The sequence below is a fragment of the Falco punctatus genome (genome assembly GCF_963210335.1).
Source record: "Falco punctatus genome assembly, chromosome: 3".
Taxonomy (NCBI): domain Eukaryota; kingdom Metazoa; phylum Chordata; class Aves; order Falconiformes; family Falconidae; genus Falco; species Falco punctatus.
In genome coordinates, this window is record NC_137582.1 from 52,013,791 (window position 1) to 52,255,719 (window position 241,929).

The window sequence follows — 241,929 nt, forward strand, 5'->3', positions numbered from 1 at the left end:
CCAGGCACTGAAGTGAGACTGACAGGCCTGTAATTACCAGGGTATTCCTTCTTACCCTTCTTGAAGACTGAGACAACATTTACCAGCTTCCAGTCAACTGGGACCTTTCCAGATTCCCAAGGCCACTGAAAAATAATGGAGAGAGATCCTGCAATGACATCAACTAGCTCTTTCAGCATCCTGGGATGAATCCCATCAGACTCCATAAATTTATGTGCATCCAACTGGAGCAGCAAGTTTCAAATCATAGATTTGTTCACCTTCCTGTTAGATTTGTCTCCCCATGCTGCACATGCTGGGTTTTGTACGCGTTATCCACAGGAGTGCTTCTCAGTTTGGGCAAGTACCAGGTTCCAGTTCAAACAAGTGAGCTCTGAGGACCCAGGAAGACCCCACTTACCCTCACACTGAGGACCACTTGTACCACCCTTGCTCTTTTCTCCCTGGATGCCTGCCCCTTTTGTCCTTTGGCCACCCCAAGGACAGAAAGAGGGAGGTATGTGATCCCTTCTTTACTGGTCAGCTGAGGCATAGCAATTTCCCTAACATGCAGCAGGACAATGCGGCTGAGTAGTGCAGTCCTGGGTTAACTAGTAGGTCCCAATGCTCCTTAAACATACCCATGCACTTCTGAACATCCACAGCACTTCTTTCAGTGCCTGTGCTATTCAGCGATTCGTGGTTCACCCTTTGCAAGGCTTTGACATTCTTGTCTCAGTAATCACAGCTGAAGAAAACACCCAAAAGATGTTTTCCCACTAGCTTCTGCCCTTGCCTGTTACACTGGCAGCCTAGAGCTGGCTGTCCTGGCCCTCACATCACTTCATCCTTTCTCTGCTGCCTTGGCAGTGAGCTCACCAGCCTCTGCATTCACATCCAAGGAAGGATGTAGCAGAACAAACAGCCAATGTTTAGTTGTATGTTGAGGTAAAAAGATCCAACATAATTATCCTTTAACTAAGCTATTATCAATTACTGAGGGGGGGCACACAGGACGGGACAGGACAGGATGACACATGACACAGATGAGGACACAGGCAAAAATCTAAATCTCCAGCTGTAGAGATAATAAAATAGATCAATTCCTTTCTATAGGGGGTCACCAAAACCTGTTTGGTACTGAAACACATTCTGAATCACAGCACAGTCACCAAGAGCTGTAGGAAGAATAGGTTTTTTACTAGTTCTGGGGAACAATAACAACAACAAAATTTTGACAATCAGGATAGTACCCACAAGCTCGTCTAGCTTTCTGCCTCTCTTTCAGTATCGCCACAAAACCTCTGGCAAGATTTTCCAGCTGGTTTCTCACCTGGGTTTGCTTGCTTTTTAATGAAGAAAAACCCATTAAAAAAAAACCAACAAAAAATCCACCAAAACCAAACTGCTCAGCATAAACATTACCACTATAATGGCAGCCTGAATGAAAACAATTAAAAAAATCAAAGAACTGACTAGCTTGTTTAAAAATACCATAAATTAAAAAAATAAAAAAGAAAGAAAAGAAAAAAGAGTTCCTTCAGCAGAAGAGAAAAAGGCACTTCAGCTCTTTTCTTGTCAAGTCAGGACTAGTCCCTGGTCCTGCACCTCTCCAGTTCCACAAACAAGTTTCACTGACACTCTCTGCTGGTGATGAGGACCATATTTTATCCACCACCACCCTGATGCTGTAAGATCTCTGTGCCCTACATTTTTACTTATTGAGGGCTTATAATCTAGTGTTTTCAAGAAAAAAAAAGAAGCTCAATGATGAGAAAAAAAAAGACACCATAGAGCAGCTGCAGCTGTAATTGGCTGAAGGGCTAACAAATGACCTAATATTCTTCTAGCTAGGATTTATCCAGCTGTGCACTGTTCTGATTAAATAAGACTAATCCATCAGATGAAAATTGCTTTGCTGGTACAAGAAATAAACTTACCTGTTTCTTAATTTTTCTTTAATTTTATTATTAGAAGATAAAGATCCACTTCTCTAAATCTAATGTTTGTTCTAAATTATTCATGGCTAATTTCATAAATTAACACATAAACCTACTCCCATAGAGCTCTCTCACGAAGCTGCTGTTTCTGATCTTTATTTAAAGCTGCGAATTAAAACAAACTACAAGATAAACCACTAAAACCCCTGGACTTCTCTATCAGTGAATGTATTTCATACAAGGTACAGAGTTTTTTCTAGTATTTGACCTCTGAAATAGGAAGTTACCACAGTTATAATTAGCATTTGATTGATCACAATATATACATATCACTGTTCCACTTGCGATAAATGCTTTGCATTCCAAGATAAATATGCCCAATTAAATTGTAATCAGTATGATTTTTTAAGTCATTTGGTCCTCAATATCAGAAATAATATAAAAGGAATGTTAAAAAGGATTGAACCTTTGACAGTCCTCACCTTATTTCATTTATCTCTCCTGATTCCACTTCCTGGCATCTTCCTCTTAAATCGTGGCTGGCAGACACGCTCCTTTTCCCCCTGAACACCTCAGTGTGAATGCTCCAACCATGGACCACCATCTTTTGTATTTTGCTACCACAGTAATGGAGCGTTTGCCATCTCATCACCATCTTTGTCTTAGCCGTCCTCGTACTGAGAAGAATAATGATTTAAAGCCCTGAGTGTGCTACTATCAAAAGAACTAAAGCTTTTAGTATCAGATAGTGTACCACAGTATATTATACACCTCTGGCTAATGTCACTGTGCTTCAGCAAACGTTATGGCTCTAGTGCTGGTAAACACCACCTCATCTGCTACTAAGTCCTGCCAGTAGAATACATATTAAAAAAATAATAATTAAAAAAAAAAAGGAAAGCAAGAAGGGGAGAAAGCAGGGAAACAGAAAGTGCAGGAGATTCCACTTAGAGGAGAAACTTGTTATGAATACACTTAAATGAGCAGAATGTTCCCTTTCCAGTTACATTTGTAATAGTCAATTTCCAACACTGTGTGTCTTTTTGCACTGAAATCCATGACAAATCTTCCCTATAAAGTCATTAAAGAGCTTAGCATGCATACAAAGAAACAAAAAATATTCACTGTGACAGCATTTTCTTCCCTCCATTGTCCAAGTGACATCCATCAATATCAATATCGTGTTTCACTTCTGTTCCATATGGGTGAGATAGTATTTCAGGATCTTGTTCTCGATGGGTGCGGAGACAGCTATGGCTTCAGTTCTGGGACAGGTTCACTATTGAAACCAGGGAAAAAAATGGAAATGCTGGAAGGTCCTTCAGATGGGACTGCTGTAATGGACCTTTAAAAGAAGTAAGACCAAAGACCGAAGAGTTTATGAATGTAAGATCCAACATCCAAGTCTCTCTTAATCTACAACATGCGATGTGGTTTAGCTATCAGAAAAATGGAACAGGTATCAAAGTTGTAACGTGACTTGTGTTTCACCAGATGGCAATATCAGAAACAGCTTTCACAAGATCTAACTGGCCAGATAAAAGATCAGTTTTTTTTAGAGTGCTGTTTACTGGATCTGATAGAGTACCTTTTACAAGGTGCATGTCTCAGTATTAGAAAAGTTCACCCTTTTATTCCGTTCAAATCAATAATTGTAAGCTTACTACAAACTGTTTGTACGTATACAAATAATTAAAAGAATCAAAGAAAAGAGTATCAAAATGTTTATTCTTAAATTTAACTTACATTCTTGTTAATGAATCAAGAGAGTGCATTCTGGAAAAAAACCCAACCTGCAACCTTGCTTTGTCTGTTTTACCATCTGCTCAAAGCAACGGCAAAAAATGCAAGATAACATTAACCAAAGGTGCTATGTACGTTAAGTGCATTGGTACTGAAAGACCTCTGTATGGATACAGTCCCTCAGCAAGAAACTCAGACTTAAGCAACCTACCGTCTTGCCTGAGGGACCCAATCACCAGCCACGGGTTCATTTCAACATTTCTGACATTTGGTCCTTAACCCTTGACGACATCTGGGAGCCCCTTGGGACACAGCCCTCCAAGCAGAACAGGAGAGATGGCAGCAGTTCCAGAGAATGGGTTTCTCATGGGTAGAGGGAGAATTTTCTAGGGCTAAAATTGGTGGTAGTCAGCTCCCTGCTAAGATCACTCCCCACTTCTCGTTTCCTCTTGAAGCTTACATGAAACCTGTGCTCCGTATGAGGCTCTGAAACCTGATCTAAAAAGAAATGTCAAGGCTTTACTGATATAAGGAATGGAGGCTCATAAAATCGTGATCGTTAAGCCTCCTCAGTCAAGTCAAGCAGGAAAAAAAAAATAATTCTAAAGGTTTTAGTAAACACATCTGAATTTGCCATCTTGGATAATGAGTACAGCAATAAAGTGCCAAGCAGAGACTAACACATACTTATATGCTACTAATTTCCTGGTTTCATTAAATCCAATATAATAAAATTGACAGATGCTGTTTTACCTACTCAAGTGATTCATGAAGGGCCTGAAACTGTAATGCTGCAGCTAGATATGCCATCTGTGCTGGGGTTTGGGTATTTTTAAATAGAAGGAACTGACTGGCTGAAGAGTGGAGACAGCACACGGTTTGCATAGCATGAAATGAGAAGCTTGCCACCTTTACCTATAGAGGGAAGAGAATTACTGGGCTTGGCTACTATTTTCCTATCCATTGTCTGCCAGGCTGTTATTTTGCAAATGCTGACAAGAAAGAAATATAAATCAAAGAAATAATTGAAACTTAAAGAAAAATCAGATATTTTTTCATGTCTCTTTAAAATTACGATAATTGGCATGCATTTTTAATGACAATATTAGCAGCGAGTAATAAAAAGTCAGCAGGATCTACACATGGATAAATAACAACACACTAACAGTAATTACATAAACTTTCTGTGTAGTGACATGTGGGTCAGGAATTGAATTTGCACTCTCAAATTAAATCATCTATCAGATCCCCACATCATCAGTAACAAACGTCACTGGTAGGTTTCATTCCTTCATACTCAGAGTGCTCTCATTGTTCTGTTTGTTAACATTCAATAAATGAAGTTTCAAGGCCAAATCTTGACAACTAATGGTACTCAATGGGAGTGCTGATTGCCAAAGGGTAGCAACATTTTGAGTTTCAAAAAAGAGCTTATTTCAGAAACGTAGAGAATATAATCTCTACATAGGCATTTAGGAGGACCTTTCTTATAAAAAAGGTTTGACATGTATTTATAGTTACACACTGGCATAACTGCCTTGTGAAATGGGACCTTTTTTTAAGCGGGTGACTTTAACAGTGAAGATACAAAGACTGAGCAAAGAGTTTCTGAATTACTGAAATTAAGCCAAATAGGGAATGACTGCAGTAAAAGGGAAAGGTTGTCTTCAGTTTCAGAGAAAATACACATTTTTAAATCCTTTATTTTTTGACATAATGGGATATGCCTTCTTGCCATTGTAGAACAAGCTGACAAAGTAGCTGAAAATAATTCTTTTAAGATCAGAAGAACACGGTGCTTCCAAACAGAACTTTATTCTGTGTTACCAGGAAGCATTTGTCAGGGTAAGTCACATAACACAGGCCATTTGGGAATCCTGAAAATGGATCTGCTCTGGCTCACTTTCGGCACAGGTAGGACAACAGTGGTCCTGAGCTACACTACATATGAAAAATAAAAGCTAATCTAATACCTGCTGTATTGAGCATAACTGGCAGCATTTGGATAGCTGGGTGCTGCATGGCAGAAGGTCATGAGTTGCCCCAAGCAGGTAGCAGCTACACCCAGACAGCTCTGAAACTGGTGTGAGTAACCCATTGCCTGCAAAAACTTCCATGTCAAAGGAGCATGTGGTGCCTTTGCTCAAATGCATTTCAGAAAAAGCAGCAGCCACAAAGGGCAGGGGACACACGGGGAGATGCTCTTTGGCAGGTGCATGGAGGAGCCAGAGGGAAGGAGACATTTCAGGGCACAGAGGTGACTGCAGCCCGGGGTGAGACATGCCAGGGCAGGGACACCCCTGAGGGACTGTGGTCATGGGTGGCTCTCACTGGAGCAGGGGGAAAAACGAGCAAGGAGTAGCAAAAAAACACAGGACATGCCTGTGGGCTCACAAAATGGCTAAGGAGGGACTGAGTGCAACAAACAACAAAAACAAAGCAAGATGACAGCAATAAGTGACCAGAGATGTCTGCTTTAAGATAAGTTTAAGATAAGCCTGGGAAAGAGGAAGGAAAGTGGGTTGCTTAAGTGTTTGTTTTCACATTTATGATCCCCCCTCCCAATACCCAAATCAGAAGATGGTGCTAATTGGCAGTAAATCAAATTAAGTACAAATCCCCCCAGCTGAGACTGCTTTGCCCTTTACACCTGTGTCTTTTCAGTTGTTAAAATAGAAAAGATCTAGTGAAATGTCCTGTCAAGCTTGACTTACAAATTTACTATGGATGATGGACAATCTGCCACAACTCTTGATGCTTCAGGACCTCTTCACCGTTCATCAGTTTCCTGTTATTGTTAAAAATGTATATTTAAAATTGCTCAGTTTAACTTCCAGCCAATAGATTTTTACACTTTCAACAGTGAGCTATTAATAATCCATGTTCAAGTCAGTTTTACAACTACCTACAGTATTTAAATACTATGAACCTTCAGTCTTTTATCTTCAGCTTTTCTAGTTTTTAAATCATTCTACAGTTATTTGGCAATTTCTTACCAAGTTTTCAATGTTATTATTAGTTAGACACCTGAATTGGTGGGTTTTAGTAGCAGATGCACAAAAGCCAAAGAAAGGGATAATACGATTTGTACATTCCAATTTAAATCTAAACAGGATTGTCTATTGCTATCAAAAGATATACTAATTTGTTAAACTCAGTCTATTAAATTTGATGATTAAACATGGAAGGGTAATACATGTTTAACTCAACCTTCGTGTTTGCAGACTTTACTTTAGATCAATATTTGCTGTGTTAATTGGATATGCTGTTACTCAGTTTTCATGGAGAAAATAACAATTTCCTTTCACAGATAGTGTAGGTACACAAACAGTGGAGGAACCATAGCTTCCTGAAAGTCAAGTTATATTTTTGAAAGTTCAGTATCATTCTCAGAAACAAAAAATTAAAAATAGAGTTAATTATGTATCAAAGTGTAATATCCATTTAAAGTTAAATAAATAAAGTTAAATAATGGGGGAAATGTAGCCAGGCAAATATTTCAAACAAAATGTAAAGAAATATCATTTTCCTCCCAGAATGAACTGTCCACTTTTTTGTATTAAACTAGTTATATTATGTATGTATAGGTCATTAATATAATGAAAAAGAATGCTTAAAGTCTAATAGTCTAATAGAACATCTCTCAATTTTTGGATATTTCTTGACAAGGTCAGAACTCCATCAGGATAACGTTTGATGTCAAGAAGTTATTTTTATCCTAAAATCCTAATTCCAAATGTCTTAATAGACTTGAGAAGCCAAAGTTAGACTCCTTAGTGTGGACTAGAGCAAAACAGGTGTTTAGCCAAACAAAAGGTTGCTTTATGTATCTGCACCTTCGCTTAAATAACTTCTATGAGTCCAGTCACCGCTCCAAAGCAGTGATGAGGCATCAAAGAGGAGGAAGCGATTAAGGACACTCGCTTCATTCAGCAGTGTGTTTCAGGAGAGGCGGATTTAGATTTATTAGCAGTTACAGCTACATGGCTAAAGGAATTTCAAGTTTAATTAACTCAGTCTTAAAGGTCTGTGCCTTTTTGTTACTTTAAAGAAAGTTTTATTGGAACTTAGAGATCTCTGAACTTGATTTTCGCTTTTACCAATGAAATCATATGCAAATTTTTTTTACAAGCATTATTCAGGCTTACTTCTCTTGGATATATGTATACTGTGTTCAAACTGATGTTTTTTACCAGAAATGTCAACTGGGCTCTACCAATGTTACCTCTTAAGCATACCAAGCACACCTTGGAATCCTTGTTCATCAAATGTCCTCATCAGGTGTTTTCAGAGGCCAAAGTGGTGGGTTTGACTCTTTTGCAAGGCAAGATTTCCTTTCCATAAAACAATCACAGGTGAGGCTGTTGCATGACTCTAGAATGGAATTGGGATGTGCACAGGGTATGTGTTGGGCAGCTCTGGAACCCATAATTCTGATTGATAGATCAGTTAATACCCACGACAGCAATTCCATTGCGTATACAACTTGACTGACAGAGTCCTGAGGAAAGCCAGAGACACTATGAGCAGGTTGTTCATCAATGGAAGCTTCCTTTTTTGACCCTTACTGAATGTTCATTCAGCAGAAAGTGGTGGGACCATGCTTTCACAAAGCACACCAAGAATAAGGGGTAATATGTTGGGACTTGTGAGACTGCATACACAGTTTTGGGTTTTTTAACAGTTTGTAATTAAGAAGCAATCAGAAGAAGGATATTCAAGAGCTACATAGGGAAAAACAGAAGGAAAAGATGACAATAATTAACTAGTACTATTACAACTTATAAATAATAATAATATAGCAAATAATGACAAGAATAATACTGTGGGGTTTTATTGTAATAAAGTTTTAGTTTAGTTTATTGTTAGAAGGAAATCTTTCTCCACGATTTTTTCTGTGTTTTGCCATCTGATGGCTCTGAGGACACAAAACTGCAGAAACAAATCAAACAAAGCTGGTATGTGTTTTTTATGTACTGTCATATACTGAGGAGTCCTACTCAGAGACCAGAATACAGTGAAAAGTCCAAAATAAATGTAAAAGAAAAGGGCAGTCCTTATGTTAGAAAGATGAAATTAGGAAAAAAAAAAGGATAAAAACCTGTTGCTATTCACAAATGGAGGAGCTAGTTGTTCATCCATGCAGACCTCCTGCTGGTTTTGCTTGATTTCCTATTAGTAGGGATGGACCACTCTTGAGCTCAGAGTTGGTCATCCTTGAAAATCAGCCAGCTCTCCTGGACCCTTCTTTTCCCTAAGGCTGTATCCCATGGGATTCTTCCAAGCAGATCCTGGGATCTGTGGATGTATAAAAGAATCACCCTTCATCTTCAACACATCCAACTGGGTCTCCATTATCCTTTGGAGATGAACATCATTAGGAAATGAGGACTTGTCTCAAAGACCAAACACACCCTGGTTTCCTCAAAACGTCAGCAGCCAACAAGTGTTGAGCAATTAACTCCAAGGAACCAAAAGAATCATAACAAAGGCAGCAGATGCAGGAAACACAGCATCACTGGTCAAGTCCGTCAGAGCAGTAAAATGAGAAGGAAGGTAGATACGGAGGAGATAACGTTCAGAGGGTTAGAAGAGGAACTGGAGAAAGGTTACATTTGTGAGGCAGAGGAAAGACAATGAAAAAGTGAGAGTGCTTATAGTATGGATGGTCTTACCTGGGGAAAAATCCATTATTGAGATTTTGCAGGAGACAAAGAAAATTTCAAAATGTTTCATAAACACTGGAGAAAGGAATTGTTTTCTCTATTACAGCTCTCTATTTTCTTTCTACCTTCTGTGAAGTAAATTCCGGTTTTCTGAATTACAGTTGACTAAGATGGCATGTTTAGAGAGAAGAAAAGAACCAAATTATACTGGAATTAAGTTGAAGTGATAGCTGTGTAATGCCGAGGCCAACAGTTTCAGCAAGTCACATCTGTATATCCCTCTTGAGAACACAAGCATGCTAAGCTGCTGAATGTGGAGAACTACTGGGAAACATAACAATGAGGAGATCATCAATAAAGCAACTATGTTGATCTTACGCTTACAGCTTTTCAGCAAAGTACGGTAGCAAATGATAGAAGTGTACATCCTTAAGATCAAAAGTCTAAAGAAAATCTTTGCACGGGCTCAGCCCCACTCTGAGGGTTACCTTATTACTGCTTGAGATTCTCAGGCTAAAAGCGTGTCAGTAGTGCACATGCAGGGAGTCCCATAGGCCCAGGATCCATCAAATTTACTGATGACCGAGGTGTGCCAGTAAAGTGATCCGTCTCAAACTCCCTGTATGCTCATGCCTTCACACATCACCTATATAATTCATATACAGGAAATAAATCCTATACAACCTTGATAGACACCTCTGCTGCATCTATGATTGTAAATTAAGAAGTGTCCAGGACCTTTGCCAGCATTTAAACGTGAATATGCCTACTAATACACTGTACGAATATCCTCTGCTGAGGTTCTGGCTTTTGCCCAGAAGCACCATTCCAGGAAAGTCCTGAGGCTGGCTCTGCCAGTTGCCCTTGGAGCCCAGGACAGGTAACTAAGTAGCTTACAGCTAGTATGGCCTGCTACACTGCAAGAAATTTTGGGCAAGGTCTTCCTATCTACTAGGGCAATACTTTTCAGCAGAAAAAGACTTTGGCAGAAATGCTCTGTAACTGGGATGTAACTTACATGCATAACTTCATACCCAAATGCATATGTCCTTGAGAAGTAACGGTAATTAACAGTACCCACGTACTTTGGGACAGTTTATGCACTTGTGCTGTATCAAGCAGCCGCATTCCCATTTACTTTAGCGTAAATACTGTGAATACATGCACCTTTTAGTGGGAGGATGAGTATAAAGTTTGTTAATAACATTAACAGTGTAAGCAGGCAGACAATTAAATAGTAATAATTTATAAATATAAGAAACGGTTGTTGTGTAAAAACCAAATACTTTATTGATAAAACCTATCATGTAGGCAACAATAATTCTCTGTGCCACTGATCTTCAGTATAACCCCATACTCTTTAATAACATTTTGTATCAAGCAGCAGAATTATTTTTGAGGCAAAAGTAAGGAATGTTTACTTTTCTAAATGTCTGATTAACTTTTATTTCTTTTACACTCCTGCATCTGCCAAAGCTGAGACCTGTCCTGCTTGGTAGAATGATAGAGAATTCATTTATTTTCCACGACAGCTGCTCCTTGGTGAAGTGACAGGGGGCATTACTGCACCGGGCTGATAGCAGCAGCTGCAGTGTGGGTTTTGCTGCACTTTGGGTGGATGTTCAGATCTGGGGCCTTTCTGCATATGCGTGTGAGTTCCAAAGAAATCTCAATCTATTCCAAGCAAAAAAAAATCAAACCATAAATAATGCCAGTGATTTTATTTCTTTTCTGTGTATATCCTTTGAATATGTCTGCCCCCCAAACAAGAATTTTTATTTCATGCACTTGTAATGCTTCTGCGCGAGGTGGCCCAAAACCATATATTAATGTTAGAGGAAACAGCTTCTTGCCTCTTGACAAGTGACAGAGATTTTTACATGGGTAAAACAAACATTAAATTGATCTAAAATCCCATAATTGTCAACTGGTACCCACTTACACTTTCTAACATTGGAGCAAATAACTACAAGCTGTATATCTGTAGAAGAATGAAGCTGGGTTAATTATCATTGATAATATACAGCTGTGGGCTGGCTTCAGGGGCGGTGGGTTGGACAATATAGATAAGGTGCAGCTGTGGCTGGTTCTGTTAAGTGGTTGAGAGCCAATGAAGAGCGAGCAGCTGAGGAAGAAGTGGACAGAGGAAGAAGAGAGAGAACATATGCCCTGGATGAGGTGAGGCAAGGAGGAGGCAGCAGAGGGACTGTATGAAGAGCATGCTGGTATGAGGTGGTAAAAGACCTTGTTGCAGCATGATAATTTGGAGAGTGCTACTACATATAGCCACAGAAAACCAGTCAAAAATACTAATTTCTGTGAAACGTGTAGTGAAGTAAGAAAATGCAGCTAATTTTAATTCACTGTTTATGTCAGGTGAATGAGTCCTTTGAAGTTATTTTTGTACTGTGTCTAAAAGGGATTTAATCTACTAGGTTCTCAATTTTCTGAACTGTACAGATGTTATGCCTATTATAACTTTACTGTTTTATTATAGTTAAACAATACATAAAAATAGTTAAGTTAGTATTTCAGTGCTTTTTCTGATATTCAGTACAGACTCCTCTTTTTGTTTCAGGACTAGCTTTAGCTTGAAAAAAAAAATACGCTGTGTCAAAGTACTGTTTTCTTCATAATCATAGAAGATTGTATATTATTGATCTTGAAAACAATTTGATCTTTTAATTTTTAGGTAGGTATTTTAATGTTCAGTTAAAAATTACTTTATGGGCTTGGATTGTCGAGTGAGTTTTCTTGTTTCTTTTTCAGTTCAACCAAAGTTCTGAAGAAGCAAGTCAATTGTAACTGTAACTGCAGAGAAGTGGTAAGTATAGCCAGAGGACAATTTTTAATAATGCTGCCCTCTCGTAAGTACTCCTGTTCTTCTGAATTTGCAGATGATACCTACCTGGGAAATACTGTTAGCTTCTTGATAGATAAAATGGGAATTTAAGACAAAATGGACAAGTTCAAGTTATGGTTTAAAAGCTTAGGATAGCTCTAAGTGCTGATAAATAGAATATTCTACATTTAGAAATAATTACTCAAATACAGGATGGGAAGAAGCAGCTAGGAGCAGTTTTACTGGGGAGGTTGCAGGGGTAACTGGGACCAACCTGAACCTGAGTCAAACAGGCTATTGACAAACCAAACACTGTTCTGGGATATAGAAGCACAATTTTAGCCTCTAAGGCATGCAAACCAGTCCTACCTCTCTGCTTGGCCTCAACTGAGATAACGTATTCACTTGGGAGCTGAAGAGCAAAAAGGATTTGAACTGGAGAGAGTCCATGGAAGATCAATGAAAATGATAAAAGGTTGGAAAACATGACCTATAAAGAAAGGCTGAATATTAGAATTGTTTGGCTTAAACAATGGAAAACCAAGAGAGACAAATTAACAGCCTAGCTGTCTAATAACCACTGACAGAGGAAAGGGAAAAGTTATTTTCAGTGTCTGTGAAGTGTAGATAAGGCTGAATGGGCTTAAACAGCAGCAAGGAAGATTTGGGTTAAACATTAGGATAAGCTCCCTAATTGTATGAACAATGAAGCGGTGAAAAAGACTGCCTTCCGGGGGTGGGGGGCTGCAGGGTGAGGGTGGGCGAGGCACACCACCACCACAACCAGAAGTCAGAGCCTGCTGGGTGCAGCAGGGACAAACTGGTCTTTTGTTTTCTGATTCTACAGTATATGAAAAAAATCAGCCTTCTTTTTGCAGCAGCAAAAATACCTTAATATTTAATCTTGACCTAAGTGCACTTCATAGCCACTTTCCTAATACCTTACTCTCCTTTGTATTCAAATAGAATATTTTTTTTTTTTAACCACATCACAATCATTAGATGCCAAAGAGAAGAACTCCTTGTGACTGACACCTCACATGCATTTCTTTCTATTCCTCCCAAGTGTAACTTCATTTTCTGCTGAAGTCTCTATAAATCCCTTTTTATTAAATATTCAAGTATCATTTGTATTGGTGCTCATATCATTCCTCTTTACTGTCACCTACACACTTCATCAATACCTTGATATTATTTCTCTGAAAATTTAGAAGATGCAGAATGGAGATGGTCTGTTCCTCAAGTCCAGTAATGCTCTACAAAGTCCCTTGAGTCATATGGCTGTTTTCACTGCCCTTTAATTTGGTTTTAAAGGAACCAAAAGGAAAAATGCAGATTTCCCCCCTCCATATTAATTTGTTCCAGGTAGCATGACATACTTAACTGAAACAGGTGACACTGAATGTATTTCTAGATTAATTTTTGAACTGTCCTACACAGAGAAGAACACAAATCAAACCTGCCTGGCATTGCAAGCAAGGACTTTTAGAATCAGTAAACTAAACTAAGGCTCTGAAATTCCTGTTCTAGGAAACTAAAAAAAAAGACCCTTATAATCTGAAAAAAGCTGAGCATACGGTAACTTTTTTTATAATCAGAAAGATTGTAAAATACCTTCACACAGACATCTTAAAGAAATGAGCCATCAAGTTTTGTAATTTTATACTATCATCTAGCTGTGGATCTGTCTTTCCTAAAATATTTAAATTTCTCTTCCAATTTAGAGCTTCAAAATATCTTCTTCATATTTGCAATTCTATACAGATACTGAAATTTTAAAACAACTGTCAGAATCACTTGTTCCAGAAGCATAACTAAACTTCTTTTTCACGAGTCTTATGCTGACTGTCTAGTTATTCATGCTTCTTTTCAGCAACAGACGATCTGTGTTGGCTGTGTTTTCCTAATACTCTGAGGACATTTCTTTGGACCTGTTGAACTGTAAATGCTCACTTCTGGATGGAGCCCAGGACTATAGTATATTCTGACTTCTATGGGTCAGCTCCTGCTCATACTCATCAGAAAATCTGAGGCTTGGACTTTCCCACTCAATAACCTAAAGGAAGTCAAGGAACGCATGTTACCATTATTGCATTTTCACAGCTAATTTTATTCTTTTCCCCAAAGACTTCATATCATTCTGCACAATGCATAAGCAAATGAGTGAAGGATGAGACACCATGTACAAATCTCCATACCTTCATCCAGATTTGTTCCTTTAAAAGCCAGAAATGCACACAGCAGTAGCAAAGATTCTGCATGATGGATGTTGTGCTGAGACTAAAAGTGATTTGCAGGATGGATCAGAGCAGTTGGGAAAGAATCAGAAGCAAAAAGGATTCTTTACAGCAAGGCCCTTTTTTTTTTAAGGTATCATTTATATTAACATCAAGTAACCTATCAACTCAACATAGTATGATTTCTTATTAATAGAAGCCAATTATCCAATATATTCAGCTTATTTTCAGATGTGTTTTTTCTATGTGGGAATCTTAAACTGTTCTCCGCCCTGGTGATACGTGCATGAGGATGCTTAGATATACTGGAAGAAAGCTATCAGCTTTTTGTTGGAAAGACACAGAGATAAGAGTCTGAAGGCTGAAATAAGCCCTGTGAGACCAGGAAAAAGGACACAGAACAGAAGGGCTTTGGAAAGGTGACCTGTATACAGAAATTCGTATTTATCCAGGGTGTCAATCAGCTTCCAAAAAGTACAATCCAGGTATTTTCCCCACCACAAATGTGTGAAACCACTGTTGTTTTCATCGCTGCTGGTGAGTCAACAGGCACCTTCCAGGCTGGGAACATGAAGGTTCAGTACTTAAATGGCTGTCATTTAAATGAGATACAACAAACTCCTCTTATCAGTGTCCATGTATTTCTAGAGTACTGGTGTCCAGGCATCTGAATTATCTCCATGAGTATTGCTTTATTTCTATATCTAGCTCAGTTTCCATAAAACCCAGCTGTACTAATAATGCACTCTGTCTCCACAAGCAGGTACCAGTGCCAGTGGCCATCTACCTTCCTTATCATAGAAAGCTGTGCCCAAGGTGGCGGGGCTCAAAGGTACTGCTGTTTGGTGGTCCTTCAACCATAAGCCATGTCATACAGCAAAGGCCAGGCCTGATAACACCACACTTTGCACACGAAGCAGTGACAATACCTTCCTAGTTATTTGTGAAGCACCTCAATATGAAGAGCAGTGTTGCTGTCTCTCTTCATCCGCGAATGTGTAAAGGAAACGGCAGGAAAAAAAACCCACCAAAAAGCCCTGGTTCTGGTCTGGGGAATAATTTTTTCCAGTGTATCAGTACTTCAATTCCATAGACTGCACAACTCAGTGCCAAGTGCAGGAAAGGATGGTGTGAGCTTCAGGGCATCATTTCCATTGAAAGCCAAGTTCCAGGACTGGGGGAGAAGGAGGGCTTGTTTTCACTACAGCCAAGGAAACCCTGTGTATCTGTGATGCGTGCCTTGGCTGAGGGACAGGAGAACTAAGAAGACCACAGCAGTGTGTTTTCTACAGATGTCATCGGTTGGCCCAACCAACACGCTCCATCTGGGCTGACCTAAGGGCAAAGCACAGACTTAACAGCAATCACAAGTCTTAATTTACTCGTACTTATAAGGGCCATGGCAAACAACACAATAAAGCTAAATACTTATTTTTAAGATGGAATAAAAATTGTAAGAATTTTACAGGTTTTAAAAAGAAGGAAAAGGTCAAAAGCAAGTATTTAGCTAGTACATATTTAACAAACTGATTCGCATTACATTGTTTAGATGAAAAAATATATATGAAAAAAAGCTGTTACTGTCAGAAGCAGAGCTGATCTCTGGTCTGTCACAGCGCTACGCAATAACAAGTACCTAAGCAGAACAAAATAAATAATCCGCATGACAGTACTAGCTGGGGGAATTTGCCAGGTGGGTATTGGATACAAAAGAAAGGTCACTGGATTACAAATGATGTAGGTTGGTACTGCGTTCTTTCTGGATTTGGACAAATTTTGGCCAAAGGGGCTGCCATTCGCTGCTAACAAGACCCTCAGATGGTGCCACATCTGAAAAAATAATGACAGGAGGCTGGACAAATGGTGGTGTTTAGGATGTGCCATCCTGGTATTTCTGAGCAGGCCTATGAAAAAGCTGTTTGCTGCCCACCCTCTAACACTTGCACCCTAATCACCAGAACTTAAAAGTTCTTTTTGCAGGGTAATGTGATGAATTTTTTTATTTATTTATTATTCACATAATGGCTACTGAATTTCCATTTCAGGAAGGCTTTCCAGACTTCAAAAGATAACTGGTTTGAGGAATATAACTTGGACTGGTTGCCTTGCATGTACCATGGGCCTTTAATTTCTTCTGCTGTGGGGATGAGAAATGGAGGTGTATGCCTGGATTGTTGTTGTTAAGCATGTTCTGCACGGGTTTGCAGACCAAGGCAAAGTACTAAAATACACCCGGCATTAACTACGCAAAGCAATATAATCACTTTCATCCACAAACTGCTCTACTTACAACAACTTAATATACAACACCTAGTTTTATTTTACTAGTATAAGATTATTAATACTTGAGTTACATCAGAAGTCACTATGTCTTACACCATTGTAACTGAAAAATCCTTTACAAAGGACTCATTTTTCTCTCACATTTCTATTTCATCAACCTGTACATACAATGGATGTGCACAAGCAGGATCGCCTGCCTAAGGCACTGAACATAAAATAAATAAACAAATGACAAATATTATTTTATCTCTTTATTTTTTTCCCCAGAATATTTTAATATTGAAGCCCAAGTTGTTATTTTCAAGGGACAGGGAAAGGGAAAAGGAAAGGGAGAAGAGAGAAGTTACGAAGACAAATTATTTTATTTAATTTATGGTTTTGTGAATGGCCATTTCTGTAGGCAACAAAAGGTTGTTTTCTTAAAAAAAAATAATAAAACAAACAGCACCATTAAAGAAAGCATGATCCCTGAATTCTAAACAAAACACTGTCTCAAAACAAAAAAATTGCTAAAATGCTTGTTTCACCCAGTCACGTCTGGTGGGGTAACAAAGCAAAGTGTAACAGCATTGAACTGTAGCAATCCTGCTGAAACCAACTACACCCCCTTCTGAAGATTCAGAGAACCACTTTCTGAGCTTGTCCTGTGGGAATAATATTTTCTTTGGTAGAGGACTGAAGGAGGGTATTTACTTCACTGAATGCAGATAGAAAAAATATCTATGCACGTTAGGGATCTCCCCAATAAATCTGTATTTCCCATGCATGTTAGGTATGAGTGGATTTCACATTGCTGTTATACTGCAGGAGTAATACTGCCCTATAAAGGCATAGAATGGCTAATGTCAAACAGATGTAAACATTCAGAATACTGACAAAAATAATACATACACACAAAAAACCCTGTACTGAAAATGTGAATCGAGTTAAGTTTCCGTAAAGCAGAAAAAATATTTTACAGCAGTACAAGAGAATTATGGCAACAAAGTAAAGCACTTTTCTTGTAACATTCATGAACAGTACAAATACAACAAAGTTATTCTACGGACTAAATTATTCTTTAACTATCAAATATAGTACAAAGCGAAATATTATGTGCTATAAAAGAAGCAGCTCCTTAAATTAGACTAAAAAAATGCTTTTTTTTTCTTTTCGTTGGTTTTACAGTGACAAAGCATGATGACAGAAGACAACAGGATTTCATAGATTCAGAAACATTCAGCTACACAGGTCCATGATAAATCCACTGAATATTTTGTTGCTTTCCCCCCCAGTGTTCTGCAGAGCCACGGAAGACGAACCGCTGTGCTGCTGCCAGGGGACTGCAGAAGTCATTCAGTGTTCAGAGCAGGGCCGTTCACGTGTGTCAGCTAAAATGATCCCTTTCGGTGACATTTCTCAGCTCATCTTGAGTGTTTATCCTGGTACTTCACCACACTTGGAGAAACTGCTAAACCAGAGGCTACAATAACGACTCTGAAATTGTGCGTGTGTTTACAAGGGGAAGGGGTGCAGCATAAGGTAATTTTACTTCAGAAATTGCATTATAAAGCACCATATGCACCAGCTTAAAAACTGTGCAAGGAATTGCAGGGCCCTGAAAAACCATCTGCACGTTCTGTAGCTTACCCTGACAACATGCACCACCCTCAAGAAGAAAGTCTATAGTACAGAGAATATACCTTTTGCTTTATGGCTCAACCTTTATTTTTGTCTTTTAAATGCTATTTCATGTACTAGACCTCAGCAGATAAAATGGTAATAGGGAGCATCCAATTCACCATTTCTTAATTATTTTTTTAAAACATTTTTTCAAGGGGAGTTTCTGCTTGGAAATTAGTTCAGAACAGAAACACACAAACACACACACTGCAAATGCCCTAACATAATCTGCATATCTCACAGGTATGCAATTAAAACAATAAAGAGGGAGGAAAGAAAAAAAAGAGTGTTTCTCCCTCTCACCCAAAAGTGCTGCTCCAGGGGTAGGAGTCGGGGAACAATTTTGGAGATTATAAAAAAAAAAAAAAAAAAAAAAGGTAAATTATAATTATATATGCTGGACATTGGGACACATACGTACGTACACGCAAACACAGAGCAGTGTGTTCTTAATTAATTCTTTCACCACTTTTCAGTGCATAAACTATTAACACCCCATGGTGCAAACTGCACGGTCATTAGAAAACACAATGACATTGGGCCTGAAACCTGAATAATTAAACAACAGAAAAAGTAATTCAAAATTAACCTCTAAAAGTGATTGTGTTCTTATTGAAGACCAAGGATCATTCTCCCCCAAGCATTTGTGTGATACCAGAATCCAAGTAAGGTTTTCAGTCATACTAGGATTCAGTCAGGCTCCTGTATCACCGCAGTTGCTTTTGAGTATTTTAATACCCTGAAACTATAACCTGTAACAACATTTCATGACTGTTGCTAACTAATTAGTCAAATTTATTCCTGGTGCAACTCCAATGACTCAAGCATGAAAGGAGTGGAAATGTACTATGGAAGAGTTTGGTCAGTTGTGTAATATAACATAGCACCATCCAGTCTAACACCATTTAAAATAGCATTTTATCATGGCCTCACGCATGCAAGTTGCAATCCTGACACAAAAATGACAGTATGACATGAATGAGTTACCTACCACATTAGTCATGCTCTTATCCTTCGAACAAAGTAAAACTATTTTGTGGCCGGAATTTATTTCTGTATTATGTCAGTCAATACAAGTAGTATTTCAAGATGCAAGTACAAACAAATATTGGCTTATGTGCTGTGGACAGGAAAACCTGAGCTAGAAATACGGATTCCCAGCAGGCTTATATAAACATAGGTTATTAGAAGTCTAAGACTGGTCGCTCTCTTTATTTTAAATAGAAGCATACTACCTCTACCAAGTATAAATACGATGCAATACAATTCTGATACAAAGGCTCCTCAAATATGAATTTGATATGCAGTAATCGACTGCACTCATGCTTACTCACGAGCATTTTCCAGTCACTGTTTTGCCAGCAGCTGGCATAGCACTAGATGCTAATTTTACGTTGTTACCTCAGGTTTTTGCTCGGAGGGTTTATTTTCCTACCAGAAGTCCTGAAAGTGCTGAGAAGCCATTTCTTAACTCACATGTGATATTAAGGAGCACTTTTGTATAGAAAAAATATATTATTGTATCAGCAACAAATTTGTTAGTGTAATTATAAATGGCCTTTGTACCACACAGTGTCAAAAATAATATCGATATGTTGCTAATTACAATAAAAGAGAACATCAAGGTGCACCATAGAGCTTCCTGTGACAGGAATGTGTTGTAGATATTCCAGCTTACTTTTAAGACAATAAATGGCATTTATCATGTTTGTGAAAATGGTCCCACAAAAAAATAAATGTGGTTCCTCCATTCAGTAGAACCTCACTAATATTTACCCATGTCAGGGAGACTGGTTACAATTTATGAATAAGTATGCAAACAAAGATCATATAAAAAAAGTATAGTGTAAAATGTAGCATACTTTTTATTTCCTAAATGTAGCTCCATCATTCACATTAATATTTCAGAATGCAACAATAAATGCATCACAAAATTCAAGCAGTATTACATCTCACAACATTCTTACTACATTGCTCTCTGAAAATCGTGGAAGGAAAATCAGTTTTCTTGAGCAGACCGTAAGGTCTTTGGATTAGTGAGGTTCTACTGTAATGGTAAAAATAACATTTCTCTCTCATGCTGACATTTGGACAGACCTAACCACATACTGGCAGATGGATGACTTGCACTCCACATTTTGTGTTCTTGAAGTGGGAGTAAAAAAACCCAAGGTATTTTCATCTCCCCAGCAACTGCATGTGCTTTATCCCTTTATAATATTTTCCTTTTAGGTGAATAGGGTCCCAAAACTATCTTTTTTCTTCTCTGCTGTTATGGTGGCTAACGCATCTGGAATGCAGCTATAGTCCTGAATGTAAATACAGTACTGGATAAATACTGAAGGTTACTTTAAAGATGCAGTATCCCTTTTAAAACTGAATTTTTGCTTCCAGATTTCTGAAAGGTAGAGTAAGGGGTCTGAATTCCTTTGAGATTAAAAAGTCAGTGTTGTAAGTAATTCTAAGAGTTACTTTAAATGGCAAAACTCTGAGATGTTGTTTAAATACAGTAACTTACATGACAGGAAAAACAACTGATAATCTAATATTCAAGCAATAAGCAATTAGAATCTTTTCTTCTTCATTTGTCATAAGAACACATCATTTTTAGGCCACAGAAAGGCTAAAACATTCAGAACCTATTACGTAAGTCTGACCCTGCAGATATATATATACATAGATATATATATTTGGGACTGACAATCTAGTGGGCAGATTACAGAGACAAATACAAATAAAGAAAATTTGAGTGGGAAACAGGAAGAGAGAACAGGTTTCTAATCCCCAGTAGAGAAGTTACTTTCTCCAGACTCTACTGAACCCAATGTGATTCCAGTGTTGGTCCCACAACCTATCACATATACAGATCTTTCTCAGGGAATCAACTAGAAGAGCTGAGTAAAATTTGAGTTCCATAGTCCCTGGCAGGCATGTAAGGAAACTCCTCTAATAAACTAAATACCTCTTTTTTTTTTTTTTTCTTTCTTTTTTTTTTTTTTCCTAGGTGAAGTGACAATATTTCAGCCCTAGATAATGAAAGTCAATCGAAGAAAACAATCCTATCAGTAGAAAAACTGCAAACTGATTTAGAAGCTACAATGGCCGATATCCCACACCTCAACACTACCCCACTCAAAACAGTCACTATTCAGTGTGTTACTCATTCTGCATAGTTACTCCACTTTTTGCAGAGTTATTTATCTACCGATCTTTAACCTGCAGTTTGTTTCAACTATCAAAAAGTGGAGAAAAAATGTGCTGCACTTTGTGCAAATAAATAGAAGCTACGAATGACATGCATTAATGCCTTTTTTTTTAGCACTGCAAGAGAGCTCATAGGAGCTTCAGTAACAAGGTTATCTTTTGAAACTACTTCTACAGATTTCCTCTTCTTCCCAGAAAATGGCACTCAGGCAGGAATAACTAAAGCATGTGGAAGAAAAAAACCCCAACAATTAAAAAAAAATAATCAATCAACTAATTGCAAACCATTAGTGGCCTACACTGTTCCAATTTCTCCGTTCTTTTGTCCTGAGCTCCCATGCTGATAAGGGATACTGCATCTTTGATTCAGTTCCTACCGTACAACCAGACAAGCTACACACAGTTTGGAAGGCCCTATGCAGTCATCATGACAGAAGGCTCCGCAGCCTTTGCACACGATCATGGCTTTCAGCCTGCAAGAGCATTTCAGTTCCAGTTCATCGGCATTGCTACTGTCAGCAAATTTCTGAACCGGGATCTGCACGTTCTGGTTAGACAGGCCTGTGGCAGCATTTGAGCCACTTCCTAGAATCCCAATCGATTTCTCAATTGCAGATGCCGCCCTTTTGAAACTTGTGCTACCAAAGTGTATTGTTGGATAATTTCCACAGAGCTGCTGCTGTTGCTGCTGCTGCTGCTGCTGCTGCTGCTGCTGCGGGTGCTGCACCTGTACTTTCTGAGCAGCGAGCTGGGTAAAAGGCTTCTGTGGCTCAGGGAGTAAATAGGAAGAGAAATCTGCATTTTTTAATGCAAATGCTTTTAACTGTTCTTTCACGTCATTCTGATCATAGGAAGCTTGTTTCATGCCCAGTTCGCAGCTGCTGCTTAAACCTTCCTCAAAAGAAATAGGTTCCGATTTTATATTGCTACAGATGCTTGCTGGCTGAGGCCAACTAAGTCTTTTAGTGGTTTCCATAGTAACTGTAGGTTGTTTTTGATCAGAGGGGACTTCTGCATTTGGGTGAGGCGGGGGAGGGGGCGGCAGGGGCAGAGGAGGAGGGGGGGGATGCACTAACGTTTTAGTCTGCAGAGTCTGAGAGGCACTGGCAATGTCATCACCTTCCTTAATTTGAATATTAGGGGAAAACACACTTCCTAGCCTCAGCTGGTGAGCTGCTGTAGAAGAAATATTCACGTCTCCCAAGCCCTTCTGTTCCAGGTGTCTGCTAAAAGCAAATGCGCTGCAGCCAGGTGGGCCTTTTGAAGTAGTTTGCAACAAAGCTGCTGTAGGAATGGGGCCTCTTGCAGCCATGGACATTTGGTAAAAATGCTGTCTATGTGAGGTACTAGCTTCTGCATGAAAGCTGCCATTTTTATCAACATGAAATAAGCTCTGCTGGAAACTGCATGAAGGCAACGGCCTCTTCTGCTGCTTGATCTCTGGGCTGTGAGCGATCCGGCTCTGAATGGCATGTTTGTTCAGCCACTCCTGCTTAAATAGCTGGCCATGCCCTAGCTGATTCATGCTGGAACTAATTACACAAGGAGCCACTTTAACATCTGTGTCCATTGACACCTTCCCAGGTTCACATTTAATTTGAGCATGTTCCCCTACAGTCCTGGCCATCCTCTTTTTCGGATGGTTTTCACGCCTTCGGATTTGTAGCGGGGCTATGCTGCCTGCTGTAAATCCTTTACCATCTGGATTAGGAGAGCTGGAAGGACGTTCAACAATATTTCTCTCGGACACTGCTGTTTTACATACTGAGGTAGTTTGCAAAGGCAAGGGAAGCCTGTTAATTTCTAGTTTGGCTCCTGATCTGGGCTGCGGCAGCACTTTCTCTAAAGGCAGATTGCCTTGCAGTAACTGTGTCACCAAAGGATTGTTGGCCTCCACTGACGACAAGCGACAGCCAGGGCCTCCGGCACTGGTGACTCTCTTTAGGGTTTCTGTTGTCAGGGACAGGGAGTCTTCCATGGAGTCCGCGATGGATGTCTTGGAGGTCTGTGGTGGCTGTGCACTCGTGGCTATTTCTGCAGTCTGGGCAGGCATTTCAGGTCCTGTAAAATCCTCGGTGTCCATCCTGAAGCACTTGTCAGACTCATTAGCTTCCGATTTAAGAGGAACAGCAATGCTCGTCAGAAGACTCCTGGATTGCAGCTCTGACATTTGTGTGTAACTGGAAGGTTCGGTTTTGACATTTTTTAAGCAGTTTTGCTCTGCATATTCCTTATGCTTACCGGCGTTAAGATGGCTGACCACTGGCTGGTCTGTACTCATTGCCTCTTCATCATGCCAACAGATTCTATTGTTAGCGCTATACTGACTGGCACAGGCAGCATCTGCCTCATTTTTCAGTGCTGAAGGACCTCTTAATTGCTCAGTAAAACCTTGGCTGGGAGTAACCACCTCAATTAATTTGTCTTGAGGAGCAAGAGGCACTTCTCGAAGACTTGAACAACCTGCCTGCAAGTTCTTGCTGTCTTGCTTTGCTGTAATGGTGATAAAGCTGGAACTGTGCTCAAGGCTTTCATTGGAGACCACTTCAGGCCTGCTTATGACAGACACCTGAGGACAGGCTATACTTTGTAAGGCAGCTTCTGTCCTTACAGGTCTGCTCTGCAGGTCAATGCTGTTCTCTGCATTTTCAATAGAAGAAGAAAGTGACAGACTGGAATTCAGATTTGTAGTGTGGTCAACAATGACTTTGCAAGGAATAGACCTATTCATGGCAGTTTGTGTAAAGCTCACTGGCTGAGATTTACCAGAGAGATCCAGTCGGTTTCGTGCTCCAGAGCTTTTTTCTAAGAGATCGGCATTTAATTTAGTAGTATTATCATAAGAGCTTATTGTCACCATGTTACCAGTAAACATTGAAATGGGTGGCCTTGCAACAGCATCTGCTACTGCAAGGGCCTCACTGCAACTTAAAGCTGACCTAACAGTAGTGTGAATGGAGACAGTGCTTTGTTCGTTACACCCAGTTATGGCTATCTTATCAGAAGAAAATCTGTTGGTAGTCCCCACCGGGGGAATCAGTACAGAACTACCAGAGAGATGATTTGGCAAGTTATTTGCAATAGATGAAGCTGGCACAGTGGCATAATGACTGGAGACTGTGTTATTCGCATTGTTACTTGGTATCGGCAACCTTTTGTCATCGATGGCATTTGGTAAGACTGTACTGTCTATGGAGACTGGTACATTACTGTTATCAATACATTTTGGTCCAATGGTTATGCATGGAGTATCAGCCCCTTGGATGGTTTTCAGCATATTTATATTACAAGCTGAAACTGCTGTGTTTGCACTGTCAACAGACATTAAAACAGAGGATTTATCAACAGAACTTGCAAAAGAAAGTTCTTTAATTGCTCCAGACATAGCAGTGCTGCAAACAGACACAGAGACTGAACTTTTATTATAAAGCACTGGCACACCGTTACTTTCAGTAGAGGTAGATGAAATAATTTTCTCACACAATTGTGGCATAGGTATACTTTCATCAGAACTGTGCACAGATATCTCAGTAGCAGTTTCTGGTAATGTAGCTGTGTTAAGTGACTGCTGCAATAAAGTCGTAGTCTCACGGTGATGAGCAGACTTGTTGCTAGGGGACCTGCAGTTAGGATTAACTATAATGACACCAGTAGAACCTTCAATCTTTGTGTCAGCAGAAGTTGGTATCTCCAGCGATGAGGTACTTTCCTTTGAGCTGAACTGCGACTTTGGTTCTTTATTAGTCTGCAGTAAATGAGCTCTGGCTTGATGCTTTGCAAAGAGCTTGGCTTTTGTTTGCTCCTTGATGTGTGCCAGTGTTCTTGTCTTCCCACCTTCGCATGGGGTCCCCATTGCTCCAGAGACAATGCTCGCAGCTGCTGCCACGGCTGCTGCAGCTGCAGCTTCTCTTTGGGCTCTTGCTTGCTGAGCTCTTGCTTTGATATCTGCAAGAGTTCTAGCCCCAGTGTTTCTCCCACTGCTGACCGATGTACTTGGGGAAACTCGAGGTTCTGGTTTAGAAACAGGCTGGCTCTTGATGATAAAAGGTGGTCCAATTTTTGAAAGCTGAATCTGAAGGAAAAAATAAACACCAGTAATTTTAATGAGATCATCAACTTGCTAAAATCACCAGCTATCTCTTAAAGGGTCAGAAAAATGAAATGAAGTGAATTACTGCTCAGTGCAGCTGGACAGAAAAATGCTAATAATTAATGATATTTACACTTCGGTATTTTATCATCCTCCAGCATGAATAACTGACACCTGTACTAGCCTACTCACGCTGATCCTTCTGACAGGAAGAAAGATCGAACTGGATGACAACATGATGCTTATCTGATATAATTTGTCAGACCTGTTTTACATGCAGTGTATCTAACCAAGAAGAACAACAAGCCTAGTGCAGTGACACCGGAAAAGAGCCTACAACTAAAGAGAAATGCTACAAATGTGTGAAAAGATAACAACGATCATGTAGTCTCTGGTCTCCAATGACTAAGCCATAGGAACAGCCTGTCTTTCGCTTATATACCATATAACAACCTTGCCTTTAGATAGGACATAGCAGTGTCTCCAGTGAGCCTGTTTTTCATGTTACACCACAAAGCACTTTAGAGTAATGGTATAAAAGAAGTGAACCACCAAACAATATGCCTTTCCCTTCCTCACTTACAATTCCAAGAGACTCACTTTAGTACATCACTGGGATACCTTCTGTACTACTGCATTTCAAAAATGAAATCCTCAAACCTATAAATATTAAAAATGCAAATTTTAAAGGTTTAAATACCTAAAAATTTCAGCAAAATAGTAACTTCTAAAATTGCTGGGATTACTATTATGTTTCCAATTAGGCATATCTGTTTTCAGGATTAGAGATTAAGAGTCCTGGGACCACTTTATAACTCATACAGTCTCTCAGAATACCCAGAGGTTGGCAAAAAACATTCGAGTTTCTAATGGGCCTATGTTTACTGGCTGTTCACACTAACAGGACTTGGTGATTAATGCTGCAACTTCTCTTCTGAAAGGACCTGAGAAGAAAATCAGGTAGTATTTGTAGAAAAAGTTGTCATAAGGTATGATGGGAACGACAGGAGAACTGGGATTCTTTTTCCTATTTTAATTACAAAGGATAGGGATTTGTTGGTGAGATGACCCAAGAGCCAAATATTTGCTACACAAAAACCATACTAGAATTGATTGCCCAAAATTAAATGCTTGCCATTTTTTCAGTATTCTCATTCACTGGCTGGAGGTTTCAGGAAGACTCAATTCTTAAGACTAGGCAAGACTGACAGAATCTGATTTTCCGTAAGAGATCAGTGGAAATCAGTATTAAGATGGTACTGTGAGATATAACCATTTATATAACCATACACCTTTATGCTGGTCTGAAGGGCTGGAATACTTCACTTTTCCTAGCAGTTAAATTTTTGGCTTATAAATAAACACTAAATAAACACTTTTGCCTAATATTATTAGGCTTTAACATTTATGTGAACATATTTTAAAGAATATCACAAACTCACAATTACTTCAAAACATTTTGCTTTGTGTTTCTGTAGCAGCTTTTTTCAGTTTCCCCTTTGCATCACCAGAACTGCTAAAGCTCTAAGTGCTTGATTATTTTTATTATTATAGTCATGACCTTTTTTTATTCCCTAGTGATCTATTTTCCTTTGTGCTTACAGAGTGACTGGAATTTATTAGGCTAGACAGAGACTTTCCAAATATCAAAGAATATCACTACAGTCAGAATGGGCTAACTTCCAATTGCATCACTGCTCATAAAAATAAATTAAGTTGAAATATGCTGCCGCACTAGTGATTAAAACAGTTAGCCTATTTGCCCTCCTGGCCATATTAACAATGTTCAGTGACTGCAGCAGTTAAAAATAAATGCACAAAAGGGCATTCCTGAATAATCAGGAGCTAATATTGCAAAGTCAATGGCTTCAGCAAAATGGATCTAAAACTTGGCTAGTGTCATCATGTACAAAAACGGTCAAAATGCTGAGCCTATATATAACTAAATCTATAGATGCAGGTGTTAGAAAAAACAAAGCTTTCAACTGAAATTTGCTTCCTTACATAGCAGAATGATAGAAATAAAAGTGTTTGCCTAGTTGGTGTTCTTTTTTTACTTTTTGCTTTGCCATTAACAGAGACATAACAATTAGACACTTCCCCCTGACAGCCAGGTCCCTGTTTCCAGTTAATTCTACAAGGAAATCTTATACTTCAGGCTACCCCAAGCCTGAGTGCAATGGCTTGCAATGGCATCTTCAACTGTTCTGATTCTAGGTTCTCTTGCTGGATTAAGGCACTGGTTGTTTTTCCTAGTATTGGTTATGGTAATATGTATTATTCATGCTTGATGGAGAAGTCATCTGCAGGAGAACAAGCAGATAATACAGTTGTGCAATTAGAAAAACAAGTCGCACTGCGTAAATGATGGGGAAGCTCTTGAATTAGATTAAGCTATACATCCTGGAAAACTTTCCCTCACACAAAAGCAATTTCGTAGCAAAGACTCTGATTGAACGACTATAGGTATATCTATAGCAAAAGTAATTTTGCATGGTAGGAATGTAATAGTAAAGTGAAACCATCAGTACTAACACCCCTCACACCTTCACAAAAAATACACCTATGCGCTGTGTCTGTATGTCGTCAGTAGGAGAGAGATAATAAACGTTTAGTTTCCAAGTCAGCCTATTTATCCATTACTTTACCTTAAGGGGTGGAACTCGGGGTTCTTCTCTGGGTGGCTGATCTTTATCAGGTGGACTTGTTGATGAAGCAGTACGGTTAGGCTGATCATCATCTATTCTAGCTCTCTTCTCTTTACAGATTCCAAAACTGTGCTGTTCTGCGGTCTTCCTCTTTGGGATCTCTGGGTCTCTATCATTCCTCACTTCGGGTGATTTTGTGGGTTCTAATGACTTGGAAGAGTGTGAACTCTCTAGACGGCTTTGGGTGCTGCCTGTTAGCTTGTGAGATTTACTTCTGCACACTTCAGAGAATGTAGCTTTCTCTAGAGATGAGGTATATAGTTTATCATGCGGCTTTGATGGAAGCAATTCAGTATTTTTGCCAACTGATCCTTCTGATAAGACAGCTACCTCTGATGGCAAGAGTGTACCTTTCTTGTCACCTCTCTGCTGAACACTGTGATTTTTAATTTTGATCACCTCTGGAGGAGAGTGTTCTGGGATGGATGCAATGTAGGATTTCTCAATTTCAGAATGTGACTTACATGGCTGATGACTGAGGTTTTTGCTTTGGGGCTCTTCCAATACTGAAGTATCAGGTATAATTGTTAGTGGACAAACTTTTATATTTTCAGGGACACTCTGAAGCTGCTTTGGTTGAACAAGACTCTCTTCTTGAACCACCTTAGGAATGGCAGAGCTTTCTTCTTTCAAAGTGGGAAGGGAGTCTTCCAACAAACACGGTGATTTCCTTTGTTGCAGAATAAGTCTTTCATTGCTTGGGGAATTAGAAACAGGAGATGTCTCTGATGGAAGAGGCAAACTATTTGCCATGGAAGTTTCAGAAGTTAGAAGAACAGAAGATACTGAAGATGTTTCTGATGTTAAAGGCAAATCAGACATCGGAGATGTTTCTGATGTTAAAGGTAAATTAGAAGCTGGTGATGCCTCTGATGTTAAAGGTAAATTTGACATCAGAGATGCTTCTGAGGTTACAGGTGAGGTGGACATTGGAGAGATTTCTGACATTAAAGGCGTGTGCAAGTTTTCATCACTGGCCTTTTGCTGAATATCACCTTCAATGTTTTCAGTACTGGACACTTCAGATGAGCAAGCTGTTTCAAGAGATGCTGGAGTACAGGGTTCCTCTGAAGTCGACTGAGTGTCTCCTCCAGGAGAGGCAATACAAACACATGGTCCTTCTGGACTTCCAGAGGAAAAGGAAGTTTCAGAAATACAAGCATTCTCAGACAACTGTTCCTCAGGGTCACTTTGAAGCTCCATATCCACCGCAATGCCTCCACCAGTGAATAAGGAGCCTTCCAAAGCAGCACTTTGCATTTCTGGTGCAATTAGCTCTTTTGCAGACTCAGAATCCTTCTCTGCTGTATCACTGACAGAGTTTGTGGATGAAGCTGATTGTGCCGGTGATACGCAATCCTCCAGCTGATCTATCACAACTGACATCTCCTCCTGAGGGCATTCTGACTTCAACTCCACTTTAATTTCAATGTGAGATACAGTATCAGTTACATCATTCATCATGACACAGGACTCAGTGCTGTCTGCGAGCTGTACTGCCGCTGTTTCTTCGTTTGTGCCAGCTGGACTTACTGACTCCTCAGAAAACTCAACATGTTCTGTTTTATGGTTCTCCTCCTGGCATTCACAAATACTTGTCTCAACCTCTTCAGCAATCTCCTCCTGAATGAGTGATTCTTCAGGTATCAGGATATCCTCTGAGTCTGCCGTTAGATCCTTGACAGGAACCTGTTCCATACTACAAAGAGGCGGACAATAATCTCTCTCTGGTAAAGGTGCAATTTTAGCACCTTTCTCTTCTTGGTCCTGAAAGGTTGCCTGCTTAGAAGGACCAGGTGTGCCAGAAGATCCACACAAAGAATTGCTCTCATCTTCATTGTTCTGCACTGCAGTGAGTTTCATTGATTCCCCTCTTGACATTCCCAGTCTAAATAAAAACATACAACATTAAAGAGGTCTTTTCATCACAGACATGGTAAAGGATTAAGTTCATCTTTCTCACCCATATCTTTTATTAACAAAAAGGACATATTTTCCAGTTTAAAATAGTGGTTTGGTTAAGTGGTGGTTGACTAATTTATATATGGTTTTATATATTTTGGAAACCTAACTACCCAGATTTTCTCACCAGTGTTAAAAGATGAGAGTATGTTTAAAATAAGTAATCTATTACTCATTATTTAACTATTTGGTACTTAATGAAAAAAGCAAGCTACACAGGTTCACCACGACTCATATTTTGTTTAAATCTGTTTGTTTTTATTTTTTCTTTAAGTACCAGCACCACAATGCAATACTAACATAGCATGCATTGCAGAAGAAAGGAACAACTATATCTTCTTCTATCAGTAACAGTTCTAAAGGAAATACCTTTTTTTCTCCTACACCTGCATTTAGGGTCCACACAGCTAGCCATATGGCTTAATTGCTGCACTTTAAAGAAAAAGCTGCACCTAAAACTAGTAAGGCAAATCATAAATCATGCATTTCAGTTTTGTAATTTGACAGTTATTTCAAATTTATTATGAAAATCAAAGTAACTCCATTTTGGCCTTAGTTTACAACTCAAGAGTCAATTATAAAGATCTCAGTTGACAGCTTGTATGTTTTTGCTCCATTCTTTCAGCAAACTAAATAATTCATTTAATATAAAACACATTCCTGAATAAACTGATTTATGTATATGCTATTCACTCAATTTCACTATAATTAAAGAGAAGTTTAACATTCTTTAGGAGCTAAAGAGACACATATTTATAATCTATGCATTTATTCTCAGGGATGAAGTGCAAAGGAACCATTCCTACATATACTTCTCAACATTTTCTTACCTTTGGCTCTGAAAATATTAGTGTAAAAGAAGTTTTATTACTTCAACAGAATTAAAAGAACCCACAACAAAACAAAAAAAAAAGCCAAGGGCTGAAAAAAATGGTTATTTCAAAAAGTGTCTGTGCTCTGACATCATCATTTCCTTCTAAGTACAGTGGAAGTACAGGTGTTCAGCATCTTTAGTAAGATTTTCCAAGCAGACTTTGTGCCTCAACAATTCCGTAATAGTAGAAAACACACAAGAGCTTAGTTGGAGGCCTTGAAAGGAATTTCACGTTCTTAAGTATCTTCTAATCTAATTAACAGAAGTTTGATTTCTGTTCTCATTTTAATCAGGAAACAAAGAATTGTATGAAAGTAAGCGAGCATAAAAGATACTCAGAAACAATGGAAGCAAGATAACTTGTTAGTGTGCAGCCAGAGGATATAAAGATCACAAAGGCTCATGTATATAGAAGTACAGAATAAACATGTAAAAACCCACAATCTGTGGTTGCATATTTTAAAAATACTGAACAGATGCATTACAGTGATAGCTGTAAATGCACGAGGGTAAAAAAGAAAAAAAAAAAAAAAAAGAAAAGAAAAAAGAAAACCAAAGCAGCCTGGAATTGGTACGTCAAAAAGCACTCTCACAGTAATTATTAATATTGCTTACTACTAGTCGCTTAATATGCACAATGTCTCCCCATTCCATCAAAAGGCTGAGGAAGGATCCTCTAGAGAGCAATTCAGAACAGCCAATTTTCATCTTCCATACTGAATGCATTTCAGAAAATGTGTTTTTCTTCTATATAGACTATAGGTTCCCTGTATAGTCAAAGTTAAGTGAGTGAAGTTTAGTTATGCAGGTTTAGGTGAATAACTTCCTTCCTCTAAAATTCCTCGTGTAAATGAGCAAAAGTTGTCTCAGGAAAATGAGGAGAGGAAAGAAACCCACTACATTACTAAAAACTGAATCACTGGTCTATTTTCCTTAGCTAGCTTACATCACAAAAAGATATTGCCTGATGGTTATCTTTATGGAATGAAAATCGGCAAAGGAATGAAGGACAGGATAAAGGTAAATGCAACTGTCACATGGGCAATACACAAATACAAACATTCTAGTAACATACTGAAGAAGAAGAAGTGTAAGAAAAAAAGGATAATCAGCAATAAAATTTAGAGGAGGTCTACCCAAAATTAAGCCTTTGATTTAGTGAGCTGGCAGTACTACTCTGACAGGTAACTCTCAGTGGAAAAAGAAATGACAATATCGACATAATAGAGTATAACCCTTGCAATCCTGGGTCAACAAGCCAGAAGAATGTGGATTTCTGGCAAAACAAATCAGTTGATCTTAAGAAAAATGATTGCAGAATGAAGTTTTTGTTTTTTAAAGTAAGTCAGAAAGAGGAAAAATGAACAACCATGAGGAAGTGGAAAGAAAACATAAATGGATGGATGTAAACTACAACGGACAGTCCCATGATAAACAGCCTGGGTGCAGATAAGAGCAAATGTAAGAAACACAATGTGTAGAGCCAACATGGAAGAAGCACTCTTAAGGACTCTGAATGCCATGAACTGGGGAGTGTGTAAAGATGTTTACAAAGATTCTGCATCTATTAATGGTCCTTCTTTAAGTATAAGGTGAAACCTGAATTTATTTATGGAATATCAAAAGATCAAAGTAACTGAACTCAGAGTAAAAATACCACATTTACAGTAAAGTGAGCAAGTCAGACTGCAAGAGAGATTCATTTTACAGACAGTAAATGTGAGAAATAGCTCAGGAAGCCTTCAAAATCTACTCCTTCAGTTGAACCAACATAGCTGAAAAGAGACAAAGCCCAATCATAATCAAAAGAAGTTTAAAAACCAAAGTGAAAAAAGGTGAGAACTTACACTGGGTAGAAACTATAGCAAAAGCTACCATCCAGTCAGTAAATAATGAGAAAAAGTACTTAGATCTGGCCAAGCAGCAAAGAAGCAGAATCTGCCTACACAAGAAGAATGCAAGTGAAACAATGCAAGAGCTGGGGAAAGGGCAGGGGGGGCAGATTCAATACCGTAGTCAAAATGGAAAGTATGTGCAATATGACATTTGGCATAACAATGTTGATGTCAGGAACCTATCAACCCAAATGACACGTATCACTGCAGACTGAGTAATTATCTGCCAACTATTATAGTGTCCAGCATTCACCTAGCACGGCAGGACTGCTGGCTCTGTAAAACTATGAGTATCACTCTCGGTGCATGTGACAGTCATTTGTGACTGAAGAACAGACTTCAGCTAGAGTGAGGTGCTCATGTTTTGCTGGTACTAAACTACTTCTTGTGGAAAGCCCTATGCCAATATCTTACATAGCCCTTCATGTTGGTAACCAACTCATCTCTTGACATGCATAATGAAAATCCATTATGTTCCTAATTTTAAAACCTAATTAATATTTTTTGATACTAAAGGGATCAATACCTGGACTACACTGAGGTCTCAAAGCTGCTAAGTAAGAAATTAAGCACTTGACAATAAGAAAGTCTGACATATTAAGAACCTAGAATTTCCCTTATATGTAAGGATAAAGTGGTGTAGAAATAGCATTCACACTGGGAGAAAGCACTTAGCAAGAATGTGTAAAACATATTAAAATGTATCTGTCCATTTGCCATTTGCTGCCTTGTTTTCACTACATTTCCCAGTGGTCCAAGGCAGTGGATTGTGAGAAGCGGCACTGTTACTGCAGAAACAACTCAGTTAATGCCTTAATCTTTAATCACTTAGATGAAGGGTTCCCTGTGCCCTGGATTTCCTAAGTAAAAAACATCTAAAACCAAAACTAAGACATCTCATGTGATGATGATTCCCATGGCACATTTTTTTCTGCCGAATATTATGTGTAAATTCCATTAAAACATACCTGGAAATAAAAAAAATGGATCAGAAACTTTTAAAAAATAAATGTATAATAATTAACACTTTTAATACTTATTAGTTTTAAAAACAGAGATGTAATTCTAACTATTGATGTTTAATGGCTGTTTAAAGCCATTTTTAAAAGGAAGACTCTTGGATGTTAAAGAGATGTGAATCTCCTTAAATTTTGATTTAAAAAAACCCTGAATATAAGAACTGAACCTTCAGCTGCTGCAGAATACCAGTTCTGTACCATCATCAATGAAATTGTGCTGACTCACCCCAGTTGTGCACCTGGAGTGTGTACCTGGAGTGAATTAATTTTAGTCGGTTAAGGGTACTTATTTATTCTTTGCAGCTCACTTCTAAAATTAGACTAGTCATTGTCACATTCATTTGTCTCTAGCCAATACTTGTTCTATGTCCTATATTCTGCTCCAACAAATGGCCATCTCAGTCAAACAATAAAAAATGCCATTTGATTTTAGAAACTTTCTAACTAGCTTAGAAAAAATAAAATAAAAACATACTACAAAAATATCTTTACAGGTCTTCTAGTCTGTAGAAGCTGTATTTATATTTTGCAGGAGGGAGGAATTGCCCTAATGCCATCTTTTAAAAGCTAATTAGAAAATACTCGCATGCTTAGGCCTTGTGTCTTAAGCTCTCCTTTGAATGAATTTTTATGGATGAGTTATGAACCTTTAAAAATGTAATTGTAATGCAAGTGCAGACACACCACTATAATTCAACCCACAACTTAAACTGGGGAATGACTGCCTTTGATAACTCCTTTATTAAGTTTTACAGCATATGATCGTGCTATGTGAAGCAGAGAATTATATTTTTATTTCCTCCTAAAAGAAAATAAAAAACCACTTTTATTTGCTTCAATACTTACTTTTCACCGTAAAACCTTTCAAAGAATTTTTCTTTCCAAGGTTCTGTTTTCTTTTCCTTTTCAATCTCTTGTCTGATGCGCAACTGCATTTCTGGTGTAAATTCTCCTAAAAAACAAATACTAATATATTGAATAAAAGTTGTCAAGGATTAGCTTAATATGGGTAATTATAAATCACAGATAAAAAGATGACATGCGGTGATTTCTGTGACGGTCATCCAACATTTCCAAAAGAAAATAATGAAAAGCAAAAGTGAATGTGACAGAAAGATTTAATTTACCATGTAACATAAGTATTTTAAAAGTACATTAGTGGGATTTAGTTGTGTGCATCTAGGTTTCCAAGGCTGGCAGTGATGAAAATGCTTGGATTCTTTTTTTTTAAACTGTTCAAATAAGGTGCCACAAGCAAGCTGTAAAAATGTACACTAAATTCAAAATGGAATCACCAATTTTTCTTTTGCTGAATTACTGGTCTAATACCACTTTCTATTCTTTCTATAAGTATTTCTCAAATGTAGAAAAAGAGACATTCTTCATAAAAACAATTAACCTTTGGTAAATCTGAGAACAAGTAGAGAGTTACCTTCTGCCAATCGCTGTTTCCACCCTTGTGCTGCGTATGCAAAGAATTCATTATTTAGAGCAGAACTACTGAGGCGCAAAACTCCATCACTTCCCATCTAGAAAATAAGCCGATGGTAGCAGAAGATAGTGTCAGAAATTACATAAAGCCAGAGTTCCAATTAAGGGAAATGGGGAGGGATAGGGAGTGGGAGTAAGAAAATGACCTACTACTACTAAAACAGTATTTTCATTATAGTCATTACTGCAAATGCAAGTGGGCATCAGCATGCTCTCTTCAGTTATCAGTATTACTGATGATAACTCAGTTTACAACTGATTGATGTGTTTTAATCACAGCCCTCTATCTCGAGCGTATGTCTAGAGCTATTGTACACAATCAAAAATCAGGATCATCATTATACTTGTGCATCTGCCTGAAATACAGTACAAAACAAATTAATTAAATGTAATGAAGACAGTAACTTTGCTGTTTCTAAATAAACCTAACACTCATGTTAGCTAATAGGCTGTACTGGCAGAAGAGTGGATGACAAGTAACCTTAACAAAATAACTGGTGTAAATTCAGCACTAAAACTAAGAACAGCTATACACATAATTTTACAGGCACCAACAGTGAAAACTGCGGAAGAACATAATTTTTTTTTTTCTTTCAACATTTGTCAAACATTCAATAATAAAACACCATTAAAAGTCTTAACAACAGTATTATCTACAATAACTTTTAAAAGTAATCCAACTATTGAGCTTTCTTTTACCATAAAGCTTAACACTTATTTCCAGGTTGTGAAGCTATGTCTGACTACTGAAGGAATTCTAATAACTGAAAAAAGTAATTCTATAAACCAAATTAGCAGTGGGTATCACTCTAGCATAATTAATAAACAGACAATAAAAACAAACTAGCAAACAGAGAAAGATGGGAAACAGCAGAACAGCTAATGTTGCTAGAACACTCTCACTACTTAACATCCTTTAAGGTAACTAAGAGATAAATGTTCAATAACACCATTTGTGATCTACCAGTAAAACCCAGCACATTTTCTAGCATGTTATACACACATTTTAGTGACATAACACCCCTTAATTCTCGGTGCTTGTTTCAAACTGGAGCCAGAAAGGAGACATGTCAGAAACTTTAAATGATATTCAGTTGTATGTCCCTCGCTAAGCTCTGTATTTCACTGATAATAGTGGCCCTACTTTTCAGAACAGTCTTTGCTAATTTACTCATTGCCTAGCTGGCATCCTGTCCCACAATAATTTCATAGGATTACACCAGAAAGATGTGAAGTAGTAAAAAGAGAATAGAGTGATAAGCATGGACTCTGAAAAACAGGCAATGCTACAGGCACTTGATTACAGCAAGAAAGTAGTATGTGTATGGTACCAGGGTGCCTCAGCAGGATGCGAGCCTACGGTACTGCTTCCTGCTATATGGCATTGCTTTGCCAACAAGTCATAGGAGTTGCGTTTAAGTAGGGTGTATATATAATGCTTCCATGCTTCTCATGATGTGCGTTGTGGAACACACGCACGTTAATTACAATTAGGCTATGACTAATGCTGAAACTGGAGAAAAACTAGAAAGAAACAGTGAAACATGCAGCAGAAGCAGCAAGAAAATAAAACCGGTGAGACAACACAAAGGCCATAAAGAACATGTACTTATTGTATAAAACAAACTGGTGTGACACATGATCTTCCTTCTGCACAAATGAACTTTTCCAGAAACAATAAAATTCCAGAATTAAAGTGAAATTTTTAGATACCAGCGCTTCTTGCACCTGAACAAAGAAACCAGTGCATGGTCGAAAACAACATTTACACAATTTCCTAAAAAGGTAAGATGAGAAGTTACAAAGAAAAGAATCACAAGTTGCTAAATAAACAAGTCTTTGTTCCTCAAAGAAAGGTGCTGAAGCTGCTTTCAGTTTCAACATAAAAGGAGATGAAGTAGTAACAGCCACTCATGTCAACATAGGTTTTACTCCAAACATTAGTATATTCAGGATTTGATCCCTAAGCCCCACACAGTGCTTTGCAGGAAAGAGTAATACAGACATGAAATTGTTATTTTCGTATTTAACCTCACTTAACTGTAAGCTGTCTCTGAAAGGCATGGTCCTCCTGAAACTCCATTGCTCAGCTGATGGAAAACAGTCTAGCTGTATCACTAGGCAGATCAACAAATCTCATAGGAAAGTAATAATTTGTGGACAAGAATTTTCTGTCACATCAGCAAGATGATCCAACTTATCCCAAGGTAATACGACCATCGGATCTCATGCAAAGTTGGAATACATCACAAGAGGCAGAAAGAGAATGCCACATTTCAGCAGCAATCCACTTTGATTGCACTAAACATAATACGAAACTGTAGCCAAGTATGATTGAGCTATTTCACTAGGCTGCATAAATCAAGAGCATCATGAAGATCGCCAGTTTACATTACCATGCAAATACAAGGAGAACCGTATTAGCTTCATTGTAACCCTGTTGTTCTAAGGACACGAGAAAAGCAAGCTTTGTAGGAAGAGTTACTGCATCTTTTATTTTATTGACTAAAGTACTGGGGGAAAAAAGTGCCAAGTTTTTGGGTGCATAATTTCTTATAAGGTGTCAAAAAGAAACTGCAACCCCCAAGCTAAATACTAGAAAGAGGTTCAACTAAATTCAGATGTTAATTAGTCCACCTGAGAGCAAACACATAGGCTGGAACTTCAGAAGAGAAAGCAAATGTTAGCAAGGTCATGGGTAAAGTTCATTAGTTCTTGTGGACCAGAAAAAATGCCAAGTAGTAAGTACCTGTGGAAGAAAAAGGAGGGGAAAAAGACCCCAGGAACAGCAGAAAGGGAGAATGAGAAAATTACAGCGGGTTACCTAAGAAGAAAATTTACTATAGGTAAACTAGCAATGGAACAATGCATCATTTGTGGACTGCATCAGGAAACAGATGTATGCTGTACTGACCACTTTAGATATTAACTGTAACAGCTTACAAGTATTAGGGAACCACGTACACAAGATCGAAAGTATGATGTTGAAGATGCTTAGGTTAAGAAAACTAAGAAGAACAAACTCAAGAAGTCACTGCTGACTTCATGATAGTCATTGCCTTTGATGAACTGGCAGAGGAGGACCTTCCCTGTGACCTGTGTTCATGGGACCACACAACTCATGGAAGATTTAAGTAGCTGGAACAGCCGACATCTAGACAGAAGAGTATACAATGTTACAGAAGGTGGGAACACCCTAATTAATTAGAGGAGACGCTTACAGTGATCTATTTTAACATGATATGAACAATTTCAGGCTAAAACACTACAGAGGCATGGATGAAAAAAGTCATCATCATCTAGACTTGATACACATAATTTAGGGTAAGAGATACCAATGGAAAAAAATGCAGGAAATAAAGTGTTGGTCAGCCACAGTGACTTCACCAAACTTGCTCAAAGATTTGAGATCAAAGAAAACCTGTGCTGGAAATGGAACAGGAAGAATTTATTCAGTCAGTTAGAGCTCAAAGAGAAAAGGATGAGGGAAAAAAGCCAAAGAAACTCATAATGGCCAAAGAGCTAAAGTGAATGAGATGGAAGTTTCCAAGATGTTACAAGAAGAAAAATGTACTAAGCAGAAGAAACCAGATCCAATACCAAATGAGGAAAGCAACCCAAACAGTTGGACTTGACGATCTCAAAGGTCTTTTCCAACCTAAATGATTCTATGACTCTATGAAATCAAATTAACAAGTTCAATCATTCAGCTATTTTTGATTAATTTAAAGATTTTATACAGGGAACAAAGTTTGAACAAGGTAGAACAGACAAAAAATGCACAATTTTACATCTAGTTGTTTTGAAAGAGTCTATCAGAAACAACAACACTACCAAAGATGTTATAATCCTTTTCTCAATAACCTAGACATGCGAAATCAGACTGACATTTTTTTTTCTCTTCTGTTAAACTTGGAAGGACTAAGAGGTCTTCATATTCACAATATTAGCTAACAATCTCTACTGAAATCTTTTTTATCTCACCCAGAGAACACATTTTCACCTAAGTCAAAAAGTTGAAGTGGAAATTGAAAATTCTGAAGCCAAAGGGCGTATTTACTTCTTTATGCTCTGATGATAGAGACAGCACAATTAACCACTAGGTCTGAATTAGAATTTGAAGAAACATGCCAATAATGCAGTTCCTAAATACACTGTTAATTTTTATGGTATTTAAAAAATGCTGTCCAACAGACACAGTGTGTTAATGAGCTGGAACAACAAATATTTCTTGGAAGGTTTATGTTTTATTCTGTTGAGCTTTAAATTTCTGTTTTTATGATTAAGCACAATGGCAGAATTGTGTTTTCTAATTAATGCTTCTGTGCAGAATTCACAATGGCTTTTAAAAGTTCCTTTTTTTATTGAAAGTAAGCCCAACCCCAGAACATATCTACTAAACCCCAACATCTGTTTGCATTTCAAAGCAAATGTCAAACACTTATCAAAAGGAACCGAGTAATCTTTCAATGAACTACTTCGATTATTTTCCTCCAAGTTCCACTGAAAATTCTCTTTTGACAATAAGGCAGGGATTATTTTTGTAGCTTAACCTGAAGATTCACACTGGTGGTTTAGTAGGGATACAGCAAGTACTGCATAGGTGTTACTGGTAGGTTACCTGACCTTTGCTAGAATGTTCAAAGACAAGCAATTAGCAAATCTGTTTCTCTCTCTCAAATTATTCAGAATTCTCCTATGCTATATAGAGTTCCTGTGTAGTATAACATATTTCTTATATGAAAGCTTATGTGTGAACATCATGCCATTTGACCATAATACAAAACTAAACAAAAAGTGAGAGAATTGAAGATTCATTCAAATTAAGTGTTCAGTACCACTCAAGAAATTACATCCTTTCTACAAACTGCTGCTAACCCTTTTCTGTGCTTTTATATTTTATCTTGGGGGAAGAACAGTCCTGTAATTCACACTTTCCCAAAGGTATGTAAAAGGAATTAAGTGCAAAGGATGGAAAGTATGAGAAAATACATTTTGATACTTTTGCATTAAAGCCTCCAAAATATGAAAAATTAAAAATTTAGGTGCATTTATACCATTATATATCACAGGAAAAAATACTTTCTATTTATGTATGTGGAGAGACACCACTGCCATTTTGTAACATGGAACAAATATGATTCTCCAGTACTGGGCACCAGCATCAAACTGACCTGTGATGAATGTCCAGTACAAGTCTAAATCACACATCTAAAGATGCAGTGACCGACTTTCTGAAGGCAAACACTTTGGAGAGCTGGCTAGACAACCTGGGCTAGGCTCATTTTACTCTTGACAATCACTGAGCAAAATTTCACAGGAGACACGGAAGACCACTATCTGTATTTTCCTCCCAGAATCTCTGCTACTAAGGGAAACTTTCTCCAAGAAACAGAACTGTTTGATGCCATGTACACAGAAATAAACACTTAATTTAGGTACTCTGCATCATCATTCTGGAAGACATATTCTGCTTCCATGAACAGTGAAGGAAGCGCAAAGATCAGATTCCTAATTAGGGCCTCTACATTTGCTTCCTAAGCTAGTCAGCATGAAACACCCCCTTGCAACCCAAATCCAAAAAGAACATCAATGGATATGATTGTAGCATACCAGATGCTCTCTTGCTCCACAAAATGCCCAAAGGATTAAAAATTGCTGTCAAATCTAGTAAGAAGTAATAGTAAACTTCAGAAGAGATTGCAACAACCTGATGCGTGTCTCAACATGCAGGAGCTTCTACCAATTGCTTTGCTCTGAATGCAGACTACTGTAAACTGGGTACTGTGGAACACACACTTCGGGGACTAATTTTTGTGGGTTTCTTACACATCTGTTATATTGGGTAGGCCAACTGTGTCCAAAGTCAAGTGTGCTGATCTTCTAAATTTCCACCACTTCCTACTGGTGATGATGCCGTCTGATGCACTAACTACTCCTTCATGCCACAGCATCTTTGTCAGCAAAAAACAGATTTCACGGTGCTTAACACCAAGCTTGATGGTTCATGTTGTAACAGCAGTGAATTGCCTTCTCTTTTAAAGGCCTTACTTTCCAAAATAGGCTACCTACTCAGATGACTTTAGCCACCCGAATACAGATGTAAGCAATAACTATAGCTATCAACTAGCTTAATAGAAAACATTGACATTAGGCCTGAGACTTTTTCAAGGCTTGTGAAGCAGTATGTGGAATGCAAGACAGAAAGCGCAAAAGTTTGGCCCATTTGTGCTGGTTTTGGCTGGGATACAGTTAATTTTCTTCATAGTAGCTAGTAGAGAGCTTATTTTGGATTTGTGCTGAAAACTGTGTTGATAATACAGGGATGTCTTCATCGCTGCTGAGCAGTGCTTTCACAGAATCAATGCCTTTTCCCATTCTTTCACTGCCACACCAGCCAGCAGGCTGGGGGTGCACAAGAAGCTGGGAAGGGACACAGCTGTTCTAGCTGTATTCCAACCAACCAAAAAGATATTCCAGACCATATGACGCCATGCTCAGCAATAAAAAGCTGGGGGAAGAAGGAGGGATGTTCAGAGTGATGGCGTTTGTCTTCCCATATACCATTACATGTGACAGAGCCCTGCTTTCCCGGGGACAGCTGAACACCTGTCTGCTGACTGGAAGTAGCAAATGAGTTCCTTGTTTTACTTTGCTTGTGTGCACAGCTTTTGCTTTATCTGTTAAACTGTTATCTCACAATATTTTGTCATGACGTTTTCTCACTTCTACTCTTCTGGTTTCTCCCCTGTCCCACTGGGAACGAGTGAGCGAGCAGCTATGTGGGGCTTAGTTGCCACCAGGGTTAAATCACTACACCAGTTCACAGTAAGTCCCCAAGTGATACTACCAAGTATCTGTGTACACCACCAAAACTAGATGCTTGCCACCTGTGATCAGTGGTTTCAGGCCACTACTTAAAGTGCTTTTGGGATTCTTTGAGAAGGTGAATATAAGGGGTGACTGCTTGCAATCATATTAAAAACAGTATCTAAACTCATACTTTACAAACTATCATTTGATTACAAAGATTAATATTTGCTATTGATGATTTCTATAGTGTTAGTGCCAAAGGCATACAAGTTTAGACCCTACAGCTCTATCTACACAAATGTAACTTAAAAAGTAATGAAGGGTGGTGGCATTCCTGGAATGCTGGGTAAATGTCTGGATGTGGCCCAGATTTCCAATCTCCAGTTACAGTCAATGCAGGTGTAGCTGATGCACTCAGTGGAGCCTAGAGGGCTATTCAGCTGACCGACAAGTCAGCATCTACTTCCCAGTGAGACAAATAGCTCTTCAGGCTCTTTGTTCATGCACTGACTCAATGTGTGTTGTTCGTAATGGAGTGTAGACACTTGGCACACTTGCAGACATACACATTTAGATGTCTTCATTTGGAGGGGAATCATCCTTCTCCGAGTCAAACAGCTCAGAAACTGAATACGGAAAGGCTACAAAGAGGTAGCAACGTTGCAACAATAGGAAAGCACAGTAACAAAAGCACTGACCAAATTAATTCCTGTTAATGCTTGTAAAACACAACATAAGGAGGCAATACATTCCCGAAGGCCACCTACCTTGTCATTAACTACTGGAAACTTAAAAAAGACATCCTTTATCACACAGATCAGAACTAAATATAAGCTCTGTGGATACATTTGTACAAAATCTTCCAGGTATAAGCAGTCACAAACATGCTCCTGAGCACTGACACAACAAACTATAAACCCACATCTGCTGGCAATGGACATCAATACATTCCTATTCCTCTTGAAACAGCATGTTTAGAAGAGGCACAGGTAAATTTTAAATAAGCAGTCTCAGGCACCAGTAACTAGTTTACATGTGCGACTGTTTGGCAAGATTGAAATTCATATATAGCAGTACAATGCACCCAAACACACCATCAGAGAATAAAAAGGTCTCTGCATGCTAAACCCTCCAAAACTTCATATGATCCTTATATACAGAGAAACGTAATCCCCAAATTAGAACCTGTTCTGAAAAAAGGGATGGAACCAAACCCAAGATTAGACTAAGAAAAGCCAGTGCTCCCAGTGTCCAAGAAATTTACCGCCTCCAAAGAGGATTGCAAGGAGGGAATGAAAGGGAATGAGGACAACAGAGACTATCCGATGAACCTCATGAAGGTCTTGGCAGGTATGATGCCTACAAAATCTACCAATTTCACCAGTTATTAAACTTTGGTGCCCATCTACCTTCACTGTAAGAACACAGCCAAAATGAGATTAAGTGGATCAGAAGTTATCAGTAGTAACAGACATATATTGGTAATGAAGTCATGGTTTAATAGGTGCTATCAGCAGAACAGCTTTGGCATCTTTACTTACAGGGTGATGCCCCAAGAAGGTTTTGAGATATGGCAATAGGTAAGCAAAGATGAAAAAGAGCCCTCACAGAGGAAAGGAACGTTCTGTAAAGACAGACTTGTTATTTTCTCCAAAATTTGGAAGCTGTATTTATATAGATGGCCCAATAGTATGGACAAATCAAATCAAATACTGTTCTGTGGACCACTGCCAAAACAAGTTTATTTATAAAAGGAGGGGTTAAAGAAGGGGCCAACGTGATGACAGTGGTACATTTATCTCAGTCTTTGATGGCTGAACACTAACGTGAGAAATACAAATGGTATGTAGGAGGACTTTGAAGATTTAGTTGGCAATCAACATTTTGACTTAATTGGCAAAATGGAGATCTGATAATTCATATAGCTGATAGTAATGTAAAAGACTAAAGCTTGTTTGGGAAAAGGAAGAAATGGCAACAGAATTTAAAAAAAATGTGTTTCAAGTAGGCATACTTCCATAAATGCAGAATTAGTTGGGAGAATCCCCAGGAACGTTGTGCTAGTGAAAAAGTAGTTAAAGAAACCTCACAGTTCTTTAAATAAACAATACTTACCACATGTAGTGCAAAGCCTCCTGCAAAGGAATAACGGGAATTGTACAGTGAAACCATATTGTCCTAGTTAGGACCTCACTGTTGATCTCGCATCATGCAGGGAATGGAAATGAGGTCAACTTACTAAGCAGGAATACTACAGCAGAACATGGTATAATGGACCAAATTTAAGACACTGTTGGCAAGGAACACATCAAACTTCAGAAGAAATAATTATGGAAGTACGTTAGGAGCAAGATGATGGTGAAAGTTAGCCCATTGTGCAACAGGGGAAAAATTAGAGGGATACAGACACAGAGCCAATGTTCATACTGCCTTTTTTGCATCCATCTTCACCACAAATCTGCTGCATTGAGGTGCTTAATACAATTAATTCCAGCCACAAAAGGCAAAAGGGTACGATCTCATGCTTGAACAAGCAAGGAGCTGAATAAATATTACTTAAATGCACTCAAATCATCTGGGCTTGATAGACTATCTTGTTAAATGTCCAGTTATGAATCTGTCTCAGAACTTTTAAAAGATGCATTTCAGAACAGTGAAGAGGGAAGAGGATAATTGCAAAATTATATGTGCTGGCTATATGTATACAGCACATATGCATCACCTGTGCATAAAGAAGGGGATAAGCACAGCTAAGGACTTTCAGACTAAGCCAGCTTCAGAAGAACTCCTATGGCCTACTCAAAGACTGCCAATTCTTTTTTGAGATGCCCTAGTGTGTCCTAAGATAGTCATATGGACACACTGTGGGCAGATAGAACCCAGAACCTACAGAGCACCTATAACCTTTTGAAGAAGTTGGGTACTAGACAACATAGCTCAGTGCATCTCAATTGATACAAGAAGCCCATGTTTTAGTATCTTGCTTGTTCTCCCTGTCTTCAAGATTTGGAGAATATGTGTAATGATTAAAGCACAAGACATCACACTACACACAACTGCCTGGAAGCTAACAAGGAGCTGAACAACAGCCAACACAGATTTGTCAAGAATAGGTCACGTCAAGTCAGTCAATTTTCCTTCTGACAGCGTAAAAGGCCTTGTGATAGAAGAGAAACAGCACAAGTTTTAGAACTTGATTTTAGCAATGCTGTGTCACATTTTCTTAAGCAAATCCAGGATATATAAATTGTAATTAGGTGGCTACAGAACTACTCAGAACTCTACTTAGGGAACTATTGTTTATTACCAACTGGGAGGCTGTATTTCAGGGGCATGATAAAAAATCGGAAGGGATTTTCAAATACCATTAGTCAGAGAGGGTCTGAGTACACTGAAATCTACAACTGAAATTCAGAATTCTTTTGATGCATTTGAGAATTACTTTGGAAACAACAGGGATAATTAGGGCACTACAATGGGAGCAAATGCAAAGTTTCAGACTCTTGTAATAAAACATAACTAGAGAAATACAAAATGAAGAAATTAAGCGGCTATGCAATGCTTCTGTAGAAAAGTATTTATGGCTCACGACCACATAGGCTGATCACAATCTGAATATAAGTTAACCTTGATATAAAATTGCAAAGAAGGTGAGCACAACACTGGAAGTTATAAATGAGAGTACTGTGTGAAACCACAGAAATCAGTTCTTGTCTCCTTGGTGTTACCACTTGAGCTGGAGTAGTATGTTCAGTTTTGATTGTTGCAACTCAGAACTGGTACAAAGACCAAAGGAGAGAAGTGAGGCTGAGCACAGATTTAAAGTCCTAGATCTACAAAGACTGCATTAATAAGGGCTGCTTCTCAACAAAAAGAAACAGGGAGGTGGGGAATGGGTTACCGCCTTCATATTTGAAGGCTGTTGCAAAATGAACACAGCAATCTCCAGGCTCTCCACACCGATACCAAAGTGAACAAAGAATAGCAGTCAAAATTGCAGTGACAGAAATTTGGATTAATCACTGAGGAGAAAACTTTTAAACAGTGAAAACAGTAAGGCACTAGACTTATTTGGAGAGGCTGTGAATTCACCATCCCTGAACAGCCAAAAAACCTTTTACACAGTATCTGTCAAGAAAACCAGACACTGTTGATTTTGTCTTAGTGTAGAGAAGACTAGATAAATTGTCCTTTCTCTCCATATTTCCTATGTCAAGACATAAAAGCTGCTAAAGTAGTTTAAAAATAAATTTATGTTTCGCAGTTTACAAAGCTAAAGGACAGTATATCAAATTGCCACCTATTACATCATCATTAAAAAACCCCGTAAATGTGCTCTTGCGTGAGTTTCTTTTCCAATCAATTGTCAACCTCTGTTTTTTTAAAGAAAGATGCTTAAGTCAGTCCTTGCATTCTGTCTTCAAGGCCTCTAGCCTCTTAATGCCCTTCCAACAGAGTCACTCTATGCGATCTAGTGTAACTGACCACAGCTCATGATTCATATCTGAAACAACCCCTCATTTGGACAGAATGACCTTCGGAAACACTGCAATTTCTTAACATAACGGCTTAGCTTTGTCTGCATGCAATTTAAACCTTAGATTGCAATTAGTTCCAAAATATCTAAAATGGATGTCATAGCACAGAGCATGGCACTGTCTTCTGGCTCTGCTTGTACTGCAGACACACTCTGTTAAGTTTCTGGAACCTTTCTTCTCAAACACAAACGCATTGAATAAGCCACCACAATTATACTTCATGATGGCTGGAAGGAGCCTTACTCACTCATCAACATCTCCTTTGCTAGCAGTTGATAGCTTGAGTCATATTAAAGCCAAGTTAGACACTTTCTGTTCTTGAGGCCGAGTGTGGCATCCCTGTAGAACAGACTTCTCATTAAGCCCAAGAGCCAGAAATTCTCATTGGGAAATACAGAACAGCTGCAGAGAGTAGTATTAAGGCCATATGTTTTGTTCATACCAATGTTTTCTGAAAAAAAAATAATGTTACCATCACAAAATGAACAAGGCACTAAAAAGTGGAACAGAACTTACTACTCTATGTGCTCTTGCGAGTCTCTGGACTGTTTAATTTCTGACTGACACATTCTTCAGAAACTCTAACAAGATCTGCTTGCACTTTACATAAGCCTAAATTCTATGTAATAATGCAAAACAATGATTCTCCTGTTCATTACTTTGGCTAATGATCTGGGAACCAATTACGTCAAGGAGTTCTCCACAGCTAGAGCTCTCCCTGTCAAGTAATAGTTGGCAATTATAAAACTTAACTTCTATCCATCTGAAAAAATACTTTTAAGTGAACTTGCATGTATTTCTAGTATGAAAATCACCGAGGAAGTTTCTCCATTTCCTACAGAATACAGCTGACTGTTCAAGTATGCCATTACCTATCTAAAAGTCATTTCTCCACTTACACAATGACCATTCAAAGAGATTGTGATAAATGGGACCAAACCGTAAGGATGCTCTAACAGTTGGCAAGTCTATAATAGAGAATGAGTATGGATGTGCTTGGGTAAGAAAAGAAAAAGCAGCTGTAGTTGTCACAAAAAATCTGTAAGTTCTGTTAAACAATGGCTGCATTTCTGATGATAGTGTTTCTGCTTAACTCAATGTTAAGCAAAGATACTGTATTTTTCAGCAGTCAGTAATATGGGAGTGGTACCGTATGGTAACAATAGCAGACAAAATCAGAGGCTGAACTAACCCTTGATAACTGCAAGGAACAGATCATGTAGATAAAACCTGTGAGTGAACACATAATTGACAATTAATAGGAAAGCTGTCAAATAAAAGATTTCTATTTAGCTTAGCTTGTCCTAAGAATGAAAAAAGGGATTCTTATTTTCAATAAATATTTCAGTCCATTTGATATAGCTGTGGCTACTACCATATATATGCATCCACCATCTTCTATTTATATCAGTTAAATTCTGCCAGCAATCAATGCTAACTTTTAGTATGCAAAAGACTTCCATGGGTTAGTAGCCTATTGTATGAAATACAGCACTTGATTGTTATTAAATCTGCTGTTCTTCACATTTAATCTGGTTCTGGTAGATTAAAAAGCACAAATACAGTAGTTTTTTCTTCAGATTGTTTTTTATAGCTCATGTAAATTTTGGAGCCCTTTTCTGGATTCTTTCCATAGCTTCTGAAGTGAACTGGCCATGTTTAATTTTCAAGATGATGACTTGATAATATTTATTTAATGAAAGGGTATTTTCTTTAGTGCGGCCTCCCTGTTGCTGCTTAGACATTGACGGAACAGATGTTTCTGCTGAGCTGTCCATAATCATGACTGTATCTTCTTTTCAAATCTGATTTATAAACTAGAAATGCAATAACCCACATCATTATTTCCAGTGCAAAACGGTGTATGCTTTCCTACACTAAATCTCAGAATCATAGAATGGTTTGGTTGAAAAGAGCCTTAAAGGTCATCTAGGTCCACCCCCCCTGTCATAAGCAGGGACACCTTCCACCAGACCAGGTTGCTCAAAGCCCCATCCAGCCTGGCCCTGAACACTCCCAGGGATGGGGCATCCACAGCTTCTCTGGGCAGCCTGTTCCAGTGCCTCACTGCCTTTACAGTGAAGAATTTCTTCCTTGTATCTAATCTAAATCCACCCTCTTCCAGTTTAAAGCCATTACCCATATCCTATCACTACAGGCCTTTGTAAAAGTCCCTCTCCAACTTCCTTGCAGGCCCCTTTAAGCACTGGCACCTTTAAGGTGTCCCCAGAGCCTTCTCTTCTCCAGGCTGAACAACCCCAACTCCCTCAGCCTGTCTTCATAGGACAGGTGCTCTAGCCCCCTGACCATCTTCATGGCCCTCCCCTGGACTTGCTTCAGCAGGTCTGGAAGCACCAGAGGTAAACACAGGGCTGCCTTAGTATAGAACTCCCCCGTACTGGATTGTCTGAACTTCTCGGTAAACCTCATATGGCAAGGCAAACGGCCACAAAAAGACAGAGCTCAAGAAAGGTCCACAGGAAGTACCTGTAGATGTGACAGATAATTTGTGTTTCTCTCAGAAATTTGGAGATCCAGAAAAAGGAACTATATGGGGATAAGTCAGTGGCACTACCAGGCTCTGAAAAAAGCCTGTGTGAGGGGTCCCAGCAGGAAAGTTGAGAACAGCAAAACAAAAACATTTTGAATACAAGCTGCCACAGATTGAACAGCAAAATAAAACACTGGACTTCAATAAATTATTAGATTAGTAACTGCACAAGCTTGACTCAAGAAATAAAGAACTCTGTAAATTCTTTACAGAAATGATGCTAGGACAAAGTACACCCTTGCAAATTATGTCAGTGTAGGGAAAAAAAAAAAAAAAGAAGACAGGAAACTATGAACTTAAAGCACAAGCTTTTCATTTAATGTCTAGGACCAGAAAGAACCACATTGAAAGTACTAACCTGGCTGTGTCATTAAACTATAAGAATACACTTCAGATGGGGATAAAAGTCAGGGGCCAGGCAAAAAATCAGATATAGTAACAAAGGAAAACAAGAACGTTAAGAAATCATCTTAAATCACATTAAAGAGTTAGCCCATTACTGAACAGCTAACATGCTGTGTTGGTAGTTCTCCAGGTTTTCATACATACAGAACATAGATTTCAAATCCTGAAGAAAATAAAGAAATAATACAAGAAAGAACCCAGAAGATCAGAAAGAAATGAGCAACAACCAGGATGGAGCTCTCAAGAAGAAATCACTGCGGCAATCTAAATGGTTTGTCTGGTAGGTCTGAGGAAAAAGCAGTAGATATCGCCTACAGAATCATACACAGAATCACGTGCATTTGGTATAACCTTCAGAAGTCATGAAGTTTTCAAAGCCATTCCACTTAGAGTACCTTGTTTAGGGCGTTGCCCACTTGAGTTCAGAGTATCTCCAAAAAGAGAGCTTCCACAGCCTCTCTGGACAACCTCTTCCAATGCTTAATCACTCTTGCTGTGAAAATATTTTTCCGGATAATCAAATCAGAATTTCCCATGTTTCAGCTTGTCTCCATTGCCTCTAATGCCATTACTGTGTGCCCCCAGGAAGAGCTGTCTTCTCCACAACCTCCCATTAGCTAGGTGGGAACTGCCATGGGATCCCCTAGCAGTCTTCTCTGTGAACAAATCCAGCTCTCCTGTGCTACAGCCCCTTACGATCTTGGTAGCCCTCCACTGGACTTGCTCCAATATGTCAATATCTTTCTTGAAAGAAAGGGTATCAATGATCACTTCTCTTGACCGGCTGGCTGTGGTCCTGCTTATTCAGCCCAGGACACTGCCAGCCTTCTTTAATGTCAGGGTGTAATGCTGGCTCTTATTTAACTTGCTGCCTACCAAGACCCCAGGGTTCTTTTGGCCTTTTTTGAAGATGTGTGCAACTTTTCCTTTCTCCCGTCACTGGGGACATTTCCTGATCTCCAGCACCTTTCAAAAGAGAATGATCTTGCAACGGCCCTCTCAGCACCCTTGGATTCAGTCTGGTGTATCCCATGGATTTCTATGGGTCACGTTCTCGCAAGTAATCTTGACTTGGTCCTTATCTACTGCTGGCGGTTCTCCTCTTTGAATGCTTTTACAAAAATCAGAGGCCTGGGAGATCTTGTTGGTGAAAATGGAGGCAAAGGCGGCATTGTGTCAGCTGTATATGTGTTCACAGTTATTAAACCACACCCCTCACTCAGCAACAGTCCCAAACTTTCTTCTGTCTACTACTCCTGTTCTTTGCTTCCTCAGGATCTTGAGCTCTACTACACAGTCACTATAGGTACAGCTAGCACAGTCATTTATATACCTCTATAATATAACCAGCTATTCTATGTATTCAGTAGCAGATCCACCTGTGCATCACCCCTAGCTGCCTACTCCATTACCAGAAGTCAAGAAGCACTCTGACACTCTCCAGAAATCTCCCTATTTGCATTCCATTCTGCTGCCCTGCCAGCAGTAACAGGGAGGTTAGAGTCCCCATAAGAATCTGGTCTGTGACACAGACTTGCCTCAAGTTCTTTAAAGAAGAGCTTATCCACTTCCTCACCCTATGAAAGAATAGTTGAGTTTAGAAGGGACCCCTGGAGGTGGTCACCTTGCTCAAGCAGGGCCACCTAGAGCTACTTGCCCAAGACCATGTCCGGAAGGCTACTGAATATCTCCAAGGATGGAGAATCTACAACCTCCCTAAGCAACATGTGCCTTTAACACATTAAAACATTAAAAAAAGTTTTACCTTATGTTCATATGGAACCTCCTGTCTTTTGGGTTGTGCCCACTGCCTCTGGTCCTGTCACACCCTTTCTTCAGGTATTTATACGCATTTGTAAGATTCCCCCTGATCCTTCTCTTCACTAGGCTAAATGCCAGCTCTCAAAGGCCCTTCCTCATATGACAGGTGCTCTAGTCCCTTAATGCTCTCAGTAGCCCTTCACTGTAGTCTCCAGTAGCTCTCTCGCTCTCTCTACAAGGTATTCCAGGTGGCCTTACCGATGCCAAGTTGGATCTGATGGTCTAGCAAACTCCCATCACAATGACTGACATCCATGCCACTCAACTCTCCACTGACCTTGACCCCTAAGATCTGAACCAGACTATATCCTACCCTATAGAAGAGCTCCTTATACACATGGTCTTCAGGAAAACCACTCTCCTTGTCTTCTCTGACTGTCTTTTCTCAAGAGAAGCAAATTTTCATCAGTGGTTTTGATATACATAAAAAAAGGGAAAGAGAAATGTGCAGAGAAAGGCAGAGTATAACACTAGAAAGGAGCAAGAAAGAGAGGGGAATGAATAGTAAAGGAGTTGATAAATACCAAGTTTAATACAAAATGTCGATGATTTCAGGTCCTGAGGACACAGATGGTAGGAATGTGGAAGTAGTAATGCAGCTGGAAGCTACAGAACATTCAAAAAAAAATAACACACAAAAAAAATAACACACAAGACTTGCAAAAAACAGAGAAAAAAGGATAGCAACTGTTTCTTTGCCTGCAGATAAGGCACATTTAGAGGCTCATCTCAAACACGAAAATACATGCATACATTTACACACAGTTCTATGACTTTGAAGAAAAATCTATCCTTTTTTAAAAGTTTCCATGTATTTAAAGCCAACAATGGAAAAGGTTCTGAATTTAAAGTAAGTAAACAGGAGTGTAAGAAAATTGCTTCTGACAAGATGCAGCCATCAGGAGCATTGCAGTGTTGGGACCACAAAACAGGTATACTAAAGCTAAAAAGTACATGGATGATAAGACAGATACACCCAACACAAAGGAATACAGTAGACAGCGATACATGGGTCGGACTTAAAAGCTGCTCCCAGAAAACAAACTCAGCCACTGCAACTTCATGAGTTAGGTAGATGACATGGAAAGATAACCAGGTTACACTATGTCTCTCTCAGCAATTCTGATGTAATACCACTTGAGTGCTAATGTTCATTCTGCATAATCTATTCCATTAGTCTTACCTTTTCACAGTAACTGGACCTAGAATACAGCTAAATTTTATTTAGTCCTGATTATGAAGTTATCAAGCCTTGTAAGAAAAACTTACCGTTATTTGCAACTGATCATCAATGAGTTTGTCTTCAAATACAAAAGATGGATTCTGAAGACAGATGATGAAAGTAATTCTGAATATTAGTCCTTTTAAAAATAACCAGACTAAACTTAGAAGTAAAATGTCAAAGGATGAAAAAGAAAATATCTACTACTATAGGAATAATTGCTTCAGACAAGAGAAGAAAAAAGAGTCTTTTAAAGAAAGAAACAGAAGACCTTTTCTGTCTTCACTAAAGTGGGAAATATTCTGAGTACCACTGAAGAATTGCAAACATGTTTTCAAAATGAAATGTGACTTGTTAATGTAGACCTTATCTAAATCAGGAAGACAAGTGGGATAGCTATATTCATTCCAATACACTGTAGTGTCAAAAAAGACAATAGAATCCAATCTGGTTGAGCTCAGATGCAAGAAATTAAATGAAGAATTTAAGGAGAATAATACATTTGGCAAAATTTAAAATAAATCATTTTAAAATGAAGCAAAACCCAAGTAAAATACAGGGAAAACCAGAATATGCAGCAAACTGTACCTTCTAACTTCATTCAAATTATAGAAATTACAATTCAAATTTATTTTCCTACTATATCCATCATACAAGTACCAATCCCAAGCATGTCAGAACACACAACAAACAGCAAGTATTTATAGATACTAAAAGAGGCCCGCAAGCCAGGGGAAAAAGAAAAGGTAAAATAGAAAAACATACATAGGTCATAATCAAGGGAAGCATGTACATGTATATGTATAAAGAAAGATGCTTGGAGACTTTGAGAAAGTAAAACATTATTAAATTATCCAACAATACACAAGTGCTGGGGAAGGTGCAGAAAAAGGGATGTAAACAGCCAGGGTCTATTCATGTAGCTCTTGTAAAAATAAAAGACATATGCCTTTGAATGTGAGAAGCAGAAGGTCAGGGGATGTTACATGTAAACATCTTAAATTAGTCAGCCATTTTTGATGAGTGTCATCAGTTAAAACCCTGCATCCAATCCCTTTTCTCTAGGCATTAGAAAACATCCTCTTTTTTTTTTTTTCCCCTCCTGTGCAAAAAAATGGCCATATGTCCTTAACACATGAGAAAACAAACTAGAGGAAATTCGAGTTTAAATAATGCGAAGACAAAGAATAGCCATGTTCTGAAATAATTAGGAAGCCCCCTCCCCCTCAAAATCTTTTTCCCTTTTTTATTTCAGCGAAACAAATACACCGAAAGGAGGAGGAGGGGGGAGGAGAGGGACTGAGGAGAAGCATGGATGGATCACTTCTGTTTGCTCTTCTTTTCACTGTCTTCAGATTCAGAACTGTAAGGAATGTTCTGTTCTCCAATTACAGTGCAGCCCTACAGTGGCAACACTGGAGGCACTGCAGACCAACTCATATCACTTAATTATTAGCACTTTGCAAGGAAGGAACGGTTGAAATACTACAGTCCAGCAGTGCAATGCATCCTTAATAGCCACATAATCTGAAGCATGCTAGTCCCTTGTGTCCATATACGTTACCATTTATATCCACATATTAGTTATACTCTCACAGCACAGCTCTTGGCACAAAGTCTTAAAAAGGCACTTGTGCAAGTACTTTCCTACTGGAAAGGAGGTGTTTTATCAATTCTTTTCTCTTTTTAAAGTACTAATAATTCTGTCAAATGTAAATGTAACTGGTATTACATACAAACTCCTCTTTACTTAAGCACTAACAGCTGTGCACTGTACTTTATAAAATGAGTTTGGAGGGATGGAGAGGGGAACAAAAGCTTCACTAGTTCACATCAGAACAACCTTGAGTGAAGAGCCCCTCACACACCAGAACAACTTATGAATAAGGATGCTGCAGAGACAGATGTGGCTCTTGTATTTTCAGCTTTCAGCAAGCACAGTGCACTTGCTGTGTCCTACTAGATGCCCCGAGTTGAGCCTAGCTCAGACAAAAGCAATAGTTCCGCTAACACCTCTGCCAAACTTGTTCGTAAAGGCGAGACACGCTTTAAGCGTGACGAGCTTGTAGCTAGGGCTTTGGAAGTGAAACAAGAACTTCCACAACATGGATGTGGCATGGTGGAAAACACTGATTCACATTTCTGAAATACAATGACCATGTCTGCAGAAATACAAAAACATGACACAAAAATGTAAAGCTTCCTATTCATACATGTAGAAGTACTGATATTGGGGAAGACGTCTAAGGATTATTGCAAACAAGCAGCCAAGAATTCCATTACATTAATCAGAGCAGCCAGATTGCAATGCAGTTGCAGTAAGCCTTAGTGGACTGCACTAGGGAAGCTGAAAGAGTATTCCTGTAGCTAAAGCCAACAGGGATTTTTAAGTGAAATCCTTCAGCCTTCAACTCCTGTAAAGTGAAACTGGTGGTTTTTGTTAATACATGACTGTGAAATGTAAATATACACCATCCATACAGCTGCATTTGGTAAAAAAGGTATTAATTTGCAGCACAAGGACAGAGGGGCCAGCCATGAGTAGTAACCTCTCTGAACAGCCCTGGCTAGATGAGCTCAGGAATCAGAGCCCCAGACTTTTACTGAAAAGGCAGCTTAAATACTTTGGAATGCCTTCAGCCATCTAGTCTCTAAGATACCTATATTAAAACTACCCTAATAAAGCTGTATAAATAAAGCACATTACAATGCCATGCTATCCACATTAACTGATAAATGCCAGTTAAAGGGAGAAATGTGACATAAAATGAGCTTCGATCACTACACACACAGGGTTGCCAATTTGGCTTTTTTAATATGCTTAGGTGCAGAAGACATACATAACATTTAACCTTCTATTCCAAATGTTCTCCTCTGAACTAAGTGCTTTTCTCATAATCCTAAAACTATTTCAGTGTAAAACTAAAAAATTTACAGGAACATAATAATAAATATTTGAAAGCTACCGATGACAAAATTAAAAAGGACAGCTAAAAGGTTGCAGTATTAGCAAAAAAGGCAGCTAAGAAAGATAAGGTAACCATTTATCTACTATTACACAATAATTCCATGGAGAGAAACATAAAATAAAACTGGAAGCAAATAATACACACAGGACTAATTTCTGCAGTTTGATGTCTCATAAAAAAAATGCTGGAAAAGTCCAATGGCAAATATAATCCTCAAGTACTGATGAAGTTAAGAAAGCAAACAGGAAGATTGCTACAACGCTACAAGGAAGAGACTGTGGAAAATAAAGTTTTGCTTACTTTTTTATAGAAAACATACAGTAAAATATATACTAAGTAGTATTTATTTTATTCATTGTAATCAAAAGAATAAAATAAATACTGTGTCAGAATGACAGATAGCAGATCTCTCTCCTTGTCTTTTACAAGCATAATGAATGATACACAAAATTCTTATCTGCTCTCCACTGCAGAATTCAAACTGATGTGCTTGGGAGTAGGAGTGATTTGTGCACATCAAAAAAAATGGTTACCTTTCCTTATCATTGTTCAGACAGTAGAAACAGAGATGAAGCTATTTATTGTGCCTTTTTTTCAACGCAATGTGAGAGGGAATCTTCGCAAGGTGATACAATCAACCTGGAAGTGTCAGCTCAACCTAAATTGAGTAGGCCAAGACAGACAGAGATCCTCTGCTTGACCTTAAAATGACAGGATGCTGTAATGTTATTACACAACAATACTGGCATTGACCCAAGAGACAGTTATTATATTGGGATTCACTGATTTAGAAATTGAAAGAAGAGATTAAGATGGGGTTTGACTTTTTAGGTTTTATTTTAGATTCATAAAAAAACATTTTAGATTTATAAAAAATATTTTAGAATATTTTGATTTGTACATCATGTTTTTCTTTTCAGTAGATTGGCTTACTATAAAACTGAAACATTCACAGGCACTTCAGCAATACTACGTGGCTTAAGTATTTCCTTAAGAATATTTAAGTGTAGAATTCTGAATTTAAGTAACTACTAAGTACTATAAATTATAGATTGATTCAGAAAAGAAAATGAAAGATTGCTACATTTCCTTCATAAACCAAATAAAGCTAAGACAAAATAAAACTTTTTACTAGGATATCCTCTACTGTTGTAAATGCTCTGCATGAGTAAGTTTGGTCAGATAAAAAGGCACTGCAACCTAACACACAGGTCTGAGGAGGCTCTGAGATCCTTTGTGGGTGTTTTTGCAGAACGGAATGCCCATCCTACGTGAAAGGGTGGGGCAAGTGCAAACCACAAGAGACTCAAAAGAACCCAATACTACACGAAGAGAAATTACAGGGTAGGGAGTTAAATTCTCAAAGATCAGGGAATTGTTAAGCGTTTGTAGAGTATGGAAAGACACATTTTTTCAGAGCTTTCAGGAAAGATTATTTTGTTTAGCGCTCCAAGGATGAGTAAAATCACTTAAGCTTTCTGCTACTATTCAGATGAGGCAGCATTCCTCATAATCTTACTACATGGGTAAGCAGTAGGGTTTTTTTTGCTTTTGCCCATACCCCAGTGTAAATAAACAGCAGGAATTTGACTCCCCAGTAGCAGCAACAAGGAAAGCTGGTGTAGACAAGATATTGCCAGCTGCCATTCCTTTTCAGCAACCTGTCATACAGACCTGTTACTATCCTTGCACAACATACACTGTCTAATTAATATTTAAAGAGGCATTGATGCAGTATAGCAATCTAGATACAGAGAGAAAACTCCTGCTTTGAAGATGAGTATTTGCTGAGAGGTGGTCAGGAAGGCTTCTGTTACATGTAATTACCAGCTTGATGTATTAATATTAGAAGCAGGTATTCTTTGATGAGAATTCCATTGTTCTTCAGCTGTAGAATGTTCTAATTAGAATCGAAAAGAAAAATACTTGGCTGGAATTTGTGACAACTGAAATCTTTTGTGCAGAGACTTTGCTTTCCATATAGTTTTTATACCTACATGTTTTCTTTATTGCCAGCACAGTCATCTGAGTCTCCTGGGGGATCACCCAACAGGCTTCTGTATCAGCTGAGCTTTAAAATTTTAGAGCCTTTGAACACATGTAGATTAACAAAGAGCTGAAAACCTGGATGTTCATATTTCAGACATGAGGTCCCCAGTAACCACTGATGCAACATTTTGGAGCAGTCTGCTAAATAGGCAAGTCTGAGACATGGCTGCTTCTTTGAACAATGTCCACATACTATTTCACTCTAAGCCCAAATGGAAGCAAATAAAATCCTTGATAAAACATATCTACCATAACTGCCAACTCACTCCAATTTCCTTTATAGGCATTTTGAATACAGAAAATTACACACAGGCCTCATTGCTACTGAAATAAAATTTAAAGTAATATACAAGCTGAAATAATTTTCAAGTGCGAATAACTGATGATACAATTTATCTTTTCCTAAGGGGAAAAAAAAAAAAAAAAAGGCAGTGATCGTACACTTCCACTTTGTCAAAAATCTAGCTGGAGTGGGAAAAATGACAGCACCAACATCAGCACAGCTGTTCTCAACTTCTTCCATTCTGGGATATCTTTCCTAAGGCTCTTTGTTCCATGGGCTCCCATGGCTCTTGTTCCATAAGGGGCTCCCATGGCTCCCTGATAGCAACGACAAGACTTGAAACCAGAAGAAAAAAACACAGCCCATGAAGCTCCTGACTTGGCCCTGAATTTTTTCTGAACATATGAGACTAACCGGGGTTGAGAGAGAAGTAATTTATTTATTATAAACACTTGCATACACACACACAAAAAAAGAGAAAATCTCAACTCCCTTAACTAATGGTTTCTAAAAATGCTTATTCAAACTGACATATGCATGACAAGTTTCGGCTCAGTACGATTTAAGGAGGAGGAGTTCTACCGCCCAGAAAAATGGTGTTTATGACAGAAATGACAAAGAATGATTCATCATAGGGTTTTTCTATGTGGAGCAGTAATAAAGCCTAAATGAGACTGCACTTCATTAGTAATTTATTTCACAGATCACTATATATACACAAATAGCATAACTCTATTACATTTTTATAGTGCCATTTATTACAGTACTTCTCATACTATATCCACACGACAACACAGAAATGCAGCTTTCTCTGGCAAAGGCTGCAGCAGCCAACTGCAGAGCAGTGAACAGGGAGGAAACACTTCAGGGCCAGAAAAGTAGGAATTCTCGGGCAAAACAGGAAAGGACAATATAAAACAACAAAACTGAACCCTCAGAGATGGCCAGCTAACTCAAAAAATAGTTTTACACCATTTTTGCTTGCCTGATGCCCCATTTGATTTAGATATTTGAAATAAAAGAGAACGACTGAATACCCTTGCCTGGTGCAGCTGGAGTGACGAACACCAGAGACTCCCACCAGAGCTCCCTGGCTGGAATTCTCTTTCCCTCTCATTTGATCCTTGAGCATTACACTGGCATTTTTCACTTGCCACAAGAAGGAAAAGAGTATCAGTTCAACTGCTTTCATCAGTCTGTATCTGGGACGCTACTCTTCAGGCATAGAAAAGGACATGGTCTCAGACAGCAAGAAAAAGGATACAATTCTTCCTCTGCTAAGACCTCTGCGAAGTGAGGGTTCAGGGCTATTCCGCTCCTCACCAGAAAACAATCCCCAAACTATCACACTCAGAGGCCAAACATTGCCATTAAACTTCCTGAGATGAACAGGGACTCGTGCCTTCCAAACGCATGTCAAAACACGGCATGCTACACAAACCCACAGAACACTGCGAGAAGATGGCAGACAGAAAGACATCTGTAAATGTCTCATGACAACTGCTTTTTTGTGACTAGTTTGCTTGTGAAGTAACAGTGTCCAATTATGTAGTGTTGGGCCTTTGAAAGAACACCTGCAATGTATGCGTTACATGAAAGCTTTCTGAAATAAGAATAAAAAAGAAATGCACTGCTTTTAACTAGTAAGGTATGATTAAATTCAACAAATATTCTCTTGATTTTCTTGCCAAAAACTCTGCTGTAAGAACCCTGATAAGAAGCTAAACGGCTTGTCAGTTCTAGAGCCTCCATTTGCAAAAATAAATTTTAAAGAAAGAAACTTCTATAACAAGGCTGCCTTACTTGAAATGTAATTAATGAACACTGGGATCTTTGATGGTTAGAGAAAAAACATGATTTTAGCTAGCAGACTTGTTTTTTATCTCTTCTGGTAAATTAAGTAGAAAGGGGGAAAAAAACTAAAACTAACAGGAAAATATTTGCTGGGCACTAAATTAAAATCTATTATAGAGCAGGGAAAATGGTTCTTTTAAAATCTCTTAGTACTGACTTTGACTACCTTGTGGGAGCTTAAGAATAAATACATTTACATTGTTTCTCCTGAGGCTCCGGTTTTAATATTCTTTCTCAAATATTCCATTGTCAAAGTGCATAATTTTAGTCCACAACATACAGTATCTGATTTGATAAGAGACTGAGTAAATGTACATCAACACAATTTTTCTTTCTCTTTTTGTCTCATATTGCACCGCTTTCCCCTGTGTTACTGTGGTAGATGCCAACTACTAACAGTTTAAGAAATGAAACCATGGCATTTAACATACTGATTTAAGATGCAGTTTTTCATCAGTCATTTAAGGGACCTGCATTTTCTGTTATATAAAAAGAGGGATACTGACCAGCTGCAAAAATATACAACACCCTATTTGGGCAACTTAGTATGTCCTAGTTAAGTACATGAGTATTACCCATTGAAAATTACCTATTGAAATTGCTAAGACTTTAAATCAGGAAGCGAGGCAAGTGAGCAAATGAATTTGGTTTGGGCTCTCTTTGCTATTTTAGCTACTACACGTACTGGAAGGGTATTTTTTTCTTGCTCTAAAAAGTCTGCAATCTGACCAACCTGTGCAGGAAGGACCAAACATTGTAAGAAACAACATGAAATTGAACTTTTATTTCTACCCAAATCATTCTCCTCAAGAGAACTGATTAACAACCCATATGAGTCATGAGCTCTGAACAAGAACCTCCTTACAAAAGGTGTGAATGAATGGATTCAGCGCACTGGAGCTCAGCAGATGTGTACACAGGCATGCATAAAAGGTAAGGACGAGAAGAAGCTAACAGAACTAATATTGACCTGGACATTGCTGGCAAAGTGCCCAGAAAGATCACAGATGAAAAGAGACTCAATATACAAGACAAAGTCTCCAAGATGAGAAGTTGATCTTCAACACCATAGGTAGAAAAACCAATTAAGACATCTGGCAAGTTCAGAAGATCTGCTGGCTAGTTTCCATTTAGATAAAACCAGGAACTGCACAGTTTTCAGAAAGAAAGGAAGCAGGAGCTGGTTGATGCTTAGGTAAACTTTACAGTCATTCTACATCCAACAGTTTTACTTAAGAAAGTACGGAAATTTTCTTATTCTTTCCTGGAACAATTCCTAGTCAATCAAATCAGCCTATGCAAACACGCTAAAAAAGTCTCATTAAAGAAATAAATGTTGCATGATGCTACTTACCTGCCTGTCTACTTCTGGAAGCAAAAGCAGGAGGTATTGTTGAAAATGCTGAGGTAAAGAAGCAAAGGTGTGTTTATTTATTAAAGCCCTCAGGTTAGTGTTCACTAGAATAGATCCTGGTGTTTCTATGTCAATATCCTCAGCTTTGGTCCATTTCAAATGTCCTGGAGTAAATAAACAGAAATAACTTTAAACATAAATAAAGAAAGAGAGTAAGAACAATTCTTTTTAAGTTTTTAGCTTTTATTGCATAATACAGTAAGCTCCAAAGAAACACTACTCTGAGAAGGGTAACACAGCCTTTTCTAGGCGTCTTAACAGCTTATTTTATATTCTCAGTATTTGCCTCTTGAGCTCTTACAGGATCCATGTTCCAGTCAACATCACAGTTGACATATTCTTACTTCCAGCTCAAAAGACCAGCTCAACTCAGCAACAGCACAAAATTTTCCTGTCATGTCATCAACATAATTATAAGCATCTATTTCCATGCAAAAAGCTGCTCGACAAGGCTGATATGACTCAATCATCAGATAGCTTCTCTTTCACCATGCTCTGCATCTGCAGAGCATTATGGCCTATGTAACTTGCCCCATAGCACCTGGTGAAGACTACCTGTGTGAACAGGCAGTGATCACAGAGATGAGACTATTTAATGTGTTATATAGTCTCTGAAAACATGCATTTTTCAGAACTTTCATAGGAACTGTGATCTGAAATGAGCAACACACAGAAGGCAGCAGCTGCAGGAATTACCAGAGGTTTAGAAAACAGGGTCTGTGAGGAAAATACAAACCCAGGAATGAATAAGATAAAGACTCAGCAAGAGGAAGGGGGAAATACATAAATGGCTGATGCACAGGGGAAAAGAGCAGTGTCTTCTTACTGCCCACAGTGGATAGCACAGTACGAAATATTTCTGTTAAGATACTGGGAAAGGAGAGCTTTCAATGACCAATGACAAGGAGACACTGGATTAGATCTGTATAGAGGCATTACAGTTTTCAACAGTGGAAATTTTTAAGAATATGTTAGACAAATACCTGTCAAGAATGACAGGTGTCTAACTGATTTTGCCCTATGACAGGTGGACAAACTAGATGACCACTGGAGGTGCTGTCTGGTCTCGTTTTGTTATTATTTCTAGGATAATATTTGAAAGACACTTTTTAAAGCTCCTTAAAGAGCAACTACTGCTACCTGCTTCAGGCTATATACATACTACTAAAATCCTTTTTTTCTCCCAGTCTTAACATATTATGATACTCAATATGGAAATGGAATAAGTGGGGGGGGCAGGTGGCTGGAAAAACTCAAAAGCTTCCAACCCCTACCAGGAAACTCCTCCAGCGTTTGTGCCACTGCACTTCCAAATATTTCAAAGATGCTGCAAAAGGGGTCTTAACTAAATCATACACAAACACCAGCAGAATCTCCAAAAGAGCAATTGAAAATGGTATTCCAGTGCTATAAGCAATGATGGCATTTGGCATTCACATAGGACCTCTCAGCGAGGATTACAACTGACATGTTAACAAGAATAAATTTATTTTACAAATGGGGGAATTTGGGCATACTGATTATTAGGAACGTCTCAAATGCTACAAATTACTTAACAGTAATATGTATAAAAATAATGCAATTAGGCTTTAGATCTCTTGGAAAGGCCTATAGTGGTCTCACCTGAAAGGCTTATAATATCACCTACAAAATGTACAAATGAAAGAAAATGCAGATTTGTAAATTCTAAAAGCTCCCCTTCAGCCACAGCCTCCCACAAACATTCTTGCAATTTCCTTTTACTTTTCAGCAGACAATGCAACTCAATAAGACAAGGATTACTTTGCACTAAGCACAAGATAACCTTTTCCAACACATATTTCCAACATACTGTATTTCAGTACAGCAAAGACTCAATTACAAACAAATGAATGCCCTGCGAATAAAGGACAATTGTACAGAAGAAGAGATCATTTTCATGAACGCATCACAATAAACTGTCCTCACCATCTGTTCCTCCCACTAAATATAAATGCAAAAAGAACACGGTCCCCAAGCATAACACAAGTAGTATGATGTATCCAATTTTAATGCCTGTATGTATAATCTTTTCTTCAATCAATACAGAATACACATCCCCATCTTCTAAGTGGCTCCAAATTGGAGTAGCATTTTCCCTAGCTAATGCTTCATATCCTATGGAAAGACATACACAGACTGCAAAGCCCGTAACATCCTTCAGCGGCAGATATTTTAACAGTGTGGACAAGCCCAAGGCAGTATCAGAAAGTCAAACCTAATTCTGTGTGCCTAGGTCACACATTTTTTAATTGACCTGCTACCACTTACAGGTTACTATGGAGGTTTTATCAGCTTCTGGAAGAAATATGTGTACTATTCCTAGGATGACAGGCCAGTAACTCACTGTGGCTGCCCAGCATACCCATTACTTCAAAAAACAAAATATTTTCAGATGAACAACAAATTCCCTCTCCTGCACCTTTCCTATGGTTTAGGACCTTTACTACATGTCTCAAGTTTGTAATCAGATTGAGTGAAGTATTTGGGAGTAGAAGAGAAAGCAGTAATTCTGTGGAATATGACAAGAGTGCCACTGCTGCATGGGTAATCACAGCTCTGAGAGGAGTTTATGACAAAACATATGCCCATATTTTATTTTCCACATAGAAAGACATTTTGAACCCTTATATAGCTGCTACCAGAGTTTGGGAGGATCACTGCCCAGATCAGAAACAGAACCTGGAAGATGAGCGAGAAACTCAAGCTTACAGCCTTGGAAAAGAAGAGATTAGCCTCCGAGATAGAGAATTAACTATGAAAAACTGGGAGCACCATGGTTCTACATCAACATATAAAAATCATAATAATAAAAAAAAGAAATCACATAGTGAGCAGAATCAGCTAACTAAAAGGGGGAAAAGTTATCATGTTTAATAAGAACTCAGAAAGTCTACCAAATACAACATGCAGTGAATGTTGGGCAGGTCAGCAGAGTTTCAGACAATCAATGCTGGAACTGAGTCATGCACTATATAGAACACTGGACCTATTCTCAAAGACGCTCAACAACTGTTCGATTAGTATATCAAGAAATATTATGTCATAAGAGAAACATTTCAGCACATACAGGAACAGAAACTCCTAAACCTTATACAAAGTTTCATGCATTTCAAGTGTGGTGTCCCAAAAGGCTAGGTGATTTTTTCTGAAATCCACAAAAAATCTAATTAATTCACTCTACATCTGGTATCACTGGCCAACAGCTGATGAAATATCTGGGTCTGGGGAGGAACGTATACATTATATATCTCAATATTAAATGTAGAGAAAAGTTACAGGAAGTCATCTAAAATCGAACATATCTTTGCATAGCAAAACTTGTAATACTGAAAGAGTACTTTCAGTTTTGAATAATGCCATTTGATCAACACACAGAACTAGCTATCCATCTGAATCTGATCAATAATGCACAGGCAGATCCTATATGAAACCAAAGTACACTTTCATAGCAGGCTGTGATACAGTAAGGCTTGCAGGAAACAGTTCACCCAAAACTGGCAATAACATATTTAATAACCAACCTATGATATTTAGGAAATAAAGTACCTTCAAGCTATTTTAAGAATCATTATATATAAAGATAGGACTAGGATGGATAATTAATAAAGAAGTACAATCTTATCACCACAGAGACAGACAGTAAATAATTTTTAGGTTGATCTAGCCACTGCAAAAAGCTTGTTTGCTAACTTTTCCAACATGGCCACATTGCAAAATACTTCTTTAAATGATCCAGCAGGCTGCTGAATTTAAGAAGTCCTTTGTAAAGATAAAGAAACAGTTATGTAATTATTCTACTTTACTTTAGCCAATACAAGAGTGTTAGTGAACACTACATTTTCTGCTCCTTAGGGAACATTTCCAATATACTTCATGCAGAGCAGGAAAATCTGCCTATCGCATGGAGCTACCGAGAATTTACTCTTAGCATCTCTTCAGAGAAAATTCTTCATTAATTACAGAGCATCATCCACAAATCTTGCTAAAGAACACAGAAAATAAAATCAGAAACTGTATCTACCACCACAAGAGATGTAGCTTCAAAATAATTAAGAATCCAATTGAAGAAACAAATCAACCAAAGAAAGAGAATCAACCAAAAATGATATGCCAAATCTCTATATGACAATGCAAATGAAGAGGGCTAACTTCTAATAGGGCAGGTATGTAAGCAAAAACACCACTATCTTTGGGAATAAATGCATATTAGACAGTATGCAAATCTACCAGGAAGAGAGAATATTTGCTGCACCCTGCCCCCATCCCCCCAAAAAATCATAATGCAGCAATCAGAAGCTAATTGCTAAATGACCTCTCTGCCTGCAGTTGCTTCGGTCTGTCAAACTTTAAAAAGCAACTACAGAAAAGCATTCTGGGTGGGAAAAAAACTGCCCATGGATTTTTCAGGTAGCCAGAAAGAAAGATGCCTTCTTGAGAAAGGGTCAGCTGCTGAGTTTGGAAAAGGGGCAGATAAACCTGAAAAATAAAACTTTTAAAGAGAACACAAGAGTTTAGAAAAATATCAGTATTACAATAACAAGTAAGACATTTGTTTTACTTCTACTCACCTAAACCAGATTTTTTTAACCTCTTTAAGTGCTGGCTTGTTTGTTTTCCAGTTGGCGACTTTTGCCCAAGTTTCATCTCTTTATCAGAACCATCTGCTTCACCATTTTTAGATTCAGATCCTTAGGAAAAAAATAAAAGCCCCCAAACATGATACTGATGCACTTGTTCCAACAATCCCCCCAAGCACCCTTACACTGTAAAAAACCCACAGAAACAGTATTTAAAAAAACATGACATCTACTTGCTGAAAGGCAATATACCTTTCTGGTCACAATACAATTCCTCATCATCAGAGGAAATGGAAGTAAAAGCTCAGTAAATCAATTAAGTGCTGAAAACTAAAGTTTATTGAACACTGCAGTCAATAACAATGTTCACTGATCTAATATAAATAATGTTTTCCTATAATGCCCAGGAGATACCTTTAAAAATATTTTAACCTCAAGTTATGGGGCAGTAAACCAATCCAAAAGCTAATAAAAGGTTGTTTCTTTGTGAAGAAACATTTATAGAAGAGATAACCCTGGAAATACAATTGTCAGTTCGTGTTAAACATAGAAAACTCTTAAAATGAAGCAACTTAACCATCAGAACTAAAGGTCAAGGTTATGCTGCAGTGATAAGCATGGTAGCAGAAGAAGAAATGGTAACAAAAGGATCCGAGTATTGCAATGCAGAATTGAGACACAAATTCACATTCACAGAGAAACTTGCCTCTTTCCCCACCCCTCCCCTTTTTGTGGCATTGAATGCCAGCATGCAGTCCTCCATTAGAGTTCCAGAGCCAAACAAAATCTTACTTTGCATTCCTTTAAAGCAGCTGCTATCACCAATTGTCATTTTACTGTGCACTTTAATTCTTTATTAAAGAAAAATCTCCATCCCTGAGACACCACATTTGATAAGGAAATAAAGACATTAAGCAAAGCCACCAAGTGGAAATATTATTTCAGCAGTTCCAAATTCTGTATGCTACACGGCTGATTCAGAGGAAGGCTCTGTGACTAGAGCTGATCTTGCAAACAGTCCTTTAGCTATTTACCTGAAGGTGAATCCGACTGCTCATCAGACACCTTTAATGGTGTCAAAACAACACGAGGAACAGTCTTGTTTACCATCATTGAGACTCCATTTCTTCTTTTCTGCTGTTGTCTTAAAGCCTACAAAAACGATAACAAAACATAAAAATGTAACAAAAAATAATGCTTATGAGTGAATTACATGAGACATATCTCTACCATTAAACTGAATCTCTTAAAATAAGCAAAATTTACATAGCTACTTGCCAGACTTCACACTCGTCCCCTTTATGTCATTTTCTTTTAAAATACAAAACCAGGCTTTTTTTAATAGAGAAAGAAGATGCACCTTACATCATTTTCCAATACAATTTTGACAACAAAGAAGCACATAACTGTTTGCTCTACCTTAACAGCACAACATGATAACCCATGGAATGTGAAACTAAGACTTCCAAGTGAAAAAAATGTAAAATAAATGTTTCAAAACCAGAATAAAAATATATATGTCTGCACATCTCTCGCAGGTGCATCCTCTCCAGTATACTGCTCAGTCAATCAAGTTAACACAGAGTGTCATCAGTATGTACAGCATGTAAGGACTACAGTATTGATGCACTCACTCAGCCGTGAGTAGTGCTGCACAAAATCACTGAACATGGCAGGAATCATTTATTTTTGTGAAGGGAATCAGTCCTAATCTTGGAAACCTTGCAGCACTTGGCTTCTGTCTGCTTGACTTTGGGCATTAACCTTCAGAACACGAACACGATGGTGTTCTGGCAAATCTGGGGAAAAATGATACAAGAATAAATCTCTACAAATGGGAGTGCTTTGTGTTTCATAAATGGATTGAATACAGGGTTGATAATGTAATACAAAATATTTAAAGATTAGAAATAGCAAATACCTGTCAGACTGTTTTCTATGGAACATGATACCTGATTCAAAAGATCTTAAAACATACAAATATGAATACCTGCTAATTAATATATCTGCAAGCATTAAAATTCTGGAATTAATCAGAATGGGCTGGGCTTAATGCAGATCTCTCTTATCCTCCTGTCTATTTTTCACCAATCTTACTGTGCATTCTCTCTTTATAACTGTGATTTCTGTTATGATCTTGGGGGGATTTATTAAAGTAATACAACATCAACAAGGAATGTATTCGATAAGAATTACCCCTGTAGGTTTATGAGCATGGATGACTGATGCCTTATAAGGTTTAAGTCTGTAACTTCAATTAATCTGTAATATCTTTCCAAAATGTTCATATAGCTAAAAAGAAAAAAAAAAAAAAAAAAAACAGCTGGAAAAAAAATCAATATCACTCTATTCCTCTAAATAACACACTACACAACATAAAATACACCAAGCCACACAAAAGCTATTTCATAGATTAACCCCTTTTATAGTACACTTCTTAAAAGACACATAAGCACTGTGCAATAAAAAGTAAATTAGAACACTTGAAATCAAACAAAGAGAGGAAGCTTGTCAGATCTGCACTGAACCAAAGACGCAAGCAGAAAACCATGAAGAACAGCCTATACTTCACACATTTTTAAGACAGAAAATTCATACTGGTATTGAGCAAGCACAGCCAGACTCATGGATAGAAAATTCCAAAATGTTAACATTTCTCAAAAATTCCAAAGATGACCCTCAGTCCACAGTCCTACCAAGCTAAGTGTCAAAACAGGTGATCGTCATTTAATATTAATACTACTGAGACAGTAACAAACGGTCCACTAAAAATTAACTCAAAAGACAGCCAATTTCCGTGCTATCAGCATACCGATATAACCACAACGCAAACTTTGTATTGTTGTGCTCCACAGTCTGATTTGGCCAATGTAGAGCAAAGCGAAGAAATAATGATCTTCAGTGTCATCCTCCCTAGACAAATGAGTAAGAGCCCAAACAATATCCCATGTTCTCTTCCAGCCTCCTCCTGACCTTTCAAGACAACCTCCATCTCTACCAGGGACCATAGCCTTGTTGCCAGCATCCATAAGGAAATACCATTTTAATGATTTATATAGCCACGGTGACAAAGGTAGATTCTTTGTAAAGCCTGACAGTTGATTTTCAATGCTTTAGACTGAACTCCCACAAATTTGAGAAAGTAAGCAGCAGTGTATCCTCCATCAATGACAGGTAGTCAGCATTTGTACACCTTAGGTGACACCCGCCGCTGCAGCAAGGGCAGCGGTACCCTGTCTTTGTCAGGTGCACCACTTACCTTCTTTCGTGTTACAGGAAAGCCACTTGTGGACCTTAAGCACACGTTTACACAATCTGGCATTATCTGATCTAGCACTTCCAAGAAGCACAGGCCACCCCCTGCTCACAGAGCACGAATGCAAGACAGCACGGCTCATCCCAGTACTCTCCGGACACTCAGAGCCACAAGACAGGGCAACACGGCTGGCAGCAGGCAAACGTTGCTACCAGCACCATTTACTTTGGAGCCTAGCCCACTTCTGAGCTACAGGCTAAGCATCCCAACAAGTGAGGATCAAGCACAAACCTTAAATATACCATTTCCCTTTGACACACACTTGCTTTTCAGGGTGTCTTTTTCCCTAACATTCTCTCTTTCACTGCCAGTCGCTCCTCCACCTCCTTCAGTTCTACAATGCAAGGAAGGGATCGCCACACAGGGCCCATAGTTAACTTTGGAAACCAGTCTGTATAGGATGATTCAAGCTGACATTAAAGCTACACAAGTGGACACCTGAAAGACAGGTTGTAGAATGGAAGAAAAATTAAAACCATGTGGACATGAAAATGTAAGTCAAAGTTTTAATACAAAGTACCAATGAATTACACTGTGCCCAGAGAACAGACGAATAATCTTTGCTATGCCTCTAACTTTTGACTTGTCAAAGGAAAGATACGAGGCAGGGGAGGAGGGTACAAAAGTATTAAGTAAATAATCTAACATTTGATTTGCAGGGTAAAAAGATGGCTGAGATTTTGCTCAGTCATGCTGTTTAGTGGGAAATGTTATTCCCAGCTAACCACAACAATTTTGTGTTAAACTCTCCTTTAAGTTTAAAGCTGCAGGGACTGAAATTTTGGATAGACAAGTCTTTGTAAGACACCACCAGGAGCAATCCAGCAGAGGGAGAAATTGCCAACTGATGCCTAGTTACTAGTAAGGCGAAACACCAGGAGTTAAGTGTAGACCAAGGACGCTCTGTGCAGTCTCTGCTGAGGATGAATATATAACTTCCCTACACAGAGCCTGAGGGATATTAATTTTAGGATACTAGACTACTGTAGCATAAGACAAGAATCTTACATCCCAAGATTAATTCTACTTAGTAGGGAAATCAATGGGATTACTCAAAGTGAAACACACACCAAACACTTTATTATATTGAGCTTTTAGTGCACCAAGTTAATTTAGTGCGTTCCTAGTCACCATGACCAAATAAATCTCTCGTTTTGGCTTTTCTCGTGAAGGGAATAAACACAAAGTAGATGAGTCGAATTCGTAACTAACACTGAAGAAAATGAGAAATTTTATAACTTATTCCAAAGAAAAAAGGTTCCAGATCTCACTGCAGATACAGAACAGTAACACAAACTACCTTGGCATCGTTTACTGACACAGTCTTTTGCATCTCATCCATATTTAGATATATATAATCCCCTAGCTGGGTTTCCTGCAGATATGCAAGAAAGAGCCAGTTATATCTACCAAATGATAAGGTGTCATTTTTACTATGGAAAGTAAGAGAGAAACACATATAGCACATATGATAGGTTACATAAAGTATATGTTTCTTCACTGAGACTCTATCTTTACATTCCAAATGTATTCAATCATTTTGTGCTAAATGCTTGTTAAAAAAGCTGCAAGTTGTAAATTCCTAGAACTGATCACTGTTGGAAGTATTCAGTAAAACATTACTACCATCCTATCTGTACAGCACATAAATAGAAAAGGAAAGGAAGAAAATGAAAGTTCATGTGGTATACAAGTTAAACATTAAAAGCTCTCTTAAAATCACCACCAAAATATAGTACTTACATCAAGCCTTTCACAAGTAGATTTGCAAAGGACATCTGTGAATCTCTTGCACATAATGAGTATGGAGAATTCCCAATATTCCCATTCATAAAAATGAACCTGTGACCATCTGTTGAATAACACTGCCACGGTCATTAAACAGGGCTTGGCATAACTGATTTGTTTAATGAAATTATTTTTATTTCCAAAATCTTTAAGTAACCTATCAATCCATTTTCATCCAAAGAACTCAAAATAACATAAAAAGATGAATATTAAGAAAACACAAACTCTGAAGATAGATGGCAAAAGAAAAACACCATGCAATTAACAGTGATCTTCTAATTCCAAGCAGTGTTTTATAAAGAGGTGGCAAAGTGCAAGTCTCCTCTTTCTCGGGGAGTTTATGCCCCTGCTGGAGTATGGCAGTGTGTTGGAGGTTTCATGAATGCCATTATCTGTTCTTAAGGATACTTGTTTCATATTTAGATGATCTTAACACAGGAAAGACTTCTTCACCCATGTGACAAAATGGTTGACTCTCTTCATTTAAAACTAGTAAAATAATTTTTGAGGTAGGAATGAAAGGAAGCAATATAAACTAAAAGGTAACTGAAGAGAGGGGGAAAATACATCCCCAAAAGCACCAGAACCAAAATGTCAAGCTCTATGCTCTGATTTTACTGCTCTGCTCAGGATATTTTATTATTATTTTTCTTTCCTACATCTTTTCAATTCAGAATGAAAAAATGCAGCATACAGATAAACCATTAATGCAGAAAACCACTTTCATTTGAGCTTAAATGCATGACATGCTGAGAATGTTAAAAATTATTAACAACAGAGATATGTAACACTTGGTTACGTTAAGCAACATCATCCCAGATTTCTATTTATTCCGTAAATGTCAAGTCTACACTCTGAAACTCTTATCATGAAATGTAACCTTTGAAATTTCACACATTATGGATCAGAAATGTAAAGCTATAGAATTCTTCTGTTCTGCCATGTGAAAAACACTAGGATACACTGAGAAAAGTCTATTGCACAAAATAAATAACAAGTCTACATCATGGTCATGGATCTCAAATTGGCAAAGATGAAGTAGATTTATAGTTTATCACTGAATCACTTAACACCACCATAAAATTCAGTCTTTGTCCTCCTTCTCACCCTCATTTTGTTAGTAAAATTAAGACAGTCTTTAATTCCCATGTCTCTATTAAATTAAAGTATCTCAGTGGCAACCTGTTTCATGGATACATAGAGCAGTTAAAATAAAACAGCAAGCACCACAGATCATGAAGAACAAACATTATTATTTTCAGGATGCCGCTACTTATATTAAACATATACTCAGTTAAAAGTACTCAGTTATAAGCATGCCAACTTAAGATTAAAACAATAATAAAGATGTCTTATGGAAACAGCTAAAAAAATACAAAGTGCCATTTTGAAAGCATAGAGTAAATTAATTTACTTCCAACCAAACTTCTACACCAAACAAAACAGTATTGGTGCCAAGTGTACACAACCAATCATAAAGAGTAGTAGCAAAACACCAGGCTGGAAGTTTGGAGACCTTGGGTTTATTTTCAAACACTAATAACAACTTCTCAAATAACTATCTATTTCTGTCCCATGCCTCCTACCCTGTGACACTTATACCTGTATATGGAACAAAATAATTTCTTGTTGTGTATTTGTTCTTTAGGTCCCAGCAGCGGTCAGGGTCTTTCTGTACAACTACAGTATACATTAACAACTGAACATTTACCTGTATATTAACCAACATTGAACTAAAGTGTTTGGACATCTGTGGCGCAGAGACAGAGATTTATGTGCGTGTCTGTACACCTACAAGCCAGCCCTAATCTCTATAGGATACAATAATGCATTCACAGCTACAGTTGCTGCAGTCACGATAGACCGCAAACTAAACATTTTTTGTTGCTTTCCCAACAACAGAAAGAAGGACAAAACCCCATGTGATGTGTTCAGTGTCTGTTCTGCCTTGTACATGAATGGGAATGATGATGGGATATGCATTGACTTAGTGACACTTTTTTCCAAAGAGAAGAGAGTTGGTTGTTTTAAAATTGTGCAGTACTAAAGTAATAATATGTATCAGCTGAAAAGTGCTTTATGGGGAAATCTGTTTGTTGGCACAACAAAGCACAAATAGGTAAGGAAACAGTTTGTTGAAAGCAGTTTAAAAACAAACTAAAATAAAGATAGCGATGTCAATACAAAATCTTAAAACAGTAATCAACATTTTCCATTAGATCAAATTTACAAACACACTCTGCACAGGGCCCGAAACACACAGAGGGGGCTTCACGGCTAGACTACTATTCTCAAGATCAAAAATCTTGTCATATTACTTCTCAAAGAATTTACATTGCACCAATATGAGCAGTTACAGTGGAATGCCTTTCTGTCAGACATCTTATTCCAGCCTGGGTTCTGCCACATGCCCACAAGCACTGCGCACACAGCCTTTTGGGGACCTACACAACAGCTCCGGGAACAGCATTTGTAGATAACTGCTTGTCAGCATTTTGTAGGAGGCTTCCTAGAGCTCTGAAGAGTTGTGAGCTGTTCCAACTCCTGTCTTTCCCATAACAGGCCAACCATTTCTAAGATGCACTTCAAAATCAAGGCATGATTCATTTTTACCTGGGTATAATTCCATGCTATAAACTATTCAAATCAAAAGCTGTTCTTTTCATATGGCCCAGAAGAAGATATTCACTTAGACATCCACTGCCACTATATGGAGAAATCATGTAACATCACTGGAAAAGCTTGTCTGGGACTGTCATCTCCAGTGATGATATTTGTCATTAATAGAGTAGCAATGACCAATCCATCTTAAATAGCTCCCCCTGCTACTTAAAGAAAAACGTCATGAGACAAGTGCGATGCTTAGAATTAGGCCACTATCATCAGCTTGACTCTCTGAGACTTGGGACAAGCAACTGCCTCTACAGAAAAGAACAAAGTGCTTTTGACCTATATTTGGGAAGGAGATCCCACTATGTAGCAATGGTAGATTTAAATGAACATTTAACTATTCTACATTGAGGTAGAGGGACAACTACACTTCAACACAGTACTGTTCCAAAGTTGCTTTAAAATTCTTCTTAGTTATTCCTCAGAGTACAAAATTCTGGAATATACATTTATTAAATCAGAAAACATGCAGGAGTGCTGCAAAAAGCATGCTACGCAAACAACCCCAGAGGAAAAACAAACAAGCAGAATGCCCCAGCAACAGGGAGCTAGTTATTAAAAAGAGGTACAAAAAGAATACAGGGATTTTGTGGATTCCTGTCCCTTTCTTCCCATCATGGAGAAGGGCTGAGAACCTTAGGGATGACCCAGAAGAGAGTCTCATACACATTATCTTGTCTCTTACCAAAGCACTGTGTTGAGCAGCTGGCACATGCTGCCCATGCATAGGGACCTTTAGAGGGACATACCGTGCAGCCTGCCTTCGGGCAATGCATGTACTCCCTGAAGAGCTCCTGCTCTTCCAGCTTCTTTTCCCCATTATGCAGTCTCCCTGCCATAGTTTCTCTGTCCTCTTCCCTAGACTTGTCTTGGCAATCAGAAAATCAGTTTAACCATCTTCGAAATTCCATTTTCCTGAGTGCATTTTGTAAATTCCACTGTCCCTTCCCATGTCTCTCTAGAAGTCAAAAACCAACATGTTTTCCTTGTTTTCCATTTGTTGACAGGAAAATTTGTCAAGAATCATCACTTATGGGGCCAGACTTCTGATCAAATGCTTCAGCTAGGGAGCCAGAATTCTCCAACTGTGGCCTTGGTAAATTTGTAGCATCTGAAATGAAACATAGGAAAATGGTTAACAGAGACACTGAGAAACAGCAGCATACTCTCTACACCGAGGAATTCGGTATTAAAAATTACTTCTCCGTTCACAGTGGATTATCAGAGCCTTTCAGGAAGACACCCTGTGCTCAGATTCTAAGTGATAAGGACATAATCATAATGATATCCTCTGTCATCTTTGTTTCTTTGGGGGCAACGAAGGGAAAAGAGGGCAGGTAAATATATCAGGCTTACAGCAGAACACGTGAGTGAGCAGTTGCTCAAATGAGTGAAAGCATAGACACCACAGACAGACTCATACTGGATTACTTTCTACAGACAGCAAAATGCTTCAATATAACCTGCATCTGGCTGTAGTCAAGTAAAGAAGTCCTAACAGAATGAGTGTGGAAGGAGGAAGACAGGGGAGTTTGCTCTTGTTCTTCTCTCAAAGCAAGATAAGCAGTGTGCCTGAGCTGAAGACAGGAAAGCAAATCCCCGCCAGCATCAAGGGAGATCGGGATTCCATCTTCAGTGTCAACCTAGGCAAGGAAATCTTGATAAACTAGTCCTGTGAATTTGGGTAAATCAGGGCTAAATTACACTGTTCACCATTCTGGTCTGAAATTTGGTCTCTTGTTGCTTCAGGTTGTAGGTTGGTTTCTAATAATAATTACAGCTAGAAAAGTCAGCCTCAAATGTTATTTGGAGCTGTACAGGTCTAACATCCTATAATTCAGAAGCAACACAGGAGCCAAACCATAACTTCCCCACAGCTATCTTACTGCTTGGGGCCTGACAGCATCCACTGGAAAAAAAGGGGGTGTGGAGTTGCCACTTCTACTATAAGAACAGATCACATGGATGGGTGCCTTCTCCATAAAAAAACCCTGCATCTACCCACTTTATGAATAAAATAGTGGCACATATATGAACCCAGCCACCAAGCATGCAGACAAAGCCCAAAGTTAAGAAAAACAAAACAAACCACAGCAGTAACATACCTTGTGTAGATTCCCTTATTTCCTGAGCTTCTCTCCTCCCAAACCCACTTGGCTGCTGTCTCTGGAGTTTCTGTCTCTACAAAGAGATCTGGATGCCCAGCACAGTCTCAGACATGTCCTGGTCTGTATTCAGATCCTGAGTCTGAATGGAGTATCCTTCTCTTCTCCCAACAGAAAATTTATGGGTACCCTTCTTGGTGCTGATTCCAAAGTGCCAAAAGTGAGGCAGGATTTTCTTCCATGTCTGGGAGGTCTACTATCATCCCAGACATCGTTAGAGTGCATCTTCAAGTTCTTTATCCTCTCTTGGTACCGCCCCAGGAAACAACTGGTACACTGATGGACAAGGTGTTATACTTGGCTATCAGAGTCCAACAGACACTAATACCACCTCAATGTCCTGGATATTCACATATGCTCAGTGTTACCTACGTGAGGCCAGTTTGCAGGTATAACCGTTTCTTCTGAGAAATGTTCCAAGAACAGCTTGATAGATACAGACAAATCTGTACATAGCGAAGACTTCCAAAAAAAGTATCACCTCAAGTCAATGGAACAGAAACTGGACCAGAAAGGAGCATGGTAGATACTATGCCATGACTTGATGTCCGTACTTGAGTTAGCCTTGTCCAGACCAAGAATAATTCACACAGTAGTGTGACCATGTACCACTGCTAGCAGATGCAGATGTAGTTCAGTACCTTCCCAGGAAGAGGTGCTTACATGGGTCTGCATGCCAAAACTTTCGTGTGCGAAAATGAGGTAAATCAGTATGGAACTGATCAGTACTGATAGGAAATCAAGTGTGTGACAGCATGCCATAAACCTTCTTTTCAAAGGTACTAGATCAGCAACAGCTGGGCACACATACCCAAGCACTTCCAACAGCAAAAGGGAAACAGAAATCTGTAAAATCTGCCATCAGAAAGCCATGCATAAAATGCAGCTCTACACCATAGACTCTTGTCTCAACCCTTGTGAATGGGAACTAGTATTTTGGAAATTACACTCAGATACTATAAAAGAGGAAAACCTGAAACTCCCTCCAAAATTAAAAAGAAGCATGAAACACACTCACCAGTAAAACACTCAAAACCTTTCTCTCAACAAGGACACTATGGAAGGTGGTGAAGCTAGAAAGTTTCCAGACCAAAATGGCAGCCCAGCCTTTGAAAGATGGGGAGATAAGGTCTGAACTGTGACATGATCCTGTGAGAGTCCACTGCAACTACAAACCTCCTTAGCCCCTGCAAAGCACCCCAGATCCACTGCTACCTGAGAGGAATCAAGACCAAAAGCCAGGTCTCAGAAAACACCCTTACCTCCAAGCTCCTAGCATAGCTCAAGAAATGCAGTGTTGTGACTAGCTTGATCCATGAGAACATCCTAAAATGCAGGCTGTTACAAGGAAACCTGAGATTGTTCTTTGTAATCTAAACCCAGGAATATACCTCTAGAATTCATTAAAAATCAAATCATACATAAATCCAGCACATAACACTTTAATTACATATGACTAGACTGGTTAGTAAGTAGATAAACAGTGGAGAAAAATCTTCTAATTCTAGGTCAGATCTTCAAGCAGTACTGCACATTATCAACTTGCCTCTCACTTTAATTTTAATGGATTACAAAACAAATACACACAAGATCAAGTTAATGTGAAGAACCCACTGTTTGAAAGACTATCTTGTAGGTTTTCATTCTGTGACGACTGTTCAGTAATAGAAAAAATGCAGTAGCTAGGGAAGACACCATTACGACATATATATAGTATATAGATGTTTATATAGTATAAGCACCTGCTGGGAGGGTGATGATGGCTCATCTTCTGGTACTTTAGCATGGAACCAGTAAGTCAGTATCAGTTGGAGAAGCACTGCATACAACTGTCTAAAGTGTCTTGTGCATTCAAAGGTGCTACAGATTCTTTGTACAAATTATTTATTATGTATCCATAAAAGCAATGGAATGATTGGAAAGTGAAAGAATAAATTTCCAACAGCAATTTTATAAATAAAATCACTGTTAAAGTTTATTCAACTCTGCTAAAATATCAAATTAACTCAAATCTGCAGCATGTATATAGCAGTAAGCAACACCTGAAACTTTACAGAAAACAAAGAAAAAATCCTCCATTGTGCCACAATACAAATGTCCATTTGTCTAATACTGTGAATAGAGAAAATATTTTACTGATAGCTGTAATAATATTCTCATACACTGAAGTACAGGATCTAATTACCATCAAATTAATTAAAACTAATTTCTTTTTATCGATTGCTTAACTTTCTGATGTTGCTCTAACCCTACTGCCTTAGGGAATGTTTTCAAAGACTTCCATCAATGTTATGACTTTTTATATTAATTAAGCTATTCCGATTAATTTGCCCTTTTAAAAATTATTCTCCATGCTATATATCTGCTAAGTGACAAATGGTAGAACAGTTATACAAGTTCAAACATCTGCGGCTTTGCTCTTTTTCCCCTCCTTTCCCTTCGCCCGCTCCCTCTACCCCTATGAAGGTTCATGTATCGCAAAAGATCTGTTTATAAGACTTTTCAAAACCTGTCTTTTTCACAACTGGCCACACAGCTAGTGAGCTGCTTTGTGCCCACTGCTTGGTTTTCCTGATCAAACAGATGTGAGACCCAATCTAACAATCTTTTCCAGTCCTCAAAGCCTCTGAGTACAAGATAACCTTAGGTGAATCATAAAGGTCTATTAATTTTAGTGGATTTAAACTCCAACCGCATGAAAAACTAAGCACAAATACTTAAGTGTTTCGAGGAAATGTGGACAGGTTTTGCTTAACTGAAGTTTAAATCAACAACCTGGCATGAAATGCTGGACTTCCATTAACCATAACTAAGAGAAGAGTTACGAGAAAAATTAAAATAACATCATCTTGTTATGCTGACACTTCAGAAAAGTTGTATTTCATTTTTTTGTAGTCTTTACAAGACTAAAGCAATTCCTACATATTGAAAATTGAAAGGCGATAATGATTTTTTTTTGTTATAATTTTTTAATTTTTCATTTGCCCGGCTGCAAGTTGAACTAATATGGAATTGTTGGAAAATAATTTTGACATTGTTAAGCTTTTAGTTAATATCTGACTTTCAATAATCAGCCACTTTTGCCAAGCTTTACTACTTATCATGCAACCTAAATCACCCAAATCATAACTTATTCAAAATGCAAAAACTACTCCACTTTTACACACGGTAGTGTCAAACACAGTGTGAAAGAAAAACTACTTAACAGACCATAAAGAAAAAGTGAACTGCAAGTATACCCAGATTCTTACCTATCTGCAGAAATTAAATTATTTATTTATTTATTTATTTTAAGCCTCACATAGAATTTCCAGCACAAACGCTTACATAGGAAAAGTAGGGATGTGATAATATAAACAATTCTGCTTACTTGAAAAGCACTTGAAAAAACATCAAACTCACAACAAACGGCAGGACTGCACCCATCAGGAAACAAGAAAAAAACCCTAGCAATACACCACTTAAAAAAGCACTAAAAATCCAGAGAAATGCCTTGAAAATCTGCTGAGATCTTATTTGTATAAGACTGAAACACATGCTAAAGGGAAGCCAATTGATTATCAGTCAATACAAGCTTACCTGCTTAAGTGCTTTCTTTGTGTGCTGCTGGAAGGAAGATACTAGCTTGCTTTGCACCGGTGCATTAGTAAGGCTCGAATCACGACTGGATGACAGTTCTTCAGATGTCTGCTTTGGGCAAACTTTATAGAAAGAAAAATAATAATCAGAATACTGTTGGGAGGTCTACCTTCCCTATCTCTTGGAAAGTCCTGGGCGGGGCAGCTAGCAAGTGCCTGGAAAACAACAAGCTCTAAGAAATTCAGCTAGTCTAGAGGTCCAGAGGAGCTGAAAATCCAGCCATATTCTAAATAAATGCATTGATTCACAAACAGTTGTACCTCACCATACCCTTTCTATTGCAGTTCTGCAGGCCATGCATATTTTGCCTTTCAGGTCCTGAAAGGTAACTGAAATAGTTTAACTATGGTTTTCACACAGAAGCTAGACAAAAATTATCTTCCTCACCAAAACATGTTTACTGGATTTTTATGTGCCTAAACATGTATTTATACAAGAGACACTGATGACCCTGTGTTCTAGAAATATTTATAAATATGTAAATTCATGCCAGATTGTAATGGCTTCTTGGGAGCCAGACTCATCTATTTTACAAGTACTTCTTGGTAAAGCTGAGAACACACACTTTCCTGTTTAACGGGTAGACTGGAATATCCTGCAAAGAGGAATTCTGGTCTCTCAGGTAATACACACTGCTACTTCTCAGCCTTCTAAATAATACATGTTTTAATGAACAAATGCTACAGTACTTGGATTAAACAGCCTTTTGAATACATGTTGTGTGAAACACAGAAAGTCTTCTGGTTAAAAAAAAAAGGGGGGGGAGAAAAATAATTAATGGTTTTAAAAAAACACCTTTATTAAACAGATGTGAAAGCTATTAGTCTTGTTAGTCAGCAAGCTGGACTGAAAGGGCTGTAAAAACCTTTCCACTCTTACTGCCTTGCATTACTGCCACTCTCAACTGGTGTCCTAAGACTCCCCAGCTGAAACAGCGTTAATCCAGAAATTAAGCAACTTTTTTCCCCATTCTCCTCTGCCGACTCGGTTCCAGTTTGTCCTCCAGCGCTGCTCAAAGCTGGCTTACATGTTGATATACCTTCTTTATAATGATACGCCGCTGTATGTGGTTTTCCAACGTTTGCCATAGTTCGCACACAAATAGTTTGAAGCCACTCAAAGACACACAGACATGTGCCAGAAATGATCTTTGCCCAACGCTTCTGTTTGCCTATGGTTTTCTCCTCCCATCCTTCAGTGGGATGAGCAGACACCTAAGAAGCATTCTAATTCCCTCGCCAGCAATTTTGTAAAAGAAATATTGTAATGACTTTGTAAGAAAAAAAGATCGAATAGAGACAATTTAGTCATCAATAATTAATTGTTACCATGATATTAAACATTTGCTTTCACACTGAAAGAAAAAATAATTAATACTTACCTCACCAACAGAGAATACACACTGTTTTATGGCATTGGCATTATGTCAAAATAGTTTTCATATTAGAGTAAAAATTTTCATTTGCAGATAAGACAATCCTATTTTGTCATAAGATTTATAACTGATGTTTGTCACTTTCTTCCCTTATACTTGAAGCATTTGTCAAAATATATAAAGAAGCTGGAACACAAAACAGGCTCTGAGTTTACAGCATCACCTGCTTTGGATCAATCTTTTCCACATGATGAGCAAAGCTTACTATCAAAAAAGACAACTTAAAGGAGCAGCAAAGTGTCAGCAGAAAACAAAACAATAGCTGGTTTATGTAATCTAAATCACTGCAATAGCTAAGCTCCTGAGACAAAGAACACCTACACCAAAATAAAAACCTGTCATTTCAAATTACCCAGCTTTTGTCTTTTGTTTCAAAGAGATTTTTTTTTACTGTTTTCTGGCAAAGTCTGAGAGCCAAAGAACTGAAGAAAAAACCAGAAACAGTGTGAGCACACAAACCCCAGAGTTAAGGAGACAAGAACAGAACATATTTAAAAATGCCTAAAGAATGGAAAATGTTATATACTTAGCTGTCCCTCCTAAGAGAGGATACAACATGACCTGTCATGAAAAAACTATTCCTCTTCTCCAGGATGACTGCAACTCCTATTACTTTCTTGTTCAGATGGGAAAGTCTGATTTTCATTACTCTGATCTAGGACATTATCCAAGAGTCTCCCCTATTTATTTTGGTGATAAAGTTCATCCTGGAGAAGTTTGATAACACTAGCTAATGATGCCCAATACTACAACCGTTAAGGTCAAGTCATGATACAGCACATGAGTAAAAATAAACACAGCTCTATCTTAATTTTGTGCTTTCATTCATTCTTTCTTTTAACAATAAACCCTGAAATTGTGACAGGGTCCATCAGAGGCCATACTTCTTATTTCTATCATTACTTCAATTTTAAATAAAAATATTATCAGTGTATTGGTTTGTTTTGCTTTGACAACAAAGTTAAACCAAGGAACAGGGATTGTTCTATTGTGTGAAGCAACTGAAACAAACACACTAGAACAATAAAGAATTTTCCATCACTGTAATCTCTTCTGCAGGTACAGAAGGAATACCTCACTTCAGGCTGCTTTGGTTTAGTGCAACTGAAACCTAGTTCTGCTGAGTTTTGAAAAACAAACTTTTTTCTGTAGTCTATGACTAAAGAAATAGATATGTGAGGCTGAAATCTGCTGTTTAAAATTTTTTTAAAAACATGGTGATCACAGAAAGTCAACTTCATTTACTAACAACAAATGATACTTCCTTTCTAAAATATATTTTGTACATTACAAATATTTTCCTTCATATATCTAGCAGCTTAAAATAGCAAGAAGCTATTTTAAATATTGTTTTCCATGTTTTACTTAAATTTCCATTTCTGTTTAAAACCAGTTGTTACAAATCATGGCTATAAACATAAACATCTAGTAAATAAGATGTCATGACCTATCTTGCAAAAGTAGAAGATACAAATATTAAAATCTAAATAATTATGTTAACTTATATAAATGCTTAATAACATTAACTTTATTCACAAAAAAGATAGTAAAATTGATATACAGGCTTTTTTAGAGGACAACCAATAAACAATATTAATTGTTTACAAAACAATATGAATTGACTTTTCTGTAAGTACAAGTATAAGACAATGAATAAATTTGTTCTTTAAAACATGATCTGCTACTGCATGATTTATATCAATCCGTTCCAAAATCTCACTATAATACAATGTCTGTGAGCAGAGAAAATTGTATTTATTTGTTCATTTATATGGATAAAGTCCAACTGCTCTTCTCTGAATGGGGCAAAAGTAAAAAAAGGGGAAAATATGACAGAAAAATATGTAAGTGCTTGAAATTAACAGTGATGATCCTAGTTAAAAAAACAATGCCTTAAGAACAAAGCAGGCATTTCTGCTATGGAAACCAAACACAGTAAAAGAAAAACAAATGCAAGAAGAGACAGTGGTCTTTGTACATATGTTCAACTTTGGAAAGCTGCAACTGCTTTGTCCATAAACACTGGAGATGCATGAATATTATCAGATCCATGTTCGCTTCAAAAGCTTTATCAGAAAAGAATGCTAAAAATAAACTGGATGCTACAGAGGAATAAAAAGAACCCTGAAAGAATGTGACAGATGAAGGAAAAATATTTGGGTAGCAAATAAAGACGATTCACCATTATTGCTAGAGTAGAAAAGGCGAACAAGAACAGTTTTAAGCCTACAGGAGGTATTTCCGTTTAGTGGAGAATAATTAGGCTCCATTCTTTAAATCAGCTTCTTCAAGGGCCAGGACTGAGTGAAGGAATAAAGCAAAAAACAACTATTAAGCCATAAAGTGTTAGGGTATGAGCTGGAGGAGCAGCTGGGTTTCTGAAGATAAGACCTCCTTTAGTGAGTGTTCACAGAGTGTTAATGTGAATCATAGAATTAGAATTACTTAGCAAGGAGAGCACGTTAAAAATGTTTTTGACAACCTCCATTTAAAATAACTTCCTCTCTTCCATTTTTCCAAGACCAGTTTCGGCAATTATTTTGAAAGGCTATCATTTATAAAAATCAGCAATGCTATCTTTTAATTTCAAATTCTATAGGCTATCTCTGTTATTTGTTATTACCCTTTACCTTCCCTGCTCCAGAAATATTACACCTACCTAAAGCATATTAGAAGTGTTTCATCAAAGAAACGATTTTTGTAGGAATACAACTCAAAATTATTCTACCTCATTGCCAGTGAAAGTTATTAAGAATAATTATAAACAGATTTCTGTAACTAAATGGACAGAAAAATTTCTGGAGTGCTTTAAGGGGCTTATTTTGCCAAAATAAATAGCACCATTAATTCCGATTTCAGACAGACCATACTGATTTAAAATCAAACCAGTAAAAACAACAGCAGTTCACTTCCTTCTTTGCTACAGAAACCACAGCAGATGAGAAGGATTGTTTACTAATGGCCACATTACAAAACACAAATTAATATTGCTACCATACGCTAAAGACTAGAGTCTACCTCAAGCATAAAATGTATGCACACACTCTGGAGATAGGAAACTTCACAGAGAACTCCCTTAGGAAAACATACACACAAATCTCTCTCTAAAATATCCATAAAATTCAATATTTTCTTTGGGTGACATAGATCTATACTTGTATTGACATAAATGGTCATGCTTTGCCAACACAGATGTATCAAGTAATTCACCTCCATCATTCTTTGATCTCTAGAGCCCAACTCGCAAAATCTGAACAATTCAGAACTCGACTGTTGCCATCAGCTCTTGAAAATGAAAACCAGTTTGGGAGTTAGTTAATTGAACAAGTTCGCCAAAGCAAGCAAAAACAGATGAATATATCAAGGGCACTACTGTGACTATAATACTCTTTTTGAAAAGCAATACTAGCACTGTGAAATGATAAATAATATTGAATAGTATTTTTTGGAAAAAGACATCAAATACCACATCAGCTTGGTAGCTTGCACTGAATCACATTATATTCTCGGCGTGCTTTTGAGCCTAAACATTTCACAAAGCTTTGAAAACTGTGAATCTTTATTCCAAAGGAAGTCAACACTTTCCACTAAAAATATACAGCCTGTCATCACTAAGCCACCAATTTCTTAGGCCTCATTAACTCTACTGTACAGTAAAAAAAAAGCAGATGAGAAAGATCTATCCCTCAAGCTCTACAATATCTTCTCTTATTCTTATGACTCCCCTCCAGTGGGAATGAAACAAACAGAAGTTAAAATCAACCCTGGGTATAACATTTTTATTTTATAGCTGCTTGCAGGGAGATGAAAAAAAAAAAAAAACCACACCAACAAACCACCACCAAAACAAAACAAAAAAAGGGAAAAGCTGTCTCTTTCTGATGTGTCATCTAAAAGTTCGAGCTGCTATTCTGTTACTGTCCTGCTTTTAGAAGAGCCTGTCCCACATCTAGATGCTGCCATGTGCAATGGACATATTCTGCAGAATTATCTGATATTATTCCTAAGAGACAGATGCTGAGGGTAACAGGTTTCCCTGAATCGCCAGAAATTCTGTTCCTGGAAAGGAACTGAAGATCTAAATGTGGACTTCAGGTTTGAAACAATGGTGAATATTCATTCCTCACTGCAGGAGTTATCCTAGTAGCTTCCTAGTCCAAAACGCACAAGGTGTTCAAGACCACAGACAGTAGGTATGAAGACAGAATTTCAGGATTCAGCATGAATCTGATCCTCTATTGTCCATCATTTCATTTAGTATATATATGAAAACTGCCTAAGAAATTAATTCTGCTGCTTCATGTTCACAATTGAAAAACTTACAGTTTTAGGAAGTACTGAAAACCAAAGTGCCTGAAGAGGAGACGTATGTTGCTCATATTTGGGCAAACATCGAACCTATGTTTGGGTTGGGTAGGGGAAGGAAGTCACACCACCATAGGAATTGCTACCTCCTCCACAGTTACATCATTGTGCATTCCATTGGCTTGCACGAAGACAATTTTTAATCAACTGCGCTCTGTGGTTGATGGATTAGCCCTGGCTTCAGAAACCCTAGGGAGAAATGCTTTTTGAGAACAGAACATCCTATTGACAGGCAAAAGGATATTACAGTCATCATTTTCCCAGGCAACAGTAATTGAGATTTTAATTCTTTTACTGATACTGACTGCATCTTTACATGCTGCCCCTGTATTTGAGGGAAATAGAATTTATAAAAAAGATACGAGACTGCTGGAGAGCTTCTATAGAAAACCCATTCCAAACAAAACCAACTGTAGCTTACAGTTTCTTTAACATACGCCTCTGGAGAAGGTGGGGAAAAAATTGTCTCCACAGCATCTGAATAATCTAACGGTGAGACCATTCCAGTTGTGATTTTAGCAATATCGATATGGAATAACAGCTTTCACCAAGTCATGTGTTTATAACTGTGAGGAATTTTTATATTATTATGCTAATAAAATTGTTCAGTAGCCTGCATTTTATGCTAGGAAAATTGTGCCTGCTGGGGAATAATTCTTCTCTGAGTGTCATCTGGTACTTTTTAGTCCTAAAGCTGAAGACTATAATCTAAAAGCCTACAAACGGACTGAGGCTGTTGCTTAGGGTTTCATCCTCTGCTTCCAGCTAACCCTAAAGTGGCACTTCTAAAATTCCTGCTAGGCAATTTCTGATCACTCTGTCAGAACTGGGGCTTCTGCGCTCTACCACAGTGGAAACAAGAGCAAATAAAAATGCAATCAATTGGGCAATTAAGAATACAAAGTGCAAACAACACCCATCCTGGTATGTATCACATATACTAAGGCTGAAAGGAGACACACTATTTATTGACCTTTTATAAAACACAAGTCGGAGAATTTCATAAAGTGTGTTTTATACTGAATCAAATGTTATTTTTATGCCACAGAATAGTCTCCTGGAAAGAAAAATAATCCCAGCTTTAGTGTGAAAAGTTTAATTGATAGGCATCTTGTTAGATTTGGTCTGCTAAACCAAGTATTTTCTATGCAAATATTTTTTCTCAAACATTTACAAACTGATCAAGTCACCACCTCATCTTTGATAAACTAACTAGACTGCCCCCCTTAAATTTCCCAAGGCAAACGAGGTATTTATGAAATTGCAGAATGGTCAGGGTTGGAAGAGACCTCTGGAGATCACCTAGTGCAGCCCCCTGCTAAAGCAGGTTCTCCTAGAGCAGGCTGCCCAGAGCAGGTTTTGAATGTCTCCAGAGAAGGAGACTGCACAGCCTCTCTGGGCAGCCTGTGCCAGGGCTCTGTCACTCTCAAGGTAAAGAAGTTCTTCCTCATACTCAGATGGAGCTGCCTGTGCTGCAGTTCGTGCCTGTTGCCCCTTGTCCTGTCGCTGGGCACCACTGAAAAGAGCCTGGCCCCGTCCTCTTGACACTCACCCTTAAGATATTTGTAGACATTGATAAGGCCCCCTCTCAGTCTTCTCCTCTCCAGGCTGAACAGCCCCAGCTCCCTCAGCCTTTCCTCACAAGGGAGATGCTCCAGTACCCTAACCATCTTTGTATCCCTCTCTAGTTGTTCCCTGTCTCTCCTGAACTGAGGAGCCCAGAACTGGACACAGCACTCCAGATGGGGCCTCACCAGGGCAGAGCAGAGGGGGAGGACAACCTCCTTCCACCTGCTGGCCACGCTTCTCCTGATGCACCCCAGGATCCCGTTGGCCCTCTTGGCCACCAGGGCACACTGCTGGCTCATGGCCAGCTTGCTGTCCACCAGGACTCCCAGGTCCTTCTCCCAGAGCTGCCTTCCAGCAGGCCAGCCCCAGCCTGTACTGGTGCGTGGGGTTGTTCCTCCCCAGGTGCAGGACCTCACACTTGCCTTTGTTGAACTTCATGAGGTTCCTCTCCATCCCGCTTTCCATCCTGTCTAGGTCTCACTGAATGGCAACACAACACACTGATGTATCTGCCACTCCTCCCGGTTTTGTATCAGCAACCTTGCTGAGGGCACACCATGTCCCTTCATCCAGGTCACTGCTGAATAAGCTGAACAGGACTGGACCCAGCACTGACCCCTGGGGCACACCGCCAGCTACAGGCCTCCAGCTAGACTCTGCGCGGCTGATCACAGCCCTCTGAGCTCTGCCATCAGCCGGTTCTCAACCCACCTCACTGTCCACTCATCTAACCACACTGCCTGAGTTCACCTATGAGGGTGTTACAGGAGACAGTGTCAAAAGCCTTGCTGAGGTCCAGGCAGACAACACCGACTGCTGTCCCCTCATCTACCCAGCCAGCCATTCCATCACAGAAAGCTATCAGTTTGGTCAGGCATGATTTACCCTTGGCGAATCCATGTTGACTACTACTGACAACTTTCTTTTCCTCCACATGCTTAGAGATGACAGCCAGGATGAGCTGTTGTTCCATAACCTTTGCAGGGATGGCTGACTGGAACTCCTGTTCACTCAGGAGTTCTTATGTGCCTTTTCAAAATCCTTTCCTATTTTTCTTAATTCTTTCTTATAGCTGTAATGAATGCAATACATTAGTAATCATTTAACTAGGGTTACACCCAAAGGAAACACTATGCCTATATTCTTTTATCAGTACTACCAGAATTACAGTCCAAGAACTGCACTGGACTAATTAGCAAAAGCATCTAATTTATGTTCAATTCATTTTCCATTGTGATCCTTAAACACTTTTCAGATTTACTGATTTACTGAATACATGTTTCCAGCGTGCAAATGTGACCCTTTTTTCTTCCCTTTACAGCCTAAAAAAATCCATGTTATTCAACTGTAATCATTTACAAGGCAATAAAGAGGGATCTCAACATCATTATTTATTATCAATAAAATTAATCATGAAGGTTTTTATACTTTTCAAAAAGTATTGACAAAGATATTGAATGAAGAGTAGTCAAGTCACATCTTCAAGAGAACAGCAAAAATACCTACTGTGGATGGTGTTCCTACACCTTTGCAAATCTAGTAATTTGTACTTTTCAGTCCACTTAAAACTGGTTGCATTTCTCAGGTGTGGCCCTGTTTTTAAGCCAAGCATTCTATACTGTAAATGAAATCACTTACAGAGTTCTACACATACATGAATAGATATCTTTAACAACAAAACTTTGTCTCAAGAAAAGCTATGATCAAGCATGTTTTATGTTCTGTATCTGCTGACTGATACAAGATATGCTGTCTTCAGTTCCTTATAGATCACATCCAGCATTGGTCTTTCTATATGCAGTATAAACTCACTATTGCCATCCCATTTACTCCTTTTAAATATATCCAGTGCATGACATCAAAAATTTAAAATTACTTGGTTTTGAAAAGTTAAATATACCAGTTTTCCAAGATTGGTTAAAGATGAAGCATGAGGGAAAGTTCTCAGGTTTCAAAACAATCTAGGTGTGATGTACTGCTCTATCCAAAATATTTTAAAATGTTTAATTTTAGCAGCTGCTCTTTTATGTCACCACAAATGCTAGAATTATTTTTATTACTGTAAACTGTGAAAATAGTATGCAGCCTCCTCTGAGTCAAAACCCAGCAATTTTCTACTTCAGGCATCCTGGCATCCTTATTTACAACCTATCACTCGTAAATAATTTCCAAGGTTTTACCATGACTTTTATTTGTTTATAACAAGTAAAATCAACTTTTGCTTTACGTATCTGTAACTGTATTTGCACTGCTTTTCACCCCTGTATTCTTCCTGTGACTTAGGAAGGTATACAGGAACAGTTTGTCAGAATATCAGACAGGAATTGTTGAAGAACTACAAATAGGTATGTTCACTTATACATGTCATATATATTACCTAAGCATAAAACCACCGCACGTTCAGAGTCTGTTAACTTCTAGACATAATATATCAAAGAAAATGAAGACACAGAGCTATTTAATAATTCTTCACTTGTTTTTTTTTTCCCATTAAGCTTCAAAATTTCACCACTAGATCCACAACAACCTGTCTTAGGTAGTTCTGTTACTCCTGTCACTGAGCATTTTGTGATTTTTTTCAGTGCTGGTAGCAAGTAATACTGAAATAGTAGTATCAGTCCTGTACAGGTGCAGCATGGAAGCTAAGTTGCTCAAGACCAAAAAGGGAAGTCTGTAGCAGAACAACATGAGCTGAGCTTTTTCATGTCCTAGTTGTAAACAGGACACCCTCTCACCATATATGAAGTGAACCAAAGCAGTAGAATGCAGTCCAGCAGTGGGACAGGTTGTAAAGTGGCAGCAGAAGAGAAGAACTGATCAAGGAAAGATTTGTTTCAGAGGTCCTGGGAAACTTGATTTTATTATAAAGCATTCAGTTTATAAGAATTAAATGAGTGTAGTTTTAATAAGAAGAATATTCAATTTCTATTACTTGCAAGTAATTTTAGGTGACTGAAGAACTGTTTTCTTAATGAGCAATTATTACCTCTCAAAAAGAAAAAAGTATTTCTAAGGTTGTAATTTTCAAGTTCTTGCAATGTTTTAGTTTGTCATTATCTCAGAGAAAAAAATTCACAATCTCATACTTCAGCATGTCTTTACATCAACATGGCACCCAGGAGAATCTCTGCCTGAAACAAAAAAAAATACAAACCTTTGTCCTGTGCCCAGAACTCTACTGAGGGACCAACCCCACATGCCCACTCTGAAATCAGTGAGATGTCTATCTGACAGCTGCAAGTCTGATGCCCAATAAAGCAAATTACTCTTTAGCTGTGGGGCCTAGAACAAAAAAATTGTAAGCCAAAAAATTAGTTACTTAAAGCACACCCAACATCATTACTCATTGTCTTTTACAAATCTAAGTCAAATAGAGGCACTTGGTGTTAATGATTTCTTTATAAGGTCAAAAAAGAGGGAGTCGGTCAAAAATAGTTCCATTGAGTACACAACACTAATACTGTTTAGAAACCACACCATGAAAATCTTAAGTAAACAACACTGTTTCTTTTCCCACAATGTGCCCTCTAACATCAAAATTAAAATACCTACCACCATTTTCTTCTCCATTATTATTGTTTGTCTCAGCCATTTCAGTGCCATCTAACTCAGATTCACATCCTAAATCCAATGTTCCATCAGTAGGGCATGTTGATTCTTCTTTCTACCATTAAAAAAGTAAAAGAAAACTGAAATTAACAAGAAAAAAATCAATCATGATCCTGCTGCATCTGCGAAAACAGATTACTGCAGTGTACTCCTCATGCTTACATTTCAAAAACTAGAATAAAATAAAATATGCTTGGGAGCTACTTCAGAGAAAGATATAAAAACAGATTTCATGAGACAACTTGCCAAGCAAAAGCAAAAAAGCTATTTTGTAAAGTCGTAACATACTTTTTTTAAAAATGTCGACTAAAATGCAAGATCTTGCACAAACAAAACAAAACCAGACTTGTTTGGCTGTTAAAAATCCTGGTTTTCCAGCTGAGTGTCCACAACATTGCAGCAAAACACAAATCCTTTAATGTTTCTTTTCTGCCTTTCCCTGTTTTTTGAATTCAAATAGCTGAAGCAACCTGGAGCTCACAAGCATGGGAGAGATTGTGAATACCTGGATTTGTGCCAAGAATATCTCCCGATTTAAAGAAAAACAACAGCATTTGTTTTAGTAAATTAGGAAATAGAGCTTCTGAAAACTACTAATTCAAGCTCAGATACAGAATTTTTAGTTATCAGCAACAGGCAAATCTATATAGTTTTATATGTTTAAAACCCTTACATCAAATAAGTCTGTCATAAATTACAAAAGATCCTTCCCCCCAGCCCAAAATTGTAACTGACTACATTCAGACTGCCAAATATATAATGTCACTTTCTTGTTTCTCACCTCTGACTCACATTCCTCCACTCCTATTGTGAAACCCCTCTAAGTTTGACCATCTACAGCAAGAAAAAATTTCCACCCACAGAAACCATTATATACAGACCAAAAAAGAAAAATAGAGGAAAAGGAATAGAAATAGCATAAAGGCAAAATTCTATCACTATAATTATATTCCTTCTCAAAAGCAATAATGCAACCTGTAAATTAAAAGCTGCTTTATATCAGACTTACAAATAATGTCACACTATTCAAAAATAAAAGGTTAAAACAATTACTTAATGAGGAAGACAGTGATCCTCTTGAGCTTACTGCTCATAAAACAAAGGCCTTTCTGTGAGCAACTCTGAAAAAGCAGCATTTTAGCTATGCTACGTGTTTTTTATACCATATGCCAAATGTAAGAACATGTATATGCTTTCTAGGATAAAACATTTGATGTTTACTTTCATTATAAATCCTTTCAAAAGACATCTGAAAGCAGTTAGAAGGACTATCAGGTCATTTCCTCTCTAAAGAATCTAATCTGTTTACCTTTATCTCTATTGAGACATTCATAAAATGGATTAATAGTGCTATGCACTTGCCATATACAAAATTTAAACTTACTTTGAGAGCGTAGAGTCCTGACTTCCCAGGGATTTTGAAGAATGTTCCATCACCTACACGAGTGTTAGTATGAAGCATTGCATTCAGGCAAGCTAATGGAGAGGTTCCACTGCAAAATAAAATTGTGCAGTCCAGGACTGAGTGCCTCTTGTAAAACTATTCCGTCGGTCTATTTTTTCTAAAACTCATGCTTGTCCAGCTTTTTTTGCTCCCCCCCACCCTCCACCCCCCACACCCTTTTTTTTTTAAATTCTCTCAACCCTGAAAACATCTACATTACAATAACAGGCCAGTTTCAAACTTAATCATATGCATCTGTCCCCTAGGCTCGAGGCAAAAAGTCTGTGAATTAGAATTATGCTTTTCTTCATACAGCAACCAGCTCCACATTCTGGGAGAACCAAAGTCCAAATATTTATGTGAAATTACTTCGTAAATAACACCATGAAGCCTCAATTTTGAAATGTTACAGACAATGTGGCTGCTGCACATGAATGATCAAAACAGTACCAAGTTCAAGGGCAGCTGCATCCCATAGGATGAAAGGCAACAAAAGAATAATAAAGAGCCCAGGAAGAACACATTTAAAATTAAAAGTGATATATAGTTAAGCCTTCTTCTGGCTTAACACAATCAGCATGCATTGCTATAAAAAAATACAAGCATGTTTGTATCTTCTATGAAGCACTATCTTTTCTAATTAGAGTTGGTTTAAAGATTAAGAGATTGACCTACTCAAGGTAGTAATTGCAATGCCACTGTGGAATGCATGTTAAAAGGACTATTTAAAAAGAAACACAAGACGTTAAGAAAAAAAGAGTGCTTGTACAGAGATGTGTTTGTAATATATGCGTGTTTACATGAGAAAAATAAAGCAAAGTGTTTCTACCTTAGCTACACTTAACACTATTCTGAAAAGTTGATCTAAGAAATGGTGGGTAAGAAGGTAGTCATAAATTATTTTATTTCATTTCAATTTAAAGTACCAGATTTATAGATGTACTATCACGTCTTTGTCCCCATTTACAGACAAATGTACACAGTGAACTCAGGGATGGAATGTGAAACTGTGCTTCTTCCCTGGGGTCCCTAGCCTGCACGCACGCTTATCTTTAGCCACATAAATATATTCCACTTGGTTAAGTGGAACAATGCCTGTGCATTAAATTAAGTGTGTTGCTAAGTATTTCAGGATTAATTATACACTCAACTATAAACCAGGAACAGGGCTTCAAAAGTCCATCAGAAACTATTGCTCTTTATTATGCATTATTACAACACAACATCCAGTCTTAGTTGAAAATTGCATGACTGAATTTTTTAATAAATAAAACCGGACTCTAATTGTCATCTTTCATATGATGATGCTCTCTGCTGATTTCCATGTTTCTGTTAAAATAAAATTAATCCTTACTGTACATGTATTAAGTTAGTGGCACGACAGATAGTGTGGTAATTGCACTTCCAGTAAAAATTCAACTATAAAGTGTCCTCAGGACAGGAGGTCCTGTCCAATATAATTTATTCACTATTGATAACTTAAGTATCACATTACTACATCTAAAATCAAAAAGTACAGGTAAAAATGCTGCTTGTTGATAAGCTTATCAGATATTTGATATCTGAGTACTGTAATATTATAACCCTAATATAATAATAAATATAATTATTATTTAAAAATAAAATACAAAAATTCTGAAAAGTTTTTGTTTCTTTTTTGCCCTTGCAGATAAAACTAATTCCACATCTGTTTTTGAAATAATACTGTAACACAAAGAAACCTAAATATGGTAGAAATATAATGATACTGCTAGCAGTAGCACAGAAAACATTAAGAGATATTTTATTGAGTTTAATGATTACTTAAAACAATTTTGGAATAAGTAGGATACTTCTCTTTGCACCTTTTCCTTATTGTATTAATGTCTGACAAGCAAAGACACAAGATGTTTAACAGAGCAGTCCTACTTCCATAATTTTTTCCATATGTTAACATACATAACATGAAGCAATTTCGACTCTCAGAGTCTTGGATCTTTTTAGTGAAACATTATCACAGATTAAGACTTTCTCTGCGAGATAGAAAGAACTTGCTGACTCTGCAGTGGAAGACAAACTCAATATATCAAGAAACAATCTGTGTGCATGTATGCACTATTTGTATCCTCCTATTCCGATGTTGATATTCTGGACCCCACTCTTATTTTTAGATATCATTATCCAATTAAAATGATACAAGATGAATGAACCCAAAATAGAGGATTTGGCAATACCTCATGACCACTACTGTGCTCACAGCAGATATCTTAATCTTCAAAGTCTAGCCAACTGGCAAGTGGACAATAGAAACTACTCTCTGACTTACAAAGAAATCCGTGTCAGTTACCAAGCCAAGAAGTACTTTAACTACTGTTATGCTTGTTTCCTACAGATACCTGCAATTCCTAAATAACTTGGCATGTAACCAAAGGGCCATATCACCCTTCTTGAAAACTGAATTTGGGTATGTCTATAATGAGCACAAAACAAACCACACAAGTTGCAAATGAAACAATGATCTGAATACTGTGAGGCTGGATTTATTTTGAGCTAGCGGCTCAAACTGAAATTCCGCAGTGTCCTTTATCCCTGCTATTTTGACCCACGTTGGCCAATGACTTGTCTATTCTTCTGTCAGCACAGTCATTCTTAAAACACTGTATTAGGATTCCCAAACGTTACCCACAAGGGATGCTGGAGACACTTGTAATACATGCTATCACAACACATGGGACTCTGGTTAGAAAGCCCAACAATCAAAGATCCTATGACACAGACTGATACCTGAATCACAGAGCAGTTTCTGAGGGATCCATACTACTTATTGCATGCTTTCTAAATTCTCCTACAGCCTGAGGACATATTCGTTCTGCTCAGAGCTGCTGGCACATATTAATACACCGGCCAAGGACTGCCAAATATAAGGCTGAGTATCTTTGAATATCAAAACCGGCACAGTTTGACCTAAGTTCTTGAAACACTCCAAGTCAGTTCAACTTTGATTCAGTTAAATCAAATTGGATACAATAAATTCTACTTTGTAACTTGGTATCTGTGAATTTTTAGAGCCATAATGTATTTTAAACAAATGTATTGCAAATATCCCCTAGTCTACACACCAGGAATACGTTTACCATTTACAGCCTTCAGGTGCAGAAGGTTCACACTATTTATCCTCTTTTGGGTGATATTGCTGTAAGCCACTGTGGTATTCCACAAGTTATTCATACATGGGAGTCAGCCTCTGTAGCGCTATGTCTTTAAGAATGATCCTTTCCTGCTTGTATGTTTATTTTATATAAATACACATATATGCATATATACAAGCAGTATACCCACCCTGCACACTTTTAATTAGATTTTAAAAAAGAAAAATTACTTACTTTCTGCAAAGGTCATATGAAGTTACAACAACCAGCAACATAGGAAAGAGAAAAAAATTACTAATTAGCCTTCCAATATAAAAGTCGTTAATACAATTTGATTATTTAAAAGACATCAAGCATTTCAAAGTTTCATAAATACTCTTTCCAAGAGTCACTATAAGTTGGTAGTATTTGGTGCATACTGCCAAATATAATCACAAAATTCCCGTACATTATCAAAGAAAGATTCTCACCCCAGCTCCCCCATTCAAAAATATTTCCAATATTTTGTGATTCTGGGCTCCCTCTACTGGTCATGCAGCCAGTGTTACCTAAATCTAAACGCTGGACTAAGGTCTCTACACACCAAGTTCCCCAAAAACATGTTGGGAAGTAGAGATTTCAGTTACTCTCTCCCCTGCCACCCTCCTCAAAACCCTACAAAAATCTGCAAAAAACACCAGTAAAAACACTACTTATTTTTATATTATAAAATTCTCAAACACACAGTTTTACCAGAAAAAAACTGAAAACTTCTGTGGTTATACTTCTAATTCTAATGGTCTTTATACTAGACTGCTTGCCAAGAGAAAAAAATCTTGATCTTGGCAAAATAAAATATGTTTTGAATATGGAAAAATAATTTGACTAAAGCCAACCTGTCCAGACAATAGTGTGGCAGACAGTGAATGTTTCCTGACACTATGCAGACAGGGCACCTGGAATCCTGCAGCAGGCAGCATTTCAGCCACGCAGCCCTGCCCTGCACACGGTGCAGCCTCCTCCCAGAGCTTAGAAGGGTTCCCGATCTGTTCCCAAATCTAACAATGATGCTGTAAGAGAGGCACTTAGCTATCATATATGTGTTCAGTATTTATTTGTTTGAAATCATCTGCTCATTTCATACAGATCCATAAATCGTCACAAGGGAGCAACAATTTTTACTCGTGGCTGGTGTGTAAACCAAAAGGCTTCAGAACTAATTTCTAGACCTGATATGAAGTCACACAGAATAAAAAAAATGTTTATAATGCATGCAAGTTATACCAGTTTCAGAGTACACAAGAGTGACAACAGATAAAGAAAACAAAACTTATGAGGGAAGGCTGTAGAAAACACATTTGTGTGGTCTGAAAACAGAAAAGTAAAAGGTGTAATTGTAACTTCTCAGAAAAACATAAAGGGCTGTTGAAGTCAATGGAGATAAGTGCTCTTCATGGCCACTGGGGCAAGAAAAAGAAAGTTCACAGATAGTCTAAAAGTGAGTGTAGCTGTTGATCTTTTAATCAACATCCGAACAGAGCTGGGAAGTTTGTAAAATGACCTTCATCAGATCATCAAATACACACCAGTCCTGGCTGGTACATATACTGGAATCTGTCCCAGTGTTAGCGTTTGTATTCAATAATCTCTTGAGCATGCATCCAGCACTATATCCTGGGATTCTTTATTTCTTTAATAAATCAAAATTTTGCTTAGGGCTGAGGCTAAACACACACCCTAAGTGTATTTACCCAATATACACAGCAGCCATATACAGGTGGAGAATTGACTAGATGTCTAGATGTGCACTGTTCGCTGAAGTGTTTCATAGAGCAATGCATGCAGTACTGGACACCCAGTTTGATGAAGCCAAAGCAGAAGCTTTCCCACAATCTTCAAGGAACCGTGTGCCTATGGTCTTGCTATTATATGCCAACAAAATGTCTGAAATTGCCTTAGAAGATAGCAGCCACGACCTAGCTTGCGAGTGACACACAAAACCACTAGGAACTGAAGCAGCAATACCAAGATAGCTGTCCTATATATCAAAAAGTGCCACTGACTGCTCTAGAGCCACTCTCCCCCCACAGCCATGCTTGACTGAGCTGGCAGTACTGCACCAGCTGTTGGTGCTGGGGCCAAGGCTCAGGGGGGAAGAACCAGAAGAGGTGCAGTGAACAGATGACTGAAAAAAACCTAGACATTCAGCTGTATTCAAATGGTACAGGCACAGGATCCTTCCCTTGGCACAGAAAGAAGTAGAGAGCACAGAGTAAACGGCTGAAAATAACGCTGATGAGTGCAAGATTTCCTACCAGCCCTCTACAAGTTTCAGCAATAAAAGCCTCAAGTCAGTCTAAACAAATCAGATCAACTGTCTTCCCCAGTTATTTGGTATACCCCTACAGTGTGGTGGACTGACCCTGGCTGGACAACAGGTCCCCACCAAAGCCACTCTATCGCTCCCGCTCCTCAGCTGAAGGGGGAAAGAAAATATAAAGGGTCAAGGTAAGGACAGGGAGACATCACTCAGCAATTACCGTCACAGGCAAAACAGACTCAACTTGGGGAAATTAATTAATTAGCGATAAAATCACAGTAGGATAATAAAAAATAAAACCATTACTCCTACCCCTCCCCTCTTCCCAGGCTCAACTTTATTCATGAATTCTCTGCATCTTCCCCCCCCTCCCCCCCCCAGCAGCGCAGGGGGACGGCACGGGGCTGGGTCAGTCCGTCACACGCTGCCTCTGCCGCTCCTGCCCCCTCGGGGGAGGCTCCTCACACTCGGGCCCTGCTCCAGCCTGGGGTCCCTCCCACGGACACGGTCCTCCGTGGACTTCTCCAACGCGAGCCCTGCCCAGGGCAGCAGCCCTTCCCAGCCTGCCCCAGCCGGGTCCCCCCCCGGGCGCAGCCCCTCGGGCACAGCGGCTCCAGCGCGGGTCCCCGCGGGGGCACAGGCCCGGCCAGCAAACCCGCTCCCGCCCGGGCTCCTCTGCACGGGGCCACAGGCCCTGCCAGGAGCTGCTCCAGCGCCGGCTGCCCGCGGGGCACAGCCTCCTCGGGGCATCGCCCTGCCCCGGCCTGGGGTCCCCGTGGGCTGCGGGTGGGGATCTGCTCCACCGCGGCCCTCCGCGGGCTGAGGGGCACAGCCTGCCTCGCCAGGGGCTGCACCGCGGGCTGCCGGGGAACCGCTGCGCTGGGGGCTGGGGCACCTCCTGCCTCCCTCTGCGCTGGCCTGGGGGTCTGCAGGGCTGTTGCTCTCACAGTCTCACTCCTCTCTGGCTGCAGGTTGCTGCTCAGTTTATCCCCCCCTTGCTAAATACGCTGTCCCAGAGGCGCTGCCGCCATCACTGATGGGCTCGGCCTTGGCCAGCGGCGGGTCCATCTTGGAGCCGGCTGGCGCTGGCTCTGTCGGACATGGGGGAAGCTGCCGGCAGCTTGGCACAGAAGCCACCTCTGTAGTCCCCCACTATCAAAACCTGGCCATGCAAACACAATATACACGGGAAGACCTCAAACAGTATATTTACTTTATCATCCAATGTTAAATACAGACTACACATTCCAGGTAAAATTTCATTAATAGAAGGCAAAATAATAGACTAAACATGTTAATCCAAACTAAACCAATTTAAATTCTCAAACAGAAAAGTTGAGTTGAACGATCAATTTAAATCTCGCTTTTGAATTTGTTCCATTTATTTTCCTATTGCAAGACTCATTCATTCATTGCATGAAATGATTAAAACACCTCAATGAGAAAATGAATAGAGTTTTAATGTAATATTACCTTCTGCTAGTCACAAGACTATAAATGCATTCAGCAATTATCTAACTTACAAAAATTAATCTAAGTTGTATTTTCTGATGCTAAAACAGCAATGACATCTTATTTACTAAATTATTACAAGTGTACTTATTTCTGTTAAGTCATTTTTGGAAAGAAACTGGAATTTGATTGGCTTTTAAATACCGAATGAAAATGCACTTGATGTGTTGGAATATAATAGGAATAAAGGCAGACTTTTCAAAATGTTAAATATCTAACAATGTATTAAACAATAAAAACATTATCTTTTAGTATGTGGGTAGTAGGTAGCTAGGGAACTATCTACTGGTTTTATGTGAAGACTAGTGAAACTATAGAGCTGTTAGAACTCAGCCTCTCACACAAAGCTTTTATTCCTAAAATGAAACAAGAAAGAGGCTTTATATTTTTTTGAACTTCCAAGTGGCTTCTTAATTTTAAAGGGACTACTAATGAGAAATACAGAAAATATTCTTGATACCTACAGTTGGTGTGACTGTCAAAACTATTTATGTTCTAAAGTCTTAACCACTTAATAAATAAACTCATAATAAATGTCTTGAGCCTTAAACAGCTGTTTGCAAAAGTTTTACAGGAATTGAAGTACATACAGGTAGAATACTATTTATATAGTTTCAATAAAATATACTTAAGGCTTATTCCTAATATAAGCCCTCCCAATTGGATTTTTAAATGTATTAAAGGATTAGAAGAAATTTCTTAAAATATGTATTTTTTTAAGTTTATTTTTAATCAGTTTTATTCACATTAGCCAAAATTAACATCAGTTTTGTTCTCATTTGGGCAGGATCCTAAAGAAAATTTTTACATCTCTGGTCCTACTTACGCTTCACGTGTAGCATCTGACTTTCAGCCTTTGAATATCACAAACATGGCTACTATTCTTGAGCAGCACAAGTAAGCCAGAAAGCTCACAGCTATCAGGTAACACGACAAGACTAATACAGCCGATTTGACTGTAGTCTCACAGACCGCAAACAAACCCCAGAAGATGATAGGGAAAAAGAGCCATTATATAGACTATTGACATCGCTCCATACTCAACCCTCATACAGATTCTTGTTTTTCTAAACCAGATGAAGATAGAGGCAAAATTGTTAGTAGTATGATGGAAAGAAAAAGGACCAGTACAGACATGCTAAAAGGTAACGCATCCATCACAGATACCTCGCGCCTGTCTCACAAGTTAGCAGAACTCACCTATCAGTTTTCACTGAGGTTAACCAAAGTAGTGAATCCCATATATCTAATGCAGAAGAACACAGCAATGAACTTGGACTTTGCCCTTTGTAGCTTGTGAGGGACTTACAAGCAGCTGGAATCACAGTTAACTAAAGTATCCGATATACCACCAAGAAACTGAATCTTTTCATTGTCCTTCTGGTGTGAAATAATCTGGAGTAATCCTGGAGAGAAATTCAACACGGATACTAAATTCAAGCCAGGTTTCATGAAAGGGTATTTTTTGCATTCCTTAGCAGGAAATCTCATTTACATACTCACCTAGTCTGGTTTTATATTTTTAATTCACCAAACCTGGGATCAGGGAAGGAGTTGGAAGTGAAGCTGCTTTCACAGAACTAACGGGTGTCTTCCCCCTCTTACCAGATCGCCCCCCAAGCATTAAAAGAACACGCTCTCTCCTTAGAGGAATGGTAGCAGCCACCCAGACAGACACACACAGATTATTCAAGTACTCTGTGAAGGGATATATAGCGTAAACAAATATTGGAGATTATGCCACTACCCTTAAGACCTATTTCTACCACTTCTAGGATCTTTCTGCATAAACCAATCTCCCTCTGGACCTTTTGTACATCTACATACAGCCACTGTGTGCAGTGATTACATGACATTAGCACATACAATAAAGCACAAACCTAATAAACCTCTAGCCATAGGTCATCATGAGAAAAACAAGGTGGACAAGTGAATGAAACTGCTAGCCAAAGGTGACTGTGACAAAAAAGACAGGGGATGCTAGTAAGAAAAGGTTGGTTTGCTTCTTCATTTAAGAGTTTGCCAGACTGGTTCCATTCACACAGTCAGTCACAAGTGACTAGCTGACCACAATCTGAGATGATACTTACATTTCTTGGGAAATCAAAGTTCTCATGCATGACTACCCACAACTTTTTATTCTGATTACCTCTCAGTAGCTAAGAGTTTGGCTCACTTTTGCAAATGACGGCATAGACTTAGGGGTTTTTTCACCTCTTAGCTGTATTGCAGCACTACAGTATATCTCATCTTTCTTTTTTTCTGCAGAGGTAAAGACTACTGAAGACACATCAGGTCTGCCCTCTGCTCTGTACAACAGTCTTTGATAGATCAGCATTTCCACCCTTACTTTTACAGCACTCTGTGGTCTGAGACCAGGGTATATGAAGTTCTGTACCCTACAACACTGATAATGAATCTTTTTGACATTGAGAGCAAAGTGTATTGTATCTCCTCGTGCTGGCAGCCTGGGAAAACCTAATGGTGTCAAACCTGGTGATAATAACCACAGTAATGTTCTAGAAAAAAAAACAAATGGAATTCATCTGTGGTGAAACCAGGGCTTTATTATGACTCATCTAAAACAATGAAATGAAAAGCCTCTGTAACAAAAGTTCATCACAAATCTCAGTACTCCTTAAGCCAGTGAGGCTTTTTTTTAAAAAAAAAAACTTTTCTCTCACAAGAAAGCCTTCACATACAGAAGTTCCAGAACCTGTGTAAAACGTAAAAGCGTTCCTGAATAGAATTTTACAGAGTTATTGCCATGGATTTTGCCCTGACGATATTTTTCTTTCAAAAACATTTTTGAAGGAAAAATATCCTATAGCTATAGAAATTTACTCTAGGTTTATAATGTATTTGAAAACAAGATGCTAGCAGTATAGCAACTAAATTTGAGAAGGAAAAATAAAAACTACACAAGCATATCATATCAATGCCACATTATACATTGCAGACAGAAAGATATAAACACCCTCTCAAAATTTAAATATCCCTACCCATTATTTTTGCTGATTACCCTTGTCCTTTGTCAGCCATGCCTCTGAGTAGGTCTCCCTGAATATCTGTAATGTTCTGAAAAGTATGTTTGAAACACCATGACACCTCTTTAAATGATATTCACATATGGCAACAAGCATTCCTCGACCAGAAAGGAAATGAGAATACAAGTTTTATAGAGAATGTTTACACTTTTCTGTGTTCTCTAACACCTGTGAAAACCTGAGGTTTTTCTTCTTTGTGAAGAAAAAAATCTCAGAGAAAGGACATATAGTACATGCATCTCTGTACTTTGAATCCTTACTATTTCATTAGATTTAGTACAAATAATACTAGAAAAAAGCAATGCGAACAAAAAAGAAGTATTTTGAATGTGTTTTTGAAAGACACAGGTAAAGATTAAAGAGTACCTTTTGAAATCATCCTAAAAGAAAAATGTTTCAGAAAGAAAATTATCCCGAAAGAACAATAAATCAGCATGCGTCAGAGATGGTCACGACAGCTAAGGTGTCCAAAGGACTGAGAACACCCACCTCATTCAACATCACTTGAAAGAAACTATTTGATTCCTTTGTGTAACAGATTCTTATACTGGTCAAATAATACAGTTCTCTCCGACAGCTAATTCCTATTCAAAAATGTATGGGTTTTTCTCTTCTCTTTTAATAAAATATTTTCTTTTAATAGTTTTAACTGATTTCATTAAAAAGCAGTAGCACATTTTTCATTTTCTACTTTAATACCAATGATCACCGTGAAGGACAAAATTATAAAGAAAGGAAAAAAATAAATTCCTGCCACATGAAAGGAACTCTCAAGTAAAGGTTAAAAAATGGCTTTCTTAAAGAAACCATGGGTTTGATATATATGATGTCTTATTTTAGTATCAGATTTCACAGGCCCTTGTGGGTTTTAAATACATATGTTTAGAAAAATGAAGTAATGACTGTGCTACAATCAAAAATGTAATAAACCCAAGAAAAACATTGCCACAAAATGTGCAATGTATAAAATGAGAAAAAACACCCCACCCTTCCAAATATTCTTGGCTTCAAGTTGGGTGAAGCTTACTCCTCAGAAAAAAACCCAAAACAAATACACCAAAAAACCCCATGGAAAGCAAAGTGACTATGCTGAACAAGACATAGTCAGTAATCACCAAATGCTTTTTGGCCTCTAAAATTTAATCACCCTACACAAGGGACCTCTATGAAGTTATCCCAAGTTCTCTTGTTTAATTTGGCTTTTTAACTGGCCAGTCTCCACAGCTTGCTCTGTAGTGCTTTAAGAATATCTTGCATGTGTGTTATTGAGATTTAACTGGTTAGTCAAATGCAAAATAAAAAAAATACACCACCCCCAAAAAAAGGTTACAGCTATTTTTAAGAACATTCAGCTCCACCAAGGTTCACATACTCATATAATTGTAGCCTGATTTACATTGTGAGGAACTTCCAGAAGTCATCTAGTCCAACCTCCTGCTCAAAGCAGGGTCACTTGGATCTGGGCCTTGTCCAGTCAAGTTTTGTGCAATCTCCAAGAATGGAGACTTCACAGCCACTCTGGACAACCTCCTCCCATGCTTAACTGCTCTCACTGGGAAAATATTTTTCTTAGTATCTAATCAGAATTTTCCATGTTCCAATTTGTGTCTGTTGCCTCTCATTCTTTGCTTCTCATGCTGTCACTGTGCAACCTCCAAAAAAACCTTGGCTCTGTTTTCTCTACACCCTCCCGTTAGTGAGCTGTGGGCTGCCATGGGATCCCCCGAGCCTTTTCTTCTCCTGTGTGAACAAGCCCAGCTCTCTCAGCCTTTCTTCATACACCATATGTTCTAGACTCCAACCATCTTGGTGAACCTCCACTAGACTCACTCTTGTATACCAATCTCTTACCTGTACTAGGGGGCCTAAAACGGGACGTGGTACTCCAGATGTGGTCTCACAAGTGCTGAACAGAGGGAGAAGGATCAGTTCACTTGACCTGCTGGCAATGCTGTTGCTAACACAGCCCAGTAAGGGCTTGGCCTTTTTTGCTGCAAGGGCACGTTGCTGGACTAACATCTGGCTTGTTAACAGTCAAAGGACTCCCAGGTCATTTTCTGCAAAGCTGATTTCTAGCCTGTTAGCCCTCAACCTGTACTGCTACATGGGTCACTATGTCCCAGATAAAGGAGTTTGCTCTTGCCTTTGTTGAATTTAATGAGGTTCCTGTTAGCGCAATTCTCTGCTGTCTTGACCCCTCTGAATAGCAAACCAGTCTTCCAGTGTACCAGCCACTCCCTCCAGTCAAAGATCATCTCCAACCTTGCTGAATGTGCACTCTGTCCCATTGTCCAGATGTTTATTAGCAACATTCAACAATAACAGCCTCAGTATAAATCTCTGAGCAACACCACTTAGTAACTGGTCACCAAACAGAGTTAACACATTTGATAGAAACACTTTGGGCCCTGCAGTACAGGCATATTTCCATCCATCTTATTGGCCACTTATTGAGTTCCTATCTCACCAATTTGACTGTGAAGATACTATGCGAAATGATGCCAAAGGTCTTGCTAAAGCCAATGTAAATAACATCCACTGTCCTCCTCTCATGCACAGAAGGTGAAGAGGCTGGTCAGGCATGATTTACCCTTGCTCATTCATACTGGCTTTTTGCCATACTTGCTTGACTTTCTGCACATTGGGATGGACCATTCTCATTCACCAATGAAGATGAAACAGGCTTCCTGGGCCCTTTTGTCCATAGTCTGATCACCAACCATAGCCAAGACTCCCATCAACCTTCACACCTTCAATCAGTTCTTCCTTGTTCATGTGTAACAAGTTCAGTATGGCATGTCCCCTGGTTGGTTCGTCAATCACCTGCATCAAGAAATTGACTTTCAAGAATGTCCTGGCTTACTTGCATCCTCCATATCTACTATGGCCTGCAATAACTGCACAGCCCCTAGCAGTTACTCATCTACTTCTTGGCCAGATGGTCTGCAGCAGATCCCTACCACAACTTTACTCATGTTGCGCTACCCTCTGATCTCTCAAGTGCTCAACAGACTCAGTGCCCATTCCAAAGCAAAGCACTGTGCACTCTCGCCCCTCCTTTGCATGCACTGTGTGAGCTATCCCACCATGTCTTTGTAATCCTAAGGAGCTCTGCAAGTGTGCACAAACTTGCAACTCCTCCTGCTTGTTTCCCATGCTCTGTGCATTTGTGTACAGACACTCGAAACGGACACCCCAGTCATACTGCCTGCATAAAAGCACAAGGTTTCTCCAATCAATTTCCCCAGACACTTCCTCAATGTTTCCCATGTCTTCACTTCTCTTCAAATTGAAGCAACCTTTCCATTAAGTAGCTACTTAAAAGCCCTCCAGAAAAGGTTACTGAAACTGTCAGCAAAGATGCCCTTGCCACACTCCATCTCATGCATCCTTGTCTGTTTTCAGCAGTCCTTATTCCTCAAAAAGGGTACCTTGGTTTTGCCTGCGACACCAGCCATGCGGCTGCCCTTTGACTTAAGGGACATGCTCTCTGCTACCTGAGCATTTCCACCTCACTGGCAGGATTGAGGAAAACAACCACCTGGGCATTTTTACTCTTCACCCTTGCCCCCAGGGCTCTGCAATCATTTTTTATATATTTGGGCTCATCCCAGCAGTGGCATGGTGGCCACATGAGGGGTGAAGTCTGAGGGCTGGACAAGCATCGGAGGTGTTCATCTGCAACATCTGTGATTCAAGTACCCCACAAGAAGCAAACCTTGAAGAAGAAAGCCATCACAGGTACACCAGGCTGGCAGATGAGTGCCTCTGTCAGGATATGGTCTCAAATAACTGTGCCCCTCCTTTTCTTCCCCACATACACATTTGGCTGAGCCTCAGCTGGCTCCGAGGTCTCCCCTGACAATCTTGATGACCTCTTTCCAGGGCACTACATCTATTCTTCTCTGCAGGCAAAGAATCTTCTTTATATTTCCAGTAATCATAGATTTCCAACTTCCCAATCTTAGGAGACTGTCCACAGCTCGTTTGAATATAATCTCTCACTGCCCCTACTTCACATCACAGAGCTTGTGTTCTTGTGTTCTTGCCCCTGCAAAGATCCTGTTGATCTCCTGTTTGTCCTCTCTCACACTGCACATGTCTACTCATCTCCTCCCAGATTTTTCACCTGGCAACTCAACACCTTGATCAGAAGAGCATGCTGGCCATGGGTGAGGCCACAGCCCTCCCCAGTGCAAGCCCTAGACCCAGGAGTGCAGCCCATGACCTGGAGTTCTCTCTGGGCCAAGTTCTCTGATGTGCCAGGAAGAGTTGCAGGTGACCATGCCCTACAGCACATCAGTACTGTCACTGCACATTCCTAATCAGTCTTGCAGTGTCCTGATCTAATTTTCTGCACGACATTGTGCCCCTCTTGTATTAACTGCTGTGATAACAGCTAGGTCTCTGAGCTCCCTCTGCTTTCTGGGCTCTGGGAGTAGTTCTACAGCTATTCCTCAAGCATTCATCAAACCACTGCTTGATCAACAGCCAGCTGAAGACAAAAAACATAGGTAGTCCACAACCAGCCAAGTAGCCCAAAAAAGCTGTCTGCAACAGCTGACAGAGGCAAATGCCACACAGTCTGGCCCTGACCGGCAGCAGCAAGCCACCAAAGTTCCCAGAAGCAGGAGCCCCCCAAAGATTTTCCCTGAAGCTTCTTGAAGAAGCCTGGAAACCGCTGCAACAGAACTGAGCTGCTGCACCACCCACAGAGGAATCCTATGCAGCATGTGACAGTGGCTTCATTAACTCTGTTACACAGTGGAAAAGGGAAAAGAAGGCAGAAGTGTTGCCAGAAAACACTGTGGGCCAGGACTAGTTCATAAGGCTGAGTAGGACTCCTAGTTTATCATGCTATACCAGGAACATAATCCTGATACAGTCACAGCTCCCAGCCAACACTCCTCCCCTAACTGATTAGAAGAATCTCCAGCCTTTCTTATAATTCACAGCAGGGGCTTTTGCTACTGCAGCTGTGTCAGTGACAGCACCCTGCAGTTAAGCCAGCAATAGTGCATCTGTGTACCTGTATGTAAGGCAACGGAGTAGCTTCTGCTTTCACTGAGTTTTGCACCAAGATTAATACTCAGTTCATGTCACTTTCAGCCAGCGCTGACACTCAAAGCAGCAGCTTGAGCAGCTTTCTCTAAGGCAGACGACACGTTCCTGCCTCCATGACATGGCCCTCTCCCCCACCTCACCCCACCTTTTTTTTTTTTTTAAATCTTGATTATTTCCCCAAACAGCCACATGAATCTTGTGCCAGCACCCAGGGAGGTGGGCAGCCCTGAACAGGAAAAGCAGCTTGGAGAGTGCAGGATTACTCTCTCAGCTACAATATTGGTTTACAGTAACTGGAGAAGGATGGCCTCAGACTGACACAACTGGTTCCCATTTCAGCCTCCTCAGAGCAAGGCCTGTATTTCACCTTTTGCCAGGAACGCAACATGCTCCCTTCAGCCGCTCCCAAACCTACATGCCAGATGCAGCTGGCTCGCCTGAGCTGTAACCCTTTGGGTGGCTGCCTCTGGCACGAGAAGACACAAAGGAGGGGGGACATGGAGGTACCACCCTGCTGAGTGAAAGCAGAATTACCAAGCTTGAAGGAGCTCCACACCCCAACACGTTCCACTCGAGCCTAATGTCATGTCCCTCTCACATGATTTCAGTGCAGGTTTCCAGTTGCTGCCATTAAAACCAATTGTAACTAAACTTATAAAATTAGGTGTTTATGTGTAGACATCTCCTTCCACCTTCCCTCAGTAAAGAAAACATAAGGCAAAATACAACATGCTGTTAAGACCTATTAGAATTAAATTTTAAAAGGCAAGCGTATTTCAGGGAAAAGGCTTAAATTGTGGTAATATTTAACCATTTAAAGGAAATAATTAAAAAGTATTGCTGAGCAAAGTTCACTAACTACTGTACAGTTTAAAAGTATTGTTTATATTTTATGAGAATTATGGATTTCTTTTTTCACTTCAGAAATCTTTAAATCTCAAATATGTTACTCAATGTTTACCTACCAAACTGTAATCTGCGATTACTTTATTAAATAATATTTCTCCCAGACAGAAAGGGCAGCATTAAAGGAAATTGCTATGCTGAACTTAAAAGTGATATATTTTTCTTTCTTACGCTCACTAGCAAAAATCTTCTTAAGTTTGCGTTATCCCAATTAAATTGTTACATTAACTTTGCCCATTCTTAGAAATTGACACATGCCAACATGCTAGCCTGCCAGAATTTGTTACGTTGTGCCATTTCAGTCACACCATCCATCTGCCTAAGTAATCAATTTTCCAAATCAGTAAGAAAGGTTTTAATGTTTATTACAATTTCTATGGAAATTTTTACCTGGGAAGAATGTACCTATTCACTGAATGGCAATACTGAAACTGCCAAAGCTCAGTTATTTTGATATAAGGATTTTACAGTTTTTGCTTGATGGAAAGTAATTTCCGGTGTCTTGGTTACCACATACCAGTACCACACACAAGCTCTTCCAGACAGTTAAAAAATTTAACTTCACTGCTAACAGTATCCAGTTAACAGATTCCTCAACCACAGTGGACTTGCTTGGACTTGTTTCCTTTTTATTTTTTCTTTTCTCTCATTTTCCTTTCTGTCTCCTTTTCTTCAGTTCTTTTCTTTCTCTCATCTTTTCTTTCTCTTTTCTCTTCCTCCCTTGCTCTTTTTCTTTTCTTCCTCTCCTTTTCTTTTTTCTCTCTCTTCCTCTCTCCTGGTTTTCATAACTCTTTTTCTTTCCTCTTTTTCTCTCTTCTTTCTGTTTTATCTTCTCTCCCTCCCTCTGTTGTCCTCTCCCTTCTCTCATGTTATTTCTGTTCTTTCCTCTCTGCTTTTTTCTCTTTCTTTTCACTGTCTTCTGTTTTCTTTCCCTGTATTTTCCTTCTTTCCGCTTTAATTTTTCTTTACTCTCTCCATTCTTTCCTCTTTTCACTTTCCTTTATCTTTTCTCTTTTCCTGTTTTCTTTTTCACTCCTAATTTCTTTCCCTTTTCCTTCTCTGTTTTTTCTTCTATTTCCTCTTTCTTTTCTTTCTCTTACCTTACTCTTTTCTTTCTCTCACTTTTTCTCCCTTGCTTTCTCTTTCTTTCCATTTGGCCACCAGCCAAATGCCTACCAGCCACTCACTCCCTCTCCTCAACAGGAAACAGAGAGAAAAGGGGATGAAAAAGCTTGTATGTTAAGATAAAGATAGGGAGTTTGCTTACCAGTTACCTGTTTTGTAAACCTTGATTCGAGGAAAATTAATTTACTGCAAATTAAGATAGATTTGAGTAGAGAGAAACAAAGGGGAAAAATTAAAACAGCTCCCCACTTCCAGTCTCAGCTTTCCTCCTTACCCCTGATCTCCTTTACCTCCCCATCAGTGAGCAGTGCTGAGGGATGGGGGTTTATAATGAGTCCTAAAGGGCTCCTCTCTGCCTCTGCTTCCTCCTCACACTGTTTGTCTGCTCCAGCGTGGGCTCTCTATGGGCAACAGCTCCTTCGGGAAATACCCAAATGTCCTGATTTGGGGTCTTCCACAGGCTGCAGTGTGGATATCTGCTCAGGCATGGTCCTCCACAGGCTTCAGGGGAGTCTCTGCTTTGGCACCTGAAGCAACTCCTCCCCTCCTTCTCTGACCTTGGTGTTCACACTACTGTTTCACATGCTCTTTTTTACCCTCTTCTGCCTGAGTGCTGGTATGCCCTTGCTTAAATATGTTACCAGAGAGGCACCACCATCTTGGCTGCTGGACTCAACTGTGCCCTGTGGTGGGTCCATCGGAGTCAGCTACACCTGGCCTGGGGGCAGCCCTGGCCTCCACCTTGCAGAAACCACCCCTGTGGCTCCCCCGCTGCAAGCGCCTTGCCATGTATATCTCTTCCGTTCTTTCTCTGATTTCTTCTTTTCTTCCATTTCCCTTTCTTCTCTCCTTTCTCTTTCTAATTCTCCATCTTCTATCTTCTCGTACTATCTTCTTCTGTCTTCCTCATTCTTCTCTTTCTCAATCTCCTCTCACCCTCTTCTCTCTTGATCTCTTTTGTCTCCCTCATCCTATAATATCCTATTCTAACAAAAAAAATCATACTTCTTTTAAAGCAGAAGTGTAAAATAATAATAAACCTTTCTAAAAACAAGAACTGAAATAACTAAATTTCATTTTATTTTTGTTCATTTCTATTCAAAACAAAGAAAGCGTATCATATCTTATTCCTCCTCACTCCCAAAAATACAGGGAAATCTCCACAGTTTTTTTTCTTTGCTTCTTCTCCCCAGTTTTCAATTAGAACGTGACTTCTAACTGAAGGAATTCAGAATTTTGAAACTAAATGTCAAATTCTGGAATAATTATGCAAAACAGTCATGTTTATTTTTACCATCCAAAACACTGCATCCAACCCAAAAAGAGAAAAAGGAAGACAGAGCGTGTAAGAAACACTTATTTCCACATCTTCAGTTCATACTCAATTGACACCAAAAAAAATGTCTACAATGTACTGTATCATATGAAAGAATGAATGAAAAGAAATATTCTTTCCCTTACAAGAATATTAAGAAAAATCTTTTGTATTTGAAGAGTAATTCAGAATGGGAGAATGTTTCACTCTACCACCAATACAGGCAGAAAAATCAAACTGACAAAGAATAAGGAAGCTGGGAGTAAACACAAATAAATAAAGATTAGATCCAACAGCAAACTACTGTTTTCTAGCAATATTTATTCTTACAGAAATACTTCTGTAAGCCAGATGATATATTCACACTTTACATTAAAATAAATGGAACTACTACATCTTTGTTGACTACTAAGTGTCAATTATGTCCTTAAAATACTTCTCTTAAGGGCTCTTACCTGTAAGGAAAGCCTGAAAATAAACAGAGAATAGACAATCACAGTACATCCTGTACCTTTAAAAAATAGCAACATATTATTTATTGTACTGGGTAAAACTAAAATATTTGGGTGGACATGAAACATTTAAGTTATACTTGCTGTACACAAGAGAGTTTAACTTGGCAAAACAGCACAGCAAAAGGTTCTTTCCTTGCCTCAAAGGACAAAGCAGATACTTTTATTTCTGTGTTTTAACTTAATCCAGCTGTTGCAATTCATACTATTAGCAGATCTCCTTATTCTTTTTTGACTTACAACAGCTCATTAAGTCTGGGACTGAGAGACTTAAGTTTCTATTTAACTTATAACTAAAAGTCAATCTAATTTCGAAATGTCTTAGGACAATGTTTTATAATTATAACAATAGTAACCATAAAATAATTTGCAAAAGCAAAGCACTGACAACTAAAATAAAAGATTTAGAGTAGCCATTCTTGATAGGCACATCATTTCATCTGAAAATAAGCTTAATTCTGCTGAAATCATTAATAAAACCCCTTTGACTGTAGGGGCTGAGACACACATGTATACAAAGAAAGCGCCAAAGAAATGTAAAGTAATGTGGCATCAGAAACAAAATTCAGTCTTAATCAGAAATTGTTTTCTGTTAGTCATCCCAATCAATGCTTCTAAGTATTTTTAATAAAGAATTAAATTATAATACTAAATCCATTGACAGTATTAATCATGTCATGAATTCCTGGACTATAAGCCTGGGAAAAAATAATCTTGTATCACTACTACTGTAGTTTATACAGTTCAGTACATCATCTCACTGAATGATATTTTGATGCAATTGTTTACATTAATATCCTTAAGCTACTACTACAAACAGAGAAAGGTAAATGGTTGGATTGGGTTTAGTGGTGTTGCTTTTGGATCAAGGGGACAGACAGTTAAGAGTATATGTACACTTTGAAACTGCCCAGTTTTCACTGGCCAAGAAAAGATTGCCTGACTGAAAGCAAGCAGTCTTTAAAAACAAAACAAAACAACAATTTTCTGCTTGTCATCTATTCTTAAAGATTTCCTCTCAAAAGGTTCCTGCTGTCCTTTATAGGTCATAGGTTTTTTCCTTTGTGATGACTGTGAGGGACATGTTATTTTTGACACAATGATTCCATATTTGATAATGGCTACCTAAAGTATTTAGCAGTCTATAAAACAAAAAATCCTGGTGTATTGTTAACAAGAAAAAGAAAGGAAACAAAAACAACTAATGGGGGCCACCTGCAAGAGAAAATACTACTTGTCTAGATACCAGGCTTGTTTTATTTTATTTGTAAATAACATATAAAAGCATGCAAGTGAAGCTCTTTTAGGAAAAAAGGTACAGAATGTGTATCTTGATAGACTGATGACAGCAGATAAACATATCTTAAGCAAGCTTATTGAAACATATCGAAGATACAGCAGTAGCTATGGATGCTAGCAGATGCTAAATAGGGTGACTTGGCTATTTTTGCTTGTTTTTTCTTTAGTAACTACTACCTTCCAGCAATAGAGCTATTAGATCACATTTTCCTTTTCTCATATTCCAAATAATATGAAAACCAAAAGAAATGGGGGGAAAACAGTTTGTTCTCTCTTTTCGCTACTGATGGCACGGAGCAAAACAATTCCTGGGAATCTTTTGAGCTCTTTCCCATAGTGTTTGCTATTGGAATAACTGAGCAAAGGATGTACTTTGAGTATAATTTTGAGATTTACAACTTTAGATGCGTATAAGCGCATGGGTACAAAACTGAATTTCTGTCTGTAGGTATATTTACACCCTCAAGCACATAAACAGTTTCACACATACAGTATTTAAGTTCTTTTATTTATACTTTAATACGATATGTTTCAGTTCTCAGTTCTCTGTTGATACTGTAAATATTTTCCAGCCACACAATCACTGGTTCTAGCATACAGCTATCATAAAACAGCCTCACTGACAAACACAGAATTTATTGGGATTACAAGCAGAAGATGGGATCTTTCTGTACCACTGAAAGAAAAACAGAACTTGCATAAAACATGTTTTCTTCACATGATAGTATGTAAGCAAACAAAAGATGTTTAAATACTTTTAAATTCTGTTTTGAAATTAAGAACGTGAATGTAATTTTATTTCATGGTAATTAAGATGACTACCTATGAGACTCAAAATGCGTTAAATGGAATTGCTGTCAGCTAGCCTTAGATAGAATGAAATTCCATATGTAACAAATTTTCTGAACAGTTACACCTGATCTTTTTCATAGTCCTTGGACAGTGAAATTCTGAGGCTTTTTTTGGTCCTGATTCTATAAAAACATATTCCAAAATTTTAAGTTCAATATGCCAGTGCATGACTATACCAGAATTAGTAAATTTTTCAGCTCATGCGATGTGAAGAAAAAATAAAAAAGATAAAATAAATACTTCCTTTTTTTTTTTTTACCCTTCATTTAAGAAATGGTTTAATTACAGGTAGACTGAAACATATACCCATATCTTTATAGAAACATAAAAGACACCCACAGCAAACTGTTCCAGAAAATAAATTATTACTAGAAAATGATGCTTTCATAGAAAGCCTGACAATGTCATCTTCTTTCACATTCAAGTAAAACACATTTAATTCAGTCTGCCAGAAATGGCTACGCTTCTGCTCTGTGAAAAATATGCTAATGATGAAAATAAGGACTTGACAATTTACTGAATACTAAGCGGAAAATCTGTAATGAATTGCTTGTGTGGTAGTGTTCATTTTAGGCTGTTCCCCCCTCCCTGCCACCCCAGTTGCTATGGAATACTAGAAACAGCATTAAAAAAAAAAAAGATTATACCCTTTTATGGGATGCTGTGCATGTCCCTTAAGACAGAGTGCTTAGAAATAAAGACAAAAGTCAGCTGTTGGATAAATGAAACTCAAAGCAGTAATAAATAATAGGTTTAAATACTAACTTTTCAGTGCAAAAGAAATACTGAGAACAAAATAGAAATGCCAAAAAAAATATCAAACCCAAACAAATAAATCTCTATCAGCAACTAGCAAGTTGAAACGTAGAATAATTCATTTTACACCTGTAAGAAAAAGCAGCTACTCAGGTTACTTGGATGTTGCAACAAATGCTCATAAATCCATTAAACCAGGCATGTCTTCAAGTTACCAGCCAGACTTCAATTTTCACTGCCAGGTTTTAAGTTTTCAACAGATTAAACTCTCTTCCCAAGAATGTTCTACTAGAGTGTTCATTCAAAAGGTGACTCCTAGCTAAAGTCTCCATATCATTCTGTGTTTGAAAGCTTGATATATATGGCTGCTCCTGACAGGCTTACGTGCTGAATTGCATTTGCTCAAATACTTCCTAAAGGAAATACAGTAGATTATTCTTGCCTTTTCTAAGCGCAAGAGAGCTAAGCACAAGGTTGCTGGCTATTCAGCAACAGTTCTCTCATTTTGCTCTTAACTAGCATACACTGATATTAAGCTCTCTTGCAGGTCTTGTTTATGACTTTTGTTTTAAAATATTAGTTTATTACCAATGTTAATAGGTAATGTTAATATACAACAGAACTTCATTTCAGAACAATGATTTGAAAGAACATAGTCTGTCAAATCCCAGTTTCCCAAAGATATTTTTGAAAGTTTTGGCTTTGGACAACAATGCACAACTGTTACTGGAAAGTTCTTCTATGCCCTTGCTCCTCTTAAAAAGATGCTGGCAAAGCAGGCTGGTAAAGATAGTAAAATCAAAGAACATATATGTATCTACCTACCTTCCACATAGTCATGGTTCTGTTTATAGAACTGCAGGAAGACTTTGGATAAAAGACCAGGAAAACACTCTGTAGACTGTGGAAGGTCTCATTTCTTCAGTGGTTTAAAAAAAGAAATCAGGCTTAAAGCACTATACTATAGGAAACATATACACACACACACGCGCGCGCGTGCAAAAAAAAAGCCCTACCACCAAAACAAATAAAACAGCCACCCCAAACAAACCAACCAATAAACTTGCACTGCTGGGAGGATGGATTAAAGAGCTGGTGAAACTTTCCTAGCATAACTTCTCTGAGTATCTCATTGTTTTGAACACGTTTAGAACGCTTGGATATCCTTACTCAATTTCTCTTTCTGAAAGACAGACACAAACTTTAACACAGATTTACTCTTTGAAATACAAAAAAACATTAAAGAAAAAAGCTGTAGCATACTTAAATATTGCTAAAAAAGAAGTTACACTTCCTAGGAGAAATGTGCGAAGACAGTTAACACAAAACATGCAATTTAGGATAATGCTGTGCATATGGTTAACACCAATTTATAATGCGGCAGGCTTCCCATTTCATCAGCCTGAACTACATTACTACTTTTCAGTCTCTTTCAATAGTACTCTACATTCAGAGACACAACATAGGAAAAATAAAACACAACCTAAATTTGTATATTAAATATCAAAATACATTGATAAAGGCATTATTACACTATGCATGAAAAGCCAACACTGACTTTGCTAACATATCTACACTATTTGATCACAGCTGATGTCCACCTCCTCTTTAAAACTAAGATGTCCTTTAACAGAAAGCCTCGTTGTTACTAAACAAAACTGGCAAATCTTGTAAAAACATCAGCATCTGCACTGCTCTCCATTATTTGTTACATTTAAGTTGTTGGATTTCCTCTTGTATTAAAAAAGTAATGGCGTTAATGTATTACAGGGGTCTTAATTTCAGCAAATTAGGCTTTTACAAAGAGGACTTGGGCATGCATTCAAATATAAAATGTTTTTGCAATATAGACCTTTAGAAGTTGAAATAAATTTATCACATTACAAAATTTAACCACCATATTACATATGTATATTACATATACATAACCTTCCTAATACATCTAAATAAATTACCTTTTAAGATTTTCACATTTCCACTGAATTATTATAACTTGAGCATCTCATGATCGTACAGGCTATTCTCCCTTTACCAGTAAAGCATTAAACAAATAAAAGGCTTTATACACCGCACTAGCATGACATTCTTCGCAAAAATGCAGGTTAGGTTTGGGTAACAGAAGCAGAAAGCTAAGTAACACAAGTAAAATGAAAATATTTTAATAGTAATGAGGAAGCAGGTGTGTCACAGGCTAGATTCCTGTTTTCCCAGTCTTCGCAGACACATTTTGCAGAGCTGCTAATACAGTCAAAGCAAACAACTTTATGACAGATCTTTTAAAAATATAATAAAATAAATAAAGAAAAAAAATCAAGCAGCACTATTTCCTATGACTTCCATGAAAGGTGGAAAGGTGGTTACAATATATGTTTTAGCACCCAGACACGAAGAACTATTGCACCAAATGGAAAACTGAAGTAGTGAACACTACAGGAGCAAAAAAAAGTAACAGTAACAATAATCTTTAAAAAAAGAGAATTACCTGTTCCAAAATTTCAGTTCACCTGAGCATACAGGAACCAACTTCAACATGATAACAAATCAGGAGCAAAGTACAAAAGGGGAAGCCATATGAACTTTTCTAAATTGTTCTAAGTCACCTGCTGAAGGTCCCAGACATGATAAAATGATTTAACTGTGTTTTTATTCCTCATAACTGGTACTGGAACCAAACTAAATAAAAAGCTTGGTTGGTCCTAAGCCAGAATGTGAAATAAATACTGAAATATGGGATGTCCACATTACATTAAGAAAATTTCAGGCACATAGAATGGTCAGATCAATGGAGTTTGAGTCCTCGTATACAGGAAGGGAAAAAGGATGACAGCATATTGGGGTAATTAGAGACCACGGGGCTTGTGACCTCTTTGAGAAAGAAGGAAGATTCATGCAGCAGAATCTCCTGGGATGAAGGACTGTATGTAGTTGGGAAGTAGTAGATACTGTCCATTACTTCGTGTTGCTGGTGCAGAATATTGACAGTGGAGGAGCAGAGGACCAGGCTACATTCTTAGCTCTGCATTTAGCTTTGAAAAATATTACTTTGCTTCTATCTCGTCTCTTTTTACACATGATCAATTAATATTCTTAACACTAAGAAGAGTATCCTCCAAAGTGTTCTGTGACATACTCAAAAATTTCTTATTACTTAAATTGTGCCATCATTTATCATCTGAAGTATTTCCAAAATTAAATCCACACTTTAATAAAACTAACAAAGGAATTTGCATTCATGGAACAAGCATGATTTTTAGCCTGCCTGTAACAGCTGAGGAAGCTGTTACTATATGCATCATGCAAAAAACCCCAAACCAAACAAACAGGTAATTTTATTAAAAATGCTGACATGCAGACTGATTTTACTAGACTGTTTATTGAAGTCCCTAAGCAGAGACTCTATTGTCCTGTGAAGGGAAGAGGAGCAGTATTAAAAGAAACAAACAAAAAAACCCCAACAGATAATTTCTAAAAACTAAAATATGGAACAAAAATGAAGATAATGGTGGCTCAGGAAAAAAATACATTCAAAGTAGTTAAATGACTTATATTGAAATACATGTTTTATAGGCATACACAATGGAAGAAGCACCATCACTAATAAAAATTCTGTCACCTTTGCAATTAGCTGAGGGAAAACATTTGAGGTTTTATTATTTTACATCTGTTTCATTAGCACCCAAAAATGGTTTTCCAAATCAATACAAAGATGGGATTACGGTTGTACAGACATAACCAAGCTAGCTTTAAACTAACAGTAGGATAATCACAATGCAGAAAAATGGAATCAAGAATTAACAACCCTGCTCTTAGGCTCGAGTTAATATCATAGTTGTTTTACGGCTACATCACTACCAAAATCTGAAATAATTATCACAGAGGTGGCATACATGTGATCATCCGAGTTACAGTTCCAACGCTAGAGTGCCATATGTAGGAAACCCATCAGTTTTTCCCAGGTTAGATTGCATTGTGGCATAGCAATGCTGGGAATGCCCAGGCAAGAAGGAGTGAGCCTGAGATTTTCAGCTGGTGAATTGCTGCTATCACAACTGCCTACCAAATTAGGTGGTTTGTTGTTAAACTGGGAAGAACAGCATTTCAAAGTGGTGTCTGAAGTGAATTTATGCAGAAAGACACGTACTGAAAGTTTGTTTCTTTCACTGCCTTACAGCCAAAAGCCACATCTGTAGAGGCATAAAAATCAACTTAATAATGCCAGGCAAAAGAATGCAAATAGCTTTCTCTCTCTCTTCCCATCAAGGCTTCCTTTCAGTCCGTTGCAGGGAATAACTACCTTCAAGACAAAACAATGCACTCCTTCAGCTGAAGAGGCTCCCAAATAAATTCTATCAGACATATGCAACCACAGAAGCCTCTTAACTGTCTGTGCTCTTCCATTAACGATCAGAGCCTTAAGACAAAAACTGTGGTTCTCTCAGTGAAATTTGTAAGAGCTTTTGGTTACTGGGTGGGGGAGAGCATTTGCCTTTTTTTTTTTTTTTTTAAAGTAGAAGATAAAAACTATGACTTGTTAATAATTATGAATCACAATGACATTGTGGAATTACTTTACAGAGAAAGGAAGTAAAAATGTGTCTGTCTACATGCATACACAATAAAACAAGGATCTTGAAAACAACAGAAGACAGTTGCCAGCTCATTTAACCTATTTACAAAAACAGCAACATTCAGAATGGTTTTATTTTTAAGTCAATAGCTCCAAGGATGAAGTATGCAAAGGCTTAAAGAGACACTGTTAAAAAGATCAAAGGATTCAGAAGTAACGATAATATTTCCAAGAGCACCATCTCACTTCAAAGCTAAAGGCAGACCCTGCATGGATCATGTGTTTTATTCCATTGATGACTCCGCTCAGCAGTTCAAAGTGGGTTTAATTCTAGCTAGCCCACTACTTTAATAATTCTACACAAAGAGTGTAAATCTAGTAAGAGTGTCTTGAGATTTATTAGGGTCATACTTTGCTGCTTTCCTAGGCTCAGAAGACTTAATATGTTATTACTCACTATAGATTATTATCAACACTGTGAAGTGCAGAAGAAACAGCACTATAGCCAGTGCCAGTGGCAAGCATCTCTTCTTAGTCTTGTGAAAGACTACTATCACAACAATAAATCAACAGATAGTTTAATCTTGTGTAGCAAAAGACAAAATACATAGAGAAAAAAAGGAGGAGGAGTCAGGACTGACGCCATGATTCTCATAGTTGAAATGAAGATCAACAAAGAAACAAAGGAAAGAAATTCAAGATTCCTACTGGAAAATGAAAAACAAAATGAGACAAAACGATATTTTTTTAATGTCTTCTGTGAATTACTTGAACGGAATAATCAAAGTTACTTGACAATACAGAGGTCAGTTACTTGAGCTGAACAGCAAAAATACTATTAAATCATCCCATTCCAGGTTTCATAGTCCTGAGTCTAATGGAGGAGGAGAGTAAATAGCTAGCATAGCTGTGGGCTAAAGTTGCACTCAAAAAAATTAAACATTGCTTGTCCCATTTTGAAAGTTTATTGGCTTTTAACTTCTACTGAGACTCTTTGGCTTTAATCTTATCCAGACAAATCAATTTCCCAGACTCACCAAGCAAAGGAGAAAGGGAATTATAGAAAGCCAAGACATAATCTAGGGTTATTATCATCAAACATTTATCAGAATTTGACTGGATATTCTCCCCTAGGACTCAAACAATATGTATGGCCCAAGTACTGCAAATTAATCTAAAAAAAAATTTCATAGAACTATATGGATCAAGGGATATGGTAGTTCATTCCCCTAGTTCAAGGCAGCATCAACCAAATCATAATTTCTGACAGGCACATATCTAAATTGTTTCTAGAGAGATCTAGAGATCTCTCACATCTCCCCCACAGTTCATGACGGAAATAAATTACACATGTTAGAAGGGGGAACAAAAAAATATCTTTCTACTACCTAACTGGAATCTTTTCTTGCTCCAATTTAACAGCCTTATTTCTTGTCCTGCCCATATTAGACATGCAGGGTAACCTACTCCCTTACTTTTTTCCTATCTTTTATATATTGGAAGACTGTCTATGTCTAAACTCAATATTCTCTTCCTTGCTCCAAACACCTAATTCATACTAACTTCTGTCTTATTTTTATTCCCCTGATCATTTTAAGCAGTCTTCAATTGGTCTTACCCTTCATGAAGGTGCAGTGCCCCAAACAGAAGGGAATAGATAGGTTATTCTTCCTGGTGTTCCTGCAGGCAATTTCTGGGTAAGGACAAAAGACGACAAAAGCAAGGATGGTACTAGGGTCAGAGTTTAATATAGCAAGAAACAGGAGAACTGGAGAGAGAAGCTTTTTTCTGTGAGAACCTGTAAAAAATTTTAAACCACATGACTTCTTTAAACATCCCCGTTATGACCATGCAGGCACCTCTCTGGAAAAGAAAGACACAGGGACAGAGAAGCATCTGGCAAGTCCTGGGGACCATGTTAGGAACAAAAATCCTTGAACAGAAGATGTAAAAAGCAGTTAGGAAGCAAGGTAGTATTAGGCTTGATTTGAACCACTACAGAAAAAGTAGCTGAAAACACCGAGCATTCATGAAGGGATGGCTTTTCATCTTTAGGAAAATTAGGGAGAACACAAAAAGAAGAAAATGGGTTTCAGGAAATTAGACTTCAGCAAACTCACTGACCCACCATGGGCAAAGACATTTCAATAAGCACACCAACAGATAAGAAACTGGCTTGCTCTTCTGTGAAGAGGTGGCACTGAGCTCTTGCACCAAAAGCACAGAAGTGCTAGTACTTTTCCTTTTTTGAAACCTGATTAGAAAGGTGTCGATGATTAGACAGCTACTGAAACCACCACAAGGAACAAACATGGAAAAATTGATTAGATAATTAAATAAATCAGATATTCTCAAATCAGTTAAATATGATCAAATTCACCATAAGGTATTTAGAGCTGACTGGGCCAGTCTTAGAATTATCAATAGTCATGTTTGAGAATTTGTAGAGGATAGTAGTGATTCCAAAAAGACTACAAAACATCTAGTGACTAGCCTGAAAAAAATGAAAAAGGCAGAGTCAAGGAAGTAGAGCTGCAGGAACTGAATTTCAATTCCCCCAAAACATGGAACAAAAATTATTTGTAAGTATTTAGCAGATAAGAAGTTGAGTAATACATAGACTTGTCAAGAACAAGTTGCTTCAAATCTGTGAAAACTTTCCTTACGACATAGTAGCAGACCCTGTAAGTTAGGGAAGCAGCAGTAGGTATCGTATAGCCCAACTTAATGAGTCTTTGGACGTTGTTTCTTATGCGACTTCCATAAGCAAAGAAGAGATATACCAGGCTGCAAAAGGTAACAAGTTCTAATAAGCATACAACACTGAACTTGAAAGGGACGCATGCATGCTGAAAGACAAGGCTACATGATAAAGCCGCCCAAATAAATTTGAGAAACAGTCTGCAGAAGATCTGAATACAATACTGTAAGGGGAATTCTAGATCTTAGGAGGAATAAATAACAGCAGAAATCCAAGATCGAGATAGACTAGTGAGGGGCAGTGGAAAAGGAGCACTGAGGCTAGAGTAGATCATACTCTGACTAGTTTTATGCCAATCTAGCAAAATCAGCAAAATCTCATGCTAGGATGCATAACCAGCAGGTTGCAAGTCTAGAAATTTACAATGGGACAGGGTATTGTTTTCAAAAGAATAGGACAGTGGCTGCTAAGGAGGAAAATCCAGAGCACTGTGCACTGGAGTGAGCTGCTGTCTGCCTTCTTTGATAGAGAAATTTCAGTGTCCAAGACTGTTGGCCTGATGCTCTTTACTATCAGCACAGGCATTAATGTTAAATAAATACTTCTCCCTCCCCTGCCCACACCCCTGGAATAAAATCATATATTTTCTACGTCCCAAAAAGTTTTACCTTAGGAGCTTTTACTCCTTTTATGTAGCAAACTGCCTGCCTGCTGACCATTTTACAACCAACCATCATAACAGGAAAGATATTCAAAAAACAAAATTGAGCTGTACAACCCCCAAGATACAGGCAACTGGGTAGGTGTATAACATCTCACAGGACACATCAGTAAGTTTTCATTTTCATTTCTAACATACATCTGCTTTGTAACTTTGGAATTTTCCTCCTATCATATTTAATTATTTGAGTAATAAATAAAAAAAATGCAACTTGATGTCTTTATTGCAAAGAAGAGGCTGAATAGTCTGACAGTGTCTTTTTAAAGATTACACATAATGACAATGAGATTGCTGAAAATCATGTTATTCATTCACAGTTACTACCACAGCAAAAAGCTTTAGATATTAATTAATACTGCAATATATTTGAAAAATGACTAAGCCAATTAATCTCATTCATCTATAAATGGAACAGTAGAGCAGAGAATTTTTGAAGACCTTCATTTAGGATTGCCAGGGTTCTACTGACAATGATAATCAGTATAAAGGAATAAGTAAAATATATTGAAGTGGTAACATATTGCTGGTACAAGTTTAGACTTGAAGAAGACACAAATCTGTACAGAATAAAATATGCTAGTGCCATTCTACGGCTTATGACCTGGTGACTGCACATCATAAATTCACATCCCTTGCTCATCTTAGCTGGCTACCACATAGAGCCCAGGAATGATTATCTTTAGTAACAGCAAAGGTATCACACTGGCAGAAATGTACTGAAAGAAATTGCAGAGCTGGATGATGTAAATGGGAGGCTCTAAATTCAAGGACTGTGAAAACAATACATTACTAATTCACTGAGGCCCAATCAACAAATATGTGTATGAAGTCAAATACCTTACCGGCTCCTATTAAGAGTTAGGCACTTGGATAACTTTGCAGATTTGTGCATAATCAATATTAAAATGCAGCAGAAACACAACTTTTACATGAAATCAGAAGTTAAATGAGAATCCAGACTTAAAAAAAAAAAATCAATACAGAATTGACAGGTTTTGTTTTTACAATTGCAGAACTTAAAAAGTTTTACACTAATCAGTTTAGGATGACCTAGCCTATAACACAGTTCAATATTTCAAGTAAGGAGTAAAGAATATTGTATTTTATCCTTCTTAGTTATCTAGATACTCATGACCACATAGGGCATCCTGCAATCTACAACACACACATATACACCCCTGCACATACCACACCATGAATAAAAATAAGAATTAATCTGAATTTCCTTCCTATTCCCCCTTGTTTCCTGGGCATCATTGCCAAATAGACAAATTCTCAGTTTCTTAGTAACTAAATAAATGAAAGAAGATACAGCTTTGAACCTCTTTAAAAGAATCTTTCTCTCACTATTCATTCTGCAGCAGTTAAAAAGGGCTTCCATATCTTCTATACTTAAATCATAAAAGTGCTGCCTTCACTCTATCCCATAGTTTTTCCACAAAAATTTGATTCACGCACTTTTCATGGAAACAAGAGTTTTTTAAATTACAAAGAAATAGTATTATCAGGCATATCAGCCTCTGGCATGCAGTTGTCTCATACCACAAGACATAAGAAGAAAGCGATCTATTTGCTGCTGTGAGAAACAGTATCTTAATAAAAACAGATTTTCAAATTTGGTGTTTCTTGCATTTCTGTTGTTGTATGCAAATCCTTGCAGCATAATACACATTTGTATATTTATTTTCAGAGGTTTTCTTCCCCTTGTTTCCTGGGCATCATTGCCAAATAGACTTGAAGCAATTTCTTGACAGGAACTAAAGCATTTTATACCTGTAAAAGCTAGCAAATTCAACTTCATCTTGATCTTGCTACCATCTCTTTTGCAATTTTTCCAAAATACTAAAAGCCATTATAATTATATTATGAGGCTAACAAAAAGCACTGCATGATTATGCAGTGCAAATGATCATGCATAGTGTTGTGTCTCTTAAGAACAACAGTGAATTCAGTAAAAATGTCCCATGGTTACTCCTGGTTTACCAGAATAAACTCAGAAGTAAACAAACATAATGTGTTATTACTCCTCTACACTGGCTTTGAAGTTATCTTGTCCTAGATTTATATTCCACACTAAAAGATGTAACTAAAATAAAAATTGGATGTCTCCCTTTGCGTTGACACCGCAACAAGTACTAAACCAATTTATTAGAACAGAAAAATTTTACTATAACATTTGGAGGAGAGGAAACTGCATCTTGTAGGAGACCCCCAACAACCAACCAAGCAGTTTTTCTTTAACGCGTTTAACTTCCTGCTCAAGTTTGCATCTGCATGTCAGTACAAGACCTACAAAGTAGTCGACCACCTTTGGGGAACAAGAAGCTGCGTGCCCATCTGAACCAGGCACCAATGGGAGACAACTGTTGATTTCCACAGGCTCTGGATTACCCACCTGTCCCCTAACAGCTTAATGATTATAGCTGCAATCCACATCCAAAGCACGCTGTTATTAAGCAACTCGGTATCCAACCTCTGCAGCCACACAGAGTAGCTCCTAGTGTTCAAACATCCTTCTTCTTCCATTGACAATTCTTTATCAGCACAACCCCTGTTACCATGGGCAACACCAGCATGTTGTAACAGTGATTTAAGTGCCAGGCCACAATCCCAAGTAAGAGGAGTGCATCTAACTCCATCTCACACTTTCTGCACGCACATGGCGGCAGAGTCAACCCAGTTGTCAAGCTTTGGTCCTTAAGCAAAAATGAGATATAACACTGGGCTGTCTGAGCAGATAACACTGTCTTTCTAAAGAAAAGCCATTGGACTGGAGCTGGCCCACAGACTCCTTTTGGAAGGTACAAAGTTAAGCCAGTCACTAACCATTTTAAAAGCCTTGAACTAATAAACAAACAAACCTCACCAGCTATATTTCCCACTTTGGTACTGGAAATCAATTCAGCCATTAAACAGCACTTGGTTTCATAAAGATTATATACCACTCCTAGATGGCTTTCAAAGAGAGAACAAAAATACAGTACATATGAACACTGACCTTGTTTCTTTTAACCCTTCTTTCTGAATGACTTCCAGTATTTGTTTTGCAGTCATTGGTGAGTTGGGGTACTTTTCCAATGCCTGAAAGGAAATAATAATTGTTTAAGTGACGAGACACAGCTGTCCTGTTAGTCTGAAAGGTTATGAGATCATGCAGTTTTTATGTAGTCATTTGTGAAAGGCAGGGAACAGTAGTGTTGAGACTGGAGTCCTCTGTCTGTTGGAAGGCCAGATACAGTCCAGGAAACTGCAGCAAGAATAAGATTTACTTGCTGCTTTTGCACATCATCTGCTACATCTGCCTGGGAAATATTCTTACCAGGTTCCAAATAAATGAGTTGAAATATGCAACTGATTTTATGACACAGCAACAGAGTTCCTTTCAGACAGAAGGGGAAAAAAAACCCAAACCCAAAGCAAAACAAAGAGACAGCTAGTCTTTTTTTATTATTATTTTTGTTACTTTAGAACTATTTGAGGCCATTTGAATATTCTATATTTAGGTTTTGTCATGACCTCAGGAACAAAATTGGCTAAAACCTTCCATTTGTAGCACAGGAGCTCCTGTGAGAATTGACACTGGTAAGTTTCAATTTTAAAATGCTTTTTGTTTCTAAAAACAATGAAAAATGAAGTAGTCAGAACAGTAACAGCATACAAGATGCTACATGACAGAGTGCAGTATATTTTTCCAGTTCAGCTCAGTTTTCCACTCCTTTGCCTTTTCCAATTGAACCCAAAGTAAACCACTCCTCTTTCCAGATACAACCATCTTGTACAAACTTTTCTGGTTTTCCACTTCCTTTTTGTCCCCATCAGTTTTCAGCTGTTAAACAGCCAGCCACTCTTTTGCTCATGTAAAGTGCCAGACTGACAGCCCTGGAAAAGGAAACCTTTCAATCAGCAGTAAAAGGTGCAGCACAGGCCACAGCAATCAAGCTTCCCAGAGCATTTTGCCAACGTATCTCAGCTAAAACTTGTATTCTGCCCTGGGTAAAAAAGAAATCAGTTTGGTTTCCAAATTCACGCAGACCTGAGCTTCTCTCTAGTAGTTACCAAATGATGGCAATTGTGAAAGTAGCTACTGCTATGGATACTTGCCCACTGGGAACTAGAGATACCACCACATCTTATCATGCAAGTCATCAAACTGTGAAGGGTGCTAGCCAGGGCTGTAATTCAAGCAGCTCACCTAAAGCCAAAACCTTTCTACTCACTACAACTTGACCAGCTCAGCCTTCTGCTGCCATTTTACAGTTCTGATTTACTGCCTGTTCTCCCCTTTCACAGCCAAAACACAGTTTACCAAATCCTTTGGTTCTTTGTTACAGATGAGCTTTGCATCCTTTATCTTGCAGTTCCACAAAGGAAAATGCAGAAGTGAGGGCTGCACTGAAAGGTCTGGGAGCTGAACTGAACTTATCTCATGTACATCAATAGGCAAGATTCCAAAGAGACCCATCAGGAAAGGAAAACCGAAAGGTGATTTGAAAGAAGAAAGAAGAGTGGGTAGGAAAGGGTACTGGCAACGAGTAAGGATGGAAGGAACTGCACAGGGCTGGGAAAAGGGCCATTACACAGCAAGAGAAGAGAAATGATACGATGTATTAGTGACAGAACCACAATGACACACTGGAAAAATGACAATGTGTATAAAGATTAAGACGAGGATGAGAAAAGATTAATGGTGTGAAGAGACAAAAATGGAAACTTTAACCTTCAGAAAGAAGACAAAGGACAAGGTAAAATGAGAATACACCAAAATAAAGGAAAAAGAAGAGAACTGAACTGGGAACATTCCAGAGGGCACACTGGAAAGGACAGAAGAGGAAACTACACTGTACTGGACACGGCTATGAAGGAAACTGTGTGCACTTGAAAGTGGGGTTACTCACTGTGGAGGATTCCCTGTTTCTCTTCCTGAGTACAGGCCCCTCAGCACACCTGGGCAGCTCCTCCCTGCAATTAAGAAAATTTGGGTAGCCCTGTCCCCTTCTCTATGACATCACATCCTACTCTATAAAAGTCAGTAAAAGTGCCAAGTGTTACCACGTGAGTTTGACAATAACGGGAAGGAAACAATGAAGCTATGCAAACATCAGAAGTTACCCTGTTCTGGACAATGGGAGAAGGGAGAGCAGTTTGTGCTGAGGAAGCTGTGCTGAACTGGTTGTGGGAACAATGACCAGACATATGGATAGGGGATATCACCTTCACCAAACAACAATGAAACTAACAAGCAAGATGCATAACACCACTACAGAAAGTTTAATCAAACCCACAAGGCAGATTTCAAATACCACAGTATGAAGTGGACACATTCAGGGTATAATGACAAACTGAAATGCAAAGTATGTTAGACAGGCTGAAAGTACTGGAGCAAACAATTGCCCGTTGTGTGGAATTGTTTTACGTTGGACATGTAGTGTGGGCTGCAGTTCATATACCCCACGAGTTTAATTCTGTTCATCTAACCCTTTTTAAACCCCGCTTTTTAAAGAACTGTTCATATCCTAACTGAAAAGCATTAATTCTCCAATTCAAACACTGCTTAAGTTGAAAATCCTGCTATTGTGTACCTGATTTTCTTTATCAGAACAAAGATTAATTTAGCAGAGAACCTTAGTAAGGATATTTTTTTCTGCCTCTCCCACCATGCTGTCGTATCCGTGTCCCCATCCCGTTTTAACCAAACCCAACAGTAATAAAATGATTACTTGTAAAAACATTTTAATGATAATCTCATTTTCTCCCCCCAGTTTTGGAAAACAGCAGAGTATTATTTAAGAGCCTGTGAGCTAATGAATACACTGAACTGATAACTGCAGTAGCGTCTCTTGTCTCTGTATCTCACCGTTAACATTGCTAAAAGCCCACAATCCCTTTTGCATTTCTAAGACTTTTAAAAATAATATTAGAAATCCAAACTGAATTACTAGCTGTGCTTTAAGGCAAATAAAACACTAAAATGCAGTAGCATAGTTAAGTCATAGGCTTCTTGGTCAGAAAAAGTAACTTACATAAAGGGAGGAAGCCTTTATCTGTTTTAAATATCTTTCTCCTTCCTCCCACTCCATCCACCAATATTCATATCATATACAGCTAGTGACTAGTAATGCTGAAATTAAAACATGCCAAAGTACTGTCATGAAGAATATGACTGTTTTGACATATTTTGTTAAGGACAACGGCAGAAGAATGGTTTGCACTGACTGCAACCTCTACCACAGAGGATCAAATATGCTCTATTTATTCCTGCCATTCAACCACAGCCTTAAAAAGGGACAGCCGCTAAATAACTGGGACAAATAATTTGATACCCATCAGGACAATCTGGAAGAGAACAGAAGTAGTCATTGCACTGAATACATTCTTGGTGTTCATTCAAACCCTGGTTAATGGATCAAAGAGAAGATGACTCGGATCCTACCAAGCACAGTGGAAATTGAACCTCCCAGCAAATGGTAGCGGCCTGACAAACTGTTGTTTGTATCACCTACACATATCAACTCACAACTTCACAGATACTAAATAATTACACAGATGCCACAAATATATACATTCCGGGGTTCATTGGAAAAGCCCTGTCGGTTATATGGGACAAGAAGAAATCCAAATTCCTTTTCTCACCGTGGCATCTATTATCTGTGCATGGACAACTGTTCAAAAAAATCAGTTGCCACACTGGGGGAAAAACACTTTCTAGTGAATTGTTAACAAGAAAACTCTAGAGTAGAGTCAAGACTCTCAGCTTTGCATGAGAAATCCTGAATACTCAGCTCACCTACAAAATTGTAAGAGAACCTATATCATTGATACAATGATGACTTTCATTGTATCAATTATATCAATTTCATTACAGTCACAGCTTCTTGTGACTACCTGAATCAGATCTGTTCAACTGTCTGCATTTCAGCCACCAGAGGGAACACAAGTAGAGGGACAGCATAAAGAAAGGCGCACTACAAGTCAGCCTTTCTGCCACCCATAAACTCTCCTCACAGAAACTGGGAAGCTTTGCCAGAGAAGCAGCCACTAGTCCTGCAGCTATCAGTTCTTACACTGACAGAAGATGATTCTTCTAAACAAGAACCAAGTGTGGTCTGATACCGTGCTGTGGTCCAAAAGCAGCTGGCAGATCAGTCTAGTGGGCTTGTTGATGCCGATTGTACAGCCAGCATAGAATTAGCTGGAACTGGCCAGAGCCTCTTCCATCTCTGGAAGCTGCCTGCAGGGATCTGACGGTCAGGTAGCTGACAAAAATCAGGATCATTTTATCATATCTCTGGTCAATCTACATTCTGAGCAACTAGTCATAAACTGAAGGAATTCTCTTTAGAACATTATTTATATAATCTGTGAAGAGAAAGAAGAACAGTACAGTTATTGCCAGTGCTCCCAGTCAACAGCTAAAATACAAGTCAGGCTGAACTTGCACAATAGACATTTTTTTACTGCCCAAAGACAGCAGGGTGAACAAAAGAACAGAAAAATAACTTTCCTCTTCTTAAGCAGAAAATATATGATATTTTCTAGCCACCCATTACTAAATTAATGAATTGGAAGACAAAGTCCCGAACAGGGTACAAGAACAGTGTCCTGGAAAAAATCCAGCATTGTCTTTTCCAGCTGCTTGTGTGAGGTTAACAGGAGGACTGACTTCTATTGCGGGAAATGCCCCACTCAAATCTTTTGTATTCATTTTTGATTAACAGCTTTAGTCATTGGGGAATTATCAGCAGCCTGGTAAAAGTTCAAAGCCCTTTGTTTGAAGAAAGATGCATAAATGGTTAGATGAAGAGGGCAGGGTAGGGTATAGAGTAGCGGAAGAAAGTATGTGCATAGAGATGGATGAAGAAAACACAGCAAGAAGATCAAGAGGAGGGAGGGTAAATGATACATGAAAAAGGAGGAAAGAGCGATGAAAATAAGAAGGGAAGATGCATTGCAACCTGTTTTAATATTTAAGTTCTCAAATAGATGTTCAAGGAGCTCTGGCTGATGGTGATTAAAAGAAAGGTAAAGAGTAGTTTCCAAGTACTAAAACATTAAAAGTAGCTGAAACAGCGGTAGTAATTCTCCCGGTAGGATTTTTGTCTTTCAGCAGTTGCAGTTACAATAATTTATAAAACCTGAGTAGAACGTGCATTTCATAAGACATGACTTTCACAGTATGCTCCATACTATGAATTTGTCTCTGTAATCCATGCATCACTACAGATAAGCAAGGAAAGGAACAAAGATGTAACATGACAAAGTAAGCAATGTATAAAAATACCTAAACCTGCTGAAATACATTAAATTAAGTTTTAACATCAATCTGCATGCCAGCTAGCCCACACTTTTTTTAGGTACACCAAAAAAACACATTTTTCCCCAGCCCTCTCAGTCAAAGGCACTTTACAATTCCTTTAGCATGAGTTATAGGGAGCAACCTGGTGGGTGCTTCCTGCAAGAGAATTTCTACTATATAATTTGTTTGCAAGTTGGTCTGAAACAACCTAACTTTGCTAACCTGCCAGATAAGTAAAGCATTATCATCTTCTAAAATAATGAAAGGAAAGAGCAAGAAAGAAGCTGAATGATTTGTTTGTTCATTCCATTGCTTTGACTGCCTGGTTTGAGGCTTCTTCTGAGATGCCTGGGCCTTTTTATTGTTCTTTTTAAAATTTATTTGTAATGTCATATTTAAAACTGATAAAAGTCTGCAACAGTGCTTTGGAACTTCCAGATAAACTGTACACTTTACATTTTGAATTCAAAAGAAGTTGGATTACAATTCAGTTAAAATTATACATACAATTCAGTTATTCCTTTAAAAGGCACAAGCTCTAGCAAGCAGCAACAACATCTTGCCGTCGCTAATGGCCTCATACATCACACCAGAAAATGTAGGGTAAAGTTTTCAACCCTAAACAACTGACTTATAATAACTTATTGATCTGGTCCGACATACTGAAACAAAAGGAAACCTTCATATTTCTCCCTTTTCTAATGCAATCAGCATGTCTGAGCAACCAGGAACTTTCACTTAAAGGCTCTGTCAGCACAGATCCATAAACACCTCAGTGACTGTAACAGGGTGAACCCAGTGAGCACACAGAATCCTACCAGATTTCTGTAAGATCAGGATCAAAGATACACACCCCAGTAAACAGGATGTCGAACTTTCTATCCCGGTATGGGTCCCATTATTAGCAGCAGGATTACTAGCAATGAGTTCAGTTCAAGCCACGGAGCATCCAGATTCTCAGAACAACTGCTCAATTCTGACAGCACAGTCCAGACTTCTGCTTAGCCATGCAAGCCATAACTCCTCTTGCTTTTTATCACAATACCCCTTTGCTTCTCACTCTGCCCAGCCTTTCTCTACTCTCCAAGTGATACTCTTATCTTTCAAGGTGTTGCGATACCCCTAACGTCCATCTGTCCCATGTCTCCACATCCCTACTGAAATACCTTTCCCCCTTTGTCCTTACCATAGTATACTCTCACAGTACATTCCTATGTCCTCTACCTCCTGAAACATTAGCACATCCATACAGATGCAGTCCATTGCCATGGGTTCCCCAAAACACACACACAGTTAGTTACACAAGCGCTGCCTAGGTAGTCAATACCAAATAGCTAGCTAGCAGGACGCTGTAGCTCTTAGGTGCTGAGAGAACAAATTACATTGTGAACCTTCCATGGCTTGTAGATCATATTCTCTGTCTATTTAGTTCAGAGTAGAAGTTTCAATTTCTGTATCAGTGCACAGCTGAAAAACATGGGCCAAAGTTGTTTAGAGCTATGAATCATTATTCTAGAGAAGGGAGCAAAACACAGCTCTGCCACCCAAAAAACATTACCAAAATCTGCACTCATTTGGTGATCGCACAGGCCACGATGCTGAAATGCCTTTAATTCCAGCAGCAATAAAAATTCCCCTTTGGCACCTACCCCTGTACAAAATGAAGAAAGGCCATGCTTAGGTGACTGGAACTAATGGAGCAGAATGGATATGAGTGCCCTGTCAGCTGCCTTTATATTACAGATAACAGAGGAAAAGAACCATCACTAGTGTGAATACATTCATCACTACTAAGGGAACAAGGAAAAAGAAATACCAAGAAGCACTAAACCCCAAACACATTTGCTTCCATATATTCTGTTTTCTCTATCAAAGGCTGATACAGACTTTTTTTTTTTTTCCTGAGACACTGAAAGGTTTGCTGTACACCTTATGAGGAGTAAAACTTCCCAGAAAAATCAGAAAGAATGAGTATGTGTTTATTTTAAAAGCCATCATCGCTCAGTTTCCTCAGGCAAATGTAATGTGTAAGGGCTACTTTTAATGTGAGAAATAAAATTCCTACTGGCTACTCTCTGAATGTACCAAATTTAACAGGAGGTGACAGTTATGCCAGTTTTCTTGCCATTGTTCTACTATCAGAGCTTATCTTGTTAGACAGTGTCCTAAAGATACAGACCTAAGATTTCCATAAGGCAAAAAACAAACAACAACAAAAAAGTAAAAAGTAGTTAAAAAAAAGTAAAAAAAAAAAAGGGGGGGGGGCTAGGGAGAAGGATAACAGAATACAAATAAAATATTTTAAACTATGCACTCTACCTAAAAATTCTAACACATTAGTTTGGGCCATTTTCAGTGTTTCATCGAGGTAAAATTCACTACTTAGAAAGGTAAGACAATCATGCTGCAACTGAAATTGACTCCATTCATGCAGCAGGAATATATTTAACCAAACAAAAAGCACTTCTATCCATGTTACTTAAATGTGGTTAACAACAGCAAACATAAAACTGTAAAACTTATACTTCCATTTCAATTCTGTCAGATAGATGGCATGGAACTATCTCAGGTAATTTACAGCATTTTGATGCTTGGGTGAAAAGCCAGTATAAGTCACATTGGTCTTCTTAACCTCATAGAGGGGAAGTCCATAAACACAACTCAGTTGTTTGCTCCGTTCCTCACTCACAGAATGATAACACAGCATCACTCCCTTCAAATTAATAAGCAAGCAGAGATGCAGAAAATTACTGAGAATATTCCTTAGTAATTTTATCCCAGAGAGAAAGACCAGAATGTATCTAATGCATGGAAAACCTGGAAGGAAATTCCTGAGAGGTGTACAGCAAGTGATAAAGCTGGAAAAAGTAGGATTCCCTTGCAATCATAGAGACGACAAAAAGCTGCTTGCAGTTCCTTGAGCCCACCTGTTCAAGTATTGGAGGAAAAGTAGAAAACTGAAACCTCCACAAAATGAAAAATGATGAAAGCTTTGGGCTTGGTTTGTTTGTTTGTTTGGGGTTGGTGGGTGGTTTTGTTTTGGGGTTTTTTTTAGGGTTGGGGGGGGGGTCTTGCTTACTTGCTTGTTTGTTTTAAAAAAGAGAGTTATTCTTTCTTGTCAGAATGGACAAGACGAAAGAGTCTTAAGAGTCCTTGGGTTTTATGCAGTTTTTTTCCTTCCGAAGTTTGCACAGTTACTTTACGTCAGTTTTCATTAGTCTGAATCATGACATCATTGTGTACAGAATAGAGTCCACTGGCACAATCCAGATCTGCTTAAATTGCTCTCAGAGCAGATATGGTAAGTCATGGTTTTGAACTAAAGAAATACAGCCTTCTCATAGAATGTGTAAAGAGAGAATTCTTTTGTTAGCTGTCAGTGGGATTTTGCTATCTCTGTTAAATATATAATGGTTAGTGTCATAACAAAGATCAGCCATCATGTTATGGCATTTATCTTCATGAGTGAAGAGAGGAAGGGCTACTGTGATTTATTCCGTCTCTCCTCATGAGACGATTAATGTCATAGGAGATTAGTCTTCAGTACTGACTTGTACGCAGAATAAAATACTGAGCTGGAGTGGGATGCTAGGCAGTTTTAATTGCCACGAGTTTGGAAGCCCACATTACGTACAGATGGCACAGTTGACAATTACTCATCTAAGATTTTCAAAAATAGGATAATATTTTGCAGCTCACTAACTCATACCCATTTTGTGTCATTTATTTGTTCAGTCCTTCTTATCATTCTCTCTACATAGTCCTTTCTCCCAGCTCATCACCTAAATCCACCCACACTTGCCCTGTTAAACACACCATTTATGCAGAACTGAAGTCCATACTGGTGGTTTGTAGTGGTATTTGGTAGCATCTGTTTAAAGGTTTGAAAAATACACTATTTAACAACTATTACTAAGAAACATTTGTCACAATACAGGCAGATTACAAAGAACATATAACGGCTCTGTATCTGTGTTAGTATTCATACATAAATACATAAACAAAACTCAGAATAGAAGAAGCAGCTTTCCTGAAGTTCTGAGAAAAGTTAAATGCCCACTTCTTTCCAGGGACCTTGCAAAATAACCTGACCATCCTAAACTTAGGTTAATAATCTTTCAAAAGCCTATCACTTCAGAGAAATGCACACAGAATATTTTGTTTACAGGCTCCCCACTCCTTTTTATGAAAAAAAATACTTCAGATAATAATGTGGTGGGGGGAAAAAAAAAACACATAACAAAAACCATGATAAGCAAAAGTTCTGTTAAAGAAGAAAGATTTATTTTTCCCAAAAAATGGAACATGAATTGTCTGTATTTTCTTAAATTCTCCTTTTCTGGACACTGCTAAATCATGCCACAGTAGGTAAACTTTAATCCTTGATATAAAAGTTTTTTTCTTTTAAAAACAGCAATTCTTTACCATTGGTTTTCATCAAATAGAACACATTATTAACAAGCTCTCACTATAAAGCATTATCTTTATCTAGGCTTCTCAAGTACTGACTTAAATGCTTTTATCAGGCTGTTAATCATATCTATGTATAATGTGATCAGCAACTGAGACCAGCCCTGACAGTGAGACCAGTCAGGTAACAGGGCAACATTATGGCAGGGAAAAAGTATCATGAAAACTAAGGACATTTCTTATTGATGCTAAGTGAATAGGAGAGAAAAATCAATGGGTCTTCATCAGTACAGCTGTCTTCCAACTGGATGCTGATTTCCCTTAGAGATTTAAACCAATAGGAGCAATCACTTGGCATCAGTAAACAAGTTCAATAGGACCTCCAGCCTATAAAGCAGAAAGATGAACTGTGACTTCAAAACTGGAGTTCAGAAGGAGACAAAATGCTGATTGTTAAACCAATAATTTCTAACCAGATCTCAAAACAAAAACACAGAACATGTCTTCCCCCATGGGGGGAAAACTTGAAAATGGTCAGGATAATCTGCAGTTGTTGTGGAGGCTCAAACTCCTGACCCTGCTTGAAGGCATTATTCCGAGCTACAAGACTGGCTGACCCCTCCAAGTCAAGCTGGACGAGGGCTGACCAGGTTACAGTGAGAAATGGCTGTCAGCCATACAAATCGTGCAACTACCATCACTGAACCTCAGAATCACAACAAAGTAATTGGTCATCAGAGATGAATCACAGAGGATTTTATAAAGGAATATAAATACAGAAATTCTCATAAAATAGGCTTCCTGTTCAAGACAAGCTTCTATTTTAAAGTGTCCTTAATATCACAACGTATTTCTTATCCTAAGACCCCTCACTATACATTGAACAGATTCAACTGTTACCCATCAGGATGGTAACTGTAACCTAAGAAAAGCAAACCAAGAGAGAGTTAAACATGGCTGTTCTACAGTATATTCAGTCATGGGTTTTATTCTTTTTCTGTGAGCACCAACATACATACACATGAGGATCTGAGTTTTCCCAGTCGCATATCAGCAAACGCAGCAGTAAAAACTGTCAGCTTCTAGGAAATGCTACTGGCAAATAAATTCCATGTCTATGGGGTTTAGGTACGCCATTTTAGATTTAATGTGTTAGAAGTTGGTAATAATACATGCTTTAGCTGTATCTTCCATTTCCCTCCAAAAAGAGCTAGCAATGAGTGAACAGAAAAATGTAAACTGTTCATGGAAAAATTACACTGCTGCAAATCGGGCTTCCAGTGTAACTACTGAACTCATACTGTAGCTCTGAAACAATGAGTATTAGTAATGAGATTAGCCTTATAAATCAAATCCAGGAATGCAATCTTCCTTTAACTGTACCAGATAATCTCATCCAAAAACATAAAAGTATACTTAGGAGATTTACATGCTATGTCCTCTGAGGTTAAAACAAAAATAAACAAAGGTGTCCAGGATCACAAGAAAACTACCACTGTCTCATATTAAAGCATCATGTCAGACAGACTTTTTGGACATGGCAGATTCTGGGAGTGGGGCTTTTTTTGTTTGTTTGTTTGGGGGGGGTTGGTTTTTTGTTTTTTTTTTGGGGGGGGTCCTGCTCTAGAAATACCCTGGGCAAGATAATTTGAAACCAATTCTGAAAATTCCAATCAGAGATCTTACTAGCAAATGGACAAGATAATATTTCAGATGACAAATTGGTCTCTTCAATTATTTCGAAGGGATTACTTGTAATTTCAGCAATAGTCCTTTGGCTTAGATAGCTGATAAGGTAACTTGTTCTAAAAATAAACAGGATGCAACACAATCAAAACATAATACTTCATCTCCAAGTCAAAGGTTGTGTCTTTTACATAGGACAGAAGATAACATTTTTTTCATCTTGTATATTCCCAAAGTTTGAGATTAATCCAAACATTAAAGATTAAGCTTTGGGGACTTTAGCTGGTTATCTAATTAAGTGAAATGGTAGCAAAATAAATAAACAAATAAATGAAATGCAGTTTTATCCTAGAATTCAGAAGGTTTTTTCCCCCTCATTTCTTTCATTGTCAGATATTTTTTCCTCCCTTCCATATATTTGCTATTCTATTTCTCATTGGTACAAGAACATCTCCATTTCTTCTTCACCACTTCCCAGTGCAGCACTATCATTTTTCCCTGAAGGATTACATCAGTATCACCCAGGCACATACTTTTCCCACCACATGACATGCCAACAGACATAAACCCAGTTTCATTCTCTTCTGCTAATCCCAGAAAATGTATGCAAGTATTAAAAGTAATGTTTCATAACTATTTTTATGTATGTATGTAGCATTTAAAACCTCATTTTTTTCCTTAATCCTCAGAGTGCTTTCCCCAGATCTCTTCCCTCCCCCTCCACACCCATATTTTTCTACAAAATTAACTCCAATATTTAACAACACTTTAAATAATTGTGAAGCTTCTTGCCATAACAGCTGTAAGAATGCTGGTAACAGCAAGCAGGTACAGTGATTTTTAATTTTTTTTTAAACCTCTCAGCCTCTTTCAGCTTTCAGAAGCGTTTCCCAACCACTACACATTTATACCAACCTCAGTTATCTAGGCAGCCACTTTTGTAGATCTGGCTCAGAATAAAGACAGGAGCCTTATTTTACTTTATTTAAAATTACTATAAATAGCTTGAAACATTTTCCTACAGCTCAGACACTAATATAATGAGTTAGCACATGAAAATTACAGTATGAAACTGAGTCTCTCTTCATTAAAGATAGTTAAAATGACTACACAGAGAGAGAATTTCTTTTTGTTGGTTTTTAAAATAATGGAAGTGTTAAAGATTTCAAGAATTATAGTGAGATGAGAATGTTTTGACAATGTGTCAAACAGTCTATCTCCACGCAAAGTTGGTAACCCTACAAATTAACAGAGACAGAAGCGTTCTCTTTTGCAACACAACAATTAATTCATTAGACATGAAATCTACAGAAAATTCTAACCGGTCCCTGAAGAAAAAAAAATCCCTCTTAGACCAAACTAATTTGACAGATTAAGATATCTTAGAAATCTTTTGGTCAGCTGGTTGTTTTTTTCTAAACAGATTAAAAAATTATAAGACAATACTTTTCTGATATAACTTCCCAAATCCATACAAAACATTCTTGATCAACAGCTTTGACTCTATTACTGCAAATTTTTTTCAAGTTTCCTATCTTCTATTGAAGCAGAGCACTGGCACAGGCTTCCCAGGGAGACTGTAGAGTCTCCTTCTCTAGTGACATTCAAAACCCACCTGGATGCAATTCTGTGCAACTGCTCAGGAGAACCTGCTTTAGTGAGAGGCTGGACTAGATGATGTCCAGAAGTGCCTTCCAACCCTGACCACCCTGTGATTCAGTGAAGTTTTCAATTTGTAATTCAGAGACCTGTTGAAAGACTACCTTTTTGGAGTCTGTGAAACACAGTAACTCGAATCATTGCTCAGACACTGATTTTATCCTCAAGGTCTTTCACTTTGCCCACTCTTGCTGCTTATTTCTTGCACCCTTCAGTCAAGTCAAGCATCTCTTCATTCACTTCTCCAATATTTATGATCTCCTTCATTGGAAAACTCCCCAGACGACCCTATATGAGTTCTACAGTCTCCCCCACAAATGCCACTGCTACTGTGGTCCTGGAGACTAAATTAACAACCCACAACCGTTACAGTGAATATAAAGTATTTACTGTGAAGGGCTGATTATAGCACAGGTACCGAGAAGTTCCTCTGGAGATACTTAGTAAATGCCACAATCATCAGCAATGCATGTATACAGCACGCAGTAACTTGCGTGGCCAGACTGATAAGAATCTCTGTATTTACCTTGTGAAGCCACAACTCCAGTTCTTAAGTGCTTCTACAACTCTAAAAAAGGGCATGTTTTAACATCACAGCCATGTAGTGGGGCTCACTGTTGTTGGAACACTGCATCACAAAGAGCAGGAAAGATTCTTTCTCATAACTGCAGTGTTCAAGCTAGCTTAAAGCAGTAATTCCATTTTCTTTCACCATCTGCTCTTTGGGGGCCAATCCCATGCTCTAGAAACCACAGTATTCACTAACAGACTTTTACTAAGGACAAGAGGCATCAGTCCAGGACAAAGACACAGGCTTTGTTAACACTGACAAGTTCCACTCAACTGGGTAGCCCTCATTCCAAAAGCAACAGGGGAAATTGGCAGCGGGCAGGTCAGTTGAGTCCTGAACACTGACTGGAGGAACAGCATTTTAGCACAAAGACTTCGATGTCCAAGACGAAACCACCACACCACTGGATGAACCCAAGAGCTGGAAGCAGTGTCCACTTCTTGCTGTAACTGTCTACCCAAAGGATGCTGGGGCTTGTTATGGGCAGACCGAATGTCCCAGGTGCACAGGCTTGTTTCTGTGATTCTCCCAGTCAGTCTTACAGGCCTGTAACACAATACTTGATAAATATATATATATATATATATATGTAGATAGATAGATAGATAGATATGGGCTGCTAAGTCAGGAATTTGAGGTAGCACATCAAAACATGCAGTACTTATTCTGTCCTCCCATCAAATATTTCCTACTGGGATACCTGGTAAAAAGCTTGTGAGGCTACTGTTGTACTGCAATCTATATTCAAAGTCTCCAGCTGCACAGATATACTGGGCAGGGTAAATTAAATCATCACAAGAATCTTCACCATTTAAAATTTATTTTTAATATTTTTTTAATTATTATTATAAAATTTAAAAGATTAGTAGCCTTATAAAAGACAGCTTATGCTTCTTACTGCTTCCCCTTTCTTTTCTACAACTTGGACTGATGGACCCAAGCACCTCCTGAACTGTCCAGCTGACACATGCTTAATACAGGGAAAGTTTAATAATCCAAACAGAACTTGAAGTTTAATAATGCAAACAGAACTTGACAGCACAGCATCCTGGGAACATGACAAAAGGAAGACAAACAACCTGTTTGACAAGGGCTGCCAATGTAGCAAAATTGGCTACACAGATTACAGACTTTCCTTGTTCTTGGGGCAGGGGCAAGTTTCAGACTGAGAGACTTCAATACAAGGAGAATCTGGGCAAATGCTTGGTAGTTCCCGACATCTTCAGGAAGGTACACACTTTTGGAGCCATGGATCATCTTAAAAACAGTAATAGAAAGGTATTAATCTATTTTCAATAGTAGCTTATTTGAAAATGTCTTCCACAGTGATTTACTGAGCTTATTCCACAGACAATAAGCCAAATTGTTTTCTACTTTTTCTTTCTCTTTAAAATAGAAGATGATTGCTTGCAAGATTTCTCAAAAACTTGCACTATGAATGAAACAAACTATAAAATAGATTAGAATGCATTAAGCACTACTGCTAGAAGTATAAACCTGCTACAGCATTCCTACATCAAACTTCCCCAAAAAATCACAAAGTCCAGAAAGCCTCAAAGAAGTAGCGAATGTGAATGAGCACCATTAAACAGATACAGAATTCTCTACCTGCACAAGAAAATTGATGTTTTCTGTCTAGTCATTGTCAGTTAAAAAAAAGTAATGATCCATTTGAATTCTAAATTGTGCCCATCAGACAACTTTTCACACTCATTTTATTCTCCTAGTTCTCCCATTTTTTGAAGTAGAATGTGAAATTCTCCAAAAAGACCAGATTCTGGCAAAAGCCAGATAAAAATCCTACCTCCTATGGGTAATGGAAGTTACCAAGTGATTGTATTGATTTCACAAAACTAAAACTCATTTGAGGCTTGTCACTTATTTTCAAGTCTGAACAGACAAGGTGACCTTGAGACCCTCTCCAAATCCATCTTCTATGATTAGCTGGTCTAAGATTATCTAAGTAATGCTCTAATTAAGATGTTTTTCCCACTCTAAACACCAAATTCCAAAGAGGTTCCTGTTGGTCTTACCTGTCCAGAATTTCTAAATTACAGAAATGACAAATGAGATGAAAGAAGCTGGTGTGACCGAGAGTGTCATAATTTTGAGACAGCTGCTAGAATCTTGGTCCAGAAGAATGACAGTGATGGCAGGCCAGCTATGGCCAATAAGGGTCTATTTTCTCCATTACCCTTGCTAGGAAATACTGGCAGATAAGTGTAGTAACATGGAATATCACATGCTTCTCCGATATGACAATGTCAATAGATATCCCAGCAGCTGGTGGATAACTGGGAATTTTGAGGCATAAAAAAAACATTTATCCAAAAATAGACATCAATAGATGTATTGAAAGATCTGGATGTGAAATTTGTTCAGCTAAAACAGATGAAACTGAAAGAAAAGTAAGCAAAACAGTAAGTTATCACTGAATGAAGGATGAAGTTCTTCGGCAATACAATCATAATAGTAGAGCCTCATCTTATATAAAGAAGGTTCAAGCCACAAAGGCAGGAAGAAATCATATGTGACATGACGATTGACTGTGATTTACTAGACTCTATAGACATTTCACAAGGCATCTCACCAACTGTAGTGAACCACTACATACAGTTAGGCTGGTTCTCCAGGGTGCTAAGAGTCAGCTGAAACGGAGTAGAACTTTGACCTTCAAATGGTTGATGTACACTTTGGTTAAGGCTCCTTTCCCTCCCTAGACATCAAGTTATGCAGGAAGCTAACCAGGATAAAGCAATATAAACTCTAACTAGAATGACTGCTTCACTAAATTCCTGATCCTATTTATACTTAACTAAGAAAGAAGAAAATAGCTTCAACATTAAGTTCCCCAAACCAAATCATCTACTAGCTCAAGACAGTTGTCTATCAAGGAACACTTCTGAAGTTGTAGATGTTTAGAAAATGTTGTTGTCTGTAAGTCAGGCTATGTTCTATAGGATGCGACTGTCACCCATAGGATAATGTTCTCCAGACCTGAACCTCTACAAGCAGTGAGGAGATTCTCATCATCAGAGTCTTGACCAATCTATGTATACAGAAGGACAAATTTTAAAACAGAGTATGTAATGTGTGCCTTCTAAATCAATTACTTTCTGATGCTCCAAAATCATGAACAATAATCTAGGACATGAGCTGGAATGTCTTCTACAGAGAACTGTAGCCCAGTCCTCTTCATGAGTCTGTGAATGCCCCTGATGATCCCAGAGCAACCAAAAACTGTGGTTGCTGATCCTGGCAAATGTTGTCAGACAGAAACAAAACTCAATGCTACACTATGAAACAAGTCTCCTCAGATGCCTGAAGTGCAGGATGCCACATCAGAGTCAGAACCTGCAATGTAACAGCCAGATCCCATATGTTAAAAACCTCATCTAAAAGGTCCTCTGATACTGAGGAAAGCTACATGCCAGGGTCCACACAGACTTTGTCCTGCTGAGCTCAAGTCATTAAAGAGAGCTGAACTCTTAACACTCAAAGGATCAAAACATCAGATCTGCCTCCCAGTTTCCTGTTTCAATATCAAACACTGGAGCTTGCTTAGACCAAAGTGTATGGTTCTGCTCCAGATCTCTCTGACACTAAGTGCAGTCCCCAACCCCAATCAGTACATTGACACTGTGAAGGTGTGACAGAGGCTCTAGGAAGAAGGCATGCACTGCCAGATGGCTTATTAACTGTCTCCTGATACTCACGTCATCTGTGCTAAACTACTACAGTCCTAAGTGGATATAGTTAGGTAGTGGCCTGCTTGAGGTATGATATTCAGAAAGACATAGATCATTCCTTCAAACCAAGATTAGATGCAGGTAAGGAGGCACCTACCTCTCTGCCCTTTTCACATTCCCAGCAGGTACATGTCCTCCCAAGAAAGTAACTCCAACAATAGGAAACTATCTTAGCAAGACTTAGCAAAGATAAAGCAGCCTCAGAAGGCCAGTACATCAACAATTGGGTTTCTTTGAGGAGGGTGACTGTCATTCAAAGTTGATACGAGATTAAATGGGTCACCTATGGCCAATCTGTTGTGCTTGAGCAGCATAGGGATTTGCTACCTGAACTAACAGGATAAGCAAATGGGCTATACCAGGATGTGCTGCTTAGAGCTGGCTCTATTCCAGGTTGTTGTTCTGCCTTTGCACTGGAAGCTGACTGTTCCTGTCTGAAGGATAAGATGCTTGATTCTGCCAGTCTTTAAGTCCCTCAAAAAGAAGAAGATCTGGCTGGTTTCAACTGGAACCCTTAGAGTCATAATGAAATCCCACTAATCACATCTTCTCCCAGGTCTTGATAGCAGAAAAGGAGGCCACTCTATTTACTTATTGCTATTTACAGGGAATGCCAAGATTATCATCACGCTTGGGAAAAAGGAAAACATTTTGAAGCTTGTGACATTTAAAAAAACCCTATTACTCCAAAGCCAAGAAGTGAAGTTTAGCAAACGACTCTCCAAGTGACTATAATCTGCTGGTCACAGAATAAAAAAAACAAGAAAAGTTCCAGCAGGAAGTACAGTGACTCTGGCTTTTGGCCGTGAGGACAGCATGCTACCTGGTCCAGACTATGATGCTGCAATGACACGGTTTGATCCAGGGAACTGGTGAATTGGGGTAACAAATTCAAAGCAACCTAGCCATGAAGGGTGGGTAGGGCCTTGGGTGTGGTTAGTGGAAATTATTTTACTGTGATTCCACCAGTTCCACATGCAACTGATCAAATCTTGTTTGTGAGAAACTTGCTAGAAGAAGGAAAAAACAAATCAGTTGTTTCCAACAGCAACATGCAGCATGACAGAAGAAAAAAAGCCAGGAGCCACTGGAAGCATTCACTGTAACAGTGACCATTAAATCACAACTTAAAGCACTAAGAACACCTTCATGTTGTTGAGGAATGCTCATCCTCAATGTTGAGGTTCTCGTAAGGGTTTTCTCCTATATTACCTGCTTTAATAGAAGTAATGTGACATCACTCAGAACAGGCCCCATTCCTGGGTTGGGTTCCTGCTTTTCTAAAGGTCTGTGATGCTAAGGCTTAAAAGGCTGTCTCAAGCGAACACTTAGAACCTCGTTCTTCTCAATCTGCCCTAAAAGAATGTGAAAGGTGAGCTGAAATAAATTACATTTATATTTTATTTGTAGATCACCTTTTAAAAAAAAAAATTAGAACACACAGATTTCTGTATTATTTCATTAAGAACAAAACCAAATATTGACACTTAAAACAAAACCACAGAAGCCCCCCCCCCCAAAAAAAAAAGTGCAATTTCAACCTTGTCTCACAAGTGCAAAATCTACTTTGAATAAAACACGTTGTAGAAAACCCCAGAGCAAATAAAAATAAAATATAGCTTTTCAAAGCTGCACTGATTGTGGATCAAAGGGAAAGGCCATCAAAACTTCCCAAGCCACAATTTTTCTGTGTGTCTGAAAAAGAACTAACTCAGAAAAAATATGGAAATAATAGTAGGTCTCTATTAAGCCAACAACAAAGAAATTCCTTAATACCATAAAACAAAGTTATGTCAAATCTCCCATTTTTAAAGATACACAAAGCTTCTTTCACGCAATGCTTTAAAATGTTATTTATAGTAACAAAAGCAAAGACTTAACATAAAAGTCAAAGGGATTATCATCAATGGTCTAGCTACACAGAAGTTACTCTTCTAATTTTTTGCTTCATTTGTGGTCTTCAAATATAGAGATGTAATGCAAAAATACTTCCATACCGCTATACAATCTGTTTCAACTACACTATCTTAGCAGACCAGTTGAAGCAACAATCAGCTTTTGGACAGCCAGCCGCATTAAACAGTAACATGCAAGCTAACAATTCCAATGGGTTTTGTTGCTTTTCATGTGTTTTTCTTTTTAACATCAGTTTCCTTATTAATTAGTATAATTTTCCTAAAGTTTACAGGAGCAAGAGAACAACTCTTCATTAAGAGCTGGATCCTGTCAGGAGACCAGCGCAAGAAATAAAAGAATTAAGGTATGAATATTACTCACCCAATATGCACGTTACCTGAACCATAAGGACTCTCCATAGCACCATAAAGCACATAATCTTCAGTAACACAAGAAAACCCTTCTTTCAGAATAAAATTTGAAAAAAGAGTAAAAATGTTGGAGAGGAGATCCAACACATGAATAACCCAATGAGCACTACTGTTCTCATTCTTGGGATTTTCTTCTGCTTTACCGTCAACTAGTGACAGAGACTTAACTGAACTGTGTTTCAAAACACCACTTACAGGAAACAGGGCAATAATAAGGGCAAGCTATTCATAAAAAATGCTTTTAAAATGTTACTATAAACTATCACCCTTCACAGGCAGATGTTCTATGCTTCATACATATACTGAGCTCTGCATTCCTGAAGTAAGCAGCCTCCACTCATTTTGTTCAGGCCTCTTTCACCTTTCTAGATCACAAATAACTAAGAATTGCATCTAGCAGTCACATGATAAAAGATAGGTCACTGCTACCTACTTAAAACTTATCAGTTCTTGTGTGGCAGAGTATGCTTGGACACATGTAGTATAGTATGGCATTAAATTATTAAGAGGCAGAATTCGCTATTTCAGGACTTTCAGCAACTGCTTGAGAGTTCTTGTGAGTTTAAGAACAGCTGAAACTAAACAGAAACAAGTTGGGTTTTTTTTCAACTGAAAGCAATCATTACAAACTGCTTAAACTACTCAAGTGTTCAACCTTTCTATTCAATTTTTATGAGTTCCATGTATGAGCAGAAAACAACAATATGGTTTCATCAAATGAAAAACAGAGGAAAGACAGGATGTTTCTCCTCCTCCTTTTAAAGATTTTCTTTTGTTCTCATTCTTTTTAACATTCTATCTTAGTCTATCAGACACAAAAAGCAGAAAACTGGTATGGAGATGATGCCCAGGTCATACATAAGCATTGCTGTAGTCTGCTGCAAAGTACAAAGTGAGTTGACATACCGGGTCTACATCAAAGATGTGCCCTTTGGCAGGTTGTAAAGACAGGTTGCAATTTTGTCCATAAAAAATGTGTGTCCTACAAAACGCATTCTGTAACATGAACTGTTAGTGGTATGCCACCATTCCACTGATCCTGAACATGCGTTCATTTCTCAGGAATGCTTGTAAGCTGGGCTATGCCTTGCCCTAAGATAAGCAGACTTGCATGAAGAAAAGAGCAGTGTGTTGCAGACAGAAAGATTCAACTCTCTGCAGGAGACTGCTTCTATAAAATGCAAGTTTCAATACAGGACATGCCAGTGGCTCCTGTTTTACTGCCTGCATCACATATACGGTATTTACAGAAAGAGCTAAATATAATGGAAGTCCTTTCCTGGTTGTGTTTTAAAAATTAAGAGAACAGCTTGAAAAAAACACTGCATTGCAGGAACTTTAGTTTTCAAAGACCCTTTAATCAAACATCAAAAAACAGTAAATGCAACATTGACTATAAGTTTGGAGCCTTACCACTCAGACTCACACATTATAATGTATTTTAAGACTATCATGTAATATATTTTTCTAAAGTACTTCTGCTTCTTTCATTGTGAATGTGGGAAATGGAGAACTGTGTAATGATTTCAGGCTCCAGCCCAGTTTGTACCTTTTTATCCATAACTATTACATGCTGCATTATGAGTTTCAATACAGATTGAAAGTAGAGACATGACCATATCTATTTCTCTCATAATTATTGTGAGAGAAACAGTAATAAAGAGTGAATGAGGCAAGTGTTGCCACAGAAGCAAGATGATTTTATGACTAAGAAACAGAACTACTACAGAGACGCTGTTGGTACCATAACTGCCTCTCCCACAGATTTCCTGCACAGCTTTGAGCAAGGTACTTAATCTTTCCATGCCTCAACTTTGCATGGATAAAACGAGAGGTGAAAATACTTAACTTCATAGGCATGTTATAAGTATAGAAACATTTGCATTTGGGAAGCTACTGAATGTTGCTAATAATAGCTATGACTGAAACATTAAAGAAAAATACATTTTAGCACTGAGTTTGAAAGCTGTATTGAAAATTAAGCACGGCACCTCATATCAAACAAAGAAAATGAAAAATCAGCAGTTCTAGTGAGTAAACTTAAAGTACTTGAGAAACTAGCATGTAAGTATGTAATTTAAAGCCTAGATTGTAATATATGGACGTGCACAACAAAGTGAAAAAGCAATGCCAGCAATGTCACTTCTGTCATTTCATACTTTTTAGCACTTCACTTTGAAAGCCCAATATTGTTGTAATGTAAGGGCTTTTTTTTAGAAAATTTAGAAATTTAACACATAAATATCCATACATTTGCTGTATGTATTAATTCAACCTCTTGTTCCTAAAAATAATTCAGTACCATACAATTTTACAACATATTGATCTAAGTAACTCATGAGTCATCTTTTGTGAGTAGATATCAATCACTTCATTGTTTACTTGTTGTTGGAAAGAAATTGATTTAATCAAACCTTCCAGTAATACATTATTGATGTATCCCAAGAAAAAAAAGTCGTAATGAACCATCAGGGTTCTAACGTAAAACACTGTAAGGAGTGGCAACTTTGGCTTCAGTCTTTCATTGTGATTTGCAAACATATGTTGCTATACAAGTAAAGCCCGGTGCAAGACTGTAGTTGGCCCAAGTGGCACTATGTATCACTCACACAACAGACTTGGGACAAGTTCTCCATAACTTGGCAACCCCAGGAGGCTAGACAAAACTACACTGTGGACCTTGTGTATTTCCAACACTTACATAGAGCAATTTATAATCTGTACTCAGTTTTAGCAACCCATTTAGCAAATCATGACCCTTCTGGGGGGAGCACAAAGTGGTAACACGAAAATAAGAGTCTTAGCCCTTCTCCTCGGTGATGGCTAGCCTTTGTTCTCCAGAGGCTTTAAACTTTTCCATATATTGGACCACATGGGAACAGAAATTTAATGCAATACACAATAACATTCCTTTATACACATTTGTCAAAGAAAATACAGCTTATAGTGGCAACTGCAGCAGCAACTTGAAAGAGTAAAGTTAGAATAGCTTTTGATGTATTTTTATAGACTTTTGAATGTGCTGCCAGTTTAAAGCACGGAGAAGTAGTGTAGCAACACCCACTGCCAAAAGTATTTTGGCAAAGGTCAATGTTTTACTGCAGTTAAACTTTTGTTACAATTGTGAGAAAGAAGAGAGAACAGCAGCAACATTGTATCAGAACATCTTCACTAAAGCTGCCTTATTACAAAACGTTGTAGGACTACAATGAACCCTACCAGAATTTAGCACTGAACAAACACGAGAATACCTCGGTACAGCTTACAGAGACATCTATAGGTAGTGCCCGTCTAACACCTTATAATTATTTTCAGAGGAGACAGAGGCTGAACTTCCTATGTAAGAATTCATACAACAAAGTGAAAACATTTTTATGTGAAATGTGGTTCACAACTAAACAAATAATAGTAAAAGATATCAATACCCATTACCAAACCCAGATGCACCATTAACACAGACATGTTACCTAAGTAGTTAAGTGTTACCAGAGATGGATAAAAGGTAAAGTTGGCATAGATACAAAAAGCAATATAACCAGCAGCCTATCTTTCTAGCTTTGTCATCTTTCTACGCACTCAACCGAAGCTGAACCAGACCCAACTTTGCAGAAGGCACACATGCAAATATGTACAGCTGTATTGTACGCAAGTATTTGTTGTAAAATTCCTAGAACAGAGAGAACCTGTACATACTTGGAAACTGAAAAACAACATAAACGATGTGCTGCATTACACTTGGCAAACAATAATACAGAATTGTGAAAACAGATACAGTAGGGTAAGGGAGACAGTTTCTTAATGAAGTGAGAATGGACTAGGTCTCCAGAGCCACAGAGCCTTTCCAGAGGTGGGTTTGATTGCCCTGGATATTTCCCTGCTCAGTGGGGGAAGCAGAGAGGGTTGAAGGGAAATCCCAGGACAGAGATCTCTCTAACGTCCTTGCCCCTCACCCCAGTCCTCCTGTCCGCACTAAAGGGATGAAAAGGCAATTCCCGGCTATTTCACTTTTCTCTAGGATGAAAAGGAGGGATTTTCTTGGGGTATCTGGTACATGAACTCGCAGAGACAGAAACAATCCCTGGGTATTTACACACACACACATGCAAAAGAAGAAAAGAATAGGCATTTCCTCACACTCGCACGGAGGAAGGGATGTAGCTATTTCTCCTTTCCAGGCGGGGACGGGAGGAGAGCAGCGGGCTGCCTCCACCGCCAGCTCGGGCTCACCCGCGCCGGGAGCGGGCTGCCCCGGCGCCGCCGGGGGGAGGCACCCCCCCAGCCGCCCCCTCCCCGCACACAGGCACGGCCGAGCCCCCTCACGCTGGGGCACCCTGGCCTCCCCTCCACACGCTGACTCGCACGGGAACTCGCACCCTCCCGCTCACACACGCTCCCGCACAGGCACTCCCTCACACTCGCCGCCACTCCCTTACACACACACACACGCACACACTCTCTCTCTCTCTCTCTCTCTCTCACACACACACACACTCTCCCCCTCGCAGAGTCCCTCACACACGCTCGTTCTCTCTCTCCCCCCTCCCCTCTCACACACACTCGCCCCAACGGCCCCAACCGCCGGCAACAAAGCGGCGGGCAGCGCCGGGCTGGCGGCGGCGGGACGCGCGCGGTGCACACGCACACACGCGCGCACACACGCACACACACACGCACACACAATGCTGCCGCGGCACCTACCAGGCGGGCAGCCTCGGCCCAGGTGCGGTCCTTCTTCTTCCTCTTGTCTTTCATGTTTGCATCTCATTGAGGTGGTTCTGGGGGGGGGGCGGGGGGAGGGCGGATCGGGGGGGCGGGGGGGCCCGGAGGGGTTCCGCACGGACAATGATACGGTGACACCGAGCTCTGGAGCCCCCGGGGCGGGAGGGGCGGGGGAGGAGAAGGAGGAGGAGGAGGAGGAGGAGGTGGAGGTGGAGGAGGAGGAGGAAGAGGAGGGGAGAGGGGGCCGGGCCGGCTCGGCTCGGCTCCCCGCGGCGGCGGCAGCGGCGGCGGCACAGCTGACAGCTTGAGGGATGCTCCGCTACGCTCACAACAATGCACTATGACGTCACGCGGGGGAATGGCGCCCGCACCAAACATCCCCGCGGCGGCGGCGGCCGCCCGCGCGAGGAGGCCGCCCGAGAGCGCTCCCGCCCCCAAGCCTCGCGAGAGCGGCCGCGGCGCCGCTCTGCCCGCGGGCCGGGGGCGGCGGGGAGGGGAGCGCGGGCGGGGGGTCGCGGGGGGTGGCCGGCGCGGCCGGACTACAGCTCCCGTGGTGCAGCGCGGCGGGCGGGCGGGGCGCCTCCCAGGGGACGCGGCGCTGAGGGCGCTGCCGGGGCGGGGGCGGCGGCCGCGCGGGTCGGCGCGGTCGGTCGTTACGGCCGGCGTCGTGGCCGCGGCTTGGGGCCGGTGTCGCCCTTCGTCGTCGCCGCGGGCCGCCGCTCTCCCCCTATTCACGCCGAAAGCGCGTTTGGTAAACCCGGCCGAAAATGGGGCCCGGCCCTCCCCCGGCGTGCGACCTCGTTGGCGCTTACTTACGGCTGGGGGGGCAGCCCGCGGCCTCGGCGGGGCCCGGGCGGGGCGGCGGCGGCGGGGCGGCGGTGGCGCCTGTGGCGGGTCCCGCCCGTGCCCTCCTCGCTCCGCTTCCAGCCGCGCGCCGGAGTGTGCCAGAGCGAGCCCCGGCCGAACGGGGGCCGGCGCGGAGAGATCCCGCGTTTGCGATTTAACTCCTTTTTTTGTCGGAACAGCAGCGCACATTTTCTTGTTCCAGCGTAAACAAAGGAGTTGATGTGCTGCGCTCGTAAAGCTGCTGAAGGATGCTTGCTTTTATTGGATGACCTACGATTGAGAAAGAGATCCACGAAATGGACTTGGCACACCTTCCCGAGTTGCAGGATACTGTGATGGGGGGGGCGGGGGGGTGTCCCGTTTCCTCCCCTCCCCCAAATATTAAAGTATATGTGGAATACTATTGAAATATATGGGGCAATTGTTGTTCAGGCTGAAATGAGTTAGAAATTATTCAGGCTCTTGTGTATCCATCTGTTGAGTCCCAGCTCCCTCCTTCACCTCTCTGCCAACAGCACCCCTGCTCCACCTTGTCTTTTTGACTTGGGTACCGTTAAGCCTTATTTTCACACAAATGTACAGTTTACCAGGGGGTCGGGGGAAGGAATCACTCCCAGCTACCACAATGTTCAGGCTGTTTTATCTAGAAAAGAACCGGGGCAGCCCTGAAGGAAGCGGAAGAGGCGACCTGATAGCATTCCCAAAACACTCTCAAAGAGGACTCGGGTGGCGTACAGTGTGCCAGCTGCGGACACGTCCTGCACTTTTTCTTCATCTTTGTGTTATAATTGGAAATGACGCATGGAAGATAGTTCTTCAACATTACACCTTTCCAGATGTCGTAAATCATTCCCACTTAAATGAAAATAAAAACATTAACAGAACAAAATGCTATTAAAACAACTGGAAGGTCTTTAGAATTTAGTATTGATTCCAGAATCCAGTATCGATTTGAGGATTTGAGTATTCCTCAGAAATATTGTTAAGTGGTGTTGCAACTGGAATGTTTTAGATTGTGTAACACTTTTTACTATCATCCAATTGTTGAAACAGCTGCATACTCCTTTACTATTTACTGAGTACCTTCTTTGTCAGCTTAGTAACATTTAAAAAGGAAATGCTTGCCATTAGTATCACTTCTTCATCTATTTTTTTTACTTTGTTTTCTGCCTTTTATGCCTCTGCCCTACTTTCTTTTCCTCCCTTTTGCATTTCCTCACCTTTAGTAACTTTCTATTCCTATATCATATAGGTCTCATACCCCACGCTAAAAGCTTAAATCTGTAGTAATTAAGTAGCCCGTTAAAACTGCCTTTGAAATACACTCATGGTTTTCAGTATTGAAACAACAAAGCAAAAAAGCATAGGCAGGTTTATTAGTCACATAAGTGGCTGTTTTAAGACTGACAGATATGTTCTGCAGTAGTTCTCCATCTACCCACAGGTTTGATGATGCAGTCGTTGATCCGGTTGTTTCACACACATAACAACTTCCATTACTCAGGAGAGCTCTGGTGTTGCAGCGTTGGTGTTGGACAGAGGAGGACATTTGTCAGGTAAAAGAAATTCAGGGAGCCTCCAAAGCTAATCTCACTTTGTTGATTTTTTGATTTGGTTGGTTTCTGCTGTTGTGTGTTGCAGTTAGGATCAAACTTTCATTTGGTATTTCTTATGGACACTGGGAATAACCTTACATTTAATGGTACTGACTTCTGGAAAAAGAAAACCACTTATGCTCTTTGCTGTGTGAGAGCAGAGAACCAGTGTGCATTCTCTATGATTTCATGATGAAAAAAATATGAATCTGTGCCCCTGAAATGAGATACATTTTTTCTGCAATAAACATTGTAGCTGAATGTAAAAAAGATTGCCAGCATACACATAAACCAAGTGACCCAACAGAACAGTACACTGCTGCTTTAAAGGAGTTAAAAATCATGTGTAAGTTCTAGAAACACAGCAGAAAAAGGTGAAGTTCAGCTTGTGGTGGGAAGCATTTCCTATTGATTATAGATAGTATTTACTGCATGAATTGGACCTGACACTACAAGAGATCATAACCGTTGCTTCTCTAACTGAATTGGCAATAGGAAAACTGAGAAATGGTGAACTGCATTCAAATTGCAGCCACTGGAACTGTGGCTAAAAGCTTAGTATATGTAACATGTATGTATGTGTGTGTGTGTGTAAATATACTACTGCTATCTCCACAGCACACTGTAAAACAGATTGGATAACCTGCAAATACTGCATAAAGACGTGATATTAAAATATATTATGAATTTCTACCTAAGCAATATTTATGTGATGTTACAGTGCCAGATCATGGAAGGAAGCAGTTATTTATGATGGATGCACTTGTGTCCAGTTGCCTTTTCTTGCTTCAGAACAACAATTATATGCTACTAAAATAACATTTGACACTGGTTTCTGAGCTTCAGTACTCAGTGAATGCATTTACCTGCAATACTGTAGAAGTTTGACACTTGACTTTGATACTTATCTAGTGAGTTACCTGAAGAACATTGTTCTAGTTTCCTGTATGGAAAAAAGGGTTTTGGTATGTACTGCTGAATTTTTTATTGTATACAGTAATATTCCTGTTAGGCAGAAGTCTGTGAGCTGCACTACGTATATAAATGTGTGTGTGTGTGTGTATGTATTTGTATGCATTGCTTCAATACAGCAAAACACTGCTGCAATACAAATTCCAGTTTCAGCTCTCACAAAAGAAATAGTATCAGCTATTACATGGAAATGTCATATGTGTGCAGAAGGATTTCTTCACAGCACAACAATTCAATCTAAGATGCCACTTTGGCAATGAAAACTATATTCTCTACAATTGAATGAGAGATGCTGGGTTACAAAATAACTTAAAAAATAGCCCAGAATGATCCTAATGGAGACGTTGCATTTTCTGAATTAGTTTCAGTACAGTGGTGAGAAAAAGCAAGCCAGAATACTTGGTTTTGTGTGGACTTAGGGAAGCCAGACAAAGCCATTGTGATTGACAGTTAACCATTTACAGACACTGATGTCATAGTTGCAGAGTACGTTTTCTACTCTTGATTTAAAGAATACATATTGCCAAGTATCCAGACAGCTTGAGTTTCACAACATTTATTACACTTAATGGAACTTTTCTCTTTTAATCATGCACCATATGGACTGGGATCAATATACAGAGCTTTTCGAATATGTTAATAATCCTTAATAACAAGCCCAGAATCTAGTATTTTCTGGATGATGTTACTGTATTTGGAAAGACTCCTAAAGCTGATGAAAAAAAATCCTACAGGCTGTACTTCAACATGTCAGTACAGGAGGGCTGAAGCTGAATTTTGATAAATACTAAATCAGATGCACAGAGTAGTATTTTCTTGTGCATGTCATCTCTCCATTCTGATTTGAAAGGTTACAGAACATGTAGAAGAGCTCACCCTTACCAGAAAAAAATAAAAATAATTACAACCGTATTTTTCAGGTTTCAGATCAAGGGGGACATTGTCTGTTCCTAAATGTGCAATGCTTGCAGAACTATTGAGAACAGTACATTGTAAAATCTAGAGTTTACCTGGGACATATCTCACCATAGCAAATCTTCAAACAATGAAAGCTTTGACTATGAATAGCCAAGGTTTATACTGTTGGCTTCAATGTTTGCCACAATCATCATTACTTTTGTCTCAGACTAGGAATGGACAAATACTATAAATGCAGGGCTATTTTCTTTACTCCCTCCTAGCCCTCCAGCAGCCAGATAAACACTCGGGTCTTTTTTAATGGCATTGTAACTGATTGCAGGTTAACCTGAGGTCCACTTTGCCCTCCCAACAGATTAGCGGTGGTACCCACAGCATGGAGAGCTTGCCAAGCAGTCATCTTCCAGTCAGTACCTTCAGGCAACACTTCCCTCGGCCATGCTGGCCATCACCTTTTCATACTACGAATATGGAGCCACTTTTCCCCAAATCCATGGGGACAATTTCTATGAGAAGACCATTGTGTTTGAACCATAAACAGTTTACAAGATACCATGAAAATGTTGAAAACATTTCTTTGTGCATATACTACAGAAGAGTAAGGAACCTGCCTCTGAGGCATTACACTCCAACTGCATACAGATCACACCTCCTGGCAGCTCTGTTAATGACAGGAAGACTCAGAGGAACAGGAACTGTCTGCAGATGGCTAGCAAGATTACTTTCTTTTTTATAGGACACAATTTAGTCAAATCAAAACCACAGCAGCTGATAGTTTCTCTCATCTGCTCTTTTTTAGATGCTTATCTGTTTGATTGCATGGATTATAAATGTTTGCTGCAATTAGAGGAGAAAAATTTAAAGCTGTTTGCTTATAGTGTCTGATTTAACAGAAATTAGCTATCTTCCTGTCTAAAAGGTGATTCAGTAATTCCAAACGTATGGATGCTATTCTAATATCATGTTTCAGCCTACAGAATCAACACCCACAAGAAAGATACGTTATGAAATGTCACCTCAAGTTATATGGAATTTTAAGAATTTGTGAAGACGTCCCAGAGGAATTACAAGCAAAATTTACACATGATGCTCATGGTAAGTCTCAAGTTGTCACAACAAACCAACAATTACAGGACAAGTACTGGTTGCCAGAACTGGATATGAAGGACTGAAGCTTAATCCTAAAATCAGTTACCAAAATTAAGACAAGTGACTCGTGCGGTACCATTACAGCCTACTCCTTACTTTTTTTTTCTCCATGAAGGACAGACATCACAGCCCCTTTAGGCAGTTACACTAGCTATCTTTCTGTGACAGACAACATCATAAAATGACCAAACAAAGCATTTATATTATGTGACATCTGCTGCTATAATCACTTTCTTGTCTAATCTCAGCCAGGAATGAAAGCTATAAGAATTAGTATCAGTGAAGCTACACACAATGAGTTAAATGTTGCCAGGTTGAGGAGCTCTAAACCTACCATAGTAACAGTCAGATACAAAACACACAGTCCAACAGCATGAAAAGTAATAAAGATCATTGTTGTACTACGGATCTGCAATTCAAATTGGGGTTTGTAGAAGTGCAAAACCCTGGAATCCTCTGAAAAGGGAAGTCAGAGTTTATGCTGTCTCTCAGGCTCGTCTGTAGAAAAGGACTACATGCTATCTTTGGGCTAAGTACACACCTGCTTGCACCTGCTTGCCAAGGGCAACTTGGAAATATTTTGAATTGTTTGTGCATAATGGATTGCTTTCCCTTACCATCTCTGCATTACGAGACAAATGAACAAGATAGTCTGGTGAGCCTTCTGCTAACTGAAGATAACTATCTGCACGCATCAGAAACTTTTAGACAATAACAAAAAAACAGCACAGAGATAAAATGTTAGTATATTAACACCACAGACTTCTGAAAAAGAACACGGTCGATGCAGTATTGGTGATAAACAGCAGAGGGCATTTCTCAGATGCACTGATGCGGAAAAGCAAATTCCGTCTGGGGAATCTCTTTGTGTGTTTAGTGTAGGCTTGCTGCAGACGTGGTGGTGGTTTTTCTCCTTTGCTGCTCCTTTATGGCTATGGAAACAACCATGTTATACCACACAACATATGATACTTCTGCACAGGTCAATAAACAACTCGGGGTTAGGTGTATTATGTTACATTTCTCTATCTGAGCTGTGCTGACTCTGCAGTAAGGAACAATAACCATCTTCTCTCCTGGAGTTAGCAGAGAAATCTACACGTGCTTGGAGCAGCTCTGCTGATTAAGGCCCTGGCTCTGCAAGAGACCCTATTCAGGCCAGTACTAGCAGCATCAGTGCCATTTTACCTAATGGCTTATATTAGGTGTTTAAATCTAAAAAATATAAAAGCCAAACATAGAGCAAATACCATAGTTATTCAAATGACAATGTTGTCTTATTAGCAGTAAAAATGTACATGTTGTAATCTGGGGCAGGAACTGATCTTTGGGAGTGTGACTGTAGTGCAGTAACCACATCAAACATTGGTATGTAGGCATCACAACAACAATATATATATATGTATTTAAGTTAAAATTGTGCACATATTCTTATAAAACTGCTATATAATAAGTTTTAAAATTCTAAGAATATCGCGCAGGAAACTGAGATTATTAATTAAAAACATACTAGTCAGAACAATGAGTTTAAAAATGTTAATGTCGGAGTATTTGGTGCTTGATTTCTTCAATCATTCTTCTGTTTTCATCCTTAGCTACCCTCTGCTATATACCTCAGATAAACTTACACCCACACTAGGACAATTCTATTCCTGTGAGCCATCCATGCTCTATACTTCAGCCGTTCAACAGCCGATCACTTATACTCAGACCTTTGAGAAATAAATTAATATTTGAGATCACCTTTTACCTTTTGTAAGAATTTTCCACTATAGCTGAGAAGTAAAACTTTCATTTCTATTCATATATACAGTTCATCATGCTCATTATGGTCTGCAAAACCAAATTAAAATATATCAATACTGAGCATCACAGTTCAGTTGGCATTGGCCCAACGATATTTCAAAGTTTAAAGCAAGATGAAGTCTAAGGCCCTTACCATTCCCAGATCTATACCTTTTTCCAATTTAAAATATGTGAGTAGCCCACAGAAGTTCATGAGACTAGTTCTGTTAAGGAAATGTTTAAACATTAGTAGAACCAAGCTTCTAGCACGGCAGCAGGTAGTACATGTACTGGAAACTGTTTGGCTGGATTGCTGAGGGCACATGGAAGAGACACATACCCGTGATGCCTGGATCTGCTGTTTCTCTGCAAGTTACTAAAAAATCAAAAGTGATTGTAGCACTTTTCTAGTATGCCTAACTGATCTTGTAATAAGATATAGGGATAATGTATAGAAATTAATTTTTTAATTCCCTAATCTCCAGATATTTTTTTAAAGCATCTTTTTAAAAATGCGAGGTTTTAAAGTTAATATTGGCTTCAGAAACTTAATTTTAAATAACTATTTTAAAATTAATTAAACACACACTCAGATGATTTTGTATGTTCTTCTAGAAGAATTAGCACCTATGGATGTTCACTGTCAGTACTGTGGGTTACCTGCATAACTACGCTAGGTTTTATACAACCAATGTTAATTTTATGGATTGGAAACTTCCACCAAATTATGGCAAATTTCTGTATGTAAGGATAATTTTGAAAATGTAAGGATTTTCATGGCAGATGACTGCTCTCTGTGGAGCCTGAGGTTAGGGCAGGGACAGAAAGTAATGTTTACTTGGCAGGTTGTAAGTAAGTATGCAGTTTGTAATAAAGGTTTGTAGACTGTGAACTTTTTAGATCAATTGCTTCAAATAGCTGGCTTTTAGGTTATACTCAACAATTATAAGGGGGAAAACCTGTAAGGAAGTTATTTTGGGAAATGAAAGAATATAACACATTATTAACAGGACAATTTAATTTCTGATCAACTGCTTTTATAGCTGACTAGGTTGGTCTACTCAGTTTCGATTTAAGTTATGATTAAAGTAATCTTACAGTTTTCTGCATTCATGCTACTAGAATTTATGGAAAAGGAAATAAAAGTTATGCATAATTACTGAAAATGGTTGCAAGAGAATAACATGCTGCAGGCACAGCATCTACCCTGCCTTTATGACGGCCAGCCATTTACATACACGTGGGAGAAGTAATCAAAAATAAAACTTTTTATACAAAAAGGAGAAATTGCTTTTCTTTATTTGTCTTAAAAGATCTAAATTGGTTATTTATAAAACACAAGGTAACTGGTACAAGGAGTATATTATAAGCAGTTTTTAAGATCAGACAACAATATTTCATATTAATAAGCATTGTGGGAATGAAAACATCACTTATACCAATCCAAGTATAATGCTATTTCAGACAGAGAAATTGGAGTGTGACAGCTCAGCAGCAAAAGGCATACTGTAAAACTTCCTTAAACAAAAAACTATATATGCTGGCTAAATTCTTAGATGGAAATTTGCCATTGAGCAAGGAGCCAGCTCACATCCTGTACATCATTTACATTGCAGGCTGCATGAAAGTATATGTTTAGCTATTATGAAATAGAATCCTACAGCAAAAATACAAAGATGTGTTTTTAGTCTACCACCTGACAGAGATTACTGCTGTTTTTCAGCTGATTGGTACTCACTAAAGCAGCCCAACCACATATATTCCAGCTGCATCCAGTCTCAGGTCTGTTCAGTGTATAATTAAATGTGTCCTTGCAATTTCAAAGGAAAAAATGTTCATTTTCAGTTTTCCAAATCAGTAGTCTAAGGTTACTAAGAACTATACTACACTGTTCCTCTAATTAACTCTTTTGGAGAGCAGTTCTGTAAACATTTATACAGAGTATTCATTTCATGCATCCATGAGGTGATCGTAAGAAATATTTCTTATGCTTACAAGCCTAGAAGAGGCTAAGATGCCTGAACTAGACTCAGGTAGAAATGCCTTAATCCAAAGTCACAAAGCCCAGAGTTTTTTCTCAAGATTTTGCTTGCCTGGAAACCTGTAAAGTCCCGTGGAGCCTGCCTGTTCTGCTGCCCATTCCATGCATGCTTGCTACCACGCTGCTTCTGTGCATGTCTTCTGTGAGCAGCCAGGCGAGGCACCTAGAACTCTACCTTAAAGGTAATAAGCAGAGTACAATGGGACTCCTGGTTACATTTCATGATGTACTGACAGAAAACACTCTACTTGTAATCAAAGAATTTAGCAAGGTGCCTGATACTCCAGCTTTACTGAAAAATAGGAAGGTATTGTCTTATTACTTTAATGTTGTAGTTATAGTTTTTAGAGTGACTAAGCTAGCTAGAATATACAGATTTTCTTTCATAAGATCAAGTTTCACTTAAAACTACCCTAGCTGTACTCTTGTGGTTATCCATACATTATTAAAGCATTTTTTTCTTTTGGCATTTTCTCTGTAGGAAGAGATTGGAACGAGAGTTTCAAGTTCCAGAATAAATGGAGGATGGTTATTCTGGTCTGAACAAGAAAAACTGTGGTTGCTGTAGTCAGGATTGAAAACCAGGTTTGGTTTGAAAAAAAAATCATATGTGAAATCCCCTGAGACGTAGAAGAAGGATAATGTTCAAATTGAGATGCTGTAGTATTGCAGAAACTGTGTGCTCAGATCCTGGCTCTCATCCTCCCTTGAATCCCTGGAAGTCAGTTGCTTTTTCTCTAGCACTGTTCTCCGTCTCTTACTAGAGATACTAATATTTCATTTTTTCCTCCATTTGTCTTCTTTGCTTATTCAAATTGAAAGCTTGTCAGAACAGGGACTGAAAATCTCTTGGTATGTATACATCATGAAATAAAGTGGAAACCTGATCTTGGTTTGGTCTCTCAGGCTACCATATGAAAGAATTTATATGTATTTCTATATATATAAAGGTAAATGGCAGATGTATGATATTTGAAAAATATTTTTTTATTTTATTTATTATTTCACTTTTTTCCATATAGATATCTAGGGAAAGCTGAATGTTGAAATGTATCATGTGAATAGTCCACTCTGTCAGACTGAGTGGGAGAAAATTGTCAGCTGGCCAATGACAGTAGCTTTCCGGATATTTTGCACAACTGGAACATCACAAGGATATGAACCAGCAATAATTTTGTCAGACTGCAAAAATGGCTGTATTTGGCAATTCTGTACAAAGGCGTTTTCAGCACAGATGCAAACATAGGATAAATTATTGTACTAATGTCTGTATATTCTTTCTAAGCAGAAGTCTCTTCCTCTATTTATAAATAAGAAGTATTAATTGTATGCCTGGATTTTCTCTTTTCTAATAATTCCATTTTCAGAGGAGTTCAAGACTCTGAGAATGGTGAGGTAAATTGTCATACCTCTGTTCAGTTCAAAAGGCCCCTTAAAATCCGATCTTCTTTAGCTTTGTGGCTGAAAACCACTAAACCAAACATTGCTCAGTGTTGTCAAAAGATTTAAATTCAGGTGAAGTTGGTCAAGTTTAACATGAAGAAAATGACTCTTCAAAAAGTTACTCTTTATGGGTTAAAATCTGAAAAACTGGAGAGAAATTCAGCCATAGATTTAGTCATACTTTCATTACCAGAAACTGTGGAGCTAGCAATGCTCCACAAGTAAGGTTTGCCTTACTTGTATAACTCCTGTACCTCTGCTTTCCAATATTAAGACCACACAAGCTGATTTCAAAGTCTAGAGGTAATGAATAGGTCTTCATTATTTTTATATGATTCCAGGGAGAGGTACACAACTCTGTTTGCGTTGTTTGGTTTCTCCACAGATAAATATAACACTTTTACCATGCAAAGAGGTAGGGGGGGGTTCATTAGCAGTGAGAGTGAAAAGGTAAGAGGACACTTGCCAGATTAAATAATTTCATGTGATCAGAAAGGGAGGCATAAAAAAAATTACATGTAAAATGTGATGTATTGACTCATTTAGCTGCCATTGTTACAGTTTTTCTAGACTTATTCTTTTAAGATTCTAATTCTCAATATTCTTTGAACACTGGCAGTAGTGTTCTATCTTCTACGGTTGAGGATTTCAGGTTTCAGAATATCATTCCTCCTGGAACTTACAGGTTTTGACCTTTTTTCCTAAATGCCAAATTTCAATAGATTTCCAGAGTTCAATAATCCACATGGTATCTTTCTTCCATATTGTAACAGTCTCAGTGTGTTCCGTAATTCGTTGATTAAAAATGTAAAAAGGTGGAGATGCAGAACGGTTTGCATTGGTGTACCTATGATATTTATACTTGTGCTGTGCTGATCCTGGCAGGATGTCAGGTGTCCCCCAAAGCTGCTGTATCGCTCCCCAGGAGAGAAAATACAACAAAAGGCTCGTGGGTTGAGATAAGGACAGGCAGATCACTCAGCAGTTACCGTAACGGGCAGAACAGATTCAGCCTGGGGAAGTTAGTTTAATTTTTTACCAATCAGATCAGAGTAGGATAATGAGAAATAAAGTAAAATCTTAAAACACCTTCCCCCCACCCTTCCCTTCTTCCCGGGCACAACTTCACTCCCGAATTCTCTCCGCCCCCCAGCAGCGCAGGGGGACGGCACGGGGCTGGGTCAGTCCGTCACACGCTGCCTCTGCCGCTCCTGCCCCCTCGGGGGAGGCTCCTCACACTCGGGCCCTGCTCCAGCCTGGGGTCCCTCCCACGGACACGGTCCTCCGTGGACTTCTCCAACGCGAGCCCTGCCCAGGGCAGCAGCCCTTCCCAGCCCGCCCCAGCCGGGTCCCCCCCCGGGCGCAGCCCCTCGGGCACAGCGGCTCCAGCGCGGGTCCCCGCGGGGGCACAGGCCCGGCCAGCAAACCCGCTCCCGCCCGGGCTCCTCTGCACGGGGCCACAGGCCCTGCCAGGAGCTGCTCCAGCGCCGGCTGCCCGCGGGGCACAGCCTCCTCGGGGCATCGCCCTGCCCCGGCCTGGGGTCCCCGTGGGCTGCAGGTGGGGATCTGCTCCACCGCGGCCCTCCGCGGGCTGAGGGGCACAGCCTGCCTCGCCAGGGGCTTCACCGCGGGCTGCCGGGGAACCGCTGCGCTGGGGGCTGGGGCACCTCCTGCCTCCCTCTGCGCTGGCCTGGGGGTCTGCAGCGCTGTTGCTCTCACAGTCTCACTCCTCTCTGGCTGCAGGTTGCTGCTCAGTTTATCCCCCCCCTTGCTAAATACGCTGTCCCAGAGGCGCTGCCGCCATCACTGATGGGCTCGGCCTTGGCCAGCGGCGGGTCCATCTTGGAGCCGGCTGGCGCTGGCTCTGTCTGACATGGGGGAAGCTGCCGGCAGCTTGGCACAGAAGCCACCTCTGTAGGTCCCCGCTACCAAAACCTGGCCACGCAAACCCAACACATTATTTCAGATAGTTCCCTGACATTCTATTTGGAAACTGGTATGTTCTTCTTCCAAATAAATGATTCAGATAACATGTAACATTTTTGTAACTCAGGAATGAAAGTCAGTACTGTTCATAGTTCTGTTGATATGACTTCTAGTAATTTATGGAATAATTAGGACCATATTTGGGATAAGTCTATTCCCTACATTTCTGATTTGTCCTCCTCCAATACATCTTGACAATGTTGCTGTAATTCATGTATATTGTACAGACAGAATATATTTAAAGACAGACAATTTGTCCCAGACAAACACATTAAAAATATAACACAGCTGTTTGGAGCTCACTTTCTCCATGAGGCCTTTACAGTAGATATTTGGCATGTAATGAAGAAATTCTGCAATTCTACTCTTTATTCTTAGTCCATGAGACCACGAATGATAATTTGTACTAAACCGTTATCTAAATCTTTTAAAGCCTTTATAAGGAATTCAGCTGATACATATATGAAGTGCTTTATTTCAGGAAGTATGTGGTAGGCAGCATTGTACATATATGGAAATAATTCTTCAATAGCTTAGTCAAACTATACAAACGTCTAGCCTGATGAATAATTTTCTCAGTTAAAAGAACTACACAAAGGTATACTTATTTCCTTTTTAGTGTTTCTAATAATTCTTCTTATGATTGTATTTTGCAAGTGTTTTTATCTTTAAAAAGTGTCATTCATGTTGAAAGACAAAATATTTCAAAGAACAACACAACTGATGTTAATGCAAATTTAAAAATGGGGAATTAAGAATCAAAGGAAGAAAATCCATGGAATTTTTACCATTGACTTAATGAGGTCAAGATTTTCTCCAGCCACCAGTATATAACCTGGGAATGTTGATTTTACACTTCTTGTGGAGATTCATGCTTCCATAGTACATAGCTCATGGCTATCATTCCATGAGCTTTAGAATTTGTGAGGGCAGCAACATTAACAAATCAAAAGCACAATTAATTATTGTCAACAAGTGTAACATTTTATAAACCTACATGTATCTTGTGATTTGTTATCTAAAAACAGAGCTCCATCAGAAATGAAATGGCTATGCATTCTGTGAAGACAACTAGTTTCAAAAATTTCATTAGAAAGTAATAATTCCATCATGTTCTCTGAACTAAATAAATGAAAATATAATTAAAATATCACTATTGCATTTATTGAGAGTAATAAACCTAATTACCAGACTCCCTTTTGTTTAATTTGACAATTTTCTTTAGGAAACCATTGATAATTTATTTAAACTAGTTCCTCATGAAAATTAAGTATTAATTATGAAATTACTATTTCATTATTGTACCATTAAAAATGCAGATCAGATGCAGATAAAGATTGGCATTTTTAATTGTTTTTCTGTGCCATTCATTTTCTTTCATCATAAATGAACACTGGATTACTTTCAGTGATTAACAAGAATATCCCAATAATATTAGAACATTTAAAAACCTTGACTACTGCTAAAATGTGTCTTGTTGCAGTTACCTGGTCATTCACAGAATTAGGAGAGTAATCAGTCTCTGAATGTTGATCAAAAACTCAGCCTAAGGAAAACATATATAAGAGAATCAGAGATAGACTACTGTCGTAATTACATACTATTTGGTAAGCAGGACTTTTTTTTAAATCCAGAGTAGCAGAATAGGGAATTTTGACTAATTTTATTGTAATTATTGAACATAATTTCTATGTTTTAGGATTTGTTTATATATCTTTTTGTCTCTGGTCAGAACTTTTTTTTATAGAAAACAATAGAACAGACTCTCTGATTTGTGAGGATGTTCAATATTTTAATGTAATAGAAATATAGGCAGTACAGAAATATATCTGTGCTCCATGCATCAAATATATAAATATATAAAGTTCCTGTACCAGTAAATGTTTTAGATTATTTCCATATATATAACAGCTCTAAAAATGGCCACAGGCAGTTTTATTATGGGAACACTAGTTTTATTTAGAAACAAACTGAAGAACAAATATTACCAATAAATTGTGAGATCCCCAAATGGAGATGTGATAGGTAATGTCTTTCTGAATGCCCACATAAACAACAGAGCATCGCTTTGTGTAGATTTTGGTTTTGTAGACTGTGATGTCATTACAGAGGAGCTATTCAGAGAAATGAAAAGATAAATTTGGAATGGAATATTTTGGGGTTTTGAAAATACCATTTTGGTGTCGAAGCAAAGGAGGTGTACATCATCAACAGGAAATAATTGACTTTATTAAAGGAAAAGGACTCAATTTGATGCATACTTTTAAATATCATGTTGTTGGAAATATGAACACTGCATTTGTAGATTATGATTTGGCATGACATTTCCTCCCCTCTAATTTACATTTTATTTGAAATAAAAAATTCCGATTCCAGCTGCATCTACCTTCACATTTTACTTCAGATAACTCCTTCATCAGCAAAGCACCTCTTCTCAAAACTCTGATGTGCTTCCTAAAGACTGAATCTTCAGGTTGCCTCTGTGTTCTCACTTGTGCTCCAACAAAGCAGGGAAAAATCCAGATGATAAAATACTGAATCTTAACGGAATTAAAATTCTAGCTAGACCACTACAGCACTTCTGGAAAAATATTTCCACTGTCAAGGTCCAAGTAATGTTAGCATTTTCTGAGAACTTCTGATGTTGTATCCGTTAATTCTGTTTTACTCAATCTATAACATTTACTTATTATCCTGCAGTATTTTTTAAATGAAAGGTCCTAGCAGGACCTTGCTATAGAACCTTTTATCCAGAAAAAAAAACCCAAAAACCACCACCTTGAAATATGGGCATACTGAAAGCTACAGCAGTGGTATATCCAAACTACTAAGTGCATTTTTATTTACTGTAAATAAATGAAATACTTCTTTAAAATGTAATATGTTCTTTCCTGACAAGTTCACATGGCTTCATTTTCACCTTTAAAATAAACATCTGCTCTTACTTCTGAATGTATTTAACAAGCTTAGCAAGTAGTAAAAGTAAAATAGAAAGGCAATAGTTTACATGCTTGCACAGACCAACATAAATGCATAATCCATTTTTTCCTTTCTTTTTTGGTCTTTTGTTACATATACTTCTAGGTAGTTTAGATAGTGGCATTCATGAGCTTAAAATAGTCAAAATAAATCAAATAAATTTCTGCCGCTGTTTCTCCACAATGTAACAAAAACCTTTAGAATGTTTTCTCAAAATCTGTTACATATGTATTATTTAGTTTTGCAGTCTCTACTAGATACTGTACCATGAAAATATACTGCAAATAGAAAACCACAATTTTATTGTTCAATAATATCCATGGTGATAACGATGTGAAATAAGAATACCGCGTTCTCCAACTAAAGCAAACATTATCAGATTACATGCATTTTAGACTTATATGACATGTTCACTAGATTAAAAATTCATTACATTAATTGTAGAAATTTCTGAAATTCAGAAAAAAAATTCCTTCATTATTAGATTCTTTCAAACTCTTCCTATGAGGGCTATTTTAATAAGAGGTCAAACTATAAAGTATAATTAAGGGTGTAAGAGCATCACTGCTGTGAATACCTGGGCTATTGTTAGTACACATGATTTAAGTCTTTGCATTATCTAAGAAATGTGCTGATAGTCAGAAAACACAATTGCTTTCTCAGAAGTCAGAACAGTGTAAGATGCTTAATTTGCTTTCTTCTTGAAAGCCAATCAAAACTACACAATTTTAAGACCTTAGACTTTGTGTGACACAACTTTTGAATGACAGTTCAGACAGGGAAGGTATCTATTTGAGTATATCAGTTGCAGTCTGAAAAAACTGAAGAATGTTATAAAAACAATTATTCTTTTTATATATCTGTAAGTATTTTCCAGATGTTTCATTTAAGCTATATAATCAATAATTAAAAGTATTATTGCTTGACCTATGTGAGAGGTAAGACAAAATTATTGGCAAGACTTCAGTTTTTAGGCAGCTTCCAAGTTATTAAACACTTTGTTGCTAGGAGTACACTTTGAAAGGTATTTTCATTGGCTTTTTTTTTCATTGTTATGTTTATTGTAAATTCCATTTTTAAAAAATGAAAAAGGATCTCAAGTTTACACCACTGCTTTCTGCTGATGTTATTATTATACTGTGCATAAATATAGTGGCAATCCAAGATATATTCAGGAGCCTGTCCTGTTTCAGTATCATCTCATAGGAGTGCTCAGATAAGGAAGGGATCATAGGGAAAAAATCCTGGAAGGAATATGTATATTTTTCTGCACTAATTGTAATAAAGTCTTCTAGGTTAAAAATTTGTTTAAAGGATATGTGTTCTTTTTATGTGTGGAGGTGCATGTACATTAATTCACACATTAGTCTCAGCTAAAGCCTGTGGAAGATTTGTCTTTGTCCTCAGTGGGATTTTGTATGCCTTTTTGGGTAAAGACTCATGATACTACATTGTTGCAAAGTAAGAATTTTAAAAAGGAAAGTAATGACACTGAATCAAGGGAAAAGCAGCTGGTAGTGGTTTTGCTACATGGGTACATTTCTAGGTAGGAGTGTGACAATCATGTATTAACGTACATATTTCTGGATTATGTAGAAACACAGATCCATATTTTAATATTTCTTAGAGATAGATGTATTTCTTGAGGGAAAAAACCCAAAGATCCAAACCCTCAGGTGATTTAAATCAATGTTTTTGTTTTGCTTATTTTCCTAAAATTGATTTTTCTGTCATTTTTAAGTCTTAGGTTAAGAATTTTCCAGTCCATAACTCACCTTTAAATGATTATAAAGTCAACTATAGCTTTACAAACAGTATTATGTCCTTCCACACAGTGATTCATTTCTGTATCTATTATTAATGTCTTTGTTGCTACTGTCTATTTTAAATTAGTTTGTGTATATTATGCCTGTAGACTGTGTTTGTGTGCATTATCTTCACATGCCTCATCTTGTTTTCCTGCTCTGATCTGAGTGGGGAATTTTTTCATTTAAAGTCATGGCAGCAGCTTCTGAGTTATTAACAATTCTGTCACAAGAATTTGCATCTCCCACCTCATAATGGTTTGAAGACTGTATCTGTCTCCCCGTACCATGTATTTTGATAACAGGTATAATCTTTATCAGTTCTTTATACAAACTAACTTGACTCAAGTGAGAAACTCTATTCCTTTAGTGACAGTTTCTTTTAGACTTACAGGAGTCAACAAAAATTTTTTAGACAGAAAGAGGTATATAAGTATCATGCCGAATTCCTGTTACAGTTAGAGAATGCAACAGAGATGGCATTTATGTACATAGACAAGCTAACCCTGTAAAAAAATTTATGTTTGTCATAGAACCTGCATTTCAGCATATGAAATATTAGTTTTGTGAGAGGCCATGATAACTGTCATGTGTAAGGATATTAGTTTAGGCAGACAAGACACCATTTCTAGAGCATAGTGTTTGGCTTCCCAGCATTCTCATAGCTGCAGTTTGTTCTAAAGAGAGTTGCATGAATAATTGAATATTTGCCTTCTCAGCCAAAGTGAAAAATATATGTGGTAGGAATGAGTCATAATGAACCAAATTTGTGGCTTTTCACACTAGAAAAAAAAATATGCTAAATTAAACATACTGTTTGTTCTGTAAAGCAATTTTAATTTTCAGGCATTTGAAAGAAAAGCAAAGCATATAGACATCCACATACACCAAACTGCTTCTATTCAGTAACCCAGTAACAAAGCAGCCAACCCAGATGCAAGAAGCCCATATCTACTGTTTCTTTCTACCTTGAGGAGCTCTAAGTCACATTTACAAATCCATGAGGAATTAAAACTGCTTCACCAAATCTGACTCCAATACTTCAGCATTTCACACAGACTCATAGAATAGTTGAGGCTGCAAGGGACCTCTGAAGGTCATCTGGTCCAACCCCCTGCTTAAGCAGGGCTAAATAAAACATTTTTGAGACCATAATTAATAATGTGAAATTTATATCTTGCTGGAAAATCCTCTCCCTCCAGTCTTCATATGAAGCTCTTCTTCATTGCTAAGGTAATGATCTGAAGTGGCTTGTTTTGATTGCATTTGACTGATCTTTTTCAGTTATTAATGTAATTTGAATAATTACAACACACCATTATAAAATTGACAAATAATTTCATAGAGTAGTCTACAAGATCCAATTAAAAAATATATCTCTTTTGTGTCCTTCCACAAACTTTCATAAAACACTCTGGCTGTTAAGTACTCTTTCCAATGATACAGCTGCTTTGGGGTATTATTCATACTTTGCCCTGAAATGTAATTGCAGAAACTGGGGATGGGGCAGCAGTAGTACCTCCTGCAGTACACTTCAATTTCTCCCACCCTACATATTATGCGATGATCTGTAAGTGTGATACAGGAAGAACTTAAACTTTCCTCCATCACACTAGGCATTTCTCAAAGTTGCAGAATGGGCAACTCATTATGCTAAATCTAATTAATTTTGCACTGCTTCATTTGTAGAAAGCAGACATTATAAAAGTGAATCTGGGACACAGATTCTATTTTCCCACATAAGACAATACTGTATTACTAAAATTTTGTATAAATGCTAAAACCGTGAAACCTCTAAAAGGCAGCCTCAGGGTCTGGTTTTGTTCTGAAAATGTACTTAATGAAAAAGGTGTGCTGCTAAACAAGTACCTTTTCTCCTTGAATCTGCTGAAACATTTGTAATGCATATAATGAGAAACTGGGATGTGCAGTCAGCTTTATGTATTCCTAATAGCATTGCAGGGTGAGTAGGACTATCTTGCTGTTTACACATTGCCAACATTTGTGTTAAGCTATAGTCAGTTACACTTTGCTCATATGTAGTTAAAGACACAACTTGGGCATCTAACAATTTATTAGTTACGAAGTATGAAAAAGAAGGAAAAAAAAGAAGGGAATAAAAGCTGGTTTATGTTAACAACAGTTTGGTTCAAAGCAGTTTCAGCCACTTACACAAATCAGACTGGGCAACTCCATTCCATTTCTTGAGATGCAGCTCAGAGAGATAGCACAGGAGAAGGAAAGTTGTTCAGTGTAAATTGGGGTGCTGAAGTTTTGAGTTGTAGATGATTTTAGGCACCTCATTCTAAATGAAAGCATTGGGTTAAGTACCTAGTTACCAGTTAGGTGTAGAAATACTGCTATGAATGCTGGCCTCGTGACTTTTCTGATGTGGCTTAACACCTCTCCAATATTTGTTCTTTCATCTTCTCCAATAGTGGAGCAGATACATAATGCTGGGTTTGCTTTTGTAATTTTTGTGTCATTCATGTACAAATTTCTCACATTGTAGAAGTGAAGATTAAAGAAGTGAACTCTGAATTTCAGTATTGCAATTCAGCCTCTGTGCTAAGATCTTGGATCCTTACAGTTTCTGTACATGCTGGTGCAGTACATATAGGCTGGAAGAAATGGCACAACTGGTCTCACATTTTCAAAATTTCCTGTTCTGCAACACATACCATGTAGACCGTTTGCCCTTCCTTTATGGATTGATCTAGCATATCTTTTACTGACAATAACAAAGAAAAAAATATTACCAGTTTAGGACAGTGAAAGAAGCCTACAGAAGAGTAAAATAATCCACACTTTGGAGTATGGTGCCTTTTTGCAATATTCTCTATTGTGTCATTTTATATTTTCACAAACGTGTGAAAAATTCACAAAACACTGACATAGAGTCATGATTTTTCTTGGTCTGTTAAGGTCCTAATTAGTCTTTAATGAGGGTGAAAGGTTATAAGAGAGGTGTAAAAAGATATTCACTGAAAATACTTGGTTGCTATCACAGTAACTAGCAGCTGATGATCTCAATGGTTTTTTTGTTCATCTTATATATGCTTGTAATTCCATAATTGTAAAACTTAAAAATGCTTCTTAATATACCTATTCCCGCTTATTCTGAGCAACTTTAAAATCCAAACTTTTAAAGTCTTTAACTGTAAGAATAATTTTCATGCTCTTCTAAGAAAAAAAAAGGCACCAGGTGATGCTTTCTATGAGTTTGATGAGCATACTAATACATTCTTGAAGCTATATTCCCATTTATGAAAAAAATTATGCAGGTAACTACAAAGACACTCAACTCCTGGGTAAATCTTGGTTTTACTAATACCATCTAAATTTTTCAAATGTACCAGATAGCTAGCAGCTATCTACATTATTTTTTCTTAATTTGTTTAAGAAATCTACAACTAAGGATGACCACAGTACTCTTATGATAGCAATCAAAAGATTAGACAATGTATTCTTTGTTTCCTAGTAGTTAATTCTATTCAATAATCAATATCTATATTCTGATCAAAATTAATAACCACAAGATCAAACACACTAACAGTGTTATACAGTCATACATTTGTGAGTCATAAAGAAAGCCCTTTTTATTGCTTCAATAGTAGTTTCCTTTTTCGCTGGAAAAGCCTAGAAGGTGTCAGAAACTGTGTATTACCAAATAAGAAGTGATGAATTGAAATACGAGAAATACGTGCAACAGCTTGGGGGTCTGAAGCCCTGCATTTACCCTGGAAAAGTAAAAATGCAGTATCTACACCTTTACCTATCTCCTTTCTTCAGTCTTGGTAAAGATAATTATCTCAAGGTTAAAACTGTGATTTCAAAGCCTATAAAATATCTAAGGAACATGGTATACAGCTTTCTTGAGTACCGAAGGGCATTTTTTTGTTCTCAGTAAAAGGGTGCTTGTTTTGAGATCTCTATCTCAATGCAACATCATTAGAAAGATAAGGGTAGTTTTGAATTCCACAGTGTGCTGATGCTATTAATTCCCCTCATTGCATGAATCACAGAATGGTTGAGATTGGGAGGGACCTCTGGAGGTCATCTGGTCCAACCTACAGCCATTTGTCCAAGACTGTTTCCAAACAGCTGCTGAATATCTCAAAGAAAGGAGACTCCACTACCTGCATCAGCAACCTATGACACTGCTCTGTCACCCTCACAGTAAGGAAGTGTTTCCTGATGGTCAGAGAGAACTTCCTGTGTTTGGGGTTTTGCCTGTTGCCTCTGATCCTGTCACTGGGCACCACTGGCAAGAGCCTGGCTCTGTCCTATTTGCACCCTCTCTTCAAATATTTTTACACACTGATGAGATCCCCCCCTAGCTTCTCTCCTCCAGGCCAAATGGCCCCAGCTCTCAGCCTTTCCTCAGGTGAGAGATGCTCCAGTCCCTTCATCATCTTCATGGCCCTCTCTCCAGTATGCCTGTGTCTTTCTTGTACTGGGATGCCCAGAACTGGACATAATACTCCAGGTGTGGCCTCACCAGTGCTGAGTAGAAGGGACAGATCACCTCCCTCAGTCTGCTGTCAATGCTCCTCTTAATGCAGCCCAGGATGGCAGCAGCCTCCTTTGAGGAAAAGGCATGCTGGTTTTACCTGGCCCAGTTTTACTAAAATAAAAACTACTTACACCTCGTCTTCACTAAGATTATATTGAGGAAGTAAGACGAGATAAGGTAAACACTTCATCTCCCCTCTTTTTTTCTCCTTAAAAACATGTAAACTGAAGTTGAACATGCTGGGATGCACATAAAGACTACACACAGAAGTGATGAGAAGGACACAGAACGCAGGGGAAAGTGATTTTTGGATTGTCTCCTAAATTTATCTAACTTTTTTTTTCCCTGATATTGTACAAGGTGTCATAAGAGAAAACAAAGGGCAATCTAGGAGTAAGTATGAGCAAGGCACCCTTTTCCTATTCCTACCTTTAAAACAGGGGAGAAGTACAGAAGGCTGAGTATATACTTTTCATAAGGGGAACCTAGATTTAACTAGTCCCATTTGAGCCCTCTGTGGGTCCTAGTCTATACTTAAATCTGAGCGAAATGGCTTTTCACATTATTACACTATCGTGCAAGAATTTCCTGGAGTGGATTTTAATAATCAGGGCCGGCAGCATCCATAGGGGACCAGTCTGGACCAGGTGGATTAGTAGCTAACAATTTATATAGGAAAGAGATAAACAGGCAAGGAGTTGCTTTGCTCTTCAGGACAGCATTTCTCCAAATTTTGGGCCGCAGAGCGTGTTCGACCATGATAAATTTTCATCGCACAATCAACCTCCGCGCAAAGCTCTAACGGGACGCGCTAAGAGCCAGGCGCTTTCCCAGCCGGGCTGCCGAGCCGCCCTGGCCGGCGCGGGGCCGGGGGCGGCTTCCCAGTTTCCCAGGGGGATCGGAGTGAATCCTTGAACACTGAATTCCCTGTGCACCGTGAGGAGGACGGAGAGCGGGCGGGCAGCCTGGCACCCCCGCGCCTTAGCGCTTGGCTCCCTCAGGGAGCGGGAGAGGCGGGGGCCGGGCTGGGCGGCCCCCCGCAGCCCCTGCCCTGCGGTGCCCTGCGGTGCCCTGCGGTGCCCTGCGGCGGCAGCTCCCGGCCGCGCCTCTCGCAGCCCCTCGGGCAGCCGGCGGAGGGTCTCCCCTGCCCGCTTCCTCTCGGTGCGGATCGCGAACGCCCGCGGCCCGGCCCGGCCCGGCCCCGCCGAGGGGGCGATGCCGCCCGTTAGACCCGCGGCCGTCGCCAGGGAAACGGGCTACGGGACGCCGGGCGGGACGCGGCGGCTGGCGGCTGGCAGCCTGCCCCCTCCTCCGGGCCGCTGGCGACGGGCGCCCAGCCGGAGCCGCGAGTACCGGCGGGCGGGGCGGGGGCCCCAGCCAGCCGCGTCGCCGGCGGCGGGCGTGCGGAGGGGTCAGCGGAGGGGGAGCGCGGCGCAGGGAGCCGGGCCGTTGCTGCCTCCCGCTCAGGGGGCTCCGGGCCGCCGGGCTCCTAGTGCCGAGTGCCCCGAGGTTGTATTTTATTGTCCTCCAAGCGAGGGGCTCGGCGGGCGCTGCTGGCGGGGCCCCGGGCCGGCGAGGGAGGGAGCGGGGAGCCCCCGCCGCGGAGGGCGTGCCGGGCCCTCGTCCCGCCGCCTGCCGCCGCCAAGAGCTCCGCGCCGGGCCCCGGGGCGGTGTCGGCTGGCACGGCGCGGCCGCTGGCACAGCCGGCTCCTCATCAGCCACCGCGCTGCTGCGGCAGAAATAGCCGAAGTGACGGTCCTTGCTTCAGGAGGCACCTTTGGAGGTGTCTGGGTGAAGCCTGGGAAGTACTTGGCCGGAGGGTACCTGCCCCGTCGCAGAGGCGTTCGGGCATCTGCGCTAGAAAGAGTTTCGGTCAGAACGGCTGGCTGGGGCTTCCAGAGTTGATCCCCTTCTCTGCTCGCAATGCTTGATGCAGCAGCTAAAGCGTCTCTGGGAGATCCGGATATTCAGTTGATACGCCTGAACGAGCTCTGCCCTCTACTTGCTAAGTTATTCTTAACTGATTCAAAGAATACATTAAACTTTCTGATACATAACTCAAAAGAGTTTTCAGCCTTCCTTTCCAAATTTCAGACACGTAACATTTTGCACAGGCTCAAAAATGTGATGAGGACTACTGAAGAGGAGATTGATTAAAAATTAGCTGGTTCCCACCCACCACCCCACCACCCCCACTTTTGAGGGTGTAGTAATTATTATTTTCTAGTTTTTTCCTTTTAAAAAAAAATGCATAAGGCTAGAAAAGACAGAAAGACTTGGTATGGAAATTATTCCATAATTTTGTTACCTTCCAAAAGCTCTTGGGTTGTTTTTGAAGAATGGAATCTCTTAGTTTTACTCCATAATAACACCATGCCAAAGTAGATAGAGTAGGCTTTGAAGAAGGTGTTTTGCACACCTTATGGAAGGAAGAGGTAGCTGTTACTTACAGTGATGGTGACTGACCTCCAATTTCTGTCTTATCACTTCTTTGGGGAATTAATTAATGAGGACTAGGGGAATTCACGACAAAGAAGCTTTAGTGGGCTTGTTCTAACAGCTCATAGGGTTGTAAAGTTTTAGTAACACTTCAGTCACAGGAGTCTAGGTGAATATGTTGAGGAAGTATGTAAAAACAATGTATAAAGCCCTGTAGGCTTGACTGTTGTGCTTCAGCAAAATATACCTCAAGCAGCAATCCCTTCTTGTTTTTCTGTATTGGTCATGTTGAGATGTATATTGGAAGTTGAGGGGTTGGTCATGAGCCCAAATGAAAATCCAGTATGTGGTCATTTTGGGACAGGTCATGTTCTTTCAAATTGCCCTGACTGGAAAATTGGGTAAATTTGCTAGAACAGTGAGGTCCTTTTTGAAGATGCTTTCAGGAATTAAGAGATTTACTAAGGTTTTGGAGGTGTTTGATTTGCAGTCCTTTAAGATTATTCCTCATGGAGCTGTAGTATGGCTATGCCTAGTGAGATAGTGCCAGTATTATCTACAAGATTGATACATGTCTTTGAAGTTTTTTTCCCTGCTGAGAAACTCTAGATTTTTGTAAATACTGTTCATCATTTCAGAACATACAGCCTGTGTGAGATTAGGATTTATCTGACTTCAGGGTTTGGTATTGGGGTATAGATATGATGGTGTGCTTTATAGGTAGCCTTTTGTAACGAGCTTTCAGATGAAGTAAAATAAGAAGAGGACATGGTAGCAGTAACTGCACTCTACATGCCTTGCATAAGAAGACAGGTAGGTCTGAAACTCTTGACATGAAGACAGCATGAGGAAAAATGTCCCCTTCTGAAGGGTGATGTTAGAACTTTTACTTCAATTTGGACATGAGACAGAGAAATTTCCTATTCCTCTTTCAGTACTTGATGCAGTTTTGGATGAAATTATGATTTGGAAGATTGTTACCCCCACTAACATCAAAAGTTAATACTGCAATAGTGGCCTAAAATGTTTTCTATCATTAAGATCCTGTAGAAGGTCTAGTGAAATCAACCTAAATGACAGCAAAATTATTTTCCCTGATATTTACAAGATGCCTACCAAACCATTATACTTGATGTTAAAAAAGACTTTGGAGTAGGAATAGAAATTGAATGGTTAAAAATGTTTATTATTTGTAAAGTGATAAAATCTCCTAATTTGGAGAAGTCTACTTATCTATTCCAACTTTCTGTATGGTTCCTGATTTTGTATGCTGTTATGATCTTTGTAATAGCTGCAGCACGAAACTGCTGAGTTTAGGCAGTATGCAAGCAAAATGATTTTAACTAATTTTGAATTCTGTATCTCAAAGCTAGACATTAGCTAATTTGCAGAACTTTTCTGGTATTTTAAATCAGTTGCCTTCACAGTGTAAGTGAGAAACAACAGTAAATACTGAGAAAATCTGGATCACTTAGGCTCTTCCAATTTAACCTCAAAGGACTTGCCTATACACAAAAATTGTGCCATGAACTGTGGTGCGGTAAATGATGCATTACAGTAATTCTGCTGATATTAGGCTAACTACGTGCATCAAAAAGGGCTTTGTACTGGCCCAGTGGATCATTCCCATTAAGAACTGTGAAGACACTAAGGATTATGCCAGTCTGTGCATATGGAAAAAAACCAAAACCTCTTTCTGTAGCAAAAAATGGGTGTTTACATGACCTCTGAACTGTGTACATGTTGTGAACTATTACATGAGAAAAATTCTGTGGTGAAGAAATCTAGAGACAGGAAATCTAGCAAAATAAACCCCTTTCTTGCATTCTTTTTGCTCAGATATGTAATAAAATCTCATATAAAGTTTTTTTTTTTAATATTGATTTATTCATTTTACTGTGTGTTTTTAGTTTGTTTGAAAATTTAAATTGAATTACTGAATCATGTAGCACAAACACTGAGGTAGCAGTTGCATTTCCTAGATAAAAAGTTTTATGGTTTAGGATGTCTCACTTTGGAAGGTAGATGGTGAGAAAGAATTAGCTTGACTGAGCAGTAGCTTCAGTCAGCTTGAGATATTGTTGGTTTCATAATTTTCATTATCCTTTTTTATTCCCCCCCCACCCCCTGTCATGCAGAGTTTTGTCTTGGAGCTGTCATCTTCTAAAGTTATATTGCAGGACAGACACTAGAATGCACTCTTAATGTGGCTATATTGAATTGTATAAGTTAGTCTTTCCTATAACGTTGAATCCTTATAAAAAAGCAGTCTGAGGCTGTATAATTTAAAAATCTTTTTCTATTAATTTTCTTTTAAATAAAGACTTCTATATAGCGTCAAGAATTAATTAGCTGGTAAGATCTGAGCAGTGCCACAAAATGCATCTCGGTCCAACGGAACAAGACTGTGTTTATAGTTACTCAGCACTCGATTTGGAATTTGGCAAGATCTTCTCTTCAAACTAGAAAACATGCAGATGCAATTTCATGTTATTTAGTAGTTGTGTTTCCTTTTTTATTTTAAATAGATTGTATGATCCTGCCAAATTTTCAACTAATTTTGTTTCTCTAATCTTTGCAACTGAACTATTTATGTAATATACTTAATGGCTAAAATTACTATTTAACTTTAAGTCCCTCTGAAACATAAAGTAATAAAATACATACAGCTTAAAATGGGAAATCAAATAGAGATGTATCAGCATTTTAAAATGTTTATTCCTCTTTTTTTTTTTTCTTTGAAAAAGCATAGTATCGGCATGTTAAGCACAAACCATGTCTTATGCATGACACTGTAGGACAATGGAGGTACTTTATGAATAATACTGATAGCAAGGGCTTACTACATGATTCTTTCTCAATTTGGACACAATGTCTTGCTGGGAGGATCTGCAAGCACTTACAAGGACAGGATCATTTGGAATTTGAAATGAACTTGAAGTCAGACAGTAGGATGTAAATCAGAACAAGTATGAAGTTCTATCTGTAAGCAAAAATAATGTGTACAGAGGAGAAGAAAACGCTAGGTAAGGTAGCAAAAGGCCTGTAGGTTGAAGTGCTAAACATGAAAACCAGTATCATACTGTTGGGATAGAAGCAAGGGTTGTATCAGGTTATGAAATCAAAAGCATTGCATAACACTTCCATTCTTAGTACTGGTGAGGCATCAGCTGGAAGGCTGTGGCCTCTTTAGGATATAGGAAGAAAGTGGAAAAATAGTGGAAAGTATAATCTCTGGGACAGCAATGTGTGTGTGTAAAAAATTAGAAGAATTTGGTCTGTTCCATGTAAAGAAGGAAAAAGATAGCAGTTCTCAAATATTTAAGTTGTTTACAAGATGAAGGCAATCTATTATTTGCTGTGTACATACAGATACAACAAGGAGATTGTTATATATTAGGATGGCTAACTAACGGCAAAGATGGTTAAGTTTGGTTTAAGTTTGCCTAGACATCTGGTAGAAAATACCACTAAAAGATTTTAAAACAATTTTGACAAGCATCTGTCAGAAATGGTTTAGATTTTATTGGCACTGCCTTGGATCTTTCAATTCATGGAGGCATTATTTTGCAAATGGAATCTGTTTTCACATTCTACAACACTTCTGTCATTATTAAAGAGAATAAAGTTTTTACCTAGTTGGACCCCTTCTGCTCCATCATGGAACTTTCCAAGAGCTTAATTAAATAATCAATTTCTTTTTTTCTTTTACAAATCCTCTGTCATTTTTACTTATTTGGTCCCAGTCTCCCTTTCCCTACAGCATAATACATGTTTTCTAGCTTTGGCTTGCAAGCACCTTTCATTCCTTGAATGTCCTATCACTTGCTTTTCTTTACTATTGCCAGCATCCTCACACTTTGTTCTTTTACTTAATTTTGTCTTTTTCCTGTGTTGTTCTTTGGGTTTTGGCATATACAAGGTGCCATCTTTTTCTCCTACACCTGTGTTACTTCTAAAATAGTGAAGTTTAAGATCCCCATAAAATATAGTTTGATGGAAAGATTAAGAAATAAATGAAGGCAGTAACTTTAGGTAGCCTCCAAGTAAAGTGGTGGTTTTTTTTGGTATATCTAAGAAAATAAAGTGTACACTGCCACTGTATATGGTCTGCTAGTGCCTGTCCTCCAGTAGCTTTTGTCTATTCCAAACAGAATTGACAGATGGATAGGAGTCTCGAAGATGTTAAGTTCTTCCAAGTTTCATGAAAATTGGCAGCTAGATAATGGGAAGAAAGACCCAAATTATTTCCTTATCTGAAAGAAAGGAGTGATAAATTAGCCTTATATATATTCCGTAGGGTAGCAGTCAGCTGACTAATTGACTTGTGCCAGCCAGCCAGCCAGGCCCCAAACCAGTCCTGCACACATGCCCAGAAGGGAATACCAAAGGAAGCTGGGTTTGTCAGGCTCAGTGACACTGAGGGGAGCTGGGCTTCTCTGAAGGAATGTTGCACAAAAATCAATGAAAAAACAGACTTTACTGATTCTAATGGTCATGGGATTGATGTAAAATGTTTTTAGCATTTTTTCTCTGTTTTTTGCAGCAACAGTGAGACTATCACTTAATAAATAGCAATTATTTCAAATAGTAATACGATCTTTCATTAATCTATTGTTCCTGTTTTGTTTTCGTTTTTTTTGGAGGGCCTGTTATAGCCTTAAAAATTTGGATGGATGAGTTCAACAAGTTCATTAGGACCTTGACCCATTCGTGCCAGGAAGGTCTGAGGAGACAAGGTAAACTAAAAATTATATCGTTGCTACTTCAAACTAAAAGCATGATACTGTGTGCTAAACAAATTCGTGGACCTTTACTTTGCATTGCTTTGTTGTAGTGTATTGGCCGATTACAGTTTTTTATGCAATGTATGTGACAGAAAGAAAAGACTTTAAGTTTCCAAAACTTAAAGCTTTTGAGTAGAGATTATCTCTGTGTTGTTTTTACTATAATTTGTCTATCTGTTCTGTATTACCAAACTCTTTCTGAAATTCTGTTTGTTTGTATTTCTGAATATTAAAATGAAAAGTACTGATAGTAATGAACTTGGTAAGTATAAGGTAGCTCTGAAACAACTGAATCAGAACTAAGTTATTGAGCAAACAATAGAGAAGGGTTTTCCCTAGAGAAGGGAAAGGATGAAAGAATTCTAGTGTTGAAGTAAACATAGAAATCCCACTTTCCTACTGTTCATCTGACCTTCAGGGCTGTGGGTTTGTTCTGGCGGTTAGGATTTTTTTGAGATGTTTTAGATTCTTTCTGGGATCTGATAATGATGTGGAGAGGAGTTTGTAGTTAATTCACAAGCTGGTTGAATTGAGTTAATTTGTTCCTGCTGAATGCGTGTTTTTTAATGCTGCTGAGAAGATTATGCTGTTGTAAGACTGAATGTCAGCATGCCTAGAGCGCTTTTTTCCTTTTCTACTACTTCTTGAAAATAAAGAAACAAATAAATTTATCCATGCTCAATGTCAACCTTATTTCAAGTAAAAAAATAACTTTGTTACAGGCTGTTGGGAGTGTTTATTTTTGCTGAAGTTTCTTGAGCCATTTCTGGATGTTTGACTAATAATTTATTTATTGTTCTGAAATAGTATTTTGAATTTTATGACAACAACAGTGGCTTAATTGTCAACAAGTAAAAAGATAACTTAAACAGTACTTGACTAAATGGTTTAATAGAATGCAAGAAAATATACTCTAATTATAAAAGAAAAAATAATGAGTGAATTAAACAAGAATATGTGTTATGTCTATAAATACTTGTTTCATTACTCTATTTTTTAAAAAATGGAATTTAGAAGTGTCTTTGTTTCTAATGCTCAGAATAAGAGATGTGATTTGTACGAACATATGCAGCAATTATGCCAAAACTAAATTTCTTCAGTTCTGTGGTTACTATGGTAACCAATATTCACTGTATTTCATTTAGACATATACAACAGAATGGAAGATGGTAGGTTTAAGATTTAATAATCTTTGCAAAAATATTGTGCTATAGTACATGATATTTTAATTATGTGTAAGGGGACAGATCAAATAACTAACATGCTTAGTAGCATGAACATTAGTAGTAATCATCTTTAAAACATATTTGGGTTATTCTTGTGGTAATAGAATTTCAGATGCTAATTTCTAACAATTGGATTGAATTAGTTTTTTGCTTGAGCAAGGAGATTTTTCCCACTACTGTCAGGTCTCTGACCTCCTAGGAATAAGGAAGGCAATAGTAATTCTCCTATTTTGTTTCTTGCCTTGGAATGAGTGACGAGGGACACTGAAGTAGTAGATTAGGTAGCACCTTCATTCATATTTAGGTCTCACGTGAACCCATGTCACAGAATGTGAGCAGCTATTAATCTTAAGGTATTTCTTTTCTCAGTACTACTTGGTAGAAGTATAATTCCTCTTTTTTGATTCATTTCAGAGAGGTGGTACTCAAGAATATATAAATATAAAGACAAAGTGTATAATTTATGACTATGGCACAGAGTACTTGGATTTAATACCTTTACCTATTGCAGAATTAAAGTGTCCTTGTTTCTCATCCTATTTAATTGTCTGTAGGTTTGGGGTTTTTGTCTGTTTAGAGCTCAGATTTGCACTAAGGTCTTTGGAAAAAGAGTTGGGACTAAGTTTATTTGATTGCAGACTATCTAGCTGGAACAAACCATAAAAATGGTGGAATACTGGGAAAAAAATCAAATTGATTTTCATACAGCTCTATTTCAGGTATTTGATAGTAGTAAGATCTCAGCTGTAATATTTTTAGTTTTGGATACCATTAGAGGTTTGTGAGAGTACATTATTTGATCTTAATTTCCTTCTTAAAGCTTGAAGTGGCTAGTATAATGGGCTAGTTCTTGGGATCTTGTTCCTGTGAAAGGTATAAATTACAACAAAGAACCTAAGGAATTTTTCCTGTCTTCTGTTGCTTTTAATAATAATTCTGATCTTTTTATTAGAGTTGGTAGTTTATATTAGCCATCCTATAAAATTCTCATGAAGCCTTGTTTTCAAGTGTGAGACCTTACTGTAACAGATTTTAATGCTGCAAATTGGTATTTAAACAACACTATGTAATGTTTTGAAACATCTGCACTAATTGTAGTTCGGGGAAATAACATCAGGAATGTTAATCCTTTTCTGCATATTCTGAAATAAACCTGGGCTGCATTTCAGTGGTTAAAAGCATTCACTGTGCCACTTGAAGACAGGCAGAAATTGTGCAAGAAATTCTAGGACCCTAAAACCAAATGGTAAAATGCTGTATTTGCAGAAAGTTAATACTTGAAGGTCAGGAAATGATAGAATAAAATGGAGATTGTTCATGGAATGTTAGCTCCTTTTAACTACACATTAGTTTGTAATTTTTATTTATGCTGAGTGCATTTTGGGGAAGGAGGAAAAAGTCCAACACAAATGACATAGGCACAGGGAATCAGGAATCAATGAGAAGATTTCAAACAAAATTATTCTGTGATTTGGCCATATCTATTGTGCTTATGAGGTAGACAATCTCAATTTGCACTTAGTTTACTTAAATAGTGGATTAGAGTTCTGGTGAAGAGGTAAGTATGAGAGCTGATGAGAAAAAAGATTCTTACAGAATAAGCTTTGCATGAAGCATATTTATGAATATCCCAAGACTCTGCCTGGGGAATGGCATTTATGATGAGAAATAGTAGTACTAGCTTATGTTAGGTGAATAGAAATTCTAACATCTCAATTCTGACCTTGTTTGTTGAAAAAAATTCATCAAGGATTTTGACTAACAAAAACTTTGTTAGTTCCTCATCCTTCTATTTGAGATGCTGATATTAGAAATTTATTTTTAACAGCTCATAAATTATTTCCATTATAGTAAAGTAGCAAGAAAGTAATTAAAATGTTGTTGTGTTTACTTTAGCTTTAGTCATATTTAATAATGTGTACAAGGTACATATATTTTAATGAATATTTATATAGATACATGCACCTGATGAAAGATTCACAATGCTTTTTTTCCCTCCTTGTTTATAAAGTAGCATACAATAAATTTTAAAAGGTACAGTGTATTACCATGATAATGTAGTAGTTATCTTTGTCAGAGTGAGAAAGTTAGCTTGAGATCTGTAAAACAGTTTGTGCAGAATACACTTCCTGAAGGCCAGAGGTATATATTCCAGAATCGTGAGTGCTAACTCACTGGACTTGGGTTATTTTTTTCTGAATAAGGCAATATAAAAGATTTTTTAAAATTATTTTTATTTTGATAGCTACAGCTGTGAAGATAAATAGTCTACAATTTATAAGTATTGAAGCTAAGATTTGCAACAGATACTAAATGAACTGCATGCTGAAAAAATTTTTTCCAAGCCTCAGATTGAAATTATGCTTTTATCATCAACTGTGGATTTGTCCAATATAGGTTTTTTTTAGTGTGTTGTTATGTATAGTGGAATGCATTTTTGTGTTGTGTATGATTCCTGATCAGGAAAGTAATGTTCTCACCTTTTTCACATGCTGACATATCTGACAACAGTCTGTTCATACCTTGTTCTGAATATATTGCTGGCTATATAAGCAACAACAGATTGAAACTGTTTCTTAAGCTTTTCTTCTGGATTTCATCCTTTTGTGTGTAGTATTTTTTCTTCTCTTTCGTCCTTTCTCTAGAGCTATTCTGTCTGTCAAAACTATTTTCTTTGAGTTACTAAGACTTTCAGATTCTTTTGTACTCCTTGTTGGAGCTAATATGGCCCATCTGGTCTGTCAGGATAAGCCTGTTAGGAGAGCAGAATTTTGCTTTGCAGAGTCCAAGAAGCTGACATCCTGTCACAGATACAGTTAAAAATTCCTGCTTGCCAAATCGGCATATTTCTTTGAACAATGCTGAATCCTTCCATTGGAAATAATTGTTTTATAAATTGAAAAAGCCACCAAACTTGGAAAAAAAAGGTGTTAATGTGCAAATTACATGCAAGAATGGCTCATATAATATATTTTCCATACATTTCCTGAGGAGAATTGAGAGTTGCATAGTTGAAAATGTGGTGACTTGAAACTTTATTATAGGTACTGTGAACTTTATTTCACGTTAAAAAATCTTTTGTCTAGCTTTAGTTTGAAAGGTTTTGTTGGCATTGTTCAGAGTTTCCAGGTCAATTAGTTTGTTACAGCACCAGAGAGATGATGCTCTCTGCGTTGCAGTGCATGGAATTTCATGTAGAAGATAGCTGTGGATTTAGCATTTCTTTTGGCAAGCTTGGTCCACTTAGATTCTTCTAACATTTCTTTGGAACCGACTTGAGTTTGAGTGTGGTGGATCCATAAACTGAGGTGTGGAGAGTGTGAAGAGCATATTTTAGTCTTGCTCTTTGGTTTCTCGACTGTCCATCCAGTTGGACTCTTAGGCAATTATTTTCCATTCCAGAGAGTTTGGAATAAACATGTATCTATTTTTAATAGTAATAATTTAAAGAATATGGAATACTAAAATCTATAATCTATGTGATATTTGTTTCCAGTATTTTATATTGATGAAAACCGTAATCCAGGTGTTGGGCTTGTTTTGTTTTTTTACTAGTCAGTTTTTGTAGGTTGGTGATAGTTGGAAACCACAATTTACTGTGGATTTCTAATATGCCAATTACACAGTCCAGGAGGTGTCCACCTGAATCTCTGTATGGCAATACAGTTATTTGCCAAATGTTTGAATTTTAAGGGTGATAAAACATTTCAGTACATTACCTCAGCTTGATGTCCTGAAGCTTAACTACCTAAGTTTTCAGCCAGTATTATTTTTCTGAATGATTAAATTATAACTAAATAATATTGGTTTTGTTTACTGTAGTAAATCTGAGTTATAGATTTATATGCAAATAAGTAGATTATTTTCCTCTCTTATGTGTCTTCTGTCCACGGAGACAACAATGTTTCAGAGTACAGGTTTATAGACTTCCCTTCTGTTGACAGTTTCTTAGTTAAAATTCATCTCATAGGGTATCCATTTTCTTTTTCACATTTTTCAAACTAGTGTTGGTAACCACTGTCATGATGGGATCCAAAATAACCTGTATAAATTGAAAAGACAGTTAATATACATTGAAATTTGGTTGCCTTAGTTTTTATTTGCTTTTCAGCTGTAATTTCATTACTTAAATAGGATCCACTGTCTAATTTGTAATGATGTCAACTGTTTAGTTGCTGCTTTTCCCTTAGTAGGAAAAGTGAATATGGATTTGCTAACCTTTAAAAATATTGTAGATATATCACTGATTAAATACTTTTTTTTATCTGATGAAAATAGGAGGTTTTAAAATCTGTATATGTGTATGTATATTTGTATATGTATTATTATTTTTCTTATTATTAGGCTGAAAAGGGCTACCAGCAATAATGTTTGAAACAGTCATTTTCCTGTTCTTCTAAGGACAGTAACGAGCCATCCCAAAGTACAGCAGATACATCTTCTATTAGGCAGTTTTCAAATAGTTTAATGAAGGGCTTAAATTTAAGACATAAGAAATTATTTTATATTTTGTATTTGTAATATTATATAACGCTGCTCCTCTTTCTTGGTTCTTACCTGTCACTGCTTGAAAAACCTTTATACAAATGATACATTTGTAGACTTTGAGTGTCAATCATTGACTTACTGGTGTTGCTCCATCCTCTAATGATAGTTCAGTTTTCGATCTGAAAACAAAATTGGCTGTATTTCACTTGTCATTTAAATTTAACTTTTAGATTTTAAGAAAAATGGAAATAATTCTACTTTCTCACTGAGTTATATTTCTAGCTTGCTTTCACAAAGAGATTAGAAGACTTACATGTAAAAATGTTTGCATTTACCAAGGAAGACCAAAGCAGTAAGAGAGTAATATTTTTTATTAAAGCTGCTCAAACTTTTGAGTTTTTTTTGTAAATGGTTATTTAGTTAGTTGCATTAATGATGTAAAGAAAATAAACATAATTTTTAGAAATTAATGTTAATGCAGTAAAATGTAAGAATAGTAACAGTAGAAGCAATAAAGTGAAATTAATGTTGGTCTCAAAATCTGAACTGTGTTGTGCTTTAGAATACGAAACATTAAATGTCTGTATATGCTCTCTTAGGATTGTGCTGTGTAGGTATCCTGTGAAGGTTTCTGGCTATAGAATCAGGCAGAGAAAGATCCTATGAAACAGATTTTGATGTCTATTTCGGTGGGCTGTCTTTTCAAATAACATCCTGCAGACAGGAAAAGACACAATCTTTTCCATTGTAGTAAGGCTGTTTACGGTAAAGTTAGGTTAAAAGAACTGTATGTAACATGCACTTTTAATGTTTTACATTGACACTTTAATTAAAACACTGAGATTTTTTTTTTTTTTTTTAAGAAACTCAAATTCACAGACTGTATATGAATGTTGTCTGGTTCTATTTTACAGTTTAATCCCTGTTACTATTATTGTTATTTTTGGTTCATCTCCAAGGTACATTGCACCCCCCTGAACATAATTAGGTTAATGTTTGATGTTTGTAGGACAGCTTCTTAGACCTTTTCAATAGCTCTGCTGCTAGGTCTTGTTCTGGTTCCTGACACCTTTCATTAGTGACTTCTGCAGTCATGTTCCCACTCTTTGTATTAATTAAATAGCTAACGTTCAATAGTGTGCCACAGTATCATTTATTTATGTGGTTATAAGGCTAACACAGTTTAAAGAAAACATAAGTGTGAAATCCACATGTTCTCTTAAAGCAGTTCATTTATGTCATGTAGCTTTAAATTTCCGGCATGGGAACTACTTTTCTGGAGCTTCAGCCCCTAGTAAGGTTGTAGCAAACATTTGCTGGAACTAACTATTGTATACATAAGAGTAGTCTAAGCCTGCCTCTAGAGCCCTCTGACCTTTTCTGTTTCACTCAAGCTGTTTCTGTAGTAGATGTCACCTTTGCTTTTTTTTGTTCTGATAGTTTTTTTTATGTTTGGACAAAACCCTTGCTAAGGACTACTATAAAACAAACTGGATTCATTTGGGGTTAATTACGTAAAATTAGTTATAGCAAATTGTATTTGAACTCTAGCCCTTTTTATTATATCTCTTTGAAATTATTTCTTCATATTCTTCAAGAATGTTTTAATCTCCTTCCTTGTATTTGAGATTGTATTAAAAAAGGAGTGATGTTTTGTGCAAGAAGTGTGCAGAGTAACTGATATAGCTGTTAGATTCTCTTAGTCAATTTCAAGCCCAAAGCTTATCAACTTCCAAATTAAAGGAGGAAAAGCAGGTATGAGATCTCGTTTCAGCCTGCATGTGAATTGTAGCAGTCTTCTGTATTCTCTTTCTTTCTCCAGACAAGAATAAGTGGATCACTACAAGGCAATGTAGCTGCGCTTTTGTAAATACTCCATTACCCTGTATTAACAAAGCTATTCATCACATTCAAGAGTTAGAATTAAAGATGGAGAAATGCTTTCGACAGGGACATTTATGGTTGCAAATGGCCAAGTGCTTTTTATCTCTATAGGAGCAAGTGTATTGTTAAATAGGATTACTATGTTGATTTTTATAAAAAATTAACTTTATGTCACATGTACTCTGCAAAATAGTGCCCAGGAGGTTCATATACTAACCGTCGTAAGTTTTTTGTCTACTTAACAGTTTTGGCTAATCAAACTATTTTATTAAAATCAATATACCACAATATCATAATATAATAGCAATATATCATAAAGATTATTACATTCATATATGACAATTTATATGCACACAGAGTCAAGTAGCTTCAAAGATACTTTCTGCAAAATAGTTTTTGATGATTTGAGTAGGTAGTCATATTGAGCTGTGTGTCATTTTGTTATTTATAGTGATCAATGTTTTTTTTCCTGAACAGTACTTAAAAATTCCTTGATTAAAGAGTTTCTTTATTCTCATATTGAGAGACATGAATTTGAAAATGTTACGGTTCTTTCTCGAGCAGTACATGTTTTGCTAGCCTATATGTATTTTGTGTGAATAGAAACAAGAATAAAGGGAAGCTAAAAAAAAAGGTAGGTAGATAAAGAATGAAATATATACCATTTTAAAGTATAGTCAAATCTTCCCATGAACTTATTTGAAAACATGATTACTATCATTTAAATAATTCACTTTTACTGGGGAAGTGTTTCCTGAATGTTAATAAATTTTGCATATGTCTACACTGCAGTAAGAAGATCTGATTGCTGCTTGCACAGACATGTTATATTTAAATAACTCGCCAGTACTGACAATAATGTCATCATAGCAGCACATCAGGAATACTGTCTTGGATTAGTATTCCACAAGCAGTGTTAAATACTCTGCAGGGAGATTTCTGCAATTGCAGCATAGATAGTAGAAGAATCCAAGGTGTGTGAACTACAGTCATATCTTGATTTACAGTATAGACATTAATTTGATAGGAAACTTTATAGTGCCTCTACCTTTATTTAAAATAATGTGAGAAAAGTGAAATGTTTTTAATGCCATAATTTTGTCATCAATATACATGACTTAGATGGATAAGCATTGACATGTCCAGATGTTTATTCATTTTAATGTTAGCTTAAGTTGTTTCTGTAAGTCTTGTGCATATTTTCCACATCTCTTCTAAACTCTTGGGACTTAATATACAGAGATTCAAAACAGTCTGAGGCCTCTAGATGGTGATGCCATTATAACTATGAGTTTAAGAGGAGAAAAGATGGGGTTGCTATAATATGAGTATTTCATTAATGCTCTTAAAAATCAAAATTAGTCATATATACTGAAATTACTATACTACAAATATAGGAACTTTGGATTTTACTTGTCTGTATATGAATTTATTTACATCTCTGCTAGTAAGTTAAGTATTACCAGCAATATGTCCAGTTGACATGGAAAACCTCATACCCAAACTGTTCGATTCTTACCCTCCAAAATAGAAGAGACATTATGGACACTGCTTTTGAGAATGGTCCCTGACCCTTTCCAGCTCCTGAACTGTGCCTGGGAATAGTTTGGGAATGGATTGTGAATGTGGTAATTTCCCTTACTGCACGCAGGTTGTACCAGGCTTTATGTGCGGTAAGGTACCAGGCTTTAAAGTACGTATGTAATGTACTTTCATGCTTTATGTGATCAAGTTGCTAGGCCAGAAAACTTCCCTGGCAGTGTTTTTAATTTGCTGTTTTAGACATAGCCCTAATGAAGAAAAAGCATGCAAGGTTGAGCCAGAACCTCTGCTTTACTTTTGAGATTTAAAACAAAGTACAGTGGTTGAGAGTAAAAATAGAATTAACAGTATTAAGGATTTTTTTAAAAAAACATTCTACAAAATTGAGTAATGCATAAAATATATGTACAAAATCTGGGCTTTATTGACAACCGTTTGGAGATCCATGGTTTTTAGGAATTCAAAACCTTATTTTAAATTTTAGAAAGCATTCATCTGTATGTACACAGACTGGATCCTTTTATGATACAAAATTCAGTGGCCTATTTATGCCTTTTGTTAGGAAACAGGAAAAGTGTATAACATCTGAGATGTATAGTGGAGTTTATGTTTTGCTTTTGCAGTATGGTTATGTGTTTAAGGAGGAGAAAATACCATGGTAAGAATCATACATACAAAATCATACAAAATAACGCATTTGTTTTAATATCAGTTTTTTATTTGATGAGATGTTACTCTGGCTATGAAGTCTGCTCTGTGAACTGTAGGCTTTACCAAGTTCTTTTGTAACATAGAAGATGTATCTCAAATAAACATTCTTAGTGTCTGCAGTATCTTAACACCAAAAGTGTTTGTGGAGAATTTCTCGTATCTTTCCTACTCTAATTTCAAAGATTCAAGATGATCACAGGTCTCAGGGCCCACCTAAGTGACGAATTTCTGTTGGTAACAGTTGTTGTTACTGATACTTCTGAAATTGTGCTAATTCTACCAATTATCTCAGGTATCTCAATATTATAAGCTCTACTTTCTTTGAGTCCTGGGTTGGAACGTGATGCATAAGCATTCTGAATGTTTCTGCATACTTACTCTGATCTTTGTGAAGTTCTCTAAATACTGTACACAATATTCTGAATTTGCATAGAGGGTCAAATTTACTCTCATTTCAGTTTGGCTAGACACAGAGAGACAAGTAATTAGAAAAGGGAGTAGGAAAAATGTTTGAATTAAACAGCCGTTTCTTCATCAAATGCTGTAATAAGATGGGGCAAAAACTAAACTTTTTTTTTCATTTTTTTCTTTCCTGATTTTCCTATGTTTATACTGTTAAGATTCTTATAAAATGAATGATTTTTATGTTTTCAGTGTTGTTTGCCAGCTACTTAAGTTTAGTTCAAAAATCTTTTGTGTTTGAGTGACAAAATTTCCTTGAAACACACTGTAGTGTTTCCAACTATGTAACATTAAAGCTAGAGAGCAGGAGGGGATGCTTGTTAAATAAAAACAGAACATAATTCTTAAGTTAAAAATAACAAGTTGAAGAATTCTTTTTTTTTTTAGATATGTTTGCACTGGAGATATCTGGAATATATACAAAATTTAAAATGTAATTTTAAAACATAAAATTTATGCAGTTTTTGTCTAAATTTTACATGTTGGCTGCATGTATTTTAAAATACGCTAAAAAACTCAAGACACTTCAGAAACCTAGGATACAATGCAATACAATACAAGTATATTTCAAAACCAGGTACTGAGAAAGTATACACAATAAGTCTGAAAGTGTGACTTTAAATTGTATTATTTATAATGCAGGGTACTTCATGATGTAGTTCTTGAAGAAAAGAATGTATCTCATGCACTGAACTTGTTGTTCTGGCTGTTTTGCTCAACAAACCCTCTATTTCCCAGCATATTTTGACGTCATATCCAATACACCTATTGAGTTTTTTTGTGCTTGCCTACTTATTCAGCTCCTGTTTATCAGACTCCTGCTTCTTTATCTAATTCAATATCTCTTCCATCACCAGGTCCCAGTTTTCCAGTCCAATGTCTTACTATTTTCTGTTAACACAGAGATATTTTTTTTATTCCCTTTTCTTTAGCTGTATTGTTTGATTTAGGAAGGCTTCAACAGTATTTCTTTTGGTCTGTTTTTGGCATAGGCTTTTTGTCTGTTATTTCTTCATGGAAAAGGAACTTCTTTGTGAAGTTCTTTCAAATATATATTTCACGTTATGCATATATGTGTAATGTAATACTGTGACTGCAGATTTTATTTCATCTTAGCAGCATAGGAAGGACCTGTGTGTTTTCTTTAAGCCACACATGTGGGCATAAGCAGGTGCTGGTTATCCTTCCTCCCCTTGTTCTCAGCTCCAGTAGTCTAATGGGCCTTTTAAGTTCACTTAAGAGAGCTATGATTTGCTTGTGTTCTTCTTTGACTGCTTGTGTTGCTTCTTTCCCCCTCTCACTTGCAGGTTAAATAATGTCCTTTTAACAAAGCCTTCCTTATCTCTGCTTTTGAGTCTCCCAGATTTCAAAAGCTTGTCTGTTGGAAACTGATTAAGCCTTATGCCTTGATTATTTTTCCTTTGTATCTCTAAAATTTTTTTTTCTTCATTGTTGACCCTCAAGTGATGACTTTCATTAAACTGATAAAACTGAAACTGCATCTGACCTGCAATGGCAATGTATCCGTGTCTGCACAGATACAGCATTAAATGCTTCTGTTGCTTAGCAGAGTCTGGAAAGTATAGCATATATTGCTCATGTATGTTCAGGACTTGGAAAGAGTAACAGCTTTTCTACAACAGTTACTTTTTGGCAAATCCCTGGGTATGAGGACAAAAATTGAAGATCTGTGTAAGTACAAGGTGTAAAGAAATCTGTTTCTTGTATTTCTGTAAAGAAACATGAGAAAAGCATTTATATGGGAATTGTACAATTAATAATTCTTCTGTATGACTTGCAATTATTCCATTTAGCTAGCCAGCCTTTAAATGTTTAAGATTCAAGAAAGGAAATTTTGACATAGTGGAAGTAATGTTTACTTAACAATGCTATTTTCAGTCTAGAATTTTTCAGTGACAGTGGCTTTTACCTACAGGATAACAAAAGTGGTCAGTGCTGAATCTATTGAAGGTATCTGGTTACCATTGTCCCCTAAGGTGGATTTTAAAGAAGCTGGTGTATCTTGTGAAGGTAAAGGTATTTCATAATACTCGGTCCGAGTTGTAAAAGTTATTTATCCTCATCTAATATATGCTTTACATTTGTAATAATACCTCCTTGTTGCCTGCTCTGTCTTAAGTAAATGATGAGTATCCTTTGAGATTTGTAGCATGTCAAGCTGAAATACACATATATTTTAAATGTTATATTATGTACTTTTAAATCATCCCGTTTGCAAGAAGATAATTTACATTTCTGTATTTAGATTAATACTGTATTTTAACCTGTCTAGGATTTGAACCAGCTAAACTAGTTATGTTGGTTGTTAGAAATGCTAGAGGATTTTTTTCATTTAGTTTCTGTAAAACAGATAGATGCATTACTGTTACTGGGTATTCATAAAATACTCCCAATGCAGAGTTCTGGTTTTTACAGTTTAAATTTTTACTCAGATTATACATTTTTGAATTAAGTTTTAAATATTAAAGAGATTGTGTGTAATTTTTTTAAGCCAATGTGCAACCTTTTAAATACTACTAGCCTGAGGTGATCCTGTCTGCAGTAAATTGTCTGATGAAATGTCTGTTAATAGCAGTGAAGACAAAATTTCACTCCAGATGAGTGGTGTTCTCCTTCTTTTGAATGCTTACAGTTTTTAATCGTAATGATTTAGGGAATTATTGACTGTGGAGTCAAAACTGAAATGGTTTGGACTCTGTAGCTTGTATAATTACCATTTTTTATAGATCGTGACAATGGATGATGACCTCAAAGAATCTTTTATCAAAACAAATAACTGAGGCATTTTTATAGACATATTTCACAAAATGAAATGATGATTTATGTGTATCATGAGTAAAACTGCTGTTGAGATATTACACTGAGTATTCTTAGAACTCCAGAGACCTTAATGAAGGCATTGATACTTGGGAAAATAAAATTAAATAAGTATTCTTTAAAAAATTAAGATAACTAGGAACTGGTACTATTATTTGCATGATTAATTACCCAAGCAACAAGGCAAAGATGAAAATTCTTTACCATCTGTATTTATACATTTTTGTTGCACTCTGCATTGGAAATAAGATGGATGAAAATTATATTGAATGTGTATGTTTTGTTTGTAACCAGTTCTGTTTGCCTTGATAGATGTGAGGCTAGCTTTATATTGAGAAAGAAGCTGGAATACAGAGTGTGTGTTTAAGCCTTCATAAGAAATAATTATAATGTATTTTTCAAGACAGAAATGTAACCAGTTGTACTTACTGTGATACATGTGAACTGGCCAACTTTGTGTTAAGAACGAAGTGCAAATAAAGAGCATGTGATTAAGCTTTCATAAAAAATATTTTAAAATTTATTTCTAAAGATGGCAAGACATTAACCTTGACGCAGGAAACAGAAGCTTTGTTATTGGAAGTTACTGAGCTAATGAAGAGGCTGGAGGCTGATCATGCGAGGCAGAAGCAACTTTGGAGTTGGAGAAACAGTGAAGGAAAAAGCTTGCCATGAAAATTGATCGTATGTCACTTTGGAGGCTTCAGCAGCTCCCCGCAGCTGTGCAAAAAGGTTTTGAAACAAATAATATTTCTCATTTTTCAGTCAGTTCATTACTGACTAAGAGTAAGAATTATGATATGACTATAGTTTTGTTTACTGTAATAGGAGTACAATATTTACTCTTCTGAGTTTGGTATTCAGGAAAAAATAAGGGGAGTACTGTGGAATGTTCAGCATTGTTTGAGAAATAGTGTAAGAGCAAACAAGACGCTCTTAAGATGATAATAAATGCCTAGTTTGGGACAAGGAATGAGAAGCTGAAACAGAATTATAAAATAATGCATTTGAGTTAAACCATAGATTAAACCACAAATAAAAAAATAAATTTGTTTTGAGAAAAAAAAATGTGATAAACTTGAATAAAGTACTTACATATTTAGTAGAAATTGATTGATGTAATGATTGATAGGGCTCCTATCCCAGATTTTAAGGAGGTTTACCATTACATTTTGTGATGAACTGGCACCTACACAATAGAATTAAAGAAAAAATGAAATAAAAAGCAGCAGCTAATTAGCAGCTGTTTGCTGTTTGCCTTGTGACTCATGGTCAGAAGCAGGTATCATCTGAATCTAGACTTATAGAAAAGTTGCCTAATTTGTAACAGTAGGTTCCTGGATGTAAAATCACAGCTGGTACTCTAGTGTTCTGGTGCACATCATCCTGAGATCTTCAACAAATACCTTACAATCCGGAGTGTGGTGACAGCATAAGAGTATGCCATAACTGTTTACTGAGTAAACACTAAGTGAAAATCAGTGTATAATGGAGGCAAGCCAGGAGTTGTTTATTCCCAAATGCTTTATTTCTCCTCCTCCATATCCCAGAAGACAAAATGTCAAGTAGTGCCCATCCCTACCAATCTATGAGAAAAAAGTATGTTTATTTTAGCCAATGCCTACTCTTGACTTGGAAGCTAGAAACCTGTATTAAGGTGTTACCAATTGCAGAGATTGATTTCCTTGAAAGCAATTGCCTCTGAAGGACAATTAATGATGTCCTGAAAACAGAGGAGGAGATTGAGTAAAGCATCAGAATTTAAATTCATTGATATTAGAAACTGCTTTCAGGAGAAAATCCTATGGCAATTAAAATGTCAATTTTAGAGAAGTAAAGAACTACAAGAAGGAAAGGTTGATAATATAATCTTCATTCTTCAGCACAGTAGTTCAGGATTTGAGCTGCAGAGATGCTACTTTTTGCATTTTGATGTACTTACCTACATTGATCCAGCTGTAATCATTTTTGTGTGTTGCTATACATTCCTGTTGCTTTTACTTTACTGTTTAGCATTGCCTATAAATATCAAAAGTTTGGAATAGTGGAATATAATTAACACATTTTCAATTCTGTTAATATATGCAACGATACAGTATTTAAAAAAAGAAAAAGAAACCAGCATGAAGTTTAGCTGTGAAAATTAACTGATTCTTCTTCGCTGATTTTTCAGTGGGCTATGTCAGTATGATATTGTGTCTTTGGAGTAAATTTGTAATTTTCAGGATTATGAGTTCTTATAGTATTATCTATAAGACAAACATACACTAACATGGAATCGAGAATAAAGGGAGAAGACCCTCAGGCTTGTTATAGTTATCCCTAATTTAAGTATTGCAAATGCAGGAGATTCTTAATTAAGAGTTTGCATGACCCATTCAGAGTAGACATTGAATCCTGTTATTTCTTCAGATTTCCCTTGATTTCCATTATTACTAACTGCTGCTGCATCCATGTCCTGTAGGTAATTGTAGTGACATAACCTATCTTCAGAAATTACCTTCTCTGATATATAACAAAAATCCAATGTAAAAGACATTTTATTCATCATAATGTTAGGTATCACTTTGTATTAGGTAGAAAAGCTACTTATTCATACAATGTCTCTTTAACTTCTAGTAGCAATGAAATAATAATTTTGTAAATTTGTGATTTATGTCTTGTTGACACAGCAACATGTATTGATTGTTAAGGGATCGCATGGAATATTCCACAGCTACTTCGCAGAGGCAGAGCGCCTTTATTTCTCAGTAAAATGTGCTTTTCTCTCTCAAATTTGTGGCAAAGTTTACTGCTCTGGGGACATTTTCTGATCTTTTTCTTATCAGATAATCTTACTTTACTTTCCCTAGTTTCATACCAATAATTATTCCATATATAACATAGCTGCTGCAGGACACCATCTCTAATAAGCTTTTTTCTCCTATGCAAAATAAAATAGATGATGTCATTCAGCAAGCAGTGGTCTGGTCACATACTTTCTTGTAAAGACCCATAGGAAATTTATGCCAAAGTCAGAAAAGTAAACGCAGCAAACTGAATTAAGACTGACATACTTCTATGTGGCAACATGTATATATTTTGTTTGTTGGCTTTGAGTCTGTATCTTTAGTTTAGCTTTCTTGAAGCCATGTTTAGTTCAGGAAGTGTCCCCAAAACTGAAAATAGTTGGCATAGCAAGAGGATGTGGGATTTATATTTTCCCTGTTCTTCCTCTGCATTCACATATGTCTGTTGCTGGAGACTGGGAAGCTCATTAGAGATGTTCTTGTGTTATAATAGCCTCCGATAGATATGCCTTAAGGCTAGATGTTTTAATTTCCTTCATAAAAACAAAACTACCCCTCGCTTTGAAGGTTTGCTTGAATTACATACTGGGATTATTAAGTTTGAGTTTAAAAACATTTCCACTGCTAATGCAGTATTTGGTGATGACGTTTGTAACCCGTGTCCTCTTTTGGTCTTCAAAGTAGTTTACAGCAAAATTTTGCAAGTCTTAGTATTACGACAACACACTTCCTAATCTCACTAGGTATCACTCAGATACTGACATTTTGTTATGCTAATTATCTTTTTAACAGAATATGAAATGTGTGTTCAAAATACCTTGGAGCTACAACGGCATTTTGATTGTAAAAGCCATCAGCTGTGACAGGCACAAAACCAAATACTTAAGACAGAAACAGTCAACAGAAAGATTCAGGAGGATACAGAGTTCACGAAGAAACACAGCCCTCTGCTGGAAGAAAAGCTGCATCTGGAGAGTGAAGCTGTGAAAGATGTGTTACTGGCTTATGAAAAGGTAAATACAAACAATACAAAAATGTTTTTCAGAACCTTGCCACTACATAGGTGCATACCCTTTTGGAGAACAGCAGTCTTTTGGAAGTGCCAAGGTCTGGTTTATATTTTGTACACGAAGACTGTGAATTGTGTGCCTGTACCACTACATACAGGCACTCAGTGCAAGCAGAAACCAGGGAGGATAATGCTGTTGGCCTTTAATAAATGTCTCTTAAGCATGTATGAAATGTAATTCTAACTTTGTAAGTTGATTTCATGTGGGACTTTTCATGGGAGAAGTAGAAGGCACATATCTGATATTTGCATAGATTCTTCTCAGATTTCTCGCATATATCACCATTTGTTCCAGAATATGTTAGAAGCTGTTAAAAAAATCTTCTTAAGATTTAATTAATTTTAAATGCTGGTGTACCTTTTTCCTAATTTATTTGTTTATATTATTTATTGATTATTATATTTCTAATGATTTATTATTTGTAGATAATATCTAACGTGGATCATGTCAGGCTGAATAATCAAAGTGTGGCAAAGTTGTAGGTAGCTTAAAACTGATGTCTAAAAAGGGGAAATACTATTACTTCAAGTGCAGATTTTAGTACTACTTATTATCTTTTCTGTATATTTTCTATAGTAACTTCTAAATACAAATCTAGAGAATAATCTCTGTTTCAAGGTACTTACAATCTAAAAATGGTCTTTTGTTTGCTGGTGGTTCTTAATAAATATTGTTTATTGTAATTTGTTTTATTTTGAACTCATCTTTTGAGGACTCAACAGTCATGTACAAAATACTTCTAGAATTAAAAAGTTAATTGACTATTACACAAATAATGTGAGAATTACTGTGAATTATCTCTGACCTATGAAATAGCTTGTAGTTCTATCAGTGTTATGAGGTACATTCAAAATACTGGCTAATGAAAAATCAGTTTGGATATTTTGGGGTTTATTTTGTATCCTTTTTTCTTGTTAATGTCTTAGAATATATTGTATGCATATAAAATACTGAGGTGTATTAAACTACAACTCTGAAAGTAAACATAAAATATTTTTTTTCTAAAGACTATTTTAAGTACATTTTTATAGAGGGTTCTTTTTTTTTTTCTTTCCAAAAAGTGACACTACATATCATAAGAAGATAGATTTGGCGGTACTGTAACTTATTTATATATTTAATTTCAACAGAATTTCTAATTGTCAAGTAAATTATTTATGACTATCACTGTGCTCTAACGTATATGCTGTTTGTTACTCAGGTGTGTTTTTTTCCTCCCATGGCCTTAAAAAGGCAACTGGTACTTAATCTTCTTTGTAATGGAAACAAGTATTTAATTTTTAATATCCAGAGAACTAGTTTGAGTAGTGAAGCGCTAGATTCTCATACAGATTTTATATAATGTTTGTTTATATTTTTAATATTTTAAAAAGTGAGACAACAGATGTGCTTATCTCTATTTGAGAGTTGTTAGGAACGGAGCGTCCCAATACTATTTATAACACTGAAAACTGTGTTCATTGTCTGCATTGTCTGAAGCACCTCTTTTATATAGGTGACTGCTGGGCTTGCATACCTTCTAGGAGATGTTTAAGTAATGATTTTGTCAGATAATTTAGTGATAGATACCTCAGTGGTTTCTTTCAACATTATTTCTTGCTTTCTGCTCCAGAGGTCACTATCTTCCCATGGAAGTAGCCACCTTTTCAAAATAACTTCAAAGTTTTGTAACAGAGTGAAAGCCCTCTTGCTGCCATTTCTTTGTTATGCAATTTTACAACACATTCTGTTGTCTTTCGCTAGGGTTCTATCTATTGCAGGCCATGTAGATTTTGTTAAGTTGTATGACATCACAAAATGCTACCTCAACTTTACACTTCAATTTTTAAACTGCAAAGAATCAGATAAATCTTGAAATTATTTTTTATTTTAAACATTTTTTATAAATTTTATATAACATATTTCAGGAAACTTGTTTTATTTTCTTAGACATCAAAAATGTATAGTGATGTTTGTTGTGAACTCATGGAAATTCAAAAGGTAATGAAAAGAATTGATGAAGAATCTGAAAAGAAGCTAAAGTCTATGTATGAGAAAATTAAATATGCTGAGATGCTATTGAGTCAGTACAAGTAAGAACTATTCAGTACAGTATTATAATGTCCTGTTAGTTTTAATAGCAACGATCAAACTATGCAAAATTTGTTTTTAGAAAGCATCTTAAATTCTGGGTTTAGAAAAAAATAACAGAATTACACATAAAAGAAGTGTTTTCCTTGTTTGTTTTAGCTTGTATTAGCAGAGTAAGGAAGGGATGATGTCCAGAAATAAACCCGAATGGAAGATTCCGTGAATTGGCTCCTACAGCATGCCATTTTAATGTTCTATTACTTACTTATGAATTTTTTTATCCCTTTGACAAAGCTTTTAGCTATCATTCTTATTGATGGCACAAATTATTTGCATTGAACATCAGCATTTATTATAGTACCATAGTTATATTGTAATTGTAGCTTAATTTTGAACTTTTATATTAACCAGAACAATTCTAGCCAACAGCACATACTTTCAAACTTATCAAAATACCTTGCCTTTCCTTTTTTTTTTTAGAAAACCAACAAAATTACTATAACTTTATTGGATTTCAAGATAGCTTCTGTATGATAATGACTTATGTAGCAGTTTACTCACTATAACCTGTCAGGTTATTAACCCTTTAATTATCAAGTGATAGTAACAGTAGAATACCACTAATGGCGAGTCATTGACAAGAAATCTCTCTTTTCTGTTGCTGGACATACAGACAAAATTCAGCATCACAAATAACTATGCCAAAGAATAAGAATACTAAGTACTTTCAATTTTAGTGGGAGGTTGCACTTGATTTTGCTGCATACGCCTATGGCTAGCTGCCAGGTTTTGTTTGGCAAAGTAGCAAGTGACGCAGTGGCTCTTTTTCACTTGAGATGAGGAAAGCTTACAGACAGAATTGAAAGACATCAGTAAATTTTCAAGATAACCTTACTGGCAGTAGCAGATGTTTCTGTATTTCAGCCATGTGACAGCAACTGTTCTTCAAGTATCAGGTATTTCAAAAACTGTGTATGGTAATTATGGAGTGTGTATATTTTGTAGTAAGTCACCAAATTTGGTCCATCCTATTCATCTGAAACTCCCTAGATTCACTAAGAATTTATATTCCAGTTCTATAATTCAAGTTGTGCTAGGCACTACCGGAGTTGGGACAGCATGCACTGTTTTGGCATTCCAGAGAGCTGATACTAGAAAGCACGTGATGTATATTAGTGGCTGAAAACCTGTCCTGCTCACTGATGCTTCATTCAAGGCAGTGAGACTAATGCTAATGGTTGAGCTGTACATGTAGACTCATGTCCTTGGTAACCTTATTTCAGCAGATGTTAATTTCCCATCCAGCAAAACCATTGCCAGGGACTGTCCCATATAACTCCTATTCCCTGTTTCTTCTCAAGGATCATTCTCATGAGAATTTCCTGTTGGCTTGGCCTCCTTAGTTTACCTAAGAGCAGTAAAGGAGCAACTACAAACCTGAAGAGAAGTTTCTAGTTACAGGATTTCTAATTTTTAAAGAAATAAGGGCTTTAGAAGGAAGGGTGTCTGTTATCTAAAGACCCATGTATAATCTCTAGTTAGTGCCATTATCTATTCTACAATCATACTTTCTCTTCAAAGTTAAGACACTGCAGTTTCTCTTACTGCAGAATGGCTCTTTCCATACACTGATCCATTCACCCCACAGGATCTACTGCAAACATAAAATACTCCCTGACCATTTGCAGAGGATTGTTGGGCTAACAGTGGAATTTATACAGCAAAGTTCCTGACAGTAGTGTTAGGTCCCTCAAAGAAATGGGCCAGGTAGATAGATATAGGTATGGACTAGATAACTGCATGATTCTAGAATGCTGTGATAGTCTTTCCTTATGCTTCCAAATGTGACTGTGAACTACAGGAGCTACTCTTCACACCAGCACAATTGTGATATATGTAAGAGCTCTTACTTGCTTATGTTTAGTGAAGGCCTGTTTACCAATGATGTTTCTCATCTGTACGTATCTAAGAATCTTACATCATGTGTCAACCTATCTTTGTCAAGAAAACATTGAAATCTAGAAACTATTACTAGCAGAAATAAACTTTGTGATTTTGCGTGTTTACAGGCCAGCAGCACACTGCTAGGCTTTCTAAAAGAGAGAAAGTAAGCAGTTACGAACAGCTTATTGTTGTGATGTAATTCAAGTGAGCAGCTGAGCCCCACACCACCACTCACTCTCTCTCTCTCCACGGGCAGGATGGGGGAGAGAATCAGAAGGGTAAAAGTGAGAAAACTCATGGGTTGAGATAAAGACAGTTCAACAGGTGAAGCAAAAGCCATGTGTGCAAGCAAAGCAAAACAAGGGATTCATTCATCACTTCCCATGGGCCACTTCCAGGGAAGCCGGGCTCCATCACACGTTACCGTTACTTGGGAAGACAAACGCCATAATGCTGAATGTCCTCCCCCCCCCTTCATTCTTCTTCCCACAGCTTTACATGCTGAGCGTGATGCCATGTGGTCTGGGACATCCCTCTGGCCAGTTGGGGTCAGCTGTCCCGGCTGTGTCCCCTCCCAGCTCCTGGTGCCCCCCCAGGCTGCTCGCTGGGGTGGGGTGAGAGGCAGCACAGGCCCTGGCGCTGTGCCAGCTGCCCAGCGACAGATAAAACATCCCTGTGTTATCAATGCCATTTTCAGCACAAATCCAAAACAGCCCCATACAAAGTACTATAAAGAAAATTAACTCTATCCCAGCCAAAACCAGTATACTTATACACAAGCCCATTGTAATTCCTGCATTCTGTCAGTGAAATACCTTTTATAGGCTTGTTAACCACGAAGGCCAAAACCAAATCCTCAAATAACTGTGTAGTTGTGAGAGCTTAGGGTGCTGCAAGTGACCTTTTTGTTTGATGTACCAAATAGGAAGAACTGTTACTGTTTTAGTATATATTTTAGTAATACATGATAGAATAAAACAAGGCACACAGTAGAATTTCAGAGTAAGGTGTTTTGGTCCCCTCTATGAAAAGACCCATTCTTAGAGGGATGTAAAGAAGAGGCTGTAGCTGCTGTAGCTGTTTTCTGTTGGGTTTAGATTTTCTTTTCATTGCTTTGTTCAAGAACTAATTGGAATTAATAAGCGTGATTGTTTTGCTTGCTGTTTATGGTGTGCAGTAGGCCATAGTAAAGAGATGGTCCTGATCAAAATAATAGTGGTTGGTTGTGTCATTTCCAGTTTCTTTAGGTTATAACATCTTGGCAACTTTATTTCAAAAACTGGAAACACCTTTTCCAGTCACACAGAAGAAGTAAGTACCTGCTGCCTGCCTCAGAATCTTCGAAGTTGTTAAACCTGCAGCACAAAGTAATACTGACTTCTGCAAAACAGAGCACTCTTAACAGTGTATTTTGGGGTAGATATCAACCTCAGGAAATCATTACTTTGACTAATATGACTGGTGCTTTTGATGTCTGCTATCCAGGGAGATCTGTGCTTGCCAGTCAGCTAGAGCAGAAACCTTACTGACACATTCTTGATGAAAGGAAGCTTATTTAGATGCAGTAATCCTGTTTCGTTAAGATACCATATCACTGTAGATCTCTCTGCCATTGGCGCTAAACTGCAGAATTAAAGAAAGATCATGGCTCTTCCTGTAATATGTTTATACTTTAATATGGGAGCAGGAAGCATCCTGGGTGACATGTATTTTCTCAAATGATATTGCTGCTGCTCGAGAAGTTCCAGTCTTGCACTTGTAAAGTGTCTGTGAACTTGTAAGATCCAAACTGTCTATGTCTCAGTAAGGATGGGTCAATGTAGGATAAAATAAATGTATTCTTCTGTAAGATGGGTAGCTTAGCAATACTGGAAAAATAAGTGTCTCTGACTTGTTTCTTTTGTCTGCATGTTTGACTTTTTCCTTTTTTGATTCTAACATTTACAGTTAATTTCTTGGTCTTGTTTTATTGAGTTCAGGATAATTCTGATACTATATTAGAGGTATTCATGCTAATCATATTTTATTACCTGTAAGATTAAAAAGATTCGCGTATTTATGCTTAGTTAACTAAAGCTTGATTTTTTTTGTTTCAGAGCCTACTTTGCAATCTGGAAAGAATATTAGTATATGAAACTTAAAACCTTAGTCAGAAATTTAGCTAAAACCCAAATATTTTATTATACAAAATCTAAGACCAGAATTCTGTAATACCAACACTTGCCAAAGCTGGAGTGACTTCTGGAAATTACCATGTGATTCTCCAATTAAAGTCACTACATATGCCCAAATAGAGAAAGAGGGGTGTGAAGAGTAGGAAATACTTAGTTTTGATGGATATGAGGCTGGGAATGCAAGTTTCACAATGTCTTCACAATGTTTGGAATTTTAATTATAGCTTAAATATGTATATAGAGATGATCTGATCAAATGCTCATTAGCTAGCTCCTCTGTGGGTTCCAGATGAGAGGAATCAGACAGCATGGGCCCCGATTCTGTAACTGGTTAAGTTCATTGCAAACCTCATGGTGATTTTAATTATGGGAAAGATCAGGTCCTGAGTAAGAAGTATTACCAAAAATGTAGTGTGATTTATTACTGTGTATTCAGATGCTCTGCATATCAGTTTAGTGTTTTACTGGCCTATTTAGTGTTCTGTCAACTTGTCTGAATTACTAGCTGCAGGCAAGAATCATTAACAATGGTTATAGTGATCCATTGCTGGAGGTGATTTTATTGTGTAATACCTGAATAAATGCTGTTTAAAGTATAGGATTGCACTTTTCTTTAGTTTTCATTTATTTATTTATTTATTGCTGTTCCAGCATGTACCTACTATTAAACTTTATTCCTTATCAATTCATATTTAGAATGTGTGGTCGGCAGCAATTTGTTATTGTCCTCTTGTAGGCAAATTGCTGTAGTTTGGGAGTCTAAGCCTTAAGAGGTGTGCAATGATAAATATTGCTGTGTATTGTGATCCTTCTTCTCGGTGATTTTCAATTTTTTAATTCGTTCCTTCTCCCTATCTGTTTTCTAAAGGAACTTCCATTATTTTCTATGTGCTTTCAGAAGACTTCTGCATTTTATAACCTTTTCAGAATGTCCTCTAATTCCTTTTCACTTCTGCGATATACTTTTCTGAAATGTGTTGAAAGATAATGCAAACAGTATTCCAAATTAAGCCATGTCAGTTACTTGAGCAGGGATGTCTTCCCCTCATTTTTTTATTGTAATGTTTTTCATACTATTTGTTACTTAATCTAACATCTTCTTAGCTTCTTTATCTGTGCTAAATGTTGAGTAGACTTTCTGAGTGTTTGTGGAAATGCGTACATGTCTTTCTCCATTTGATACAGTTAATTTAGTTTTAAGGTGTACTTAATCTCTCTGATCTTATACTTCTTTTGAGTTCAGACACGAAATGGTACATGCTGTTTTGTTCCCCAGTGACGTAGTTTGTCTTCAAATTTTTCGTAAGTTTCTAAGTTCTTTTGGCCTTGCCTATTGTAATGACACTATATCCAGACTTTTAAATTTACTAGTCCTTGCCCTTTGAGATCATTTGTAAATATATCAAAGCAACAGATATGAGATTTTGAGATACCATGCTGTTGACCTATTCTTTCAATGAAAATTGATTGTTTAATCTTACTTCTGCATTTTTTCATTAGTATTAGAAGTTTTCATCTTGCCTTCTGACTACTTCAGTTTCTGATAATCTTTTTTGCAGGATTTTGTTCAATTCCCTTTAGAATTCTGTGGTTGTGTCACAGTTGTCAGCTTGCTTAGCAGCTGTGGGTCAGTGTGGGCAGTTTTCCTCTTTTGTTTTGGTAGTCTTGGTGGAAATCAAGGCTCTTGAGATTGTTTCACATGCACTAAAGAAAGTGTGATGTTTTCCTGTAACAAGCCTTTGTTCTGAGGTGCATTAAAATTGCTTTACAGGAACTTTTTTCTTTTGGAAAAAGTCATACTATAAGTAAAATCCCCATGATAATGACAATGGGTAACTAACACCAGAAATACTGACAGAAATATAACATGTATGCTTTCTGTTTCACCTAGTTAAGTGATTTCTACTCATACCACATGACAGTGATGTAGACTGTTGTGCACTTTATAACCTGTTTTGTTTGTGTGAATGTGAATTGAACTAAAAATGCTAATGATACCAGTCTTTTTAGGAATATCAGCATTTACAGGAAAAGTTGAGTAGAAGACGGTTTTTCCTATCCCTCTGTGAAGAAATCAATTATTTTTTTTTACTACTGTATTCTTTTTCCCCCAGCCATTTGCTAGACTGATAATTAAAGTCATAGTTATGTTACAGAGGAAGTAGACCCTTCAGCTGCCATCTGAGGAGGACTAGAATAACATGTTGTATTGATAAGTGTGAGAAAGGCAGATTTGTGATGGCACAGACTTGAAAGACTGTTCTGCAGTTGATACTCTTATTTCTGTTCAGTGCCATCAGTGAGAAAATCATGATGACTGCATGAAACTCAAAATACTGTGGCTGGGTGCATCACACAGCACAGTCTGTTATTTTTACACAAGCTCACTGTGGCTGGTACTACTGTATTTTTCCATGAAATTGTACTCAGAAAGTTGTAGCTGATAAGTAATATGAGAACAAAATTAGAGTCTATGCCTGTTACATGTCTGTCATTAGAGCAATTCAAGTATCATTTATGTTTTTTTCATGGGTGGTGGTACCTAAGAAAGTAGACGTGTTTGAAGTTTTAAGTTTCATGCTCATGTTATACACATTCTGTGATATTTGGAATGTGACTTTGCAAGATAAATCTGTACTCCATCATTAGATGAAATCTTGGAAGCAAAAAAAAGGAAGAACGTCTATCAAATAATCTTGTAGGAATGGCTCTTGGATTAGTGATGAAATCTCTTCATTATTGGTTTCAGTTGTCTTATTGTGTTTAAGTATGCAACACACATTCAGGGGGGTTTGGGTTATGCAATAAGTGTCTCTAAAACCCAACTACTGTTGGTCTTAGTTCTGCTGTGGTGGATTTATTTTGTCATTTAAGGCATGCTTCAGAATATGTTATTGACTAAGATAGTTCTCTGGGGAGCATGGAGGAAACTCCTTTTTTCTGCCTGCTGAAACAATAATAAAAATAATGGATAAGCACCAACCGTTACTGTAAAATTATAATCTGGTGTCCCTCTGTTTCTTTTGCCTTTCACCAAATCTATTCTCATACACAGCTGTAACAAAAGGCCTGTGCACAGCCTATAATGAGCCTAACACTGTCTTGAGGGAATGTTTTCCTGATGGTTGTTGTAGTTATTATTATCTCTTTCTGTAATTATGGCCAATTTCTTTGTCATAACGTTGATAAATCTGCTATTCAGAGTGGAAGTAAAGACCTTATCTCCTCCTTTGCCCTTGTCTACTGTCTACAAGTTCCTTTTAACATGAGGAATGGATGTCCATAAAAAATGTTCTTCACAGGTGACATTTGTCCACAAAATGAGAGTACAGTAGATTGAATAAGTGAAGATGGCTTTGAAGTAGATTCAGCCACTAGCAGAGAAATAAGTTGAGTCCTGTTTTGTTTAATTAATGTGTGAGGTACGAAACAAAGTCTTGTGATTAACTACAGCAATACCTCTTCACAAGTCCAATTAGAAGCTGTAATGTTGGCAGGCTGTTCAAGTGCAAGTGAATGGGTAGCATGAGTACTTTTGATATCTGGCTGAAATTGCATGAACCTGCCAGGGTAGCTATTTTGAAATTTTCTCATGCATACCTGTTCAAGAAATGTAGTAGAGAATCAAAATAAATCTTTACTAATTCAGATCTGCTTTACATTTTCCTTTATGGAGAGGGACTACCTTGGAATATTTCCAAATAGATGGATTCACTTTGTGTGTATTTCTATTAGGAATGAGTTAAAGCATTCTGAATTTATTTGGACCGAATACTGTATGAAGTTAAAAGAAACAGAGGAGAAGATTATAAAGGATGAAAAACACCTTGAGGAGTTAGTGAAGCAAAAAGCAGAAATTCAGGAAGATGCAAAACGTTGGAACAGCAAAGTGAGTCTTGAATATTTATAAACAAGCAAGTAAATGAGTATCTTTTATTGAAAAGTACATGAATGCCTGAATATTTTATATGTTTAAGAGTTAAGGTCCTCTGTAAAAGTAAAAATACAAATACTGATTTAAAAATAATAAGTGGTAGGTTCTCTAGAATTCTGTTCATTCTTTTGTTGTAGTATTATATTTCAGCTTTAATTCTTAAAAATATCATAATCATCTTATATTCCTTTAAGTGATCTAGATGTTTTTAACTGTTGGATGCATATCTGCTTAGTATTGTTTGTTGTCTTAAATCATCTGGAAGAAAGTGTGCATTTAGAGGGACAGCATAAGTGTCCTTTTGAATTAGCAGATTTTTTGACCTGAGATGGCACATGATGCACTTTTACAGCACACATAGCGATACCCTATTTTACTTAAAATTCCCCTGTTTTCTGCTATATTTGTCTAAGTTTCATTTTGAAATCTTGTACTTGGTAGTTTAAAATTTGGAGTTCCTCACACTGCCTGACTAGGAGTTTTCAGTTTATTGACAGCTCCGTATGTGGAACAAGTAGAAAATACCTAAAACCAGATTTAGATGCCCACAATAGAACTTTTTATTTTTTAAATATTTGTAAGAACGTGTGTATATGTGTAAGTATACAAGTTTGAAGTATGAAATTCATTCTCTTGTACATACCCAGTACTGTTGTGGTTTGAGCATCTAGATAGCTAGGTTCTGCTAATGATCCGATGGAACCCAGAATCTAGATAGAGTAGTTCTGAGAAGCTGGATCAACCAAGCATGCCCAGAACAAAAAAACCCAAACCCCAAAGCATACTGCTAGCAAAAATAAAGATACAGTCACATTAGACAGCCACCAGTGGGCATGTTCTTTTCTTTTGTTTCCAACTGTGTATTACAGTCTTCTTCCTGTTACTGGCACCAGCAACTGCTACCAACTGATATCTAGAAAACCACTATTTTCAAATAGAGCCAATACTTCTAAGTAAACTTTTTTCTTTTTTTCTTTCTGGGCATGGGTTTGCCTGACCTGATATATTTCAGTGTGTATTGCTTGAGTATGAAGACCAACACAAAGAAAAGAGAAAAATATATAACAGGGATAAGGTGGAACATGGAACTTCTCCATTTGGTGACCATCTTTGGTTTGATTAGTTTATGCTGAATGTGAACCACAGTTAAGTTTAGCATAAAGTGATTTGTTATTATTGATTTCCTTCAAAAACATGACTAAAGTATCTAACTAAATAAATCTTTATAAATAATATTGGATTTTCAGAAAGCTCAAAGTGATTCTTCTGATCATCATAGAACTGTTACTGGCATAATGGAGTTATTTGGGGAATCGGGAAAACATTGGGATTATTTTCAGTGACTTCATTGGGGTTTGAACTGGATCAAAATTATAACACAACAATTACCATGTGCATCAGTAAGTTTGAAGACAGAATTAGTTATGTGAACTAATACTTTTCTGCATTTTTCCCCTGACTTTTTTTCTCATTATAATTCATGCTGGTTTTTAAATTTAATGTATGACCTATTAGGAGTGTTTCAACTTTTGACACTATTAGGACAACTCTGAGTTATCTTTTTCCCATGATACCCAGATTTGCATTACAAAAGGTATCTGTATGCATTAAATCCATTTTCTGTATCTACATGGCTTTTGCTTTTCAAAGATTAGAAGAAACCCTTCTTACAAAATTAATCTCATACTTAACTATTCCTCCTTTATTCTTTTGTCTTCATTAATTACCTGCACAGTGTGGCAGTATTTCAGGTCATTCCTGACAAAATGTTTGCTCTAAAAACATTGAAAGAGAGAAAACCATTTCTGAATCATGTTTTTCCTATGTGTTAGTAATTTAAAAACTGGGACATTTTGCTTATACTTAATCTGTTGGGTGTTTTTCCCCTGTAGATGTAACCAATTTCTCTTTGTCTGTCCCACACTTCCCCTGAACTGTATTTCTTAGAATATTTTATGTTTTGAGAGACTTAAAAATTTGCTGTTTTATCTCTTCTTTCCCCCCCACCCCCACCCCCTGTAGGTTAGCATAGGTGCTTCTTTGCAGTTTCTTCTCACAGATAATGTCTTATAATTCCTAACCATTCTGGTTAGGACCTTCAGTCTCCAGCTAGTTAGGAAGGTGCAGCCATACAAGGACAATCAGCAGAATCCTAGAGAAGTAAAACAGAACTCTGACTTTCTCGACAAGATAACAAGACAAAGCCTGTATGTTTCCCTCCTTGGCTGCAGGGACATAGGCACAAAGTATCTTAAGTAAATCTGCTCTTCATCAGATTCTTGAGGTAGCAGTAGGAAATTACATGCCATCAAAAGTATCTGTGTCCTAATTCTGTTCTGAACTTCCCACATGTATTCTCTGACATCCCTATCAACTCTGATCCTGCTTGGACATGTGTGTTTTCTGGTCATATTCCAGTTAGACCTTTGTCTGTATGGAGATTTTATAGGTAAGTTATGGCAGGGTAGCTATGTTGTTTCAGCCTCTGCAGAGGAAGGAGATGTGAAGGAAACAAAGTTCATTAAATTCGGTGTGAGTAGGTATGCCTTTGTCTGTCTAAAGGCACTTTAGATGTTTTCCTTATCCTGCAGATCCTTGCTTCCCTCACACCCTCATTTTTCGTTAAGCTCCAATGATTGATCCATCATTGAATCTCTGCATGAATCTGTATTAATAGCAATACGGAGATATTATGGAAAATCTTGAGGCTGAGAGGAACTTAAAATATTATGTTTAATTATACCACATATGTCAGGTATGAATTAGGAGGCAGTATGTTCTTACTGATACTGTGAAGTCCAAAGATTCTGCTAGAATACATTGCAATGGCAATGTGCATCTGAATACTATAGCATGAAAGACCTCTATTAACTCTTTAATAGCCTTCTTTTGAAATTTAATTTTTAAATAGATTGTTTAATCATTAAAAAGAAACGTAGAAGATATTTGTATTACTTACTTTACAAAAAATTTTCTAGATAGAAGATTTGAATAATAAAATAGCAGCCTAAAGAGATGAGAGTGTAAAAATATCAGATGCTTCTTCCGAAGTGATTGAAGCTGTGGAGGAAGTAGTAAGTTTCTTACTGTTTATATATAAATTATGTAAAAATGCTTGCATACTTGTGAGTTCTGTTGTTGGCCTGAGATAATTTCAGCTTATGCTAAGGGTGTATTAATGTTTTAATGTTCATTAGAAATCCACCAGGGAAAGTGATCTACGGAATATAAAGCAAAAGATCCTCAATATTAATGAAGGACTGGGTGGTTTGAAATGTGAAAGTGAAGAACTTGAGGGAGAAAATGAAGAGCTTTTGCAAAAACTCAGAAATAGGTAATGCCTGCAACATAAATACAGGAAGGAAGCTTTATTTTTTCACTGAAAACATGATTATAAAAGTGAACCTTGCTTTTATTTTACATTTATCTGTAATTCAACACTTCAATAATTTCAAGTAATTTCAGGCTGAAATTTATCATCTAACTTTTTTGGCCTTCACTTGAAAGAAAAATAACTAAAAATTTGCAAAAGAAAAAATACATACTTTGACAATTAAAATAAAACAAAATGAGGAAGGTTTCTCTTTTTGTTAACAGAAACCTCAGTCCCCAAAACATCTTGGTAAAATCTTTTATAAATTATATTTGTATTTTTTTCATATATGATGGTTATAAACATATAATCTGAAATACTGATTTTCTCTTATTCTCTTTGAATTTTTGTAAGATGTTATGTGCACATCTTTTGTAGCTTCTCAGTTTAATGATTCAGAATAGCTATAAACTACATTGTACATAATATTCTCAGAGCCTTTATAATACGACAGAAACACACACACACGCCCCCCACCCCCCCAGTTTTTAGTTCTTTCTTCCTTTGGACACTAGGTGTATGCTGGTTTTATGTATCTGACAGTTTATCTTCTTTGTGCCCCCAGTTACTTTGCTGAAACCAGACAATAAAATCCAAAGTCATCTGAAAAGAAAAGTTCTTGAAAATAATTAGGTTCTTACAAGTTTTGTAGAAATTGATGACTGAATTGAATACAGACACCCTGTCATCATAAAAACATTCCTTACTAGACCCCAAAATGCCCATACAAGAGATGTGGGAAAAGGGAGGATATAAAAAGATGAGAGCAGCTATATGCATGCTCCTTGTTAATATTCCAAGTTGGAGCTCATACCTTACATACCTAAGTCAATCAATGATGGGACACAAATGGGTAAGAAACCAGGCTTCATTAGTTCTGATGTTGATGGAACTACTCATTTGGGTTATTAGAACATTTTGGAATTAGTGCTGTAGCTTTCCAATTTTATTATTTTCAATTTCATTGGATTTTTTTGATGGATTAAAGCTTTTATTTCATCATACATGTAATAATGGAGAGAGATCTTGGCCATGTTCAAAGTATTAACTGATAAGCTGAAAGAATAAACTCAGATTTGCAAGAACATGTACACACAAATGCAGAGCATCAGGAAAGAGGGGGGAGTTCTTGGAAAACAAAATTAGGAAACATTGTTACTTGAGACCATCTTATATACTAACGCTTTACAGGGATCCTTGAAAGACTGAACAAGTTCACAAGGCAAATCCTTTGAGCATTATCTTTTTCATATATAATTAGTATTGACGTGTGTCCTGATTGTTGTCCTTCCACATGTTCAGGAGTTCATAAAATGCATATGAAAGTTCAGATTCAAGATCCAGAGAATGGTTATGACAAGTTCCTAGTAATGAAGGATACCAGGAGCTAAGTTTATTTATGTTTTCAATGGATGATCTGAAGACATCCTTTGAAGGGGAAATACCATTTCAAGACTGCTATTTGGTCTATTCCCAGGAAATAAGGAGTGAAGGCTGAATATAGAATTCAATTTGAAGTATTTTTTTAAAAAAGAAGAATGTAGGGCTTTTTATTTGAAAATCCTTTTTTATCTTTTTGGAGTTCTTGACTGAATAAGGAGTGTTTTAAACAAAGGCTATAACTAACTATAGTTCTTTTTGGGGTGTTGCCGTTAAGTGCTATGAGAGCAGTATGTTTGGTTCTGCTCGGAAACCTTTATATTCTTTGATCTGCCAGTAATCTCTTGCCTTATGTTGAAGCTATTTTACATGTCAGATCATTAGTCTGATACTCTGAGACTTTTCTAGCTTCTCACAAACTTTCTCAATATAATTATGTTGTGATTTCTGTGTGGTCTTTTGTATTAGAGAAGAATTGCAGTATTGTATGGAATTGCTATATTCCATCAGAATGGGATTCTTAAAATCAACACATTGTCTCATGCTACTCTAAGAACTGGAGTGCGTGTTTTGATTAATTGTGTACTAATGGAGTCCCTACATGTTACTTCACAAGACCAGAAAGTGAGTGACTCTCCAGCTCCTACTAAGCTGCAAGAAGACAGAGAATTATCTACTAGTGTTCTTCCTAGAAAGATTAGTTGTGTCTCTTTCCTATTTAGAACATGCAGTACACGCAAGAAATAAGTTTCATGCTCACCTGAGATTCTAGGAGCACATGCAGTTTAAATAGTCTCATTTCCTGTCCTGTCTTGTCTCTCTTGCTATGAGAGAAAGGGAGAATTCTACCTCCTACGTCTTCTAAAATGGCTATCATATTCTCAGTATCTTTTATGAGCCCATTGAAGTGGGCCTGCTTTTATAATCAGAAGTGTACTTCAAATTATATTGAAGGCATTGATGACAATATCTTAACACGCGCTGATACTGAGTGCTGTACAGAGGCATCTGGAAATAGTGTTGCCTTTGGGAAAATGATCCTGAATTCATTTTTTCCCCCAAAGAATTCCAAGACTTTTCTCTAGCTAACTTGTGTTTGAGCTTAGAAGGATCTAAAATACAAAACTTATGCAAATTTCAGTGGGGAAAAAAGTTCCAGTTACTGAAATACGTTGGGATTTGTTGTCTATATGAACATTCACCCCCTATATGTGTTGTCTTTCCTTCATAGTATGTTAAGCATCTTGGATGAAAGAAGCTGAGGAAAAACAGTGCATTTGACCTGATGTATACCTGTTTCCTATGAAGGCTGAGTACATCTTACAGATACCATTAGGTCAGAAAATATCAGGTACACATGCTATACGAAGTTACTGAATGTATGAAAGCTTAGGGAAAGAAAGATAAACTTAGCATGCTTCTCAAATTGGGGCAGAGATCCTGAGTGAGCTGCATAAGCCGTGATAAATTTAAAGACCTATACAAAGGGGTGTAGTACGGAACACATGCACCAAAGAACAGTAGTTCTTTCAGCTGTAGTCCACTTGCTTTTCTGCTTGAAATATTTATATCTTCTAGCATCCATGCTTAAAGTGATTTGACTTCTTTATATGCATCAAAACAATTTTGCTCCACATGAAAGGTATAGGAAATCAGAGTGGAACAGTCATTGTTTGGTTCTTTTTGTTTCTTTCCAGCTTCAGCACAGATCCACTTACTCTGCAGTGTTCAGATGAATTGCTCTCTTGGCTTTGGTATTTTGAAATTTAAGTCTTTTTACATCATAGACATTTTGGAAGTAATTTGTGAAGCCATTTAGTCATCACCTTCCCCAAAATAAGATCAGCTATACTTATACCCATTTTAAGAAACAGTCAATCAGATTAATTTTTTAGGGTTGCTGGTGTTGGTTGTGTCAAAACTTCCCTAGGCAAGGTGAGCAGTTAATTGCCTAGTGACCTTTTTCCAGTATTTTAGAATATATGTTACTTTCTTCAGGTAATTTGCTTCTGGTAGAGAATTCTTTTTCCTATGTAGTCCTTAAGTATTGTTTATATGAGGATGTTATGGGTTATATGGACATATTAAAAGTGCTTAATTAGGGAGAACTGCATATGTCATGAAGTATGTGATCTGTAAGTCTTCTACATGTAGAATTTGCAAAATTAAGTCATCTATCTCTGGAATAGTTGTGAGAGCTATTTCAGAATCAGGTCACAAGACCATCTGTAGAAAAACTTTCTGGTTTGAAAGTGATGTGGTGTGGTCTGAATAGTTCAAATCAGTGTTATCAGAGGCTGCAGGATTCAGAAATTCTGTAAGAACTAACCAAAACCATTACCAAAAGTGTATGGAAATCATTTGTTCAGGGACAAATTTGCAACTGAAGTTTCATCTGGTAGTCAGAATATCCTTGAAACTCTCTTTATTGGATGGAGTATTGTAATTACTTCTGATCCCAGCTAATTATTTGGTCTTTGGTCTCAAGGCCATACTGTACCTTCACAAATTCCTTATTTTTCACTGATTCTCCATAACAGTATCTTCTTGACCTCTTTTATCAGTCTGTCTGTAACTGGTAATCCACTTACAGTTATAACTCTCTTAAATCATGGTTATGTCACAGCCCTTGTTACTACTCACTCTGGTATAGTTGCTCTGTATCTCATTGCCAACCTCACTAGTGTGCAGGAAAATGTAATCAGTGCATGGGACAGAGGCAGACCTGTGAGTCTAAAGAATAGAATTATTATTACTGTCTAATGAGATGGCTGTTAACTAAATGGTCTTAGACTTGGAAGTAGCAAAGTACATCTGCTTTCATCTTGCCACCCTTTAGCCAAAAAATTTCTGTTGCTCTTTCTTGTAATTGTCTTTGAGCATTAACATGTAGGGAAGATTTGGGCTATTCAGCTGTGTTTTTCCTAAGATGCTTGTAGTAGATCCTGATAATCTCTAGTGTTTTAATTTGCAAGGAACAAGCTCTTTTAGATCTATGGAAGATTTTTGTCTCAATAGTTAAAAAAAAGGAGGAGGAATCCTTTGTATTTAAGGACTGTCTAAATCAATAACTGACTATGCAGCACTTCGCATGCTGGCGCAGCCCAGGGTGATTTCATTGTTAAGTTGCACAGAGGCACCAGTGGTGTAGTGGTATCATGCAAGATTCCCATTCTTGCGAGCCGGGTTCGATTCCCGGCTGGTGCAGGGAAAACCCCATCTTCCATCCTCAGCAGCAGCTGTTATAACCCTACGACATCTAAACAGCCAGATGACTCTAAGCAGTCCCAGAAATGTGGGATTAAGCCGATGAGAGTATCATTAAACAGGTCCCTCCTGTGTCATGTGGAGCTCAGTTTGTGAGTAGGGCTGTTACAGCTTCTGCAATATTGAAAAATGCTTGTAGGTGGATTAGTGTAAATCAGTCAGTCCTGGCTTTTAAGCACAGGGTCTTACAGGTGTGTGACATTGCTGAAGCCTCTAGGTCAGGTGTCCTCAAACTTTTTAACCAGGGGGCTGGCGCGCGGATGCAGTGGCAGGCAGTCATCTGCGGCTGCTTGGTTTCCCCCCAGCCCCCGGCGGGGGGGTGGTGGTGGTGGTGGTGTCTGTAAATACTGGGGGCCAGATTGAGGACCCTGGGGGGCCGTATCCAGCCTGCGGGCCGTAGTTTGAGGACCCCGGTCTAGGTGATATTTTGTAAAGACTGTATTGCAGTTTTAGTTCTAGTGGGGCTGAGTTCTTGTCTCCATCGGATTGATCAGCTGCTTGGGAATCACAGTACGTTGAGTCTAGCTGTAGACGATCTCTTAACAGGGAAAGGGCAGTTGTAATACATACTGTATACATGGTATATGTTAGGTATAGTTCATCCAGATGCATGTGGGCAATGTTTTCTGTTCTCTTGCTTTGTGCTTCTTTGTTACATGAATTTTGGGAAGGGAAATTAAGTCGCTGTGGGCTTGCACTCTCTTACAAGTTTTTCAAGGAGTATATGGAAGATACTACTGGCTGTAAGACTGTATATTTAGGAACCAGCAGTTCACATGCACTGAAAGCGGAATGTGCAGAGAGAGACTGTGTGTTTGTGTGTGTGTGTGTGTGCGCGCATGCCTGTGTGAAATAACCTGTGACGTTTAGTCCTTGTACACTTAGAAATCTTTGGATTTTGTAAGGTAAATTATGTTTCCTTCCTTTAACTAAACAAATGACACCCTGTGTTAAAGCAGCTGATCTTTGAGAAAAATATTCTGGCCACTAATTCAGCTAAGGAAATGTGTGATCAGTGCCGGCGCGTTGTGGGTTTGCAGATTAAGTGTCGGACACAATGTTATATATCCTGTGAAGTTCCTTACAATACCATTTAGGTTTATCATTCTAATTCAGCACTCAGTAACTTTATTTTTCAATGATCCCATTCTTCTACAAAGAAATATTCCATTGCAGAATATTAAGTTCTGATGATACAGAGGTTGTATTCTGTCAGTCAAAGCAATATCAGGGTTTACCTGTAGGTTTTTTGTATTTGATTCTGTTTGGGTTTTGCTGTATAATCCAGCAGTCTAATCACATAGTATTTTAAGTTCACTTCTGTTAAACAGTTCACCTCTGAAAGTTTGTTTGTATGCAGATAAATTGAAATTGTTCTATGTGATCTAAGAATTCTACAAATAGCAACATACTTAGGAATTTGAATTCATCAGCTGTATGACCTGTACCACTGCACTGATATGAAGTATCCTAGACATGGCATTTTATTATAAGATAGATGAACTGAGACTCTGTCCAGTTTTAACACTTCCAGATAAAAGGGCTGTTCTTGCCACTTTCTTCTCATCCAGAATTGATAGGTTTATATTATACTTGGGAAGAGGGGCTCAAGAAAGCTGTTTAATATTCAAGGTTCACTTCCTTCAAGCTCAAGAGCAGTCCCTTCCAATGAGTAGGAAGGAGGGCAAAAATGCCAGGAGGCTTGCATGGATGACACCAAATTGGGAGAAGGGGCTGATACTCTGGAGAGCTGTGCTGCCATCCAGAGGGACCTCATCAGGTTGGAGAAATAGGCTGAAAGGAACCTCATGAAGTTCAACAAGGAAGAGTAAAAAGTCCTGTGCCTGGGGAGGAACAGCACCAGGCACCAAGATATGCTGGGGGCCACCCAGCTGGAAAACAGCTTGGCAGAAAAGACCCTGGAGGTCCTGGTGGACACCAAGTTGAACATGAGCCAGCAATGTGCCTTCGTTGCAAATAAGGCCAATGGTATCCTGCACTGCATTAGGAGGTGCATTGCCAGCAGATGGAGGGAGATGATCCTTTCCCTCTACTCAGAACTAGTGAGGCCCCACTGTGTCCAGTTCTGGGCTTCCCAGTACAAGAGAGACATGGATATACTGAGAAGAGTCCAACAAAGGGCCGTGAAGATGATGGAGGGATTGGAGCATGTGTCCTATGAGAAAAGGCTGAGAAAGCTGTTCAACCTGGAGAAAAGACTTGGAGGATAGTAATAATGTATATAAGTACCTGATGGGAAGGTGCAAAGAGGATGGAGCCATGTTCTTTTCAGTGGTGCCCAGTGGCAGGACCAGAGGCGATGGGCAAAAACCAAAACACAGGAGATTCTGTATGAAAATCAGGAAACACAGTACAGATATACAGGAAAATGAAAAAATGGATACGTATAATTGTTTGATATCAGTAAACTATCAGGCCTTATGCTCACGAATAAAAAGACTTTAAGGCTTTGATGTAGATCCTGGTGTATTCAACATCAAATAGCAGGATAATGAAATACTGGTTTTCAGTAAATTTGAATAATTTAATTTTAATTAATAATAATTCATTTAATAATAAAATTTTAGAATGTTTTAGCTCTACTTTTTCAATAATGGGTTTTATTTTTATTAATACACTTTAAAAAAAAAAAGTAAGATTGGCCATTTTAGTTTCAACTTCTGACTGATACACCTTTTGTCTTGAGCTGTTGAAATATCTGCAAAAGCCTGTGTAAGACTGAACAGCAAATAGAAAGACTAAATGATGATCTCTGTAATGCTGAATTGTCCTACAGTGAAAATAAAAGGAAGTATGAGGACTTAAAAAATGCCAAAACTGCAGAAGAAATCTCTTACAAGATATAATTTTTCATCAAATTCATTTTTTAGAGAAGAAGAATTGAAAATAATGTTCTTTGTATCAGAGAATTATTGGGCAAGCAACCGAATATAAAAAAAAAATAATTTAAAACATTATGATTTTAATGGTGCATTTTAAAACACTTGAAAAGTAGCAAATAATAATAGTCTCTGGAAGATAAAATAAATTGGTTACTAAACGGTCATAGGTAATAGCAGGCTAAAAAGTAAAGTTAACAGATTAAGTATTCTCAGCCATACAAAGAATTTGTTATTGCGAAGTGATTTAAAATGAATACTAACAAATAACAATCTCATTCTCTATGTAACTAAATGATTAGAATAATTTGTAAATCAGTATAGTTTTATTTCATGCTAAATGTAATCATTGCAAATGAAATAATAGGTTAGAATAATTAATTATCATTTGGATATCATTAGTTATCTAGAATTGAAATTTTAATTCATCCTTCTATAGAAGCCTTGCCATGACTATGAAGACTTAGAAGACTTGCAAGACTTGTTTTTTCACTTCACACAATTCTTAATGAATAATATGGTACATATGCATACAACTTTTAGGATCAGTGTTATTGCAAAGTGTAAGATTCAGCATTCAGAAATATGGAAAGAAAATAAAATGGGGAATTTTTAAGGGTCTTTTTTTACCATGGAGGTATAATTGGTGTTTTGCATATTCTTCACTAGAGAACTTCTGCTACATAAAAGGTATAGATTGCCTGAAAAGACTTTCACAGTTTTATTTTCCGTAATAATTTTAGGATTTCATTACTTGTAATCAGTAAAATTAGGAACAGTAATAGTATTTTCCTGGTTATAATGTGCATTGGTATATTAGGCACTCCACATGCTTCCTGCCTGCCTTTTCACCTAGCTGCTGGCCAAAAGTAAACGTATGTCCAAGTACCAGACTCTGCTTCTGAAAAGAAAAAAGGAATTGTGGGATATGATTTAAAACAGTCAGCTAAAAAGCTCATAGAATCGAGGTAAAAAACTGTAAAACATGAGCTAGAGAACTTTAGAGCTGTTTTCATAATGAATAGGAGTGAGTCAGTTTTATGTTTGTTAAAGTCCTTCATAGTGCCAGGTTGTCGTCTCTTGGATCAAAATTCTATTCCCAACAATATCTGAATCTGCATCATGTAGTTTTGTCTTATACATTGTATTTTTTTGGTATATTATGCTGTTTTATAGCCATATGTTTTAATACTAAATTTGTATGACTTTTCTGTTTTGTTTGTATATAAATTTCCCAAGCACTATGTTCTTCACATTCTCAGCACTGGGTGCTGAAATATTTACACAAATGGATGTTGAACTGTACAATCAGGGGAGTCCACTATGAGTCTTCTTATGGTTTAAGTATTTAAGGCATGCTAAATATTAGTCTAAAAAGCAAGGATTTTAGAAGGGATTCAGGTAAAGCCTCTAGATATTTGCTGTCCTACATCCTCCCCCCCCCCCCCCCCTTTTTTTTTGTGTGTGTGTCTTATTTTATGTTTACTCTTTACTATTAAAAATTAATTTAGAATTGGTGATATTTTCTTCTATTAATTTTACAGTCATATTTTAGACTTTTGACATCCACAGCATTCTGTGGTAAGGAATTCAACAGCTTTGCCATGTGTTGTGTTAAAAATTAAATTGTTTCTTTATTTTCTGCCTGGCATATACTATCTTTGTATAGGACCTGGTTCTTATTTTCAAAGATGTATTGTTCAGTCATTCCATATTCACTTCCTACATGTCAGACATGACTTTATAGGCTTTTATCATATTCTTCCTCTTTTTCAAGCTGTGGTCGCCTAATCCATCAACTTGTTTCATTAATGGAAACTGTCCCATGTCTGTCATCCAGTTCTGTTGTTATGGGGAAAGAGCATAGGGTATTCAGTATGTAGACACATCTTGGGTGTATATATAGTGGTATAAAGATGACTTCTGTTTTATTCTGTATTCCTTTTGTAATAGTTCTTAATTTTACATTTAGACTTTTAAATGCAGTGGAGCATTTTCTTTTATGATCGTGTTCCTGTTGGATTACTAGGCAGCTCAGAGTCAAGCACTGTATAAAGTGAAGACTTTGTCCCAATGTGCAAACATACATTTACCTTCATCGAATGTTGACCTTCGTAAATAAGAAGTCCAGCTGGTTTTAAGTCATCTCACAAAACCCCCCATTTTCCATATTGTTTCTGAATAAATTGGAAACCACAGGATCCAGCATGGATACTTGCAACACCCCACTGTACCCGCCACTGTGAAAACTGGTAATTTATTTCTATTGTAGGTCTTCTGTCTTTAAATGCATTATATATTCACATGTGGAGTTTTATCCTTAACTCATGAACAATTAATTAAGGAGTTATTTATATTCATTTACCAAATACTATTTAGAAGTCCAAGTAGACTGTATTATCCAGATATCTCTTCTCCACATACTTTTAAATACTAAAGAAAACTGACAAATTTTTAGACGTTGCTTCCCAGTCATGCTGATACCTCTCCTATGCATCAAATTTTCCATGTGTCAACTAGTATTTTGTTTTCATAACAATTCATATTATGAGTTTGCTTCTTAGGGCTTTGCAGGTTTTATTTGTTTTGGAATTTGGGCTTTCCCCCCCTTTCATATGCTGTTTTCTGAGTGCTTCATGGTAAGTTCATCTTTAAGTGCTTCTGATCATCTGTTGGGTTACATATTCTCTAGCAGGCTTCATATCAGATGTGTTTGGAAGACTTGTTTTAAGTCTCTTGCTGGTTTTCCCAAGAACTCTTAGCTTGCCTGATGGTATTTTTAGATTTAAATATGCAAAATTCAAGATCTTTTCCCTTTTTTTAGACATAATTTCAACTTTTTGTCTTGCTGCTAATATCTTCCCTTCTGTTTAGTAGAACTGATTTTCTTTTTGATATTTCCAAAGTGTCTGTCAAACAAACTTGATTTGCATGTGCTTTGAGCCTCCAGTATGATATCTGTAAAGTAATCTCCCTCTGGATTAGAAGTATTTTACTCTTTTAGCTGTTCCTCATGAAGTTTTTAATAAACTCCTGTAATTTTTATAAAACATATTTTTTTAATTTGAATGCAGTGTTACTGTTTGAATATTGTTGTTCCTTAAGCTTTCAAGTCATAGCTAGTGTTAACATCCCGGGCATGTAGTCAGTCAGAAATGTATTTCAAAGCCATGTATCTATCCATTTATGGTTAGAGATGGAATTTCTTTCTGTAGGTATTCTGGTTCACCTGTTGGCACAACTTAACTCCTACATGAAGCTATTACTAGCGGTCCTGCCTTCAGTAATGATTGCTTTCCAGTACCGCTCAAGTTGCTTCAGTGCCGTTGTTAATTAATACTTCTATTCCTACCACCTCCAGAATAACCATTCTGTTAACAGCTTTTAAGTTAACATTGCTATATTTAGTCTTAGTTACCATAAATTAACAAAAGTTTTGTAATTATAATAGTTAAAGCATACATATACATGTGAAGACACACACAGGGAAGGCGACCAGTTTCAAGAGCTGATTGAAAGGTAAAAGCATGAATGGAGAAGGTCTCTACTTAAGTAATAATTGAATAGTGGTGAATTTTGAATATGAACACATAAATGAAGGTGCAATTTGTATTTCACTGCCTGGTCTCTGCTGATATTCTATGAGAGCAATTACCTCCTGGTGTGTCTGAAAAAAGTGTCTGTGTGTAACCAGCAGCTGAACTGTATCCTTGGGCTACTGAATAGAGTGAAAAATATAGTGATTCATGCAATCACCAAGTGTTATCATTAGTCATTCAAGATGTTGCTGCATTTTGGAGACTGGTCCAGATGCCACAGTTCATTTACTAGACTCAGGATTTGGGTTCAGATACACTATATACATATGGGGACAAGGAGGTGTGAGGGCGAAGGGCAGAGCCATGGGCACAAGTTGTTGCTTGGAGTTATTATTGGAGCAAATGCATAAACTTTCATCTGGGGAAAAAAAGCTTTTACTCATTGATTACAGGATGTGTTTTCCACATGAACAGTGATCTCTGTCACTTGTTTCCTTGAAGTTCTTAACAACCTTTGAGATTTGGGGTTTGAGACTATATGGGGATATTTGGACCTGGTTTTGAATTTTCTTATGTATTTGGCATCTGGGAGATGTTTATGACCTCCTTATACAGGAACCTCCCTCTCCAAGTGCTGATGGCATATGCACTTCCAAAGTGCAGATATGGATGTGAATAAAACATCTTGAATAAATACATTTCAATAATAGAGTTGATTGAGTTAATTTCTTACTTCACTGTTGGCCATGTTGTGCCTTGTCCTGCTTAAATAATCAGTTTCCCACTACCTAAATTAACTTAAAAAAGAGACAGAAAACCCTAGAGTTTTACTTGGATTGTAATCAGGTATAGTTATGATGGTCTGGTAATCTGATGTGTGTTGAATTAGAGGTTTTCAAGGTGCAGACTATAATGATGTGCTATATAACTATTATCCTAGAAGTGATATGAGTAGGATAGTCATAAGAAAGGACTAAAACAGGTTCAGTTCTTTTTACTAGAAACTACAAAAAAAAGTCTCATCATATAAAATATAGAAGGGACCGAGATTTTTAAATTTTGAACGTTTGATGTTCAATATCCATTTAGGTAAGCCAGCTCAGCTTCTTCATGTATTTAATTATTTTAACGTATCAAAATAAATTATATTAAATCTAGAAAATATTGTTACTTATAGTATGGTCTATTTTTATTTACCTTTTATGCCTGAGACTCTGTTGGAATTTACTTTTTTAATATAGTCTTTATGATACTTGAGAAAAATTTTAAATGCTGTGCTCCTCTTTGCTGTGATTTTAGTGTCAAATTTTCATTGATGTTGTCCATTACCTTGTTTTCTTATGCATTATGTATGGATATTTTTTTTTTCCTAAGAATTTGGAGGGGAACCTTAAAAAAGAAATTCAAGATCAAAAAGGAATTTAGAAAGTGACTCAGGTAAACATGACAGTAGACATTTTACTTCAAATCTAAAATCTTCTTCTACCTTCTTTTTACTTCCTACCATGAATTAACTTTGAGTACTTTGTGACCACCTCACATATAGAAGGCTAACAGATTTTGCTAAGTAATGATGCCTGCTGTTCAGCTGCTAGGAAAATTCAAATACTCATGAAAACATGAAATACTTTATATGTATCCCAGTTATGCGCAAAATTTTCCAGTTTGCTTTAAAAGATAAAAAACCTTTAGTAATATTCCATATATGCAGTGACATTATTTGAATTTGTATATTTTTCCTAAGTTTCTTTGAAACTTGTCGTGGTTTAACCCCAGCTGTAATTGCCACTCAGCCACTTGCTCGCTCTCCCATCACCCAGGGGGGTCAGGAGAAGAATTGGAAAGGAACGTAAAACTCAAGGGTTGAGATAAGAACAGTTTAACAATGGAGATAAAATAAAACCAAAAAAACCCAATAATAACAACAGCAGCAGTTTTAACGAAAAGGAGGGAGAAGAGGAGAGGAATGAAATCCAAAGGAAAGGAGAAAAGAAAACTCGTGACACACAATACAACTGGTCACCACCTGCTGACCAATGCCCAGCTAGTCCCTGACCAGGGATCAGCAGCCCCAGCCAACCCACCCTCCCCCCTGGGCCCCAGTTTATATACCAAGCATGATATCCTATGGTATGGAATACCTCTTTGGCTAGTTCAGGTCACCTGTCCTGGCTGTGTCCCCCCTAGTTTCCTGTGGCCCTCCAGCCCTCCTGCCAGCAAGGCCTGAGAAAGCAAAAAGTCCCCAACCACACTGTTCCCACACCAAAACCTGGTGAGCCCTTCCCAAGGGCCACAGTTGTTCATGCCCTGCTCCACCATAGGTGCCTTCCATGAGGTGCAGTTCTTCAGGAACAGATGGCTCCAGCGTGGTTCACAGGCCCGGCCAGCAAACCTGCTCCCGCCTGGGCCTCTCTCTCTATGGGGCCGCAGGCCCTGCCAGGAGCTGCTCCAGCGCCGGCTGCCCGCGGGGCACAGCCTCCTCGGGGCATCGCCCTGCCCCGGCCTGGGGTCCCCGTGGGCTGCAGGTGGGGATCTGCTCCACCGCGGCCCTCCGCGGGCTGAGGGGCACAGCCTGCCTCGCCAGGGGCTTCACCGCGGGCTGCCGGGGAACCGCTGCGCTGGGGGCTGGGGCACCTCCTGCCTCCCTCTGCGCTGGCCTGGGGGTCTGCAGCGCTGTTGCTCTCACATATTCTTGCTCCTCTCTTGTCTGGGTGCAATTGCTCAGGTTTGGATTTTATTTCCCTTGTTAAATATGTTGTCCCACAGGCTCTACCACTGTTGCTGATGGGCTCGGCCTTGGCCAGCAGCGGGTCCATCTTGGAGCCGGCTGGCATTTGTCCTACTGGACATAGGAGAAGTTTCTAGTAGCTTCTCACAGAAGCCACCCCTGTAGCCCCCCTGCTACCAAAACCTGGCCATGCAAACCCAATACACCTGGCAGAATCAGCCCTTAATAAACAGGCCAGGATTAATGTGCTAAATGATGAACTAGAGGAAAAGCAACAAGAGAAAGTCAAGAAAAGAGAGGAAGATATGGAGAGAATAGAAGAGAGACAAGTAGTTGATCTAGAAACAAAATTTAAAAGAAATAAAGCTATCGTTAAAGACAACTATGAGGTAAAAGTAGTAGATTCTGGACCACTAACTGGCATATTTTTTGTCATTATTAGAAAAAAAAAAGAGGAAACAGAAGTCCATAGCTCAGAAGAGTTGGATTTTGCAACTGTGCAGTTGTGCTGTGGTACAACATAACAAAATACAATGTAATTCCAGTCTTAGTTTTGACCTTTCTTGCTTTCTATACTAGAAAAATCCATCTCTTTTAGCTTCTATGATCTGTTTTCTTACAAAAGGGAAGACTGTTTAATACTTGCTTGTTTCCTTTGTACTACTTTGTGGGCTTACAAGCTGAAGAGAGCAACTAGTGTATAAGCCCACAGCTACGGCATGCTGGGGACCCTCTTTGCTTCTCTGCTTTATGGAAGATACTGATAAAAATGTTTTCCCTTCCTCTCATGAAAGGTCTGTTTTGTATAAGAAAAAGAGACATGTTTAAAAACAGTTCCTCAACCTACTTGTATCGACCTAGTTAAGTACATTCTTCTCTTCCAAGCATTTCTTTTGCTTCTACTATAGCATTCCTCCTGTTATAGTATGATGTGTTTTGGTTGTCCCCCCATCATCTTGAAAGTACAGCCAAAGAGCCATTTTCATCCAGTTGTCCAGTGGTGACCTAGTAGCCTATTCCCCATATCTGCAGGGTATACTAGTGGTGTTAACCTTCCCTGTGGTTAAAACCTTGGGAAATTTTTCAAAGAAATAACCTTTTGTCCAGTCCTGCTCAAAAGAGTAACAGGAATACTAACTAAACTTGTATGACTGAGAAATATTTCTTTCATTATTAGACCTTCCTCTTTTAGACCTGGTGATCTTTTAGATCTTTGAAAGCTTTGCTTATATGCAGTGCTACAACAATGGTGATAGATAGGAGATGGCAAAGTGAACAATGTTCTCTAAATAAATTAGTGTTTAAAAACAAGATATTAAAATTATGGATGCTTTTGAAAAATACTTGTTAGTATGTGGATCAGTTGACTAGTAGTTCTACAAACATGAGACCTTAGCTAAGCAGACAATCATTTCCTTAGGCAGTGCTGATAGTTTTATGTCCCCCTGCCACTTTAACGAACCTTATTGTTCTGAAATTATGTGGAAATATTCAAAATCTGAACCATAGTCTGGTGCAAGATGTAAATTCTGTATATTGTATTGAAGAAAAACCCTCAAACAAAACCATTCAATCTTTATTTGCAGAGCCGTTTGGAATGTAATTTATTCACAGATTTTTTTATTTTTATTTTTTAAATTAAGAGGATTTTCATAACTCTGCTTTTTCCTTTTTATATGTCCTTTTCTTGAGCAGGTGCTTGTTCCTTTTCTTCTTTCAGGCAGTGGCTGTGAAAATGACTGGAAACACGGGAATATTTTTCAATTGTTTCCAGTCTTCTATAATGAGTGAAACAGTTTGGCTTTCACAGTGGTAATTGTACAGATCTGCAACACTGAAATTGGGGACTGTCCTATCATAATGCTTAAATTAAGCTTTGTGTACTACTTAAAGCCTTTGTTCTGTATTGCACCACAAAATATGTGCAAATCCTTGCAAACAGGTCCTTCCAAATGTGAGCTGCTCCACACTGCATGAATAGGTGGGCATGCATTGTTCACTGTGATGAGCAGTTTTACAATCCAGGGAAGGCATTTGAAGCTTTCTTTTTTTTTTTTTTTTCTTCCACCCCCCACCCCCACTCCTCCCATCCCCACCCCACCAGCCCCAGGAAGTAAGTGTCTTAGGGAACAGAACTGAAAATACAGTAATCTGTATGAAAAAAGTAATTCTTTCTTAAGTGTCTGAAAAAGGAGGGCATTTTTACTGGAGCTTACTGCCAGAAAAGAAAAAGCAGAATGCCTTCATTTTTGTTTCCAAATCAGTAGGAAACAAAACTAACTATTGATGGTTTATGTCCAGAATTAAGACAAGGAGTTTTAAATAAGCCATATACTTGTTACAGAACATTCTCACAGTCAAGTAAGATCAACATTTCTTGAGTTTAGATACAGGTTTTTTTTTTTTATTTTTGCTCAAAGCCCAGATAAAGAATATCTGCTGCCTCAGCAAGAGGAATTTTTTTGTTGCAGAATCAATCTGTAGGTTCATAGTTCTGTTATCTGACTACTAGTAAATAGCTTGTCATGGGAGATTGTCTTCTCCAGTTCTCTAGTGTTATTTTATTTGAAAGGCTCTTGACATAATCTGCATGTAGCAATACTTCACCATTTTTGGAGGAGAGATGGAGGTTGTTGAATAGTTTCAGTTCAGATAATGGATTATGTGATAGTTTATTTTTGATTTGAGTTTAATAAGTCAAATTGAAAAATTAAAAGAAGAGATTCCTCTAATAGTTAATAGTATTTTCAAAACAACACATGAATGGCAGTGACTAATGTTGTTAGCCCTTCCCCAAATAAAACTGAGTAGAAACAATGTGACAAAGACCACATCATTAGTATCCTGGAAACCTAGAGAGGTGTGGTGTAAGTTATACATCATGGTCTATAGCTGTGTATTTGCTTCTGTTTTAAAAGCTTGGAAACAAGAGTTTGCACAAGCAGATCAGTATGTGAATGATATGTAAAAGATATTGGTAATTTAAAGGAAGAACTTTTTCATTGATGAAAGGTTTAAATTCTTGTTTCAGAATGGAAATATTAATACCTATTTTAGTTTTCTTTATTATAGAATCTAAATGAAATTTGAAACTTTGAATAATAGAACTATTATATGATTTATAAAATCATATTTAGTAATGTAAGTTTTTTCTTATTCCTGTATTAATAATGATTTCTGTAATTTAATATTTGGTGCTCACACTGATGATGCAAGTAGAATTGATAAAATGGACAAAACCTTGGGCTTTTCTTGAGGTGCTAATAAATAACAGAGTGACTTAATGAAAAATATAAACATGACATATCCCAATTTTTAATTTTCTTTCTTCTTCCTCTTGTTAGCTGTCTATAGCTATATTTTTCATGTGTTAGTGATAGTAAGTCAAAAACATTTATTTTGCCCTTTATACAAACCCCATGGAAGCTATTCCAAGTATATATTTTGACTTCAGAACTTTATTTATAAATTCCTTTGCAGAAAGGAAGTAAAGAAGCATGGGGAGCAGAGTAAGTGGTAATTTTTTGCTGCTAGAGAATAAACACTACATGAAGTAGCAAATATTTTCTATTATAAATGTGCATTTTTTCATTCAAAGCATAGAGTATATAAATGTACATGATGGAGAAATATGTATGGAATGGAAAACAAAAATGAGTTTAAGAATGGTAACTATTAAAGTATGTAATGACTAATATATTTTCTGATTTCTACAGAATGTAGGACAATAACTTTTGAATACTAACATTGTCTGTTTATGCATAAACTCTCCAGAAGCTCTTCTATTTGGATCAGAGAGTACAAGAGCTAGACAAAGAGCAGAAGCAAAATGAACAACTGGAACAACAAAGAACTATTATGCAGCAACAATTAAGTGATATACAGGTAAAGAATTTAAGGCCTGTATGGCTTTTTTGAAGCATGTTTAATCTCAAAGGTTAGGCTGTCATTTCTACACAGTTGCCTTGAAACTATAAACATACATAGAGTATATGTACTATTTTCTGTCTCGTGCTTGAACTAACCTATGAGGTTCATAGCCTTGAGACAGTGTAAAGTACAAAGCAGAATTGATATTGGGGTCATTGAGAAGTCCTTTGCTTTCTTCATTTGCTACACTGGCTCAGATTGCTTTGGGGCTTTAGAAATGCAATGGAGAAAATCAATAAAGGACAAAAAAGATTCTAGTGTAATAGGAAGTGCCTGCTGATTGCATGTTTGCTCAGCAGATGGCATCTTTTTGTAAATGATGGCTTATATCTGCTATATCAGTTACTAAACTGTATAATCCACCAAAGGGAATTATTGAATTTCATTACTGAACACTATGCTTTATATAAACATGGTTATAAGCATTAGAAGAAACAAGCATTTTCTTTCTAAGATTCTGTTCATTTTTATTATTCTTTCCTTTACATATTGTAGAAACTTGAGTTAGGTATTACAGCATCAAAGATGAGATATATAGATTTTTTAAAAAAATCATCTTGTCCAGAGTAGCTTTCATAAATCCGATAATTTCTATTGAAAAATTCTGAGACTTCCTATGTATGACAGAATCTTAAATTAAGGACTGGGAAATTCATTGATTCACACAGGTTTCTAAATTTGGCAGGGAAGACAGAGTTTATACATCTCTTTCTGTTAAAGATTGTGCTCTATGAAACTGCAGGTTTGCCAATAGATCTTAGAACATGTGGAAATGACTGATGAGTCAGCATACAGATAAGCAGTAATTCTACAATGTTTTTCAGTGCATTTGTTTTCTATACTTTTAATATTATGATTTTTAATGCTGCATTTCCTAGTAACTGTAAATACCTGTATACATTAGTTAGTAACTAGCAATATTTGAGTTGGTGTTGTGTAAGTGTTTTAGAGGAGTGTTTTGGCTAGGTGGAATAAAACAATGTACAAAGCCTGTTTTGCTCTAAGCTGGTTACAATACTCGGATACCTTAAATGTTCCTTTTTACAGCCTGATACAGTTCCTTGATTGCAGCAACTGATGTTTCGTAAAAGTGAGGCTTTATAAAAGGGGATGTCTTATTTTTAATAACTAATATTTCTAGCTGTGCAGGGTCACACTATATGATTCTGTTAATTGTATTATTTTGTTTTCAAGGAAAAATTATTTAAAGTTACATTCCAAGATTTTGGTGCTCTTCCATGATTAAGACATTGGCTTGTTTAAAGGTTGCCTAGTGTAGCTTAAATGATGTTATGAAAGAAATGGCTATGATTCCACAGTAATCTTAGTCTAGGAGTAATATGGAGTCTTAATCTTCCAACTGATCAAGCAATTCACAACCCTTCATGGTTTACCTACTTTAGGGCAAGATGAATCACACACTGGAAGCTTCTCCATCTCACTGTTGAATGTGAAGTGACTTAGTTTGCTGTGCTGACTTTTAAATGTCTAAAAGTTAGGTAACTAGGTATGGGCATATGAATTCTACTACTTAATACACCAGTAGTCTCGTTTAGCAGCTCAGAAGAATGAAAAATACAGTTCACATATTGAACAGCTGAATGACCAAGTGCTAAGGGACTCATTCAGCTTAGGCAGGATACTGGACTGTTATCCACTACAGCAAGCCATAAGGAGCAGATATTCAGTCTATTTATATTTGGATCACAGAATGTAGTGTCTCACCACTTTCATTTGTTTGTTCTAAAATCTGATTGCATGTCGTCTATGATAGGAACCAGGTTGCATTGACTCAATGGCTAGTATTCCACATGCGTGGAAGCCAACATTTTCCGATTTTCTCTGCCTTGGTTGAAAAGTCCTGAAAAAAGTGCAGGAAGTCAAAGAGACAAAGCTCTTCATTGTCAGCTTTGTTGTAACATAGCTCATATGTGAACCTGACTCTGGGGAAAAAAAAAAAAAAAAAAAGTCATGGCTTCTTTGTGTTCATATCTATATCTGGCCTTCATATCTTAATCATCTCAGATTTCATTATTTGTAAAGTTTAAGGCCAGGACAGATCACAGAGACATGCTGTATATCTTGGACTATCACATTTCTCCAGGTTCTTCTGATACTAAGCCTAAAAATACCATTTTTCCTGAGGGTTGAGACTCTCTATGAGCAGTTCAGTTGCACAGGGGCTTGCATTAATTACCATATCTTCATTTTCTTTCGAGTCTATGTTCCTGCAAGAAACCTGAAATTTCCATCTAATCATATCAGATACAGATTACACTTTTACAAAGTTCAGCGGCCTTAAAAATTCCATGTTCTTACGGTACCTTGCACACCTTCATATCTGTGCTAACATCTGTCACAAAAATTTTGATTCCTAGTACCAGCTACCTTTTAGGTATACCTAAGAAGCACTTTTATCATAAGGAAAAAGATCATTACACTATGCATCAGGCTACTGCTTCAGAAAAATGGGGCAGTATCTAACCAAGAAATTTTTAACATACTGGTCTTTATTTAAATATAATGTGATGCATTCTTTACCTACTGAATTGTGATGTCTTGAAATTTGGTGTTTATACATGTGTGCACTTAGATTATATGTGTGTATATAAGGATAATCAAAAGGTATTTTCCTCCCTCTTAATTTAACCCATTTACATAGCTGCTTACAGTTCATTAGTATAAGTTACAAAATCTAATGCAGCAAGACCACTTTAGAGGTATCACCCAAATAGAAGACTCCCACCTGTTTATTACTGTTGAACTGCTACAATGCTGTATGTTTACCTTGTTCATTGTGAGGAGCTGCAGCTTTGTTTACCAGGTACTGTTGCTCTTGAAAGCAGAGTTTGCTTGTGTCATGAAGCTTTACATTTTTTGGGTCCTGTGGCTGTAGTCACTTTTGGTATGATAAAGACGCTGCAACTTGATGTCTCTTCTGTAGAATAGGAAGTTTAGTGAAAACACTGTTTAAATTAAACATTTGTCAGCAGATTAATGTCAGCATCTCTCTGAGTTTTGTACTTGTATCTGAGGAAAGTAGGCAGGAATTCAGGAATCTTTGTGCTGTAATCCTCCGCAGTTTGGAGTACAGGACAACTGTTACAAAAACTTGACATCTGAAAGAGGACAACTGTCTATTTAGGCAACTAAATGGAAAATGCCAGTTTTCAGAGATGAGTAAGCCATATTCTCTCTGGAGAATGGCAACTAAAAATACTATTTTTTCCTGAAGGCCAAGTTTTTTAGTATTACATTTTGTAAGTACTTTGACAGTCTAGAAATAAAAGCTGCCAGTTAAGATGCTGAATCTGCATACACAGAAATAAATAGGCCCAGCCTTAGATCATATGCAAAATTTATTACTTTTCACTATTATTAATAAAGTTTTTGCTGTGCAAGCCAGTGGTTATTTGAAAAACTTCTATGTATGAGAGCAATAATTAAAGAGGGCATGTATTTTATGATGGTGGTGGCCCCCCAATGTGCATACATCCATATACAACATAGGCAAGTGCAAAAATACAAGCAGTATAATGTGTGGATATAGAGTAGAAGAATTGTGCAACAAGTTAGAGAAATATAACTGGATGTGCAAAGCCATGCTTTCACAGCAAGGCAGTTCTTCCAGTTGCACTAACTGCTTCAACTGCCCCCCTGAAAGAAATTATCTTTCTTTAGGTATACAATTTCATGAATTATTGCCCACAGTCATGCACTTAAAATACAGTATTTGGAAGTCTATCCCTGCCTAATTTAGATGCAATGTATTTTTTCTAATTCCCAGAAAAAAAAAAATATTTGTTTCCGATCAAATCGCTAAATACTCTCACACATGGAAAATTTTAAAAATGAACTTAAAGAATTAAATGAATTATGGAACATGAAGCAAATACAGATGGAAAATACAGAGAAATCTTTCACTGATTTGAGGTAAGACCTACCTATTATATGAATTTTAAAGGACAGTTTATTACTTTTACTGAAGTAATTTAGTAGCCTACTTTATTGCTATTACCAAAGGTAGTTTTATTATTTTGCAGTATTATTTCTAGGAAATATAATGCACTTTTCATCAATAATTGAGAGTATTTTTGTCTGATTGCTGCTTGTAGTTTTAACATATCTGTAGAAGTTATTCATGATAAATTGTCTGCTTACCAAATTGAATTTCAGGCATCAGAATTACTTTTGGAAATTTGATAATATTCATGGTCAGTTGCATCCTTAATTAATGGAGGATTCCACGCACTCTGTGTTTTCTCTGGTTTAAGAAGTGTGGACCTACACTTACTGTGACTGATGAGTCCTGAAAATAGTCTCAAAGGGCTCTATCCAGCTGATAACGCAGGTTGCCTTCTAGGCCACACAAGCCTTGGAGGGCTGTATATGCTGATTGCACAGCAGGCTTACTCTTCAAGGATAAAGGTGAACCTGCTGTGCAATGTCGAAGAGAAAGCAGCTTGGATTATTGAATTGTACAAGATGACTGAATAGTAAGAAACTGATCCTTGCATCTTTATACTACAGCTCTGTGATCTCTTTAACTTATGTACTGTCATTGTTGAAAGACCTTTGAGAGATTATTCCATGAAATTCTTTACTGGGGAAATTTTTTTTCTATGTAAATTTTTTAGCTGAGTATGTGGGACTGGCTGTGGTTTTTTCCAACTCTTGATTCAAACAGAATGATTCAGAGGGACCCAATGTGCAGTTGAACTTCCTGAACTTCAAGAATGGAAGGCATCTTTCCATGACTGAAAAATCTCTTCTCGTTTTCCACAGCTCTTTAGCCAGTAGTTTCATATAATGACATGTTTTATTCAGAATCAGAGAAGAAAGGGATATTATCAACACAAAGTGGCACTGAAAGTTCATTCCAGCAATTCATTATTTCTATATAGGTAAGAAGTCCATCTCTTTCAAAGAGAAATTTTCTTGCAGATTCTCCAACTTCTACACCTAAAATAGATAGTAATGAAAACTTTGCATTTTTCTTGAGAACATGCTTTCAGAGATCCCATTAACAAAAAGAACTGTAAAGTCAAAAAAGGTCCAAACAAACCCCTCTGACTTCCAGATTATCTAACCTGATGGCTAGTATTCCTATTTGTCATTCTCTGAACACAGAAGGTACAGCACATGGGAATTTCTCCATCATGTGACTTGCTGAAAACTGGCAGCATACTTATGCCTTCTGGTGTTCAGAGCATTCAGACTGTCTGTGCTTGAGGGACAAAGCAGAAGAAGAGTTTGGAGTTGGTGTTTTTTCATTGCTTCCTGCTTCTCATTAGTGAAGATGAATGGTGGCAATATTCAGAAAAAAAAATCTCTTTCAGTCTAATCTACCTTCTTCTATTAATATTTCCAATAATCTGACATATGACATGGCATTTCATCAATCTATCTTAAGAAAGTCTGCTCTAGCCATTTCCTGTTATACATATAGTTCAATATCAAATGTACTTACCTATTTGAACTGACCTTTCTTCTTTTTGTAAGAGTGCTGATACCTACCTGACTTGGTAGAAAAACTGGAACTAAAGGATAAACTTTTTTGAGTTTTACTTTTGGCTATTATTTCCATTTTTTTGGCATCTAATCAGGCTAATTCTGGCCTGATCTGGTGGAGAAAATTGAGGTAAAGGAGTTCCTACTTTTGCTTTCAGTCTTCACTGTTGTCCTTTTATAGGTACTTTCTAGCATCTTTGTCTGAATAACACCTCCTTGACTTGTTATTGCTTATCATTAATGCAATAAAAAGATTAAATAATAGCTACTAGAGTGAAATAGAAACATTGACACAATGTTATCAAAATAAGAGTAATTTGAAATAAAAACTTTTCTCCACAATAAAATTGACTACAAATATGAAGTCTACAGGAAAATTTAGCGTAACCTGCTAACGAAGGGAAAATTATATGTCACAGGTATCCCCTATAGAAACCATCTTGTAACAATGACTTTTGAAAAATTGTTTTTGCATTCTTGGAGGACTTAAAAACATGTCTTCATATCTGAAGTTAAGAATGAACATGTAATACATTCACTCATTTTTTTTATCTCAGTGGAGTTTTGTGCTAATTAAATTAGGAGGATGATAAGCAAATCCTGTGAACTTAATATTTATGTGAGGAGCATCCATGCTTGTGCTGGAGCCCCCACTGTTGATATGCATCAGTTCCCATATGGTGTGCCTACCTCCAGCCAGAAGGAAATAAGGATAGGAGGAAAGTTAAAGGGATGTGCCAGGGATTAGGAACACTGGAAGGGGGTTTCAGTGAAAAGAAACCCTAGGAAGTTTCCGGTGGATCCCTTAGCCCCTTTTTAGAGAGATTTGTGTAGACACTGATTCGGAGGAGGCCTTAGACGCTTTAATTTTCTGCAAAGGGGATTGATGTTCTGCAGACAGTCTCAGAAGAGACTGTGAGGAGGATCTTGTGACCTCCAGAATTTAGAACTAAATTCCAAAACTCCTAAACACATCTGTTCTGTCAAGTATCAGCTAATCAATAAGAAGGATAACTGCTTATTATTGGTCCCAGCTGTTCCTAGTTTGACAGCATAAATGGCTCCTGAGCGGTCAGCATAATATTTACATGATAGATTTTTCCCTTTAGCAGACTGGTTGATTTGTTTTAAAATTAAAAATATTTTATTTTAGTGTCAAAACAACATTGGCTTTACACAACAAATCCTTAAAATTAGAAAAAGTAGGCTTAAACTTGTCTCAAATTTCCTTTTTTCTGTGCACATTGTGATACAGTCTTTATTATGCAGCCAACTGTTACATTACCTACAAGCCTCTAGTTTAGGTTATCTTGCAGAAAATCGCTTAGAAATACTTTTTTTCTTTTTATAAAAATATGCTTCTGTCTAAAATTAACAGAAATACAGACTCTGAGAGATCAGAATGTTAGTACAAAGTGAAAACCTCTTAAAATTGCCTAACACATTTTATATGTATGGAAGAAAGAAATCATACTAGGTATGGACAGAGATAGGAACAAAATATTACACCAATGATGTGAAGCTCCTACTTCCAGTCCCAATAAATAATAAAATAGTTGTTACCCAATATGGCACTGGTCATGGGCTCACTCTGTGTCTCAGAATACAATTAATCAAACAGATACTTTGCATGTGGGAGTCAACCAGCCCATTCACTAGAAAGTTGTTTTAAAAATGTAAGTTATTTTTTAAAATTGTGAGAGTTATGTATCTCAATAGACACATTGGATATGGATTCATAGGCAGAGTAACTTTAAGTGGTCTAAACATTAATGGTAAGCTCCATCATAGACCTCTTTTTTTTTTTGAGTATCATTGTTTACAAAAAGAGACTGTTTTATCTATTATAAAATTAGAAGTTAAACCTCTAAGTAAAGACTAAAAAAACAGCATAGCAGAATATCTTGATTACTTAATTGAATATTTTTTTTCTTTCAAAGGAAAAATTTAAGTGGTGTGATGTTTAAGCAGCAAAACGTTCAGATGGTATTTAATCATCTCCAAGGTGAGCTAGCAGAGTATGAGAAAAGGTTAAAGTAGGAAGTATGGAGAATTACTACAGATTAGAAAGAAAAGCCTGAACTATTCAGAAGTGAGTATTATCAGAGCTGTGTTTCTTTACGTGAGAAGTGAAGCAATTATTTGGTTAGTTCTGGCCCTTTTTAGGTCTAAAAAGGATACTAGTTTTATCAAAAGTTTGAAATAACTAGTATTTTCTTGTCCATATGCAAGTATTTCCAAATAAAGAAATTACTGATTTTCTATAGTAGACTTCTATATTTCTGTGAGTAAAGAAGTAATTCTAGGAAAATTATAAAATTGTTAATTTGCTTTAGCACTTTCAATTATTCATTAATGCTTAGGGCTGTTGTATACTTTCTCTTCCCTGTTTTCTTTTGCTTTGATTTGTGGATACCTCTTGGAAAGAAAAAACAAGACATCACTTCTTCTGACTTGAAAATCTTTTTCTCCTTTTCACCAAGTGCTCAGTAATAAATAAATCTCAGATAATTTTGACTATGATCAGCATCAATAAGTTTCCATTCCTTTTTAATCACTTAAGTACAAGAATAGTGCTCAGTGTATGCAAAAATCTTGATAGTGCAGCAGTCAAACTTTGGTCTTTTGGGTAATGCTGTTTCTGAACTGTTAGGAGCTACATCTTAACAAGACACTCACCTGTATCTTAGGTGCTGTGGTTGGTAACTGGCAAATGGGACCCAGAGTCTGTGTAGATGTAACTGAGGAATCAGAGCTATCTGAAATAGAAGTATAAAATGCACAGTGGTAATAACCACAAAATCTTCAGAGAAATCAGGTGTGAGTGTGATTCTCTAAGTTATTTTCTGTATTATCTTCATATTTAAACTTTTTCCTAAGAAAATGGATAATTGCCGAATTCTTGATGTTTAATTTTGTTTGGTTTTACACAAAAATGATAACATTAAATGTTTCTCCTTTGGGGACACATTCCCAGATTAAGATTTTTGCAATTCTAGCTGTGTTAAAAATAATTAAAATAAAAATAATTAAAACACTTTTAATCTTGTGTTCTTTACTTTTATGCCCATCATATAGTTTTCTCAGTTGGCTTAGAACAGTTTAGATAAAGTAAGTTTCTCAATTACATTCTCTTTAGTATTCACTTTTACTTTCTATGTCCGATGTATTAATTACTGATTTTGTTTGTTTTCACAAAATCTGTACTGATCAGAATATGAAAGAAAGGGAAATATCAACAATAATAACATGTTTTGTAAAAAAATAGAGATTACTACTTCATTAATTTTTACAGAGATACTAGTCATTTCAAAATACCAAATTTGGCTCCTTGGTTGTGTTAAATTAATTCTGAGGTAAAAAATACTTGCTGGTATGTTGACTTGCTCATCATCACCTTCACTTCAAAAATATCTATAAGGATAATTTGGTGTGGTACCTTTGTTGTTGCCTTCTCAGGACATCCAGATTTGTTTCTACTAATGCGTCTCATTTCATACTATCTCATCTTTTCTCCCATCTCCTTAAGACACTGAATTACCTGTATTGCATGAAGTGCAGAGCTCTTACCAGTATTTCTTTGTTAAATTAATGTTGGAGTTATCAGGTTATGCTAAGCTTTTGGTGGCTAAATGTAAGCAGAAATAAGCTGCATACCTGAGAGCCAGTTTTAGTTTTTACTGGAACGTGTTGCTAGTCTCTCTGATGACAGCTTCCCATCCAGGCCTACAGCTAGGATGGAGGCACGCACTGTCACCCTTTGAATATTTACCTTGTTATGACTTAGTTATTTTTATGTCATTCTTCATAATTTTTATGTAAAATGCAGTTAAAAGTGTTTATTCACATCCATAAAATCCCAAACTCCACTAATCCATTTGATTTTTTTTTTTAATTAAGAAAAGAAAAATAGAATATGTCCTAAATATTTCTATTATATCAGAAAGGTCTCTCTCTGTGTCTTCACATCAAGCTCATTTATTCTCTTTTTCTAACTGGTCAGGAAAGACTAAACTGGTGGTAATAACAACAGCAAAGCCAAATATTCCTTCAGTACCTTATGGACACACAAAAATATTTAGCAGGTTCTTCAGTTTGTTACCCAGCAGAAATGGGCACAAGGCCTCATACCAGTGGGTGGAGAAAGTTCTTGAGGGCACTGGAGCTGGGATTAACAGGCAGGCTCTTCAAGGAGGCTGGCTGTGATGTGCAGAAGTTGTGCTATGGCTTTTGAAGGATGACCAGCGTGGCTCTCTGGAAAAAGTCACTTGACCAGCTTTCAGAAGTTTTTCTGACAGTAAAAATTCAAATCATTTACCTTGCTTTGGTATTGAATGATAAAGATAAATTTTCTCCTTTAATCAGGGTTGAATGAAAAAGCATTTTTCATTCTGAAAATTCTGAATTTTGGACTGAACAGTTCCTGTAAAAGTCATGACATCAGGGAATGTGGTACAATGATTATGAGGCTTTGTCACCCAGGGTCTGGAAATGAAAGCTGGTTTACTGAAGTAGTAATGGAGCATACATGTTAGACCAGATTTCACAGTCTGCTTCTCTGAGTCTGAAGCTGGGTGAGACCATTTAAACCCTAACTGATAGATAATTTAATAGGGATAGACTAAGCATATTTTTAAGGTGAGAGATGAGTGGCTGAAAAGAGTAGTCATCACAGGATTAACCCCATGGGGAGAAAACATTAAAAAACAATGCCCTAGCTTTTGAGTACAGAGTATAGGAGGCAGTTCAAGAGGATCTGATCTAGGGTTCCTAGAAATTCTAGTGAAATATACTGAATGAGAACTGCCTGTCTTGGTAGTTGAAAAAATTAGAATACTTTGTTCCAAGTGTCATGAAGTGCAAAAACTAAAAGGGGATGTTTCCTACATAGGCTGTGAATATATATAGTAATGTCATACATGTTCATAGCTAAGGTGAAAACAAATTCTCAAACAATTCAACATAAGTTGTATCTTTTAGTTTGGGAGAAGTACTGTTGGATGCTTTGGTTGACTCAGGGTCAGATTTAAGCAGGAAGACAAACTCTTGACTCTGAAAATTGAAAGTTAATTCATAGTTCTGTCTGCTTAAGGAGAAATGCAGGTGTACATGTTACAAAAAGTTAGGGGTGCACAGCTAAGAATACAGTTTGGAGGTTAGAATTACCAGTTATCCTCATTATCTCATTTTTAAGATGAACAGGTATGAACCATTACACCATATGCAGAAAAGCATGATGCAGTAATAAATGGAAAGACCAGTGAGACTGAAAATCCCAGCCTGAGATCTATGAAAAGATCCAATAAAAAGCCCTTTTTGTGGTGACTTGTAGATTTTGTGAGGGTGAATAAAAGCCAGTAAGCAAGAACAAGAGGAAGGAAAAACTTTTTGCCAGAAAAAAAAGGTTTGAATAACTTGACAGGAAGAGGATAGAGAGTGGCATCTTTATTCAAGCAAGAGGTCCCTCTCTCCTGGAGGCTAGATGGAACTGTTAAGTCCATAAAGGTGATTAAACAATCTTTTATAAAGAAATAAACTGGCCAGAAACTTGGTGAGGAAACTAGAGACCCTTGTTGTCAGCATCATAAAGGGAAATGGAGTTGAAGAATGGATAGAGAATCTGTGTAAGAAACCAGTGGCTTCAGCACAGATCCAGACAGAGAAAGAGATCTTGTGAGGTGACTTGTGGTACACTGAAGGATAGAAACAGTCTGTTCATGATCAGGACTGAATAGGTTGCTAAACTGAAGAATCAGCATGCCTGGTTCTTGCAGGGACACACATCGTGTGTGATGTGGCTGGAGAGCTGAGTCACCCATTTGCAGACCTGGATTCTGTCTTCTCACAGGAGAAAAGGCTGCCAGGTGGTAAGACTACGACACATAAACAGAACAAATGTCACAGCTAAATACAAGGTGTGACTTTTGTTTTACTAACATGCATGCTACTAAATGCCGCAAAATTTACATGTGTAATGATGAAGTTATACATTACAGGCGTATTTTATCACTGCGCTATTTGCACCTACTCTCATAGCACCTCATTACCTTATGTTCTATAGAGACAGTACAGTCCCCTATCATATTGCCATTCGGTTCAGTGCTGATACGTGCTGTATTAAACACACAGATAAGACTTCTTTGACATAACAATTCATAATGAGTTTGGATCACATTCAGAATGATTATGTTGTGCCTTGTTTTCTTAACCTCAAAAGAAGCCCGCTTGCTCTTCTTTTCTGCTGCTAACGTGATTATTGTACTTTCAATTAAAGTGATGGTAAAAATGATTACTGTGGATTTTGAATAGCAAGACATTTTGAATGACCAAAAATCTCTTGAAATATGAAATTTGTCTTCATCAGTATTTGCTGTTGGACACATAATAATATATTTCTGAAGTGCAGATGTATGAATCTTTAAAGTCAGTCATCTTTATGTACAGACTTGTGCTTTTGATAAACACATTAAATGCTGTTACCCAAAGCATTAACAGATATGCTGATACTTTTACTTTCTTTTTGCTTTGATATAGTAGCAATATCATAACTTCCTAATTCTACTAACATTAGCCTTCCACTAAATTACTCTTACATCCCAACTGTTTCTAGATTTTCCATGAATTTGACTGTTGCATGACACTGGGAAAGGCAATGGTAATAACTTGATATTTCTTTAGCATTGTACCTTAAAACTGCACCAAGTTCAGTGATGTTTCATCTAAAGCTGAATGAGGATTTCTCGGATATATAAAAGGACATTTGGAAATTCCTTTAATGGAATGGCAAGATTGTTTCCTTATCACAGTGCAGAAAGTTTAAAAAAGGGGGAATATGCTTTTTTTAAAAATGTTTATTTCAAATTTTATAGATACAGATGTTAGAGTTTTGAATCAGTTTTTACTAAAAAAATGTTTAGTCTGCAAATGTTTGCTTGGTACTTTTTTATCTTAACTTAAATGTTTTTCATTTTAAAACAAATCAACATGTTCCTATAAGCATTTTCTTTTTTTATAGAAAAGCATTTTCCATCTGAGGAATGATATATCAGAAAATCCATGTCCAGTTCTAATAGCTAGTCATGATATGTTGTTTCATTAGATACTGAGAATATTACTGATGACATAATCTACAAAATGGCATATTTCAGAAAAGATTGTTATGGAAGTATGATAATATACTGCTGAAAGCTGAATTAAGAAATAGGGAAAACAAACTTAGATCCAGGGGGCCGTTTATCATGATGGTATTAGGTAAAATCCAGTGGGTGTCTTTTATCATTTACTATTAATCTATTTAGGTTATCTTGTCTTCTAGTGATTCTTGTTAGTCTTGCTGCACTAATACCTTCAGAGCAGTTTCCATCTTTTACTTTCAAAAAATACTGTTAATCAGTATTAATGTTACGGAAGAGCTTTGTTGCAGCACATCCATGTAAACTCAAGAGCTACATTTGAAGATATATGACGAAAGGGGATTTTTTTAAAAGCTAGAGAGCTGTTGCTCCCTTTAGGCTATTTTGTGTGTGGGGGGGGTAAGGATAGCAAATAGTCTGGCTATAAAATTGTCTTTAATTAATTGACTCAATGGCTTCCAACAGCGTGCTACACTGGTATGTGGGACTCCCATGTTAGAAGATAGACTTTTGAATCTTACCCCATGCTCCTGGATAGTCTTAGGGTATCGACTTACATGCTGTCCTGTGGGAAGTGCTGGTAGTATTACCCAAATAACCATCCCACTGATTTTATTGGCTCATAGGGAAGTCATGTACCTTCCCTTCTGAGGAATATGCATAGCTAGAGGTTGGGTGCCGTGACAGTAATAATACTCTGAGTGAAAATCAAGGGGATGTAAAAGTGGAAGGTTAATAGAAATTTTAAAGGATAGTTTTATGTTTCTTCATTGTAAACCAAGCCATACACATAATCAAAAGCAAATTAACCCTTGATGTATTTTAAATACCATCAATGAGAACTATTGTAATGGCCTAAAAATTATTTTTACAAAATTAAATCAATTATTAATTATTCTTTCTACAACCACAAAGCTCTTTCTAAGATCGCAAACCAGTTTTGATTGTAATTTCTTCACTCATAGTATTTCAAATGTACTTTATTTTTGCCAAGGGTGCTGTTCTAATTTGGAAGAAATTCTTTTCTGCATTTTCTATTATGGATGTGGCAATTAAAAAAAAGTTTCTCACAATTTGTTTTCACATAATGTAAAATCTAGTGCAATTCTGAAACATGCATAATGAAAAATCATAATTAATGCCTGAAAGCGCAACTACATGGAATAGTAAGAGGATGTGTGTAGGCTTGGGAGCTGAAGAATTAAGTGAAAAATTTCAGACAGGGGACATTACTTTTGTTAAGATACAGTTTTCAGTCCTAGAATTCTTTTCAAATCTTTCCTTATGTCTTCTTCCCCCCCGCCCCCCTAATGACACAAATTTAAAAATATGGTAATACGCGCTGGGTCGTACTTGTTTTAGAATGTCTTAAGTGTCTGTGCTGCTTTATTTTCTTAAGATGAAGTAAGCATTTGTAGTTATATGGCCATAAGTTCATTAAATGACTTCTAAAATTTTCAGTTGGAGTAACTAAAAAACATCACACAACATTAAGTATACAAACCCTTACCAGTTAACAAAATGTTGGCCTGTTTTTGTTGTCCTGCAATCTGGATGTCTCCATTGATAAAATACTGCGCCCGTTGTTAAGCAACCCACAAGGCATGCCACATCTCCAATGCAGTGAAAGCAAATGCTGAGCCTTCTATTTAGGTACAGTTCCTTCTTGCCTTTTAATTTTACTGGTGCCTTAGAACTACTGCTGTGGTAGCCTCCACCTGGTTTGAGGGCAAGATACTGGTCTTTTGAATACTCTGGGCAATTACATATGAGAATTTTACCTCATGCACTTGCATGAAGAAGAATCAGCATGTACTCTTAGGGGACTTTTGGAACATGGTTAGTCTTTCTCTCTGGGTTTAGTTAAGTGTGAGGACATTCGGGTGACTGGTTTGTGGTGATAGAATGTTGTCAATGTAAGGAAGCCATAAGATAGCCTTTAATGGTACATGAATGTAGTAAATTATGGCAAATATAAAATTCTCCTTTGTTGTATGAAATCTGAGGTATGCCCTTCATGAAGTGTATGTGAACTGCAGTATTGAGAAGGTAATATTTACTACTGAACATGATGGAGCTAGGCTGTGAAGCTTCTTTGTCAACTTCCTGTTTCTTATTCTAGCTCTAAAGTTAATGAATTTTCTCCTCCAGATTTGGAGTTTAAGATTATGATGGAACTAGAGTTACTTTATCTGCTTCCAAAGCCACTGTCAGTTCAGCTGCAGCTTGTGCATACTTGAAATGTTTGATACCAAATTCCTTGAATAAGTCCATTGCATGAAGTTGCTACCAACTTTACTATATATTTATAATTTAGATTGTGGTTTTGGACATATGTACAATACTATCTGTCACTGCATTACTTTATATCCTGCTTTTGGGGTTTTTTTTGTGTTGGTTGGTTGTTGGTTTTTTGTTGTTGTTTGTTTGTTTGTTTGTTTTTAT

The 241,929-nt window shown here is 37.7% G+C and overlaps 1 protein-coding gene across 4 annotated transcripts; it reads right to left on the reverse strand.

Annotated features, from left to right (window-relative positions):
• Positions 1-14,458: 14,458 nt before the first annotated feature.
• ASXL3 (ASXL transcriptional regulator 3) lies at positions 14,459-150,273 on the reverse strand. 4 transcript variants are annotated; one of them, XM_080381520.1, is made up of 12 exons: positions 149,310-150,273; positions 124,915-124,997; positions 92,053-92,161; positions 90,612-90,723; positions 79,631-79,752; positions 67,147-67,264; positions 66,104-66,223; positions 61,455-61,618; positions 35,537-35,633; positions 34,951-35,056; positions 28,295-30,242; positions 14,459-25,628 (listed from the first exon to the last, which is right to left on the reverse strand). In XM_080381520.1, exons 1-12 carry the CDS (start codon positions 149,361-149,363, stop codon positions 21,930-21,932), a joined length of 6,732 nt encoding a protein of 2,243 aa, XP_080237646.1. In that variant the 5' UTR covers positions 149,364-150,273; the 3' UTR covers positions 14,459-21,929. The 4 variants fall into 4 exon arrangements, with proteins under 4 accessions (XP_080237646.1, XP_080237648.1, XP_080237647.1 ...); XM_080381522.1 differs by lacking the exons at positions 79,631-79,752; positions 90,612-90,723; positions 92,053-92,161; positions 124,915-124,997; positions 149,310-150,273 and adding exons at positions 74,636-74,997; positions 75,992-79,618; XM_080381521.1 differs by lacking the exons at positions 79,631-79,752; positions 90,612-90,723; positions 92,053-92,161; positions 124,915-124,997; positions 149,310-150,273 and adding an exon at positions 74,636-79,618.
• Positions 150,274-241,929: the final 91,656 nt, after the last annotated feature.

What these genes read in the sequence shown, in the direction of transcription:
- ASXL3 (XM_080381520.1), bottom strand. Translation starts at nt 149,363, where the DNA reads ATGAAAGACAAGAGGAAGAAGAAGGACCGCACCTGGGCCGAGGCTGCC. An exon ending in TAATGGAGAAGAAAATGGTG is followed by an intron (nt 79,753 to 90,611) that starts GTAGGTATTTTA and finishes CTTTCTATAAAG; the next exon opens with TTTGCCCAAAGCAGACATCT. An exon ending in GTTAAAAAAATCTGGTTTAG is followed by an intron (nt 61,619 to 66,103) that starts GTGAGTAGAAGT and finishes TATTTACTCCAG; the next exon opens with GACATTTGAAATGGACCAAA.